The sequence below is a fragment of the Pseudophryne corroboree genome, chromosome 4 (assembly GCF_028390025.1).
Source record: "Pseudophryne corroboree isolate aPseCor3 chromosome 4, aPseCor3.hap2, whole genome shotgun sequence".
Taxonomy (NCBI): domain Eukaryota; kingdom Metazoa; phylum Chordata; class Amphibia; order Anura; family Myobatrachidae; genus Pseudophryne; species Pseudophryne corroboree.
The window spans coordinates 191,591,663-191,880,020 of NC_086447.1; the positions used below are offsets into that span (position 1 = coordinate 191,591,663).

At 45.6% G+C, this 288,358-nt stretch overlaps 1 protein-coding gene across 6 annotated transcripts; it reads right to left on the reverse strand.

The window, feature by feature from the left end:
- Positions 1–38,570: 38,570 nt before the first annotated feature.
- On the reverse strand, positions 38,571–186,137 carry LOC134909155 (beta-galactoside alpha-2,6-sialyltransferase 1-like). 6 transcript variants are annotated; one of them, XR_010175857.1, is made up of 7 exons: positions 185,845–185,909; positions 153,852–154,498; positions 146,123–146,220; positions 135,528–135,629; positions 122,501–122,672; positions 113,424–113,525; positions 109,956–110,605 (listed from the first exon to the last, which is right to left on the reverse strand). XR_010175857.1 is itself a non-coding variant. In XM_063915663.1 (6 exons), the coding sequence occupies exons 2-6, from the start codon at positions 154,456–154,458 to the stop codon at positions 38,972–38,974; spliced, it is 1,233 nt and encodes a 410-aa protein (XP_063771733.1). In that variant the 5' UTR covers positions 154,459–154,498; positions 185,898–186,137; the 3' UTR covers positions 38,571–38,971. The 6 variants fall into 6 exon arrangements, 5 of the variants coding, with proteins under 5 accessions (XP_063771733.1, XP_063771732.1, XP_063771734.1 ...); XM_063915663.1 differs by lacking the exons at positions 109,956–110,605; positions 113,424–113,525 and adding an exon at positions 38,571–39,225 and having other exon boundaries at positions 185,898–186,137; XM_063915662.1 differs by lacking the exons at positions 109,956–110,605; positions 113,424–113,525 and adding an exon at positions 38,571–39,225.
- Positions 186,138–288,358: the final 102,221 nt, after the last annotated feature.

The following is a 288,358-nucleotide window of genomic DNA, read 5'->3' on the forward strand; positions in this document are numbered from 1 at the left end:
GCTTAAATATGGGGGAACCTCTGACATTTTTTTCCCCATATTTTTTCAACCAGGACCGGCTCATAGAGCCCAAGGCTGGTTTGGCTTAGGAGGGGGGACCCCACGCAATTTTTTTTAGGATTTTAACACTGATTTTATTTTTTTAAAAGGTGCACAATGAAGCCCAGCACGGATCTCTCAGATCCGGCCGAGATTCATTGTATTAAAGTCGGCAGTGTTTTACAAGTCACTCACGTAAAACACTGCCAAAAAAAAACGAATGACATCAACATCGGTAAATCCGAAAATGCAGAATACGACAGCTTAGTAAATTAGTCGTACTAAATTCAAAAAGTTGCAACTTTACACTTTCGATGTCATTCGTGATTGAACTTTGACCTCAAATGGGAAAATACGATTTTTAGTAAATATACCCCAATGTGCTGTTTTTTGGGGAGTTTTTTTAAACCTCTCATGGACCATGAATTCATTTAAGAAAAAAAAGGATACTGTACAGAAAGTCATTTACTAGAGACATTCTTCTTCTTTTTTCTTTTTTTCAAAAAATTTCACAGGACAACTCCTTTTTGGATGGCACAATTTAGTTTTTTAGTGGCAGAAAATTAAAATGTTTAACACAGTGCACATGTTGCTTACTGTAGTATTACTAGTTTTTATGTGTGTGTGTGTGTGTGTGTGTGTGTGTGTGTGTGTGTGTGTGTGTGTGCTCAAAAAAATAAAGGGAACACTTAAACACCACAATATAACTCCAAGTCAATCACACTTCTGTGAAATCAAACTGTCCACTTAGGAAGCAACACTGATTGACAATCAATTTCACATGCTGTTGTGCCAATGGAATAGACGACAGGTGGAAATTATAGGCAATTAGCAAGACACCCCCAATAAAGGAGTTGTTCTGCAGGTGGTGACCACAGACCACTTCTCAGCTCCTATGCTTTCTGGCTGATGTTTTGGTCACTTTTGAAAGCTGGCGGTGCTTTCACTCTAGTGGTAGCATGAGACGGAGTCTACAACCGACACAAGTGGCTCAGGTAGTGCAGCTCATCCAGGATGGCACATCAATGCGAGCTGTGGCAAGAAGGTTTGCTGTGTCTGTCAGCGTAGTGTCCACAGCAGGGAGACGCTACCAGGAGACATGCCAGTACATCAGGAGACGTGGAGGAGGCCGTAGGAGGGCAACAACCCAGCAGCAGGACCGCTACCTACGCCTTTGTGCAAGGAGGAACAGGAGGAGCACTGCCAGAGCCCTGCAAAATGACCTCCAGCAAGCCACAAATGTGCATGTGTCTACTCAAACGATCAGAAACAGACTCCATGAGGGTGGTATGTGGGCCCGACGTCCCAGGTGGGGGTTGTGCTTACAGACCAACACCGTGCAGGACGTTTGGCATTTGCCAGAGAACACCAAGATTGGCAAATTCACCACTGGCGCCCTGTGCTCTTCACAGATGAAAGCAGGTTCTCACTGAGCACATGTGACAGACGTGACAGAGTCTGGAGACGCCAAGGAGAACGTTCTGCTGCCTGCAACATCCTCCAGCATGACCGGTTTGGCAGTGGGTCAGTAATGGTGTGGGGTGGCATTTCTTTGGGGGGCCGCACAGCACTCCATGTGCTCGCCAGAGGTAGCCTGACTGCCATTAGGTACTGAGATGAGATCCTCAGACCCCTTGTGAGACCATATGCTGGTGCGGTTGGCCCTGGGTTCCTCCTAATGCAAGACAATGCTAGACCTCATGTAGCTTCAGTGTGTCAGCAGTTTCCGCAAGACGAAGGCATTGATGCTATGGACTGGCCCGCCCGTTCCCCAGACCTGAATCCAATTGAGCACATCTGGGACATCATGTCTTGCTCCATCCACCAACGCCACACTGCACCACAGACTGTCCAGGAGTTGATGGATGCTTTAGTCCAGGTCTGGGAGGAGATCCCTCAGGAGACCATCAGTCACCTCATCAGGAGCATGCCCAGGCGTTGTAGGGAGGTCATACAGGCACGTGGAGGCCACACACACTACTGAGCCTCATTGTGACTTGTTTTAAGGACTTTACATCAAAGTTGGATCAGCCTGTAGTGTGTTTTTCCACTTTAATTTTGAGTGTGACTCTAAATCCAGACCTCCATGGGTTAATAAATTTGATTTCTATTGATAATTTTTGTGTGATTTTGTTGTCAGCACATTCAACTATGTAAAGAACAAAGTATTTAATAAGAATATTTCATTCATTCAGATCTAGGATGTATTATTTTAGTGTTCCCTTTATTTTTTTGAGCAAACTATATATATATATATATATATATATATATATATGTGATGTACACCGGACATTTTTCGGGTTTTGTGTTTTGGTTTTGGATTCTGGGGGTCATTTTGATCCCATAGTATTATTAACCTCAATAACCATAATTTCCACTCATTTCCAGTCTATTCTGAACTCTCAAAGCTGAAAGTGGACAAATCTATGGGGCCAGATGGGATACATCCAAGGATACTAAAAGAACTTAAAGAGGTGCTGGTAGCACCATTGACAGAATTATTCAACCAGTCATTAGCTACAGGAGAAATTCCAGGGGACTGGAAAAGAGCAAACGTAGTCCCACTGCACAAAAGTGGAAGCAAGGAAGAGGCAAACAACTACAGACCAGTGAGTCTTACATCAGTAGTAGGGAAATTGATGGAAACACTCTTAAAAGAAAGAGTTGTAGATCATCTCAAATCCGGCAATTTACTGGATCCCAAACAGCATGGATTCACTGGGGGAAGATCATGTCAAACAAATCTTATTGACTTTTTTGATTGTGTGACTAAAGTGATGGATAAAGGTGGAGCCATGGATATAGCTTATCTTGACTTTAGTAAGGCTTTTGACACAGTTCCACATCGCAGACTGCTAAATAAACTTGAAAGTTTGGGATTGGATATTAGGATTATTGAATGGATAAGATCTTGGTTGAAGGATAGAAAACAGAGAGTTGTGGTAAATGGAGTGCATTCACAGGAGGGAAATGTTACCAGTGGAGTACCCCAGGGATCTGTACTTGGACCAGTGCTTTTCAATATCTTTATTGGTGACATTGCAAATGGGATTAAAGGGAAAGTATGCCTTTTTGCAGATGACACAAAGGTATGCAACAGGGTAGACACACCAGGTGGGGTAAAACAAATGATTGAGGATCTAGGTAGACTAGAGGAATGGTCAAGAGTCTGGCAATTACAGTTTAATGCCAAAAAATGCAAAATCATGCACTTGGGTCTCAAAAATCCTAAAGCTAAATACAGTATTAATGGCACTATACTGGAAACTACTGAGGAGGAAAGGGATCTAGGAGTCACTATTTCAGATGACTTAAAGGCAGGTAAGCAATGTAACAAGGCAATGAGGAAGGCTAGTCAGATGCTTGGCTGCATTGGGAGAGGAATCAGCAGCAGAAAGAAAGAAGTAATAATGCCACTGTATAGGTCATTGGTACGGCCTCATCTAGAATACTGTATTCAGTTCTGGAGGCCATATCTTCAAAAGGATATTAATACATTAGAAACTGTACAAAGGAGGGCAACTAAAATGGTGCATGGCCTACATCACAAAACATACCCAGAAAGACTAAGAAATCTCAATATGTATAGTTTGGAGCAGAGAAGAGAAAGGGGGGACATGATAGAAACTTTCAAATATATGAAGGGTTTTAACAAAGTCCAGGAGGGAAACATTCTCCAAATGAAGAGAAGCAATAGGACACGAGGACATGCACTGAGACTGGAGGGGGGGAGGTTCAGGGGAAATTTGCGGAAAAATTATTTCACAGAAAGGGTAGTGGACAAGTGGAATAGCCTCCCATCAGAGGTGGTAGAGGCTAAGACAGTAGAGCAATTTAAACATGCATGGGATAGACATAAGGATATCCTTACAAAGAAATAAGGATCAAATAAGGTTAGTGATAAAAAAAAAATAATATATAAAAAAAAAAAAAAAGGGGCAGACTAGATGGGCCAAGTGGTTCTTATCTGCCGACAAATTCTATGTTTCTATGTTTCTATGTTTCACCTCACACCTCACAATATTATTTTTAGTCCCAAAATTTGCACAGAGGTCGCTGAATGACTAAGCTAAGCGACCCAAGTGGCCGACACAAACACCTGGCCCATCTAGGAGTGGCACTGCAGTGTCAGACAGGATGCCACTTCAAAAAATAGTCCCCAAACAGCACATGATGCAAAGAAAAAAAGAGGTGCAATGAGGTAGCTGTGCGGCCAAGCTAAGTGACCCAAGTGGCCGACACAAACACCTGGCCCATCTAGGAGTGGCACTGCAGTGTCAGACAGGATGGCAGATTTAAAAAATAGTCCCCAAACAGCACATGATGCAAAGAAAAAAAGAGGTGCACCAAGGTCGCTGGATGGTTAAGCTAAGCGACCCAAGTGGCCGACACAAACAACTGGCCCATCTAGGAGTGGCATTGCAGTGTCAGACAGGATAGCAGATTTAAAAAAAATAGTCCCCAAACAGCACATGATGCAAAGAAAAAAAGAGGTGCAATGAGGTAGCTGTGTGGCCAAGTTAAGTGACCCAAGTGGCCAAAACAAACACCTGGCCCATCTAGGAGTGGCACTGCAGTGTCAGACAGGATGGCAGATTTAAAAAATAGTCCCCAAACAGCACATGATGCAAAGAAAAAAAGAGGTGCACTAAGGTCGCTGGATGGTTAAGCTAAGCGACCCAAGTGGCCGACACAAACAACTGGCCCATCTAGGAGTGGCACTGCAGTGTCAGACAGGATGGCAGATTTAAAAAATAGTCCCCAAACAGCACATGATGCAAAGAAAAAAAGAGGTGCACCAAGGTCGCTGGATGGTTAAGCTAAGCGACCCAAGTGGCCGATACAAACAACTGGCCCATCTAGGAGTGGCACTGCAGTGTCAGACAGGATGGCACTTCAAAAAATAGTCCACAAACAGCACATGATGCAAAGAAAAAAAGAGGTGCACCAAGGTCGCTGGATGGATAGTATACTTGATGACACAGAGGTAGGTAGAGCAGTGGACTACTGTACCGTACTGCTATATATTATATACTGGTGGTCAGTAAAATTATGCACTGTCCTCCTACTACTGCACACAACAACTAAAATGCACCACAGGTATGGATGGATAGTATACTTGACGACACAGAGGTAGGTAGAGCAGTGGACTACTGTACCGTACAGCTATATATTATTTACTGGTGGTCAGGAAAATTATGCACTGTCCTCCTACTATATATACTGCGCACAACTAAAATGCAGCACAGGTATGGATGGATAGTATACTTGACGACACAGAGGTAGAGCAGTGGACTACTGTGCCGTACTGCTACATATATGTACTGGTGATCAGCAAATTTCTGCACTGTCCTCCTACTATATATACTGCGCACAACTAAAATGCAGCACAGGTATGGATGGATAGTATACTTGACGACACAGAGGTAGAGCAGTGGACTACAGTACCGTACTGCTATATATATGTACTGGTGGTCAACAAAATTCTGCACTGTCCTCCTACTATATATACTGCGCACAACTAAAATGCAGCACAGGTATGGATGGATAGTATACTTGACGACACAGAGATAGGTAGAGCAGTGGACTACTGTACCGTACTACTATATATATACTGGTGGTCAGCAAAATTCTGCACTGTCCTCCTACTATATATACTGTGCACAACTAAAATGCAGCACAGGTATAGATGGATAGTATACTTGATGACACAGAGGTAGAGCAGTGGTCTACTGTACCGTACTGCTATATATAGATACTGGTGGTCAGCAAAATTCTGCACTGTCCTCCTACTATATATACTGCGCACAACTAAAATGCAGCACAGGTATGGATGGATAGTATACTTGACGACACAGAGGTAAGTAGAGCAGTGGACTACTGTACCGTACTGCTATATATTATATACTGGTGGTCAGCAAAATTCTGCACTGTCCTCCTACTATATATACTGCGCACAACTAAAATGCAGCACAGGTATGGATGGATAGTATACTTGACGACACAGAGGTAGGTAGAGCAGTGGACTACTGTGCCGTACTGCTATATATATGTACTGGTGATCAGCAAATTTCTGCACTGTCCTCCTACTATATATACTGCGCACAACTAAAATGCAGCACAGGTATGGATGGATAGTATACTTGACGACACAGAGGTAGAGCAGTGGACTACTGTACCGTACTGCTATATATATGTACTGGTGGTCAGCAAAATTCTGCACTGTCCTCCTACTATATATACTGCGCACAACTAAAATGCAGCACAGGTATGGATGGATAGTATACTTGACGACACAGAGGTAGGTAGAGCAGTGGACTACTGTACCGTACTACTATATATATACTGGTGGTCAGCAAAATTCTGCACTGTCCTCCTACTGTATATACTGTGCACAACTAAAATGCAGCACAGGTATAGATGGATAGTATACTTGATGACACAAAGGTAGAGCAGTGGTCTACTGTACCGTACTGCTATATATAAATACTGGTGGTCAGCAAAATTCTGCACTGTCCTCCTACTATATATACTGCGCACAACTAAAATGCAGCACAGGTATGGATGGATAGTATACTTGACGACACAGAGGTAGGTAGAGCAGTGGACTACTGTACCGTACTGCTATATATTATATACTGGTGGTCAGCAAAATTCTGCACTGTCCTCCTACTATATATACTGCGCACAACTAAAATGCAGCACAGGTATGGATGGATAGTATACTTGACGACACAGAGGTAGGTAGAGCAGTGGACTACTGTACCGTACTGCTATATAATACTGGTGGTCAGCAAAATTCTGCACTGTCCTCTTACTATATAGAACAATGCAGCACAGATATGGAGCGTTTTTCAGGCAGAGAACGTAGATATTTTCAGCACACTGAGCACAGATATTTGCAAGCACACTGAGCACAGATATTTGCAGCACACTGAGCACAGATATTTGCAGCACACTGAACACAGAAACTGAGAGAACGCTGCACGTCCTCTCGCTATCATCTCCAATGCACGAGTGAAAATGGCGGCGACGCGCGTTTCCTTACATAGAATACGAATTTTGCGAGAATCCGACAGTGGAATGATGACGTTTGGGCGCGCTCGGGTTAACCGAGCAAGGCGGGAAGATCCGAGTCTGCCTCGGAACCGTGTAAAATGGGTGAAGTTCGGGGGGGGGGGGGGGGGGGAGTTCGTATCTCGAGGAACCGAACCCGCTAATCACTAATCTTAACGCATACCTCCCAGCTCAGAGAATGATTGCGAGTGAAAATGCACATACAGTGACAAATCACTATATAAACAGTGGGACCAAATAATCTCTAACTAGAGAGACAATATATGTTTGACCATCATTGCACCAAATTGTATCCCAAATATGTAGGTATACGTAGGTTTAAATCATGTGGTCAATGATTTCTTGGCCAGCAGAAAATGCCTGTATGTTTCATTGTGTGCTGTGCAGCACCATTAAACATGGGTTTCTGTAATGGGTAAGGTAGGTATAAAACACTGTTATGCTGATGACATGCCACAATGTTTATATATGATCCAGAGAGAAACCGTCTCTATTATTAACTGGATCTCCCTATTAAACGTTGAAGGGAAAAAGAGATTATTGTGACGGTCATATTATGAACATCAAAGCATAAATCTGTTTAACATTATGTACAATGCAAATAAAGCTGAAAAAAAGATCTAAAAACTTTCCACTTATCTCCTACTGTACCATATTAGACAGTGTAGGATAAAGGATGGAAATAGATTGATATAGAGATCTTTCAGCTTGGAGAAAGAAAGAGACAGACTTGAGAAGTGGACGAGATGTATCACAGTCTCAATTGTCCACATAAAGGCTAACTAGTATAATAGTGCCTAACATGGTACAAGTACTGTCTTTGAAACAAAATTGTTACTCCAATAGATATTTTGCATGTATCCACAATGTATCTGTAGTGTATCTGTCTAAAATGTAACAGAAAAACAAACAGAAGAAGCCAAAAATAAACCCAAAAAGACACATAGGAAAAGAGCCCCACAGAAAAACATATGCTAGGTATCCTTTACAATGTATTAGCTATGATATGCACAATAGCTTTTTACTCGTATAAAAACCTGCATAAAAATAGGTGCTGATGTATCAGGAGTGGGGTGGGACCAGGACAATATCTATAGTGACCAAAGTCCTGAAATGGCAGTTGGCTCCTGATTATGTGATATCGAATGTGTGAAGGCACACAGGTGTCAGTTATCACCATCTGTTAATACATACACCTAAAAAGCATGAGCGGTAAATAATGCTTTGTGATAATTGGCATGGTATTGCCAAGGAGACCGATTTCATGTATATTTAATATTTCTGTTTATGTCTATTTAAAACAGGCATGATTTTTTTTTAAACACAATGTGCTGTTTTTTGGGGAGTTTTTTTTAAACCTCTCATGGACCATGAATTCATTTAAGAAAAAAAAGGATACTGTACAGAAAGTCATTTACTAGAGACATTCTTCTTTTTTTTCTTTTTTCTTTTTTTCAAAAAATTTCACAGGACAACTCCTTTTTGGATGGCACAATTTAGTTTTTTAGTGGAAGAAAATTAAAATGTTTAACACAGTGCACATTTTGCTTACTGCAGTATTACTAGTTTTTATGTGTGTGTGTGTGTGTGTGTGTGTGTGTGTGTGTGTGTGTGTGTGTATACACTGCTCAAAAAAATAAAGGGAACACTTAAACACCACAATATAACTCCAAGTCAATCACACTTCTGTGAAATCAAACTGTCCACTTAGGAAGCAACACTGATTGACAATCAATTTCACATGCTGTTGTGCCAATGGAATAGACGACAGGTGGAAATTATAGGCAATTAGCAAGACACCCCCAATAAAGGAGTTGTTCTGCAGGTGGTGACCACAGACCACTTCTCAGCTCCTATGCTTTCTGGCTGATGTTTTAGTCACTTTTGAAAGCTGGCGGTGCTTTCACTCTAGTGGTAGCATGAGACGGAGTCTACAACCCACACAAGTGGCTCAGGTAGTGCAGCTCATCCAGGATGGCACATCAATGCGAGCTGTGGCAAGAAGGTTTGCTGAGTCTGTCAGCGTAGTGTCCAGAGCAGGGAGGTGCTACAAGGAGACAGGCCAGTACATCAGGAGACGTAGAGGAGGCCGTAGGAGGGAAACAACCCAGCAGCAGGACCGCTACCTACGCCTTTGTGCAAGGAGGAACAGGAGGAGCACTGCCGGAGCCCTGCAAAATGACCTCCAGCAAGCCACAAATGTGCATGTGTCTACTCAAACGATTAGAAACAGACTCCATGAGGGTGGTATGAGGGCCCGACGTCCCAGGTGGGGGTTGTGCTTACAGACCAACACCGTGCAGGACGTTTGGCATTTGCCAGAGAACACCAAGATTGGCAAATTCACCACTGGCGCCCTGTGCTCTTCACAGATGAAAGCAGGTTCTCACTGAGCACATGTGACAGACGTGACAGAGTCTGGAGACGCCAAGGAGAACGTTCTGCTGCCTGCAACATCCTCCAGCATGACCGGTAGGGCAGTGGGTCAGTAATGGTGTGGGGTGGTATTTCTTTGGGGGGCCGCACAGCACTCCATGTGCTCGCCAGAGGTAGCCTGACTGCCATTAGGAACTGAGATGAGATTCTCAGACCCCTTGTGATACCATATGCTGGTGCGGTTGGCCCTGGGTTCCTCCTAATGCAAGACAATGCTAGACCTCATGTAGCTGGAGTGTGTCAGCAGTTCCTGCAAGACGAAGGCATTGATGCTATGGACTGGCCCGCCCGTTCCCCAGACCTGAATCCAATTGAGCACATCTGGGACATCATGTCTCGCTCCATCCACCAACGCCACACTGCACCACAGACTGTCCAGGAGTTGACGGATGCTTTAGTCCAGGTCTGGGAGGAGATCCCTCAGGAGACCATCAGTCACCTCATCAGGAGCATGCCCAGGCGTTGTAGGGAGGTTATACAGGCACGTGGAGGCCACACACACTACTGAGCCTCATTGTGACTTGTTTTAAGGACATTACATCAAAGTTGGATCAGCCTGTAGTGTGTTTTTCCACTTTAATTTTGATTGTGTCTCTAAATCCAGACCTCCATGGGTTAATAAATTTGATTTCCATTGATAATTTTTGTGTGATTTTGTTGTCAGCACATTCAACTATGTAAAGAACAAAGTATTTAATAAGAATATTTCATTCATTCAGATCTAGGATATATTATTTTAGTGTTCCCTTTATTTATTTGAGCAGAGTATATATATATATATATATATATATATATATATATAGGTGATGTGCACCGGACATTTTTTGGGTTTTGTGTTTTGGTTTTGGATTCGGTTCCGCGGCCGTGTTTTGGATTCGGACGCGTTTTGGCAAAACCTCCCTGAAAATTTTTTGTCGGATTCGGGTGTGTTTTGGATTCGGGTGTTTTTTTACAAAAAACCCTCAAAAACAGCTTAAAACGTAGAATTTGGGGGTCATTTTGATCCCATAGTATTATTAACCTCAATAACCATAATTTCCACTCATTTCCAGTCTATTCTGAACACCTCACACCTCACAATATTATTTTTAGTCCCAAAATTTGCACAGGGGTCGCTGAATGACTAAGCTAAGCGACCCAAGTGGCCGACACAAACACCTGGCCCATCTAGGAGTGGCACTGCAGTGTCAGACAGGATGCCACTTCAAAAAATAGTACCCAAACAGCACATGATGCAAAGAAAAAAAGAGGTGCAAAGAGGTAGCTGTGTGGCCAAGCTAAGTGACCCAAGTGGCCAACACAAACACCTGGCCCATCTAGGAGTGGCACTGCAGTGTCAGACAGGATGGCAGATTTAAAAAATAGTCCCCAAACAGCACATGATGCAAAGAAAAAAAGAGGTGCACCAAGGTCGCTGGATGGTTAAGCTAAGCGACCCAAGTGGCCGACACAAACAACTGGCCCATCTAGGAGTGGCACTGCAGTGTCAGACAGGATGGCAGATTTAAAAAATAGTCCCCAAACAGCACATGATGCAAAGAAAAAAAGAGGTGCAATGAGGTAGCTGTGTGGCTAAGCTAAGCGACCCAAGTGGCTGACACAAACACCTGGCCCATCTAGGAGTGGCACTGCAGTGTCAGACAGGATGGCAGATTTAAAAAATAGTCACCAAAGAGCACATGATGCAAAGAAAAAAAGAGGTGCACCAAGGTCGCTGGATGGTTAAGCTAAGCGACCCAAGTGGCCGACACAAACAACTGGCCCATCTAGGAGTGGCACTGCAGTGTCAGACAGGATGGCACTTCAAAAAATAGTCCCCAAACAGCACATGATGCAAAGAAAAAAAGAGGTGCACCAAGGTCGCTGGATGGATAGTATACTTGACGACACAGAGGTAGGTAGAGCAGTGGACTACTGTACCGTACTGCTATATATTATATACTGGTGATCAGTAAAATTATGCACTGTCCTCCTACTACTGCGCACAACAACTAAAATGCACCACAGGTATGGATGGATAGTATACTTGACGACACAGAGGTAGGTAGAGTAGTGGACTACTGTACCGTACAGCTATATATTATTTACTGGTGGTCAGCAAAATTATGCACTGTCCTCCTACTACTGCGCACAACTAAAATTCACCACAGGTATGGATGGATAGTATACTTGACGACACAGAGGTAGGTAGAGCAGTGGACTACTGTACCGTACTGCTATATATTATATACTGGTGGTCAGCAAAATTATGCACTGTCCTCCTACTACTGCGCACAACAACTAAAATGCACCACAGGTATGGATGGATAGTATACTTGACGACACAGAGGTAGGTAGAGCAGTGGACTACTGTACCGTACTGCTATATATTATATACTGGTGGTCAGCAAAATTATGCACTGTCCTCCTACTACTGCGCACAACAACTAAAATGCACCACAGGTATGGATGGATAGTATACTTGACGACACAGAGGTAGGTAGAGCAGTGGACTACTGTACCGTACTGCTATATATTATATACTGGTGGTCATCAAAATTATGCACTGTCCTCCTATTACTGCGCACAACAACTAAAATGCAGCACAGGTATGGATGGATAGTATACTTGACGACACAGAGTTAGGTAGAGCAGTGGACTACTGTACCGTACTGCTATATATTATATACTGGTGGTCAGCAAAATTATGCACTGTCCTCCTACTACTGCGCACAACAACTATATACTGGTGGTCAGCAAAATTTTGCACTGTCTTCCTACTATATATACTGCGCACAACAACTAAAATGCACCACAGGTATGGATGGATAGTAGGTAGAGCAGTGGCCTACTGTACCGTACTGCTATATATTATATACTGGTGGTCAGCAAAATTATGCACTGTCCTCCTACTATATATACTGTGCACAACAACTAAAATGCACCACAGGTATGGATGGATAGTATACTTGACGGCACAGAGGTAGGTAGAGCAGTGGCCTACTGTACCGTACTGCTATATATTATATACTGGTGGTCAGCAAAATTATGCACTGTCCTCCTACTACTGCGCACAACAACTAAAATGCTGAGAGAACGCTGCACACGTCCTCTCCCTATCATCTCCAATGCACGAGTGAAAATGGCAGCGAAGCGCGGCTCCTTATATAGAATACGAATCTCGCGAGAATACGACAGCGGGATGATGAATAATAATAATAATAATAACCACAAGTCCCTTATAGTGATGCTGTGTTGTGCTGCATCAGACCAGTGGTAGTGTCCTGGCCATCAGTCATTCCAGTCATTCCTGTGCCGCATATTGTTTTTATAACTCCCAAAAACTAATGGAGAACAAAAATTTGGAGGATAAAATAGGGAAAGTTCAAGAACCAGTTCCTCCTAGTGCTGAAGCTGCTGCCACTAGCCATGACATAGACGATGAAATGCCATCAACGTTGTCTGCCAAGGCCGATGCCCAATGTGATAGTAGAGGGCATGTAAAATCCAAAAAGCCAAAGTTCAGTAAAAAGAACCAAAAAAAGAAATTTAAATTGTCAGGAGAAATGTAAACTTGCCAATATGCCATTAAAGACATGGAGTGGCAAGGAACGGCTGAGGCCCTGGCCTATGTTCATGGCTAGTAGTTCAGCTTCACATGACGATGGAAGCCCTCATCGTCCCGCTAGAAAAATGAAAAGAGTTAAGCTGGATAGAGCACAAAAAAGAACTGTGCGTTCTGAGATGGTATCACAAATCCCCAAGGAGAGTCCAAGGGTGTCGGCGGTTGCGATGCCTGACCTTCCCAACAATAAACAGGAGTAGGTTGCTCCTTCTACCATTTGCACAGCCCCTGCAAGTGCTCGAAGGAGCACCCACAGTCCAGTTCCTGATATTGAAATTGAAGATGTCACCGCTGAAGTACACCAGGATGAGGATATGGATGTTGCTGGCGCTGAGGAGGAAGTTGACGATGAGGATTCTGATGGTGATGTGGTTTGTTTAAGTCAGGCACCGTGGGAGACACCTGTTGTCCATGGGATGAAGAAGCCCATTGTGATGCCTGGGCAAACTACCAAAAAAGCCACCTCTTCAGTGTGGAATTATTTCTCCACAAATCCGGAAAACAGGTTTCAAGCCATCTGTTGCCTCTGTCAATCTGTAATAAGTAGGGGTAAGGATGTTAACCACCTAGGAACATCCTCCCTTATACGTCACCGGCAGTGCATTCATCATAAGTCAGTATCAAGTTGTGAAACTTTGGTTAAGAGCATAAGCAGTCCACTGAAACCTAAATCCTTTCTTCCTCCTGTACCCAAGCTCCTGCAAGCCACACCACCAAATCCCTCAATGTCAACTTCCTCCTCAGTGAGGAACGTCAGTAGTCATGCGCGCCATGTCACTGTCAAGACTGAGGAGTCCTCTCCTAACCGGGATTCCTCCGGAGGATCCTTGAGTGGTACGCCTGCTGTTGCTGCCACCACTGCTGTTGTTGCTGCTGGGATCGTCATCCCAAAGGGGAAGTCAGAAGAACACTTGTAGTACTTCCAGTAAGCAATTGACTGTCCAACAGTCCTTTGTGAGGAAGATGAAATATGACAGCAGTCATCCTTTTGCAAAGCGAATAACTGAGGCTTTGACAGCTATGTTGGTGTTAGACGTGCATCCAGTATCTGCCATTAGTTCATTGGGATTTAGAGAATTGTTTGAGGTACTGTGTCCCCGGTATCAAATCCCATCTAGGTTCCACTTCTCTAGGCAGGCGATACCGAAAAGGTACACAGACGTCAGAAAAATAGTTACAAGTGTCCTACAAAATGCGGTTGTATCCAGTGTCCACATGTGGACAAGTGGAACCGGGCAGACTAAGGACTATATGACTGTGACAGCCCACTGGGTACATGTATTGCCTCCTGCAACAACAACGACAGCAGTGGCACCAGTAGCAGCATCTCGCAAATGCCAACTCGTTCCTAGGCAGGCTATGCTATGTATCACCGCTTTCTATAATAGGCACACAGCTGACAACCTCTTATGGATACTGAGGAACATCATTGCAGAATGGCTTACCCCAATTGGACTCTCCTGGAGATTTGTGATATCGGACAATGCACGCCCTAATATTGTGCGTGCATTACCTCTGGGCAAATTCCAGCATGTCCCATGCTTTGCACATACAATTAATTTGGTGGTGCAGATTTTTTTGAAAAATGACAGGTGGCCCTAAAAATTGCGGACCACTTTCGGCTTTCTGCCACAGCATGCCAAAGACTGGAGCGCCAGCAAACACTCCTGAACCTGCCCTGCCATCAACTGAAGCAAGAGGTGGTAACGAGGTGGAATTCAACACTCTATATGCTTAAGAGGATGGAGGAGCAGCAAAAGGCCATTCAAGCCTATACATCCACCTACGATATAGGCAAAGGAAGTGTAATGCACCTGCCTCAAGCGCAGTGGAGAATGATTTCCATTTTGTGCAAGTTTCTCCAACCCTTCGAACTTGCCACACATGAAGTCAGCTCAGACACTGCCAGCTTGAGTCAGGTCATTCCCCTCATCAGGCCTTTGCAGAAGTAGCTGGAGAAATTGAAGAAGGAGCAAAGACGGAGCGATTCCGCAAAGTATGTGGGACTTGTGGATGGAGCCCTTCATTCGCTTTTCCAGGATTCAAGGGTGGTCAATCTGTTGAAATCAGAGCACTACATTTTGGCCACCGTGCTCGATCCTAGGTTTAAAGCCTACGTTGTATCTCTCTTTCCAGCAGACGCAAGGGTGCAGGGGTGCAAAGACCTACTGGTTAGTAAATTGTCAACTCAAGCGGAACGTGACCCGTCAACAGCTCGTCCTTCAATTTCTCCCGCCACTGGGGCTGCAAAGAAAAGGATAAGATTTCCTAGCCCACCCACTGGCAGTGATACAGGGCAGTCAGGAGCGAAAGCTGACATCTGGTCTAGACTGAAAAACCTGCCAACGATTACTGACATGTCTACTGTCACTGCATATGATTCTGTCACCATTGAAAGAATGATGGAGGATTATATGAGTGACAGCATTCAAGTAGGCATGTCAGACAGTCCATATGTATAGTAGCAGGAAAAAAAGGCAATTTGGATGCCCTTGCACAAACTGGCTTTATTTTACCCAAGTAAAGGACAATTCCATCTTGCAGCTCTTTTTTTTCTTTGCATCATGTGCTGTTTGGGGACTACTTTTTTTAAGTGCCATCCTGTCTGTAACTGCAGTGCCACTCCTAGATTGGCCAGGTGTTTGTGCCGCACACTTGTGTCACTTAGCTTAGTCATACAGCTACCTCATTGCACCTCTTTTTCTTCTTTGCATCATGTGCTGTTTGGGGCCTATTTTTAAAATCTGCCATCCTGTATGCCACTGCAGTGCCACTCCTAGATGGGCTAGGTGTTTGTGTCGCTTAGCTCGGCCATCCAGCTACCTAATTGCACCTCTATTTCTTCTTTGCATCATGTGCTGTTTGGGGACTAGTTTTTGAATAGTGCCATCTTATCTGCAACTGCAGTGCCACTCCTAGCTTAGTTTAGTAATACAGCCACCTCGGTGCAACTTTTAGGCCTAAAAACAATATTGTGAGGTGTGAGGTGTTCAGAATAGACTGGAAATGAGTGGAAATGAATGTTATTGAGGTTAATAATACCGTAGGAGCAAAATTACCCCCAAATTCTGTGATTTTAGCTGTTTTTATGTTTTTTTCAAAAATCATCCAGATCCAAAACCAAAACCAAAACACGAAAGGGTGGTTTTGGCAAAACCAAGCCAAAACCAAAACACGAAAGTTGAATTAGAACCGAAACCAAAACACAAAACACGAAAAGTGCCAGCCGCACATCTCTTGTTTGGACATACCAGTCTCAAGTCTAAGGGACTAATTCAGAGTTGATTGCAGCAGCAAATTTGTTAGTAGTTGGGCAAAACCTTTGGTGTCATTCCGACCCGTTCGCACGCAGCGGTTCTTCGCTGCAGTTCGAACTGGTCGGAACTGCGGCTGCGCGGCACCCGTATTTCGCATGCGCGTCATTGCCCAGCGATGGCCGTCACCGGGCAACAACGCCAGGACCGATGAAAGTGATCACAGGTGCGATTGCAAGAAGATTGACAACGGGAAGGAGAATTGGGGCGTCTACTCACCATTTCTCGAGCGTGGTAAAGCGAAGGCAGGCGTGTCCATGCATTTGTAGGGCAGATGTCTGACGTCACAGTCGGGACCTTCATCGCTGGATCCGTCACACTGGGTAAGTAGCTGCAGGGCTGGTCTTGTTTTGCTTGAAAAATTTTTAGCATAGCAGGGCTGCACAGCGATTGCAGTCCTGATATGCTAAAATACACTCCCCCATAGGCAGCGTCAAGTTGATCGCACGAGCAGCAAAAAGTTGCTACGTGCGATCAACTTGGAATGACCCCCCATGTGCACTGCAAGAGGGGCAGATATAACATGTGCAGAGAGAGTTAGATTTGGGTGGGGTGTGTTCAAACTGAAATCTAAATTGCAGTGTGAACATAAAGCAGCCAGTATTTACCCTGCACAGAATCAATATAACCCACGCAAATCTAACTCTCTCAGCACGTTATATCTGCCACACCTGCAATGCACATGGTTTTGCCCAACTGCTAACATATTTGCTGCTGCGATCAACTCTGAATTACCCCCTAAATCTGTCTGCACATCTACCCCACCTGCAGTGCAACGTGAGGTATCAAGGTACAAAGTTACTGGCTTTCAGGGGTGTATCTACCTATTGGCCAGGATGGCACTTGCCAGGGGCGCCAGGCAAGGAGGGGGCGCCACCCGCGGCCAAAGGATAGAAAAGCAGTACTGTCAGACTGTACCTGGTGAGAGTCTGTTACTGCTGGAGCGGAGCTGTTGTCCGGCAGCACCGCACTTGTAATCAGACTAAAAATAAACTACAGCTCCCAGCAGCGCTGCTGTGTCCGGTCTCCGGCGTTAGCCAATCAGAGCTTGTGGACCAGCTCCTGATTGGCTGCCAGTTCGTGAGCTCTGATTGGCTAGCGAACCGGCGCCAGACAGCCGCCGGAGACCTGGAGCGGTGAGGGGAAGGAGAGGCGCTGCGCTGCGCTCTCCTCCACTCACATAGCAACAAGCGGCCGGTAAGTGACGAGGGGGGGGTGTCCGGCGGCACAGTGGGGCATGTAACTGGCACTGAGTGGGGCCTGGCACTGTGGGGCATGTATCTGGCACTGTGGGGCATGTAACTGGCACTGTGCAGCAATGTATCTGGCACTGTGGGGCAATGTATCTAGCACTGTGGGGCAATGTAACTGGCACTGTGGGGCAATGTATATGGCACTATGGGGCAGATACATGGCACCAAATGGAACATGTAACTGGCACCAAATGGGGCATGTAACTGGCACTGAGTGGGGCCTGGCACTGTGAGGCATGTATCTTGCACTGTGGGGCATGTAACTGGCACTGTGGGGCAATGTATCTGGCACTGTGGGGCAATGTAACTGGCACTGTCGGGCAAGGTATCTGGCACTGTGGGGCAATGCAACTGGCACTGTGGGGCAATATATCTGGCACTGTGGGGCATGTAACTGGCACTGTAGGGCATGTATCTGGCACTGTGGGGCATGTAACTGGCACTGTGGGGCAATGTATCTGGCACTGTGGGGCGTGTATCTGGCACTGTGGGGCGTGTATCTGGCACTGTGGGGCAATGTAACTGGCACTGTGGGGCAATGTATCTGGCACTGTGGGGCATGTAACTGGCACTGTGGGGCATGTAACTGGCACTGTGGGGCATGTATCTGGCACTGTGGGGCAATGTATCTGGCACTGAGTGGGGCATGTATCTGGCACTGTGGGGCATGTATCTGGCACTGTGGGGCAATGTATCTGGCACTGTGGGGCATGTATCCGGCACTGTGGGGCATTGTATCCGGCACTGTGGGGCAATGTATCTGGCACTGTGGGGCATGTATCCGGCACTGTGGGGCATTGTATCCGGCACTGTGGGGCAATGTAACTGGCACTGTGGGGCATGTATCTGGCACTGAGTGGGGCATGTATCTAGCACTGTGGGGCAATGTATCTGGCACTGTGGGGCAATGTAACTGGCACTGTGGGGCAATTTATCTGGCACTGTGGGGCAATGCAACTGGCACTGTGGGGCAATATATCTGGCACTGTGGGGCATGTAACTGGCACTGTAGGGCATGTATCTGGCACTGTGGGGCATGTAACTGGCACTGTGGGGCAATGTATCTGGCACTGTGGGGCGTGTATCTGGCACTGTGGGGCAATGTAACTGGCACTGTGGGGCAATGTATCTGGCACTGTGGGGCATGTAACTGGCACTGTGGGGCATGTATCTGGCACTGTGGGGCATGTAACTGGCACTGTGGGGCAATGTATCTGGCACTGAGTGGGGCATGTATCTGGCACTGTGGGGCAATGTATCTGGCACTGTGGGGCATGTATCCGGCACTGTGGGGCATTGTATCCGGCACTGTGGGGCAATGTAACTGGCACTGTGGGGCATGTATCTGGCACTGAGTGGGGCATGTATCTAGCACTGTGGGGCAATGTATCTGGCACTGTGGGGCATGTATCCGGCACTGTGGGGCAATGTAACTGGCACTGTGGGGCAATGTAACTGGCACTGTGGGGCAATGCAACTGGCACTGAGTGGGGCATGTATCTGGCACTGAGTGGGGCATGTATCTGGCACTGAGTGGGGCATGTATCTGGCACTGTGGGGCAATGTATCTGGCACTGTGGGGCAATGTATCCGGCACTGTGGGGCAATGTATCCGGCACTGTGGGGCAATGTTTACGGCACTGTGGGGCATGTATCCGGCACTGTGGGGCAATGTAACTGGCACTGTGGGGCATGTATCCGGCACTGTGGGGCAATGTAACTGGCACTGTGGGCCATTTTCAGTGGCCACACCCCTTCTGGAGCGTGGTCACACCCCTTCTGGTGTGTGGCCACGCCCATTTCCGACGCTTTTTATGTGTGTGTGTTTTTTTTTTGGGGAGGGCGCCATTTTCCATCTTGCCCTGGGCTCCGAAAACCCTAGTTACGCCTCTGCGCAGCAGCCTTTGTTGCTGGGAGCTCCCGGCAGCAAGGGCTGCTGGGAACTGTAGTTTATTATGAGTCTGATTACAAGTGCGGTGCTGCCGGACACTAGTCTGATCACTAGTGCAGTGCGGTGCTGACGGACACCGGCGCCGCGCCGGCAGTAACAGACTCTCACCAGGTACACAGCAATTGTTATATAGCACAGTGCTATAGATCTATTTGTTGTTGAAGATAATAAAAAAGTGTCAGTGTTTGGGAGAAGGGACTGTAGTACCTGGAAAACTACACGATTTTCATGCATGTTAGATGTAAGTAAGTAGTAAGGAAGCGAAAACTTTAACTTGTTGAGTGTAATAAAGAAAATACATATCTTACCTATTTCAAGGCCATGTTCAAGGAAATGTATATCAGTTAATTGTATAATTGATCATTTTATCTTGGAAGTGATGGCACCCTGATGTTTTTTTAATAGGAAGCACTTCTTCCACCAAACTAATGGTGTTTGGTTAATGGCTGGGTTCTATTGAGGCTCATCTCACAGCAGCTCATTAGCATTTCATTCGGGATGCAGTCAAGATGCCGTCGTTTGGCATCCCAGCGGTCGGAAAGTTGACGCCAGCATCCCAAAACTGCTCGGAATGCTGATGCTGGCATCCCAACATAGATAGCGATGCAGAATCCAAAATCCGGATTGAGTTGGTGCCAAAGTCTCCACTGGCAAGCCACGTGGGAGGGTTAGGGTTAGGCTGCGAGGGGCGGGAGGGCTAGGGTTAGGCTGCAGGCAGGGAGATTAGGAAGGGTGGGTTAGGGTTAAACACCACTGAAGAGGCTTTTGGGGGGGGGGGGCGGGTTAAGGTCAGGCCGTGGGAAAGGTGGGTTAGGGGGGAGGGATGGTGTAACGTGAATACGAGACACTAGTGTGCTGTGTAATGTGAATGAGGGACACTACTGTGTGGCATAATTTGAATTGGAAGTACTATTGTGTCCACACCCTTCCACCAGAAGACCATGCCCCATTTCCAATACTCACACCTTATTCCAAATGTGTGTGTGGGGGGGGGGCGCCAGCTCCTTACTTTGCCAGGGGCACTCGGACCGCTAGATACACCCCTGCTGGCTTTGTTCTTACTTCCAAATGAGAATCAGCCCTATAATTTTTGTCAGCGGAACAGTGCTTCCTCCTCCATGCAGTCTAACCCTCCCTCCCGCAGCCTAAACCTAAACCTTCCCATCCCCATCACCGCGGCCTAAGTCTAATGAGCCCTGGCATACTTACGTTTGGGATAGCAGCAGTCAGGATTCCGGCACTGGCTTTTTTATCCATGTTGGGTTTCCGGTGTCGACATTCCAACCACTGATGACCGGATCCCATACAAATAATACAGAGCATTGCTATGACTGCTATAAACCACAGCATTCTAATATTCACCATACAATAAATACAGAGACCAATAGAATGGCAAGTGACCTTAGGCGCAACAAGATATTCACCAATTGTATAATATAAAGAATAAAGAGCAAATTAGTTTAAATAGAGTCTAATTTAGTAGTGTAAAATGTGTGCAGCATAAGTGTAAAACACAGTATATACAGGTCAGTATAGGGAGACATAAATATTTGTGTGACAGTAAAACAGATTACATATTAAGAAAGCATATACCATTTAAAAAAACAAACTATGCTGTGAGTTTAATTGGATCACGTCTGATCCTATAATAGCACTTGTTTGTACTGTAAACAAATGTCCGCAGCTACCGCCCTCTTTAGATCGGGGCTGCAATTCCGGCAAGGTTCCCCAGGAACGCTCCGCCGGAAATAGCTGTTGTGCATGGGGGTCACGCTGACTGCGCATGTGCAGCAAACCAGCCCGCACTCTGCACATCGCAGGAGCAGGCTCCATTTGGAGCCACTGTCGCTGTCTGTGCCGGGTGATACATTCTCCCAATGTGATGGCATTCTGCAATGCAATCCTGGGTGCTAATATCACGCACAGATTGCATTGCAAATGCGATCTATGATAAATGGGCCCTTAAATTATAGTGTAAGTGGACTTATCCCATGCTGAGAGTGCTCGTTATAATAGGGGTAGACCAGGTGAACGTCTGACCGGAGTTCTGCACTGTTTACTTACCGGATCCAGAGTGTAGGCTATGGCGGATCACAGCTCCTGGGTGTCGGTGTCTATTTCAACTGAAATGGTGTAGGTGATGTCTTGTGGTGTCCTCTTCCTGGCTGCACGACATTCTAGCTGGGCACCTCTGAGCGTGATTGCAGTTGTCCCCCTGTGTTGACGGCTCACTACAGGAAGCGCTGTACGGTGACATAAATCAAATGCAGGAATAGCTGGCCACTGACCCCATTGTGATGTCTTCAGGCCCATTGTGATGTCAGCTGACATCACAATCTCACCTCCAGGCAGTTACTGTCATATCTTCAGCGCTACAAGTTACATAGGATTATTATTCAGGACACAGCCCTTTCTTGGTTCTCATCCTACCTATCTAATCGCTCCTTCAGTGTTCGTTTCTCTGATTCCACCTCTACTTCGCTACCTCTCTCAGTTGGAGTACCGCAAGGCTCAGTCCTAGGTCCTCTGCTTTTCTCTATCTATACCACATCTCTTGGCAAACTAATCAACTCTTTCGGATTTCAGTACCATCTGTATGCGGATGATACTCAAATCTACCTATCCTCCCCTGATTTGTCACCATCTGTATTGGGCCGTGTCACTGAATGCCTTTCTGCCATTTCATCTTGGATGACATCTCGCCACCTCAAACTTAATATTTCCAAAACAGAATTAATTATATTTCCACCGGCCAATAGTAGTTTCCAACCTGATATCTCTATCACTGTTGAGAACTCTGCAATCACCCCTACCCCACAAGCTCGCTGCCTAGGTGTCATTCTTGACTCTGAACTGTCCTTTGTTACCCACATTCAATCTGTCTCAAGATCATGTTACATACATCTAAGAAACATATCCAAAATACGCCCTTATCTTACACAAGACACAGCAAAAACTCTAATCCATGCTCTCATTATCTCCCGCATTGATTATTGTAATAGTCTCCTGACCGGTCTTCCCAAACATAGGCTCTCACCACTACAATCCATTTTGAATGCAGCTGCGAGGCTAATCTTCCTTGCCAGACGTTCATCGTCTGCAGATCCGCTCTGTCAGTCCCTCCATTGGTTACCGGTATTCTACCGTATTAAATATAAAATACTTTTACTCACATACAAGGCTATTAACCAAACTGCACCAACATACATCTCTTCACTCATCTCAAAATATCTCCCTACCCGACCTCTCCGCTCTGCACAAGATCTACGTCTCTCATCCGCACGCATTACTTGTTCACACTCAAAATTACAGGACTTTATCCGGGCTTCACCCACTCTGTGGAATGCCCTCCCACGCACAGTAAGACTCGCCTCTAGTCTCCAAACCTTTAAATGTTCCCTGAAAACTCACCTCTTCAGACAAGCCTATCAAATTCCAGACCCACCCACATAACCTTCAGTGCTTCCCTATCTAATTACATCCTCTGTAGAGTATTCATAACATCACATATCTTGTCTTTCTTTAGTCTCACACCCTCCTGACACTTGGATAACTTTGTGGGGTATCATCATACAACCCATTAAGAACCTAGCAATCTGGTGGACCATTATGCAATAGGTAGCATCTATCCTTGTGTATCTATGCCTATTTCCCTATAGATTGTAAGCTTGCGAGCAGGGCCTTCCTACCTCTATGTCTGTCTGTTTTTACCCAGTTTTGTTCTATTACTGTTGTTCTAATTGTAAAGCGCAACGGAATATGCTGCGCTATATAAGAAACTGTTAATAAATAATAAAATAAAATAAATAAATAGGATTAGGTATTAGGTAGCAGAGTAATTGGTATGACGTCACAGAGTAGGTATAGTGATGCATGGCATGGGTCACTGGTATTGGACCTGTCTTCTGTCTGTGTAACCTACAGTAGATTGTGCACCTTGCACCCTGTCTAGTGACACACAATATGCAGCAACTGTTCTTGTCTCACACTATGTGTAGGCTGCTATACTATCCCTCTTATCTGCGAGATGTTGGTTGGTTGGTTGGTTGGTTGGTTGGTTGGTTGGTTGGTTGGCTAGTAACAATGTGTTTCCTATACTTACTACATGATTAATGATTACTGTAGTGAATACCACTGTTTTCTTTTAATGGGGTTTATTCCAGATTTACAGTCAATATGATGTCAAATAAAATGTGTGCAGAATGAGATGATGTAATGTAACTTTTGTTACTCTTACTATGTTTTCCTCCATGATCTTTACAGAATATATTTTAATGTAAGAGTAGGTAGCCTTCATAAAAATGTTACAAATGATAAAAAAAGATTTTATAACGCAAGAATTACACATAGTGTGATTTTTTTTCTTATATATATATATATATATATATATATCTATATCTATATATATATATATATATATCTATATATATATATATATATATAATTATTTGATAACCTCCAAACTATTACCCTCTCATAAATCACTGGGAAACCTGAGACACAAGTGCATGCCCACCTCTGCCAAACCATGGAAACTTATTATTAGTAATCTAAAAATGGTAGCGCCTTATTATTGGTATTTCAAATCTGTTTTTGTTGCTGTCATATTGAATATAATAATGTTAATTGACTATACAAAAACATTTTTAAAACAAAATGACAAATAAAAACATTTATTTTTAAATTACTTTTTTCAGTTAATTAACATCAGATCCTACCCCAACTGCATATATTCATGTTTCAGGCGGTCAAAATTGTAACTTTATTTTTTGTAGAATATGACTTTTATACAGTATAATTTATATTGAACAGAAGTGCAGTGACTTCTATTCTTTATGCAAGACATCTGCTTATTTGCGCAGGAGGTGAGTGCCCTACTGATGGAGAGAATTCTGTTTTCTACATATGTGTAACAAGGATGACTGCATAGACGAACACACGTTTACTTACTGTACAGTATCTTGGCTTTTGTCAGTTGTAGTAGTCAGGCTAAAGCAGATCATCCTACAATACAGTATATTAGTTAGGACATTACTGATACCGAAGTGGATCTGCTTTACCTTGACTACAAAAATTGACATGTGTATTATGCAATTGTCCGTATTACATCCAAATATACATAGCTGGATAAATCTGTATATATAGCTGTATCTGTGCATGCTCACACACACAGATAGATAGCTACAGTAGATGTATATATTGGTGTGCAGTGCACGAGATCAGGACTAGTCAGAACAGCAATCTGCAAGTTGGAAACAGGAAATAGTAGGAGGCAGGCATTGATTCAGAAAGACAGATGCGTCTTGTGCTTGTGTGTATTGGAAATATGTAGCAGCTGTGTGTTTCATGTGTTGGTCTATACATAAACTGCTAAACGATAATTCATATTATTTATTATCAGTTATTTATATAGCGCACACATATTCCGCAGCGCTGTACAGAGAAAATTTGCCCATTCACATCAGTCCCTGCCCCAGTGGAGCTTACAATCTATATTCCCTATCACAGGTACACACACACACACACACATTCACACTAGGGTTAATTTTTTGTTGGGAGCCAATTAACCTACACTTTGGAGTGTGGGAGGAAACCGGAGTACCACGCAAGTACGGGGAGAATATACAAACTCCGCACAGTTAGGGCCATGATGGGAATTAAACCCATGACCTCAGTGCTGTGAGGCAGTGATGTTAACCATTACACCATCCGTACTGCCATATACTTACGCCCAAGTGTGCTAACACCTTACAGCCTGTGAAACATGGACCAATCAGAACAGAATAATGCTTTGCAGGAACCTGTATACAGGCATTTTCCTGTTATAAATTTATAAAGATCAGAACACCCCATACTAACCTTTAACTCCACACTTTCCAAACGCCCCATAGTTCTATTAATCTCTCATAATTTGCCCCTATAAGTAAAATAATGTAACTCATCTACAACACAGAAATGAATAACGTGTCACTGTACAATAATGATAACTGATACTGTGTTGTAGCTTTGTTTATTTACTATGTTGTACTGTTATACCATGTACTGTCTTGTGGTTTACCCCCTGTACGGCGCTGCGGAACACATGTGGTGTCCTAAAAATAAAGATTTTTAATAACAGTAATAATCATCATCATATTAATCATTAGTCAGGCAGGACTGCTAACAGGAAGCTTGTAACTATGGATGTGTCCTCATACATCTTACCTCAATACACCACGCAGTGAAGATGTCTGTCGTGAGTGAGCTGACAGGTCCAGTGCAAGTCTGCTAACGTTTAGCATCTTTTTGTTGAATATGCATCTTATTTGCATCACTGTGTAAGCAAGACACACAAGCAGACTCTGCTGATTAAAATGATATGCAGCATGCCTATATACTCTGTGCGTCTGTGGCTGTATCTGCATACAAAATGCTACACTAGTATTCTATGAAAACACTGTAGTGTAACATTTCATATGCAGATACAGCCACACACAGAATATAGGCATGTTGCATATCATTTTAATCAGCAGAAGCTGCTTGTGTGTCCTATTCACATAATTTGCAAATAAGACGCATTTAAGGGAAAAAGTCACATGTAAAGACATTTGGCGCTACAAAGTCACGCCATAGCATGGCATGACTAGAAGGGCTATTTAACGTGCAGGGAGGCTAGATGTAAGTGGACACATCTGTAAGCTGTCTGTTTTCTTGAATGATTTAATGAAACAAATTAAACAATTAATGTTCAGCCTTGTCTTTTTAAATAAGTTACATATGTGGACAGGGCCACCTGCAGTTTGAATAAAAGCTTTTTGTTGCAGCTTGCATGATTGCAGCATGTCCAATGATCAGCTGTTGTCCAACTCCCAGACTAACTTACCATAGAAATGTAAGACTTGTAGTAAGTAACACATTAATATTAACATCCCTAATACACTCTATAAGCCGACCCTAACCATATCAATGTCAGCAGTGTTCAGTCTAAGGGCTAGATGCATCATCGCTTGGAGACTAAAATGGAGAGAGAAAAAGCACCAACCAATCAGTTTCTCACTGCCATGTCACAGGCCCTGTTTGAAAAATTACAGGAGCTGGTTGGCTGGTAGTTTATCACTTTCCAAGCAATGATGCATCTAGCCCTTAGTCTTGGTGATCTGTTTGCTGACAATGCAACTAGTGGGATGCAGAAGAGGATCTGCGGGAACAAACATGGAGGGGATCTGAACAGATCCCTCTATCCTGCAGGCTCTGTAATAATTGATGCATAGGACTGAATATGTCAGAGCAAAATTAAACCAGAAGAATGTTAGTGTGGGGCCCCTTTAAGATGCTAGTGGTTTCCCTTGTATATGTTAATTTGGTGATGGGGTTGTAGACTGGCAGCCTATCAGTTATGGTGTGGATTCTGCAGGGTCATATTAGTTATCCATGTCAATCATTAGTTCTCTTGTCTCCTGGGAACCTTCCCTTTTGGATGTTGTTTGTTTCTTGACCGGTTAGATGAGTTGTCAGTTATTGCTTAGATGGTTTCGCTCTCATCAGCCAATCTTATATGAGGATTGTCCTGTCAGGGCATTTGACACGACCATCTGGGGGTGTCTAAACTTTGAGGCTGTACATCAATCAGAGCCTAACAGGGCTCCTGAGCTCCCTGTGCTGGCCCTAAGCACATGCCATCATGATGTCACACACAGGGGGCAGGGCTGCTGGCACCAGGGAAGTGCTGAGGACACTCCAAGCAGCTGCACAGATGGCATTGTTTGCCCCTGGACGATGGACACTGGGGGGACACTGCCACAGCAAAAGAGTCTGCTGGGTGCCATTCCAGTCCCCCTGCTAGCTCCAAGCAAGGGCCATGGGCTGGCAATGGTGCCACCTAGATAAACCTGTGCTCCAGCACTGCTTGCACACCCCTAATTAAGGACCTGACACCAATGATTGAGTTTGCAATGTATGACTGCCTTGTTATATGCTGCCTGTTGCGGCCTGCCACCACACTATAATCATTTGAAAGAAACTTAATTCATTGTTAAGTAAAATTTGACAAAATGTTCAGCCGACTCCTGTTGCCATGAGTTTTATTTCAGTAGATGCTGTAAGTATGTTGTACATCTTTAAGGGGTATAACCGCATTAATATCAATCGTTGGTGCTTTTATGCTGGTTCAAGCTGTCTGAAGATGGAAAATTAGAGCCTTCATGCTCCAAAAAATAAACTATTTATCAAAGCTTGATACATTTAACAGTATCACTGCGCCCATAGAGGATGTTCTAGCATTCTGAGTGTATCACAGGAGATATCTACAAATCTTCCTGAGTGAAATCATTAATATATACTTCTGAATGTAAAAGTTTTCAAAAACATGCAAAAGCAGCTGCTTTCTGGATGTATTTAATGGAGAATTGCTTGATAAATTGGCCTATATATAAGATGTACTAAGCCTTGAAGAGTGATAAAGCGGAGAGAGATAAAGAACCAGAAAATCAGCTCCCAACTGCCATGTTACAGGCTGTGTTTAGAAAATGACAGTTAGGAGCTGATTGGTTAGTAGTTTATCTCTATCCACTTTATTGCTCTCCAAGGATTAGTACATCTGACCCAATGTGTCTATAGTGTTCAGCATACAAGAAGCAGAGTCACCTTCAAAAGAGAAAGGGACCATTTACAAGGAAATGATACTGTACATATTGTTGCTTTGTCACATATAGTGCATTCATTTCAGTTTTCATATTTTCATTCTGTAATAGCAGGAAAGCCACATTTAATGCATGAATATTCTTCCACAATACTGGTGATTCATGTTACATTTGCTCAAAGTATATCTGTTTGCATGGAAGCTTAAACAAAGAAAAAGAGAGTGGTCCTCAAGTGCTGTTAGTGTAAAATTCCATAGAGAATTTCTTTAGGTCCTTCTGTCTGAGGTTTCCTTTATTCTCAATCAGATAAAAAAACAGGGAAACTTGATCAGATATAAGGGAGTAACATTCATCGCTTCAAAGTTCTGCTCTGGAAGCTTCTGACTCACCTAAACTCAATAAGATGCATTCATCAAAAGGTATCTTTGATCTTCACCTTATAATCACATCAGAAACCATAGTGTCCACATGAAGTAACACTCACTGATAGACAAGGCCCTATTTTCATCAAAAGGTATCTTTAGCTGTGCCGCTCATCTGTAAGTGTGTCCCATAAGGTACCTACTTCAGGCAAAAGTCAGGCAGATTTTCTTCCACACATCAATTTATTTATAAAAAAACACAGCACAGTAAAAAACAAACGTTCACAATAAAAGTTACATAAAACCACAGGGTTGTTCCACTCTATTCCATAAAGACCACAAACATAATCCCTTCACCAATTTGGTCTCGGGGAAAAAAAAACTGAGATAGAAAAGTTCAGGTAGATGGTTATATTACCATATGTAGGTAGTTGTGAACATTCCTGCTATTAAAATCCTAACTCACCAACGCGTTTCAGAAATTTTTCCTTCCTCAGGGTGTCTATCATCATTGTATATGGTGATAGACCCATAGAATCAACACGTTTCTTTTTGGATAAAACAAGTATGTCAGAGGATAAGAAGGATTTCATAACAGAGGGCATATCGCTTATCTTACATAATAATAATTTTTGGTATTCTGGATTGTTTTATTTAATAGTAATGGGAACAACAATGGGCTCCAGACTGGCACCTAGCTATGCTAATCTATTCATGGCACACTGGGAGGAGCAACAGGTATGGAGTGGGCATGGTTTTGGTGCCAATCTGGTGTCCTGGAATCGCTACTGTATATCAACGATGTGCTTTTTGTGTGGGGAGGTCTTTGGATGCTTTCTGTTCACATTTAAATGACAACATTATGAATATTAAACTTACCTTTGATATTAGTGCTTTACAAGTCAAGTCTTAAGATTTAAATATTTATGTACAGGATTGCAGAGTAAAAACAAGAAACTTTGTTAAACCAACAGATTGCAATTTATTCATTGACTTTTCAAGTAACCATCATAAAAATTGGTTGCGTAGTATCCCTATCAGCGAATTCCAGTGAATATGCAGGAATTGTACTGAATTAAAGGAATATGAGATACAACTAATGATCTGAAGGGACAATTCCTAGCAAAAGGATATAAAAAAGAGTGGGTAATTAGTGCTATGAACAAGGGATTCACAATGGACAGAGTGCGAACACTAAAAGGTGATAAAAGAACAGAAGAAAATCCTAACCATGTTAGGTATGTACCATTTATCTCTAATTATACAAGGCAACATAAACAAGTTGAACGGATAATAAAGAAACATTGGAACATCTTGGAGAGAAACCCCCTATTGAAAAATCATATTTCAAGAGTTCCAAAGTTTATTTACAGAACCTAAAAGATTTAGTGGTGAAAAGTGTAACGTCAATTCCCAAACCTTTGGTACTGAATATGTCTACTGCAAAGGTTTTTTCAGGTGTGGAACTTGTCTTATGTGCCGCACACTTAAGAGCGAAAACAGCAAAACTACAGAGTATAAATCATGCCAGACAAATAAAACCTATGAAATCAAGGACTTTATTACATGCCATTCTAAATACTGTATATATCTCTTAGATTGTTCACGTAAAGCCAAATATGTAGGTAAAACTACACACATGTTAAAAACACGTTTAGCAGAGCATGTGAGAAATGTAAAGAAGGGCCTGGAAACACACAATGTTTCACTACATTTAAAGAACCAAAATCAATGTAACATTAGGAATCTGGCTAGTTTTTGCAGGATAAAAACTGTGAAATAGAGATGGAGAACAGATGATAAAGATGTTAGATTGGCTAGAACAGAGATGAGAACAATATATGAACTAAAAATCCTTGTTCCTAGAGGGCTTAAAATGTTGAATTTGAAACCAAATGGTTTTTATGGTTGGTAATTTTGCTGTGTATAACTGATTGACCTTCTATAAGATTTTTAGGGTGAACACAGTGTCAATATAAAATAACTAACTATGATTATTTATTTTTTGTATGTAACATTGCAATCATTGGATGGAGTTCTATTATGTCTCTTGCGTTCCAAGACCCAATGTAGTACTTCCTGTTTGCTTGTCAGTGGCTGGAAGTAATGTAGCGGAACTTCCGGTTATCGGTGCGCTGTGTGAATACTTCCAGAAATGTACGGAGAACTATAGCGGCTGTGAATAGAGCAACACAATTACCGAATATTCTCCATTGCCACCTCCGAAGAACAACACCTCATAAGAGTTTTGCGTTGCAACGCACATGGGAAGCAAGCTATCCCCATGGTAATCAAATGGGGGCCACTCTTTAACCAGTGGAAAGGAGGCATCAGTATTGGGATTTGATGAAGAGATTGATTGGATGAACAATTATACAAAGAATAATGAGTATAACATGGAGTGGAATTGAGAATTAGCAGCATGATTTTAATAGTGCTATTCCGGAAATCCGTTTTAGTTTTTGTATATATCCATTTAATACTAATTCATGTAATTGTGTCTTTTTGGGGAATAATAATGGGATATATTTGGCTGTATATGATCAAGCTAGTTATTATATATGAATGTGTTTTAAAATATCCTATATAATAGCCCAGATCTGTGATTCTGTGACTGTGTGTATAACGCTGGGAGGGGCTAGGAGCTCTCATTGGGTTAGCAGCAGGTCTATCACACCCAGTCCACAGCTGATTGGCCGAGAAATGCCCTCCCACACAGGTTACATCCAATGGGAGGCTCTGTCCTTTGGCTGCTGTGTTTTCCCAGAGCAGGATTAACAATGGGGCTGATGGAGCTGCAGCTCAAGGTCCACACCCCAAAATAGGCCCACTGCATCTGCAGCATCATACCCTCCAACAATTTACACATAAAAATCGCTGCAAAACCGAAAAGGGGGCATGGCCACGGGTAAAGTGGTGTGATCACGCCCCTTTTCCTATACATTCAATCGAAGTTTGGAGAGCCAAATATCGGTACAGACCATAAAAAAAGGTACTGTACCTGCCAAAAAGGTACACTTGGACGGTATGCCACTGCATCTGCAGCAAGTCTCTGCGTTGTAGATAGGGGGGAAAAAATCCTTTTACTGCAACGTCCTATATCCTGCTCCAGTCCGCCTGCCCCCTCTGGCATCAACAATCCCCACTCCCTAGCCGTCGCACAGGTGGAACAAAAGCTGCTGCGGCCATCGCCATAGATGTGTCTGAAAGCGGCACCGCGGAAGGCTTTCATAGCCCTCCCTGCACTACATACTCTCTGAGCCCTGGAGCCTCCTCTGCGCGTGATGTCACAGAAGTGCCTCCCCACCACGGCCGTGCCCAGATCCCCAGAGGCCCTGACTCCGCAACACAGCACCTGGGCTGCCGACCTGGAAGCCCCGAGACGGCTAATGTAACTGATAGAGTGGGTGATATCGCGGAGGGTAATATCTGGACGCTGAATAAATGTAAAAGGCAGGGACGTGCAGTCAGGAGAGGCAGGGGAGGTAGTGCCTCCCCTGTCATTAATGATTAAAATATTATAAAGAAGATACTTATGACACATATTCTGTGTCATGAGTATCTGCTTTATATTATCCTAATCGTACCTCCTGTCTAAAATGTGTTTGGGAGGCACCGATCGTGGTGCCTCCCTGTCAGATAGGGAAAGGTATGGAGAGCGGGGGGTGGGCACGGGCGGGGCCTAGCAATGGGCATTAAAAGCCCATTGAAATAACATGGGAAAGCGGCACCATTAGAGGTGCCGCTTTCACACAGGGACGTGCTTTCAACCTATGAAAGCACGTCCCCTGTCAGTCAGGCCACAGTGATTGGCCAGCGGATCCGTCACTGGATCCGCTGTCAATCACTGTTGTGGGCGCGGCGGAGGTGCGGGTTGTCGGCGGAGGTGCTGGCGGCGGAGGTGCGGGTGTTCGCGGAGGTGCTGGCGGCGATAGGCAGCGGAGGTGCGGGGGACGGAGGTGCAGGCGGCCGGGCGCGGGCGGCGGTGCAGAGTTTGGGCAGCGGAGCGGTACCAATTTCAAGAATGGCGCCATAGTCAATCACGGCTCGCAGCGTCATCGCCCCACCCCCTCCGGCTGACTTATATAAGTCAGCGCTAGGGAGCGTCTGTCAGTCCGACGGCGGAGGAGGAGCGGAGAAGAGCTCCTGAAGGCAGAAGACGTCGGAAGTCCTGGATGGGCGGCGGCTATGCAAAAGAGCTTAGCAGCCACCACCCACCAGGTGAAGATGCTGGAAGCCCTGGGGAAGGCGGTGGCCATGCAAAAGAGCTTAAAGGCCGCCGCCTCCCAGGTGAAGACGCCGGAGGAAGACGATGGAAGCCCTGGGGAGGTGGAGCCCCCCAGGTGAAGACGCCGGAAGCCCTGGGGAGGCGGCGGCCATGCAAAAGAGCTTAAAGGCCGCCGCCCCCAGGTGAAGACCCTGTCAAATAAACTATTTTTTTTTAAAGAGACTGGTGTTTTTATTTTAATATTTTCTTTTACAGGTGGAGAACAGGTGCCAGCAGGCCATTTATGTCCGGGCATGCTGGCACTTGTGGTTCTCCAAGTGCCGGCATACTGGGGCAGGCTTGCTGGGACCTGTAGGGCACCTATCAAGAACAATATTAACAATGAACCCCGCACCCACCGCCACCAGGGGTGCAGGGCATTTTTCGGGGTCCCCACTTCCGAGGAATTCCAGCCCTGGGCTGACTAATTGGGGGGGCAGATTAATGTTATGGCAGGGGGACCCCATACCGAGTGTCTCCCCTGCTATGGCATTACCCCCCCCCCCCCCTTCCCCAGCTGGTTATGCCCGGTGCTGGTTTCACGAATGGGGGGGGGGGGCTACACTTTTTTTTTTTACCCCACTCTATGGGGGGGTGGGGGGTGTTGGCTACTTGTGCCTCCCCAGCCCCCGACCTCACTGCACGCCACTGGTAAAATGTGACAGTGCTGTGCAGTGCAGTGGGTCCGCAGTATCACTGACACTGCACAGCACTCTCACCTTTTACATTGATTCAGCGAGTCAGTCAGTTCTGCCAGCCAGTCATTATTGTTAGTGCCGGTGTCACAATGCGCCTCATTACAGGGAAGTAGATGCACTAAATAAACTACAGCTCCCAGCAGCCCTTAGGGCCGAAGCATTCTGGCACTAAGGGCTGCTGAGAGCTGTAGTTTATTGAGTGCATCTTCTTCCCTGTAATGCGGCGCGTTGGGACACCAGCGCTAACAATAGTGACTGGCTGCTTAGCTGCTATGCAAGTATCCGGGAGAGCCTCTGCCAAATGGAGGACAGCAACTTAGCTGCTTCCAGGAGGAGAAGCAGGTGAAACATTACCCACCCCTCCCCCACTCGCAGTACCGCTGGGCCCCATCCGCGGCACCCACACCCCCTCTCCACCACCCGCGGTGGCTCCGGACCCCCTCCCCCACCTGCAGCACCCCCGCACACGTCCGTCCCCCACCCGTAGCACCATTACACCCGCCCCTCCCCCACCTGCGGCCCCCCCGCAACTGCTCCTCCCCCACACACGGTGGCTCTGGACCCCACCCACGGCACCCACGCTCCCACCCCTCCCCCACCAGTGGCACCTCCACACCAGCCCCTCCCCCACCCACGGCAGCCCTGCAACCGCCCCTTCCGCACTTGCGGCACCCCCGGACCACCTCCCTCCATCTGCATCTCCCCCACACCCGTCGCTCCCCCAACCACAGCACCCACTGGGTGATTCATCAGGCCCTGCATGCGCTGTTCACGACCCCTTAACCATCACACGCCCTTTGTCCGTGCAATATTTAAACACTCACACAATTATGATTCGAGGCAATACTCCATATAATACAAATATTGCACACCACAAGGGCTACGACGGTCTAAAGAGCGCCCGTAGGGCGCAATGAATCACCTAGTATAGTATAAATGTCCACCACAAATATGTGCTTGAGGAAGGCATGCCTTGATTGGCTGATGATCACATGACTTAGCCATAAGGTATAAATAGTGAGAATGGCTTGTTCACTGTACAACCTGAGGAAGGAAACATTACCGGAACGTGTTGATGATTGAGGATTTTGGCAGGAATGTCCACTACTACCTACCATATGGTAATATAACCATCTACCTGAAGTTTTTTATCTCCCTTTTTTTCCCCCGGGACTAATTGGTGAGAGGATTATGTTTGGGGTCCTTATGGAGTAGAGTGGACCAACCCTGTGGTTTTATGTAAGTTTTGTGGTGAACTTTATTTTTGACTGTGCTGTGTTTTATGAATAAATTGATGTGTGGAAGAAAATCTGCCTGACTTTTGCCTGGAGTTGGTACCTTATGGGATACACTTACAGAAGAGTGGCAAAGCTAAAGACACCTTTTGGTGAAAATAGGGCCTTGTCTATCGGTGAGTGTTATTTCATGTGGACACTATGGTTATTAATGTGATTATAAGGTGAAATACCTTTTCAAGAACGCATCTCACTGAGTTTGGGTGAGTCAGAAGCTTCCAGATCAAGTTTTCCTGTCTCCTTATCTGATTGAGAATACAGGAAATCTCAGACAGAAGGGGCTAAAGAAATTCTCTATGGAATTTTACACTAACAGCGCTTGTGGACCACTCTCTTTTCCTTTGTATAAGCAATATTGAGATTTGGTACTCACGTGAGTTGGTATTTTAGCGGCAGTTGTTGGGGCGCAGTGTACACCTACTGATATACCTTGTAAAGTTTGCATGGAAGCTACTTAGTGATGTGTCATCAGATCCATTATGGTACCCAGCATAGCCAGATTAAGGAGGCGGGCCAGGGGATACTGTACACCAGGCCCCACTTTCGCTGGAGCACACTGAAATCACCAGCTTTTCTCTTGTGCAGAAGAACCAGACAGCCAGAATGCGAGCAGGGAAGTATGCATTGCAGGCAGCAGAGACACAGGAGCATCAGGTTTCTTAAGCTACAGTACCGAAGGGAGCAGAGTAGAGATAGGAGGGTTGAGATAGCTGTAAGTGACACAGGGATCCCAACCTCTCCTCCTGCCCGCCTCAGTCACCTGTTAATTAATGAGAGCATTTGTGTCTAGAGAGAGAGAGACACACAAGGGTAAATTCACTAAGAATCGCGTTGCCGCCGTTTTCAGACAAGATCAACCTCGGATGACATCAAACGTTTGAGATTGCAACTTTTTTTTTTTTTTAAAACACGGTAATTTACTAAACTACAGTGTTTTTTCAATTCGAGTTCACCAATGTCGATGTCATTTGTATTATAGGGCACTGTTTTACAGGGGGGAGTTTAGTAAAACACTGCCGGACATAACACAATGAAGCCCGGCCAGATCAGTAAGATCCGTACAGGGCTTCATTGTATACAATATTTATGTAAATAATTTTTTTTTAAATTGCGTGTGGTCCCCCTTCCTAAGCACAACCAGACCCAGGCTTTTTGAGCCCGTCCTTGTTGCTAAAATACCGGGGGGTGGTAAATGCGTAGCAGTTCCCAGTATTTTAAAAAACAGCACAGGGCTCTTGAACCAGAAAAAGAACCAACGGCTGCGCTGAATATCAGGAACGGAACATAATGTACAGAGAGCCAACGTAAAAAATAACAATGTTTATTAATAAAACATATAAAAAGATTAATTATCAAATAACCGGTGAATAATATATATAAATATATATAAGAACAATCACTAGACGTGAACTAGTGGTATATTGTAATAACTCAGCTTATTGGGGTGAAAAGTTCCGTGATTCACTTGTTAGATAGTTGATAAATACCAGGTGTGTTGGTAGGATCCTAATGAATTAAAAGTCCCTCAGTTGAAAATGATATTCAATACCTTTCCAAAATGGGCTGGTAAGAGCCGGCAAGCGCAGACTATCAGGAACATAAAATTGTGATTATTTAATTCTATGAAACACGTATTGGTTTTCACTTTTTATTTTGATGATTAGGCGCTCGTTTGTTGCAGTTTTTTGTTTTGCTCTTGAACCAGTCCTGGTTCCAAAAATACAGGGGGGAAAGGATGTAGGGGTCACATGAGTGACCTCAATTAACCTTGCGATCTACCGCAGACCGCAGGATCCCACCATAGATGACAATGACGATTTATTTCCCCATTATTGCCTATGCGCTCTGCTTGATTGGCAGGCCGGGAGAGCACAGCCAATCAGGAGAGCGTTATGATGTGGCGCTCCCTGCTTGGCTGCGGGTCCCCAAGTGACAGAAGTCACAAAGGGTCCTGGCATTTGGGGAAAGGGGATCCATGTGTACACATGGATCCCCTTTAGTGCATTGGACCGGGTTTTATGCGTTTATTATTTTTTAACCCTGTGGATGACTACATGGACTGAAGAGGACGGATCTACACTGGAAATAGGCGAGTACATATTTTTTTACAGGGACCCTATGGATTCTACTGGACAAGTGGACATGAATGGCGGCATGGGATGTAGGTGTGAGACGAGTGTGTGTATGTATGGGAGTCTGAGTGTGCAAGTGTGATTTATTAAAGTTTTACTGTCACGGTGTGTGTGTATTGTCTTTGTTTGAATATTTCTTAAGTTGTGGAACTACAGATACCAGTGGGCCCTTTAATACCACTCATGCTGGTACTTGTGGTTCTCCAAGTACCAGCATGCGAGGTAGGCTTGCTGGGACTTGTAGTTCCACAGCAAAAGACAATATTTAAATCTGTTTTGTTTTTTTGTTTTTTTTACTCAAAAGCTATGAAGTTGCCACCCATAGCCCTGGGTTGGCGGCCATAGCCCCAAGCTTCATCCCTGGCCCTTGGGTGCATGGAGGGGGGAGGGGGGTTTATTGTGGAAGTCCCCACTCCCCCAAGAAACCCCTGTCAGTGGTGACTAGTTGGAGGGGGGGGGGGTGATGCTGCGACCGCAGGGACCAATATAAATGTATCCCCTAGCTGCATCATTATCTCATTGACTAGTGGAACCTCGTGATGCTTGCAAAAATACGGGGTACCCCTATGTCCTTTTCCCCCCCGCATTTATGGAACCAGGACAGGTCCAAGAGCCCAGTACTGGTTGTTAAAATACTGGGAACCCCTACACAATGTTCCCTATATTTTAATAACCAGGACTGGCTCAAAGAGCCCGGGGCTGGTTATGTTCAGGACGGGGGACCCCACACATTTTTTTTTTTTTACTCTTTACTACACTTTTAAATAGAGAAGCATGCATGGATCTCACTGATCCGTGCATGATTCTCCAAACTCACCAGCCAGAAGCAGGTCTATTTGAAAGTTCTGTTTGTGTACAAATTCCATCCATTTCCAGTGGAGTATGGCTATTGTCAGCAGTGATTGAGAATACAAATACTTAGTAAATTCCCATGTTGTATGAGGTGTATGTGAAAATCCAACTGTGTTTGGCCGATGGTCTATTGATTTGTATTTGTGTGGACGGCAGTGTATCTCAATACGATTTGGTTGAACTCTGCTGTGATTGCTGTTTAGTAAATTACAGAGTTGCATTTTCATATGATAATGCAAACTCCAATCATATCGGGGAGCTTAGTAAATTTCCCTTACGGAGTCCTCATGAGTCCTGTCCCAGTGTGTAAGTAGTTCAGATGCTGCTTGCATGTGACAAGATAAATTATAGATTTTATTTTTCTATGTGTATTTTAAGATTGTTTTGTTCCACTACAAGAAATCTTTATAAAATAGTTAAATATACACAATCCATACCTCCCAACATGACCCATTCCAGGAGGGACAAAATGCTCTCTACCTGGACTTCCCTCTTAATTTAATGATTGCAATCACCAATGTTGAAATACCTTTCTTATCAAGGAAAAAGTTCAACACATGTCAATCATACAGTATATTAAGAGGGAAGTCCAGGTAGAGAGCATTTTGTCTTTACTGGAATGGGTCACGTTGAGAGGTATGCACAATTTAATACACACCCCTCTTCCCCCGGCCCCCCTGTCTTAAGTGCCCTGGGCCCCCCAAAGCTTAATCCTGGCCCTGGTCCTCAATGATCTTTGCCACTGTACAGAGCTATTGTATATACTAAATTTCATGGGTCACACATTATGGCCATCTGTCAAGGGATTTGCCCAAAGTTGTCTTTTTTTTCTTAAGCTACATCACTGATGTACCTGCATATGGCTCCATCACAGAGGAGCACATCCTAAATGACTACATTAGTTGAAGTTTGCATATGATACATGTAATTTACATGTTACATAGTAAAATAGGTATACTTTGACCTCACGTCCAGCACTGTTCAAAAAGCATGTCGTCAAACCACCTTTCTTGTTCTTAATGGTTTTGGTTAGGTAAATCAGATATTTTCACCACATTTCCTTAATCTTCATTCTAAGCTTGGACCTTGCACTGTAAGTCCCTGAGTCCGGACAGTGTCACCTTTCCGTATTTGACAATACTATTGTCATCGCCCAGGTTAAGTTTTATTATTAAATTCTTCTCATAAATTAGAGGGTGGTAGGCACCAAAAGTGCATGCTCTGTCATAATATTTTTTATAATAGTAACACTGGTCAGTTTGACGCATGGATGGTAGGAACTCATAAACATTCACCTCCTCACAGAGATTCATCATCAACAGGATCCCTGCGTAGAGAGGTAGATAGAGAAATAATTAGTGATACTCCTTGCAGAATAATTGTTGCTAGCTGTCTTTACTGTGTTCTGCATGTATTACTTGTTTAATTTTGCGATGGCTATTTATTATTATTATAATTATTATCTTCTATTTATACTGTGCCACACGCAGAGGCATTTTAAGAGAGGAGGGGCCACGTGTGCAGTCTCCATCCAGGCCACCTCCTTGCTAGGGGCAACGGCAGTAACTGAGCACTAATTGGTGTACTGTTCACCAGGAAAATAGTGTTTTGCGCATGAGCAGTAGGGTAAAGCGTCAGGAGAATGGCCGCCACGCCATTTTTCCACACACCTGCGCACCACCCCGTGCTCAGAGTCACTGTCGCTGGCACAGAACTCCGGAGAGGTAAGCACTAAAAAATGGGTGCAGGGTGATTATACATACAGTACACCACTGGCCACAAGGTTCCACAGCACTAAGCTATGCACACATATAGGATTTACTTGTTCAGCATATGTTAAATAATAGAAATTGAAGGTTAACTCCACTTTCTCTATATTAAGCTAAAGTACGGAACTGGAGTCAGGCTGGGACACAGGAGGAAGAACCAGATACACAGGACAAATGAGACACTAAAGCACACTACCGTGTGCGAATAGCACTGGGTACTGAATTGCAATGGCTAAGATGTCAGTGCTGCAGTCCAAATACATTACAATACAATACAGCCAGACAAGGGACAGGACTAAATTGCTGAACAGAACCAGCACTGGTAGGTAGAGGTTCAGGTAGGCAGGGCCAGGGCTGCCAAGAGAAATCCTGGGCCCCAGTACAACAACTTCCTGGGCCCCCCTGCCCCCCTGGAGGCGGTGTGACCACAGCATTCTGGGGGCATAGACACACCTCTTTGGGGGCATGTCTAGCACATGAGAAGCACCAACTCACAGGAGCATGGCATGCCTCCTATCCAGGGCAGTATAGAGCCTGGCTGGGCCCAGATACTTTTTCAGGGGGCATGGCCTAATCACAGGAGGCATGGACCTGGGCCCTCACTGGGCACCTCCATCAGACCTGGGCCCAGGTAATATGTACACTCTCCTCCCCTCTCTCGACACCACTGGGCAGAGATGGTATACAGAAGCAATCGCCAATAGCGACAGCACCAGTAAACAAGCAGGTGGACAGACAGGCTCCGGTAGCGGCGTAGCTTCTAGTAGCAACACAGACAATACATAAGTAACACAACGGAATAGACACTGCTAGTGACACAAACAAATATACTGCGGGACCAGACTGACAGGACATGGGTAATAACACAGGACACAAACAGAAGCTCCAGTTGAGCAAATACAGGCTGGAGTACACCGGATTGTGCACAGTATCAGGTACATAAACAGAAGCTCTAGTTGAGCAAATACAGTCTGGAGTACAACGGATTGTGCACAATATCAGGTACATAAACAGAACCTCTTAACATAGACAGTATGGACTGGAACACCCAGGATCAGGCACTTGCAGGGAAACAGCAGGCTCAGAGTATGACAGGATTACACAAACTGTTCAGGGTTTGTCAGGATAGACTGAGTATAACCAGCCCCTAGGTTCTAGACAGCAGGGACGTGCAGTCAGGGGAGGCAGGGGAGGCAGTGCCTACCCTGTCATAATGATTAAAATAATAAAAAGAAGATATTTATAACAGAGTCTGTTATCAATATCTTTTTTCCTTATTTTAATAATTCCCCCCCTGTGGCTGCTTGTGAGGGTGGGAGGCAGCGGGAGAGGTGCCTCCCGCTGCTAACATTAAAACTCCGGGTAGCGGGGGGGCGGGAGGGGGCGGGGCGCAGCAATGGGCTGTGAAAGCCCATTGAAAATGAATGGACAAGCGGCACCTATACTGGTGCCGCAATGACAGGGGCGTGCGATGAATGCACGCCCCTGTCAGTGTCCAGATGTGATTGGCCCAGCGGATCCAGTGCTGGATCCGCTGTCCAATCACCCCCTTCCCGGCTGCAGCAGGCGCCGTGGGCTGTGTGGGCGCCCGCTGCAGCCAGCGCCGCTACTATGGGAGAGGCGTCATGAGTCATGACGTCTCTCCCATAGTACAGAAGAGACGAGCCGGCGGCGGACTGACGGAGGACGGACGGAGGACAGCGCTGCAGGAGCGGTAAGTATGTGTGTGTGTGTGTGTGTGTGTGTGTGTTGTTTTTTTTAATGTGTTTGTGTTGGGGCACAGCAAGAGGGGCACAACAACTGGGGGGCACAGCAACTGGGGGGCACAGCAACTGGGGGGCACAACAACAAGGGGCACAGCAACTGGGGGGCACTACAACTGGGGGGCACAGCAACAGGGGCACAACAACAAGGGGCACAGCAAGAGGGACACAGCAACTGGGGGGCACAGCAACTGGGGGGCACAACAACAAGGGGCACAGCAACTGGGGGGCACAGCAACAGGGGCACAGCAACAGGGGCACAGCAACTGGGGGGCACAGCAACTGGGGGGCACAACAACAAGGGGCACAACAACAAGGGGCACAACAACAAGGGGCACAGCAACTGGGGGGCACAACAACAAGGGGCACAGCTATAAGGGCAACAGGTACAAGGGGCACAGCAACTGGGGGGCACAATTACAAGGGGCACAGCAACTGGGGGGCACTACAACTGGGGGGCACAGCAACAGGGGCACAGCAACTGGGGGGGCACAACAACAAGGGGCACAGCAAGAGGGACACAGCAACTGGGGGGCACAGCAACTGGGGGGCACAACAACAAGGGGCACAGCAACTGGGGGGCACAACAAGGGGCACAGCAACAGGGGCACAGCAACTGGGGGGCACAACAACAAAGGGCACAGCAACTGGGGGGCACAACAAGGGGCACAGCTATAAGGGGCACAGCTATAAGGGGCACAGCAACTGGGGGGCACAATTACAAGGGGCACAGCAACTGGGGGCACAGCAACTGGGGGGCACAACTACAAGGGGCACAGCAATTGGGGGTCTCAACAACAAGGGGCACAGCAACTGGGGGCACAATTACAGGGGTCACAGCTACTGGGGGCAAAGCGACTGGGGGAACAGCGACAGGGGGCACAACTACTTCGGGCACAGCTAGGGGCAAAGCTACAAGGGGCACAGCGACTGGGGTCACAACTACTGGGGGCACAGCGACTGGGGGCACAGCAACAGGGGCACAGCAACTGGGGGGCGCAACAACAAGGGGCACAGCAACAGGGGCACAGCAACTGGGGGCACAACAACGGGCACAGCAACTGGGGGGTGCAACAACAAGGGGCACAGCAACTGGGGGGCGCAACAACAAGGGGCACAGCAACAGGGGCACAGCAACTGGGGGGCACATCAACAAGTGGCACAGCAACTGGGGGGCACAACAACAAGGGGCACAGCAAGAGGGGCACAACAACAAGGGGCACAGCTATAAGGGGCACAAGTACAAGGGGCACAGCAACTGGGGGGCACAGCCACAAGGGGCAAAGCTACAGGGGGCACAGCTACAAGGGGCACAGCGACTGGGGGCACAACTACAGGGGTCACAACTACTCGGGGCACTGCTACTGGGGGCACTGCTACAGGGGGCAAAGCTACTAAGGGTACAGCTACTAGGCTCACAACTATTGGGGGAGCCTGTTCCATTATCCCAGTTAGCAGCAGGACTCTCCCCTGTCTGTGCTAAACGTCTTCCCGCGTCAGCGAGGGCATAATATTCATTAATTTCTCTCTCTCGCTCTCTCTCTCTCCTCCTGTGGATTACTTTGTTTGTAAGTATAATTTTCATTTTTACAGGTACCCCTTTTGGATTCTACTGGACAAGTGGACGTGACCGGCGTGGGATGTAGGTAAGTGATCTCTCTCTCATTTTTACAGGAACCACCTATTGGATTCTACTGGACAAGTGGACGTGACCGGCGTGGGATGTAGGTAAGTATGTGTGAGTGTGTAAGTGTGTTTTAATAAATTTTTACTTTCACGGTGTGTGTGTTGTGTTTTTATTTGGGTATTTTTGTTGTTGTAGAACTACAGGTACCAGCGGGCCCGTTATTTCCCCGCATGCTGGCACTTGAGGTTCTCCAAGTACCAGCAAGCGGGGGAGGCTTGCTGGGCCTTGTATTTCCACAACAAAAAACAATATTCTTTTTTATACACACTTATGGCTATCAGCCCGGCACCCACCGCCCAGGGGTGCTGGGTGCTGGGGACAGCCTCGGGCTTCACCCCTGGCCTTTGGGTGCCTGGAGGGGGGGGACCTCTTGATTTAAGGGGTCCCCACTCCTCCAGGGAACCCCGGCCAGGGGTGACTAGTTGGGGGGGTAATGCCACGGCCGCAGGGACCTACATAAATGTGTCCCCCGGCTGTGGCATTATGTCCCTGGCTAGTGGAGTCCGGTGCTGGTTTTAAAAATACGGGGGACCCCTACATCTTTTGTCCCCCGTATTTTTGGAACCAGGACCGGTCTAAGAGCCCGGTGCTGGTTGTCTAAATACGGGGAACCCCTGTCCAATTTTTTCCCAGTATTTAAACAACCAGGCCCGGCTCAAATAGCCCGAGGCTGGTTATACTTAGGAAGGGGGACCTCACGCATTTTTTTTTTACATTTTTTAACCCATTCAGATCCTTCTCCATTAAGTTAATGGAAGCCCTGGACAACAAAATTGCATTCATGTCCTCCTCCCACTCCCTTCCCAAACACTAATTTTTATTTTTTTCTATAAAAATGTACAATATATCACAAGTATGATGAGCAGGCAGGCAGCGGGCATTGGCGGCATCGGACTGAGGTGCAAATTAGTGGCGGAGGGCTGGGTCAGTTGATGGTGGGCTAGTTTGTAAGCCATTGGCGGTGGCAGCAGGCATCGGCTAAGTGGCAGTAGTGGGCATTAGCTCGGCGGCGGTAGGGGTCATCGGCAGGATTCGGCGGACATTATGGCTGTAGTGCCTCACCAGCCTCTGACCTCACCGCACGCCACTGCTAGACAGGTTGTGTAATAAAAGACACAATATCCAATCAGGACAGCCAAAAAGGACAAGCCCCCTTAATGAGAAAAGTCACTGCAGGTGAGCAGCCTGACACACAAGCCCTAGTGCTAATGGCCTAATTACTAGAGATATGCAGCTGGCACTTTTTGTGTTTTGTGTTTTGGTTTTGGTTCTAATTCCCCTTTTGTGTTTTGGTTTTGGATTGGTTTTGCCAAAACCACCCTTTCGTGTTTTGGTTTTGGAACTAGATGATTTTTTTAAAAAACATAAAAACAGCTAAAATCACAGAATTTGGGGGTAATTTTGCTCCTACGGTATTATTAACCTCAATAACATTCATGTCCACTCATTTCCAGTCTATTCTGAACACCTCACACCTCACAATATTGTTTTTAGGTCTAACAATTGCACCAAGGTGGCTGTATGACCAAGCTAAGCAACACTAGTGTGCGGCACAAACACCTGGCCCATCTAGGAGTGGCACTGCAGTTGCAGACAAGATGGCATGATTCAAAAACTAGTACCTAAACAGCACATAATGAAAAGAAGGAAAAAAGGTACACTGAGGTTGCTGTACGACTAAGCTAATCGACACAACAACCTGGCCCATCTAGTAGTGTCGCGCAGTGGCTGAATGTCGAGAGTGGGCCGCAATTGTTCGGTCCACTGACAGCATCTCCAGTACGCCCCTGTAATTTTAAAAAAAAATTCTGCAATTGGTGGACTTATACGGCAGTACCCCAGGACTAATTCAGCAGTACCCCTGGACTCATACGGCAGTGTCAGACAGGATGGCACTTTTCAAAAACTAGACAAGAAATACAAAAGGGATTTTTCCCACGCACTCTGCTGGCTGTTAGTAAGAAGAACTGTATACACTATGTAATAATAGAAAATGTAGAGCTCTTCGTTACATATGTTTTGCAAAAGATATGATAAGCCTCCAGGCCACTTCACGGCTGCTCTATTGCTGGAGGTCCCTAACTAAGCATAAGTCCAGGGCTTGGACCCCACAAAGTCGGCTCAGGCCCGACCACCCTAGGGCAGCACACCATTGAAATACTAAAGTGTTAATATGTGTTAAGAAAGAAGCAGAAGCTATGGGTTAAAAAGTGCTACAAAAATAAGGGTGTTAATAAAATACTCAAAAGAGTAATATTAGTGAAAAAATAGGAGTGTTACATAAGTGCTAAATAAATAATATGGCGTGCTACCCCAAGGTGGCCCAGCCCCACCAGACCTGGGGGGTACCACTCCCCAAACCCATGCACAGCATAATAATAATAATAACATCCACTATGGGTCATACAATTGCTTAATGTATGGCCACATGATAATGGCACATACAAAACATATCCAGATTGAGAGCTAGTTTACCTGGAGGCACCCCTGTATCCTCCAAATGGCACCACAGGACCCAGCATGCCCTCCTAATGCTGGCTCCATCTATGCCTCACTGAACTGCAATAAATTGTGGAAAACTGCTCTAATCAAGCTGGTAACAATCCCCAGGTGCTGCGGGAGGGGGTTACTCTAGACAAGAAATACAAAAGGGATTTTTCCCACGCACTCTGCTGGCTGTTAGTAAGAAGAACTGTATACACTATGTAATAATAGAAAATTTAGAGCTCTTCGTTACATATGTTTTGCAAAAGATATGATAAGCCTCCAGGCCACTTCACGGCTGCTCTATTGCTGGAGGTCCCTAACTAAGCATAAGTCCAGGGCTTGGACCCCACAAAGTCGGCTCAGGCCCGACCACCCTAGGGCAGCACACCATTGAAATACTAAAGTGTTAATATGTGTTAAGAAAGAAGCAGAAGCTATGGGTTAGAAAGTGCTACAAAAATAAGGGTGTTAATAAAATACTCAAAAGAGTAATATTAGTGAAAAAATAGGGAGTGTTACATAAGTGCTAAATAAATAATATGGCGTGCTACCCCAAGGTGGCCCAGCCCCACCAGACCTGGGGGGTACCACTCCCCAAACCCATGCACAGCCTAATAATAATAATAATAACATCCACTATGGGTCATACAATTGCTTAATGTATGGCCACATGATAATGGCACATACAAAACATATCCAGATTGAGAGCTAGTTTACCTGGAGGCACCCCTGTATCCTCCAAATGGCACCACAGGACCCAGCATGCCCTCCTAATGCTGGCTCCATCTATGCCTCACTGAACTGCAATAAATTGTGGAAAACTGCTCTAATCAAGCTGGTAACAATCCCCAGGTGCTGCGGGAGGGGGTTACTCTAGACAAGAAATACAAAAGGGATTTTTCCCACGCACTCTGCTGGCTGTTAGTAAGAAGAACTGTATACACTATGTAATAATAGAAAATTTAGAGCTCTTCGTTACATATGTTTTGCAAAAGATATGATAAGCCTCCAGGCCACTTCACGGCTGCTCTATTGCTGGAGGTCCCTAACTAAGCATAAGTCCAGGGCTTGGACCCCACAAAGTCGGCTCAGGCCCGACCACCCTAGGGCAGCACACCATTGAAATACTAAAGTGTTAATATGTGTTAAGAAAGAAGCAGAAGCTATGGGTTAGAAAGTGCTACAAAAATAAGGGTGTTAATAAAATACTCAAAAGAGTAATATTAGTGAAAAAATAGGAGTGTTACATAAGTGCTAAATAAATAATATGGCGTGCTACCCCAAGGTGGCCCAGCCCCACCAGACCTGGGGGGTACCACTCCCCAAACCCATGCACAGCATAATAATAATAATAACATCCACTATGGGTCATACAATTGCTTAATGTATAGCCACATGATAATGGCATGTGGCCATACATTAAGCAATTGTATGACCCATAGTGGATGTTATTATTATTATTATGCTGTGCATGGGTTTGGGGAGTGGTACCCCCCAGGTCTGGTGGGGCTGGGCCACCTTGGGGTAGCACGCCATATTATTTATTTAGCACTTATGTAACACTCCTATTTTTTCACTAATATTACTCTTTTGAGTATTTTATTAACACCCTTATTTTTGTAGCACTTTCTAACCCATAGCTTCTGCTTCTTTCTTAACACATATTAACACTTTAGTATTTCAATGGTGTGCTGCCCTAGGGTGGTCGGGCCTGAGCCGACTTTGTGGGGTCCAAGCCCTGGACTTATGCTTAGTTAGGGACCTCCAGCAATAGAGCAGCCGTGAAGTGGCCTGGAGGCTTATCATATCTTTTGCAAAACATATGTAACGAAGAGCTCTAAATTTTCTATTATTACATAGTGTATACAGTTCTTCTTACTAACAGCCAGCAGAGTGCGTGGGAAAAATCCCTTTTGTATTTCTTGTCTAGAGTAACCCCCTCCCGCAGCACCTGGGGATTGTTACCAGCTTGATTAGAGCAGTTTTCCACAATTTATTGCAGTTCAGTGAGGCATAGATGGAGCCAGCATTAGGAGGGCATGCTGGGTCCTGTGGTGCCATTTGGAGGATACAGGGGTGCCTCCAGGTAAACTAGCTCTCAATCTGGATATGTTTTGTATGTGCCATTATCATGTGGCCATACATTAAGCAATTGTATGACCCATAGTGGATGTTATTATTATTATTATTATTATGCTGTGCATGGGTTTGGGGAGTGGTACCCCCCAGGTCTGGTGGGGCTGGGCCACCTTGGGGTAGCACGCCATATTATTTATTTAGCACTTATGTAACACTCCTATTTTTTCACTAATATTACTCTTTTGAGTATTTTATTAACACCCTTATTTTTGTAGCACTTTCTAACCCATAGCTTCTGCTTCTTTCTTAACACATATTAACACTTTAGTATTTCAATGGTGTGCTGCCCTAGGGTGGTTGGGCCTGAGCCGACTTTGTGGGGTCCAAGCCCTGGACTTATGCTTAGTTAGGGACCTCCAGCAATAGAGCAGCCGTGAAGTGGCCTGGAGGCTTATCATATCTTTTGCAAAACATATGTAACGAAGAGCTCTAAATTTTCTATTATTACATAGTGTATACAGTTCTTCTTACTAACAGCCAGCAGAGTGCGTGGGAAAAATCCCTTTTGTATTTCTTGTCTAGAGTAACCCCCTCCCGCAGCACCTGGGGATTGTTACCAGCTTGATTAGAGCAGTTTTCCACAATTTATTGCAGTTCAGTGAGGCATAGATGGAGCCAGCATTAGGAGGGCATGCTGGGTCCTGTGGTGCCATTTGGAGGATACAGGGGTGCCTCCAGGTAAACTAGCTCTCAATCTGGATATGTTTTGTATGTGCCATTATCATGTGGCCATACATTAAGCAATTGTATGACCCATAGTGGATGTTATTATTATTATTATTATGCTGTGCATGGGTTTGGGGAGTGGTACCCCCCAGGTCTGGTGGGGCTGGGCCACCTTGGGGTAGCACGCCATATTATTTATTTAGCACTTATGTAACACTCCTATTTTTTCACTAATATTACTCTTTTGAGTATTTTATTAACACCCTTATTTTTGTAGCACTTTCTAACCCATAGCTTCTGCTTCTTTCTTAACACATATTAACACTTTAGTATTTCAATGGTGTGCTGCCCTAGGGTGGTCGGGCCTGAGCCGACTTTGTGGGGTCCAAGCCCTGGACTTATGCTTAGTTAGGGACCTCCAGCAATAGAGCAGCCGTGAAGTGGCCTGGAGGCTTATCATATCTTTTGCAAAACATATGTAACGAAGAGCTCTAAATTTTCTATTATTACATAGTGTATACAGTTCTTCTTACTAACAGCCAGCAGAGTGCGTGGGAAAAATCCCTTTTGTATTTCTTGTCTAGAGTAACCCCCTCCCGCAGCACCTGGGGATTGTTACCAGCTTGATTAGAGCAGTTTTCCACAATTTATTGCAGTTCAGTGAGGCATAGATGGAGCCAGCATTAGGAGGGCATGCTGGGTCCTGTGGTGCCATTTGGAGGATACAGGGGTGCCTCCAGGTAAACTAGCTCTCAATCTGGATATGTTTTGTATGTGCCATTATCATGTGGCCATACATTAAGCAATTGTATGACCCATAGTGGATGTTATTATTATTATTATGCTGTGCATGGGTTTGGGGAGTGGTACCCCCCAGGTCTGGTGGGGCTGGGCCACCTTGGGGTAGCACGCCATATTATTTATTTAGCACTTATGTAACACTCCTATTTTTTCACTAATATTACTCTTTTGAGTATTTTATTAACACCCTTATTTTTGTAGCACTTTCTAACCCATAGCTTCTGCTTCTTTCTTAACACATATTAACACTTTAGTATTTCAATGGTGTGCTGCCCTAGGGTGGTCGGGCCTGAGCCGACTTTGTGGGGTCCAAGCCCTGGACTTATGCTTAGTTAGGGACCTCCAGCAATAGAGCAGCCGTGAAGTGGCCTGGAGGCTTATCATATCTTTTGCAAAACATATGTAACGAAGAGCTCTAAATTTTCTATTATTACATAGTGTATACAGTTCTTCTTACTAACAGCCAGCAGAGTGCGTGGGAAAAATCCCTTTTGTATTTCTTGTCTAGAGTAACCCCCTCCCGCAGCACCTGGGGATTGTTACCAGCTTGATTAGAGCAGTTTTCCACTATTTATTGCAGTTCAGTGAGGCATAGATGGAGCCAGCATTAGGAGGGCATGCTAGGTCCTGTGGTGCCATTTGGAGGATACAGGGGTGCCTCCAGGTAAACTAGCTCTCAATCTGGATATGTTTTGTATGTGCCATTATCATGTGGCCATACTTTAAGCAATTGTATGACCCATAGTGGATGTTATTATTATTATTATTATTATTATTATGCTGTGCATGGGTTTGGGGAGTGGTACCCCCCAGGTCTGGTGGGGCTGGGCCACCTTGGGGTAGCACGCCATATTATTTATTTAGCACTTATGTAACACTCCTATTTTTTCACTAATATTACTCTTTTGAGTATTTTATTAACACCCTTATTTTTGTAGCACTTTCTAACCCATAGCTTCTGCTTCTTTCTTAACACATATTAACACTTTAGTATTTCAATGGTGTGCTGCCCTAGGGTGGTCGGGCCTGAGCCGACTTTGTGGGGTCCAAGCCCTGGACTTATGCTTAGTTAGGGACCTCCAGCAATAGAGCAGCCGTGAAGTGGCCTGGAGGCTTATCATATCTTTTGCAAAACATATGTAACGAAGAGCTCTAAATTTTCTATTATTACATAGTGTATACAGTTCTTCTTACTAACAGCCAGCAGAGTGCGTGGGAAAAATCCCTTTTGTATTTCTTGTCTAGAGTAACCCCCTCCCGCAGCACCTGGGGATTGTTACCAGCTTGATTAGAGCAGTTTTCCACAATTTATTGCAGTTCAGTGAGGCATAGATGGAGCCAGCATTAGGAGGGCATGCTGGGTCCTGTGGTGCCATTTGGAGGATACAGGGGTGCCTCCAGGTAAACTAGCTCTCAATCTGGATATGTTTTGTATGTGCCATTATCATGTGGCCATACATTAAGCAATTGTATGACCCATAGTGGATGTTATTATTATTATTATGCTGTGCATGGGTTTGGGGAGTGGTACCCCCCAGGTCTGGTGGGGCTGGGCCACCTTGGGGTAGCACGCCATATTATTTATTTAGCACTTATGTAACACTCCTATTTTTTCACTAATATTACTCTTTTCAGTATTTTATTAACACCCTTATTTTTGTAGCACTTTCTAACCCATAGCTTCTGCTTCTTTCTTAACACATATTAACACTTTAGTATTTCAATGGTGTGCTGCCCTAGGGTGGTCGGGCCTGAGCCGACTTTGTGGGGTCCAAGCCCTGGACTTATGCTTAGTTAGGGACCTCCAGCAATAGAGCAGCCGTGAAGTGGCCTGGAGGCTTATCATATCTTTTGCAAAACATATGTAACGAAGAGCTCTAAATTTTCTATTATTACATAGTGTATACAGTTCTTCTTACTAACAGCCAGCAGAGTGCGTGGGAAAAATCCCTTTTGTATTTCTTGTCTAGAGTAACCCCCTCCCGCAGCACCTGGGGATTGTTACCAGCTTGATTAGAGCAGTTTTCCACAATTTATTGCAGTTCAGTGAGGCATAGATGGAGCCAGCATTAGGAGGGCATGCTGGGTCCTGTGGTGCCATTTGGAGGATACAGGGGTGCCTCCAGGTAAACTAGCTCTCAATCTGGATATGTTTTGTATGTGCCATTATCATGTGGCCATACATTAAGCAATTGTATGACCCATAGTGGATGTTATTATTATTATTATTATGCTGTGCATGGGTTTGGGGAGTGGTACCCCCCAGGTCTGGTGGGGCTGGGCCACCTTGGGGTAGCACGCCATATTATTTATTTAGCACTTATGTAACACTCCTATTTTTTCACTAATATTACTCTTTTGAGTATTTTATTAACACCCTTATTTTTGTAGCACTTTCTAACCCATAGCTTCTGCTTCTTTCTTAACACATATTAACACTTTAGTATTTCAATGGTGTGCTGCCCTAGGGTGGTCGGGCCTGAGCCGACTTTGTGGGGTCCAAACCCTGGACTTATGCTTAGTTAGGGACCTCCAGCAATAGAGCAGCCGTGAAGTGGCCTGGAGGCTTATCATATCTTTTGCAAAACATATGTAACGAAGAGCTCTAAATTTTCTATTATTACATAGTGTATACAGTTCTTCTTACTAACAGCCAGCAGAGTGCGTGGGAAAAATCCCTTTTGTATTTCTTGTCTACAGTAACCCCCTCCCGCAGCACCTGGGGATTGTTACCAGCTTGATTAGAGCAGTTTTCCACAATTTATTGCAGTTCAGTGAGGCATAGATGGAGCCAGCATTAGGAGGGCATGCTGGGTCCTGTGGTGCCATTTGGAGGATACAGGAGTGCCTCCAGGTAAACTAGCTCTCAATCTGGATATGTTTTGTATGTGCCATTATCATGTGGCCATACATTAAGCAATTGTATGACCCATAGTGGATGTTATTATTATTATTATGCTGTGCATGGGTTTGGGGAGTGGTACCCCCCAGGTCTGGTGGGGCTGGGCCACCTTGGGGTAGCACGCCATATTATTTATTTAGCACTTATGTAACACTCCTATTTTTTCACTAATATTACTCTTTTGAGTATTTTATTAACACCCTTATTTTTGTAGCACTTTCTAACCCATAGCTTCTGCTTCTTTCTTAACACATATTAACACTTTAGTATTTCAATGGTGTGCTGCCCTAGGGTGGTCGGGCCTGAGCCGACTTTGTGGGGTCCAAGCCCTGGACTTATGCTTAGTTAGGGACCTCCAGCAATAGAGCAGCCGTGAAGTGGCCTGGAGGCTTATCATATCTTTTGCAAAACATATGTAACGAAGAGCTCTAAATTTTCTATTATTACATAGTGTATACAGTTCTTCTTACTAACAGCCAGCAGAGTGCATGGGAAAAATCCCTTTTGTATTTCTTGTCTAGAGTAACCCCCTCCCGCAGCACCTGGGGATTGTTACCAGCTTGATTAGAGCAGTTTTCCACAATTTATTGCAGTTCAGTGAGGCATAGATGGAGCCAGCATTAGGAGGGCATGCTGGGTCCTGTGGTGCCATTTGGAGGATACAGGGGTGCCTCCAGGTAAACTAGCTCTCAATCTGGATATGTTTTGTATGTGCCATTATCATGTGGCCATACATTAAGCAATTGTATGACCCATAGTGGATGTTATTATTATTATTATGCTGTGCATGGGTTTGGGGAGTGGTACCCCCCCAGGTCTGGTGGGGCTGGGCCACCTTGGGGTAGCACGCCATATTATTTGTTTAGCACTTATGTAACACTCCTATTTTTTTCACTAATATTACTCTTTTGAGTATTTTATTAACACCCTTATTTTTGTAGCACTTTCTAACCCATAGCTTCTGCTTCTTTCTTAACACATATTAACACTTTAGTATTTCAATGGTGTGCTGCCCTAGGGTGGTCGGGCCTGAGCCGACTTTGTGGGGTCCAAGCCCTGGACTTATGCTTAGTTAGGGACCTCCAGCAATAGAGCAGCCGTGAAGTGGCCTGGAGGCTTATCATATCTTTTGCAAAACATATGTAACGAAGAGCTCTAAATTTTCTATTATTACATAGTGTATACAGTTCTTCTTACTAACAGCCAGCAGAGTGCGTGGGAAAAATCCCTTTTGTATTTCTTGTCTACAGTAACCCCCTCCCGCAGCACCTGGGGATTGTTACCAGCTTGATTAGAGCAGTTTTCCACAATTTATTGCAGTTCAGTGAGGCATAGATGGAGCCAGCATTAGGAGGGCATGCTGGGTCCTGTGGTGCCATTTGGAGGATACAGGAGTGCCTCCAGGTAAACTAGCTCTCAATCTGGATATGTTTTGTATGTGCCATTATCATGTGGCCATACATTAAGCAATTGTATGACCCATAGTGGATGTTATTATTATTATTATGCTGTGCATGGGTTTGGGGAGTGGTACCCCCCAGGTCTGGTGGGGCTGGGCCACCTTGGGGTAGCACGCCATATTATTTATTTAGCACTTATGTAACACTCCTATTTTTTCACTAATATTACTCTTTTGAGTATTTTATTAACACCCTTATTTTTGTAGCACTTTCTAACCCATAGCTTCTGCTTCTTTCTTAACACATATTAACACTTTAGTATTTCAATGGTGTGCTGCCCTAGGGTGGTCGGGCCTGAGCCGACTTTGTGGGGTCCAAGCCCTGGACTTATGCTTAGTTAGGGACCTCCAGCAATAGAGCAGCCGTGAAGTGGCCTGGAGGCTTATCATATCTTTTGCAAAACATATGTAACGAAGAGCTCTAAATTTTCTATTATTACATAGTGTATACAGTTCTTCTTACAAACAGCCAGCAGAGTGCGTGGGAAAAATCCCTTTTGTATTTCTTGTCTAGAGTAACCCCCTCCCGCAGCACCTGGGGATTGTTACCAGCTTGATTAGAGCAGTTTTCCACAATTTATTGCAGTTCAGTGAGGCATAGATGGAGCCAGCATTAGGAGGGCATGCTGGGTCCTGTGGTGCCATTTGGAGGATACAGGGGTGCCTCCAGGTAAACTAGCTCTCAATCTGGATATGTTTTGTATGTGCCATTATCATGTGGCCATACATTAAGCAATTGTATGACCCATAGTGGATGTTATTATTATTATTATGCTGTGCATGGGTTTGGGGAGTGGTACCCCCCAGGTCTGGTGGGGCTGGGCCACCTTGGGGTAGCACGCCATATTATTTATTTAGCACTTATGTAACACTCCTATTTTTTCACTAATATTACTCTTTTGAGTATTTTATTAACACCCTTATTTTTGTAGCACTTTCTAACCCATAGCTTCTGCTTCTTTCTTAACACATATTAACACTTTAGTATTTCAATGGTGTGCTGCCCTAGGGTGGTCGGGCCTGAGCCGACTTTGTGGGGTCCAAGCCCTGGACTTATGCTTAGTTAGGGACCTCCAGCAATAGAGCAGCCGTGAAGTGGCCTGGAGGCTTATCATATCTTTTGCAAAACATATGTAACGAAGAGCTCTAAATTTTCTATTATTACATAGTGTATACAGTTCTTCTTACTAACAGCCAGCAGAGTGCATGGGAAAAATCCCTTTTGTATTTCTTGTCTAGAGTAACCCCCTCCCGCAGCACCTGGGGATTGTTACCAGCTTGATTAGAGCAGTTTTCCACAATTTATTGCAGTTCAGTGAGGCATAGATGGAGCCAGCATTAGGAGGGCATGCTGGGTCCTGTGGTGCCATTTGGAGGATACAGGGGTGCCTCCAGGTAAACTAGCTCTCAATCTGGATATGTTTTGTATGTGCCATTATCATGTGGCCATACATTAAGCAATTGTATGACCCATAGTGGATGTTATTATTATTATTATGCTGTGCATGGGTTTGGGGAGTGGTACCCCCCCAGGTCTGGTGGGGCTGGGCCACCTTGGGGTAGCACGCCATATTATTTGTTTAGCACTTATGTAACACTCCTATTTTTTTCACTAATATTACTCTTTTGAGTATTTTATTAACACCCTTATTTTTGTAGCACTTTCTAACCCATAGCTTCTGCTTCTTTCTTAACACATATTAACACTTTAGTATTTCAATGGTGTGCTGCCCTAGGGTGGTCGGGCCTGAGCCGACTTTGTGGGGTCCAAGCCCTGGACTTATGCTTAGTTAGGGACCTCCAGCAATAGAGCAGCCGTGAAGTGGCCTGGAGGCTTATCATATCTTTTGCAAAACATATGTAACGAAGAGCTCTAAATTTTCTATTATTACATAGTGTATACAGTTCTTCTTACTAACAGCCAGCAGAGTGCGTGGGAAAAATCCCTTTTGTATTTCTTGTCTAGAGTAACCCCCTCCCGCAGCACCTGGGGATTGTTACCAGCTTGATTAGAGCAGTTTTCCACAATTTATTGCAGTTCAGTGAGGCATAGATGGAGCCAGCATTAGGAGGGCATGCTGGGTCCTGTGGTGCCATTTGGAGGATACAGGGGTGCCTCCAGGTAAACTAGCTCTCAATCTGGATATGTTTTGTATGTGCCATTATCATGTGGCCATACATTAAGCAATTGTATGACCCATAGTGGATGTTATTATTATTATTATGCTGTGCATGGGTTTGGGGAGTGGTACCCCCCAGGTCTGGTGGGGCTGGGTCACCTTGGGGTAGCACGCCATATTATTTATTTAGCACTTATTTAACACTCCTATTTTTTCACTAATATTACTCTTTTGAGTATTTTATTAACACCCTTATTTTTGTAGCACTTTCTAACCCATAGCTTCTGCTTCTTTCTTAACACATATTAACACTTTAGTATTTCAATGGTGTGCTGCCCTAGGGTGGTCGGGCCTGAGCCGACTTTGTGGGGTCCAAGCCCTGGACTTATGCTTAGTTAGGGACCTCCAGCAATAGAGCAGCCGTGAAGTGGCCTGGAGGCTTATCATATCTTTTGCAAAACATATGTAACGAAGAGCTCTAAATTTTCTATTATTACATAGTGTATACAGTTCTTCTTACTAACAGCCAGCAGAGTGCGTGGGAAAAATCCCTTTTGTATTTCTTGTCTAGAGTAACCCCCTCCCGCAGCACCTGGGGATTGTTACCAGCTTGATTAGAGCAGTTTTCCACAATTTATTGCAGTTCAGTGAGGCATAGATGGAGCCAGCATTAGGAGGGCATGCTGGGTCCTGTGGTGCCATTTGGAGGATACAGGGGTGCCTCCAGGTAAACTAGCTCTCAATCTGGATATGTTTTGTATGTGCCATTATCATGTGGCCATACATTAAGCAATTGTATGACCCATAGTGGATGTTATTATTATGCTGTGCATGGGTTTGGGGAGTGGTACCCCCCAGGTCTGGTGGGGCTGGGCCACCTTGGGGTAGCACGCCATATTATTTATTTAGCACTTATGTAACACTCCTATTTTTTCACTAATATTACTCTTTTGAGTATTTTATTAACACCCTTATTTTTGTAGCACTTTCTAACCCATAGCTTCTGCTTCTTTCTTAACACATATTAACACTTTAGTATTTCAATGGTGTGCTGCCCTAGGGTGGTCGGGCCTGAGCCGACTTTGTGGGGTCCAAGCCCTGGACTTATGCTTAGTTAGGGACCTCCAGCAATAGAGCAGCCGTGAAGTGGCCTGGAGGCTTATCATATCTTTTGCAAAACATATGTAACGAAGAGCTCTAAATTTTCTATTATTACATAGTGTATACAGTTCTTCTTACTAACAGCCAGCAGAGTGCGTGGGAAAAATCCCTTTTGTATTTCTTGTCTAGAGTAACCCCCTCCCGCAGCACCTGGGGATTGTTACCAGCTTGATTAGAGCAGTTTTCCACAATTTATTGCAGTTCAGTGAGGCATAGATGGAGCCAGCATTAGGAGGGCATGCTGGGTCCTGTGGTGCAATTTGGAGGATACAGGGGTGCCTCCAGGTAAACTAGCTCTCAATCTGGATATGTTTTGTATGTGCCATTATCATGTGGCCATACATTAAGCAATTGTATGACCCATAGTGGATGTTATTATTATTATTATGCTGTGCATGGGTTTGGGGAGTGGTACCCCCCAGGTCAGGTGGGGCTGGGCCACCTTGGGGTAGCACGCCATATTATTTATTTAGCACTTATGTAACACTCCTATTTTTTCACTAATATTACTCTTTTGAGTATTTTATTAACACCCTTATTTTTGTAGCACTTTCTAACCCATAGCTTCTGCTTCTTTCTTAACACATATTAACACTTTAGTATTTCAATGGTGTGCTGCCCTAGGGTGGTCGGGCCTGAGCCGACTTTGTGGGGTCCAAGCCCTGGACTTATGCTTAGTTAGGGACCTCCAGCAATAGAGCAGCCGTGAAGTGGCCTGGAGGCTTATCATATCTTTTGCAAAACATATGTAACGAAGAGCTCTAAATTTTCTATTATTACATAGTGTATACAGTTCTTCTTACTAACAGCCAGCAGAGTGCGTGGGAAAAATCCCTTTTGTATTTCTTGTCTAGAGTAACCCCCTCCCGCAGCACCTGGGGATTGTTACCAGCTTGATTAGAGCAGTTTTCCACAATTTATTGCAGTTCAGTGAGGCATAGATGGAGCCAGCATTAGGAGGGCATGCTGGGTCCTGTGGTGCCATTTGGAGGATACAGGGGTGCCTCCAGGTAAACTAGCTCTCAATCTGGATATGTTTTGTATGTGCCATTATCATGTGGCCATACATTAAGCAATTGTATGACCCATAGTGGATGTTATTATTATTATTATTATGCTGTGCATGGGTTTGGGGAGTGGTACCCCCCAGGTCTGGTGGGGCTGGGCCACCTTGGGGTAGCACGCCATATTATTTATTTAGCACTTATGTAACACTCCTATTTTTTCACTAATATTACTCTATTGAGTATTTTATTAACACCCTTATTTTTGTAGCACTTTCTAACCCATAGCTTCTGCTTCTTTCTTAACACATATTAACACTTTAGTATTTCAATGGTGTGCTGCCCTAGGGTGGTCGGGCCTGAGCCGGCTTTGTGGGGTCCAAGCCCTGGACTTATGCTTAGTTAGGGACCTCCAGCAATAGAGCAGCCGTGAAGTGGCCTGGAGGCTTATCATATCTTTTGCAAAACATATGTAACGAAGAGCTCTAAATTTTCTATTATTACATAGTGTATACAGTTCTTCTTACTAACAGCCAGCAGAGTGCGTGGGAAAAATCCCTTTTGTATTTCTTGTCTAGAGTAACCCCCTCCCGCAGCACCTGGGGATTGTTACCAGCTTGATTAGAGCAGTTTTCCACAATTTATTGCAGTTCAGTGAGGCATAGATGGAGCCAGCATTAGGAGGGCATGCTGGGTCCTGTGGTGCCATTTGGAGGATACAGGGGTGCCTCCAGGTAAACTAGCTCTCAATCTGGATATGTTTTGTATGTGCCATTATCATGTGGCCATACATTAAGCAATTGTATGACCCATAGTGGATGTTATTATTATTATTATGCTGTGCATGGGTTTGGGGAGTGGTACCCCCCAGGTCTGGTGGGGCTGGGCCACCTTGGGGTAGCACGCCATATTATTTATTTAGCACTTATGTAACACTCCTATTTTTTCACTAATATTACTCTTTTGAGTATTTTATTAACACCCTTATTTTTGTAGCACTTTCTAACCCATAGCTTCTGCTTCTTTCTTAACACATATTAACACTTTAGTATTTCAATGGTGTGCTGCCCTAGGGTGGTCGGGCCTGAGCCGACTTTGTGGGGTCCAAGCCCTGGACTTATGCTTAGTTAGGGACCTCCAGCAATAGAGCAGCCGTGAAGTGGCCTGGAGGCTTATCATATCTTTTGCAAAACATATGTAACGAAGAGCTCTAAATTTTCTATTATTACATAGTGTATACAGTTCTTCTTACTAACAGCCAGCAGAGTGCGTGGGAAAAATCCCTTTTGTATTTCTTGTCTAGAGTAACCCCCTCCCGCAGCACCTGGGGATTGTTACCAGCTTGATTAGAGCAGTTTTCCACAATTTATTGCAGTTCAGTGAGGCATAGATGGAGCCAGCATTAGGAGGGCATGCTGGGTCCTGTGGTGCCATTTGGAGGATACAGGGGTGCCTCCAGGTAAACTAGCTCTCAATCTGGATATGTTTTGTATGTGCCATTATCATGTGGCCATACATTAAGCAATTGTATGACCCATAGTGGATGTTATTATTATTATTATTATTATGCTGTGCATGGGTTTGGGGAGTGGTACCCCCCAGGTCTGGTGGGGCTGGGCCACCTTGGGGTAGCACGCCATATTATTTATTTAGCACTTATGTAACACTCCTATTTTTTCACTAATATTACTCTTTTGGGTATTTTATTAACACCCTTATTTTTGTAGCACTTTCTAACCCATAGCTTCTGCTTCTTTCTTAACACATATTAACACTTTAGTATTTCAATGGTGTGCTGCCCTAGGGTGGTCGGGCCTGAGCCGACTTTGTGGGGTCCAAGCCCTGGACTTATGCTTAGTTAGGGACCTCCAGCAATAGAGCAGCCGTGAAGTGGCCTGGAGGCTTATCATATCTTTTGCAAAACATATGTAACGAAGAGCTCTAAATTTTCTATTATTACATAGTGTATACAGTTCTTCTTACTAACAGCCAGCAGAGTGCGTGGGAAAAATCCCTTTTGTATTTCTTGTCTAGAGTAACCCCCTCCCGCAGCACCTGGGGATTGTTACCAGCTTGATTAGAGCAGTTTTCCACAATTTATTGCTGTTCAGTGAGGCATAGATGGAGCCAGCATTAGGAGGGCATGCTGGGTCCTGTGGTGCCATTTGGAGGATACAGGGGTGCCTCTAGGTAAACTAGCTCTCAATCTGGATATGTTTTGTATGTGCCATTATCATGTGGCCATACATTAAGCAATTGTATGACCCATAGTGGATGTTATTATTATTATTATTATTATTATTATTATTATTATTATGCTGTGCATGGGTTTGGGGAGTGGTACCCCCCAGGTCTGGTGGGGCTGGGCCACCTTGGGGTAGCACGCCATATTATTTATTTAGCACTTATGTAACACTCCTATTTTTTCACTAATATTACTCTTTTGAGTATTTTATTAACACCCTTATTTTTGTAGCACTTTCTAACCCATAGCTTCTGCTTCTTTCTTAACACATATTAACACTTTAGTATTTCAATGGTGTGCTGCCCTAGGGTGGTCGGGCCTGAGCCGACTTTGTGGGGTCCAAGCCCTGGACTTATGCTTAGTTAGGGACCTCCAGCAATAGAGCAGCCGTGAAGTGGCCTGGAGGCTTATCATATCTTTTGCAAAACATATGTAACGAAGAGCTCTAAATTTTCTATTATTACATAGTGTATACAGTTCTTCTTACTAACAGCCAGCAGAGTGCGTGGGAAAAATCCCTTTTGTATTTCTTGTCTAGAGTAACCCCCTCCCGCAGCACCTGGGGATTGTTACCAGCTTGATTAGAGCAGTTTTCCACAATTTATTGCAGTTCAGTGAGGCATAGATGGAGCCAGCATTAGGAGGGCATGCTGGGTCCTGTGGTGCCATTTGGAGGATACAGGGGTGCCTCCAGGTAAACTAGCTCTCAATCTGGATATGTTTTGTATGTGCCATTATCATGTGGCCATACATTAAGCAATTGTATGACCCATAGTGGATGTTATTATTATTATTATTATTATGCTGTGCATGGGTTTGGGGAGTGGTACCCCCCAGGTCTGGTGGGGCTGGGCCACCTTGGGGTAGCACGCCATATTATTTATTTAGCACTTATGTAACACTCCTATTTTTTCACTAATATTACTCTTTTGAGTATTTTATTAACGCCCTTATTTTTGTAGCACTTTCTAACCCATAGCTTCTGCTTCTTTCTTAACACATATTAACACTTTAGTATTTCAATGGTGTGCTGCCCTAGGGTGGTTGGGCCTGAGCCGACTTTGTGGGGTCCAAGCCCTGGACTTATGCTTAGTTAGGGACCTCCAGCAATAGAGCAGCCGTGAAGTGGCCTGGAGGCTTATCATATCTTTTGCAAAACATATGTAACGAAGAGCTCTAAATTTTCTATTATTACATAGTGTATACAGTTCTTCTTACTAACAGCCAGCAGAGTGCGTGGGAAAAATCCCTTTTGTATTTCTTGTCTAGAGTAACCCCCTCCCGCAGCACCTGGGGATTGTTACCAGCTTGATTAGAGCAGTTTTCCACAATTTATTGCAGTTCAGTGAGGCATAGATGGAGCCAGCATTAGGAGGGCATGCTGGGTCCTGTGGTGCCATTTGGAGGATACAGGGGTGCCTCCAGGTAAACTAGCTCTCAATCTGGATATGTTTTGTATGTGCCATTATCATGTGGCCATACATTAAGCAATTGTATGACCCATAGTGGATGTTATTATTATTATTATTATGCTGTGCATGGGTTTGGGGAGTGGTACCCCCCAGGTCTGGTGGGGCTGGGCCACCTTGGGGTAGCACGCCATATTATTTATTTAGCACTTATGTAACACTCCTATTTTTTCACTAATATTACTCTTTTGAGTATTTTATTAACACCCTTATTTTTGTAGCACTTTCTAACCCATAGCTTCTGCTTCTTTCTTAACACATATTAACACTTTAGTATTTCAATGGTGTGCTGCCCTAGGGTGGTCGGGCCTGAGCCGACTTTGTGGGGTCCAAGCCCTGGACTTATGCTTAGTTAGGGACCTCCAGCAATAGAGCAGCCGTGAAGTGGCCTGGAGGCTTATCATATCTTTTGCAAAACATATGTAACGAAGAGCTCTAAATTTTCTATTATTACATAGTGTATACAGTTCTTCTTACTAACAGCCAGCAGAGTGCGTGGGAAAAATCCCTTTTGTATTTCTTGTCTAGAGTAACCCCCTCCCGCAGCACCTGGGGATTGTTACCAGCTTGATTAGAGCAGTTTTCCACAATTTATTGCAGTTCAGTGAGGCATAGATGGAGCCAGCATTAGGAGGGCATGCTGGGTCCTGTGGTGCCATTTGGAGGATACAGGGGTGCCTCCAGGTAAACTAGCTCTCAATCTGGATATGTTTTGTATGTGCCATTATCATGTGGCCATACATTAAGCAATTGTATGACCCATAGTGGATGTTATTATTATTATTATGCTGTGCATGGGTTTGGGGAGTGGTACCCCCCAGGTCTGGTGGGGCTGGGCCACCTTGGGGTAGCACGCCATATTATTTATTTAGCACTTATGTAACACTCCTATTTTTTCACTAATATTACTCTTTTCAGTATTTTATTAACACCCTTATTTTTGTAGCACTTTCTAACCCATAGCTTCTGCTTCTTTCTTAACACATATTAACACTTTAGTATTTCAATGGTGTGCTGCCCTAGGGTGGTCGGGCCTGAGCCGACTTTGTGGGGTCCAAGCCCTGGACTTATGCTTAGTTAGGGACCTCCAGCAATAGAGCAGCCGTGAAGTGGCCTGGAGGCTTATCATATCTTTTGCAAAACATATGTAACGAAGAGCTCTAAATTTTCTATTATTACATAGTGTATACAGTTCTTCTTACTAACAGCCAGCAGAGTGCGTGGGAAAAATCCCTTTTGTATTTCTTGTCTAGAGTAACCCCCTCCCGCAGCACCTGGGGATTGTTACCAGCTTGATTAGAGCAGTTTTCCACAATTTATTGCAGTTCAGTGAGGCATAGATGGAGCCAGCATTAGGAGGGCATGCTGGGTCCTGTGGTGCCATTTGGAGGATACAGGGGTGCCTCCAGGTAAACTAGCTCTCAATCTGGATATGTTTTGTATGTGCCATTATCATGTGGCCATACATTAAGCAATTGTATGACCCATAGTGGATGTTATTATTATTATTATTATGCTGTGCATGGGTTTGGGGAGTGGTACCCCCCAGGTCTGGTGGGGCTGGGCCACCTTGGGGTAGCACGCCATATTATTTATTTAGCACTTATGTAACACTCCTATTTTTTCACTAATATTACTCTTTTGAGTATTTTATTAACACCCTTATTTTTGTAGCACTTTCTAACCCATAGCTTCTGCTTCTTTCTTAACACATATTAACACTTTAGTATTTCAATGGTGTGCTGCCCTAGGGTGGTCGGGCCTGAGCCGACTTTGTGGGGTCCAAGCCCTGGACTTATGCTTAGTTAGGGACCTCCAGCAATAGAGCAGCCGTGAAGTGGCCTGGAGGCTTATCATATCTTTTGCAAAACATATGTAACGAAGAGCTCTAAATTTTCTATTATTACATAGTGTATACAGTTCTTCTTACTAACAGCCAGCAGAGTGCGTGGGAAAAATCCCTTTTGTATTTCTTGTCTACAGTAACCCCCTCCCGCAGCACCTGGGGATTGTTACCAGCTTGATTAGAGCAGTTTTCCACAATTTATTGCAGTTCAGTGAGGCATAGATGGAGCCAGCATTAGGAGGGCATGCTGGGTCCTGTGGTGCCATTTGGAGGATACAGGAGTGCCTCCAGGTAAACTAGCTCTCAATCTGGATATGTTTTGTATGTGCCATTATCATGTGGCCATACATTAAGCAATTGTATGACCCATAGTGGATGTTATTATTATTATTATGCTGTGCATGGGTTTGGGGAGTGGTACCCCCCAGGTCTGGTGGGGCTGGGCCACCTTGGGGTAGCACGCCATATTATTTATTTAGCACTTATGTAACACTCCTATTTTTTCACTAATATTACTCTTTTGAGTATTTTATTAACACCCTTATTTTTGTAGCACTTTCTAACCCATAGCTTCTGCTTCTTTCTTAACACATATTAACACTTTAGTATTTCAATGGTGTGCTGCCCTAGGGTGGTCGGGCCTGAGCCGACTTTGTGGGGTCCAAGCCCTGGACTTATGCTTAGTTAGGGACCTCCAGCAATAGAGCAGCCGTGAAGTGGCCTGGAGGCTTATCATATCTTTTGCAAAACATATGTAACGAAGAGCTCTAAATTTTCTATTATTACATAGTGTATACAGTTCTTCTTACAAACAGCCAGCAGAGTGCGTGGGAAAAATCCCTTTTGTATTTCTTGTCCAGAGTAACCCCCTCCCGCAGCACCTGGGGATTGTTACCAGCTTGATTAGAGCAGTTTTCCACAATTTATTGCAGTTCAGTGAGGCATAGATGGAGCCAGCATTAGGAGGGCATGCTGGGTCCTGTGGTGCCATTTGGAGGATACAGGGGTGCCTCCAGGTAAACTAGCTCTCAATCTGGATATGTTTTGTATGTGCCATTATCATGTGGCCATACATTAAGCAATTGTATGACCCATAGTGGATGTTATTATTATTATTATGCTGTGCATGGGTTTGGGGAGTGGTACCCCCCAGGTCTGGTGGGGCTGGGCCACCTTGGGGTAGCACGCCATATTATTTATTTAGCACTTATGTAACACTCCTATTTTTTCACTAATATTACTCTTTTGAGTATTTTATTAACACCCTTATTTTTGTAGCACTTTCTAACCCATAGCTTCTGCTTCTTTCTTAACACATATTAACACTTTAGTATTTCAATGGTGTGCTGCCCTAGGGTGGTCGGGCCTGAGCCGACTTTGTGGGGTCCAAGCCCTGGACTTATGCTTAGTTAGGGACCTCCAGCAATAGAGCAGCCGTGAAGTGGCCTGGAGGCTTATCATATCTTTTGCAAAACATATGTAACGAAGAGCTCTAAATTTTCTATTATTACATAGTGTATACAGTTCTTCTTACTAACAGCCAGCAGAGTGCATGGGAAAAATCCCTTTTGTATTTCTTGTCTAGAGTAACCCCCTCCCGCAGCACCTGGGGATTGTTACCAGCTTGATTAGAGCAGTTTTCCACAATTTATTGCAGTTCAGTGAGGCATAGATGGAGCCAGCATTAGGAGGGCATGCTGGGTCCTGTGGTGCCATTTGGAGGATACAGGGGTGCCTCCAGGTAAACTAGCTCTCAATCTGGATATGTTTTGTATGTGCCATTATCATGTGGCCATACATTAAGCAATTGTATGACCCATAGTGGATGTTATTATTATTATTATGCTGTGCATGGGTTTGGGGAGTGGTACCCCCCCAGGTCTGGTGGGGCTGGGCCACCTTGGGGTAGCACGCCATATTATTTGTTTAGCACTTATGTAACACTCCTATTTTTTTCACTAATATTACTCTTTTGAGTATTTTATTAACACCCTTATTTTTGTAGCACTTTCTAACCCATAGCTTCTGCTTCTTTCTTAACACATATTAACACTTTAGTATTTCAATGGTGTGCTGCCCTAGGGTGGTCGGGCCTGAGCCGACTTTGTGGGGTCCAAGCCCTGGACTTATGCTTAGTTAGGGACCTCCAGCAATAGAGCAGCCGTGAAGTGGCCTGGAGGCTTATCATATCTTTTGCAAAACATATGTAACGAAGAGCTCTAAATTTTCTATTATTACATAGTGTATACAGTTCTTCTTACTAACAGCCAGCAGAGTGCGTGGGAAAAATCCCTTTTGTATTTCTTGTCTAGAGTAACCCCCTCCCGCAGCACCTGGGGATTGTTACCAGCTTGATTAGAGCAGTTTTCCACAATTTATTGCAGTTCAGTGAGGCATAGATGGAGCCAGCATTAGGAGGGCATGCTGGGTCCTGTGGTGCCATTTGGAGGATACAGGGGTGCCTCCAGGTAAACTAGCTCTCAATCTGGATATGTTTTGTATGTGCCATTATCATGTGGCCATACATTAAGCAATTGTATGACCCATAGTGGATGTTGTTATTATTATTATTATGCTGTGCATGGGTTTGGGGAGTGGTACCCCCCAGGTCTGGTGGGGCTGGGCCACCTTGGGGTAGCACGCCATATTATTTATTTAGCACTTATGTAACACTCCTATTTTTTCACTAATATTACTCTTTTGAGTATTTTATTAACACCCTTATTTTTGTAGCACTTTCTAACCCATAGCTTCTGCTTCTTTCTTAACACATATTAACACTTTAGTATTTCAATGGTGTGCTGCCCTAGGGTGGTCGGGCCTGAGCCGACTTTGTGGGGTCCAAGCCCTGGACTTATGCTTAGTTAGAGACCTCCAGCAATAGAGCAGCCGTGAAGTGGCCTGGAGGCTTATCATATCTTTTGCAAAACATATGTAACGAAGAGCTCTAAATTTTCTATTATTACATAGTGTATACAGTTCTTCTTACTAACAGCCAGCAGAGTGCGTGGGGAAAATCCCTTTTGTATTTCTTGTCTAGAGTAACCCCCTCCCGCAGCACCTGGGGATTGTTACCAGCTTGATTAGAGCAGTTTTCCACAATTTATTGCAGTTCAGTGAGGCATAGATGGAGCCAGCATTAGGAGGGCATGCTGGGTCCTGTGGTGCCATTTGGAGGATACAGGGGTGCCTCCAGGTAAACTAGCTCTCAATCTGGATATGTTTTGTATGTGCCATTATCATGTGGCCATACATTAAGCAATTGTATGACCCATAGTGGATGTTATTATTATTATTATGCTGTGCATGGGTTTGGGGAGTGGTACACCCCAGGTCTGGTGGGGCTGGGCCACCTTGGGGTAGCACGCCATATTATTTATTTAGCACTTATGTAACACTCCTATTTTTTCACTAATATTACTCTTTTGAGTATTTTATTAACACCCTTATTTTTGTAGCACTTTCTAACCCATAGCTTCTGCTTCTTTCTTAACACATATTAACACTTTAGTATTTCAATGGTGTGCTGCCCTAGGGTGGTCGGGCCTGAGCCGACTTTGTGGGGTCCAAGCCCTGGACTTATGCTTAGTTAGGGACCTCCAGCAATAGAGCAGCCGTGAAGTGGCCTGGAGGCTTATCATATCTTTTGCAAAACATATGTAACGAAGAGCTCTAAATTTTCTATTATTACATAGTGTATACAGTTCTTCTTACTAACAGCCAGCAGAGTGCGTGGGAAAAATCCCTTTTGTATTTCTTGTCTAGAGTAACCCCCTCCCGCAGCACCTGGGGATTGTTACCAGCTTGATTAGAGCAGTTTTCCACAATTTATTGCAGTTCAGTGAGGCATAGATGGAGCCAGCATTAGGAGGGCATGCTGGGTCCTGTGGTGCCATTTGGAGGATACAGGGGTGCCTCCAGGTAAACTAGCTCTCAATCTGGATATGTTTTGTATGTGCCATTATCATGTGGCCATACATTAAGCAATTGTATGACCCATAGTGGATGTTATTATTATTATTATGCTGTGCATGGGTTTGGGGAGTGGTACCCCCCAGGTCTGGTGGGGCTGGGTCACCTTGGGGTAGCACGCCATATTATTTATTTAGCACTTATTTAACACTCCTATTTTTTCACTAATATTACTCTTTTGAGTATTTTATTAACACCCTTATTTTTGTAGCACTTTCTAACCCATAGCTTCTGCTTCTTTCTTAACACATATTAACACTTTAGTATTTCAATGGTGTGCTGCCCTAGGGTGGTCGGGCCTGAGCCGACTTTGTGGGGTCCAAGCCCTGGACTTATGCTTAGTTAGGGACCTCCAGCAATAGAGCAGCCGTGAAGTGGCCTGGAGGCTTATCATATCTTTTGCAAAACATATGTAACGAAGAGCTCTAAATTTTCTATTATTACATAGTGTATACAGTTCTTCTTACTAACAGCCAGCAGAGTGCGTGGGAAAAATCCCTTTTGTATTTCTTGTCTAGAGTAACCCCCTCCCGCAGCACCTGGGGATTGTTACCAGCTTGATTAGAGCAGTTTTCCACAATTTATTGCAGTTCAGTGAGGCATAGATGGAGCCAGCATTAGGAGGGCATGCTGGGTCCTGTGGTGCCATTTGGAGGATACAGGGGTGCCTCCAGGTAAACTAGCTCTCAATCTGGATATGTTTTGTATGTGCCATTATCATGTGGCCATACATTAAGCAATTGTATGACCCATAGTGGATGTTATTATTATGCTGTGCATGGGTTTGGGGAGTGGTACCCCCCAGGTCTGGTGGGGCTGGGCCACCTTGGGGTAGCACGCCATATTATTTATTTAGCACTTATGTAACACTCCTATTTTTTCACTAATATTACTCTTTTGAGTATTTTATTAACACCCTTATTTTTGTAGCACTTTCTAACCCATAGCTTCTGCTTCTTTCTTAACACATATTAACACTTTAGTATTTCAATGGTGTGCTGCCCTAGGGTGGTCGGGCCTGAGCCGACTTTGTGGGGTCCAAGCCCTGGACTTATGCTTAGTTAGGGACCTCCAGCAATAGAGCAGCCGTGAAGTGGCCTGGAGGCTTATCATATCTTTTGCAAAACATATGTAACGAAGAGCTCTAAATTTTCTATTATTACATAGTGTATACAGTTCTTCTTACTAACAGCCAGCAGAGTGCGTGGGAAAAATCCCTTTTGTATTTCTTGTCTAGAGTAACCCCCTCCCGCAGCACCTGGGGATTGTTACCAGCTTGATTAGAGCAGTTTTCCACAATTTATTGCAGTTCAGTGAGGCATAGATGGAGCCAGCATTAGGAGGGCATGCTGGGTCCTGTGGTGCAATTTGGAGGATACAGGGGTGCCTCCAGGTAAACTAGCTCTCAATCTGGATATGTTTTGTATGTGCCATTATCATGTGGCCATACATTAAGCAATTGTATGACCCATAGTGGATGTTATTATTATTATTATTATGCTGTGCATGGGTTTGGGGAGTGGTACCCCCCAGGTCAGGTGGGGCTGGGCCACCTTGGGGTAGCACGCCATATTATTTATTTAGCACTTATGTAACACTCCTATTTTTTCACTAATATTACTCTGAGTATTTTATTAACACCCTTATTTTTGTAGCACTTTCTAACCCATAGCTTCTGCTTCTTTCTTAACACATATTAACACTTTAGTATTTCAATGGTGTGCTGCCCTAGGGTGGTCGGGCCTGAGCCGACTTTGTGGGGTCCAAGCCCTGGACTTATGCTTAGTTAGGGACCTCCAGCAATAGAGCAGCCGTGAAGTGGCCTGGAGGCTTATCATATCTTTTGCAAAACATATGTAACGAAGTGCTCTAAATTTTCTATTATTACATAGTGTATACAGTTCTTCTTACTAACAGCCAGCAGAGTGCGTGGGAAAAATCCCTTTTGTATTTCTTGTCTAGAGTAACCCCCTCCCGCAGCACCTGGGGATTGTTACCAGCTTGATTAGAGCAGTTTTCCACAATTTATTGCAGTTCAGTGAGGCATAGATGGAGCCAGCATTAGGAGGGCATGCTGGGTCCTGTGGTGCCATTTGGAGGATACAGGGGTGCCTCCAGGTAAACTAGCTCTCAATCTGGATATGTTTTGTATGTGCCATTATCATGTGGCCATACATTAAGCAATTGTATGACCCATAGTGGATGTTATTATTATTATTATTATGCTGTGCATGGGTTTGGGGAGTGGTACCCCCCAGGTCTGGTGGGGCTGGGCCACCTTGGGGTAGCACGCCATATTATTTATTTAGCACTTATGTAACACTCCTATTTTTTCACTAATATTACTCTTTTGAGTATTTTATTAACACCCTTATTTTTGTAGCACTTTCTAACCCATAGCTTCTGCTTCTTTCTTAACACATATTAACACTTTAGTATTTCAATGGTGTGCTGCCCTAGGGTGGTCGGGCCTGAGCCGGCTTTGTGGGGTCCAAGCCCTGGACTTATGCTTAGTTAGGGACCTCCAGCAATAGAGCAGCCGTGAAGTGGCCTGGAGGCTTATCATATCTTTTGCAAAACATATGTAACGAAGAGCTCTAAATTTTCTATTATTACATAGTGTATACAGTTCTTCTTACTAACAGCCAGCAGAGTGCGTGGGAAAAATCCCTTTTGTATTTCTTGTCTAGAGTAACCCCCTCCCGCAGCACCTGGGGATTGTTACCAGCTTGATTAGAGCAGTTTTCCACAATTTATTGCAGTTCAGTGAGGCATAGATGGAGCCAGCATTAGGAGGGCATGCTGGGTCCTGTGGTGCCATTTGGAGGATACAGGGGTGCCTCCAGGTAAACTAGCTCTCAATCTGGATATGTTTTGTATGTGCCATTATCATGTGGCCATACATTAAGCAATTGTATGACCCATAGTGGATGTTATTATTATTATTATTATTATGCTGTGCATGGGTTTGGGGAGTGGTACCCCCCAGGTCTGGTGGGGCTGGGCCACCTTGGGGTAGCACGCCATATTATTTATTTAGCACTTATGTAACACTCCTATTTTTTCACTAATATTACTCTTTTGGGTATTTTATTAACACCCTTATTTTTGTAGCACTTTCTAACCCATAGCTTCTGCTTCTTTCTTAACACATATTAACACTTTAGTATTTCAATGGTGTGCTGCCCTAGGGTGGTCGGGCCTGAGCCGACTTTGTGGGGTCCAAGCCCTGGACTTATGCTTAGTTAGGGACCTCCAGCAATAGAGCAGCCGTGAAGTGGCCTGGAGGCTTATCATATCTTTTGCAAAACATATGTAACGAAGAGCTCTAAATTTTCTATTATTACATAGTGTATACAGTTCTTCTTACTAACAGCCAGCAGAGTGCGTGGGAAAAATCCCTTTTGTATTTCTTGTCTAGAGTAACCCCCTCCCGCAGCACCTGGGGATTGTTACCAGCTTGATTAGAGCAGTTTTCCACAATTTATTGCTGTTCAGTGAGGCATAGATGGAGCCAGCATTAGGAGGGCATGCTGGGTCCTGTGGTGCCATTTGGAGGATACAGGGGTGCCTCTAGGTAAACTAGCTCTCAATCTGGATATGTTTTGTATGTGCCATTATCATGTGGCCATACATTAAGCAATTGTATGACCCATAGTGGATGTTATTATTATTATTATTATTATTATTATTATTATGCTGTGCATGGGTTTGGGGAGTGGTACCCCCCAGGTCTGGTGGGGCTGGGCCACCTTGGGGTAGCACGCCATATTATTTATTTAGCACTTATGTAACACTCCTATTTTTTCACTAATATTACTCTTTTGAGTATTTTATTAACACCCTTATTTTTGTAGCACTTTCTAACCCATAGCTTCTGCTTCTTTCTTAACACATATTAACACTTTAGTATTTCAATGGTGTGCTGCCCTAGGGTGGTCGGGCCTGAGCCGACTTTGTGGGGTCCAAGCCCTGGACTTATGCTTAGTTAGGGACCTCCAGCAATAGAGCAGCCGTGAAGTGGCCTGGAGGCTTATCATATCTTTTGCAAAACATATGTAACGAAGAGCTCTAAATTTTCTATTATTACATAGTGTATACAGTTCTTCTTACTAACAGCCAGCAGAGTGCGTGGGAAAAATCCCTTTTGTATTTCTTGTCTAGAGTAACCGCCTCCCGCAGCACCTGGGGATTGTTACCAGCTTGATTAGAGCAGTTTTCCACAATTTATTGCAGTTCAGTGAGGCATAGATGGAGCCAGCATTAGGAGGGCTTGCTGGGTCCTGTGGTGCCATTTGGAGGATACAGGGGTGCCTCCAGGTAAACTAGCTCTCAATCTGGATATGTTTTGTATGTGCCATTATCATGTGGCCATACATTAAGCAATTGTATGACCCATAGTGGATGTTATTATTATTATTATGCTGTGCATGGGTTTGGGGAGTGGTACCCCCCAGGTCTGGTGGGGCTGGGCCACCTTGGGGTAGCACGCCATATTATTTCATTAGCACTTATGTAACACTCCTATTTTTTCACTAATATTACTCTTTTGAGTATTTTATTAACACCCTTATTTTTGTAGCACTTTCTAACCCATAGCTTCTGCTTCTTTCTTAACACATATTAACACTTTAGTATTTCAATGGTGTGCTGCCCTAGGGTGGTCGGGCCTGAGCCGACTTTGTGGGGTCCAAGCCTTGGACTTATGCTTAGTTAGGGACCTCCAGCAATAGAGCAGCCGTGAAGTGGCCTGGAGGCTTATCATATCTTTTGCAAAACATATGTAACGAAGAGCTCTAAATTTTCTATTATTACATAGTGTATACAGTTCTTCTTACTAACAGCCAGCAGAGTGCGTGGGAAAAATCCCTTTTGTATTTCTTGTCTACAGTAACCCCCTCCCGCAGCACCTGGGGATTGTTACCAGCTTGATTAGAGCAGTTTTCCACAATTTATTGCAGTTCAGTGAGGCATAGATGGAGCCAGCATTACGAGGGCTTGCTGGGTCCTGTGGTGCCATTTGGAGGATACAGGGGTGCCTCCAGGTAAACTAGCTCTCAATCTGGATATGTTTTGTATGTGCCATTATCATGTGGCCATACATTAAGCAATTGTATGACCCATAGTGGATGTTATTATTATTATTATTATTATGCTGTGCATGGGTTTGGGGAGTGGTACCCCCCAGGTCTGGTGGGGCTGGGCCACCTTGGGGTAGCACGCCATATTATTTATTTAGCACTTATGTAACACTCCTATTTTTTCACTAATATTACTCTTTTGAGTATTTTATTAACACCCTTATTTTTGTAGCACTTTCTAACCCATAGCTTCTGCTTCTTTCTTAACACATATTAACACTTTAGTATTTCAATGGTGTGCTGCCCTAGGGTGGTCGGGCCTGAGCCGACTTTGTGGGGTCCAAGCCCTGGACTTATGCTTAGTTAGGGACCTCCAGCAATAGAGCAGCCGTGAAGTGGCCTGGAGGCTTATCATATCTTTTGCAAAACATATGTAACGAAGAGCTCTAAATTTTCTATTATTACATAGTGTATACAGTTCTTCTTACTAACAGCCAGCAGAGTGCGTGGGAAAAATCCCTTTTGTATTTCTTGTCTAGAGTAACCCCCTCCCGCAGCACCTGGGGATTGTTACCAGCTTGATTAGAGCAGTTTTCCACAATTTATTGCAGTTCAGTGAGGCATAGATGGAGCCAGCATTAGGAGGGCATGCTGGGTCCTGTGGTGCCATTTGGAGGATACAGGGGTGCCTCCAGGTAAACTAGCTCTCAATCTGGATATGTTTTGTATGTGCCATTATCATGTGGCCATACATTAAGCAATTGTATGACCCATAGTGGATGTTATTATTATTATTATGCTGTGCATGGGTTTGGGGAGTGGTACCCCCCAGGTCTGGTGGGGCTGGGCCACCTTGGGGTAGCACGCCATATTATTTATTTAGCACTTATGTAACACTCCTATTTTTTCACTAATATTACTCTTTTGAGTATTTTATTAACACCCTTATTTTTGTAGCACTTTCTAACCCATAGCTTCTGCTTCTTTCTTAACACATATTAACACTTTAGTATTTCAATGGTGTGCTGCCCTAGGGTGGTCGGGCCTGAGCCGACTTTGTGGGGTCCAAGCCCTGGACTTATGCTTAGTTAGGGACCTCCGGCAATAGAGCAGCCGTGAAGTGGCCTGGAGGCTTATCATATCTTTTGCAAAACATATGTAACGAAGAGCTCTAAATTTTCTATTATTACATAGTGTATACAGTTCTTCTTACTAACAGCCAGCAGAGTGCGTGGGAAAAATCCCTTTTGTATTTCTTGTCTAGAGTAACCCCCTCCCGCAGCACCTGGGGATTGTTACCAGCTTGATTAGAGCAGTTTTCCACAATTTATTGCAGTTCAGTGAGGCATAGATGGAGCCAGCATTAGGAGGGCATGCTGGGTCCTGTGGTGCCATTTGGAGGATACAGGGGTGCCTCCAGGTAAACTAGCTCTCAATCTGGATATGTTTTGTATGTGCCATTATCATGTGGCCATACATTAAGCAATTGTATGACCCATAGTGGATGTTATTATTATTATTATGCTGTGCATGGGTTTGGGGAGTGGTACCCCCCAGGTCTGGTGGGGCTGGGCCACCTTGGGGTAGCACGCCATATTATTTATTTAGCACTTATGTAACACTCCTATTTTTTCACTAATATTACTCTTTTGAGTATTTTATTAACACCCTTATTTTTGTAGCACTTTCTAACCCATAGCTTCTGCTTCTTTCTTAACACATATTAACACTTTAGTATTTCAATGGTGTGCTGCCCTAGGGTGGTCGGGCCTGAGCCGACTTTGTGGGGTCCAAGCCCTGGACTTATGCTTAGTTAGGGACCTCCGGCAATAGAGCAGCCGTGAAGTGGCCTGGAGGCTTATCATATCTTTTGCAAAACATATGTAACGAAGAGCTCTACATTTTCTATTATTACATAGTGTATACAGTTCTTCTTACTAACAGCCAGCAGAGTGCGTGGGAAAAATCCCTTTTGTATTTCTTGTCTAGAGTAACCCCCTCCCGCAGCACCTGGGGATTGTTACCAGCTTGATTAGAGCAGTTTTCCACAATTTATTGCAGTTCAGTGAGGCATAGATGGAGCCAGCATTAGGAGGGCATGCTGGGTCCTGTGGTGCCATTTGGAGGATACAGGGGTGCCTCCAGGTAAACTAGCTCTCAATCTGGATATGTTTTGTATGTGCCATTATCATGTGGCCATACATTAAGCAATTGTATGACCCATAGTGGATGTTATTATTATTATTATGCTGTGCATGGGTTTGGGGAGTGGTACCCCCCAGGTCTGGTGGGGCTGGGCCACCTTGGGGTAGCACGCCATATTATTTATTTAGCACTTATGTAACACTCCTATTTTTTCACTAATATTACTCTTTTGAGTATTTTATTAACACCCTTATTTTTGTAGCACTTTCTAACCCATAGCTTCTGCTTCTTTCTTAACACATATTAACACTTTAGTATTTCAATGGTGTGCTGCCCTAGGGTGGTCGGGCCTGAGCCGACTTTGTGGGGTCCAAGCCCTGGACTTATGCTTAGTTAGGGACCTCCGGCAATAGAGCAGCCGTGAAGTGGCCTGGAGGCTTATCATATCTTTTGCAAAACATATGTAACGAAGAGCTCTAAATTTTCTATTATTACATAGTGTATACAGTTCTTCTTACTAACAGCCAGCAGAGTGCGTGGGAAAAATCCCTTTTGTATTTCTTGTCTAGAGTAACCCCCTCCCGCAGCACCTGGGGATTGTTACCAGCTTGATTAGAGCAGTTTTCCACAATTTATTGCAGTTCAGTGAGGCATAGATGGAGCCAGCATTAGGAGGGCATGCTGGGTCCTGTGGTGCCATTTGGAGGATACAGGGGTGCCTCCAGGTAAACTAGCTCTCAATCTGGATATGTTTTGTATGTGCCATTATCATGTGGCCATACATTAAGCAATTGTATGACCCATAGTGGATGTTATTATTATTATTATTATTATTATTATGCTGTGCATGGGTTTGGGGAGTGGTACCCCCCAGGTCTGGTGGGGCTGGGCCACCTTGGGGTAGCACGCCATATTATTTATTTAGCACTTATGTAACACTCCTATTTTTTCACTAATATTACTCTTTTGAGTATTTTATTAACACCCTTATTTTTGTAGCACTTTCTAACCCATAGCTTCTGCTTCTTTCTTAACACATATTAACACTTTAGTATTTCAATGGTGTGCTGCCCTAGGGTGGTCGGGCCTGAGCCGACTTTGTGGGGTCCAAGCCCTGGACTTATGCTTAGTTAGGGACCTCCAGCAATAGAGCAGCCGTGAAGTGGCCTGGAGGCTTATCATATCTTTTGCAAAACATATGTAACGAAGAGCTCTAAATTTTCTATTATTACATAGTGTATACAGTTCTTCTTACTAACAGCCAGCAGAGTGCGTGGGAAAAATCCCTTTTGTATTTCTTGTCTAGAGTAACCCCCTCCCGCAGCACCTGGGGATTGTTACCAGCTTGATTAGAGCAGTTTTCCACAATTTATTGCAGTTCAGTGAGGCATAGATGGAGCCAGCATTAGGAGGGCATGCTGGGTCCTGTGGTGCCATTTGGAGGATACAGGGGTGCCTCCAGGTAAACTAGCTCTCAATCTGGATATGTTTTGTATGTGCCATTATCATGTGGCCATACATTAAGCAATTGTATGACCCATAGTGGATGTTATTATTATTATTATTATTATTATTATGCTGTGCATGGGTTTGGGGAGTGGTACCCCCCAGGTCTGGTGGGGCTGGGCCACCTTGGGGTAGCACGCCATATTATTTATTTAGCACTTATGTAACACTCCTATTTTTTCACTAATATTACTCTTTTGAGTATTTTATTAACACCCTTATTTTTGTAGCACTTTCTAACCCATAGCTTCTGCTTCTTTCTTAACACATATTAACACTTTAGTATTTCAATGGTGTGCTGCCCTAGGGTGGTCGGGCCTGAGCCGACTTTGTGGGGTCCAAGCCCTGGACTTATGCTTAGTTAGGGACCTCCAGCAATAGAGCAGCCGTGAAGTGGCCTGGAGGCTTATCATATCTTTTGCAAAACATATGTAACGAAGAGCTCTAAATTTTCTATTATTACATAGTGTATACAGTTCTTCTTACTAACAGCCAGCAGAGTGCGTGGGAAAAATCCCTTTTGTATTTCTTGTCTAGAGTAACCCCCTCCCGCAGCACCTGGGGATTGTTACCAGCTTGATTAGAGCAGTTTTCCACAATTTATTGCAGTTCAGTGAGGCATAGATGGAGCCAGCATTAGGAGGGCATGCTGGGTCCTGTGGTGCCATTTGGAGGATACAGGGGTGCCTCCAGGTAAACTAGCTCTCAATCTGGATATGTTTTGTATGTGCCATTATCATGTGGCCATACATTAAGCAATTGTATGACCCATAGTGGATGTTATTATTATTATTATGCTGTGCATGGGTTTGGGGAGTGGTACCCCCCAGGTCTGGTGGGGCTGGGCCACCTTGGGGTAGCACGCCATATTATTTATTTAGCACTTATGTAACACTCCTATTTTTTCACTAATATTACTCTTTTGAGTATTTTATTAACACCCTTATTTTTGTAGCACTTTCTAACCCATAGCTTCTGCTTCTTTCTTAACACATATTAACACTTTAGTATTTCAATGGTGTGCTGCCCTAGGGTGGTCGGGCCTGAGCCGACTTTGTGGGGTCCAAGCCCTGGACTTATGCTTAGTTAGGGACCTCCAGCAATAGAGCAGCCGTGAAGTGGCCTGGAGGCTTATCATATCTTTTGCAAAACATATGTAACGAAGAGCTCTAAATTTTCTATTATTACATAGTGTATACAGTTCTTCTTACTAACAGCCAGCAGAGTGCGTGGGAAAAATCCCTTTTGTATTTCTTGTCTAGAGTAACCCCCTCCCGCAGCACCTGGGGATTGTTACCAGCTTGATTAGAGCAGTTTTCCACAATTTATTGCAGTTCAGTGAGGCATAGATGGAGCCAGCATTAGGAGGGCATGCTGGGTCCTGTGGTGCCATTTGGAGGATACAGGGGTGCCTCCAGGTAAACTAGCTCTCAATCTGGATATGTTTTGTATGTGCCATTATCATGTGGCCATACATTAAGCAATTGTATGACCCATAGTGGATGTTACTATTATTATTATTATTATGCTGTGCATGGGTTTGGGGAGTGGTACCCCCCAGGTCTGGTGGGGCTGGGCCACCTTGGGGTAGCACGCCATATTATTTATTTAGCACTTATGTAACACTCCTATTTTTTCACTAATATTACTCTTTTGAGTATTTTATTAACACCCTTATTTTTGTAGCACTTTCTAACCCATAGCTTCTGCTTCTTTCTTAACACATATTAACACTTTAGTATTTCAATGGTGTGCTGCCCTAGGGTGGTCGGGCCTGAGCCGACTTTGTGGGGTCCAAGCCCTGGACTTATGCTTAGTTAGGGACCTCCAGCAATAGAGCAGCCGTGAAGTGGCCTGGAGGCTTATCATATCTTTTGCAAAACATATGTAACGAAGAGCTCTAAATTTTCTATTATTACATAGTGTATACAGTTCTTCTTACTAACAGCCAGCAGAGTGCGTGGGAAAAATCCCTTTTGTATTTCTTGTCTAGAGTAACCCCCTCCCGCAGCACCTGGGGATTGTTACCAGCTTGATTAGAGCAGTTTTCCACAATTTATTGCTGTTCAGTGAGGCATAGATGGAGCCAGCATTAGGAGGGCATGCTGGGTCCTGTGGTGCCATTTGGAGGATACAGTGGTGCCTCTAGGTAAACTAGCTCTCAATCTGGATATGTTTTGTATGTGCCATTATCATGTGGCCATACATTAAGCAATTGTATGACCCATAGTGGATGTTATTATTATTATTATTATTATTATTATTATTATTATTATTATTATTATTATGCTGTGCATGGGTTTGGGGAGTGGTACCCCCCAGGTCTGGTGGGGCTGGGCCACCTTGGGGTAGCACGCCATATTATTTATTTAGCACTTTTGTAACACTCCTATTTTTTCACTAATATTACTCTTTTGAGTATTTTATTAACACCCTTATTTTTGTAGCACTTTCTAACCCATAGCTTCTGCTTCTTTCTTAACACATATTAACACTTTAGTATTTCAATGGTGTGCTGTCCTAGGGTGGTCGGGCCTGAGCCGACTTTGTGGGGTCCAAGCCCTGGACTTATGCTTAGTTAGGGACCTCCAGCAATAGAGCAGCCGTGAAGTGGCCTGGAGGCTTATCATATCTTTTGCAAAACATATGTAACGAAGAGCTCTAAATTTTCTATTATTACATAGTGTATACAGTTCTTCTTACTAACAGCCAGCAGAGTGCGTGGGAAAAATCCCTTTTGTATTTCTTGTCTAGAGTAACCCCCTCCCGCAGCACCTGGGGATTGTTACCAGCTTGATTAGAGCAGTTTTCCACAATTTATTGCAGTTCAGTGAGGCATAGATGGAGCCAGCATTAGGAGGGCATGCTGGGTCCTGTGGTGCCATTTGGAGGATACAGGGGTGCCTCCAGGTAAACTAGCTCTCAATCTGGATATGTTTTGTATGTGCCATTATCATGTGGCCATACATTAAGCAATTGTATGACCCATAGTGGATGTTATTATTATTATTATGCTGTGCATGGGTTTGGGGAGTGGTACCCCCCAGGTCTGGTGGGGCTGGGCCACCTTGGGGTAGCACGCCATATTATTTATTTAGCACTTATGTAACACTCCTATTTTTTCACTAATATTACTCTTTTGAGTATTTTATTAACACCCTTATTTTTGTAGCACTTTCTAACCCATAGCTTCTGCTTCTTTCTTAACACATATTAACACTTTAGTATTTCAATGGTGTGCTGCCCTAGGGTGGTCGGGCCTGAGCCGACTTTGTGGGGTCCAAGCCCTGGACTTATGCTTAGTTAGGGACCTCCAGCAATAGAGCAGCCGTGAAGTGGCCTGGAGGCTTATCATATCTTTTGCAAAACATATGTAACGAAGAGCTCTAAATTTTCTATTATTACATAGTGTATACAGTTCTTCTTACTAACAGCCAGCAGAGTGCGTGGGAAAAATCCCTTTTGTATTTCTTGTCTAGAGTAACCGCCTCCCGCAGCACCTGGGGATTGTTACCAGCTTGATTAGAGCAGTTTTCCACAATTTATTGCAGTTCAGTGAGGCATAGATGGAGCCAGCATTAGGAGGGCTTGCTGGGTCCTGTGGTGCCATTTGGAGGATACAGGGGTGCCTCCAGGTAAACTAGCTCTCAATCTGGATATGTTTTGTATGTGCCATTATCATGTGGCCATACATTAAGCAATTGTATGACCCATAGTGGATGTTATTATTATTATTATGCTGTGCATGGGTTTGGGGAGTGGTACCCCCCAGGTCTGGTGGGGCTGGGCCACCTTGGGGTAGCACGCCATATTATTTATTTAGCACTTATGTAACACTCCTATTTTTTCACTAATATTACTCTTTTGAGTATTTTATTAACACCCTTATTTTTGTAGCACTTTCTAACCCATAGCTTCTGCTTCTTTCTTAACACATATTAACACTTTAGTATTTCAATGGTGTGCTGCCCTAGGGTGGTCGGGCCTGAGCCGACTTTGTGGGGTCCAAGCCTTGGACTTATGCTTAGTTAGGGACCTCCAGCAATAGAGCAGCCGTGAAGTGGCCTGGAGGCTTATCATATCTTTTGCAAAACATATGTAACGAAGAGCTCTAAATTTTCTATTATTACATAGTGTATACAGTTCTTCTTACTAACAGCCAGCAGAGTGCGTGGGAAAAATCCCTTTTGTATTTCTTGTCTACAGTAACCCCCTCCCGCAGCACCTGGGGATTGTTACCAGCTTGATTAGAGCAGTTTTCCACAATTTATTGCAGTTCAGTGAGGCATAGATGGAGCCAGCATTACGAGGGCTTGCTGGGTCCTGTGGTGCCATTTGGAGGATACAGGGGTGCCTCCAGGTAAACTAGCTCTCAATCTGGATATGTTTTGTATGTGCCATTATCATGTGGCCATACATTAAGCAATTGTATGACCCATAGTGGATGTTATTATTATTATTATTATTATTATGCTGTGCATGGGTTTGGGGAGTGGTACCCCCCAGGTCTGGTGGGGCTGGGCCACCTTGGGGTAGCACGCCATATTATTTATTTAGCACTTATGTAACACTCCTATTTTTTCACTAATATTACTCTTGAGTATTTTATTAACACCCTTATTTTTGTAGCACTTTCTAACCCATAGCTTCTGCTTCTTTCTTAACACATATTAACACTTTAGTATTTCAATGGTGTGCTGCCCTAGGGTGGTCGGGCCTGAGCCGACTTTGTGGGGTCCAAGCCCTGGACTTATGCTTAGTTAGGGACCTCCAGCAATAGAGCAGCCGTGAAGTGGCCTGGAGGCTTATCATATCTTTTGCAAAACATATGTAACGAAGAGCTCTAAATTTTCTATTATTACATAGTGTATACAGTTCTTCTTACTAACAGCCAGCAGAGTGCGTGGGAAAAATCCCTTTTGTATTTCTTGTCTAGAGTAACCCCCTCCCGCAGCACCTGGGGATTGTTACCAGCTTGATTAGAGCAGTTTTCCACAATTTATTGCAGTTCAGTGAGGCATAGATGGAGCCAGCATTAGGAGGGCATGCTGGGTCCTGTGGTGCAATTTGGAGGATACAGGGGTGCCTCCAGGTAAACTAGCTCTCAATCTGGATATGTTTTGTATGTGCCATTATCATGTGGCCATACATTAAGCAATTGTATGACCCATAGTGGATGTTATTATTATTATTATGCTGTGCATGGGTTTGGGGAGTGGTACCCCCCAGGTCTGGTGGGGCTGGGCCACCTTGGGGTAGCACGCCATATTATTTATTTAGCACTTATGTAACACTCCTATTTTTTCACTAATATTACTCTTTTGAGTATTTTATTAACACCCTTATTTTTGTAGCACTTTCTAACCCATAGCTTCTGCTTCTTTCTTAACACATATTAACACTTTAGTATTTCAATGGTGTGCTGCCCTAGGGTGGTCGGGCCTGAGCCGACTTTGTGGGGTCCAAGCCCTGGACTTATGCTTAGTTAGGGACCTCCAGCAATAGAGCAGCCGTGAAGTGGCCTGGAGGCTTATCATATCTTTTGCAAAACATATGTAACGAAGAGCTCTAAATTTTCTATTATTACATAGTGTATACAGTTCTTCTTACTAACAGCCAGCAGAGTGCGTGGGAAAAATCCCTTTTGTATTTCTTGTCTAGAGTAACCCCCTCCCGCAGCACCTGGGGATTGTTACCAACTTGATTAGAGCAGTTTTCCACAATTTATTGCAGTTCAGTGAGGCATAGATGGAGCCAGCATTAGGAGGGCATGCTGGGTCCTGTGGTGCCATTTGGAGGATACAGGGGTGCCTCCAGGTAAACTAGCTCTCAATCTGGATATGTTTTGTATGTGCCATTATCATGTGGCCATACATTAAGCAATTGTATGACCCATAGTGGATGTTATTATTATTATTATTATGCTGTGCATGGGTTTGGGGAGTGGTACCCCCCAGGTCTGGTGGGGCTGGGCCACCTTGGGGTAGCACGCCATATTATTTATTTAGCACTTATGTAACACTCCTATTTTTTCACTAATATTACTCTTTTGAGTATTTTATTAACACCCTTATTTTTGTAGCACTTTCTAACCCATAGCTTCTGCTTCTTTCTTAACACATATTAACACTTTAGTATTTCAATGGTGTGCTGCCCTAGGGTGGTCGGGCCTGAGCCGACTTTGTGGGGTCCAAGCCCTGGACTTATGCTTAGTTAGGGACCTCCAGCAATAGAGCAGCCGTGAAGTGGCCTGGAGGCTTATCATATCTTTTGCAAAACATATGTAACGAAGAGCTCTAAATTTTCTATTATTACATAGTGTATACAGTTCTTCTTACTAACAGCCAGCAGAGTGCGTGGGAAAAATCCCTTTTGTATTTCTTGTCTAGAGTAACCCCCTCCCGCAGCACCTGGGGATTGTTACCAGCTTGATTAGAGCAGTTTTCCACAATTTATTGCAGTTCAGTGAGGCATAGATGGAGCCAGCATTAGGAGGGCATGCTGGGTCCTGTGGTGCCATTTGGAGGATACAGGGGTGCCTCCAGGTAAACTAGCTCTCAATCTGGATATGTTTTGTATGTGCCATTATCATGTGGCCATACATTAAGCAATTGTATGACCCATAGTGGATGTTATTATTATTATTATTATTATGCTGTGCATGGGTTTGGGGAGTGGTACCCCCCAGGTCTGGTGGGGCTGGGCCACCTTGGGGTAGCACGCCATATTATTTATTTAGCACTTATGTAACACTCCTATTTTTTCACTAATATTACTCTTTTGGGTATTTTATTAACACCCTTATTTTTGTAGCACTTTCTAACCCATAGCTTCTGCTTCTTTCTTAACACATATTAACACTTTAGTATTTCAATGGTGTGCTGCCCTAGGGTGGTCGGGCCTGAGCCGACTTTGTGGGGTCCAAGCCCTGGACTTATGCTTAGTTAGGGACCTCCAGCAATAGAGCAGCCGTGAAGTGGCCTGGAGGCTTATCATATCTTTTGCAAAACATATGTAACGAAGAGCTCTAAATTTTCTATTATTACATAGTGTATACAGTTCTTCTTACTAACAGCCAGCAGAGTGCGTGGGAAAAATCCCTTTTGTATTTCTTGTCTAGAGTAACCCCCTCCCGCAGCACCTGGGGATTGTTACCAGCTTGATTAGAGCAGTTTTCCACAATTTATTGCAGTTCAGTGAGGCATAGATGGAGCCAGCATTAGGAGGGCATGCTGGGTCCTGTGGTGCCATTTGGAGGATACAGGGGTGCCTCCAGGTAAACTAGCTCTCAATCTGGATATGTTTTGTATGTGCCATTATCATGTGGCCATACATTAAGCAATTGTATGACCCATAGTGGATGTTACTATTATTATTATTATTATTATTATGCTGTGCATGGGTTTGGGGAGTGGTACCCCCCAGGTCTGGTGGGGCTGGGCCACCTTGGGGTAGCACGCCATATTATTTATTTAGCACTTATGTAACACTCCTATTTTTTCACTAATATTACTCTTTTGAGTATTTTATTAACACCCTTATTTTTGTAGCACTTTCTAACCCATAGCTTCTGCTTCTTTCTTAACACATATTAACACTTTAGTATTTCAATGGTGTGCTGCCCTAGGGTGGTCGGGCCTGAGCCGACTTTGTGGGGTCCAAGCCCTGGACTTATGCTTAGTTAGGGACCTCCAGCAATAGAGCAGCCGTGAAGTGGCCTGGAGGCTTATCATATCTTTTGCAAAACATATGTAACGAAGAGCTCTAAATTTTCTATTATTACATAGTGTATACAGTTCTTCTTACTAACAGCCAGCAGAGTGCGTGGGAAAAATCCCTTTTGTATTTCTTGTCTAGAGTAACCCCCTCCCGCAGCACCTGGGGATTGTTACCAGCTTGATTAGAGCAGTTTTCCACAATTTATTGCTGTTCAGTGAGGCATAGATGGAGCCAGCATTAGGAGGGCATGCTGGGTCCTGTGGTGCCATTTGGAGGATACAGGGGTGCCTCTAGGTAAACTAGCTCTCAATCTGGATATGTTTTGTATGTGCCATTATCATGTGGCCATACATTAAGCAATTGTATGACCCATAGTGGATGTTATTATTATTATTATTATTATTATTATTATTATTATTATTATTATTATTATTATGCTGTGCATGGGTTTGGGGAGTGGTACCCCCCAGGTCTGGTGGGGCTGGGCCACCTTGGGGTAGCACGCCATATTATTTATTTAGCACTTTTGTAACACTCCTATTTTTTCACTAATATTACTCTTTTGAGTATTTTATTAACACCCTTATTTTTGTAGCACTTTCTAACCCATAGCTTCTGCTTCTTTCTTAACACATATTAACACTTTAGTATTTCAATGGTGTGCTGTCCTAGGGTGGTCGGGCCTGAGCCGACTTTGTGGGGTCCAAGCCCTGGACTTATGCTTAGTTAGGGACCTCCAGCAATAGAGCAGCCGTGAAGTGGCCTGGAGGCTTATCATATCTTTTGCAAAACATATGTAACGAAGAGCTCTAAATTTTCTATTATTACATAGTGTATACAGTTCTTCTTACTAACAGCCAGCAGAGTGCGTGGGAAAAATCCCTTTTGTATTTCTTGTCTAGAGTAACCCCCTCCCGCAGCACCTGGGGATTGTTACCAGCTTGATTAGAGCAGTTTTCCACAATTTATTGCAGTTCAGTGAGGCATAGATGGAGCCAGCATTAGGAGGGCATGCTGGGTCCTGTGGTGCCATTTGGAGGATACAGGGGTGCCTCCAGGTAAACTAGCTCTCAATCTGGATATGTTTTGTATGTGCCATTATCATGTGGCCATACATTAAGCAATTGTATGACCCATAGTGGATGTTATTATTATTATTATGCTGTGCATGGGTTTGGGGAGTGGTACCCCCCAGGTCTGGTGGGGCTGGGCCACCTTGGGGTAGCACGCCATATTATTTATTTAGCACTTATGTAACACTCCTATTTTTTCACTAATATTACTCTTTTGAGTATTTTATTAACACCCTTATTTTTGTAGCACTTTTTAACCCATAGCTTCTGCTTCTTTCTTAACACATATTAACACTTTAGTATTTCAATGGTGTGCTGCCCTAGGGTGGTCGGGCCTGAGCCGACTTTGTGGGGTCCAAGCCCTGGACTTATGCTTAGTTAGGGACCTCCAGCAATAGAGCAGCCGTGAAGTGGCCTGGAGGCTTATCATATCTTTTGCAAAACATATGTAACGAAGAGCTCTAAATTTTCTATTATTACATAGTGTATACAGTTCTTCTTACTAACAGCCAGCAGAGTGCGTGGGAAAAATCCCTTTTGTATTTCTTGTCTAGAGTAACCGCCTCCCGCAGCACCTGGGGATTGTTACCAGCTTGATTAGAGCAGTTTTCCACAATTTATTGCAGTTCAGTGAGGCATAGATGGAGCCAGCATTAGGAGGGCTTGCTGGGTCCTGTGGTGCCATTTGGAGGATACAGGGGTGCCTCCAGGTAAACTAGCTCTCAATCTGGATATGTTTTGTATGTGCCATTATCATGTGGCCATACATTAAGCAATTGTATGACCCATAGTGGATGTTATTATTATTATTATGCTGTGCATGGGTTTGGGGAGTGGTACCCCCCAGGTCTGGTGGGGCTGGGCCACCTTGGGGTAGCACGCCATATTATTTATTTAGCACTTATGTAACACTCCTATTTTTTCACTAATATTCTAATATTACTCTTTTGAGTATTTTATTAACACCCTTATTTTTGTAGCACTTTCTAACCCATAGCTTCTGCTTCTTTCTTAACACATATTAACACTTTAGTATTTCAATGGTGTGCTGCCCTAGGGTGGTCGGGCCTGAGCCGACTTTGTGGGGTCCAAGCCTTGGACTTATGCTTAGTTAGGGACCTCCAGCAATAGAGCAGCCGTGAAGTGGCCTGGAGGCTTATCATATCTTTTGCAAAACATATGTAACGAAGAGCTCTAAATTTTCTATTATTACATAGTGTATACAGTTCTTCTTACTAACAGCCAGCAGAGTGCGTGGGAAAAATCCCTTTTGTATTTCTTGTCTACAGTAACCCCCTCCCGCAGCACCTGGGGATTGTTACCAGCTTGATTAGAGCAGTTTTCCACAATTTATTGCAGTTCAGTGAGGCATAGATGGAGCCAGCATTACGAGGGCTTGCTGGGTCCTGTGGTGCCATTTGGAGGATACAGGGGTGCCTCCAGGTAAACTAGCTCTCAATCTGGATATGTTTTGTATGTGCCATTATCATGTGGCCATACATTAAGCAATTGTATGACCCATAGTGGATGTTATTATTATTATTATTATTATGCTGTGCATGGGTTTGGGGAGTGGTACCCCCCAGGTCTGGTGGGGCTGGGCCACCTTGGGGTAGCACGCCATATTATTTATTTAGCACTTATGTAACACTCCTATTTTTTCACTAATATTACTCTTGAGTATTTTATTAACACCCTTATTTTTGTAGCACTTTCTAACCCATAGCTTCTGCTTCTTTCTTAACACATATTAACACTTTAGTATTTCAATGGTGTGCTGCCCTAGGGTGGTCGGGCCTGAGCCGACTTTGTGGGGTCCAAGCCCTGGACTTATGCTTAGTTAGGGACCTCCAGCAATAGAGCAGCCGTGAAGTGGCCTGGAGGCTTATCATATCTTTTGCAAAACATATGTAACGAAGAGCTCTAAATTTTCTATTATTACATAGTGTATACAGTTCTTCTTACTAACAGCCAGCAGAGTGCGTGGGAAAAATCCCTTTTGTATTTCTTGTCTAGAGTAACCCCCTCCCGCAGCACCTGGGGATTGTTACCAACTTGATTAGAGCAGTTTTCCACAATTTATTGCAGTTCAGTGAGGCATAGATGGAGCCAGCATTAGGAGGGCATGCTGGGTCCTGTGGTGCCATTTGGAGGATACAGGGGTGCCTCCAGGTAAACTAGCTCTCAATCTGGATATGTTTTGTATGTGCCATTATCATGTGGCCATACATTAAGCAATTGTATGACCCATAGTGGATGTTATTATTATTATTATTATGCTGTGCATGGGTTTGGGGAGTGGTACCCCCCAGGTCTGGTGGGGCTGGGCCACCTTGGGGTAGCACGCCATATTATTTATTTAGCACTTATGTAACACTCCTATTTTTTCACTAATATTACTCTTTTGAGTATTTTATTAACACCCTTATTTTTGTAGCACTTTCTAACCCATAGCTTCTGCTTCTTTCTTAACACATATTAACACTTTAGTATTTCAATGGTGTGCTGCCCTAGGGTGGTCGGGCCTGAGCCGACTTTGTGGGGTCCAAGCCCTGGACTTATGCTTAGTTAGGGACCTCCAGCAATAGAGCAGCCGTGAAGTGGCCTGGAGGCTTATCATATCTTTTGCAAAACATATGTAACGAAGAGCTCTAAATTTTCTATTATTACATAGTGTATACAGTTCTTCTTACTAACAGCCAGCAGAGTGCGTGGGAAAAATCCCTTTTGTATTTCTTGTCTAGAGTAACCCCCTCCCGCAGCACCTGGGGATTGTTACCAGCTTGATTAGAGCAGTTTTCCACAATTTATTGCAGTTCAGTGAGGCATAGATGGAGCCAGCATTAGGAGGGCATGCTGGGTCCTGTGGTGCCATTTGGAGGATACAGGGGTGCCTCCAGGTAAACTAGCTCTCAATCTGGATATGTTTTGTATGTCCCATTATCATGTGGCCATACATTAAGCAATTGTATGACCCATAGTGGATGTTATTATTATTATTATGCTGTGCATGGGTTTGGGGAGTGGTACCCCCCAGGTCTGGTGGGGCTGGGCCACCTTGGGGTAGCACGCCATATTATTTATTTAGCACTTATGTAACACTCCTATTTTTTCACTAATATTACTCTTTTGAGTATTTTATTAACACCCTTATTTTTGTAGCACTTTCTAACCCATAGCTTCTGCTTCTTTCTTAACACATATTAACACTTTAGTATTTCAATGGTGTGCTGCCCTAGGGTGGTCGGGCCTGAGCCGACTTTGTGGGGTCCAAGCCCTGGACTTATGCTTAGTTAGGGACCTCCGGCAATAGAGCAGCCGTGAAGTGGCCTGGAGGCTTATCATATCTTTTGCAAAACATATGTAACGAAGAGCTCTAAATTTTCTATTATTACATAGTGTATACAGTTCTTCTTACTAACAGCCAGCAGAGTGCGTGGGAAAAATCCCTTTTGTATTTCTTGTCTAGAGTAACCCCCTCCCGCAGCACCTGGGGATTGTTACCAGCTTGATTAGAGCAGTTTTCCACAATTTATTGCAGTTCAGTGAGGCATAGATGGAGCCAGCATTAGGAGGGCATGCTGGGTCCTGTGGTGCCATTTGGAGGATACAGGGGTGCCTCCAGGTAAACTAGCTCTCAATCTGGATATGTTTTGTATGTGCCATTATCATGTGGCCATACATTAAGCAATTGTATGACCCATAGTGGATGTTATTATTATTATTATGCTGTGCATGGGTTTGGGGAGTGGTACCCCCCAGGTCTGGTGGGGCTGGGCCACCTTGGGGTAGCACGCCATATTATTTATTTAGCACTTATGTAACACTCCTATTTTTTCACTAATATTACTCTTTTGAGTATTTTATTAACACCCTTATTTTTGTAGCACTTTCTAACCCATAGCTTCTGCTTCTTTCTTAACACATATTAACACTTTAGTATTTCAATGGTGTGCTGCCCTAGGGTGGTCGGGCCTGAGCCGACTTTGTGGGGTCCAAGCCCTGGACTTATGCTTAGTTAGGGACCTCCAGCAATAGAGCAGCCGTGAAGTGGCCTGGAGGCTTATCATATCTTTTGCAAAACATATGTAACGAAGAGCTCTAAATTTTCTATTATTACATAGTGTATACAGTTCTTCTTACTAACAGCCAGCAGAGTGCGTGGGAAAAATCCCTTTTGTATTTCTTGTCTAGAGTAACCCCCTCCCGCAGCACCTGGGGATTGTTACCAGCTTGATTAGAGCAGTTTTCCACAATTTATTGCAGTTCAGTGAGGCATAGATGGAGCCAGCATTAGGAGGGCATGCTGGGTCCTGTGGTGCCATTTGGAGGATACAGGGGTGCCTCCAGGTAAACTAGCTCTCAATCTGGATATGTTTTGTATGTGCCATTATCATGTGGCCATACATTAAGCAATTGTATGACCCATAGTGGATGTTATTATTATTATTATGCTGTGCATGGGTTTGGGGAGTGGTACCCCCCAGGTCTGGTGGGGCTGGGCCACCTTGGGGTAGCACGCCATATTATTTATTTAGCACTTATGTAACACTCCTATTTTTTCACTAATATTACTCTTTTGAGTATTTTATTAACACCCTTATTTTTGTAGCACTTTCTAACCCATAGCTTCTGCTTCTTTCTTAACACATATTAACACTTTAGTATTTCAATGGTGTGCTGCCCTAGGGTGGTCGGGCCTGAGCCGACTTTGTGGGGTCCAAGCCCTGGACTTATGCTTAGTTAGGGACCTCCAGCAATAGAGCAGCCGTGAAGTGGCCTGGAGGCTTATCATATCTTTTGCAAAACATATGTAACGAAGAGCTCTAAATTTTCTATTATTACATAGTGTATACAGTTCTTCTTACTAACAGCCAGCAGAGTGCGTGGGAAAAATCCCTTTTGTATTTCTTGTCTAGAGTAACCCCCTCCCGCAGCACCTGGGGATTGTTACCAGCTTGATTAGAGCAGTTTTCCACAATTTATTACTTTTCAAAAACTAGGCACCAAACAGCACCTCATGCAAAGATGTTGAAAAGGTGCAATGAGGTAGCTGTATGACTAAGCCAAGTGACACAAACAATTCCCACTGGAATTATATGTCCAAATCACTGGAATTATACGTCCAAATCACTAGAATTAAATAGCAAAATCACTGGAATTATACGTTCAAATCACTGGAATTAAATGGCAGTACCACAGGACATATACGGAAGTGTCAGACAGGATGGCACTTTAAAAAAAATAGTCCCCAAACAGCGCATGATGATAAGAAGAAAAAGAGATGCAAGATGGAATTGTCCTTGGGCCCTCGCACCCACCGTTTTGTTGTATAAACAGGACATGCACACTTTAACAAACCAATCATTTCAGTGACAGGGTCTGCCTTACGACTGTGGCTGAAATGATTGGTTTGTTTGGGCCCCCACAAAAAAGAGAAGCAATTAATCCCCCCACCAAAAAAGAAGCAATCAATCTCTCCTTGCACAAACTGGCTCTACAGAGGCAAGATGTCGACTTCGTCCTCATACTCCGATTTCTCACCCCTTTCACTGTGTACATCCTCCTCCTCCTCACAGAGTATTAATTCGTCCCCACTGGAATTCACCATCACAGGTCCCTCTGTACTGTCTGAAGGCAATTGCTGGTAAAGGTCTTCCCGGAGGAATTTATAATTCATTTTGATGAACATCATCTTCTCCACATTTTGTGGAAGTAACCTCCTACGCCGATCGCTGACAAAGTTACTGGCTGCACTAAACACTCTTTCGGAGTACACACTGGAGGGGGGCAACTTAGGTAAAATAAAGCCAGTTTGTGCAAGGGCATCCAAATTGCCTCTTTTTCCAGCCAGTATACCTACGGACTTGTCTGACATGCCTACTTGGATGCTGTCACTCATATAATCCTTCACCATTCTTTTAATGGTGACAGAATCATATGCAGTGACAGTAGGCATATCAATAATCGTTGGTAGGATCTTCAGTCCGGACCAGATATCAGCTTTCGCTCCTGACTGCCCTGCATCACCGCCAGCGGATTGGCTAGGAAATCTTATTCTTTTACTTGTAGCCCCAGTGGCGGGAGAAAATGAAGGAGGAGCTGTTGACAGGTTACGTTCCACTTGAGTTGACAATATACTCACCAGCAGGTCTTTGCACCTCTGCAGACTTGTGTCTGCCGGAAAGAGAGATACAACGTAGGCTTTAAACCTAGGATCGAGCACGGTGGCCAAAATGTAGTGCTCTGATTTCAACAGATTGACCACCCTTGAATCCTGGCAAAGCTAATGAAGGGCTCCATCCACAAGTCCCACATGCTTGCGGAATCACTCCGTCTTAGCTCCTCCTTCAATTTCTACAGCTGCTTCTGCAAAGTCCTAATGAGGGGAATGACCTGACTCAAGCTGGCAGGGTCTGAACTGACTTCACGTTTGGCAAGTTTGAAGGGTTGGAGAACGTTGCACAAGACAGAAATCATTCTCCACTGCGCTTGAGTCAGGTGCATTCCCCTTCCTTTGCCTATATCGTAGGTGGATGTATAGGCTTTAATGGCCTTTTGCTGCTCCTCCATCCTCTTAAGCATATAGAGTGCTGAATTCCACCTCGTTACCACCTCTTGCTTCAGTTGATGGCAGAACAGGTTCAGGAGTGTTTGCTGTTGCTCCAGTCTTTGGCACGCTGTGGCAGAATGTGGAAAGTGGCCCGCAATTTTTTGGGCCACCGACAGCATCTCCTGTACATCCCTGTAATTTTTCAATAGTTCTGACGACGGATGCCAGTCTGAGAGGTTGGGGCGCGGTGTTGGAACAACACTCCCTTCAGGGTCGGTGGAAATTAATTGTATGTGCAAAACATGGGACGTGCTGGAATTTGCCTAGATGTAATGCACGCACAATATTGGTGGCGTTGTCCGATATCACAAATCCCCAGGAGAGTCCAATTTATTAAGCCATTCTGCGAAGATGCCCCTCAGTTTCCATAAGAGGTTGTAATCTGTGTGCCTCTTATGGAAAGCTGTGATACATAGCGTAGCCTGCCTAGGAACATGTTGGCATTTGCGAGATGCTGCTACTGTTGCCGCTGCTGTTGTTGCTGCGGGAGGCCATACATATACCCAGTGGGCTGTCACAGTCATATAGTCTTTAGTCTGCCCTGTTACACTTGTCTACATGTCCGTGGTTAAGTGGACACTGGATACAACTGCATTTTGTAGGACACTGGTGACTGTTTTTCTGATGTTTTTGTACATTCTCGGTATCGCCTGCCTAGAGAAGTGGAACCTAGATGAGATTTGATACCGGTGACACACTATCTCCATCAATTCTCTAAGTCCCACTGAACTAATGGTGGATACCGGACGCACGTCTAACACCAACATAAGTGTCAAGGCCTCAGTTATCCGCTTTGCAACAGGATGACTGCTGTCATATTTCATCTTCCTCACAAAGGACTGTTGGACAGTTAATTGCTTACTGGAAGTAGCACAAGTGGTCTTCCGACTTCCCCTCTGGGATGACGATCAACTCCCAGCAGCAACAACAGCAGCGGCAGCAACAGCAGGCGTACCACTCAAGGATCAAATGGAGGAACCCCGGTTAGGAGAGGACTCCTCAGTCTTGACAGTGACATGGCCTGCAGGACTATGGATGTTCCTGACTGAGGAAGTTGACATTGAGGGAGTTGGTGGTGTGGCTTGCAGGAGCTTGGGTACAAGAGGAAGAAGGGATTTAGGTGTCAGTGGACTGCTTACGCTCTTACCCAAAGTTTCACAATTTGACACTGACTTTTTGTATGATGAATGCGCAGCAGGTGACGTATAAGGGAGGATGTTCCTAGGTGGCTAACATCCTTACCCCTACTTATTACAGATTGACAGAGGCAACAGATGGCTTGACACTTGTTGTCCGGATTTGTGGAGAAATAATTCCACACCGGTAGTTGGTAGTTTGCCCAGGCAACACAATGGGCTTCTTTGTCCCACGGACAACAGATGTCTCCCCCGATGCCTGACTTAAACAAACCACATCACCATCAGAATTCTCATCGTCAACTTCCTCCTCAGCTCCAGCAACACCCATATCCTCATCCTGGTGTACTTCAACAGTGACATCTTCAATTTCAATATCAGTAGCTGGACTGTGGGTGCTCCTTCCAGCACATGCAGGTGGTGTGCAAATGGTGGAAGGAGCCACCTCTTCTCGTCCAGTGTTGGAAAGGTGAGGCATCACAACCGCCGACACACTTGGATTCTCCTTGGGGATTTGTGATACCATCTCAGAACGCACGGTTCTTTTCTGCGCTCTTTCCATCTTAACTCTTTTCATTTTTCTAGCGGGAGGATGAGGGCTTCCATCGTCATGTGAAGCTGAACCACTAGTCATGAACATAGGCCAGGGCCTCAGCGGTTCCTTTCCACTCCGTGTCGTAAAAGGCATATTGGCAAGTTTAAATTTCTCCTCATACCATTTCAATTTCTTTTTTTTTGGTTCTTTTTACTGAACTTTGGCTTTTTGGATTTTACATGCCCTCTACTATCACATTGGGCATTGGCCTTGGCAGACGACGATGGCATTGCATGGCTAGTGGCATTAGCTTCAGCACTAGGAGGAAATGGTTCTTGATCTTTCCCTATTTTATCCTCAAAATTTTTGTTCTCCATTATGTTTCTGGAGTTATATAACACAATATGCGGTACAGAATGACTGATGGCTGATGGCCAGGACACTACCACTGGTCTGATGCAGCACAACACAGCAACACTGTGAGGGACTTGTGGCTATTATTATTATTATTATTATTATTATACTGTAGCAGTGGACATATAGCAACAGCGTATACCACTGTGACTGCCTGGTCACTGGAATGACTGATGCCCAGGACACTACTACTGGTCTGATGCAGCACAACACAGTAACACTGAGAGGGACTTGTTGTTGTTGTTGTTGTTGCTGTTGTTATTATTATATGGCAGCAGTGGACATATAGCAGCAGCGTATACCGCTGTGACTGCCTAGTCACTGGAATGACTGATGGCCAGGACACTACCACTGGTCTGATGCAGCACAACACAACAACACTGTAAGGGACTTGTGGCTATTATTATTATTATTCTAATACTGTAGCAGTGGACATATAGCAGCAGCGTATACCACTGTGACTGCCTGGTCACTGGAATGACTGATGGCCAGGACACTACCACTGATCTGATGCAGCACAACACAGCAACACTGTAAGGGACTTGTTGTTGTTGTTGTTGTTATTATTATGCGGCAGCAGTGGACATATAGCAGCAGCGTATACCACTGTGACTGCCTGGTCACTGGAATGACTGATGGCCAGGACACTACCACTGGTCTGATGCAGCACAACACAGCAACACTGTGAGGGACTTGTGGTTGTTATTATTATTATTATTATTCTCTAATACTTGACAATTATAACTCTTAAAATTATCAAATCAAGCACTCTGATGTAAGGCACAAACAATAAAAATTATTGGTCACCCAATTTGTGTAATACAATTATTATACTTAAATCGATATACTTATAGCTGCTCCTATATGAGTATTCTGTAGTACTCAGATAGATAAAAGGTAATTGTGAGACAATACAATATCACAAGAGAGCGCTGGATATCAATTACTACTAGATCCACATTTATTCAATCACGTAAATTAAAAACATATAAAAATGCAATGCATGATTTCATAAATTAATTTTTCTCACTACTGATATTATTTACACGCTGCCATATATTGTATCCCAGTTACATATTGCACATATGTCCACAGCCAAAGAGCAGTGTGGCTGGTCCACTCCAAAACAAAATTTAAAGTCCCAATTAGTTTTAAGGGAGAGTGGATAGTATTCACCTGATGGTAAGTGTTCAGCTGTATATTTGATTGGCGCTATGCTACTACCTCCCCCGACCGCCAGACAGTTTTATGCTCACCAGTTATTCCTTATGGTCTAATAAGAGACTCGCAATCAGCATGCAGAATCCATTGTGGTTGGTGTGAGTGGAGGTATTCTGTTCAGTTCACCGTGGAGGGAGGGCGCCGTTCATAGCTGAAGATCCACGGCAATAGCTGCTTGCTGGTGTACGGACTGTGGTGCTGTGCTTGTATAGATCTCAGGGAAAGTCGTCAGCTGTTACCGCCACTGCCACTGCTTGTGGGTTTCGTGACCTGGAACAGTACCTCCAAAGCTTCTTGTTGAGGCGAGAGGCCATCATGTCTATTTGAGGTACGCCCCATGGGCTTGTTACCTCTGCAAATACCTCCGGGTGGAGGCCCCATTTTCCTGGATGGAGATCGTGTCAGCTGAGGAAGTCTACCTCCCATTTGTCTACTCCCGGAATGAAGATCGCCGACAATGCCACCGCTTGTCTTTCTGCCCAGATGAGGATTTTTGTTACCTCTAACATTGCAGCTCTGCTCTTCGTTCCGCCCTGCCTGTTTATGTAGGACACCTCTGTTACGTTGTCCGACTGAACCTGAATGGCTTGATCTTGCAGAAGATGTGCTGCTTGTAAATGGCCCTCAGTTCCATACTGTAGAGCCTCATAGGAAGCTACCATCTTTCCCAGACGGCAAATGCACTGATGAACCGATACCCGGGCTGTCTTCAAGACATCCCAGACCATTGATTGGATCACCAACGCTTTCTCCACTGGTAGAAACACCCTCTGCCCCTCCGTGTCGAGTATCATCCCCAGGAAAGGTAGTCTCTCTGTCAGTTCCAAATGTGACTTTGGAAGATTCAGGATCCACCCATGATCTTGGAGTAGTTGAATTGATAGAGCAATACTCTGCAACAGCCTCTCCATGGAATATGCCTTTATCAGTAGATAGTCCAGGTATGGAATAATGTTTACTCCCTGCTTGTGGAGGAGCAGCATCATCTCTGCCATGACCTTGGTGAACACCCTCAGTGCTGTAGAGAGGCCAAATGGCAGGGCCTGGAACTGGTAGTGATAGTCCTGTAGCACAAACCTTAGATAGTCCTGGTGAGGTGGCCAGATTGGAATGTGAAGGTGTCATGACTGTGGTTTTTGCGAACCCGGTGTTAGTGAAGTCTGTGCGGGTGACTGGAGGACCGGCAGGAATCGGGACGGACTGACCAGGCTGGGTCTGGAGTATAGCTAGACCGGCTGGAACCGGAGTGAGTAGAATCCAAGTGTTCAGTTGGCCTATCCTGGACCTGAACCATGCTGGATGCCAACATGGTGGTGCTCTCAGAAGACGGCAAACAGGAGTTCATAATTGCATCTGTAGCACAAAGATTCCCATCTGGAAACTTGACTCTGGATACTTCCCTTGGGGCTGAAACACTTGTGACCCCTCCTGGGGTTGACGAATCAAACACCTCTCTCAGGGTAGTTATTTCCAACACCCCTCCTGGGGTTGACAGATCAGATACTCATTTTTGAGTAGAAGACTAATATGCCCCTACTAGGGCTTAAACATTGGATAACCCTCCTTGGGCTGCACACTCGGAACCCCCTCCTTGAGATGGACACTTGGACCCTCCTCCTGGTGCTGCACACTCGGAACCCCCTCCTGGGGCTGGACACTCAGAACCCCCTCCTGGGGCTGGACACTCAGAACCCCCTCCTGGGGCTGGACACTCAGAACCCCCTCCTGGGGCTGGACACTCAGAACCCCCTCCTGGGGCTGGACACTCAGAACCCCCTCCTGGGGCTGGACACCTGGAACTCCCTCATGGGGCTGGACACCCAGAACCCCCATCTTGGGCTGCACACTCGGAACCCCCTCCTGGAGATGGAAACTTGAACCCACCCTTCCTGGCGCTGGACACCCGGAACCTCCTCCTGGGGCTAGACACCTGGAACCCCCTCCTGGAGCTTGACATTCGGAACCCCCTCCTGGGGCTGGACGCTTGGAATGCTTGGAACCCCCTCCTGGGGCTGGACACTCAGAACCCCCTCCTGGGTATGGACACTCAGAACCCCCTCCGAGGGCTGGACACTCAGAACCCCCTCCTGGGGCTGGACACCCAGAACCCCCTCCTTGGGCTGCACACTCAGAACCCCTTCCTTTGGCTGCACACTCGGAACCCTCTCCTGGAGATGGACACTTGGACCCCCCTTCAGGTGCTGGACACCCGGAACCTCTTCCTGGTGCTGGACACCTGGAACCCCTCCTGGGGCTTGACACTTAGAATCCCCTCCTAGGGCTGGACACTCAGAACCCCCTCCTGGGGCTGGAAACCTGGAACCCCCTCCTGGGGCTGGACACCCAGAACCCCCTCCTTGGGCTGCATACTTGGAACCCCCTCCTGGAGATGGACACTTGGACCCCCCTCCTGGCACTGGACACCCGGAACCTCTTCCTGGGGCTTGACCCTCGGAACCCCCTCCTAGGGCTGGACACTCAGAACACCCTCCTGGGGCTGGACACCTGGAACCCCCTCCTGGGACTGGACACCCAGAACCCCCTCCTTGGGCTGCATACTTGGAACCCCCTCCTGGAGATGGACACTTGGACCCCCTTCCTGGCACTGGACACCCGGAACCCCATCCTTGGGCTTGACACTTGGAACCCCCTCCTGGGGCTGGACACTCAGAACCCCCTCCTGGGGCTAGACACCTGGAACCCCCTCCTGGGGCTGGACACCCAGAACCCCCTCCTGGGGCTGGATGCTCTGAACTCCCTCCTGGGGCTGGACGCTCTGAATCCCCTCCTGGGGCTGGACGCTCTGAACCCCCTGCTGGGGCTGGACGCTCTGAACCCCCTCCTGGGGCTGAAGACACAGATGACCCTCCTAGGGCTGAAGACACGGACGCCCCACCTTGGGCTGAAGACACGGATGCCCCTCCTTGGGCTGAAGACACAGATGCCCCTCCTTGGGCTGAAGACAGGGACACCCCTCCTTGGGCTGAAGACACGGACGCCCCTCCATGGGCTGAAGACACGGATGCCCCTCCTTGGGCTGAAGACACGGATGCCCCTCCTTGGGCTGAAGACACGGATGCCCCTCCTTGGGCTGAAGACACGGATGCCCCTCCTTGGGCTGAAGACACGGATGCCCCTCCTTGGGCTGAAGACACGGATGCCCCTCCTTGGGCTGAAGACACGGACTCCTCTGTGACTTTAAATGGCTTAAACATTCTTTTCTGGACACCCAACTTGGGATAGGTCTTTTAATCACAGGACCCCAGTCATAAATTTGAGTCTCTTTTAGAGTATCCTTCTTGACACCCCCATCAGCAGTATCAAGATCGGCTACAGTAGATGACTTGTACACATGAGCGCTATGATACTGAGATTTGTCCCCATTTCCTGGCTTGCGAAGAATGCAATCCTTAACAAAATGACCGGAATTTCACCAGCAAAGACAGAGGTGTAGCTCCCTATGCTGCTGATGTTCAGCTTCAGAGAGCTTAGGCCATGGGTAGCTCTGATGAACAACTTTTCCTTGCACAGGGGAAGAGACTTTAGAAACTGGATGGAACAAAACAGGATCAACAATGTTGGTAGTATTCCTGAAGAGATCAGGCACCATAGAAAGAATACTAGACAAAAGTTCTTGTAACTGTAATAGCATCTGGTAGAAAATTTGCAGTTGGTCTGGAGTCTTAGTGCAGAAAGTCAGAGAATCTCTGGAGAATGAGTTCCACTGCAGTCACTGTGCCAATTGATGCTGAGTCAACTCCAAACCTTCCAAGCGTCCTGCAATATTGCTTAGGAGGTCTCGCATCAGACAAACACTTTTGGCAAGGTCCATAGGGCCTGTGGTTTTTGTGAACCCGATATTAGTGAAGTCTGTGTGGGCGACTGGAGGACTATGTGTATATTAGACTGGTCTGTAGGAATCAGTGAGAAGGAGCAATCCCTGACCTGGGATCGAACCCGGGCCTCGGCAGAGGGAGCCATATCCTGACCACTGGATCACCAAGGACTTGGTGTTGATAGCAGGATGGTGAATGTATGGGAGAGATTGAACTGGATATATTGTCACAGGAGTAGGTGCTTGTGTACTCAAGGTTTCTATGAAATAGGTTCTCTGGAGTTGCGCAGAACTGGGCTGGATACTGGCAAGATTGAGAACCGGACTGGTTACTGGTGAGACTGGAACTGGGCTGGTTACTGGTGAGATTGTGAGCCAGACTGGTTAACGGTGAGACTGGAACTGGGCTGGTACTGGATATAACTGGAATGCAACTGTAAGTAGAACATGACTAGCTGTGACTTTAAGGCAAGGCTCAAGAACACTGCAGCTGTGTCTTTAAGATGAGACTGAAGAATACTGCGGCTGTGGCTTTAAGACAAGACTGTAGAATACTGCAGCTGTGGCTTTAAGACAAGACTGTAGAATACTGTAGCTGTGGCTTTTAGACGAGACTGAAGAATACTGCAGCTGTGTCTTTAAGACTAGACTGGAGAAATACTGGATATCAATGGTAACACAACTGTAATCCAGACTGGGTAGCAAAAGAGCAGAGCTCTACAGGAACTGAAGTACAAGTGTTACCTTTAGGAAGCTCAGCTTCTAAGCTCACACAGAGCTGTGTGTGACACAAGAAACCGGCAGAGTCTGCAACTCAAGTCTCCAGACTTATACTTCCTTGTCCTTGCTGATTGGTGAGCAGTGTCAGGTGATTCAGAGAGTCTCAGCCTGGCACAGGATTGGACAGCTCCAGGTCAGGTAATCAGACACTGTCACGTGAGTACTCCAGATTAGGCTCTGATGTGGAGTGAGGCCTAGCAGGCCGAAAGAACACTGAAGCCTGTACTTCTGCAAATGAACAGAGGATGCTAGCTTTTAGTCCTAAACTTCAGATTGCTGAATTCAGATTCAAGGAATGGGGATGTATCTGCACACACACAATTAACTGGATAAGAATTTGGAACAAAAGTTCCTTATAAGACCCCTATAAGTTATTGGTAATTACCATTTATCATGGGGGTGCTACCAACTACAGCTGAAGTGAATGCCAACAAAAGAAAAGGAAAGGGCTGTACTATCGGTTCACATAAAGAGAAGTGGTTTGGTTATCACTTCTCCATAAAATTTAACTTTTATTATTATTCTCATAAAAAATAGTGTAGAATGTCTTTATTTATACTGCAAGTTAAGGCGAAACATAGAGGTTAAAATCAATGACATAAACAAAACATGTAGAAGTGCAATGAAAATTAATGAATGTGAATTAAGATTAAAAATGTGTGTCAGCGTTCTTCATTCTGATGTCCAAAGAAATATAATATTTGTCCCAAATTTAGCCAGTAGTCAGTTATTCTTTAATTTGTCCACATTGTATTTATGGATATTAATTTCACTATATACTCGATGTGAGATTTCTATAATATAGAGGTGTGTTGGAAAGTGCAGGTCCTGTTTAGTATTGTGATAATAGTTCAAAGTTCTAAAATAGGTCTTAGATCAAAGCAGATAAGTCAATTATTGTGATTTCTAATTGCAGTGCCAGACACCCTGGCCGTCATCCAGCAGGTGGTGGTGACACTAATTGCACTGATGGAATATAGTGCTAGTGAATCTAGTGAGCGTTATTTAGTATATAGTCTACTATGGATGTATAATACACCATCCAAATAATGTATATATACCTCCTCAATGAAAGCAATGCACTAGGTCTGATTGTACTAGGTGATACACCTTGGAGGATATATACCCTCATTAACTATGTGATAGTTATAATAATCTGGTGCACACACAATTGTTATCCTTAGAGGAGAAGCACCCTCATTATTTGGGACTGGTGGCCCCCTCTTAACTAATCACATTTAAATCCATGCGTATAAAGATGATAGGTATATTTCAATTTATATATGATAATGCCTCATTGTGAGGTGTATCACTAGACCAATAAATTATGCACACCTTTTAGATATACAGAGTATGCTAATATAGGAGGATTTATTCTACACATTCATATAGAACATTAACTCAGATATTGATTTTATTATTGCTCACTATTCGCACACCACAACTGCGTGCTCATTAAGTAATTGTAACTAATGATATTAGGACATTTGTTATGCTCATCTGCAAGATTCTTCCCAGATGTCATACAGCCTGCATAACTAGTATCTCCTGTGTATATACAGTGTCTCAATACTAGGCTGACATTGTTGCCTTCTGTTAGCTATTGAAACATTTGTTGCATCCTTATAAGGACAGTTATACCACGGATGTTTCACAGTGATCATATGCTCCTCACATTAGTGTATATTACACCTATTATTTTTGTTGCCATCGATTCGCCACTTATTATCTAAGCATTTGGCAATCCATATAGTACTAAACAGTTCTCATATTACTGTGATCTAATTATCTGCCTGCACTTTACAGCAATACCTAAATTCAATTACATTTACTGAATTGTTAACTGGCTAATCATTTCAATGCTTAGGTTTGGACATAGGAAGACGCTGAACACACGCTGCTAACACGCGTGTTCCGCCGTTACTCTGACAGCTTCGTCAGGGCTTGAACCCGAATGCCTCTCCTGACATATAATTTAAGCTTTCCCCGCTATCCAATCCGAGGGGATCGATTAGTCATGTGTGGCTGTTAGCCAATCACAATGCCTGTCCAGTAGTCACATGATTTCTTAGACCAATCATGGGGCTTCCTTATTACCATGACAACGATTGTTGTCTGTACGAGATCGCGGGTGCTACCGCTCGTCGGCGCCCCGTCACTGGTCACATGACTTATTAAGCCAATGATACGGCTTCCTTGTTGTCATGACAGCGATTCTATCTGTATGAAGTCACGGGCGCTACTGCTCATTAGCGCCCCGTCATCTGTATAAGTAGAGTCGTATTCATGTATTCTCCATTTTATATTGTCTCCAAAGTCCTCCCGGCGATATCAATAGTTCTGTTCAATCAGACACATCAGTTGGAGTGGATATCACACAATTCCCACTTCCTAGAATGTGCCTTTTCCCCATGCATGTCATTAAAAGTATACATGTCCCATACTTTTAGAAACCCTGTACCATGTATGGGATCAGGATCTCCAGTAGTTAATTATATCAATATTATGACATCTCAAAATGGGAGCAAAAATAAAGATATTAATGTCTGGATCATTGGGTCGATTATAGTAGATAAGTATACCAGTATTATTTCACAGTTGTAAAGATATCTGTTAGTACATATATGATATATGTACTAACAGATATCTTTACAACTGTGAAATAATACTGGTATACTTATCTACTATAATCGACCCAATGATCCAGACATTAATATCTTTATTTTTGCTCCCATTTTGAGATGTCATAATATTGATATAATTAACTACTGGAGATCCTGATCCCATACATGGTACAGGGTTTCTAAAAGTATGGGACATGTATACTTTTAATGACATGCATGGGAAAAGGCACATTCTAGGAAGTGGGAATTGTGTGATATCCACTCCAACTGATGTGTCTGATTGAACAGAACTATTGATATCGCCGGGAGGACTTTGGAGACAATATAATATGGAGAATACATGAATACGACTCTACTTATACAGATGACGGGGCGCTAATGAGCGGTAGTGTCCGTGACTTTATACAGATAGAATCGCTGTCATGACAACAAGGAAGGCGTATCATTGGCTTAATAAGTCATGTGACCAGTGACGGGGTGCCGACGAGCGGTAGCACCCGCGATCTCGTACAGACAACAATCGTTGTCATGGTAATAAGGAAGCCCCATGATTGGTCTAAGAAATCATGTGACTACTGAACGGGCATTGAGATTGGCTAACAGCCACACATGACTAATCGATCCCCTCGGATTGGATAGCGGGGAAATCTTAAATTATATGCCAGGAGAGGCATTCGGGTTCAAGCCCTGACGAAGCTGTCAGAGTAACGGCGGAACACGCGTGTGTTCAGCGTCTTCCTATGTCCAAACCTAAGCATTGAAATAATGATTAGCCAGTTAACAATTCAGTAAATGTAATTGAATTTAGGTATTGCTGTAAAGTGCAGGCAGATAATTAGATCACAGTAATATGAGAACTGTTTAGTACTATATGGATTGCCAAATGCTTAGATAATAAGTGGCGAATTGATGGCAACAAAAATAATAGGTGTAATATACACAGGGCCGGCTCCGGGGTTTGTGGCGCCCCGGGCGGCTTTAGGGGGCGTGGCTTTGTACAGGGGGCGTGGTCATTTACGCCCCCTATACAGCTGAATTGATGTGCGGTGCGCGATGACGTCATCGCGCACCGCACAGTAAAGGACCTCTCCAGCAAGGGAAACTAGACGCGTACGCGTCTAGTTTCCCTTCCCAGCGGTGGCGGCCGGGGGCAGCGGGCAGCAGGGGGCACACACCAGCAGCGGATCTTGCCCTGGTGCGGCGCCCTCCGGAGGGCGCCCTGCGCCCTCCGGAAGGCGGCGCCCCGGGCAAAAGTACTGCTTGCCCGTGGCAAGATCCGCTACTGAATATACACTAATGTGAGGAGCATATGATCACTGTGAAACATCCGTAGTATAACTGTCCTTATAAGGATGCAACAAATGTTTCAATAGCTAACAGAAGGCAACAATGTCAGCCTAGTATTGAGACACTGTATATACACAGGAGATACTAGTTATGCAGGCTGTATGACATCTGGGAAGAATCTTGCAGATGAGCATAACAAATGTCCTAATATCATTAGTTACAATTACTTAATGAGCACGCAGTTGTGGTGTGCGAATAGTGAGCAATAATAAAATCAATATCTGAGTTAATGTTCTATATGAATGTGTAGAATAAATCCTCCTATATTAGCATACTCTGTATATCTAAAAGGTGTGCATAATTTATTGGTCTAGTGATACACCTCACAATGAGGCATTATCATATATAAATTGAAATATACCTATCATCTTTATACGCATGGATTTAAATGTGGTTAGTTAAGAGGGTGCCACCAGTCCCAAATAATGAGGGTGCTTCTCCTCTAAGGATAACAATTGTGTGTGCACCAGATTATTATAACTATCACATAGTTAATGAGGGTATATATCCTCCAAGGTGTATCACCTAGTATAATCAGACCTAGTGCATTGCCTTCATTGAGGAGGTATATATACATTATTTGGATGGTGTATTATACATCCATAGTAGACTATATACTAAATAACGCTCACTAGATTCACTAGCACTATATTCCATCAGTGCAATTAGTGTCACCACCACCTGCTGGATGACGGCCAGGGTGTCTGGCACTGCAATTAGAAATAACAATAATTGACTTATCTGCTTTGATCTAAGACCTATTTTAGAACTTTGAACTATTATCACAATACTAAACAGGACCTGCACTTTCCAACACACCTCTATATTATAGAAATCTCACATCGAGTATATAGTGAAATTAATATCCATAAATACAATGTGGACAAAGTAAAGAATAACTGACTACTGGCTTAATTTGGGACAAATATTATATTTCTTTGGACATCAGAATGAAGAACGCTGACACACATTTTTAATCTTAATTCACATTCATTAATTTTCATTGCACTTCTACATGTTTTGTTTATGTCATTGATTTTAACCTCTATGTTTCGCCTTAACTTGCAGTATAAATAAAGACATTTTACACTATTTTTTATGAGAATAATAATAAAAGTTAAATTTTATGGAGAAGTGATAACCAAACCACTTCTCTTTATGTGCACCGATAGTACAGCCCTTTCCTTTTCTTTTGTTGAATTCAAATTCACACACAGAAGGTTAATCACCACATGTGGAGCTCGTTAACTCTGCACTCAGGAAACTCATGGTACTGATAAGCTGTTTATCCCAGTGAGCAAAAGACACAGGATCCAGGACAGATGGCAGGGGTAAGTCACCAAATATGAGAACTACAGTCAGGATCATTACAGAAGGCAAGCATCCTTGATATCCAGGGATACCAGGAATTTCCCCTCCTCCAGAACTGAGACCACCGCTCTCAGAGACTCCATCTTGAACCTGAACACTTGTAAGTATGGGTTCAAGGACTTTAGGTTCAATATTGGCCTTACCGAACCGTCCGAATTCGTTACCACAAACAGGTTTGAGTAATAACCCCTGTTTCTTAGGTGAGGTGGAACTGGAACAATTACATTTGTGTGTACCAATTTTTGAATGGCTTCCTGCAGAATTGTTCTTTCTGTTAGCAAAGCTGGTAAGACTGATTTGAAGAATCTGTGAGATGGGAGTACCTGAAATTCCAGTCTGTACCCCTGGGCAACAATATCTTTTACCCAGGCGTCTAGGCACGCCGCCGCCCAGACGTGACTGAAATCTTTTAGTCTCGCTTCACACCTGACTGATCCCCAGGCTGTGAGGTCCACCGTCATGCCGAAGACTTGGAGGAAGCAGAACCTGGTTTCTGTTCCTGGTAAACTGCTGGTGCAGGTTGTCTGGATTTTCCCCGTCCTCCTCTAAAGAAGGTGGGGGACCCTTGGATTTTTAAAATTTTGCGGTCTGAAAGGAATGCAGTGCAGGCGTAGGATAGGCTTTCCGAGCCGGTGTAGCTGCAAAGGGAAGAAAGGTTGACTTACCCGCAGTTGCCGTGGATATCCATGCATCCAGTGCTTCCCCAAACAGAAAGAATTTGATGGAGGGCGCTGTCAATCGCCGCTGGTGCTGGGGGTGATATATCCCCAAAGGAGTACAAATACAGAGAAAAACAAAAAGCACCTGCGCTCTGTTGCTAATAAGGGTGATTCCCCAACTTAGTTGTATATATAAAATAAGGTTTATAACCAATAAAAAGGACGGTAGGTTAAGTTGTATTAAAATATATATTCAATTTAATCAAAGCAATATCTAAAAAGCAGAGATGTCTTTCAAACATAAAAGTATTTCAGTAAAATAATTTCATAGGTCATGGCACATTCACAGATCCCCTCGGGAGAAGTATATCATACCCCAGGCTAGGATTCCCTCCGGAATTAAGTCCACACTTGTAGGTAGAAGGATTGTCAAATGATGGAGTTCATTATGTCCCTTTTAAGCACAAAGTGCAAGCTTTTCATGCAGGTAGGGATATCTCCAATATCTCCACAGGTGGTAGTGTCCGGAGAAGAAAATCCAATTGGTGCCGTCCGGGTCAAATTTGGAAAAGAATTCTCCAGTCTCATAGAGGGGATATTAGTGAAATGTCCAGCAATGTTGTCTCAACGCATTTCGCTGGTGTTGACAGCCAGCTTCCTCAGGAGTGAATGGTAGAGTCTGACCTGAGACTCCTTATAAACCCTATGCTGTTAGTGAAATTCAAGACACCTGATAGTCAATTAATTCAACAAACCTAACCGTCCCCAAACAGGGCCTGACCTGTGAAGGGTAGATTTTCCACGCTCTTCTTGGATTCCGCATCCACAGTCCATTGGCATAGCCAGAGTCCTCTGCATGCCGAGACCACCATGGAAGTAGCCCTTGCATTAAGCAGGCCAATGTCCTTCATGGCTTCCACCATAAAACCTGCCGAATCCTGTATGTGATGTAAAAACAAGTCAATGTCACTCCTATCCATAGATTCCTCTAGTATGGTGTCTGACCACTTTACTATAGCTGTAGAAATCCACACGCAAGCAATAGTGGGCCTTAAAGCCACGCCTGTAGCAGTGTATAGTGATTTGAGGGTAGTCTCAATCTTACGGTTAGCCGGCTCCTTTAAGGCGGTTGAACCGGGGACAGGTAAAACCACCTTTTTAGACAATCTAGATACAGAAGCGTCTACTATAGGTGGGTTTTCCCACTTCTTCCTGTCCTCTTCAGGGAAAGGAAAAGCAATGAGAATTCTTTTAGGAATTTGGAATTTTTTCTCCGGGTTTTCCAGGATTTTTCAAACAAGGAGTTTAATGCCTTAGAAGCAGGTAAGGTAAGCTAGGATGCCTTATTTACAGTAAAATAAGTCTCTTCTTCCTGCTCAGGTACTTTCTCAGTAATGTGTAAAGCATGGCTTCAATCATTAGTTGCCCCGCTTTAGCAAGGGATGCAACCCCCCACCCGCCACCTCACCCCACCCCCGCATATCCCCATCACCGTCTCCTGTATCTGAGTCGGTATCCGTGTCAGCTTGCATTATATGGGCAAGTGGACGTTTTTCCGGGTATATAGGTGGGGTTTTTGACGAAGTAGTGGGGGCCTGATATTGCAATCTTTCCACAGTCTTCTTCAAAAACTGAGTCTCTTAGTATGTGACATCCTCGTTGAAATCTGGGATATTATTCCCCTTAAAGAATCCACCTGTGCGCTATGGGAGAGACATCAGTCATGACGTCTCTCTCATAGTGCTGAGTGACTGAGGAGCGGACGCCAGGAGGAGGAGGACTGCAGCGGCGCGGGAACGGGGCTCGGTAAGTATGTATTTTTCTTCCTTAATGCATCTACTGGGGGCCAATTATGGGGGACATTACTACTCAAGCCCTGACGAAGCTGTCCGAGTAACGGCGGAACACGCGTGTTGGCAGCGTGTGTTCAGCGTCTTCCTATGTCCAAACCTAAGCATTGAAATGATTAGCCAGTTAACAATTCAGTAAATGTAATTGAATTTAGGTATTGCTGTAAAGTGCAGGCAGATAATTAGATCACAGTAATTTGAGAACTGTTTAGTACTATATGGATTGCCAAATGCTTAGATAATAAGTGGCGAATCGATGGCAACAAAAATAATAGGTGTAATATACACTAATGTGAGGAGCATATGATCACTGTGAAACATCCGTGGTATAACTGTCCTTATAAGGATGCAACACATGTTTCAATAGCTAACAGAAGGCAACAATGTCAGCCTAGTATTGAGACACTGTATATACACAGGAGATACTAGTTATGCAGGCTGTATGACATCTGGGTAGAATCCTGCAGATGAGCATAACAAATGTCCTAATATCATTAGTTACAATTACTTAATGAGCACGCAGTTGTGGTGTGCGAATAGTGAGCAATAATAAAATCAATATCTGAGTTAATGTACTATATGAATGTGTAGAATAAATCCTCCTATATTAACATACTCTGTATATCTAAAAGGTGTGCATAATTTATTGGTCTAGTGATACACCTCACAATGAGGCATTATCATATATAAATTGAAATATACCTATCATCTTTATACGCATGGATTTAAATGTGATTAGTTAAGAGGGTGCCACCAGTCCCAAATAATGAGGGTGCTTCTCCTCTAAGGACAACAATTGTGTGTGCACCAGATTATTATAACTATCACATAGTTAATGAGGGTATTTATCCTCCAAGGTGTATCACCTAGTATAATCAGACCTAGTGCATTGCCTTCATTGAGGAGGTATATATACATTATTTGGATGGTGCATTATACATCCATAGTAGACTATATACTAAATAACGCTCACTAGATTCACTAGCACTATATTCCATCAGTGCAATTAGTGTCACCACCACCTGCTGGATGACGGCCAGGGTGTCTGGCACTGCAATTAGAAATAACAGTAATTTACTTATCTGCTTTGATCTAAGACCTATTTTAGAACTTTGAACTATTATCACAATACTAAACAGGACCTGCACTTTCCAACACACCTCTATATTATAGAAATCTCACATCGAGTATATAGTGAAATTAATATCCATAAATACAATGTGGACAAAGTAAAGAATAACTGACTACTGGCTTAATTTGGGACAAATATTATATTTCTTTGGACATCAGAATGAAGAACGCTGACACACATTTTTAATCTTAATTCACATTCATTAATTTTCATTGCACTTCTACATGTTTTGTTTATGTCATTGATTTTAACCTCTATGTTTCGCCTTAACTTGCAGTATAAATAAAGACATTCTACGCTATTTTTTATGAGAATAATAATAAAAGTTAAATTTTATGGAGAAGTGATAACCAAACCACTTCTCTTTATGTGCACCGATAGTACAGCCCTTTCCTTTTCTTTTGTTGAATTTAGATTCACACACAGAAGGTTAATCACCACATGTGGAGCTCGTTAACTCTGCACTCAGGAAACTCATGGTACTGATAAGCTGTTTATCCCAGTGAGCAAAAGACACAGGATCCAGGACAGATGGCAGGGGTAAGTCACCAAATATGAGAACTACAGTCAGGATCATTACAGAAGGCAAGCATCCTTGATATCCAGGGATACCAGGAATTTCCCCTCCTCCAGAACTGAGACCACCGCTCTCAGAGACTCCATCTTGAACCTGAACACTTGTAAGTATGGGTTCAAGGACTTTAGGTTCAATATTGGCCTTACCGAACCGTCCGAATTCGTTACCACAAACAGGTTTGAGTAATAACCCCTGTTTCTTAGGTGAGGTGGAACTGGAACAATTACATTTGTGTGTACCAATTTTTGAATGGCTTCCTGCAGAATTGTTCTTTCTGTTAGCAAAGCTGGTAAGACTGATTTGAAGAATCTGTGAGATGGGAGTACCTGAAATTCCAGTCTGTACCCCTGGGCAACAATATCTTTTACCCAGGCGTCTAGGCACGCCGCCGCCCAGACGTGACTGAAATCTTTTAGTCTCGCTTCACACCTGACTGATCCCCAGGCTGTGAGGTCCACCGTCATGCCGAAGACTTGGAGGAAGCAGAACCTGGTTTCTGTTCCTGGTAAACTGCTGGTGCAGGTTGTCTGGATTTTCCCCGTCCTCCTCTAAAGAAGGTGGGGGGACCCTTGGATTTTTAAAATTTTGCGGTCTGAAAGGAATGCAGTGCAGGCGTAGGATAGGCTTTCCGAGCCGGTGTAGCTGCAAAGGGAAGAAAGGTTGACTTACCCGCAGTTGCCGTGGATATCCATGCATCCAGTGCTTCCCCAAACAGAAAGAATTTGATGGAGGGCGCTGTCAATCGCCGCTGGTGCTGGGGGTGATATATCCCCAAAGGAGTACAAATACAGAGAAAAACAAAAAGCACCTGCGCTCTGTTGCTAATAAGGGTGATTCCCCAACTTAGTTGTATATATAAAATAAGGTTTATAACCAATAAAAAGGACGGTAGGTTAATTTGTATTAAAATATATATTCAATTTAATCAAAGCAATATCTAAAAAGCAGAGATGTCTTTCAAACATAAAAGTATTTCAGTAAAATAATTTCATAGGTCATGGCACATTCACAGATCCCCTCGGGAGAAGTATATCATACCCCAGGCTAGGATTCCCTCCGGAATTAAGTCCACACTTGTAGGTAGAAGGATTGTCAAATGATGGAGTTCATTATGTCCCTTTTAAGCACAAAGTGCAAGCTTTTCATGCAGGTAGGGATATCTCCAATATCTCCACAGGTGAGTGTCCAGAGAAGAAAATCCAATTGGTGCCGTCCGGGTCATATTTGGAAAAGAATTCTCCAGTCTCATAGAGGGGATATTAGTGAAATGTCCAGCAATGTTGTCTCAACGCATTTCGCTGGTGTTGACAGCCAGCTTCCTCAGGAGTGAATGGTAGAGTCTGACCTGAGACTCCTTATAAACCCTATGCTGTTAGTGAAATTCAAGACACCTGATAGTCAATTAATTCAACAAACCTAACCGTCCCCAAACAGGGCCTGACCTGTGAAGGGTAGATTTTCCACGCTCTTCTTGGATTCCGCATCCACAGTCCATTGGCATAGCCAGAGTCCTCTGCATGCCGAGACCACCATGGAAGTAGCCCTTGCATTAAGCAGGCCAATGTCCTTCATGGCTTCCACCATAAAACCTGCCGAATCCTGTATGTGATGTAAAAACAAGTCAATGTCACTCCTATCCATAGATTCCTCTAGTATGGTGTCTGACCACTTTACTATAGCTGTAGAAATCCACACGCAAGCAATAGTGGGCCTTAAAGCCACGCCTGTAGCAGTGTATAGTGATTTGAGGGTAGTCTCAATCTTGCGGTTAGCCGGCTCCTTTAAGGCGGTTGAACCGGGGACAGGTAAAACCACCTTTTTAGACAATCTAGATACAGAAGCGTCTACTATAGGTGGGTTTTCCCACTTCTTCCTGTCCTCTTCAGGGAAAGGAAAAGCAATGAGAATTCTTTTAGGAATTTGGAATTTTTTCTCCGGGTTTTCCAGGATTTTTCAAACAAGGAGTTTAACGCCTTAGAAGCAGGTAAGGTAAGCTAGGATGCCTTATTTACAGTAAAATAAGTCTCTTCTTCCTGCTCAGGTACTTTCTCAGTAATGTGTAAAGCATGGCTTCAATCATTAGTTGCCCCGCTTTAGCAAGGGATGCAACCCCCCCACCCGCCACCTCACCCCACCCCCGCATATCCCCATCACCGTCTCCTGTATCTGAGTCGGTATCCGTGTCAGCTTGCATTATATGGGAAAGTGGACGTTTTTCCGGGTATATAGGTGGGGTTTTTGACGAAGTAGTGGGGGCCTGATATTGCAATCTTTCCACAGTCTTCTTCAAAAACTGAGTCTCTTAGTATGTGACATCCTCGTTGAAATCTGGGATATTATTCCCCTTAAAGAATCCACCTGTGCGGGTTTGGATTCAGAAGGCTGAGAAAGCATATTGCAGTCCTCAGCAGTGGCGGATTTAGGGGGGGGGGGGGGGGGCACTCGGGCCCGTGCCCCCCCTGTCATTTGTGACACCCCCCCCCCGGTGCCGCCGCATAGGGAGATGACGGGCGCCCGCTGAGATTGTGTTACCGGCGGGCGCCCGTCTCCCTGCACAGCGGCAGCCGGAGGCAGGAGCTCAGTACTGAGCTCCGGCTTCCGGCGCTGTCACTGTGCGCTATGGGAGAGACGTCAGTCATGACGTCTCTCTCATAGTGCTGAGTGACTGAGGAGCGGACGCCAGGAGGAGGAGGACTGCAGCGGCGCGGGAACGGGGCTCGGTAAGTATGTATTTTTCTTCCTTAATGCATCTACTGGGGGCTAACTATGGGGGACATTACTACTGGGGGGCATCAACAAGGGGCATTACTCCTGGGGGGTCAAACTACTGGGGGCATTATAACTGGGGCATCTACTGGGGGCATCACTACTGAGGGGTCATCTATTGGGGGCAGCTACTGGGGGCCATATTTACTGGGGGCCATCTACTGGGGGCATTACTACAGGGGGGTCATCTATTGGGGCAAACTCGTAGGGGGGCATTATTACTGGGGGGTCATCTATTGGGGGCAGCTACTGGGGCATTATTACTGGGGGGCATCTACTGGGGGCATTACTACTGGGGGGGTCATCTATTGGGGGCAGCTACTGGGGCATTATTACTGGGGGGCATCTACTGGGGGCATTACTACTGGGGGGTCATCTATTGGGGGCAGCTACTGGGGGACATTTTTCCTGGGGGGCATCTACTGGGGGCATTACTACTGGCAGGTCGTCTATTGGGGGCAAACTCCTAAGGGGCATTACTACTGGGGGCAAACTACTGGAGGACATTATTACTAGGGGGCATCTACTGGGGGCAAACTGCTGGGGGACATTATTACTGGGGGGGCATCTACTGGGGGACTATTACTGGGGGCCAACTACAAAGGTGCTAACTACTGGCGGTGTAACTACAGGGGCATTACTACTGGCGGCTTAACTACAGGGGCATTACTACTTGGGGGCTAAACTAAAGGGGGGGTAAACTACTGGGGTCATGACTGCAGGGGAATTACCACTGGGGGCATAATGACTGGGGGCATTACTACAGGCAACATTACTACTGGGGGCAATACGGGCATTGCATAAGGGGCACCACTACTATGGGGTCTATATAAGGGGCACTACCAGTACAGTGGATATTGCATAATGAGGGCTACAACTGTGGGCATTGTATAAGAAGCGCCACCTCACATGCACCGAAGCTGCACGCAAATGTACTTGCCCCTTCCATGGTGCCCCCCCTATCATTTTCTTCTGGATCCGCCCCTGGTCCTCAGTACATGGAATAGTTTCCTCAGGAGAAGATAAACACTCTGCAGCACAGTACACAGAGTCCTTAGACATGGTAACGTGAGATATACACACTTACACACACAGGAAAATGTCGGATACAGTTTCCCCCAGAGCACCCTCAGAGAGTCACAGAGTATAAGGAGCCAGCCACACAGTGCCCCTGTAGACAGTTATTATGATAAAAAAGGCGCTAACTAACTACCCTTAATAGAGCAGTTAGTACTGTTATCACACTTCTTCCCCAACCCTGTCTATAACACCCTGGTACCGTGAGGCATTGGAGTTATGTGGAAGGCAGCGCTCCCTGTCAGCGTTCTGTGTAATCTGCAGGGAGAAAATGGCACTGGTGAGTGCTGGATCCGTTCTGAGAGGAAGCCTCGCCCCCTGACCTGGTGTGCGGCTTCCCGCACTTATTATTTAAACGGGCCTGAGGATTTTATATGTTAACAGCGGGATTAGCCCCTGTTAACTCCATGACCAGTGTAGGGTTAATCTGCCGACTCAGGATGCCCCTCCAGCGTCAACATGCAGAGATGCTGCTGAGCCATATCGGAGCGCAGTCCCTCAGAGCTGCGCTCCAACCCATGTGCCGCCACACCCGCCGGCGACCCGCTAACCAGGACGCCGTCGCTGTACTCACCACTCTTCTATCTTCTGGCTCTGTTAGGGGGTGACAGCCGTGCTGCGGGAGTGAGCTGTCGTCTTGTGGGCTTGCGATCATCACCCTCAGGAGCTCAGTGTCCTGTCAGCGGAGATAGAGAACCATTAACTCTCTATTAAGTTGGTTCCTACTCCCCCCGCCCCCCCAAGTCCCACGAAGCAGGGAGCCTGTTGCCAGCAGCCTCCCTGTAAAACAACAAACTCTAATCTTTAAGAAAAAAATAAAACTAAGAAAACTCCTAGGAGCTCCCATATCTGTGACCGGCTCCTCTGGGCACATTTTCTAAACTGAGTCTGGTAGGAGGGGCATAGAGGGAGGGGCCAGCACACACTATTAAACTCTTAAAGTGCCAGTGGCTCCTAGTAGACCCGTCTATACCCCATGGTACTAAATTGGACCCCAGCATCCTCTAGGACATAAGAGAAATAATTTTACAATGGGGACCTATGGACATGGTGAAGATGGGGGTACAAAACACCCCCTAAAATTTTTTACAAAAATATTGTAATATATTATTAAAAATAATTTTTAAACTCTAAGTAAAAAAAAAAATTCTGAGTGGTTTTGCGTGGAAAAAGTAAGTTGAGTGGTTAAAGATACGTGCAATTGGGCAAACACAGGGCCTAATTCAGACCTGAACTCTAGGCTGCGATTTTTGCAGCCCTGCGATCAGATAGTCGCCGCCTACTGGTGGAGTGTATTTTAGCTGTGCAAGTGTTCGAACGCATGTGTAGCAGAGCTGCACAAACTGATTTTGTGGAGTCTTTGAGCAGCCCAGGACTTACTTATCTTGCGTTTTTCCAGACACTCCCTGAAAGTGGTGAGTTGCCACCCACAAACGCCCTCTTCCTGTCAGTCACCTTGCGATTGCTGGTGCGATCGCTTTTTTTTCGCACCATTCTGTCGCTATGCACTGATCCCCATTGCTGCGGTCCGTTGCACCTGCGCATTGCGGTGCATACGCATGCGTAGTTCGGACCTGATCGCAGGCTGTGAGAAAACGAAGCCTAGCAATCATGTCTGAATTACCCCCATAGAAAAGTGACATCACAAAGAGCACTTACTGTATGCTAGTTTTGCCTTTTCTGGTCCATGACTCATCCCATCCCTCCGAAGCTTCCTCAGTGTTTACAGTTACCTGGTGGCACCTTTGCTTTGCAAACAACTGAAATTTGCTCATAATGGTGCTAAGTCTGATTTTAGAGCAAAGCATTAAAAGCAAGTTGCCTTGCACCGAGACAAACCAAGTAGCAAAAACAAGGTGTGCAAATATATTTATTTGTTTTGCATGCAGGGTAAATACTGGCTGCTTTTGCCTGTAACCCACAAATGCTGGACAGCTTTATTTTTACACTGCAATTTAGATCTGAGTTTGGACAGGGAGGCATTTGATATGCCGGCTGTCGGGATCCCGGCGCTCACCATACAGATGCCAGAATCCCAACAGCCGGCATACCGACAACTATTTTCCCTCTTGGGGTGTCCATGACACTCCTGGAGGGAGAATAAATAGCGTGACGCACGTAGCTCACCACGATGCCCGCAGCGTGGCGAGCAAAACTAGCCCACAAGGGACTCTTTTGCGCTCACTCTGCTGCCTGCATGCCAACAGTCGGGATCCCGGCGCCGGAATGCAGGGCGCCGGGATCCCAAGCGCTGGCATAACGTACTAGACCCTTTGGACATGTTCCCGCTCAAAGCTACAGTTACTCTCTCTGCACTAACCTGAGCATAGGGACGTCCACTGCAGTCGCATCATTTACGTCTGACAGCGTATAATTGCTGATACATTGGTACCATCATTGGAAACCGGTACATGTCACAGAAACTGAGTGCCCCTGAAGATGCACAGGCTGAGCTGCTCTCCCAGGACACATAGGGGCTCTCTAGTAAGGAGAGCGAAATGACAGCATAGGAATGGAGAGAGTTAAACCTCCTGTGAGGGGTGGACCTAAATGTTATGAAAACAAAGTACAGCCAATGTTAGAGAGGGGAGGGATCAGTATATATAGGGATGTATAGCCTAGCTTGGTCTCTCTTGCTGCTGGTTTGCCTTCTGGTGAGTGTGACTGATTTGCACTTGCACTAGTTTTGTTTAGCTAGCTGATTAGAGATTCAATTTCCACTTTTACTGTTCACAGTATTCACTGTTATAACAGTACTTAGCCTTTCACCCTCCTCTCTCACCCCCCCCCCCCACATATTTCTTAATTTTTGGATTATGGCCTCCCCTTGCCCCCTCCGCTCTGCCAGGACCCCAGTGCGTTACCGCTCTGCTGGCCGGGATGCTGGGTCTGCGGATGGGCCTGCGGGCTCACCTGCCCGTTCCCCGTCCCCCGGCGCCAGCGCGGGTGCCCGCACGGCGGTGGCTGGGCGGACCCGGTCTTTCCGGCCCCTAGCTTCTGGTCCGGTGCTTACCTCCGGCCGCGGGCGGCAGGGGGGGCCGGGGGTACAGGGGAGCCGTTCGGAGGTGGCCGGGCATCGGCCTTCACCTTCACTTCTTGAGGGTGAGGCGCCGTTGCCGAGTGCAGGCACCCGCGGGCGCGCCAGAGCGGGCGGCCTCCGGGTGCTCCCATAACATCTTCCCACCCGTCCCCTTGCCACGGCCGCGGAGTGATGCCGGGCGGGGGGGCCGGGGTGGACGGAGAGCGGCGGCGGGTCGGACGAGGCTTGTCGCGGGGCCTCGTCCGGCGGTCCCTGTTTGCGGCACAGACACTGGGAGGACGGTGGCGGGTAGCGGCGGGACGCGCGCACGAGGTGCCCACCCACGCGCTCAGCCAGTGGCGCCGTTCACGCACGTGTGCACGCAGCGGCGCCGTCAGTATCAGCGTCTCCCCTGCTGCCTCCCTTACAGCAGGAGTCCGGCAGGGAACGGCGGCGGGGGGCGACATAGGATAGGGAGCACCAGCATGGAGCCCCGCAGAGGTGCCTTCCCTGCAGACGGGGAGAGCTCCGGCCTGCGGTGGGAGGGCGTGCGCGGGGGGGGCAGGTGGCAGGCGCAGCAGCAGTAGGGAGGGCCGGCAGGTGCGGGTTAGGCGAGATGATTGGTGGGGGACCACGCCATTCGTGGTCAGGGGGGCCAGCGAATCACTAGCGAGACGGGCGGGGCTTGGGTCGTCGGGTCCCTTGTCAGCGACTGCCTGCCGGCGGGCCAGGAGAGGTGCGCCGGCTTCGGCGGGGGCTCCCGCTGGTGCCGGTAACGATTTTTGGGGAAGTCAGGAGGCTTCCGGTGAGTTGGCGTCGGCTCTGTCGATGGTAGTGGCGGCATTGGGCCCATTGGCCGCAGCAGCATCCCTGGGGGCAGCAGGGCATTCCGGCGCGCGCGCCTAAGCAGGGGCGTCCGGTACACAGCAAGGCTCAGCGAATAGCGTGCGCTTGACGTGACCTGGGGGCGGCCGCGGCGCAGTTCGGACACCGTCCGGTACGGACGGAGCGCGGTCGCGAGGTGGGGACGTCTTTGCCCCGGAGTGCTAGGCATGCCCCGGGAGTGGCTTCCGGTTCCCGTGCTTTGCTTTCTTTTGCAGGAGATCGCGGAGTGGTGGAGTTGGACGCGAGCGATGAGGAGGATTGCGAAGTTTCCACACCAGAAGACGCCCTGTCCGAGCAGTCGTCAGCATCAGGTGAGATTGACCAGCCAGCGTCGGGGTCCAGCACGCGCTCCAGTTCTCTCAGTTCCTCCTCTTCTTCATCCCTGTCGTCGCAAGCGTCCGACGCCAGTAGCACGACTAGGGCAAAAAAGTGTGCGACGAAGTACACTAACAGGGCGGCGGGACAGCAGTAGAGGCGGAAGAGACACAAGCGGCTTAGCGAAGACGCTCGCAGGGTCAAGAAACGCCGCGATTTGCCTGGGGTAGTTCACTGTGATTATACGGCAGTTTTGAGGGGGTTGCGGGATAGCTGCCGTAGGAAGATCGGCAGGAGCGACTTTGTGGATATGTTCGTGCTGACTAAGGATGCGAAGAAGGAGTATAAGGCAGCGACGGCTAAGAAAGGCATCGGAGCTGAAGCTTTCCGAACTTTCGACAACTGGCTTGCCGGTTTTTGCGTCTTTGCGGCGTGTTATCTGGAAGATAGGCCTGACAAACATATGAACGTCATACGATACCTGCACTTGATACACGATATGCAGCGCACATCGGCAGGTCTCGAATGGCGGATGTATGACGAGAAGTTCCGAGAGAAGCAGGACTGCTTACAGATTATTGACTTCGGTTGCAAGGACGTAGAGGTCTGGCTCCAGGTCACCCGGGCTTCTCTAACCGCAAAGGAGCCCCGGAATATGGGGGCGGATGGGCTACGCGCGGGGTCGTCCGCTCAGGGGAGTAACGCGGAAGGGGGACAGAGTAAGAAAGGTAGGTTGGCTGTCCGCGGAGGTGGGCAGGCCGCCGCGAAGGGGAAATGCTTCGCGTTTAATAATGCGACCTGTTCCTTCGGCAAGCAGTGTCGGTTTCGACATTCGTGCTTGCAGTGTGGCGGCTTCCACCCGGCCTCCAACTGTTTTAAGGGAAATCGGCAAGGCGCGAGGGGAAAGCAAAGCTACGCAAGACCCGGCGCGAGCGGGATCGCTCCGCAGGGCCCCAACGCCAATTAACTTGGACGCCATGTCCAAATGGTTGGATTGGTATCCGAATAGTGCAGACGCTCCGTTTTTGTTTCAAGGTTTTAAGTTTGGTTTCCGCTTGCCTGTTGCGGGCGAAGTATATGTTAAGGCTCTCCGGAATCTGCAGTCCGCTCGTGCCTTGCCGTCCATTTTGCGCGAGAAAGTGGATAAAGAGGTGCGCATGGGTAGGATGGAGGGCCCGTTTAGCTCGCCCCCTGTGGATGACTTGGTCATTTTCCCAGTGGGGGTAGTCCCCAAGAAGACTCCGGGTGCCTTTCAGGTCATTCAACATCTTTCTTACCCGTCCGGGTTGTCGGTCAACGACGCGATACGCCGCACACTGCTCGGTGGTGTACCAGTCATTTGACGAGGCGCTGGAGTTGGTTCGTAGTTATGGCCCGGGAGCACTGATGGCTAAGATCGATGTTGAGTCCGCGTTTCGGTTGCTCCCATTGCATCCGGACTCATTCCGTTTCATGGGTTTTCGGATAGGAGCGGAATATTTCATTGACAAATGTTTGCCGATGGGATGTTCCGTTTCCTGCTCGTTTTTTGAAAGGTTTAGCACATTCTTGCATTGGTGCATGGAGTCTTCCTCAGGGGGTCATGGGGTCGCGTATTACCTCGATGATTTCCTCTGTGTGGGACCGGCGAATTCGCCACGCTGCAGCGACTTGCTGTTCAGCATCCGAGCATTGTTTTATCATTTTGGCGTTCCTGTGGCTGAGGATAAAACAGAGGGGCCAGTTTCCTGTTTGTCGTTCTTGGGGATTGAAATTGACTCGGTGTCAGGCTCCTCAGGCCAAGGTCGCGAAGCTCCGCGAGGTTATTTGCCAGTTCGTGTTGTCGCGCAAAGTCACGCTGAGACAGGCGCAGTCCTTGCTGGGCCTTTTGAACTTTGCTTGCCGGGTGATCCCGATGGGCAGGGTTTTCTGCCGAAAACTGGAAAGGGCGACGGCGGGGTGTGCCAGACCGCATCATTTCATTCGGTTATCCTCCGAGATTAAGAGGGATTTGGCCATCTGGGCCTCGTTCCTGGAGGACTTTAATGGGGTGCGTATCTGGCTGGCCCCAACGATCGACACTGCTAGGTTACAGCTGTTTACCTACGCGGCGGGTTCCTCTGGGTTCGGTTGCTACCTAGAGGGATCTTGGTGCGTGGCCGTGTGGCCTGAGGAATGGCATCGCGAAGGTTTCACTAAGGACCTTTTGCTGCTGGAGCTTTTCCCCATTATGGTGGCACTGGAGGTTTGGGGCGATCGTCTGGCTCATCGCAGCATTTTGTTTAGATGTGACAATCTGGGCGTGGTGCATGCGATCAATAACCAGAGGGCGAAGTCGCTGGTGGTTCTGAGGGTGCTCGGGCGATTGCTGCTGACATGCTTGCATAAGAATGTATGGTTCTGCGCGCAGCATGTGCCAGGGCTTGAGAACGGAATTGCCGACGCGTTGTCCCGCGGGCAGTGGGAGAGATTTCGTTTGTTGGCGCCCGAGGCCGATGAGCGTGGGTTTCAATGTCCCGGTTATGTCTGGCAGGTGATCGGACCGGACTGGAGGGTCTAGCGATGCGGTTAGTGGCTCCGAACCCGCTCAAGGCTTACGGACAAGCTTGGAGCGTGTGGGAAGAGTTTGTCCGAGGACGTAGTCATGAAGGTAATAGCGGGCATCGGATGATGCTTTCTTTTATTTGGCAGCTTTTTGTCACGGGTAGGTCCAGAGCGGTGGTGTCCCGATACTTAGCTGGGATTTCGTTTTTTAGTAAAATCAAGGGTGTCCCTGACGTGACAAAGAGCGGGCTTCCGGTTAAGGCGATGAAAGGGTGGGCGCGCGTGGCGCCAACGCCGCCTGATAGGCGACGGCCCATCGATGCGGCCTTGCTACCGGCTGTCATCGATGCAGTTGGTGGTATCGCGTCGTCAATTTTTGAATCACTGTTGTTCCAGTTGGCGTTCTCCATGGCTTACCACGGAGCCTTTCGGGTTTCGGAGCTGGTAGCGCCATCTAAGGCTCGCGCATGCTTCTGGATGACGTGGTGGTGAGAGGTCCTTGCTGTGCAGATTGCGTCGCTCTAAGACAGACCAAGTAGGTAGAGGGCGATGGGTCACTTTGGTTCCGTCTCTGGAGGAGAGCATTTGCCAGGTGAGGTTGGCATCGAAATATGCAGCGGTTCGGCCCGGTGTGCAGGGGTCGTGGTTGCTGCATTATGACGGTTATCCTTTAACGAAATATCAGTTTCGTTGGATGCTGAGTCGCTGTCTGGCGAGCTTGGGCCTTTCACCCGCTGCTTTCGGTACGCATTCCTTCCGTATCGGGGCGACGACGTTGGCTGCGTCGGCTGGGTTTTCCGTTGCAGAGATCCAGGTGGTGGGGCGAAGGAAGTCGTCAAGTTACAGACTATATATTCGCCCGGTTCCATGAGTTTTTTGTTTGACTAACAGTTCAGTTTATTAGTCGTTGTATAAGTTCATGTTGTAAGGTTAAGTACGTCCTTGTGCAGTTTGTGTCTGTTCGTCTCCCTTGTTCATCCTATTCAGGGATTAGCTACTCGCCGCTGCTGGCAGCGGGGGTCTGGAGTTCTTTTGTGATTTTTTGCCTGACTTGATGGTTTGAATTCTAATCTACAATTCGGCTGATCAGTACAAATCAAAGTCCCTCAGCAAGTTTTTACGCTTTCACCTCCAGCTGAGTTCTTACATGTTTTTCCCATTTTAAACCCCCCCCTTTTTAATTTATTTATTTTGTTTTGATCTTTCCCGTTGTGTGTTTATGTTATGTTTCGATTGGCTGCGCAGCCAGGTTTTTGGCCTCGTATGGGGCGCAGTTTTTTCCTTGGGCTCATGGCGTTTGTTGGCTTGGTTGGCGGGGGATGATGTGGCAAGATCTGAAGATTAGATTGGTCAGTCAGGTCAGCGAGCATGGAGTCCCTTGGGTGCTGGTTGTCCATTTGGGTGGCAATGATCTGGGGAAGAGGACATCTTTGGAGCTGCGGTGGGCCATGATGGAGGATCTGGCCAGTGTGGCCGCAGCGTGGCCCAATTGTGTTTTGGTGTACTTTATGATGGTGCCAAGGTTGCGTTGGCGAGGAGTGGTGGACGGTCGCCCAATTGATGAGGCCAGGCAAAAGGTGAATGCGGCGGTGGCGAAGTGGGTGTTGGCCCACGGAGGGAAAGTGGTTCGCCACCCTAGGATTCGGTTTCGTGACAGTCACCTTTTTCGACCCGATGGTGTGCACCTGTCCAAGGAAGGGATGCTGTTTTACCTGGAGGATCTGTTTCTGGTGTTGCAGGAGTTAGGTTGAGGGTATGGTGGCGGTGCGAAGACTCTGGGGAAGAGTCTTTCGCTGTTGGCGGAAAAGAACGGCAGGTTGTAGTTTGACTTGTTAGTCACAGTTGTTTACAGTATTGGTGTGGTTTAGGTGCAATCACCTCCATTGACTTTTAAGGCCGCTAGATCACCCATCAGGGGGCAGCGTCATCACCCATCAGGGTGGGCAGTCAGCGTGGAGGTCTGAGTCGGGCACCTATTACCTAGGTATGGTTTGTGGTAAATTAGGATCGTTTGGGTTTTAATGTTTTTTGAGGTTATCGTCAGTTGAATATAGCCGTTCTTTTTTCTGCCACCATATGCCGGCTGAATCGGCATGTTAACTAAATTTTACTTTACAGGTTTTTTCTTATGGTTAGGGTACAATAAATAGCTAACAATTTTCTGCCAAATTCAAGTCTCCGTGTCATTATTTCTTGGTATTAAAGGTATTGAATGCTTTACTTTTGAATAAAGGTCCACACATTATCAATAGGAGGTTTACAAGATCGCAACTGCTAATTCATGCATACCCAGAAAATGCCATCCGAACAGCCGTGATATATCTGCGTTTACCTGTACACACCCCATTACCACCCCCAAATGCTGTCTTACTTTCACTCACTTTGCAACTAACTCCACGGTATGACCGCAATCGCAATTCGCTCACTGCGTGTGCACACTTCGGCTGAGATGCATGCGCAGTAAGAAAACATCGACCGATGTGCTTGCAATAGTTACAGAATCTGAATTATGCCTAAGGTGCACAGTTATTACTTGCTTTTTTCATTTGTTCCAAACTCCAAATCAGTCCTCTATAAGAGTATTAAGCATTATAATACCATTCTATTTAACTTGATGGTGCACAAAGCACTATGCTCCAAACATTTAGCCAGCAAGATATATAGATCATTTTGCATGTTCTACTAATAAATATGGCATATTAAAACATGTTAGCAGACTTGGATTCTGTGAATTGATATACACTACTTGTTTTGTGAGGAACACCTTTCCTCTGCCAAACCTATATAAACATATGCTTCTGCGCAAATGCCACCATCTTGTTCTACAAGCATATGGCGGATACTGAGGCTTACAGCTGGAAAATCTGCTTTGCACGACACCTCTGACACTTTCTGTTTTGTTTACTTACCGAGTGACCCTGATGAAGGAGGGTTGGGTTGGATTAGTTCTGGTGAGTTCTCCTGAATTATGTTCCAAAGTTGCCAGGAGCTCTTTGGGTTCAGGATGTAAAATGGCTGATCTGGGTTTTGCCTGCTATAATTAATGTATCGTTCAAAGAAGCGAAATTCCGGCTTGTACATCTGAGGAGTATTATGAGATATAGTGTCACTGCGCCATGCAGAGTTATAGAACAATAAACAGAATACTGAACTAACAACATTATACATATGAATCAGATTTGTCTGGCATGCTGTTTTATAAATCAATCACCTACAGTAAGGCAATTATGGGGTATGTTTTACTCCTATCTACGACCCTTCAGAGCCTTTGAATTGTCATATAAATAAAAGATAATAATAGTCATAATAAAAGTAGTAATAATAATAATAATACTATATCAGGCACTGACTATAAGCTCTAATGGGCAAATGAATGGTACAGTAGGTGAAGACAGTGGAAAATCTTTGCTTTTAATGCGCTGCACCATTTCTCCGAAGTTAGTACTGGACAGATGGTGCCAGTCAATTGCCAGCAGATGGGCATAAGTTTCAGGTAGCAATGCATTTGGGTTCAGGATGTATGGTACGGGATTCCTCTAGACCCAGTGGCCCATGTGCATGGCACACACTGCACCTATTATAGCATTGCTTATGTTCTGTACATTTTTTGGAGTTACAGCCAACAGTAGAGTTGGCTTCTTAAAAGTGTTATGGGCCCTACACACTGGGCGATAATACTGAAAGATATGAACGATCTAGTTTATTAATGAACGAGATACCATTCATATCTTTCAGTGTGGAGGCACCAGCGATGAACGTTCATCGCTGGTGCCCCGTCGCTTGTGCATGCAGGACAATATGGATGATCTTGTCCATATTTGCCTGCACTGCTATGGAGCCGGGTGACGGGGGGAGTGAAGAAACTGCACTCCCCCTGTCACTGCCCCCCCCCCCCCCCCTGCCGCCGGGTCGTCCGTCAGACGTATCCGTCGTCGGGCAGCTCGGCAGCGGATTGCAAAGTGTGAAGGGCCCATTAGCCAACCTATTATGTGGATTGGCTTCCTATTGGTCTGCCACATCACTAAAGGTGTATTAATGCCTGTTGGGACCAGTGTGCATCGGGCTCCATCAATCAGACCTGCTAATATTAGTGCCATCTTTCCAGTAACATTTTCAGAAAGATGGAGCATGCAAAAAACATAGCAAAGGCCACAGTTCTTCATTCCTTCTGCACCATCTTTCCAAAGATATAATCGGCACGACTGTCAGAAAACACAGTGTGGAGACCTGGGCCCCCATTGGCTCATGTGAAGTGCCCACCCTGCCCTCATTATTGATATCACATTAGCTTAGGATGCATTGGCAGTGCCAGAAAAATCCCCCATATGATTTTTATAATCTGCCCTTGCCTAGGCTACTTATGTTGTGCCCACATGCAAAAATAAGATCTTGTGTTGTGAAGCAAGACTTTTAATTGAGCTTCAATGAGTGGGCAAAGCTAATTTACCCAGTGTTCCTGAGTAGGTCTGAAGCTGTAGATCTAATAGCATTATAGTCAGAGAAACATTAAAAGTACATTTGAAGTTTGAAACTGTGAATACAGTTTTTTGACTCGCGGCCCAGCTGTCGCTATACTGACAGCCAGGATCCCCCAATTGCAATTGTTTTTTGCAAGCTGACATTCTACGGGCTCTGGTTAGCAGTGTGTGAAAAAACAAATCACGATTTTAAAAAAATAAATAAACCCCAAAAAACTGTTTTGTTTTGTTTTAATCGGATTTTTTATATTTATATTTTATTTTTAATAAAATGATCAAGTAAACAAATAAACCAAGTAAAAACAATATTACAAAGTTCTTTTAAAATACTGTAACTTTAATATATTTCATTTAAATGACTTGACAGTGTCACCATGAATCATGGCATGGCAGGGCACAGCAAACTACACACTAATCACCTGATTTGTAAATCTGAATAAGCACAAAGAAACAAGTTTTGCAGCTTTGTCAGTCCCCCGAGTAAATAGTACCTGCTCCCCCCTCCCCCTCTCGGCGCCAGAGGTGGTGTGGTGTTAAACCATACTTGCTTACTCTCCAAAAATGGCCTGGAGGCTCCCAAAAATCAGGTGGCCCCCCCGCCCCCCCGGAAGAATCGGCAAGCGTCCTGATTATTGCAGCCCCCCGGACCCAGCCGCCCACTTTGGGAGTGAAGTTCAGCTGATTCTCGCTGAATTGCATCATCATAGCCATGCCCCCTGATATATAATGCCGGTAATCTTGGCTATGACAACATCATCACAACTACCATGCCCCCGTGCAGCTCCATTTACATAGACCTGCCCTCGCTCACCCCCTGTGAGGGAACATGAGCCCGTCGCACTCCCCTTCAGTGCCATCGTGACTTCCTTGCTCCCGGAGAGAGCAGCCAGGAAGTCGGCAATTATGAGTAAAAGCTTGGTAAAAACATGGATGTGTACTCAAACTCTACATCCATGGTAATATATATTGAACTCTTGAAACACAACTGTCAAAAATGTCAATTTACAAAGTTAATTTTATCAATACATTAAACATCTTGATTTTTGTAAAATAAATCATGTGATTTAAATCATGATCATTACATCAGCACACCCTGCTATTTAGTAAACACAAACATGTATTTTCTCCAGTATTTTAGCTGGAGAAAAGACATTTTCTCTCTTCCCCTTATTTATAGAAAAGAAAACTGCAGTGAAATTGCCAAATGTCGGAATGCACGCAATAAGGTGAGGCTGTATTGCATAGAATACATGATACATCCAGCCTATAGAATTCAAAATTAAACATCTGGCTGATACTTTTGATAAAAACTGCCCCTAGGAGAATATTTTCTGGGTAAACCTCCCTTGTCTAGCATATTTATTAAATTCATTTTGCATGAAATCTTGCAAATGTTAAGTAGCTACAGGATTAAGAAGGGGGACAACAGGACAATAATAGCCCCCCAAAGGTTTCTATAGGGGGGTACTAAATAATGAAATTGATCAAGTTCCAGAAAGCGTACATATAATAAATGTGTAATGCAGCATTAACTCTACAAAGGGTTGTTACACTATTCAACAGCAGTTTGATTGTTGCCGTGAGTTTAATATAGTAAATATGTACAGTATGACGTCTATGTGACTGCATGCACATCAAATGCTGTGGCGCTGAGGAGAAGGAGGGAGGGGGGGGGGGGGGTTGCAGGGGGAGTGTACACTCTTTGCCCATGCCAGTGTCTGTTGGAGGGGCCCTGCAGCACCTGGGTCCTGCAGCCCCCCCACCCACCCCACCCCACGGTCACATCATTGCAGACAGCGGCCAGGCAGTGAGAGGACTGACTGACTGCCCCAGCACAGCACACACTGCTGTGTCCTGGGCTAGGCAGCGAGGCAGCAGCAGCAGTCAGCCCCTCTTCTGTGTGTGGTGATGTGTGATCGCACCTGGCCCCGCCACCCACCAAATCTATCAAAGGCACCACCACCCTGCACAACCCCCTCCTCCTCGGCTTGCGGACGCGCATAAAGAATTTTTTTTATTTTTTTTGTAAGCAGGGGCCCCGTTGGTCATGCCCCCTCCCATTACTGGGGCCCGGCAGAGCTGTAGGTGCCCCTGATTAAATGTGTGATATGTGCATATGTAATGTGGCAGAATTTCACTGAAAAAGGGTGAAATCTCATCTGGCCTTTAATACTTTCACTATATTACATCTGTAACCATAAGTGTGGTATGGGAGCACTGGTTTATTATGTGCATGTGTCGTTGCAAAGCTGAAAATTAAAAAGGTCAGCAAAATCAATATTGAGGCTCTTTTCAGAAAAAAGTAAGTACTGTACGTGGGTCCGGTAGTGCCGTTACTGAGGTCCGCAGATCTTCTTGAGTTTCCTTTGCTGTGTAGGTGGGAGGTGGGATCACTGTCTATCTATCCACTTGGATGGTGGGACCGGCATTACGTCATACCGGAAGTCAAGGAAACACTAGTTTGCAGGAATCTAAGACTTGCAAACTCTCTTTGTTCTAAGGAATAGGATTGCCACCTAGCAATAGCTGGTGGGTTAGGTGCAAGCCTCCCTGACGAATCGCTGGAAAGGTATAGTGAAAGAAGACTTTCACTTACCTTTCCACACCCTGGGGAGAGCGGGGTCAGAGCCGCGGGTAGCGGCCGCTCCGGGACCCGAGCGCGCGCTGGGCACGCCCCCAGAAGGCGCTAGGCCCCACCCCCAGATTTAGATTTTACGGAAGCTTACAGATGGCAATCCCAACTAGAACAAGAGAGTACATTTTTTAAGAGGTAAGATCACCCTAGCTCCTGTAACCTAGTAACAAAGGACAATGTATATGCAGAAACGAAATGTGTTTACTAGAAACTCCTCAACAGTAATACAGGTGATAAGAAAAAACAACTGGCGATGGCCAAGAAAGAACTGTTATGCTGTTGTGAAATTAGCATATAAGCAAAGCTTCTGCAACTTGCAAAGCTCATTAAAGATATTTGTAAGGCTATTTTTGTTCTTTAGGTTGCTGCGTCTGCGGCTGCTTCTTCGTACCTTTTGGAGCGCCTGAAATCCAAGAGAAAAAACAGGCATAATTAATGACTGTTGTTCGAGATTACAACCAACAGACCTAGCAAGGTATAGGGTGGGTAGGGTGGGAGCTGTTGCTAGATGGCAATCCTATTCCCTAGAACAAAGAGAGTTTGCAGGACATAGATTCCTGCAAACTAGTGTTTGTTCGTCGGGAGGCTTGCCACCTAGCAACAGCTGGTGGGTAGACTACCACATACCTGGTGGTTGTTCTAAGGAATTCTATCCTTTGAGTATCAGAAGGCCTCCAATAATGTTTCACGAAGGTACGAGTGGACGACCAACGTGCGGCCTGCATTATGGATTGTAAGGTTAAGCCTCTAGCCGCTGCCGAAGTGACGGCAGCTCCGCGGATGGAGTGTCCCTTGAAAATGGAGGTATCTATTCCTGAGCTTTGCATGGCAGAAACTATCCATCCCCTGATTGTAGAGGGTCTGGCCAGATGAAAAGGCTTTCAGCACGTGATAAAAAGGTTAGAAATGTTATCTCTCCATGGAGCTGTTGTTGTGAGGTAAGCGGATAAGCACTCAACTATGTAATGATCCGTGTCTGACTGGTCACTGACTAGGTCAAACTCAACCAAAGGGTTTTGAATGGAGCTGGTCTTTGTGTGACCTTTAAGGATTATATGGAAACCCATTGGAGTGGTTGTCATCCAGGGTTCGGATGTGTCTATTAAGGAAAGTTTGGCTCCTCTGGCTGCGAACGCTAGTGCTAGTAGAGAAGCTAGTTTTCTTGAAAGATTGGAGATGTCGGAATCTGAAGTTATTGTGGCTAAATAATTTAAGAAATGATTAATGTCCCACGTGGAAGAGTATCGCGGACATGGTGACCTAGACAAGAAGATACCTTTGAGTAATCTAAGGTACATCTTGTTTTCCGTAAGCCCTGGAATGAGAAGAGCTAGGGCTGAGCCATACGACCATATGGTGGTGGATGCCAGGCTTGACTCAAACTTAACGGCTAGGAAGTCTATCGCTAAGTTAGGTTCAGAAAGAGAAGCCGAAGGAAGATTTTGAGAAGCTTGCCAAGACATGAACTCATTTATGATGGACTGGTACCTGGATTTTGTTCTGGGTCTAAGGGAAGCATTTATCAAGGTTACTGAGGCAGTCGAGAGGTTAGTGGTGGTCAGCAACTGAGTAATGTCGCTATCCACATGCAATGTGGAAGTTCCTGAAGGAGGTCAGGAGTCCCTTGGAAACCATCCTTGGACATGCCTAGGGGAAGCTTGGGTCCCTTGTGAAGAGGGTTCATCAAGGGGAACCAGACTCGGGAAGGCCAAACAGGGAAAACCAAGACGAGTTGAGGTACTCTGTCTGTCTAGATCTTGTGAAGTACTTTCAGTAGCATAGCTGGGGGAGGGAAAGCATAAGGGAGAACTAGATCTGTCCACGGAAAAGACATTGCGTCCGAGTGGAGAGCCCCTTGAGTCCAGATTTTGGACACGAAGGTTGGGACCTGTGTGTTCGATGGAGTTGCAAACAGGTCTACTTGCGGTTGACCAAAGGTTTTCACAATACTCTCAGAGTCGCCCGATCCAGTGTTAATTTCTTCCTGGATAAGGAGTTGGCAAATTCTTTTAGTTCTCCTGGGACGTATGTTGCAGAGAGGAGTATGGACCTTTCCACCGCCCAGTTCCAGATGTCTATAGCTTCTTGACAGAGAGTCAGGGATCGAGTACCCCCCATTCTGTTGAGGTAGGACACTGCAGTCCTGTTGTCTAGACATAGAAGAACTTAGTTGTTCTGGAAGGTCGGGGGAACTAGAGAGGAAAGTGCTAACTTCGCCGCCCTCAATTCTAATAGATTGATGTGCGCTGTCGATTCTTGAGTGGACCATCTTTCCCTTACCGCTCGATCTCTTGTAAATGCTCCCCAACCCGAGAGAGACGCATCTGATGTGATGACAATGTCTGGAGGAGGAGGTAGGAGAGGTCTGGGAGATGGCAGCCGATGGTCCCTCCAACTGCGAATCTCTTTGAGAACTAATGGTGTCAAGAGGATTTTGTCTGACCAAGTCCATCCCCGACGAAGGAGAGCTGAAAGAAGAATCTGAGAGTGTCTGCAGACAAGGGGAGCGTGGAGAAATCCAGGATCTAAAGACCTCATTTTCCCTATGACTCTGGCCAAGTCCCTCAGCGAGAAACGGTATTTCAGGGTTCGAGTTACGAAGACTTGAATGTCTCTCCACTTGTCTGGGGGAACTGCTATCGAGAAAGAAGGGGTATCTAGTAAGAAACCCAGAAAAACAATTGACTGGGTGGGTGTTAAGATGGACTTGTCGTAATTTATAGTAAACCCTAGGTTCTGGAGGAGAGAAAGAATTAGTTCTTTGTGAAGCAGAAGGATTTTTTGGTCTGCATGGACTACTAACAAGTCGTCTAGGTAGATTATACAACGGAATTCTTTCTGGCGAAGGGGAGAGATCACTGCTTTCATAAGACGAGTGAATGTGTAGGGTGCATTTGTTAGGCGCGGCGGTCCGTGGCGCCGCTCTGACTGTTGCCGAGCGATGGTCACGGCCGCCGCACCTCCCTCTTCACCCGCCCGGCGCATAGCAACACAAGGACGCCGTGCGTGTTGTAGCCGCCGGGTCCCTGGCAACGCTAGGACGCCGGGCGTCCACAGCCGCCAGGTCCATGGCAACGGGGACGCCACTTGTGGACCACGTTCCCCGTTGCCAGATATTGACTGCACCTGATTAGTTGTTCGTGCAGCAGGGCAGCTGCACGGCAACTATCAATTAGGGTCTGGGGGCTGGTCTTGCTGGCTCTCCTGTTATTGGCCAGCAGGGCCTTTTTATTGGAACCAGCACATTGCAGCCTCGCCGGTAATAGCTTCCTGTATGCTGTTCCTGCCCTGCAGAGTTCATTGTCCAGCGTGCTGTAATCTGGTCGATCCTGCTCCCTGTGGTCCCGAGTCCAGGAGTTCACACCGGTACACGACGGTGCCGTGTAGGGTGTGGACAGTGGAACCTTTGTTGTTCTTTTTCTTTGGTGGTGTGCCGCACATATATTTAGTTTTGGGTTTCTTGGTAGCCCCTGGCTCTCTGTTTTGTTTAGTTAGAGGTCCCCTTGTTATCATCCCGTCTCGGTTCACGCCTTGTCTCACATTAAGACCTGGGGGCATCAGAGTTGGGCAGACCTAATCCGCCCTTCAAACGTGGCTGCCGGAGGCCCAAGAAACCATAGTCTCGCAGGCGTGAACTGACCACGCGGGTGAAACAACGGAGGTAGGTTGCCAGGGGTTAACATCACACTTGGCCATTACTTCAGCGTCACATTCTGGTGCTTTGGAGTTGCTACACTACACCTCTTTGTTCAGAGCACCAAAAACATAACAGTGTTGGAAAGGCCGAAGACCATGACGGTCCACTGATAGAGAACGTTTTTCCACAGGAACCTTGATGTCTTCTGTGGTTTGGGTGCATTTGAATTGTGTGAAAGGCCTCCTTGAGGTCTAATTTGATACAGAAATCGTTCTTTGTTAGTAGGAAAGGTATGTCGGCTAAGCCCTCCATACGGAAAGAGCGATGTTTTATGTGTCGGTTGACAGATTTGACATTTAAGACTGGTCTGTATGAACCGTCCTGTTTCCTGACGGGAAAAAGGTGACTAACCCAGCCTCTTGTGGAAGTGTCTGCCAACTCTGTCTTGCCTAGCTGTAGAACAAGGGATAGGACTCCATCTAATAACGGACTGGCGTTTTTTGAACAGGGAAATACCTGTCGTGGAAAATGTAAAAGGGGGAGGGATAAACCTTTTTCCACGATTCTTAGCAACCACCTGTCTGTGGTAATCTGCCTCCAGGAGGCTATTGCCTGGGAAAGATAAGGAGGGGGTTGTAAAGTAAAGTGACTTACCGTACCCTCTGTCTTTCCTGGGGGCGTGTGTGCCGCCGGACTCTGTGCCTCTTGCGGTCCGTGTTTGTGAAGGGCCACCTCTGGGAGCTCTGGGAGCGCCTCTGTAGTCTCGGGTCGAGCTGCTGGCTCCCGCAGGACGACCCTACTGATGAAAGGGCCACCTGGAAGGCAAAGGTCCTTTAAGGTCTGCAAAGGATTTGCGAGCTTTATAGCGGATCTTCACTTCGTCTATGAAATCTGGTCCGAAAAGGTCAGAATCTATCAGATTGGGGACATCTACTGGTCTGGGTGCTAGGTTAGTTAGCCCTGCATTAGCTAGCCAGTGAGTTCTACGTGAGTTTGATATGAAATCAAATGTCTGCCCAATTATTAAGGTAGCCTTACTAATAGCCTTTATGAGTGCCATTTTGGAAGCTACCAGGGAATCTAGGGAGCCCCCTGAGACGCCTTCTTTTTCTGCTTTGTCAAGGACAAATAATAAAGGACCAGCGGCGTCTGAAACCTTAAATTGAATTTTTCTCAGCAATTTATCCATAGTGTCACTCTGGACTTTTTCCCCCACGAGTGAAGTTAAAGCCGGATCGATGTCTGGGGCAAATAGTGCCGGAATATCTGGGATGCCAGTGTGGTTACGGAGAACCATATCATCCTCCTTAACGAGTGCCGTTCTAAAGGCTAACTGGGCGAAATTGTATACTTGAGAGCGCTTGCTCAGAGCCCAGTGGGCTGAATATATTTTAGAAGGTGGCATTCTATCCGCTAAGGCTACACGGGCCATCTGCAAGTCACTATATTCGCCTCTGCGAGAGGATGCGCTAGTCCTGGTTACTTCCTCTGACTCCCAATCTACTGGAGGGTAACCAGTTTCCCTAAATGCATGGGAAAGGGGGGTTGTATGACTATGACTAGTCCCCTTATGAGCGCGGTCCTGCGCAGGTTGACGATCAGTGACAGGGAATGTATGTCGGCTGTGGGCAGGAGAGGGGGGTCTGCTATGGCCCTTAGAGGTATTCCAAGCACTGGCAATACCTGGGAAAGAGATGTTTTTACCTGAACAGGCATCTCTAGAAGAAACATGGTCAGTGTGTTTCTTTTTACTTGTGCACTTTCTCACCACTCTGTGAGAATATGCAGGAGGAGAAGGAGTCTTAGCATTCTGACTGACTTCTCCTTCCTCAGAGCTGTCCCTGTTGTCATCCGACCTGACAGGGTTAATAATTTTTCTTCTTTTAAATAGTGATGTGCACCGGAAATTTTTCGGGTTTTGTGTTTTGGTTTTGGATTCGGTTCCGCGGCCGTGTTTTGGATTCGGACGCGTTTTGGCAAAACCTCCCTGAAAATTTTTTGTCGGATTCGGGTGTGTTTTGGATTCGGGTGTTTTTTTACAAAAAAACCTCAAAAACAGCTTAAATCATAGAATTTGGGGGTCATTTTGATCCCATAGTATTATTAACCTCAATAACCATAATTTACACTCATTTTCAGTCTATTCTGAACACCTCACACCTCACAATATTATTTTTAGTCCTAAAATTTGCACTGAGGTCGCTGGATGGCTAAGCTAAGCGACACAAGTGGCCGACACAAACACCTGGCCCATCTAGGAGTGGCACTGCAGTGTCAGGCAGGATGGCACTTCAAAAAAATAGTCCCCAAACAGCACATGATGCAAAGAAAAAAGAGGCGCACCATGGTCGCTGTGTGACTAAGCTAAGCGACACAAGTGGCCGACACAAACACCTGGCCCATCTAGGAGTGGCACTTCAGTGTCAGGCAGGATGGCACTTTAAAAAAATTGTCCCCAAACAGCACATGATGCAAAGAAAAAAAGAGGCGCACCAAGGTCGTTGTGTGACTAAGCTAAGCGACCCAAGTGGCCGACACAAACACTTGGCCCATCTAGGAGTGGCACTGCAGTTTTCTAGCGAGAGGATGAGTGCTTCCATCCTCCTGTGAATCTGAACCACTAGCCATGAACATAGGCCAGGGCCTCAGCCGTTCCTTGCCACTCCGTGCCGTAAATGGCATATTGGCAAGTTTACGCTTCTCATCAGACGCTTTCAATTTTGATTTTTGGGTCATTTTACTGAACTTTTGTTTTTTGGATTTTACAAGCTCTCTACTATGACATTGGGCATCGGCCTTGACAGACGACGTTGATGGCATTTCATCGATGACTAGTGGCAGCAGCTTCAGCACGAGGTGAAAGTGGATCTTGATCTTTCCCTATTTTAACCTCCACATTTTTGTTCTCCATTTTTTAATGTGTGGAATTATATGCCAGTATCAATAGCAATGGCCTACTACTATATATACTGCGCACAACTGAAATGCACCACAGGTATGGATGGATAGTATACTTGACGACACAGAGGTAGGTAGAGCAGTGGCCTTCCCTACCGTACTGCTATATATACTGGTGGTCACTGTCAGCAAACTGCAAAACTAAAATGCACCACAGGTATAGAATCTAGATGGATAGTATACTTGACGACACAGAGGTAGGTAGAGCAGTGGCCTTCCGTACCATACTGCTATATATACTGGTGGTCACTGTCAGCAAACTGCAAAACTAAAATGCACCACAGGTATAGAATCTAGATGGATAGTATACTTGACGACACAGAGGTAGGTAGAGCAGTGGCCTTCCATACCGTACTGCTATATATACTGGTGGTCACTGTCAGCAAACTGCAAAACTAAAATGCACCACAGGTATAGAATCTAGATGGATAGTATACTTGACGACACAGAGGTAGGTAGAGCAGTGGCCTTCCGTACCGTACTGCTATATATACTGGTGGTCACTGTCAGCAAAACTCTGCACTGTACTCCTCCTATATAATACTGCTGGTCCCCAGTCCCCACAATAAAGCAGTGTGAGCACAGATATATGCAGCACACTGAGCACAGATATGGAGCGTTTTTCAGGCAGACAACATAAAATACTGGTGGTCACTGGTCAGCAAAACTCTGCACTGTACTCCTCCTATATAATACTGCTGGTCCCCAGTCCCCACAATAAAGCAGTGTGAGCACAGATATATGCAGCACACTGAGCACAGATATGGAGCATTTTTCAGGCAGACAACGTATAATACTGGTGGTCACTGGTCAGCAAAATTCTGCACTGTACTCCTCCTATATAATATACTGGTGGTCCCCAGTCCCCACAATAAAGCAGCGTGAGCACAGATATATGCAGCACACTGAGCACAGATATGGAGCATTTTTCAGGCAGACAACGTATAATACTGGTGGTCACTGGTCAGCAAAATTCTGCACTGTACTCCTCCTATATAATACTGCTGGTCCCCAGTCCCCACAATAAAGCAGCGTGAGCACAGATATATGCAGCACACTGAGCACAGATATGGAGCGTTTTTCAGACAGAGAACGGATAAAACTGGTGGTCACTGATCAGCAAAACTCTGCACTGTACTCCTCCTATATAATACAGCTGCTCCCCAGTCCCCACAATTAAGCAATAAGCACAAATATTTGCATCAACATTAATAAACGGAGAGGACGCCAGCCACGTCCTCTCCCTAACATTTCCAATGCACGAGTGAAAATGGCGGCGACGCGCGGCTGCTTATATAGAATCCGAATCTCGCGAGAATCCGACAGCGGGATGATGACGTTCGGGCGCGCTCGGGTTAACCGAGCCATACGGGAGAATCCGAGTATGCCTCGGACCCGTGTAAAATGGGTGAAGTTCGGGGAGGTTCGGTTTCCGAGGAACCGAACCCGCTCATCACTACTTTTAAATATGATATCCTCATCTGAGGAGGTTGTGTCGGCAGCTTTGTCTAGGCTCTTCCTAGAAGGCTGCCTGCCTCTCTTGCTGCGCTGTGGGGACACAATCAGCGTGTCTGTGGCTGATACAGACACTGTGTCCTCCATTGTCAGCGCTGAGGTAAAATCCAAATCTGGGGGCGGGGCCTAGCGCCTTATAGGGTGCGCGCTCACGTGCCCAGCATGCGCGCGTGCTCCTGTGACGCGCGCGATGCGTGCAAACGGGTCACGGAGCGGCCGCTGCCCGCGGCTCTGACCCCACTCTCCCCTAGCTGTGGAAAGGTAAGTGAAAGTTTTCTTTCACTATACCTTTCCAGCGATTCGTCAGGGAGGCTTGCACCTAACCCACCAGCTGTTGCTAGGTGGCAAGCCTCCCGACGAACAACGAGCACTTCTGGTAACATGAGAGATGCCGGCCCGAGAGGAAGACCGTTAAACGAGTGACCAGCGCCACAAGGGAAGGAAGGTAGGCTAGGGATAGATAGACACATGCACATAATGCACTAGCGCTCACATACCACACAAAAGAATCTAGAAATCTGGAGCAGCTTAATGCATAAGCGCGGCAAAGCATACATTATTTAACATCTGTAAGCTATTTATATTTATTGTAGACAGAAGATAGAAAAGATTGACAGGAAGCAAGGTCGGTACCCTCACTGAGTACCACCGTTGATATTACATAACCTCCAACTATGCAAAATGAGTAGTTTCAAACTAAGTTGTCCCCTTACCTGATGTATATCTGTTTCATATGATAATGGATCCCACATTAACAATATTCCCTTCTTATACATAGGGTTATCCAGAAAATGATGGTTAGGCAGAGTAACAACCTGAAAACAGGATAAACAATAAAAAGTCTCATGTCACTGATAAATCCATAGACTTAAGGCTATTTTAGACCTCACAACGTTACGGGTCTGCATGCAACAAATCCGACTGCGAAATAAGTGGAAACTGTGATTGGTCCAGATATGGTCCTGGGAGGAAGGCCACAAAACATGCATGGATGGTGATATTTAAGCATTACTAGATTAAAAGGTGCTGTATAGTAGCTCAACAAAGCTATTCCTCTTTCTTTACTCTACCCCATCTCTGGCAATAAATTTAAGGGCCCTCAAGTTTACAGGATTTATTGTGAACAAGAGTCTGTAACACATACAATTTGTTTCTTCACTGTTCCTGGGGTCACGGGAGCAAAGAATGGGGGAGACGGTACTAATTACTGCCCCCACGCCCACCCGAGAGTATACTCACCTTCATCTGGGAAGAGGGCCCCACCACCATCTTCCCAGTGACATCTTTGGGAAGATGGTGCCACCCAATGAGAGCAATGACTCTGGACTCTCCACACATGCGCCAGGGAGCTACTACACAGCCCAGCTGTTTTTGACCGCAGCATCCAGGGCCGTCTTTTTGTATGGGCTCAATGGGCTCTTGCCCAAGGGCCCCAGGAGTAAAAGGGCCATAGGCTGATAGCTGAGGGTCCCTCTTTCCATGGGTACCAGATTTTTGAAAATCAGTCCTGGGGAACCGGAGATATGCGACTTCAAAGCAGTGGTCCCCATCCAAGCCTGTTAATTGTTCTTCCCAGCCAGATATCTCGGGTTCTGTCTGACTTAGAGTTTTTCTGAGGGCATACTCCAAAAGCTGGCACTCTCCCCTTTCAGAACCAGAGATATCAGCCTTCAAGCAGCTGGTCCCTGCTCCAGCTCCACACGCTTAATATGCAGTTTTATATTTTTGTTGGTGGATTGTTCTGGCTCCTGAAGTCTGATCCCCAATTCCCCAGTACCTCCTGAAAGGTGGGACTCTCTAGTTATTTTTAATCCCATTACAGCTAAGAAATCTATTTCCAGGAACTGGAGATAGCAAGCTGCCCTGACCCCTGGAAAGTGATGAATATTAAGCCCACTCCACTATCCACCCCTCCCCTGTGTATTAAATACCCCATACCACCCTGGAAGTCATGTACCAAGGCCCCTTCATTCATCACAGTGTCCCCTTCTACAATTTAGGGTTCTCCTTCCCGTCCCATTTGTGCAGTAAAGGAGTAATTAGCAGAAATTATTTCTCCAGGTCCTACATTCTGAGCGAAAGCTAGAACTCCCCTACCCCCCGCGGGACATCAAAGCTGCCGCTAATAGCACCCCCCACTCCTACTGCTGATGGATGGGTAGGGGCCCCAGTGCATTACTGTGCCCAGGGGCCTACACTGCTGTTAAGACGGCTCTGGCAGCATCTGCATGTGACATCACGCAGCCACCGCTGCCTGCCCCGCAAACAGTCCAGACATGCCTGCATTGTCCGGTCTGCTCCCCCCTCACAACGCCACTGCAGTGCCATCCCAATGGCACTGACACCCCCCTGACCACCCTGCGATCGCCTCTGGCTGTCAATTCGCATCTCACTGTGTGCGCATGCGCGGTGTGGCTGCTGTGCTTGTGCACATGACATAGGGCTTCAGGCTGCTGCAGCGACCAGTTCTGAATTAGGCCCATTATTTTATATGTCTGCTAGTATTGCAAGCTGAAATCTATCAATTTTCATTATGCAGCTTCAGCAATTGAAAAGATATGTGCCATTGCATAGCTGGATTTTAAGAAATATTGTATGTATTTTATTAAATTATTATGATTTATAATTATTTGACCCCAATCAATTTTTATAGCCCTGCTTGAATTTTGTTGGTATTTAAGATTGGACCTACCCATACACCAGTATACACTGTCAGAGTAAATAAAATAATCTGTCAATAAGTTGAGATTGCACCTGTATGGGACAAATTGCACCTGTATGGGACAAATTCAAATAGAGCTAGTTATTTTTATAGATGTTTTTGTGGAAAGTACAAAGATTAAATGAAAATAAGTTAGTAAGAATAGGGTCAGTGCATGCCAATCATCACAGCTTCCAATCCGACCGTCTCAGATTTTCTTGAAATTTGGTAGGATGATAGACAACATAAACTGACTTTCATACAGTATGCTGAATTTTAGCCCTCAGTGATACACAGTGTTCATGCAACAGGGTTACAAACATCAGGCCCGTAACTAGGTGTGTGCGGAGTGTGCCTTGCACACAGTGCACTTGTGGAGCTAGCGCATCCAGGGGCTGGCTGGGTAGGGGGGCAGGATGCCATCTGCCCCCCAGGCCAGTGCAATTTAAGTGATCCATGTGAAAAGCTGGTCCACTTGCTTCAGTCTGCCCCCCAGTCTGAAAGTTGCTAGCCAGCCCCTGAGTGCATCGCTGGTGATGGAGAGTCCCCCGCTGTGCAGGAAGAAGCAGGACAGCTCTGGAGCTGTCCCCTTGCCTGCCCGAGCAGCGCTGCATTCCACTTGAAACTCCCAGTCCTTCTCCGATACAGTGCACCTCTCCGGTACACTCCTTCCACCTTCCCAGAATTTTGGTGCGGACGCGAGGTCTTCGCACACGGCATTCTGGTAGTGGACTCGGTGGTGGGAGTGACAGTGTGTGGTGTACTACACTTGGCCGCACGCCTACTTGCCCACAAGCACCAGCCAGGCCCAACTCTGTAGCTTGCAGCCTGCCTGGGCCCCCGCCACTGAGGAGGAGTCCTGCCGGCTGCCACCCACACAGTAGAGATGAGCGCCTGAAATTTTTCGGGTTTTGTGTTTTGGTTTTGGGTTCGGTTCCGCGGCCGTGTTTTGGGTTCGAACGCGTTTTGGCAAAACCTCACCGAATTATTTTTGTCGGATTCGGGTGTGTTTTGGATTCGGGTGTTTTTTTCCAAAAACACTAAAAAACAGCTTAAATCATAGAATTTGGGGGTCATTTTGATCCCAAAGTATTATTAACCTCAAAAACCATAATTTACACTCATTTTCAGTCTATTCTGAATACCTCACACCTCACAATATTATTTTTAGTCCTAAAATTTGCACCGAGGTCGCTGTGTGAGTAAGATAAGCGACCCTAGTGGCCGACACAAACACCGGGCCCATCTAGGAGTGGCACTGCAGTGTCACGCAGGATGTCCCTTCCAAAAAACCCTCCCCAAACAGCACATGACGCAAAGAAAAAAAGAGGCGCAATGAGGTAGCTGTGTGAGTAAGATTAGCGAGCCTAGTGGCCGACACAAACACCGGGCCCATCTAGGAGAGGCACTGCAGTGTCACGCAGGATGTCCCTTCCAAAAAACCCTCCCCAAACAGCACATGACGCAAAGAAAAAAAGAGGCTTTTTACTGATATTTGGTGTTTTGGATTTGACATGCTCTGTACTATGACATTGGGCATCGGCCTTGGCAGACGACGTTGCTGGCATTTCATCGTCTCGGCCATGACTAGTGGCAGCAGCTTCAGCACGAGGTGGAAGTGGATCTTGATCTTTCCCTAATTTTGGAACCTCAACTTTTTTGTTCTCCATATTTTATAGGCAGAACTAAAAGGCACCTCAGGTAAACAATGGAGATGGATGGATTGGATACTAGTATACAATTATGGACGGACTGCCACGGTTAGGTGGTATAAAAAAAACCACGGTTAGGTGGTATATATTGTAATACAATTATGGATGGACGGACTGCCTGCCGAGTGCCGACACAGAGGTAGCCACAGCCGTGAACTACCGCACTGTACACTGGTTGATAAAGAGATAGTAGTATACTCGTAACAACTAGTATGACTGACTATGACGGTATAAAGAATGAAAAAAAAACCACGGTTAGGTGGTATATATTATAATACAATTATGGATGGACGGACTGCCTGCCGACTGCCGACACAGAGGTAGCCACAGCCGTGAACTACCGCACTGTACACTGGTTGATAAAGAGATAGTAGTATACTCGTAACAACTAGTATGACACTATGACGGTATAAAGAATGAAAAAAAAACCACGGTTAGGTGGTATATATTATAATAATACAATTATGGATGGACGGACTGCCTGCCGACTGCCGACACAGAGGTAGCCACAGCCGTGAACTACCGCACTGTACACTGGTTGATAAAGAGATAGTAGTATACTCGTAACAACTAGTATGACTATGACGACGGTATAAAGAAAGAAAAAAAAATACCACGGTTAGGTGGTATATAATTATACAATTATGGATGGACGGACTGCCTGCCGAGTGCCGACTGCCGACACAGAGGTAGCCACAGCCGTGAACTACCGCACTGTACTGTGTCTGCTGCTAATATAGACTGGTTGATAAAGAGATAGTATACAACAATATACTACTATACTGGTGGTCAGGCACTGGTCACCACTAGTCACACTGGCAGTGGCACTCCTGCAGCAAAAGTGTGCACTGTTTAATTTTAAATTAATATAATATTATGTACTCCTGGCTCCTGCTATAACAACCTGCAGTGCTCCCCAGTCTCCCCCACAATTATTATAAGCTTTTATACATTGATGTGCAGCACACTGGGCTGAGCTGAGTGCACACAGACTGAGTCACACTGTGTGACTGCTGTGTATCGTTTTTTTCAGGCAGAGAACGGATATAGCAGAGAACGGATATATTAAATAAAAGTTAACTTAACAACAACTGCACTGGTCACTGTGGTAAACTCTGTCTGCACAATCTCTCTCTCTCTCTCTCTCTCTTCTAATCTATTCTAATGGAGAGGACGCCAGCCACGTCCTCTCCCTATCAATCTCAATGCACGTGTGAAAATGGCGGCGACGCGCGGCTCCTTATATAGAATCCGAGTCTCGCGAGAATCCGACAGCGTCATGATGACGTTCGGGCGCGCTCGGGTTAACCGAGCAAGGCGGGAAGATCCGAGTCGCTCGGACCCGTGAAAAAAAAAGTGAAGTTCGTGCGGGTTCGGATTCAAAGAAACCGAACCCGCTCATCTCTACCACACAGTCCAGAATCCCGGCAGCTGCACAGTACTCGGCCAGCCTCAGCACTGGAGGAAGAGTGCTGATACCCCCCGGAGAGTGCAGATGTTTCCGTCTTCTCTCTCCTTTTGTAAAAAGGGAACTATGCCAGCCTGATGTGTAAAAAGGGGGTCTCTGCCAGTCTTATGTGTAAAAAGGGGATTCTGCCAGCCTGAGGTGTAAAAAGGGGGAATCTACCTGCCGTAATGTGTGATAGGGGCTCTACCTGGTGTATTATGTGTAAGTGACGCTACTGTGCAGCATAATTTGAATAAGGGAGACTACTGTACAGCGTAATATGAATTTGTATTATTTTGTGGCCATGCCCTTTCCCCATGAAGCCACCCCCCTATATTTTTGACGCACGCCTACAGTACACACTGGCCTTGTTTTTTTATATTGGGAGGGGGGCGCCGATGGTGTTTATTGCACGCAGCGCAAAAATGTCTAGTTACAGCACTGACAAACATGTATGCTTTCAAGGTCAACAAAAAAAATTCTTCTAATTGTGGCAGAACTTTCTTCCCCGTTGCATGAACACTGTGGGGCAAATTTACTAAGATGGGAGTTCTATTTAAGATGAGATGTTGCCCATAGCAACCAGATTATAGGTATTATCTTCCAGAAGGTGCTAGATAAATGAGAAGTAGAATGATTGGTTGTTATGTGCAACATCCCATCTTAAACAGAACTCCCACCTTAGTAAATTTACCCACTGAAAACTAACATTTTACATATGAAAGTAATGTTATGGTGTCTACCATCCTACCAAATTTCAAGAAAATCTGAGACAGTCGGGTAGAAAATTTAGGGGTAAATTTACTAAGATGGGAGTTCTATTTGGGATGGGATGTTGCCCATAGCAACCAATCAGATTCGACTTCTCATTTATCTAGCACCTTCTTTAAGATAATACCTGGAATTTGATAGGTTGCTATTGGCAACATCTCATGTTATATAGAACTCCCATCTTAGTAAATGTCCCCCTTACTTTATTGTGATGGTTTAGCATGGAATGACCCAATAGTTAAGTTGATTCATGTATTACCTATAGCAGTGTTTCCCAAGCTTGGTCCTTAAGGTACCCTACCAGTCCAGGTTTTAAGGATATGCATACTTAAACACAGATGACTGAATTAGTACCTCAGTCAGTTTGGATATTGGTGGTCATTCCGAGTTGTTCACTCTGTAATTTTCTTTGCATCGCAGCGATTTTCCACTAACTGCACATGCGCAATGTTCGCACTGCGACTGCGCCAAGTAAATTTGCTATGCAGTTAGGTATTTTACTCACGGCATTACAAGGTTTTTTCTTCGTTCTGGTGATCATAATGTGATTGACAGGAAGTGGGTGTTTCTGGGCGGAAACAGGCCGTTTTATGGGTGTGTTTGAAAAAATGCTACCGTTTCTGGGAAAAACGCGGGAGTGGCTGGAGAAACGGAGGAGTGTCTGGGCGAACGCTGGGTGTGTTTGTGACGTCAAACCAGGAACGACAAGCACTGAACTGATCGCACTGGAAGAGTAGGTCTCGAGCTACAAAGAAACTGCACAGAGAAGTCTTTTCACAATATTGCGAATCTTTCGTTCGCAATTTTGCTAAGCTAAGATTCACTCCCAGTAGGTGGCGGCTTAGTGTGTGCAAAGCTGCTAAAAGCAGCTTGCGAGCGAACAACTCGGAATGAGGGCCATTGTTTTTTTTGGATGAAAATATTAAATATATGCAGTACAAATATTGGTCAGATTTTTCAAAAGATTTTAGATGCTTATAGTAAAACATGAACATAGCATAGTCATTCATTTAGACATCACATTTTTTAAAGGGGCAGTCACTTACAAGGCAAAACCATGCCTTGTAAGTAATTATCCCCTTTAAAAAAAGTCTGAGTTCGGGCGGCATCCTACACAGTCACCGGACTCGGGCGGCATTACATCCCGCTGCAGATGCTTAAATGGGATATGTTCAGCGTCTGGTATTAAATACCTAAACCACAGGTATTTTAGAGGGATTAGTACAGATGTAGGGCTGGATGTAATACCGACCGAGTTCGGTGGCCATGAGGGATGGATGCCATCCAAACTCTGCTTTTTTTTTAAAGGGGCAGTCATTCACAAGGCTTGGTTTTGTCTTGTGATTTTAAAAAAAAGTCAGAGTTCGTCTGGCATCCCACACGGCCACCAAACTTGAGCTGCATTATAACAAGCCCATCATCTGATCCCATCAATGCACTAGTGGTGCAGATGTAGCCATGCTCATATTTGCTGCGATGCAGCATGCTGCAACACGGCTTGCTGCATGGCGTGCCAGAATGCGACTATTCACAGCCAGCAATCGCTGAGTTGTCACAGCGTGGCACGCCATGCAACATGCCGTGATGCAACATGCCACATTGCAGTAAGATGAGCATGGCTAAATCTGTAAGTATGTTTGCTTCTTTCAATAGAATTGTGCTAATCCTACTGAAAGTTTTTCGAAACACCGACTAGAAAATTGGAATTGAGTACCTGTGAGTTTACTCAGATGAGTGGTACAGATTGGTTGGTTAAATTATGATAATAGTACTTCAGGAATGGATACCTTCAAAAAGAATCCAATTCAGCAACCAATATGAGGTACCTGTACATTTGATCAGCAATAATCCATACAATATCACCAAGTCTCATAGAGGACCTCTCAAAGACTTGGTCATATCAAAATATGCAGTATAAACAAGATAGAAAAATAAAATGTAAAACACTGGTGTACAAGTGTATTACCCAGATAGACAGGCAGGATTATGTGTTGCCCACTGAAGTGTCATACTAATTTTACAGACAGAGTGGTAAGATGGGGGCATATTCATCATGAAAAAATTGTGCCAAGGGATTTTTTACTTTTTCGATTCTCATTGTATTCTCTCAAATTTATTCATGATTCATCAGGCCACCATGAGAAAATTATCACTTCCGAAAAACTGTCCTTTTTGAGAAGAAAGTTTTTTTTGGAGAGTGGTAACTTTCCCTTCTAAAGCTGAAAAAATCCCAGCTGCAGGTGATCATCTCTGTGTGGCCTGTACCCTGCCTGCATCCCTCTGTTGGGACCTGGAGGTAACATTTGGGATATATGTATGCATTCGTTTATGTATGGGTTTGTGAGGAGGGTGGTGACTGAAGGGGACAGGCTGTGAGAGTGTGTGTGGTGACTGGGATGTAATAGGCTGTGTGCGTGTGTGAGTGAGTGGTGACTGGGATATAACAGGCTGTGTGTATATGTGTGTGGTGACTAGGATGTATTATGCTGTGTGTGTGTGTGTGTGTGTGTGTGTGTGTGTGTGTGTGTGTGTATATGTATGTGTGTGTGGTGACGTGAATGTAATAGGGTGTGTGTGTGTGTGTGTGTGTGTGTGTGTGGTGACTGGGATGTAATAGGCTGTGTGTGTGGTGACTTGGGAGGTAACAGGCTGTGTGTGTGTGTGTGTGTGTGTGTGTGTGTGTGTGTGTGTGTGTGTGTGTGTGTGTGGTGACTGTGGGGGTAAAAGGCTGTGCGTGTATGTGAGGTATAGGTGGCTGGGGGGAGCAGGCTACGGGTGAGGTGACAGGAGACACTGTCGGATTCAGGGAACGCAGACATGGGCCGGTTCCACCCCCCATGTTGTTTCTGACACTTGTTTTTTTAAAGAGAGACCTGCAGCAGTATGGTTCAATGAGCAGCACTGTCAGCACTGTACTAGCGAGGAGGAGTCCAGCCAATCTGGCCCCTCCTCTCCCTTTTCCTTCCCATCTCTAATGCCCAATGTCACAATCCCACAAAAACCAGAAGAGGGGACACGCTGGAGCTGGCGCTGATGAGAAGGGGGACCTGCTACTACCCAAGGTACACAGTGCTGCTTGTACTGAAGTGGAGGACACACAGAGTGACGCTTGTATCAGGGGTAGGGGGACAGCATGGTACACAGTGCCACCTGTACCCCCTCTCACTCTCACCTCTTCTTTCTTTCTTTTCCCCTCTCTCTCACTCCCTTCTCTATCTCATTCATATTTTCTCTCTCTTCCCTCTCTCTCTGCCCTGCTCTCTCTCCCGCACCCCTGGGGAGTGTAGAAATTGTAACATTAAGGATAATGAAAATGCCCTATGGAGTGTGATAGAGAACTCAATATAAAGTTCATATACAGAAGAGTCTATGCTGTCCAACCATTTGCCACAAATGGATAGGACAGCGGTTGAGAGAACACTGAGATTATGTCCCTGTGCAGGAGAACGAAATTAGAGAGGCACCTCTGCTGTCTGTATAATGTTAGCTACAATGTTGCCCTGATACAGATTCATTACAGGGACAAACAGTGCCTATGAGAGGGTGGCTATAGAAAATGAGAGGGTGCCTATAGAAAATAAAGGCTAGAAAGATACCCAAGTGTGTTCTGTATAGGATGCAAAGTATACAGTCCCATCTCCAAAGACCGGGCACTACACGCCAACGTGCGTTTCACCAGCTCTAGGCTGGTTCACAGTGCAGCCTTTGAGGACCTCTCAAGGGACACATTTTCTTAAAAAGTGTGATCCCGACAGTTAGTCTCTTCTGTTTTTTGCATCTTTCAGGAAACAAACCCTTTTGGATAAATAATGATTTTGCCTCTGGAGACCACAACCAACATAACAGATGCGTTATCTAGTGTATAACTTTATTTAACCCCCTACTGTTGGCACTGTTATTACTTATATATAATATTAGTCCTGTGCAGAAATCTCTTCTCCATCTCCTTTTGAACTAATTAAAATGTCATCTTTTCACTTCAACTACTAAAAGAGAGTGGTTTGTGTCAAGTGCTCCTAACTATAAACACAGCTGTGAAGTGCTGTGGGCTAACAGCTAGAAGTGCTGTGGGCAAGCAGCTAGATCCACTTATTTATAGGGAACGCCACTTTTTATTTTTACCCAGACAAATCTTGTCCCAGAAGTGATATCATCTCCACTATTGTTAATGCTTTTGGTATGACTGCTGCTCAAACGATCTACAGTACCTTCTTAAAGTAGAATGGTGAAGAGGTGAGAAATATTTGTGGCCAGCACACTGAGCACAGTAGGTGTCACTAGACATCTTCATGTAAGCTATTGTCACATATATATCAAGGAGAGTGAAGAGGAATACCATGTATCCTGCTTACAGTATATTTGCTTTCTTACGGTACTGTTATCAGTTAGAAATCATGACTTTGTTCTCAATAGCTTTAGGGATTCTCTGGGGCCGATTCAATTAGCGAAGATGTGCCACCAAACATCCCGCATTGTTCAGTTATACACATATCCACCTATTATGCTTGACATCTCTGTTTTTCCCACACAAATCCATGTGGTTGGTGGCTGCAATGTGACATTCCAGAATGGCATAGTATCACCACCTAAAAGTAATTTGTTCAGTGCCTTGGCCACTTTTTACATTATAAATAAGGCCATATATGTAAATACCATGGAAGTTACTTTAACATTTACCTGTGAATTTAGTATGCGAAATGTCGTTTTTGATCCCACATCAGTCTCAAATCCATCGGTGGGAGCTATGTTGAACCTCAGCACAGCATCATGGGAATCTTAAGACAAAGGGAGATATGAACTAACACAACAAATTGTGTTTATACTTTGGAGGGATGTTCTATAGAAAAAGAAGGTTCTGACCTGTAGCTTTAATATTAGCTCCAATTAGCCAATCACTTCATAATCAGATCTTATTCAGTTCAGCCTCTATTTGTGTTGAAAACAATAATATTATTTATATATGAAATCAATCACAAATTCTTAGAGTTCTCAACAAATTTTTTGTGTATCAAATGTGTGCCTTGCAATTAAAAGGACTGTGACCTATAAATTAACTATTATGTCTATCTGCCAAGTTCATTATTTGTCCTGTGACCTATCTGGAGACACAAAGGAGGGAATCCAATTACCCGCAATTTGGGGCGGGACTCGCGGGAGTTGCTGTTGCGATGGTGTGTAAACTACAGCAACGATGCACGAATTCTCCCCACTCACATCCCTGTACTACTAGTGTCAACTTGCACATTTTGGCGAGTCCAGTGGTACTGGACTCCACCGCGAGTTTATCGGGGGATAATTAAATTCCCCCAAAGTCTCCACAGATGAAGGAAAGTAGAGCAGATACCAGGAAACACATTCAGGTACCAGATTACGGTTTATTATAACAAATCTATACACACTCAGATTCCAAAATTGTGTGTTTGAGGCATTTGTCAGGAAAATACCAATATCATACCTCCCAACTTTGCTGATGGTTGAGGAGGGTCATCAGTGCGCGCCGAAGGTGCCCGCCCGGAATTAGGGTGTGTGGCCTATCAAAGTGGTGTGGCCTCATGACAGGTGCAACAATCTCAAGCCATGCCCCCGTTTTCTTCATTATAGGGTATGGACAGCGCTCAGAGAGCTGCTAGCCATGCCCCCAGTCCCTCTCTGCCAGGAATAGACGCTGTGCACATGCGCACAGCATCTATTCACCACTGCTCTCCTCAGAGCAGCGAGTGACAGGGGGGATCTCCAAAGTGCCCCGGACACTGCGACCCGCGGGTGCGACAGCGGGACAGACCGTGAAAAACTGGACTGTCCCGCCAAAATCAGGACAGTTGGGAGTTATGCAATATCTCCTCCCCTGACATGTTAATAACAGTCAGTCTTTCTGTGCAGGAAGTTATGTGAAAATCCCACTTCCTCACCCAAAAGGAAGTATCAGAGACCGCTTGCCTTTTCAAAGGAAACTGTGTAAATAACAAGCGTGAGTTAATTAACATTGGCACAGAGGGGGAGATTTTTCCTATCTCATAGACAGGAAAAACAGACACTCAACCGACTTTTCAAACATTTGAATTCCCCCCAGGAAAATGAGGGGAGAGAAATGGGGGATATCACAGCCCATATTCAGCATTTAGGGCCTGATTCATGGACGAACAGATCACACAGCAGCTGTGTCTTTGGACGCAGCTGCTATGCTGATATACTGTATGCAGTTGCAGCAGGAGGTGTCTTCTGTTAATAGACTCCTCCTGGGTGCTTTAGTTATCCACAGCTGTGTCCAAGGATGCAGTATCAGATCACTCTGCAGGACAGTGGAGAAGTTGTCCATAGCAACCAATCAGCATTGACATAACATTTATAATTTGCATGCTATAAAACTATACAGAGCAGCTGATTGGTTGTCATGGGCAACTTCTCCACTGGCTCACCTCTCCACTTTTATCACTGCTTAGCACATATCACCCTAATGTAACCCCCTTTTTCAGTATGCAGCGGATACTATCCCTGCAGAATGCTAGGACTATATGTGCCTCCACCCAAGCTATAAGACTTCTATGGGGCTTGCTTGGGAAAGCCCCCTAGCTATCAATGTAGTACTGTGTTTTCCTTTAGGGTTATACTTTTTCTCAATGGGTCACTTACCATACACTGGTGTTTGTTTTCAGGAAACTACAGCGATCCCAGGGAATAAAGGTCCACCATCCGGTAAGTATAGGTAACATTTAATAGCAAATATTATGTAACTAACAGTCTTAATGTCATACCAATCACCCTCTAGCCCTTAGTACCCACCTATACATAGTACCTTGCATGCAATTTCACAAAAATTACCTTGGTACCGGAAAAACAAAAACAAATTTACCAATATAGAATGTACATGTACTTTAACCTTGAATATCCGGGTATTTCAGTATTTGGTTTAACTGCAGTAGGTAAGTTGTTGGGCACTAAAGTTTTGCATTGGTTGTAATCCTCCGCTAATAGTGAAATCCTTGTTCAATGCTCTCATGGGATGTGAGATGACATCTGGATAGCCTCCAAGTACCTGACACTTATTAAACCTGCTGTGCTGAGGTGCTCCAAATAGGGATTGTCTTCTAGCGTAAACTGTCACTCTGTAAGCATTAGATGGTGTCGAAGTCCTTATGTTACTCTCTGGAGTGTCTGCAGGATTTATGTGCTTCAACAGACTCCTTGCACACCCATACTAGTAAAGTCTTGGCTTTTATATGTCCTGTGCAGATAGAACAGGCACTCCCCTCTCTATCCTGCAGGTATTTCTAGTCTGTACACCAGTAATACAGGGACTCTGCTCACCTGTCCTGATATAACTGCCTGTTGATCAGTTAGCCTCCAGTTTATTAGGGTAGGTGCGGATACCTATCACCTCTCCTGAGTCAAAATTTCAGGCAATTCCCCACGTACAGTTCAACTAATGTGGGACATGATACATTAAGTACTTATGCGGTCTCATTATGGTACTTTTCATAGAGCCGTAGCTACTCTTTTTACATACTATCCATCCTTATATAATAGTGGCAGATTGTGCTGTAATGGCTGTCTCAGCTAATAATATATCACTTTGTAATACTGTGAAGCTTAAGGGGTATAACTCGGGCGCACTTCCCCGGCCCCTGGGCAGTCGGTTATCACTCTTGTAGTACTGAGTAGGCAGATGCAAAACAGAGTTCAGCCATACTGGGCTAAGGGGACTGGTTACGATCCCTTTACTGACACAGTCTCTAGTCACCTCTCTCAGGCAGGGCAACCCAGATTATTAGTAGCTGAATGGGGTTAACTCAAGCAGGGGACTCTGTGAGCTAAAGGCAGTACTAGTCTCTTCTGCGCCACCCCCTGCTGGGCTTATAGGCTGGGACAGGCTTATAGGCTGGGACACTCCTCCCTCAGGCCATTCCTATTATCTCCTCACAGCCACCTTTGGATCCCGAAAGCAGTGCTGCACACCAGCTCCAGCCAGACGCTGACATCGGTAATCACTTACTCCGATCCCTGCATAGCGCTACCTCTCTCCTGTCACCAGCCCTCACTCACTCCTCGCTGCCTGTCACCTGCTTGCCTCCGGAGGACCCCGGGTCGGTTCACCAACCTCCGTCACCACTCCGCTGCCACCTCCGACCAGTGGCGATCAATCCGGTCCCGTAGACACTGGCACCGGACACCTTCTCTCCCACAGTCTCTGTGCCTTGCCTCACTCCAGCTGCTGCGGCACCAACTGCTCCCTCCAACTGCCGCCTTCCTCCCTGCTCGCAGGGGCCCCTCACTCCTCTCTCTTGGTCCTTACAGACCTTTCTCCCCGGGTCCACCAATCATGTCAGCGGGCATCCCCTCATGCTAGGCATGCTTAGGCACCACCAACTACAAGTACACTTCATGTCATTTAATATATTAATTATATACAGTATATACAATATCTAATTAATAAAACAATCAATCTCTATTGTACATATAAACTATTAACGGGATTACACTAAATTAGGCTGCGGGAAGTCTTAGATTAGCAGCGGGAGGTTTAGTTAGGCTGCGGGAGGTCTTAGATTAGCAGCGGGAGGCTTATTTAGGCTGCAGGTGGGGGAGTCTGGCTGCAGGCGGGTAGTCATGATGCGGCGGGGAGACAGGCTGCAGGTGAGTAATCAGGCTACGTGGCCGGAGTTAGGCTGTAGGAGACACACTGGATAGAATTAGGCTGCAGAGGGGGGTCAGGATGCTGCTGACACCACCATCACTGATACCACTGATAATCTGGCACAGTGCTGGAACCGAGGATGCCGGATTATCAGTGGTGTACCTGTAGTAATTTGTGTAACCTTCAGGATTCTCAAACTGACTAATGCAGCTGCGTAGTCAAGAACAGGAAATCTGTGTCGAAAGATGCTATCCTGGACTCGGCACTCTCACAAAACGAAATCACATGCCTCCATTTTGTGAAACAGAGCCCATTGCCACTCCCTCCCTGTCCCCAAATGGATGACGACTATCAGTCAACTGACATATGCAGTCGCAGGATCCAGACTTAACATGCGCAGTATGGGTCCTGTGAGTGCACTGTTTTCCAATTATTGGAAAACTGCGAAAAAGTTTATGCTGCGTCTAGCTATGATTCAGGCCCATAGTGAGGTGACAACCTGAATTAATTGTTCAGTCATTGGAAGTCTTATACCAGGAAGGTTGTATCCTGAAACTGTGTGTCTTCCTACAAAGCAGAATCATATTTCATATTTTATGCGAGTCTGTCTTTTTTAATTTCTCCATTTTTATTTAAAATAAGTTATTTGAATTAATACTGTGTACTATATGTCCTTTTAATCAATCAATTAATATGTTAAGCATTATGAGTAACTTTTCTCATATTAAAAACTAATTTAATTAGATTTCTTTTGATTCTTATCGGATCCCTTGTGTGTACTAGTTCATGCTACATGCTTTAGATGTGTGACAGGTAACTGTAAACAGGGAGAACTTAAGGGCTTCCTAGCTGGAGTGTGACACTCCTGAAATAACTCCTAGTGGTGGCAGAAATTGGGAACATTAATAGTGAGTGGGGAGAGATACAGACGGACTGAAATCATTTGTAAACATACCAACAACTCCGTGTTCAACCACGTCCTAAAGACTCGAATGCCTGCACAAGAATGATCTAGGTTCAGCTGAACGTACTCCATGAATGAAAGTGCTGATTGCACAGCAAACTCAACACCATAACATTTGTCTTGTAAAGACAAAGGTCCTAATTAGCAGAATTTCTTAGGTTCAAGCATGCTGACCGGCGCCTCCCCCAGTTCAACACGCAGAAATTGCGAAGGCATCGCAATTTCTGCTTGTTAGCAGAAACTGAGGAAGCCTCTTGCTGGCAGGAGGTCCGCTGCCATGTTCTTGATCGCGGGGGCTGTGTGTGACGTCACACAGCCGCCGTGATCATGCCCCCAACACGACCCCGTTTGGCCGCACCGCCCCATCTCCGCCCTGGAAACAGAGCGTTGCCACCCCCCGCCTAGCAGCCGCCTCTGCCTGTTTGACTGGCAGAGGCGATCGCATTTTCAGCAGTTCCCCTGCAGAAAGGGGGGGAGAGGGTACAAATTACCCAGGCCCAGGTCTGATGGAGGGGCCCAGTGATGGTCCAGTAGGAGCCCAGGCCACCTCGCCCTTACCTAGCAGCAGCAGCTCTTTTCCTCAGCCCATCACACGCCACTGTGTACTGGGCTGCAGTGTGGCCATGGAGGTGCTTAAAATACAATTTTTTTCAGTATTTTTTTCTAAGGGTACATGACCACACTTCCTGTGATTAGGCCACGCCCCTTAAAAAGTACCCGGGCCTAGCTCAGCTCTCGACTGCCCTGAAGCTGATATAACTCTGCATGTTTGCAGTTGGATCTTGTGAATTTTAGCACTGTATATAGGGCCTAATTCATGTTTGTACAGAAATGCAATTACAATTTTCTTAGGCTACAGAATTGATAATCATTACAAGTGCAGCTGCCACCCAGAAAAAAAGACAGACGCCCACCGGAGACAACACAAACTCATTCACATATATGTACACATATACAGTCTATACACAATAAAGAGGACCATCGGCTGTTAAGGCAGCCCTATCGCTACCCAGACAGGACACAGCAGCAGCAACGAAGGAGCCTTGTTTCTCTATATATGAGCTCACAGCTGATGCCAGATACACACTCCAAGAACTGCCACGACACGCTTGTATTTTTGCTGCCACTCCCCATTAGCTCCCTCAGACAGTCCCTTCCTGTCAATCACTCTACGATGAAATCCACGCTGCCAGCGAAATCGGTAATGCACCTTTACACATAGGCAGTGCAATCACGCCACACGCTCAGTCTGACGATAATCACTCAGTTGCATGAACTGAACATTGGCAATGCCTGTAAACATGAATTAGGCCCATACTCTGTAGCTGAGCGCTCACATATAGGGGCGATTCTGACTCGTGCATCTGTTGTAACTCCACTTGTGGCTGACTGTGCATGTGTCCTCATGCACCAAGCATCTGTATGTGATATGGCGCAATACACCCGACACAACGGAGATGCTCCAAGAGGAGTAGCACTCTATACTTTTTATTACATGTTGTATCTTTTCCACATGCAGATGCAGCAAAACATCACTCACAGTGTACTAGAGGTGCAGGACTGCAACTGTAATGGCATAGGAATTAGTACGAAACATGTGCAAAGTCACAGATGAAGCACAATGGAACGTGGCATGAGAAAGAGATGCAACCACAGATATACCAATGTTGCACACCACATTGATCAGAGTAATCTGCTAATGTAGTTTTGTCACTCCCAGTTTATTTATGCAAATAGGATGCACATTTTGAGGGTGAAAGATGCTCTGCACGGCTGGATCACCAAGGCCCTGGTGCACGAAGAGGGGCTATGTGCTGCAACATGAGCAACAGTGGAATGAGGACACGTGTAGCTGGCTGGCAATGTGGCATTCACAGAATTAATTTAGTGCGGGGACAGTGGCGGAACTTGTGAGTGGTGGGTCCTGGTGCAAAAATATAATTTGGGCACCCCCTCCTCCACGCCAACCCAAGTTCACAATATACAACATAGCAGGGGAAGGCAGTGGGTGACAGGGGGAGGCAGTGGGTGACAGGGATACAAGCACAATATCCTGCACAATGCAGATAAGAGGGGACATGTACCCTGGTGGGGACCGGAACACAGCGGCCTCTGCTCTGTCCCTGACCCCTTGTGATTTCCTCAGTTCGGCACTCGGTCAGGCAGACTCTGACAGTGCCAGTTACACCGGGTGTGAGCTGCCTTTAATTCACAAACAGCAGTGAATCAGAATAAAACGTACAGCTGTTTGTTAATTAGAGGCAGTATGTGACTGTGATCATCAGCGCTGATAGGTGGCAGGACTCCTCTATCAGTCCGGCACACCCAAGGTCCATCAGGCAGTGGGGTTCACTCTGCTCTCTGCACTGGCCCATTCATCCGTTGTTGCTCAAAATGGTCTGCAGGGTGGCCAGGGGATAACCCATTGCTGGTATGGGCAGCAGTGGGCCCCTCAGTTCTAAGGGGCCCTGCTGCACCAATGGTAGTACCGCCTCTGTGCGGGGGTGTCAATGGCAAGCAGTCAGAATTGTGGACTACGTCGAGTTGTGTGTAACGCAGAGATACATCTGATTTCAGACAGATCACTTGCACCAGGTATACAGCTGATAGTAAATATGGTTAGATGAACAAGCATATAGATAGAGGCCTTGTAGATGCATACTGGCAAATTTCTGCATTAGTTCTGTAACACACAGTGCAAGGGAAAATGTGTTCAAATTGAATGCAACTCTGAATCGGCCCTATTGCAGCTAACAACTGGAAGATTTCTTTGAAAATGGGGATTCTAAATAGATACACTTTCCACTCACCAATCTCCTTTCCAAGTTTTGAAAATCTCATGGCTCCTGCTGACATCACTATGGCACAGCGTCCCAATTTGCCAACCTCTTGCTCTAGCGTCTTACTGGGTAAATACTGGCTCCAGAAATTGGCACTGGCGGGGAGGTCGGAGCTCATAATGGTTGTCATGTTCACCCTGTATTTAAGCTGACACATGATTTCCAGTGGGCTGAACTCCTGGTTAATTTTCCCCTTGAAGTTCACACTGTATTTATTCATTGCTTGGTAATTTCTCTTCACCTGTCTTAATCTCAAAGTAAGGTCCTTGGATGTCATTTGCTTAGGATGGAACTTAGCCCCAAATCTACCTTGTACATTATTTTTCATAGTTTGGGTCAATATGTTTCTCCTGGTGATGTCGGTCAGCAGGATTTTCTGCAGCATAGTCTTTCTCATTTCTTGGTCCAAGCTGTCATTTATATTCCCTGGGAAGCAGTTCTCACATTTCCTGATCGGGGTAACAGTATACCCATCCTTTATTCTGGTATGAAAGTACACGTTAACCGTGACAATCCATAGAAGGCAAAATGTTACAGTGATGATGAAATGTAGTTTACCATTGCAGCAAATCATCATTGCACAGCAAAAGGAGCAAAAATAAAATATTGTATAAAACCTACAAAAAAAATAAAAGAATACCATCAGAAATGCGATTACATTGACATTAATCACTCAGAAACAAAATTGGAAGCAGGATACTTGAAATAAAAGGAATTCAAGAGAAAGGGTTGCACTGGAAACTAAAACATGCAGTAGCAATGTAAATGTTCTAGGTATAATCATAATCATTCACCGATCAGCAGTGCGACTGAAAGGCATCGCACGAACACCAGCAAATCTACTAAGTTTCGTGTAAATAACTTAGCGCATGCGCCCTGCATACCATGCACATGCGCATTTAGCAACAAATCTCAGCATAGCGAAAATCGGCAACGAGCGAACAACTCGGAATGACCACCAATGTCACTTCATCTCATCTTGCAATCATCAACTTTCAAGTGCTAGTAATTGTTATTTCCTGTGTTCGTGGTGAGGTTAAGTGAAGCATAGATTATAGTAGCATACTGCCTTTTACTGTAACTCGAACATCCAGAATGATATATTTCCTTGATCAATATGCATTTCAATGAGTTGACCAACTGGCTGAGATGTAGCCCTGTGTCTTTATCAGGCATATTATGGGGCAGATTGATTAATCTTTTATTTACTAAAAAAATGTTTTCTCACCATTTTAGTATCACCTAAATGTATTAAAGTGCATTTGGAGCAGTTGTTTTTTTTTTTAAAAACCCCACCTGCTCCAAACCCTTTAATTCTCATTTTTTTAATAACCAGAATACATTTCCCATACTTATAATTGAAAATGCGATATGGCTGAATTTACTAAAACAAAATGGAAAAAAACTGCCTGAGGGCCTACCCCCTCCTCTAGGGATCAGGTTCCAGAATGTGAACTTGAATTATACGTTATACATAAATGTATGTTACATTATACTGCACAGGACTATGGTGTGCTTTCTACAGTGACTTGCTCTTATTAATCTGGTACAGGAAGCTGGCCACACCCCTAAGCATGGGCCCCTACCACTGCATTCTCCGCATGGGTCCTTCATGCCCCAGTCTGGCACTGGCTGTGGAATGGCATTATACATCATCAATCTGTCGCAATAAAAACTATCACAAACCTCCTACAACTATACTTATCTCTCTCTCCTTCTGCTTCTACTAGCTGGTGATACACAAGCAGCTTCTGCTGATTAAAATTATATGCGGCATGCCTATATTCTGTGTGTGATTGCGGTTGTATCTGCATACGAAATGCTACATTACAGTGTATCCCTGGAAATCGCTGTAACGAAACATTTCATATGCAGATACAGCCACTGTCGCACAGAGAATATATATGCCGAATATATAAGAATATATGCCGCATAGCATTTTAATCAGCAGAAGCTGCTTGTGTATCCTAGTCACATAGCAATGCAAATAAGATGCATTTTCAGCAAAAAAGGTGCCGACTTTTCTGCCAAAAAAGGCATCTCCTGCTGCATGGCGTATTGAGGCAAGATGTATGAGGACATATCTGTATCCAAGCAGAGGCAGAGGTCACAGTACTATCAGGTGGGTTGGTTGTGCAATAGTGTTTGGTATGGCCCTCATTCCGAGTTGATCGCTCGCAAGGCGAATTTAGCAGAGTTGCTCACGCTAAGCCTACGCCTACTGGGAGTGTATCTTAGCTTCTTAAAATTGCGACCGATGTATTCGCAATATTGCGATTACAAACTACTTAGCAGTTTCAGAGTAGCTTCAGACTTACTCGGCATCTGCGTTCAGTTCAGTGCTTGTCGTTCCTGGTTTGACGTCATAAACACACCCAGCGTTCGCCCAGACACTCCCCCGTTTCTCCGGCCACTCCTGCGTTTTTTCCGGAAACGGTAGCGTTTTTATCCACACGCCCCGAAAACGCTGTGTTTCCGCCCAGTAACACCCATTTCCTGTCAATCACACTACGTTCGCCAGAGCGAAGAAAAAGCCGTGAGTAAAAATACTATCTTCATTGTAAAATTACTTGGCGCAGTCGCAGTGCGAATATTGCGCATGCGTACTAAGCGGAATTTCACTGCGATGCGAAGAAAATTACCGAGCGATCAACTCGGAATGAGGGCCTAGGGCCCTCATTCCGAGTTGATCGCTCGCAAGGCGAATTTAGCAGAGTTGCTCACGCTAAGCCTACGCCTACTGGGAGTGTATCTTAGCTTCTTAAAATTGCGACCGATGTATTCGCAATATTGCGATTACAAACTACTTAGCAGTTTCAGAGTAGCTTCAGACTTACTCGGCATCTGCGTTCAGTTCAGTGCTTGTCGTTCCTGGTTTGACGTCATAAACACACCCAGCGTTCGCCCAGACACTCCCCCGTTTCTCCGGCCACTCCTGCGTTTTTTCCGGAAACGGTAGCGTTTTTATCCACACGCCCCGAAAACGCTGTGTTTCCGCCCAGTAACACCCATTTCCTGTCAATCACACTACGTTCGCCAGAGCGAAGAAAAAGCCGTGAGTAAAAATACTATCTTCATTGTAAAATTACTTGGCGCAGTCGCAGTGCGAATATTGCGCATGCGTACTAAGCGGAATTTCACTGCGATGCGAAGAAAATTACCGAGCGATCAACTCGGAATGAGGGCCTATATGCGTAAGGGGCATTATGTGTGTCAAGTCTATAATAAAGGCATTAATAATGGGCGGCCTATGTGTAAGGAACATTATGTGTGTCAATATGTTTAGAAGGACATTAATAATGTGCGTCATATGTGTAAGAGGCATTGCTGTGTGGTATTATGTGTATAAATGCATTACTGTGTGGCATTATGTTTATAAGGTGCTCTATTGTGTAGCATAACGTATAGAAAATGGTACTGCTGTGCCTATTTTTGTATACTGTGCGCACTGTTCCTACTTAAAATATAGGTGGTGCGGGGAAAGGGGTGCAGGGTCAGAGGTGGAACTAGCAGAGGTGCTAGAGGGCACCAGCCAAAAACTTACCTAGGTCATCATATTGGTTAGGGCCGGCTCTGATTATCTAGATTGGGCCAATACAATATACTGTATAGTGAAGAGGTGCAAGTCTGTTTTCATTGTCTTCATGAATAGGACCAAAAGTACTTACCCCCTTTTATGGGGCCCATTATCTCACCCCTCCTTGGATGCCCAGCCCTCCTATCAATCACTTATGCTTCATCCTCAGGTTGTAAATAAATGTTTTGAACATTAAGATCAGTATTTCCTAATTGGAAGGCTACAGGTTACCATTGTTACTGCCTTTCCAGTTAGGATCCTGGCTGTCGGGATCCCGGCAGTCAGAATAATAATAATAATAATAATAATAATAATTTTATTTATATAGCGCTCTTTCTCCAACAGGACTCAAGGCGCTTTACAGACACCGACGCTATTTGGAATACTAACAACAGCATCCCGAATAGGGTCATCATTCTGGCGTTGAAATCTCGACAGACGAGATGCAGAATGACCATCCACTGGGAACGCAGGAGAGCTAAGCCGTGCGCGAGGGGGAGGTAGTTAGGTTTAGGCTGCGAGAGGAGGGTTAGGGGTAAGCTGCGCCCCTGGGGGAGGTGGGGGGCTTGGTTTATCCACCCTTCAGGGAGGGTTGGGGTTAGGCCGCAGGGATGGTTAGGTTTAGGTTGCAGGGAGGGGGGGGGGGGGTTAGGTCTAGGCACCACTGGGGATTGTTAGGCTGCAGAGGAGCAGGGTTAGGTTTAGGTAGCGGGGTGGAGGGGTCAGGGTTAGGGGACCAGGGGGGGAGGTAAATATACTTACATTCCCCTGTCAGGATTCCAATCATCAGGATGACGCGGTCGGTATTCTGACTGCATCCCAAACGTCAGCAAATCAATCCCAAACCGTTTTTGCTGATTCCCAGTCCGTTCTAGCCCTGCCTAGTCCTGACTTTGTTTCCTACTGGAATATGGACTATGGATCCAACTCCATCTAATCCAGCCCAGGTGCTGGCTAGTCAAATATAGATGCTCTCACAGGTGGTCCAACATTGGTCGCTCCGCCTTGCAGCCCAAGAGAAAGTATCAAGGTCGATTCCAGCTGATTTAACTGCAATAGTGGAGCAAAATTACATCTTCCCGATCACTTAATATTGTAACTCACATGATGTATTGTACAGGTTTATATGGTTTTATGGGTCTATTTATTCATTAATATTTGCGAAATATTATATTTTGTGGGAATATTATTAAATATTAAGTATCCACTAACTGTACCATCTCTGATATCTGCTGTGGTCCCTCCGTTTCTGACAGCAGCATTCCAGGATTTTGGCCCCGATAGGTCCCGCTATCCTATCTATCGACTGCATTGCACAAAAATGGCTGCTGTACATATGTGGCTAGCGCACACAGGAAGCCCGACAGAGAAGCAAAGAATGACGCTGTCACTTCACTCCAAACACATTTCAGGGTTGTGCTACTTTCGGAGACTCTGTACCAGGGACGTGCAGTCAGGGGAGGCAGGGGAGGCAGTGCCTCCCCTGTCATAATGTTTAAAATAATACAAAGAAGATACTTAACACATATTCTGTGTCATATCAATCTTCTTTGTATTATTTTTATCATTTTGGCTTTGAAAATATAGGTAACTGTGGATGGCCGCCTCCCGCTGACAATAATAAAGTAGCTGAAGCTGGGGGCAGGATCAAGCCACCGGCAGGAAAAGGCCATTAAAAAAGTGAGGCGAAGAGGCCGCTCTAACGCTGCCTCAACCTATAACAAAGCAAGCCCCTGCCCCTTCTCTATCCCTCTCCTCTATCATTCTCACTATACTCCTCTCCTCCAATACCAATCACCTCTCCTCTCCCCATACACAGAGAGGAGGTGTCTTAGCATCTGGCATTGAATGTGTGTGACCAGTATGTTCCCCTAGGCACCCCACGCTCTGTGTCCGAACAGAACAGTTACCTTAACACAGCCACCATGCAGTAGAATCACTTATGTGTTTAAGTTGCAGCAGTGCAGCTCATCCTCCGACCAGTGTGATGAACGGCAGCCAGCTGATCATGTAACATAAGCCCAGCTCAAGGCAGAGGCACCCAACGTGACAGAGCAGGGGCTGATTATACCCCTACACCTCTCAGCACAACTCCTTTCCTGGCCGGTGCTCATTCTCTTGGAGGCAGACCCTGCACACAGAGACTCTAGCCTGAGGCATGTGAATGCTGATTAGATGTAATACATGGGTTAGCTGGCAACATTTTGCAACTGAGCCAGTAGTCTATTGGTTAGGCACGTTGGCCTTCATTCCGAGTTGATCGCTAGCTGCTTTCGTTCACAGCGCACCGATTAGGTAAAAAAGCTGCACTTCTGCGCATGCGTATGGGTCGCAGTGCGCACGCGCGACTTACTTTTACAAAAGCCGATGCAGTTTCACACAAGCTGTAGCGACGCTTTTTAGTCGCACTGCTGGCCGCAGAGTGATTGACAGGAAGTGGGTGTTTCTGGGAGGTAACTGACCGTTTTCGGGGAGTTTGTGTAAAAATGCAGGCGTGCCCGATAAAAACACAGGAGTGGCTGGGGAAACGTAGGCATGGCTGGCCGAACGCAGGGCGTGTTTGTGACGTCAAAACAGGAACAAAACAGTCTGAAGTGATCGCTAGCTAGGAGTAAGTCTCGAGCTACTATGAAACTGCACAATCTTTTTTTGTAGCAGCGCTGCGATCATTTCGGTCGCACTTCTGCTAAACTAAGATACACTCCCAGAGGGCGGCGGCTTAGTGTTTGCACTGTTGCTAAACGCAGCTAGTGAGCGAACAACTCGGAATGAGGGCCTTTGTCTGTTAATTTAGTGGTCCTAGGTTCAATCCCCATTCAGAAATTAGATTTATTTAACAGTTGTTGATTTTTATAGTTTTACTTTTTTAACCATAACTATCTGATATAGGCATGAGTTAGATTGAATGCTGAGGGCATGATTTTGATTCCCAACTAAGGTGCCACTTTTACTATTTATTTAACAGAGTATGTTGTTTTCTATTACTTTTAATTAGAGATGAGCGCCTGAAATTTTTCGGGTTTTGTGTTTTGGTTTTGGGTTCGGTTCCGCGGCCGTGTTTTGGGTTCGACCGCGTTTTGGCAAAACCTCACCGAATTTTTTTTGTCGGATTCGGGTGTGTTTTGGATTCGGGTGTTTTTTTAAAAAAACACTAAAAAACAGCTTAAATCATAGAATTTGGGGGTCATTTTGATCCCATATTATTATTAACCTCAAAAACCATAATTTCCACTCATTTTCAGTCTATTCTGAATACCTCACACCTCACAATATTATTTTTAGTCCTAAAATTTGCACCAAGGTCGCTGGATGACTAAGCTAAGCGACACTAGTGGCCGACACAAACACCTGGCCCATCTAGGAGTGGCACTGCAGTGTCACGCAGGATGTCCCTTCCAAAAAACCCTCCCCAATCAGCACATGACGCAAAGAAAAAAAGAGGCGCAATGAGGTAGCTGACTGTGTGAGTAAGATAAGCGTCCCTAGTGGCCTACACAAACACCGGGCCCATTTAGGAGTGGCACTGCAGTGTCACGCAGGATGTCCCTTCCAAAAAACCCTCCCCAATCAGCACATGACGCAAAGAAAAAAAGAGGCGCAATGAGGTAGCTGACTGTGTGAGTAAGATTAGCGACCCTAGTGGCCGACACAAACACCGGGCCCATTTAGGAGTGGCACTGCAGTGTCACGCAGGATGTCCCTTCCAAAAAACCCTCCCCAATCAGAACATGACGCAAAGAAAAAAAGAGGCGCAATGAGGTAGCTGACTGTGTGAGTAAGATTAGCGACCCTAGTGGCCGACACAAACACCGGGCCCATTTAGGAGTGGCACTGCAGTGTCACGCAGGATGTCCCTTCCAAAAAACCCTCCCCAATCAGCACATGACGCAAAGAAAAAAAGAGGCGCAATGAGGTAGCTGACTGTGTGAGTAAGATTAGCGACCCTAGTGGCCGACACAAACACCGGGCCCATTTAGGAGTGGCACTGCAGTGTCACGCAGGATGTCCCTTCCAAAAAACCCTCCCCAATCAGCACATGACGCAAAGAAAAAAAGAGGCGCAATGAGGTAGCTGACTGTGTGAGTAAGATTAGCGACCCTAGTGGCCGACACAAACACCGGGCCCATTTAGGAGTGGCACTGCAGTGTCACGCAGGATGTCCCTTCCAAAAAACCCTCCCCAATCAGCACATGACGCAAAGAAAAAAAGAGGCGCAATGAGGTAGCTGACTGTGTGAGTAAGATTAGCGACCCTAGTGGCCGACACAAACACCGGGCCCATTTAGGAGTGGCACTGCAGTGTCACGCAGGATGTCCCTTCCAAAAAACCCTCCCCAATCAGCACATGACGCAAAGAAAAAAAGAGGCGCAATGAGGTAGCTGACTGTGTGAGTAAGATTAGCGACCCTAGTGGCCGACACAAACACCGGGCCCATTTAGGAGTGGCACTGCAGTGTCACGCAGGATGTCCCTTCCAAAAAAACCTCCCCAAACAGCACATGACGCAAAGAAAAATAAAAGAAAAAAGAGGTGCAAGATGGAATTGTCCTTGGGCCCTCCCACCCACCCTTATGTTGTATAAACAAAACAGGACATGCACACTTTAACCAACCCATCATTTCAGTGACAGGGTCTGCCACACGACTGTGACTGATATGACGGGCTGGTTTGGACCCCCCCCAAAAAAGAAGCAATTAATCTCTCCTTGCACAAACTGGCTCTACAGAGGCAAGATGTCCACCTCATCATCACCCTCCGATATATCACCGTGTACATCCCCCTCCTCACAGATTATCAATTCGTCCCCACTGGAATCCACCATCTCAGCTCCCTGTGTACTTTGTGGAGGCAATTGCTGCTGGTCAATGTCTCCGCGGAGGAATTGATTATAATTCATTTTAATGAACATCTTCTCCACATTTTCTGGATGTAACCTCGTACGCCGATTGCTGACAAGGTGAGCGGCGGCACTAAACACTCTTTCGGAGTACACACTTGTGGGAGGGCAACTTAGGTAGAATAAAGCCAGTTTGTGCAATGGCCTCCAAATTGCCTCTTTTTCCTGCCAGTATAAGTATGGACTGTGTGACGTGCCTACTTGGATGCGGTCACTCATATAATCCTCCACCATTCTTTCAATGGTGAGAGAATCATATGCAGTGACAGTAGACGACATGTCCGTAATCGTTGTCAGGTCCTTCAGTCCGGACCAGATGTCAGCATCAGCAGTCGCTCCAGACTGCCCTGCATCACCGCCAGCGGGTGGGCTCGGAATTCTGAGCCTTTTCCTCGCACCCCCAGTTGCGGGAGAATGTGAAGGAGGAGATGTTGACAGGTCGCGTTCCGCTTGACTTGACAATTTTGTCACCAGCAGGTCTTTGCACCCCAGCAGACTTGTGTCTGCCGGAAAGAGAGATCCAAGGTAGGTTTTAAATCTAGGATCGAGCACGGTGGCCAAAATGTAGTGCTCTGATTTCAACAGATTGACCACCCGTGAATCCTTGTTAAGCGAATTAAGGGCTGCATCCACAAGTCCCACATGCCTAGCGGAATCGCTCCCTTTTAGCTCCTTCTTCAATGCCTCCAGCTTCTTCTGCAAAAGCCTGATGAGGGGAATGACCTGACTCAGGCTGGCAGTGTCTGAACTGACTTCACGTGTGGCAAGTTCAAAGGGCATCAGAACCTTGCACAACGTTGAAATCATTCTCCACTGCGCTTGAGACAGGTGCATTCCACCTCCTATATCGTGCTCAATTGTATAGGCTTGAATGGCCTTTTGCTGCTCCTCCAACCTCTGAAGCATATAGAGGGTTGAATTCCACCTCGTTACCACTTCTTGCTTCAGATGATGGCAGGGCAGGTTCAGTAGTTTTTGGTGGTGCTCCAGTCTTCTGTACGTGGTGCCTGTACGCCGAAAGTGTCCCGCAATTTTTCTGGCCACCGACAGCATCTCTTGCACGCCCCTGTCGTTTTTTAAATAATTCTGCACCACCAAATTCAAGGTATGTGCAAAACATGGGACGTGCTGGAATTTGCCCATATTTAATGCACACACAATATTGCTGGCGTTGTCCGATGCCACAAATCCACAGGAGAGTCCAATTGGGGTAAGCCATTCCGCGATGATCTTCCTCAGTTGCCGTAAGAGGTTTTCAGCTGTGTGCGTATTCTGGAAACCGGTGATACAAAGCGTAGCCTGCCTAGGAAAGAGTTTGCGTTTTCGAGATGCTGCTACTGGTGCCGCCGCTGCTGTTCTTGCGGCGGGAGTCCATACATCTACCCAGTGGGCTGTCACAGTCATATAGTCCTGACCCTGCCCTGCTCCACTTGTCCACATGTCCGTGGTTAAGTGGACATTGGGTACAACTGCATTTTTTAGGACACTGGTGAGTCTTTTTCTGAGGTCCGTGTACATTCTCGGTATCGCCTGCCTAGAGAAGTGGAACCTAGATGGTATTTGGTAACGGGGGCACACTGCCTCAATAAATTGTCTAGTTCCCTGTGAACTAACGGCGGATACCGGACGCACGTCTAACACCAACATAGTTGTCAAGGCCTCAGTTATCCGCTTTGCAGCAGGATGACTGCTGTGATATTTCATCTTCCTCGCAAAGGACTGTTGGACAGTCAATTGCTTACTGGAAGTAGTACAAGTGGGCTTACGACTTCCCCTCTGGGATGACCATCGACTCCCAGCAGCAACAACAGCAGCGCCAGCAGCAGTAGGCGTTACACGCAAGGATGCATCGGAGGAATCCCAGGCAGGAGAGGACTCGTCAGAATTGCCAGTGACATTGCCTGCAGGACTATTGGCATTCCTGGGGAAGGAGGAAATTGACACTGAGGGAGTTGGTGGGGTGGTTTGCGTGAGCTTGGTTACAAGAGGAAGGGATTTACTGGTCAGTGGACTGCTTCCGCTGTCACCCAAAGTTTTTGAACTTGTCACTGACTTATTATGAATGCGCTGCAGGTGACGTATAAGGGAGGATGTTCCGAGGTGGTTAACGTCCTTACCCCTACTTATTACAGCTTGACAAAGGGAACACACGGCTTGACACCTGTTGTCCGCATTTCTGTTGAAATAGTTCCACACCGAAGAGCTGATTTTTTTGGTATTTTCACCAGGCATGTCAACGGCCATATTCCTCCCACGGACAACAGGTGTCTCCCCGGGTGCCTGACTTAAACAAACCACCTCACCATCAGAATCCTCCTGGTCAATTTCCTCCCCAGCGCCAGCAACACCCATATCCTCCTCATCCTGGTGTACTTCAACACTGACATCTTCAATCTGACTATCAGGAACTGGACTGCGGGTGCTCCTTCCAGCACTTGCAGGGGGCGTGCAAATGGTGGAAGGCGCATGCTCTTCACGTCCAGTGTTGGGAAGGTCAGGCATCGCAACCGACACAATTGGACTCTCCTTGTGGATTTGGGATTTCGAAGAACGCACAGTTCTTTGCGGTGCTACTGCTTTTGCCAGCTTGAGTCTTTTCATTTTTCTAGCGAGAGGCTGAGTGCCTCCATCCTCATGTGAAGCTGAACCACTAGCCATGAACATAGGCCAGGGCCTCAGCCGTTCCTTGCCACTCCGTGTGGTAAATGGCATATTGGCAAGTTTACGCTTCTCCTCCGACAATTTTATTTTAGGTTTTGGAGTCCTTTTTTTACTGATATTTGGTGTTTTGGATTTGACATGCTCTGTACTATGACATTGGGCATCGGCCTTGGCAGACGACGTTGCTGGCATTTCATCGTCTCGGCCATGACTAGTGGCAGCAGCTTCAGCACGAGGTGGAAGTGGATCTTGATCTTTCCCTAATTTTGGAACCTCAACATTTTTGTTCTCCATATTTTAATAGGCACAACTAAAAGGCACCTCAGGTAAACAATGGAGATGGATGGATACTAGTATACAATTATGGACGGACTGCCGAGTGCCGACACAGAGGTAGCCACAGCCGTGAACTACCGTACTGTACTGTGTCTGCTGCTAATATAGACTGGTTGATAAAGAGATGTAGTAGTATGTATGTATAAAGAAGAAAGAAAAAAAAACCACGGGTAGGTGGTATACAATTATGGATGGACTGCCGAGTGCCGACACAGAGGTAGCTACAGCCGTGAACTACCGTACTGTGTCTGCTGCGACTGGATGATAAATAATGATATAAAAAATATATATATATCACTACTGCAGCCGGACAGGTATATATATTATATAATGACGGACCTGCTGGACACTGTCTGTCAGCAGAATGAGTTTTTTATAGAATAAAAAAAAAACACCACACAAGTGAAGTCACACGACGAGTGTTTAACTTTTTCAGGCAATCACAATATAGTATACTACTAACTATACTGGTGGTCAGTGTGGTCAGGTCACTGGTCAGTCACACTGGCAGTGGCACTCCTGCAGCAAAAGTGTGCACTGTTTAATTTTAATATAATATGTACTCCTGGCTCCTGCTATAACCTATAACTGGCACTGCAGTGCTCCCCAGTCTCCCCCACAATTATAAGCTGTGTGAGCTGAGCACAGTCAGATATATAATATATACATAGATGATGCAGCACACTGGGCTGAGCAGTGCACACAGATATGGTATGTGACTGTCTTGTACTCCTGGCTCCTGCTATAACCTATAACTGGCACTGCAGTGCTCCCCAGTCTCCCCCACAATTATAAGCTGTGTGAGCTGAGCACAGTCAGATATATAATATATACATAGATGATGCAGGCATGCAGCACACTGGGCTGAGCAGTGCACACAGATATGGTATGTGACTGAGTCACTGTGTGTACCGTTTTTTTCAGGCAGAGAACGGATATATTAAATAAAACAACTGCACTGCTGGTGGTCACTGTGGTCAGTCACTAAACTCTGCACTCTCTTCTACAGTATCAGCCTCAGGTCAATCTCTCTCTCTCTCTCCTAATCTAAATGGAGAGGACGCCAGCCACGTCCTCTCCCTATCAATCTCAATGCACGTGTGAAAATGGCGGCGACGCGCGGCTCCTTATATAGAATCCGAGTCTCGCGAGAATCCGACAGCGTCATGATGACGTTCGGGCGCGCTCGGGTTATCTGAGCAAGGCGGGAAGATCCGAGTCGCTCGGACCCGTGAAAAAAAACATGAAGTTCGTGCGGGTTCGGATTCAGAGAAACCGAACCCGCTCATCTCTACTTTTAATATTCTTAACAAAAGAAGGTTCTTGTGAGCAGCTTGGTGGTCTAATGGTTGGACATGGGATTGATTCCTTGCTAGGATAGCATATATATATATATATATATATATATATATATATATATATATTTTAAGTTCTAACCTGAATATTAAAATATAGTTTATTATGTCTTTATGACACTATACAGTATATTTTCTGTTGTGAAGGATTCCCCTCCCCCTAAAATAAAAGTCTAGATCCGCATACCCTCCAACTGTACCTTTTTGGCAGGTACAGTACCTTTTTTATGGTCTGTACAGATTTTTGGCTCTCCAAACTTCCATTAAAAGTATAGGAAAAGGGGCGTGACATTTACCAGTGACCACGCCCCCTTTTTGAATTTGTACCGGTTTTTATGCATAAAATGTTGGAGGCTATGGATCCACCCCTCAGTGGCACTGCATTCGGGGCTGTTTGTGCTGTATGTCCCTGGAGGCAGAGGATGATATGCAGAGGAGCCCTATCAGAGCACAGCCTGGGTAGAGCATGGCAAGCATGGACATGGAGCATAATTTGTCCGGTTCCCTACGTCATAGCCATCTATCCTATCTCATATCTGAAGAGGCCTTCTGATTATAACCAGGTGTAATGTATACGGGGTGATAGATTATATGCTATACACAGTATTATAGTATGTATTACATGTGTGCTTTGTATTCCTACTTTGTGTGGTGATATTGCACAGGTGTCAGTAGAATGGATACCGCAGTGTACTCCAGCAGTGCTATGTTTATGATCAGGTTTATCCACATACAGGAGTCCTGCTGTACAGTGCTTTCCGTAGACTTGCTGGAGGGGCATGGCAGGGGGCCCAGGTCTGCCATCCCCCCTCCTCCTGAGTATACTCACCTTGATATGGAAAAGTGGGTCCCTACTCCTCTGCAGCGCTATATTCCCAGGGACAACTTTGGTACTTTAGTGTTCCACAGTGAAAGTAAAGACTCTGGAGTCTTTGCTCTCTATTACATATGTGCAATATTCCTGAATATCACTGGGAAGGTGTGGCACTGTATATGCAGTAAATCTGGCTCTGATACTAGCAAGTGCCTCCCAGAGCCGTAACTAGACTTTTTCGTGCCCTGTGCCAGAAAGAAAATTTGCGCCCGCCCCCCCCAAAAAAAATTCTAATAGGGACATAAGGCGAGGGGAATGGACATGACAAGATTGATCCCAGAGAAACCTGGGCATATCAGCATCCCGAAATGTAATAAAGGACAGTGTGACAGAACAACAAAGAGCTCTCAAGTTGAGTCCATGAATGCTGTATAGGTATTAGCAACAAAAGGGGTGAGGGTAGGAGACAGGGAAGGTCAGGAGATGCTGGTCTTCAAAGGGGGGGAAGCTGCAATGGCCAACTGTACTGTACTACTATATACTGGTGGTCACCAAAATGCTGCACTGTACTACTATACTGCTCACAAACAATGCAGCACAGATATGGATACTTGAAGTGACACTGAGCTGCAAGATACAGCAATGGCCTACTGTACTACTATATATACTGCTCACAACAATGCAGCACAGATATGGAATGGATACTTGCAGTGACACAGAGCTGCAAGATACAGCAATGGCCTACTGTACTGTGCAGCTATATACTGTTGGTCACCAAAATGCTGCACTGTACTACTATATACTACTCACAACAATGCAGCACAGATATGGATACTTGAAGTGACACAGAGCTGCAAGATACAGCAATGGCCAACTGTACTGTACTACTATATACTGGTGGTCACCAAAATGCTGCACTGTACTACTATACTGCTCACAAACAATGCAGCACAGATATGGATACTTGAAGTGACACGGAGCTGCAAGATACAGCAATGGCCTACTGTACTGTACAACTATATACTGTTGCTCACCAAAATGCTGCACTGTACTACTATATATACTGCTCACAAAAATGCAGCACAGATATGGAATGGATACTTGCAGTGACACGGAGCTGCAAGATACAGCAATGGCCTACTGTACTGTACAGCTATATACTGTTGGTCACCAAAATGCTGCACTGTACTACTATATATAATATATATAGTATATACTGGTCACACAACAATGCAGCAGATATTGAGCACTGATGATCAGGATACTGTCTAGAACTGAGTCTGACATGGAGCTGCAAGATACAGCAATGGCCTACTGTACTGTACTACTATAATTATATACTGGTGGTCCCCACAATGCAGCACACTGATCAGATATTTGCAGCACACTGAGCACAGATATGGAGCTTTTCAGGCAGAGAACGTAGATATTTTCAGCACACTGAGAACAGATATTTGCAGCACACTGAGCACAGATATTTGCAGCACACTGAGCACATATATGGAGCTTTTCAGGCAGAGAACGTAGCCACGTCCTCTCCATTCAATCTCCAATGCACGAGTGAAAATGTCGGCGACGCGTGGCTCTTTATATAGAATACGAATCTCACGAGAATCCGACAGCGGGATGATGACGTTCGGCCTTGTTCGGGTTAACCGAGCAAGGTGGGAAGATCCGAGGCTGCCTCAGACCCATGTAAAATAGGTGAAGTTCGGGGGGGTTTGGATCTCGACGAACCGAACCCGCTCATCTCTACTTATAACCAAGGTTACAGTCTTTCAATGATGCTCAAAAGAAGGGGTTTCTATTGTTGAAAAGAAGGGGAACTTACAGACGATGGACACTTACCTAGGATCGGAAGGTTGAGATCCAGGGACGCCTGAAACTCCCCCACGATCTATGCTTTAATTTAGTAGACAACAACATCTGGTAGGAGTCCCATCTGCTGTATTTTATACTTGATAGTTTGTGCTTTTATGTCTGGTAGTAGACTATTTTAACTGGTAGGAGTATCCATTTGTGTGTCTTTCTAATAAATGATGTTATAGTTTTACACTATGGAAAGTTCCTTTTAAATTTTACATGATATTTGGAGCATCAATATCAAAGATTCTGAATAAACAAGCTGATCAGTATGGTGAAAACTGCTCCTTGGAGGTATTTATTGTCTACCTCGGTAGACCACCCTTTCTGGTACTGGTCATTGTGACTTGTGATGTGAGAAAAATTGAATGGAACTAAAAGTACTACACTATGTTTGTTTTCTGTTTATTTTGAGGCACAAAAAGGACACCAAGGAACAAAGATAGAAACCCCTTCTTTTGAGAATCATTGAAGGACTGTAACCTTGGTTATAAGTATTGTGTGTGCTTTTGTGTGGTGGTTCTCTCTGTATTTTCTGTTTTTGGAGTATGGGTGATACTCTGTCCACTAACATAAGAGCAGCCACTTGCGCAACTGTGATATTCCTATCAGATTCTCTCATGTTATAGTATTTATTATATTAATATGATTGATATGGGAAACTTCCCCTCTTAATCATCTTTAGAAAGTTTGATATATTTTTGCTATATATTATTGCTGGGGGCAATAGTTATGCAGTGACTGCATATTCTTTCATAATGCAATGCCATCAAAGGGAAATTTGCATTTGATGTGGAGTACATATGTACTTATGTACCATGCACATTTGTAATAACTGTTGCATTCAGCTGAGTTCCTGGAGCGGTACCTGGTGATTGTGCCACCAAGAAGATAATTCACTGAGACTGAAGCAACTTTATTGTGAAAGTAATTCAGAATGTTGGCAGATGTTTTAACACACTTTAATATGCCACATGCAGTGTTCTGTATGCAGTTCTAGAATTGTAGAAACACAAGTTTAAATGCATAGACTATGCACTTATAGGAATGTATATCAAAGGTATTTTACAAGGAACTGACATTTTCTGTGACATAAGAAGTGATATGGTAATTATTATCCTGGCCCTAGCAAACAGTTTAGCGCAAACTAACTAAACTTTTGTGCATCCTCTGACCACTGGCGTATTTATAATGGGTGCAGTGTGTGCAGTGCACAGGGAACCCTGGGATCCAGGGGGGTCCACACCGCACACCCTGCACCCATTATTTTTCATACTTAACCTCCTGAGTCTCGCAGCGCTGCAGAAATCACTGGGAAAATGATGCGGCGCCATTTTCCCGGTGTTTTCTGCATGCGCAACAGGAAAAATCTCTGGAAAAATGGCCACTGCAACATTTTCCCAGAGATCCACGCATGCACTCTACTCAGACTTTGGGACAGCGCTAGGGTTCCCTATGGACCACTGCCAGCTAGAGAGGAGGAGGCCCAGACGGATCCTGCACACAGGCTTCCTACCCACCATATAAATTCTAGCAAACTGCTAAATAAAAACAAGAGGAAAAGTGAAAATTCAGTATCCAACAGGAGGCTTTGTTTCCAGAAGAAATCACTGATCTATTCCTAATCTATTTAAAATATTTCTATGCACACTGTGGTGCGAAACCTGCATGTTCCCCATGGACCCCCTAATAGCCATTGATACATCTCCTGCTCAGAGTGGCTGTGATAAGCAGCTCCGGGTGTATTTTTGTTCTATATTTACTACTACGCATACAGTATATTTTTGTTTTCTTATGTTGTCATTTGTCTATATGCCCTGTTGACACTTTTTGTGCCTTATATGTCACTTCTGTCACATACAGTACATCAACCTTGTCTTGCCATATTGGGTGTATATACAGTACTTCAATAAGAAACATTTTGTTTAATATAGATAGATAGATAGATAGATAGATAGATAGATAGATAGATAGATAGATAGATAGATATATGCTGTCTTTGTACCTCACTGTCTTTACAAACCTAACTGACGAAGCATTAAAATAAATTGTAGTGTTCTCAAAAGGGATGAAAGTTAAACATAAAATAAAAGGAAAAATAAAACCTGAGAGGACCCAAATGGAATTATAAAGTCACAGATATTATGATATTAGTTACAAAAATGATCCATTTTTAATGCATTAAGTCCATCAATAGCAAACTCATATGACAGAGACTTCTAGGCAGGGGGATTCAGTATGATATATACTGCCGGACGTCAGTATACCGTCAGCAGCATCCCGGCCACCAGTATGCAGGCAGCGGGGCGAGCGCTAGAAATCCCCTTGCAGGCTTGCTGGGCTCACCATGCTGTGGGCACGGTGGCTCGCTGCGCTCGCTACAGGTTATATTCTCCCTCTATGGGTGTCTTGGACACGCACAGAGGAAGAACAACCTGTGTCGCCGGGATTCTGGCACCAGCATTTCACTGCTTGTCGGGTTTCCGGCATCTATATTGTGATCGCTGGGATCCCGAATGACGGTATTTTAACCGCTTCCCCAAGGCAGAGCTCTCTGTTATCTGCACAGTCGCAGAGAGTAAGAGAGAGAGTAAGCATAAATACGGCTACCCCCTCCACATCCTGGTACAAATCCTGCATTTGCCCATGGGCACACTTGGAAATACAAATACAGCACCAAGTGATAGTAGTGGGACGTAGAAGCACTGACAGTCCAGAGGACTACTGGGTGGTATACTTTGTGATAGAACACTGGGGATGTGCATGCCTCAGCGTAGTCTGAAGTAAGACAAGTGGTGTTACAGGCAGTTCAGAGAGCACAGCTATGGCGGGGTGTAGTATGGTATGCCGGCGGCCGCGTCCCCGGCGACCAGCATACCGGCGCCGGGAGCCCGACCGCCGGCATACCAACAGTTCTCCCTCCAGGGGGGGCGTGGACCCCCACGAGGGAGAATATCTGTCGGTATGCCGGGTGTCGGGATTCCGGCGCCGGTATACTGTGCGCCAGGATCCCGACATTCGGCATACTGAAGACCACCCCTATGGTGACCAAGCTCAATGGACTAATGCTTCTCCTGACCAGGGCAAATGCCAGATGGGCCGATGGGTCCGCCCTGGGCTGTCTGTGTCACTTTAATTGCACTCATGGCTACAGCAATATGCAGAGTATGAGCAGTGCTGCACAGGGATATCCATTCCACAATATGAGGGAGCAGTGACATCACTGTCCCTGTGAGAAGAGAAGCCACGGGGAACAACTGTGAATAAGGAGAAAGGGAAGGAGAGTGCTGACACAGAAGAGAAGCCTGAGCAGCACTGCCGGGATCACTATGATTTACCTACAATCAAAATCCCAATGGTCAAAATACCGACAGCAGTTGACCCACAGCCAAAATACCATCAAGCTCACAATATCGACACAGTGACAATACCGACATTTAAAATGTAGACACGATCAAAATACCGACATTTAAAATGCCGACAGATCAAAAAGTCAACACAAGTTATTTCAAATTTTAGGCGTACCGCGTCCCCTCGCATGGCTCGCTGCACTCGGTACACTATTATATTCCCCCTGCACATCTACTGGGATGGTAAAGTATGAACAAGTCGGTTTCAATGAAAAAAATCATGAAAAACTCATGTTGATTTTTTGACCTGTCGGTATTTTGAATGTGTCAACATTTTTAATGTCTGTAGTTTGACCATGTCGGTATTTTGACCGTCGGTCAATGGTTGTTGGTAGTTTCACTGTCAGGTTTTTGATTGTAGGTAAACTGACTGCGTCCCACACTGCCACAAGCTGGCTTTACAGGCTTAATATAGAAGTGTGCTGGAGCTGTAGGTTAATAATCTAGTTTGAGATGTTGCAACAGATAGTAGAGATGAGCGCCTGAAATTTTTCGGGTTTTGTGTTTTGGTTTTGGGTTCGGTTCCGCGGCCGTGTTTTGGGTTCGAACGCGTTTTGGCAAAACCTCACCGAATTATTTTTGTCGGATTCGGGTGTGTTTTGGATTCGGGTGTTTTTTTCCAAAAACACTAAAAAACAGCTTAAATCATAGAATTTGGGGGTCATTTTGATCCCAAAGTATTATTAACCTCAAAAACCATAATTTACACTCATTTTCAGTCTATTCTGAATACCTCACACCTCACAATATTATTTTTAGTCCTAAAATTTGCACCGAGGTCGCTGTGTGAGTAAGATAAGCGACCCTAGTGGCCGACACAAACACCGGGCCCATCTAGGAGTGGCACTGCAGTGTCACGCAGGATGGCCCTTCCAAAAAACCCTCCCCAAACAGCACATGACGCAAAGAAAAAAAGAGGCGCAATGAGGTAGCTGACTGTGTGAGTAAGATTAGCGACCCTAGTGGCCGACACAAACACCGGGCACATCTAGGAGTGGCACTGCAGTGTCACGCAGGATGTCCCTTCCAAAAAACCCTCCCCAAACAGCACATGACGCAAAGAAAAAAAGAGGCGCAATGAGGTAGCTGTGTGAGTAAGATTAGCGACCCTAGTGGCCGACACAAACACCGGGCACATCTAGGAGTGGCACTGCAGTGTCACGCAGGATGTCCCTTCCAAAAAACCCTCCCCAAACAGCACATGACGCAAAGAAAAAAAGAGGCGCAATGAGGTAGCTGTGTGAGTAAGATTAGCGACCCTAGTGGCCGACACAAACACCGGGCCCATCTAGGAGTGGCACTGCAGTGTCACGCAGGATGTCCCTTCCAAAAAACCCTCCCCAATCAGCACATGATGCAAAGAAAAAGAAAAGAAAAAAGAGGTGCAAGATGGAATTATCCTTGGGCCCTCCCACCCACCCTTATGTTGTATAAACAAAACAGGACATGCACACTTTAACCAACCCATCATTTCAGTGACAGGGTCTGCCACACGACTGTGACTGATATGACGGGTTGGTTTGGACCCCCCCCAAAAAAGAAGCAATTAATCTCTCCTTGCACAAACTGGCTCTACAGAGGCAAGATGTCCACCTCATCTTCACCCTCCGATATATCACCGTGTACATCCCCCTCCTCACAGATTATCAATTCGTCCCCACTGGAATCCACCATCTCAGCTCCCTGTGTACTTTGTGGAGGCAATTGCTGCTGGTCAATGTCTCCGCGGAGGAATTGATTATAATTCATTTTAATGAACATCATCTTCTCCACATTTTCTGGATGTAACCTCGTACGCCGATTGCTGACAAGGTGAGCGGCGGCACTAAACACTCTTTCGGAGTACACACTTGTGGGATGGCAACTTAGGTAGAATAAAGCCAGTTTGTGCAAGGGCCTCCAAATTGCCTCTTTTTCCTGCCAGTATAAGTACGGACTGTGTGACGTGCCTACTTGGATGCGGTCACTCATATAATCCTCCACCATTCTATCAATGTTGAGAGAATCATATGCAGTGACAGTAGACGACATGTCCGTAATCGTTGTCAGGTCCTTCAGTCCGGACCAGATGTCAGCATCAGCAGTCGCTCCAGACTGCCCTGCATCACCGCCAGCGGGTGGGCTCGGAATTCTGAGCCTTTTCCTCGCACCCCCAGTTGCGGGAGAATGTGAAGAAGGAGATGTTGACAGGTCGCGTTCCGCTTGACTTGACAATTTTGTCACCAGCAGGTCTTTCAACCCCAGCAGACCTGTGTCTGCCGGAAAGAGAGATCCAAGGTAGGCTTTAAATCTAGGATCGAGCACGGTGGCCAAAATGTAGTGCTCTGATTTCAACAGATTGACCACCCGTGAATCCTTGTTAAGCGAATTAAGGGCTGCATCCACAAGTCCCACATGCCTAGCGGAATCGCTCCGTGTTAGCTCCTCCTTCAATGCCTCCAGCTTCTTCTGCAAAAGCCTGATGAGGGGAATGACCTGACTCAGGCTGGCAGTGTCTGAACTGACTTCACGTGTGGCAAGTTCAAAGGGCATCAGAACCTTGCACAACGTTGAAATCATTCTCCACTGCACTTGAGACAGGTGCATTCCACCTACTATATCGTGCTCAATTGTATAGGCTTGAATGGCCTTTTGCTGCTCCTCCAACCTCTGAAGCATATAGAGGGTTGAATTCCACCTCGTTACCACTTCTTGCTTCAGATGATGGCAGGGCAGGTTCAGTAGTTTTTGGTGGTGCTCCAGTTTTCTGTACGTGGTGCCTGTACGCCGAAAGTGTCCCGCAATTCTTCTGGCCACCGACAGCATCTCTTGCACGCCCCTGTCGTTTTTTTAAAAATTCTGCACCACCAAATTCAAGGTATGTGCAAAACATGGGACGTGCTGGAATTGGCCCAGATTTAATGCACACACAATATTGCTGGCGTTGTCCGATGCCACAAATCCACAGGAGAGTCCAATTGGGGTAAGCCATTCCGCGATGATCTTCCTCAGTTGCCGTAAGAGGTTTTCAGCTGTGTGCGTATTCTGGAAAGCGGTGATACAAAGCGTAGCCTGCCTAGGAAAGAGTTGGCGTTTGCGAGATGCTGCTACTGGTGCCGCCGCTGCTGTTCTTGTGGCGGGAGTCCATACATCTACCCAGTGGGCTGTCACAGTCATATAGTCCTGACCCTGCCCTGCTCCACTTGTCCACATGTCCGTGGTTAAGTGGACATTGGGTACAGCTGCATTTTTTAGGACACTGGTGACTCTTTTTCTGAGGTCTGTGTACATTTTCGGTATCGCCTGCCTAGAGAAATGGAACCTAGATGGTATTTGGTACCGGGGACACAGTACCTCCAACAAGTCTCTAGTTGGCTCTGCAGTAATGATGGATACCGGAACCACGTTTCTCACCACCCAGGATGCCAAGGCCTCAGTTATCCGCTTTGCAGTAGGATGACTGCTGTGATATTTCATCTTCCTCGCAAAGGACTGTTGAACAGTCAATTGCTTACTGGAAGTAGTACAAGTGGGCTTACGACTTCCCCTCTGGGATGACCATCGACTCCCAGCGGCAACAACAGCAGCGCCAGCAGCAGTAGGCGTTACACGCAAGGATGCATCGGAGGAATCCCAGGCAGGAGAGGACTCGTCAGACTTGCCAGTGACATGGCCTGCAGGACTATTGGCATTCCTGGGGAAGGAGGAAATTGACACTGAGGGAGTTGGTGGGGTGGTTTGCGTGAGCTTGGTTACAAGAGGAAGGGATTTACTGGTCAGTGGACTGCTTCCGCTGTCACCCAAAGTTTTTGAACTTGTCACTGACTTATTATGAATGCGCTGCAGGTGACGTATAAGGGAGGATGTTCCGAGGTGGTTAACGTCCTTACCCCTACTTATTACAGCTTGACAAAGGGAACACACGGCTTGACACCTGTTGTCCGCATTTCTGGTGAAATACCTCCACACCGAAGAGCTGATTTTTTTGGTATTTTCACCTGGCATGTCAACGGCCATATTCCTCCCACGGACAACAGGTGTCTCCCCGGGTGCCTGACTTAAACAAACCACCTCACCATCAGAATCCTCCTGGTCAATTTCCTCCCCAGCGCCAGCAACACCCATATCCTCCTCATCCTGGTGTACTTCAACACTGACATCTTCAATCTGACTATGAGGAACTGGACTGCGGGTGCTCCTTCCAGCACTTGCAGGGGGCGTGCAAATGGTGGAAGGCGCATGCTCTTCACGTCCAGTGTTGGGAAGGTCAGGCATCGCAACCGACACAATTGGACTCTCCTTGTGGATTTGGGATTTCAAAGAACGCACAGTTCTTTGCGGTGCTTTTGCCAGCTTGAGTCTTTTCAGTTTTCTAGCGAGAGGCTGAGTGCTTCCATCCTCATGTGAAGCTGAACCACTAGCCATGAACATAGGCCAGGGCCTCAGCCGTTCCTTGCCACTCCGTGTGGTAAATGGCATATTGGCAAGTTTACGCTTCTCCTCCGACAATTTTATTTTAGGTTTTGGAGTCCTTTTTTTTCTGATATTTGGTGTTTTGGATTTGACATGCTCTGTACTATGACATTGGGCATCGGCCTTGGCAGACGACGTTGCTGGCATTTCATCGTCTCAGCCATGACTAGTGGCAGCAGCTTCAGCACGAGGTGGAAGTGGATCTTGATCTTTCCCTAATTTTGGAACCTCAACTTTTTTGTTCTCCATATTTTATAGGCAGAACTAAAAGGCACCTCAGGTAAACAATGGAGATGGATGGATTGGATACTAGTATACAATTATGGACGGACTGCCACGGTTAGGTGGTATAAAAAAACCACGGTTAGGTGGTATATAATACAATTATGGATGGACGGACTGCCTGCCGAGTGCCGACACAGAGGTAGCCACAGCCGTGAACTACCGCACTGTACACTGGTTGATAAAGAGATAGTAGTATACTCGTAACAACTAGTATGACGACGGTATAAAGAATGAAAAAAAAACCACGGTTAGGTGGTATATATTATAATACAATTATGGATGGACGGACTGCCTGCCGAGTGCCGACACAGAGGTAGCCACAGCCGTGAACTACCGCACTGTACACTGGTTGATAAAGAGATAGTAGTATACTCGTAACAACTAGTATGACGACGGTATAAAGAATGAAAAAAAAACCACGGTTAGGTGGTATATATTATAATACAATTATGGTTGGACGGACTGCCTGCCGAGTGCCGACACAGAGGTAGCCACAGCCGTGAACTACCGCACTGTACACTGGTTGATAAAGAGATAGTAGTATACTCGTAACAACTAGTATGACGACGGTATAAAGAATGAAAAAAAAACCACGGTTAGGTGGTATATAATACAATTATGGTTGGACGGACTGCCTGCCGAGTGCCGACACAGAGGTAGCCACAGCCGTGAACTACCGCACTGTACACTGGTTGATAAAGAGATAGTAGTATACTCGTAACAACTAGTATGACGACGGTATAAAGAATGAAAAAAAAACCACGGTTAGGTGGTATATATTATAATACAATTATGGATGGACGGACTGCCTGCCGAGTGCCGACACAGAGGTAGCCACAGCCGTGAACTACCGCACTGTACACTGGTTGATAAAGAGATAGTAGTATACTCGTAACAACTAGTATGACGACGGTATAAAGAATGAAAAAAAAACCACGGTTAGGTGGTATATATTATAATACAATTATGGTTGGACGGACTGCCTGCCGAGTGCCGACACAGAGGTAGCCACAGCCGTGAACTACCGCACTGTACACTGGTTGATAAAGAGATAGTAGTATACTCGTAACAACTAGTATGACGACGGTATAAAGAATGAAAAAAAAACCACGGTTAGGTGGTATATAATACAATTATGGTTGGACGGACTGCCTGCCGAGTGCCGACACAGAGGTAGCCACAGCCGTGAACTACCGCACTGTACACTGGTTGATAAAGAGATAGTAGTATACTCGTAACAACTAGTATGACGACGGTATAAAGAATGAAAAAAAAACCACGGTTAGGTGGTATATAATACAATTATGGTTGGACGGACTGCCTGCCGAGTGCCGACACAGAGGTAGCCACAGCCGTGAACTACCGCACTGTACACTGGTTGATAAAGAGATAGTAGTATACTCGTAACAACTAGTATGACGACGGTATAAAGAATGAAAAAAAAACCACGGTTAGGTGGTATATATTATAATACAATTATGGTTGGACGGACTGCCTGCCGAGTGCCGACACAGAGGTAGCCACAGCCGTGAACTACCGCACTGTACACTGGTTGATAAAGAGATAGTAGTATACTCGTAACAACTAGTATGACGACGGTATAAAGAATGAAAAAAAAACCACGGTTAGGTGGTATATATTATAATACAATTATGGATGGACGGACTGCCTGCCGAGTGCCGACACAGAGGTAGCCACAGCCGTGAACTACCGCACTGTACACTGGTTGATAAAGAGATAGTAGTATACTCGTAACAACTAGTATGACGACGGTATAAAGAATGGAAAAAAAACCACGGTTAGGTGGTATATAATACAATTATGGTTGGACGGACTGCCTGCCGAGTGCCGACACAGAGGTAGCCACAGCCGTGAACTACCGCACTGTACACTGGTTGATAAAGAGATAGTAGTATACTCGTAACAACTAGTATGACGACGGTATAAAGAATGAAAAAAAAACCACGGTTAGGTGGTATATATTATAATACAATTATGGATGGACGGACTGCCTGCCGAGTGCCGACACAGAGGTAGCCACAGCCGTGAACTACCGCACTGTACTGTGTCTGCTGCTAATATAGACTGGTTGATAAAGAGATAGTATACAATACTACTAATATACTGGTGGTCAGGCACTGGTCACCACTAGTCACACTGGCAGTGGCACTCCTGCAGCAAAAGTGTGCACTGTTTAATTTTAATATAATATTATTTATCATGTACTCCTGGCTCCTGCTATAACAACCTGCAGTGCTCCCCAGTCTCCCCCACAATTATAAGCTTTATATACAATACATTGATGTGCAGCACACTGGGCTGAGCAGTGCACACAGACTGAGTCACTGTGTGACTGTGTATCGTTTTTTTCAGGCAGAGAACGGATATATTAAATAAAACAAACAACTGCACTGTCTCTGGTGGTCACTGGTCACTGTGGTCGTCAGTCACTAAACTCTGTCTGCACTCTCTTCTAATCTACAGTATCACAGCAATCTCTCTCTCTCTCTCTCTTCTAAATCTAATCTAAATGGAGAGGACGCCAGCCACGTCCTCTCCCTATCAATCTCAATGCACGTGTGAAAATGGCGGCGACGCGCGGCTCCTTATATAGAATCCGAGCCTCGCGAGAATCCGACAGCGTCATGATGACGTTCGGGCGCGCTCGGGTTAACCGAGCAAGGCGGGAAGATCCGAGTCGCTCGGACCCGTGAAAAAAAAAGTGAAGTTCGTGCGGGTTCGGATTCAAAGAAACCGAACCCGCTCATCTCTAACAGATAGCGCTCACCTTGTCCTCAGAAAACATGAGCTATATCTATAGGGTGGAGATTTACTCCCAAAGGATTGAGTTGCAAAAGACAGAAGTAAAGATTAACACTGTGACTATATTGTATGTGCTATAAAATCTACAAACTTTATTCTAGCACCTTCCCCATCAAGTAGTAAATTGTTTAAGCGTGCTGATATAAAGATTTTAAGGAGTTATTTCCACTTGAGCCTGTGCCAATGCTTTATGTTGAACTGAACCAGCAATGCCCATTCACCAATATGCAACATTATTGTCACAACATTTATTCTGTTTATTTATTAATGTTTCCTATATAGCATAGCAAAGCAAATCCCATTGCGCCTTACAATTGGAAACAGTGATGACATAAAAAAAACAACAACAACTGGAAACAACAGTGAAAAAAACAAGACAGGGTAATAACAGACATTCATAGAGGTAGGAAGGCCCTGCTCGCAATCTTACAATTTTATTGTGCATGGATTTGGGGATTTACGCAGATTAGAGTGAAGGTGCAGGAGCATTCTGTGGATATGGGGGGTCATTCCGAGTTGATCGCATGTCGCAACTTTTTGCTGCTCGTGCGATCAACTAGACGCCGCCTATGGGGGAGTGTATTTTAGCATAGCAAGGCTGCGATCGCTTGTGCAGCCCTGCTATGCTAAAAAAGTTGTGTGTAAAACAAGACTAGCTCTAGACATACTTACCTGGTGTAATGATTTCAGCGATGCAGGTCCCGGAATTTACGTCAGACATCCGCCCTCCAAACGCCTAGACACGGCTGCGTTTGCTGAACCACTCCCAGAAAACGGTCAGTTAACACCCCAGAACGCCTTCCTCCTGTCAATCTTCTTGCAGTTGCCACTGCGACCGCTTTCTTCGTAAGCAGCATCACTGCCCAGCAACGGCCGTCGCCGGTCAACAACATGCCTGCGCAATGTGGCTGTGAAGAGTTGTAGCGTGCGATCGGGTAGGAATGACCCCCATGGACTCCTGAGGAAAGCATGTCCAGGCTATGGGGGTCATTCCGATGTGATCACTTGCTAGCTACTTTTAGCAGCCATGCAAACGCATAGTCGCCGCCCACGGGGGAGTGTATTTTCGCTTTGCAAGTGTGTGAATGCGTGTGCAGCTGAGCGGGGTGAAATAGATTTTTGCAGTTTCTGAGTAGCCCTTGCGATGACTTCAGTCTTTTTGGCCCTGGAATTTACGTCAGACACCCGCCCTGAAAACGCCTGGACACGCCTGCGTTTTTCCAAACACTCCCAGAAAACGGTCAGATGACACCCATAAACGCCCTCTTCCTGTAAATCTCCTTACAATCGGCTGTTGGAATGGATTCTTCGTTAAATCCATCGCCCAGCAACGATTCGCTTTGCACCCATACGCCGCGCCTGTGCATTGCGGTGCATACGCATGCGCAGTAGTAACCTGTTCGCAGCGCTGAGAAAAACAGCAGCGAGCAATACACTCGGAATGACACCCTTATATTGGGGTAGATGTATTCAGCCTGGAGAAGTGATAAAGCAGTGATAAGTGGAAGGTGATAATGAACCAGCCAATCAAACCCGTAATGATTGGCTGGTGTGTTATCACATTCTACTTATCACTGTTTTAACACTGCTTTATCACTTCTCTAGGCTTAATACAGGGGGTACTCACGGAGCGATATTCTAAGCAATCTGACTAGATTGCTTAGAATTTGAGCATTATCGCTCGTGTGTACCCCCTACAGCGATAGCGATGTGCAGCCCCGTGTATCGCTATCGCTGGTGCTAGATTGGCCAATCTAGCGGGTCGCTCACTTCACCCGCTGGGTGAAATGAGCGGCCCCCCGTCTCCTCCTGCACGCTCAGCACAGATCTCTCCCGCATCTTTCCATCTATATGGGCCTTACATCTGCCCCATTGTAAGTTCGGACATTTTACTATGTGATTAAATAAAAAAATAAAAAACATTTTATGGTGCATGCCCCAGACCAATATCTTGCCTTAGGTCATGATATAATACAGACTCTGCTTCAGGAAATCACACGGTATACAGATATTTTGTGATCACTATATATGGTATGTTGAATAACACTAAATATACAGCATGTACAGTATATGAAAAAATATTATTGGTTTGAATTATAATCTGCCTCTTTATTTGTTTACTTAAAGGCTAACTTTATGGGCCAAATTCAATTAGCTGTGAAATGGCGGTAATTTACCACAATTGCCATTTTCGTGATGTCCATGGCTTTTTTGCTGCAAAAAAGGGCCTTTTGCGGGTGTATGTGCTCCCGCAATTCCCCTTTCAATTGCAAGTTCTTGAAAATGGGATTATCATGAAATTTGATGACAAAAGTGAAAAGTAAAAAATGGGTAAATCTGCCTGTACCACCCCAAAAAAGCTAAACTAACATCGGATAATAGTATAAACATTTATGAAGTGTTATAAGAAAGGTATTTCTGGTACATTGTATCAAATAGCTGTTATATGCATTATTATTTTTTGAATTTAGAAAATGTTCGAAAGCTATTCTTTTCAGCAAAATAAGTGCTAAAATTAAATTTGGGTACATAAAATGGGTATAAATATATATTTGGGTCATTTTAGGGGACTTTTAAAAAAGTGGAAACAGACCAATTACTCCCACCTGCAAGTCTAAAAACACTTGTTCCACTCATGAAGCATCCCAATTTACTTGTCCCATACCTTGTACCCCAATATCCATAATTTTGCATTTTTGCACCCCAAAAATTACATGTCATTATTAGGCAATTAAAAATAATTAAAAACTTCTAGTGCCTAATTAGTCATTCAGGGGGGATATCCCAAGGGTTGTGAACCAAATCCCAAAATTTTTACTTAAAAGAGAGATTTTCCACAAACGTTTTATCTGCTCAGAGGTGGTGAATTGAAATTTGCAGTAATTACCGCAAAATTGTTTCTCCTGACAATTAAATAGGCGCTTTCTCGTGATTTGCAGTAAAATCGTGCTTTTACCTACAAAAACTGCTTTTCGCAGCCAATTGAATTCAGCCCTAATTAACAGTCCTTTCATTAAGTGTGGGTATTAGTTGTAACCACAATAAGATTGGCGACTTACATAATTGATGCATTCTTTTAGAAATTTTATTTTTGTTATAGCTGGTTAGACTACATTTCCTTCATATGCTTTCTCGCAACCAGTGTGGAATGCTACCTTGGCCCATTTGACCACATTAGATATTAGTCAGCACCACTAACACTAAGTAGATCTTTACAGTATATGTTATATCCATATGATCCCATAATAAAAAAAAGGGTGTACTCACAAAGAAATTGGGAACAAAATGTTGATGTGGTATTGTATTATAGTCAGAGCCGGCCCTAACCAATATGATGCCCTAGGCAAGATTTTGGCTGGTGCCCCCTAGCACAACCGCTGGTTCCACCTCTGACCTTGCACCTCTTTCCCAGCACCATCACCCCTCACCCATAGCAGTCCTTATTTTGGTGTTTGTACCCCCTATACTTTAAATAGGAACAGTTCGCACATTTGGCGCACAGCCCAAAATGGGGTGTATTTTTGCTGGCAAGGGGCATGGCCACACAATAGTAACCCCAATTCCAAATACGCCACACAGTACTGCAACTTTATTCACATTTGATCATGCGATAGTGTCCATAATTCATATTACATCCCACAGTAGTATCACTTTACATTAAACGTTACTCCTCACAGTAGAGCCCCTTATTCACATTACATCACACTGAATTGCTCCTTATTCACATTACACCACACCCTATTGCTCTTTATTCACATTAGATGACACAGTAGTGCCCTTTCTATACGCAACGCCACATAGTAGAGCACCTTATATACATAATGCCGCACATTAGTAATGCATTTATACACATAATTCCACACAGTAATGCCCCTTCCACATATGATACACATTATTAATGTCCTTATAAACATAGGGGGTAATTCCAAGTTGATCGCAGCAGGAATTCTGTTAGCAATTGGGCAAAACCATGTGCACTGCAGGGGAGGCAGATGTAACATGTGCAGAGAGAGTTAGATTTGGGTGTGGTGTGTTCAATCTGCAATCTAATTTGCAGTGTAAAAATAAAGCAGCCAGTATTTACCTTGCACAGAAATAAAATAACCCACCCAAATCTAACTCTCTCTGCAAATGTTATATCTCCCCCCCCCCCCTGCAGTGCACATGGTTTTGCCCAACTGCTAAAAAAATTCCTGCTACGATCAACTTGGAATTACCCCCATAATGCGCCTTACACATTATGACAACCTTTATTAATGCCCTTTTACACATAATGTCCCTTACACATATGCCGCACATTAATAATGCCCTTATACACATAATGACACACATAGTGCCCCCTACACATTTGCTGCACATTATTAGTGCCCCTATACATATAATGACACACATACAGTAGTACCCTGTTACACATATGCCGCACATTGTTAATGCCCTTATACACATAATAACACACATAGTGCCCCTTACACATATGTTGCACATTATTAATGCATTTTTACATGACACACATAATGCTCCTTCCACATATTCCGAACACTACTGCACAACCAACCCACTCACATGCACACAGCACTCACACTGCCACTAACACTGTGACCTCTGCCTCTGCTTGGATACAGATGTGTCCTTATAAATCTTGCTTCAATACTAACGTCGGGCACCTTTTTTAATGAAAATGCATCTTATTTGCATTGCTATGTGGCTAGGATGCACAAGCAGGTTCTGCTGATTAAAATGATATGCAGCATGCCTATATACTATGTGAGACTGTGGCTGTATCTGAATATGAGTGTTACATACAGAATATAGGCATGCCGCATATCATTTTAATCAGCAGAAGCTGCTGATGCCCCTATGCATATCAAATGCCCTAGGCAATTGCCTAGTTTGCCTATGCCTATGGCCGGCTCTGATTATAGTATCTGCTGACTCAAACCTTCTCATTGCTTTAAGTCTGGGACTGCACCCCCTGTGAGTTCTATTTAAGCAATGCGGTCACATACAGCATGCACCCCAGATCTAGTAGTGTGAGTGCAGTGGATCAATGACTTCAGTGTGTATGTGTGTGTGTATACAGGTTCTACTGGTATATATATAAAATATGCTCGTAGAACCTAGATAAGTGGGAAACATTTATAAATTATATATTTCTATCTATCTATCTATCTATCTATCTATCTATCTATCACATGAATATATAAATATACAGATATACATACAGTATCTATACAAAAAAATATGCACAGATATAATTTAGAGTGCAACAAGTGGCATTGATATATTATTGCAAGTTTTTGTTCTTATGAGTAATATGTTCCCCTTTGCTCTATATATTTTCATGTAACATACTGAACTGGCAGCAGCGGATACGGCTGTGTAACACTAACATCATGTGTAATATTAGAGTGATTGAAAAAATCTATATAAAATTTAATAATAATAATAATAATAATAATAATGATAAAAGCATGGACACAAATGGACTCACCAGACAAGCACCAAATCACTACGATTTAACATTCGCTAGAGTGATGTACTGACCCTAAAAGTTGGACATTCCTGTGGTGCCTTCAGCTCCAGTTGTAGTATTAGCAGAATCCTTATTTGTTTGCTCTAGCAGCCAGCGGCTACTATGTGAGATGACACGCTCCCGCTTACAACATGACAATCTCTTTCTGTAATCAGTGAGAGTCAGGAGCAGCACATTGGGCTGACAGGAGTGACAGGTAGATGCAGAGGCAATGAGCAGTCTGTCAGGTGGATGCACAGTGTGTGACATTACAGCTGGCTCAGGAAGGAACTGGGAGGTACTAGCAGACTGTTTACTTGTCTCATCTCTCATATATATATATATATATATATATATATATACATATATATTCTGACTTATGATTCTGAATGTCAAGTTTCGGTACACCGGTCCGGGACAGAGATGGTAATCTGCCTTGCTGATAGTGATCTGTAGAGCAAAGCAAAAGCTCTGCAAATCAGTGTATTTACTGCACTGTAAAACAGCCAGCTCAGGAAATTCCCACACTTAAGGGCTCTTTTTAGTAAACATAAAAACTAGAGATGAGCGGGTTCGGTTCCTCGGAATCTGAACCCCCCCCCGAACTTCACCCATTTTACACGGTTCCGAGGCAGACTCGGATCCTCCCGCCTTTCTCGGTTAACCCGAGCGCACCCGAACGTCATCATCCCGCTGTCGTATTCTCGCGAGATTCGTATTCTATATAAGGAGCTGCGCGTCGCCGCCATTTTCACTCGTGCATTGGAGACGATAGGGAGAGGACATGTGCAGCGTTCTCTCAGTTGTGTTCAGTGTGCTGAAAATATCTGTGCTCAGTGTGCTGCAAATATCTGTGCTCAGTGTGCTTACAAATATCTGTGCTCAGTGTGCTGAAAATATCTACGTTCTCTGCCTGAAAAACGCTCCATATCTGTGCTCAGTGTGCTGCAAATATCTGTGCTCAGTGTGCTTTATTGTGGGGACTGGGGACCACCAGTATTATATAGTAGGAGGACAGTGCAGAGTTTTGCTGACCAGTGACCACCAGTATTATACGTTCTCTGCCTGAAAAACGCTCCATATCTGTGCTGCATTGTAGTATATAGTAGGAGGACAGTGCAGAATTTTGCTGACCAGTGACCACCAGTATTATATCAGTACGGTACAGTAGTCCACTGCTCTACCTACCTCTGTGTCGTCAAGTATACTATCCGTCCATACCTGTGGTGCATTTTAGTTGTTGTGCACAGTATATATAGTAGGAGGACAGTGCATAATTTTGCTGACCACCAGTATATAATATATAGCAGTACGGTACAGTAGGCCACTGCTCTACCTACCTCTGTGTCATCAAGTATACTATCCGTCCATACCTGTGGTGCATTTTAGTTGTTGTGCGCAGTATATATAGTAGGAGGACAGTGCATAATTTTGCTGACAACCAGTATATAATATATAGCAGTACGGTACAGTAGGCCACTGCTCTACCTACCTCTGTGTCATCAAGTATACTATCCATCCATACCTGTGGTGCATTTTAGTTGTTGTGCGCAGTATATATAGTAGGAGGACAGTGCATAATTTTGCTGACCACCAGTATATAATAAATAGCGGTATGGGACAGTAGGCCACTGCTCTACCTACCTCTGTGTCGTCAAGTATACTATCCGTCCATACCTATGGTGCATTTTAGTTGTTGTGCACAGTATATATAGTAGGAGGACAGTGCATAATTTTGCTGACCACCAGTATATAATATATAGCAGTACGGTACAGTAGGCCACTGCTCTACCTACCTCTGTGTCATCAAGTATACTATCCATCCATACCTGTGGTGCATTTTAGTTGTTGTGCGCAGTATATATAGTAGGAGGACAGTGCATAATTTTGCTGACAACCAGTATATAATATATAGCAGTACGGTACAGTAGGCCACTGCTCTACCTACCTCTGTGTCGTCAAGTATACTATCCATCCATACCTGTGGTGCATTTTAGTTGTTGTGCGCAGTATATATAGTAGGAGGACAGTGCATAATTTTGCTGACCACCAGTATATAATATATAGCAGTACGGTACAGTAGGCCACTGCTCTACCTACCTCTGTGTCGTCAAGTATACTATCCATCCAAACCTGTGGTGCATTTTAGTTGTTGTGTGCAGTATATATAGTAGGTGGACAGTGCATAATTTTGCTGACCACCAGTATATAATATATAGCAGTACGGTACAGTAGGCCATTGCTATTGATATATTACTGGCATATAATTCCACACATTAAATAATGGAGAACAAAAATGTGGAGGGTAAAATAGGGAAAGATCAAGATCCACTTCCACCTCGTGCTGAAGCTGCTGCCACTAGTCATGGCCGAGACGATGAAATGCCATCAACGTCGTCTGCCAAGGCCGATGCCCAATGTCATAGTAGAGAGCATGTAAAATCCCCAAAAAAAGGTTCAGTAAAATGACCCAAAAATCAAAATTAAAAGCGTCTGATGAGAAGCGTAAACTTGCCAATATGCCATTTACGACACGGAGTGGCAAGGAACGGCTGAGGCCCTGGCCTATGTTCATGGCTAGTGGTTCAGATTCACATGAGGATGGAAGCACTCATCCTCTCGCTAGAAAACTGCAGTGCCACTCCTAGATGGGCCAGGTGTTTGTGTCGGCCACTTGGGTCGCTTAGCTTAGTAACACAGCTACCTCATTGCACCTCTTTTTTTCTTTGCATCATGTGCTGTTTGGGGACTATTTTTTAAATCTTCCACCCTGTCTGACATTGCAATGCCACTCCTAGATGGGCCAGGTGTTTGTTTCGGCCACTTGGGTCGCTTAGCTTAGTCACACAGCTACCTCATTGCACCTCTTTTTTTCTTTGCATCATGTGCTGTTTGGGGACTATTTTTTAAATCTGCCATCCTGTCTGACACTGCAGTGCCACTCCTAGATGGGCCAGGTGTTTGTGTCAGCCACCTGGGTCGCTTAGCTTAGCCATCCAGCGACCTCATTGCGCCTCTTTTTTTCTTTGCATCATGTGCTGTTTGGGGACTATTTTTTGAAGTGCCATCCTGTCTGACACTGCAGTGCCACTCCTAGATGGGCCAGGTGTTTGTGTCGGCCACTTGTGTCGCTTAGCTTAGTCACACAGCTACCTCATTGCACCTCTTTTTTTCTTTGCATCATGTGCTGTTTGGGGACTCTTTTTTAAATCTGCCATCCTGTCTGACACTGCAGTGCCACTCCTAGATGGGCCAGGTGTTTGTGTCAGCCACCTGGGTCGCTTAGCTTAGCCATCCAGCGACCTCATTGCGCCTCTTTTTTTCTTTGCATCATGTGCTGTTTGGGGACTATTTTTTTGAAGGGCCATCCTGTCTGACACTGAAGTGCCACTCCTAGATGGGCCAGGTGTTTGTGTCGGCCACTTCGGTCGCTTAGCTTAGTCACACAGCTACCTCATTGGGCCTCTTTTTTTCTTTGCATCATGTGTTGTTTGGGGACTATTTTTTTAAGTACCATCCTGTCTGACACTGCAGTGCCACTCCTAGATGGGCCAGGTGTTTGTGTCGGCCACTTGGGTCGCTTAGCTTAGCCATCCAGCGACCTGGGTGCACCTCTTTTTTTCTTTGCATCATGTGCGGTTTGGGGACTATTTTTTGAAGTGCCATCCTGTCTGACACTGCAGTACCACTCCTAGATGGGCCAGGTATTTGTGTCGGCCACTTGGGTCGCTTAGCTTAGCCATCCAGCGACCTTGGTGCACCTCTTTTTTTCTTTGCATCATGTGCTGTTTGGGGACTATTTTTTGAAGTGCCATCCTGTCTGACACTGCAGTGCCACTCCTAGATGGGCCAGGTGTTTGTGTCGGCCACTTGGGTCGCTTAGCTTAGCCATCCAGCGACCTTGGTGCACCTCTTTTTTTCTTTGCATCATGTGCTGTTTGGGGACTATTTTTTGAAGTGCCATCCTGTCTGACACTGCAGTGCCACTCCTAGATGGGCCAGGTGTTTGTGTCGGCCACTTTGGTGCTTAGCTTAGCCATCCAGTGACCTTGGTGCACCTCTTTTTTTCTTTGCATCATGTGCTGTTTGGGGACTATTTTTTGAAGTGCCATCCTGTCTGACACTGCAGTGCCACTCCTAGATGGGCCAGGTGTTTGTGTAGGCCACTTGGGTCGCTTAGCTTAGCCATCCAGCGACCTTGGTGCACCTCTTTTTTTTCTTTGCATCATGTGCTGTTTGGGGACTATTTTTTGAAGTGCCATCCTGTCTGACACTGCAGTGCCACTCCTAGATGGGCCAGGTGTTTGTGTCGGCCACTTTGGTGCTTAGCTTAGCCATCCAGTGACCTTGGTGCACCTCTTTTTTTCTTTGCATCATGTGCTGTTTGGGGACTATTTTTTGAAGTGCCATCCTGTCTGACACTGCAGTGCCACTCCTAGATGGGCCAGGTGTTTGTGTAGGCCACTTGGGTCACTTAGCTTAGCCATCCAGCGACCTTGGTGCACCTCTTTTTTTCTTTGCATCATGTGCTGTTTGGGGACTATTTTTTGAAGTGCCATCCTGTCTGACACTGCAGTGCCACTCCTAGATGGGCCAGGTGCTTGTGTTGGCCACTTGGGTCACTTAGCTTAGTCATCCAACGACCTCGGTGCAAATTTTAGGACTAAAAATAATATTGTGAGGTGTGAGGTGTTCAGAATAGACTGGAAATGAGTGGAAATTATGGTTATTGAGGTTAATAATACTATGTTTTGTTTTTGAGGGGTTTTTGTAAAAAAACACCCGAATCCAAAACTAGTGATGAGCGGGTTCGGTTTTACTCGGTTATACTCGGTTCTCAAAACGGCATCTTATTGGCTCACGGATGTCACGTGTTTTGGATAGCCAATAGGATGCCGTTTTGAGAACCGAGTAAAACCGAACCCGCTCATCACTATCCAAAACACACCCGAATCCGACAAAAAAATTTCAGGGAGGTTTTGCCAAAATGCGTCCGAATCCAAAACACGGCTGCGGAACCGAATCCAAAACCAAAACACAAAACCCGAAAAATGTCCGGTGCACATCACTAATAAAAAACACTTTTTTTCCAGCATTTTAGTAGAAGAAAATAAATTTTTCCCTTCTTCCTACTGTATTTCTATAAGAAAAAACTGCAGTGAAATTACCGATTTCAGTGAGTTTTCTTATTTCTAAAGGTGTGTACACACGATGAGATTTCGCCTTGCGATTTTGACTATATAGACAAAATCGCAAGGAAAGTTAGTGGAAATCACAAAGTGTTAGCCTCCTTGCGATCCCGATTTGATACCGATGCGCATTCCCGTGGGATCGGTATCGCAAGGCTAGATAGCCTGTGCAGGCAAGTCAGTTTTGACTATCTAGTACAAAGTATAGTCAAAATCGCACATAGCCTATATCGCAAGCACACATATTCAATATCTCATAGTCCATATCGCATAGTTAAAATCAAAGATATCCAAAATCTCACCGTGTGTATGCACCTTTAGTGTCGCAGCCCACATAGGTCTCAATGGGGGATGATCACTTAGGGTGTAGTATGGTATGCCGGCGGTCGGGCTCCCGGCGACCAGCATACCAGATCCGGGAGCCCGACCGCCGGCATACCGACAGTGTGGCGAGCGCAAATGAGCCCCTTGCGGGCTCACTGGGGGCACGGTGGCGCGCTACGTCCGCCACGCTATTTTATTCTCCCTCCAGGGGGGTCGTGGACCCCCACGAGGGAGAATAAGTGTCGGTATGCCGGCTGTCGGAATTCCAGCACCGGTATACTGTGCACCGGGATCCTGACAGCCGGCATACTGAAGACCACCCGATCACTTATGCTATAGTGCAGTGGTGGCCAACGCGTGGCTCTTGAGCCACATGCGGCTCTTTCTTCATTCAGATGTGGCTCCCAACACTCAAAGTCACGTGACCACAAGAGATCTGTAAACCGCTGCACTCCAGCCAGACATGCAGCAGCACTACGTAGACTGAGAACTGAGGGAGCCAAATACACATGGGGGAGCTGGCTGGAGTGACACAGGCGGTGCTGGCTGGAGTGACACAGGCGGGTGCTGGCTGGAGTGACACATGGGGAACTGAAGTGTATTATGTGAATCTGGCTTTTCAATATATTTTATGCGGATCTGGCATTTTCAATTATTTGATGTAGAAGTGGCTTTTTCATTGTATTTTATGTTGGATCTGTCTTTTTCAATGTATTTTATACCAGGGGCGTGGCCTAGCAGGCACAAGGTCACACCCCATTTCTCTGACGTCCTAGTGGATGCTGGGGACTCCGTAAGGACCATGGGGAATAGCGGCTCCGCAGGAGACTGGGCACAAAAGTAAAGCTTTAGAACTACCTGGTGTGCACTGGCTCCTCCCCCTATGACCCTCCTCCAAGCCTCAGTTAGATTTTTGTGCCCGAACGAGAAGGGTGCACACTAGGTGGCTCTCCTGAGCTGCTTAGTGAAAAGTTTAGTTTTAGGTTTTTTATGTTCAGTGAGACCTGCTGGCAACAGGCTCACTGCATCGAGGGACTAAGGGGAGAAGAAGCGAACTCACCTGCGTGCAGAGTGGATTGGGCTTCTTAGGCTACTGGACATTAGCTCCAGAGGGACCGATCACAGGCCCAGCCATGGATAGGTCCCAGAGCCGCGCCGCCGGCCCCCTTACAGAGCCAGAAGACAGAAGAGGTCCGGAAAATCGGCGGCAGAAGACGTCCTGTCTTCAACAAGGTAGCGCACAGCACTGCAGCTGTGCGCCATTGCTCTCAGCACACTTCACACTCCGGTCACTGAGGGTGCAGGGCGCTGGGGGGGGCGCCCTGAGACGCAATAAAAACACCTTGGATGGCAAAAAATGCATCACATATAGCTCCTGGGCTATATGGATGAATTTAACCCCTGCCAGAATACACAGAAAAACGGGAGATAAGGCCGCCGAGAAGGGGGCGGAGCCTATCTCCTCAGCACACTGGCGCCATTTTCCCTCACAGCTCCGTTGGAGGGAAGCTCACTGGCTCTCCCCTGCAGTCACTACACTACAGAAAGGGTTAAAAAAGAGAGGGGGGCACTAATTACGCGCAGTATTAAAAATACAGCAGCTATAAGGGGAAAAACACTTATATAAGGTTATCCCTGTATATATATATATATATATATATATAGCGCTCTGGTGTGTGCTGGCAAACTCTCCCTCTGTCTCCCCAAAGAGTTAGTGGGGTCCTGTCCTCTATCAGAGCATTCCCTGTGTGTGTGCTGTGTGTCGGTACGTTTGTGTCGACATGTATGAGGAGAAAAATGATGTGGAGACGGAGCAGATTGCCTGTAATAGTGATGTCACCCCCTAGGGGGTCGACACCTGAGTGGATGAACTGTTGGAAGGAATTACGTGACAGTGTCAGCTCTGTATAAAAGACAGTGGTTGACATGAGACAGCCGGCTACTCAGCTTGTGCCTGTCCAGACGTCTCATAGGCCGTCAGGGGCTCTAAAGCGCCCGTTACCTCAGATGGCAGATATAGACGCCGACACGGATACTGACTCCAGTGTCGACGGTGAAGAGACAAATGTGACCTCCAGTAGGGCCAGACGTTACATGATTGAGGCAATGAAAAATGTTTTACACATTTCTGATAATACGAGTACCACCAAAAAGGGGTATTATGTTCGGTGAGGAAAAACTACCTGTAGTTTTCCTGAATCTGAGAAATTAAATGAGGTGTGTGATGATGCGTGGGTTTCCCCCGATAACAACTGATAATTTCTAAAATGTTATTGGCATTATATCCTTTCCCGCCAGAGGTTAGGGTGCGTTGGGAAACACCCCTAGGGTGGATAAAGCGCTCACACGCTTGTAAGAACAAGGGCTCTACCCTCTCCTGAGATGGCCGCCCTTAAGGATCCTGCTGATAGAAAGCAGGAGGGTATCCTAAAATGTATTTACACACATACTGGTGTTATACTGCGACCAGCAATCGCCTCAGCCTGGATGTGCAGTGCTGAGTTGGCGTGGTCGGATTCCCTGACTGAAAATATTGATACCCTAGATAGGGACAGTATATTATTGCCTATAGAGCATTTAAAAGATGAATTTCTATATATGCGTGATGCACAGCGGAATATTTGCCGACTGGCATCAAGTCTAAGTGCGTTGTCCATTTCTGCCAGTAGAGGGTTATGGACACGACAGTGGTCAGGTGATGCGGATTACAAACGGCAATTGGAAGTATTGCCTTATTAAGGGGAGGAGTTATTTGGGGTCGGTCTTTCAGACCTGGTGGCCACGGCAACAGCTGGGAAATCCACGTTTGTACCCCAGGTCGCCTCTCAACATAAGAAGACGCCGTATTATCAGGCGCAGTCTTTTCGTGGGCAAGCGGGCAAATGGTTCCTCATTTCTGCCCCGTGACAGAGGGAGAGGAAAAAGGCTGCAGAAATCAGCCAGTTCCCAGGAACAGAAGCCCTCTCCCGCCTCTGCCAAGCCCTCAGTATGACGCTGGGGCTTTACAAGCAGAATCAGGCACGGTGGGGGCCCGTCTCAATGAATTTCAGCGCGCAGTGGGCTCACTCGCAAGTAGACCCCTGGATCCTTCAGGTGATATCTCAGGGGTACAAATTGGAATTCGAGACGTCTCCCCCTCGCCGTTTCCTAAAGTCGGCTTTACCGATGTCTTCTTCTGACAGGGAGGCAGTTTTGGAAGCCATTCACAAGCTGTATTCCCAGCAGGTGATAATCAAGGTACCCCTCCTGCAACAGGGAACGGGGTATTATTCCACACTGTTGTGGTACCGAAGCCGGACGGCTCGGTGACACCGATTCTAAATCTAAAATCTTGAACACTTACATACGGAGGTTCAAATTCAAGATTGAGTCACTCAGAGCAGTGATTGCGAACCTGGAAGAAGGGGACTACATGATGTCTCGGGACATCAAGGATGCTTACCTTCATGTCCCAATTTACCCTTCTCACCAAGGGTACCTCAGGTTTATGGTACAGAACTGTCACTATCAGTTTCAGACGCTGCCGTATGGATGGTCCACGGCACCCCGGGTCTTTACCAAGGTAATGGCCGAAATGATTATACTCCTTCGAAGGAAGAGAATTTTAGTTATCCCTTACTTGGACGATTCCCTGATAAGGGTAAGATCCAGGGAACAGTTGGAGGTCGGTGTAGCACTATCTCAGGTAGTGTTGCGGCAGCACGATTGGATTCTCAATATTCCAAAATCGCAGCTGATTCCGACGACTCGTCGTCTGTTCCTAGGGATGATCCTGGACACAGTCCAGAAAAAGGTGTTTCTCCCGGAGGAGAAAGTCAGGGAGTTATCCGAGCTAGTCGGGAACCTCCTATAACCGAGCCAAGTCTCAGTACATCAATGAAAGGGTTCTGGGAAAAATGGTGGCTTCCTACGAAGCAATCCCATTCGGCAGATTCCACGCAAGAACTTTCCAGTGGGACCTGCTGGACAAATGGTCCGGGTCGCATCTTCAGATGCATCAGCGGATAACCCTGTCACCAAGCACAAGGGTGTCTCTCCTGTGGTTGTTGCAGAGTGCTCATCTTCTAGAGGGCCGCAGATTCAACATTCAGGACTGGGTCCTGGTGACCACGGATGCCAGCCTGCGAGGCTGGGGAGCAGTCACACAGGGAAGGAATTTCCAGAGCTTATGGTCAAGCCTGGAGACATCACTTCACATAAATATCCTGAAGCTAAGGGCCATTTACAATGCTCTAAGCTCAGCAAGACCTCTGCTTCAAGGTCACCCGGAGTTGATCCATTCGGACAACATCACGGCAGTCACCCACGTAAACAGACAGGGTGACACAAGAAGCAGGAGGGCAATGGCAGAAGCTGCAAGGATTCTTCGCTGGGCGGAAAATCATGTGATAGCACTGTCAGCAAGTGGGGACTTCACCCAGAAGTCTTCCACATGTTTATAAAACTCGACAAGTATTGCGCCGGGTCAAGGGACCCTCCGGCAATAGCTGTAGACGCTCTGGTAACACAGTGGGTGTACCAGTCAGTGTATGTGTTCCCTCCTCTGCCTCTCATACCCAAGGTACTGAGAATTATAAGATGGAGAGGAGTAAGCACTATATTCGGGCTCCGGATTGGCCAAGAAGGACTTGGTAACCGGAACTTCAAGAGATGCTCACGGAGGATCCGTGCCCTCTACCTCTAAGAAGGGACCTGCTCCAGCAAGGACCCTGTCTGTTCCAAGACTTACCGCGACTGCGTTTGACGGCATGGCGGTTGAACGCCGGATCCTGAAGGAGAAAGGCATTCCGGATGAAGTCATTCCTATCCTGATCAAAGCCAGGAAAGATATAACCGCAAAACATTATCACCGCATTTGGCGAAAATATGTTGCGTGGTGCGAGGCCAGTAAGGCCCCGACGGAGGAATTTTCAACTAGGTCGATTCCTACATTTCCTGCAAACAGGAGTGTCTATGGGCCTGAAATGGGGGTCCATTAAGGTTCAAATTTCGGCCCTGTCAATTTTCTTCCAAAAAGAACTAGCTTCAGTCCCTGAAGTTCAGACGTTTGTGAAAGGGGTACTGTATATACAGCCTCCTTTTGTGCCTCCAGTGGCACCTTGGGATCTAAATGTAGTTTTTGGGTTCCAAAAGTCACATTGGTTTGAACCACTTAAATATGTGGAGTTAAAATATCTCACATGGAAAGTGGTCATGCTGTTGGCCCTGGCCTGGGCGAGGTGCGTGTCAGAATTGGCGGCTTTATCCTGTAAAAGCCCTCATCTGATTTTCCATTCGGACAGGGCGGAATTGAGGGCTTGTCCTCAGTTTCTCCCTAAGGTGGTTTTCAGCGTTTCACCTGAATCAACCTATTGTGGTGCCTGCGGCTACTAGGGACTTGGAGGACTCCAAGTTGCTAGACGTTGTCAGGGCCCTGGAAATATAGGTTTCCAGGACGGCTGGAGTCAGAAAATTTGACTCGTTGTTTATTCTGTATGCACCCAACAAGCTGGGTGCTCCTGTTTCTAAGCAGACTATTGCTCGTTGGATTTGTAGTACAATTCAGCTTGCACATTCTGTGGCAGGCCTGCCACAGACAAAATCTGTAAAAGACCATTCCACAAGGAAGGTGGGCTCATCTTGGGCAGCTGCCCGAGGGGTCTCGGCTTTACAACTTTGCCGAGCAGCTACTTGGTCAGGAGCAAATACGTTTGTAAAATTCTACAAATTTGATACCCTGGCTGAGGAGGACCTGGAGTTCTCTCATTTGGTGCTGCAGAGTCATCCGCACTCTCCCGCCCTTTTGGGAGCTTTGGTATAATCCCCATGGTCCTTACGGAGTCCCCAGCATCCACTAGGACGTCAGAGAAAATAAGAATTTACTTACCGATAATTCTATTTCTCGTAGTCCGTAGTGGATGCTGGGCGCCCATCCCAAGTGCGGATTGTCTGCAATACTGGTACATAGTTATTGTTACCAAAAAAATCGGGTTATTGCTGTTGTGAGCCATCTTTTCTAGAGGCTCCTCTGTTATCATGCTGTTAACTGGGTTTAGATCACAAGTTATATGGTGTGATTGGTGTGGCTGGTATGAGTCTTACCCGGGATTCAAAATCCTTCCTTATTGTGTACGCTCGTCCGGGCACAGTATCCTAACTGAGGCTTGGAGGAGGGTCATAGGGGGGGAGCCAATGCACACCAGGTAGTCCTAAAGCTTTACTTTTGTGCCCAGTCTCCTGCGGAGCCGCTATTCCCCATGGTCCTTACGGAGTCCCCAGCATCCACTACGGACTACGAGAAATAGAATTATCGGTAAGTAAATTCTTATTTTTTGCAAGTGCGCCTTCGGCTCGAAGTCGGCTCTTTGATGTACGTAACAAGATTTCTTGGCTCTTTGTCTCTGACTGGTTGGCCACCCCTGCTATAGTATTTATGGAGAAGAGAAAATATTCACTTCTCCAAACATTTTTCCAAAAGATAATACCATTTCTATTAGAGATGTGCACTTGGCCAGGGCCAGACTGGCCATCTGGATTATCTGGCAAATGCCAGAAGGCCGATGGCCAGATGGGCCAGTTTGTCCATCCATATGTGTATCCATTAGCATCGCCTCCTGGGCGTCACTGTGCTCAGCAGGAGGCGTTTGATGTGCGCCCGCGTCATTACGTAGTGACGTCAAGATGTGGCTGCGTTGTGATGTCTTGACGCAGACAAGCTGGGTGTAAAAAGCACCGGTGGGGGAGCTGAATGGGCGCCATCTTTAGATGCACGTGTCTGCCTGCAGTCCAAATGCAGACTCCTGCTCACCACATGCACAAACTCCTGCCTCCTCCACTCACCTGGGTGCACAGCTTCTCATCTCATACCAGGTACCAACTACCAGGAAATTATTGCAGACCATTGCTACTTTTTTTAGTAAAGATCTATATGGTAATTATTGCAGACCATTGCTACTTTTTTTAGTAAAGATCTATTTGGTAATTATTGCAGACCATTGCACATTACATTGCATGTTTAGAAAATTGTTTTAAGTGGATTAATATCTGTAGTGTGCAAAAACTTATAGTGATTGACTGGGGTTTACAAACCTCACATTTGGTAGTTGATTAACACCTTTTGGTGGAGGGTTGCTGTGTGGGGGAGGGGGTTGTAATCAGAAAGGACATGTGTTTGTAGACTTATTTATTCAGTATAGCATAGAACGCCAGGCCTATTAGGACGCTGCAGTGGCTATTTTATGAAGTGGCTAGTTATCAAGTGGCAGCTAAAAACAACAGCAGTGTTATACCTGTGTTAAACCGAAGGAAAATAAAAGGCAAACAAACTTACAAATTAACAGAAGGACTGTGTTACAACCAAAAAACTCTGGAACTTTATGTGGCCTCTCCTCGCCTCAAACATGAGAACACCAAGACCAGGCTTACCACCTCTCTGGCTGAGAACATCAAGTCTGGGCCTAACCATCAAGATGAACAGGGAACTGTGGGGGCACAGCACTAGGACCAGGCTCAGCAGGGACATCCCCATTGCTTCTGAGTATGCCCCCCACATTCTCCTACCCACCCGTACTAAGATCTGATCAAAATAATGTTATCCCAATCCTACTTCTGCCACTAGTTGCCTGCTATTGTTTTTTTTTTTTCCCATTGCTCGCTTCCACCCCACCATGTGTTTTTCCTGTAATGTTTACCTCCACTGATTGCACACCTTTCCATTGTGCCCTACATGCAGGGTACATCATACTACTACATTAGCATCAGTTTTCCCATATATGAGCTTGGCCCTTGTATGGCTCACCTCCCACAGTGTAACCTTCAAAGTGCGCCCAACATGGCTGCCCCATATGGTACACTTGTGGATGGGATGAAAAATACATAGGCCTGATGGTTTTGATGGAACCCTACTCTGAACTGTAGGACTCTGAAATCACCCCCATTTTGTGTCATCTCTTCTAGGGGTGGACTATTCCACCCTGGGTAATCCTACGCTGAGCGCCCAAGATGGCTGCCGCACCTGGTACCTTGTGAGGGTGGAATACACAACCCTTGGAAGTTATTACCCAAAATGCCTACACCAATCTTGCATTATGCTTTCTGTGTGCTTAAGGTTTTCTTTTATTTCTGTGTGGCTTATCTATTGTTGTATTACTCAAATCTCCTGTATCATGTGCATTGTTTTTGATATCTGTAAAGCGCCTTGAGTCCTGTTGGAGAAAGAGCACTATATAAATAAAATTATTATTATTATTATTATTATTATTATTATTATTATTATTTCCTCCTCCACTTTCCAACGAGCATAACATTTTCCACCCTCACCCACCTACCGCTTCCCCCACACCAGCCATATCATATGACCTCTCTTACGGGCCCTACACACTGGCAGATGATACTGCACGATATGATCGCTCTCGTTCATTAATGAATGAGAACTCGTTCATATCATGCAGTGTGGAGGCACCAGTGATGAACAATGCGCGGCCCCGCACTCGTTCATCGCTGGTGCCCCGTTGCTTGTGCATGCAGGCCAATATGGACGAGATCGTCCATATTGGCCTGCACTGCTATGGAGCCGGATGGAGTGAATAAACTTCACTCCACCTGTCACTGCCCCCCCCCCCCTTGCTGGGTCGCCCGACAGCCGTATCCGCCATCGGGCAGCTCGGCGGCAGATCTATCAGTGTGTAGGGCCCATTGCCTCAGTTGTTACGGTGCAAGTGCAACCACAGAGAAGTTATACAATTCCTGAAGTACTGCTTCCCTTAATTGCCTTACGTTTTATGGTCTGCTGCAGTTTAATATCAATCAACACTTTTTCCTGTGACTGCTTATCAAACACCATAATAATTCAATATCCAGCATCACTACCAGAAATGGAGTTTCTGCCAAAACAGATTTGAGTACTTAAGTGGCTCTTTTGTAGTGCTTGCTTTATAGTCTTGATGCCCTTTGGAACTGAAAGATTGTTGTTTGATTGCAGTGATGGCACTTGTGTGTTTTTTAAGGAATTGTACAATTGTTAGTAACAATAAATCAAAACCACATTTCTGCTACATGACGTGAACAATGTACCAAGTGACATATTATGAAAAGTTCTGGTCTAATATAATTGGAAAAATATAGTATATTAAATCATCAATGTTGGTTATATTCATAGGTGTGCGCAGGGGGGGTTCCTGGTGCGCACAGGCACCCCCTAATGTCTGGCACCCCAATCTCACATGCCTGATGCAGCGATTGCCGAGCAGGCTGATTACTGTCCGCTCTGCGCTGCACCCTGTCAGGATTGCATTACTGACCGGACGCCTGGGTTAATCAAGGGTGCCACTGCCACCGGCTTTCAAACTCCATGTACAAAAACATGCTCGCACGCCCGCCTGCCACACCAGCCACATGCCCACCTCTCTCCTTCTATGCTATGCCAACGCCAGCCACTGATGAGGATCAGCATGCAGCCAGCTTTCCTCTTAGGAAGACAAATTCAAACTGGCAAGCGGTCGGCAGCAGCATTAACACGTCACTCGTTTTTACCAGCTGCAGCAGTACTAGTCTGTGACTGTCAGTGTCAGTGAGTGACTGACTTGTAAGTAAGCTGCTGCAGCTTGCAGGGGAAAGAGAGGGGGAGCCAGACCAGGCTGAGGAGGAGCAGAGTAATTGCAGTGAGTGCCATCAGGGGTGTTTGTTTGGTGCACACCACAACATCTGACAATTTATCTGCTTTATTAGGATTGGTACAAGGGTGGATATTTTATATGCATTGACCATTAATAGATGGTGCTAGACACGCCCATAAGGCGGTGCTAGACATACCCCTCCCATGGTGCACCCCCTAATAAAATGTGCTGCGCACGCTTATGGTTATATTAATATAGTTACTGTTACTATGTGGTTCATGTGCCAACTGAACCTTTTCTATAATTAATGTGGGGCAAACTCATGTCGTTATTCCTTATTCCAGATTGTCTTTCAAATGTTGTTGGTGAAATGTAAAATGCAGGACTTCGGTTATAGGTTATAAGATATTTGTAATTGTAGTTGGGAGATTTGACTTGAATGACAGACAGAACAGTGTGATATGTGATAAGGTGGGTACACACTAGGCGATGTGCTCTATGAGCGACGTTGCCTGGTGTTTCCCCGCCCGGGCCGGGTGGTTGGCGGCAGTGCATACACACTGATCGATATGACATTCATATCGCTCAGTGATGCCACGCAGTGGCCGGGCCGTGCAGGCAGCTCTTGGACGACAGTCCAAATTGAGCTGCCTGCACAGACGACAGCGAGGGTTGTTAACAACCCACGGAGCCGGGCAAAGCTGGTCGGCTGCGGCATACACACTTGTCGAGAAAGTGAGCAACATCATTCGGGGGAGGGGGGTGGACCTGTGCGTCACTTCTTTTGTTGTCCAAGCATAAACGCATACGCCTTTAAGGGTATTCAGCTAGTTAACGAACCTGGTTGCAGACTCTCTTCAGTTTTTATGCAGGGTCTGTTAAATTTGAACCTGCAGCCACCAGGAAAGAGACACAAGTAACAGCCACATCCAGTTTCCAGCAGAGGACCACGGAACTTTAGGTAATTAATGTATAGGGTCCAGCTGGACCTGCTGGACAATGATTGGTGGATCGTTTTGTTAAATATCCGGAGTTAGAAGGAGAGTGACATTGCACTATTTGCACCTTGAAAAAGACCCCAGCCCGGGGTGGAAACGCGTTGGTGAGATCCAGGGAGGTGTTTTACAGGTCTGCAGTGGAGTGGAGACGCGGTTATAACATCATTGGACCGAATACTGGGGGTAATCCGGAATCCCTGCAGTTAAATCTCTATGCCCATTTAGAACTGTTTAATCACAGTTCTGGAACATCTGGTAATTACCCACTGCACCTATTAACACTAGAGATGAGCGCCTGAAATTTTTCGGGTTTTGTGTTTTGGTTTTGGGTTCGGTTCCGCGGCCGTGTTTTGGGTTCGAACGCGTTTTGGCAAAACCTCACCGAATTATTTTTGTCGGATTCGGGTGTGTTTTGGATTCGGGTGTTTTTTTCCAAAAACACTAAAAAACAGCTTAAATCATAGAATTTGGGGGTCATTTTGATCCCAAAGTATTATTAACCTCAAAAACCATAATTTACACTCATTTTCAGTCTATTCTGAATACCTCACACCTCACAATATTATTTTTAGTCCTAAAATTTGCACCGAGGTCGCTGTGTGAGTAAGATAAGCGACCCTAGTGGCCGACACAAACACCGGGCCCATCTAGGAGTGGCACTGCAGTGTCACGCAGGATGTCCCTTCCAAAAAACCCTCCCCAAACAGCACATGACGCAAAGAAAAAAAGAGGCGCAATGAGGTAGCTGTGTGAGTAAGATTAGCGACCCTAGTGGCCGACACAAACACCGGGCCCATCTAGGAGTGGCACTGCAGTGTCACGCAGGATGGCCCTTCCAAAAAACCCTCCCCAAACAGCACATGACGCAAAGAAAAAAAGAGGCGCAATGAGGTAGCTGACTGTGTGAGTAAGATTAGCGACCCTAGTGGCCGACACAAACACCGGGCACATCTAGGAGTGGCACTGCAGTGTCACGCAGGATGTCCCTTCCAAAAAACCCTCCCCAAACAGCACATGACGCAAAGAAAAAAAGAGGCGCAATGAGGTAGCTGTGTGAGTAAGATTAGCGACCCTAGTGGCCGACACAAACACCGGGCACATCTAGGAGTGGCACTGCAGTGTCACGCAGGATGTCCCTTCCAAAAAACCCTCCCCAAACAGCACATGACGCAAAGAAAAAAAGAGGCGCAATGAGGTAGCTGTGTGAGTAAGATTAGCGACCCTAGTGGCCGACACAAACACCGGGCCCATCTAGGAGTGGCACTGCAGTGTCACGCAGGATGTCCCTTCCAAAAAACCCTCCCCAATCAGCACATGATGCAAAGAAAAAGAAAAGAAAAAAGAGGTGCAAGATGGAATTATCCTTGGGCCCTCCCACCCACCCTTATGTTGTATAAACAAAACAGGACATGCACACTTTAACCAACCCATCATTTCAGTGACAGGGTCTGCCACACGACTGTGACTGATATGACGGGTTGGTTTGGACCCCCCCAAAAAAGAAGCAATTAATCTCTCCTTGCACAAACTGGCTCTACAGAGGCAAGATGTCCACCTCATCTTCACCCTCCGATATATCACTGTGTACATCCCCCTCCTCACAGATTATCAATTCGTCCCCACTGGAATCCACCATCTCAGCTCCCTGTGTACTTTGTGGAGGCAATTGCTGCTGGTCAATGTCTCCGCGGAGGAATTGATTATAATTCATTTTAATGAACATCATCTTCTCCACATTTTCTGGATGTAACCTCGTACGCCGATTGCTGACAAGGTGAGCGGCGGCACTAAACACTCTTTCGGAGTACACACTTGTGGGAGGGCAACTTAGGTAGAATAAAGCCAGTTTGTGCAAGGGCCTCCAAATTGCCTCTTTTTCCTGCCAGTATAAGTACGGACTGTGTGACGTGCCTACTTGGATGCGGTCACTCATATAATCCTCCACCATTCTATCAATGTTGAGAGAATCATATGCAGTGACAGTAGACGACATGTCCGTAATCGTTGTCAGGTCCTTCAGTCCGGACCAGATGTCAGCATCAGCAGTCGCTCCAGACTGCCCTGCATCACCGCCAGCGGGTGGGCTCGGAATTCTGAGCCTTTTCCTCGCACCACCAGTTGCGGGAGAATGTGAAGGAGGAGATGTTGACAGGTCGCGTTCCGCTTGACTTGACAATTTTGTCACCAGCAGGTCTTTCAACCCCAGCAGACCTGTGTCTGCCGGAAAGAGAGATCCAAGGTAGGCTTTAAATCTAGGATCGAGCACGGTGGCCAAAATGTAGTGCTCTGATTTCAACAGATTGACCACCCGTGAATCCTTGTTAAGCGAATTAAGGGCTGCATCCACAAGTCCCACATGCCTAGCGGAATCGCTCCGTGTTAGCTCCTTCTTCAATGCCTCCAGCTTCTTCTGCAAAAGCCTGATGAGGGGAATGACCTGACTCAGGCTGGCAGTGTCTGAACTGACTTCACGTGTGGCAAGTTCAAAGGGCATCAGAACCTTGCACAACGTTGAAATCATTCTCCACTGCACTTGAGACAGGTGCATTCCATCTCCTATATCGTGCTCAATTGTATAGGCTTGAATGGCCTTTTGCTGCTCCTCCAACCTCTGAAGCATATAGAGGGTTGAATTCCACCTCGTTACCACTTCTTGCTTCAGATGATGGCAGGGCAGGTTCAGTAGTTTTTGGTGGTGCTCCAGTCTTCTGTACGTGGTGCCTGTACGCCGAAAGTGTCCCGCAATTTTTCTGGCCACCGACAGCATCTCTTGCACGCCCCTGTCGTTTTTTAAAAAATTCTGCACCACCAAATTCAAGGTATGTGCAAAACATGGGACGTGCTGGAATTTGCCCATATTTAATGCACACACAATATTGCTGGCGTTGTCCGATGCCACAAATCCACAGGAGAGTCCAATTGGGGTAAGCCATTCCGCGATGATCTTCCTCAGTTGCCGTAAGAGGTTTTCAGCTGTGTGCGTATTCTGGAAAGCGGTGATACAAAGCGTAGCCTGCCTAGGAAAGAGTTGGCGTTTGCGAGATGCTGCTACTGGTGCCGCCGCTGCTGTTCTTGCGGCGGGAGTCCATACATCTACCCAGTGGGCTGTCACAGTCATATAGTCCTGACCCTGCCCTGCTCCACTTGTCCACATGTCCGTGGTTAAGTGGACATTGGGTACAACTGCATTTTTTAGGACACTGGTGAGTCTTTTTCTGACGTCCGTGTACATTCTCGGTATCGCCTGCCTAGAGAAGTGGAACCTAGATGGTATTTGGTAACGGGGGCACACTGCCTCAATAAATTGTCTAGTTCCCTGTGAACTAACGGCGGATACCGGACGCACGTCTAACACCAACATAGTTGTCAAGGACTCAGTTATCCGCTTTGCAGTAGGATGACTGCTGTGATATTTCATCTTCCTCGCAAAGGACTGTTGAACAGTCAATTGCTTACTGGAAGTAGTACAAGTGGGCTTACGACTTCCCCTCTGGGATGACCATCGACTCCCAGCGGCAACAACAGCAGCGCCAGCAGCAGTAGGCGTTACACGCAAGGATGCATCGGAGGAATCCCAGGCAGGAGAGGACTCGTCAGACTTGCCAGTGACATGGCCTGCAGGACTATTGGCATTCCTGGGGAAGGAGGAAATTGACACTGAGGGAGTTGGTGGGGTGGTTTGCGTGAGCTTGGTTACAAGAGGAAGGGATTTACTGGTCAGTGGACTGCTTCCGCTGTCACCCAAAGTTTTTGAACTTGTCACTGACTTATTATGAATGCGCTGCAGGTGACGTATAAGGGAGGATGTTCCGAGGTGGTTAACGTCCTTACCCCTACTTATTACAGCTTGACAAAGGGAACACACGGCTTGACACCTGTTGTCCGCATTTCTGGTGAAATACCTCCACACCGAAGAGCTGATTTTTTTGGTATTTTCACCTGGCATGTCAACGGCCATATTCCTCCCACGGACAACAGGTGTCTCCCCGGGTGCCTGACTTAAACAAACCACCTCACCATCAGAATCCTCCTGGTCAATTTCCTCCCCAGCGCCAGCAACACCCATATCCTCCTCATCCTGGTGTACTTCAACACTGACATCTTCAATCTGACTATCAGGAACTGGACTGCGGGTGCTCCTTCCAGCACTTGCAGGGGGCGTGCAAATGGTGGAAGGCGCATGCTCTTCACGTCCAGTGTTGGGAAGGTCAGGCATCGCAACCGACACAATTGGACTCTCCTTGTGGATTTGGGATTTCAAAGAACGCACAGTTCTTTGCGGTGCTTTTGCCAGCTTGAGTCTTTTCAGTTTTCTAGCGAGAGGCTGAGTGCTTCCATCCTCATGTGAAGCTGAACCACTAGCCATGAACATAGGCCAGGGCCTCAGCCGTTCCTTGCCACTCCGTGTGGTAAATGGCATATTGGCAAGTTTACGCTTCTCCTCCGACAATTTTATTTTAGGTTTTGGAGTCCTTTTTTTTCTGATATTTGGTGTTTTGGATTTGACATGCTCTGTACTATGACATTGGGCATCGGCCTTGGCAGACGACGTTGCTGGCATTTCATCGTCTCGGCCATGACTAGTGGCAGCAGCTTCAGCACGAGGTGGAAGTGGATCTTGATCTTTCCCTAATTTTGGAACCTCAACTTTTTTGTTCTCCATATTTTATAGGCAGAACTAAAAGGCACCTCAGGTAAACAATGGAGATGGATGGATTGGATACTAGTATACAATTATGGACGGACTGCCACGGTTAGGTGGTATAAAAAAACCACGGTTAGGTGGTATATAATACAATTATGGATGGACGGACTGCCTGCCGAGTGCCGACACAGAGGTAGCCACAGCCGTGAACTACCGCACTGTACACTGGTTGATAAAGAGATAGTAGTATACTCGTAACAACTAGTATGACGACGGTATAAAGAATGAAAAAAAAACCACGGTTAGGTGGTATATATTATAATACAATTATGGTTGGACGGACTGCCTGCCGAGTGCCGACACAGAGGTAGCCACAGCCGTGAACTACCGCACTGTACACTGGTTGATAAAGAGATAGTAGTATACTCGTAACAACTAGTATGACGACGGTATAAAGAATGAAAAAAAAACCACGGTTAGGTGGTATATATTATAATACAATTATGGTTGGACGGACTGCCTGCCGAGTGCCGACACAGAGGTAGCCACAGCCGTGAACTACCGCACTGTACACTGGTTGATAAAGAGATAGTAGTATACTCGTAACAACTAGTATGACGACGGTATAAAGAATGAAAAAAAAACCACGGTTAGGTGGTATATATTATAATACAATTATGGATGGACGGACTGCCTGCCGAGTGCCGACACAGAGGTAGCCACAGCCGTGAACTACCGCACTGTACACTGGTTGATAAAGAGATAGTAGTATACTCGTAACAACTAGTATGACGACGGTATAAAGAATGAAAAAAAAACCACGGTTAGGTGGTATATATTATAATACAATTATGGTTGGACGGACTGCCTGCCGAGTGCCGACACAGAGGTAGCCACAGCCGTGAACTACCGCACTGTACACTGGTTGATAAAGAGATAGTAGTATACTCGTAACAACTAGTATGACGACGGTATAAAGAATGAAAAAAAAACCACGGTTAGGTGGTATATAATACAATTATGGTTGGACGGACTGCCTGCCGAGTGCCGACACAGAGGTAGCCACAGCCGTGAACTACCGCACTGTACACTGGTTGATAAAGAGATAGTAGTATACTCGTAACAACTAGTATGACGACGGTATAAAGAATGAAAAAAAAACCACGGTTAGGTGGTATATATTATAATACAATTATGGTTGGACGGACTGCCTGCCGAGTGCCGACACAGAGGTAGCCACAGCCGTGAACTACCGCACTGTACACTGGTTGATAAAGAGATAGTAGTATACTCGTAACAACTAGTATGACGACGGTATAAAGAATGAAAAAAAAACCACGGTTAGGTGGTATATATTATAATACAATTATGGATGGACGGACTGCCTGCCGAGTGCCGACACAGAGGTAGCCACAGCCGTGAACTACCGCACTGTACACTGGTTGATAAAGAGATAGTAGTATACTCGTAACAACTAGTATGACGACGGTATAAAGAATGAAAAAAAAACCACGGTTAGGTGGTATATAATACAATTATGGTTGGACGGACTGCCTGCCGAGTGCCGACACAGAGGTAGCCACAGCCGTGAACTACCGCACTGTACACTGGTTGATAAAGAGATAGTAGTATACTCGTAACAACTAGTATGACGACGGTATAAAGAATGAAAAAAAAACCACGGTTAGGTGGTATATATTATAATACAATTATGGATGGACGGACTGCCTGCCGAGTGCCGACACAGAGGTAGCCACAGCCGTGAACTACCGCACTGTACTGTGTCTGCTGCTAATATAGACTGGTTGATAAAGAGATAGTATACAATACTACTAATATACTGGTGGTCAGGCACTGGTCACCACTAGTCACACTGGCAGTGGCACTCCTGCAGCAAAAGTGTGCACTGTTTAATTTTAATATAATATTATTTATCATGTACTCCTGGCTCCTGCTATAACAACCTGCAGTGCTCCCCAGTCTCCCCCACAATTATAAGCTTTATATACAATACATTGATGTGCAGCACACTGGGCTGAGCAGTGCACACAGACTGAGTCACTGTGTGACTGTGTATCGTTTTTTTCAGGCAGAGAACGGATATATTAAATAAAACAAACAACTGCACTGTCTCTGGTGGTCACTGGTCACTGTGGTCGTCAGTCACTAAACTCTGTCTGCACTCTCTTCTAATCTACAGTATCACAGCAATCTCTCTCTCTCTTCTAAATCTAATCTAAATGGAGAGGACGCCAGCCACGTCCTCTCCCTATCAATCTCAATGCACGTGTGAAAATGGCGGCGACGCGCGGCTCCTTATATAGAATCCGAGTCTCGCGAGAATCCGACAGCGTCATGATGACGTTCGGGCGCGCTCGGGTTAACCGAGCAAGGCGGGAAGATCCGAGTCGCTCGGACCCGTGAAAAAAAAAGTGAAGTTCGTGCGGGTTCGGATTCAAAGAAACCGAACCCGCTCATCTCTAATTAACACTCCAGGATTTGTGCTATTTACTACAATTGTTTTATTTGTCTATATTGTATATAATAAAAGGGTGTTATGCTATATACATCTTTTTTATTCACATGATCCACTATGAGGACGGATAGATAAGGAATACATCAGACCCTGATCATCTAAACACAAGCGCTGGTTAAGTTTACTCTCCATTTTAAACGTATATTTGTGCACTTTTTGGTGAGGGGTTGGAGGAAACCTCACAGGAGTTTATACATTATTAGCAGCTTTTTGCGCACGGGACACTTTCATCTTGTTTTTGTTACTCCTCTGTCTGGCATCAGATCAAAATTAATAAGATTCAGTCTAATTTACTGCCAGGCAGTGATGGACTGGGGCCCGAATTCGGCCCTTGCATGTGCCTGCACTCTTGCTCAGGGGCGCAGGCACCATGTACATGGACACTGGGCACTAAAGTCGGGGGCGTGCCGCGAGTCAGGGGCGGGGACTCGTGGCACACCCTTATTTCCATGGAGATGGTCAGGGGGTGGGGGAGCGGCAAGAGCAGAGAGCCGGAGGCTGCGCTGCATGCGGCCTTCCCGCCTCTCTGCCTCACAGAACCGGCCCACAAGCCTGGCATTTGTCAGAAGTTCCAGATGGACAGTCCGGCCCTGCTGCCAGGCTATCTAATTGATGGGAGGACAAGTACCATGTGCAGGTGAATGCGTTGCTGCAAAGAGAATGGTGGTTGGGTGTTAAGGGAATGGATTTTTTTTATGTTAACTTTATGTGTTTTAGATTCTGCAGACTTCTTTTATTGGGTAAAGGTGATGTCTGTCCATGATGAGTCCCGCATTAGTAGAGATGGCTTCTTAAAAAGGAAAAACACTCCTTTAGATTTTTTACATTTGGCACAAAATGCATACTATACCTTTTCTAGGCATTATTAACAATTTAAGCAATAGCAATTGTTTCACAAAGGCAGTTTAGATGCTTGAAATGTATTTATGCCTATTGTGTGATGGCTGGGATAGGATTCTTCTGTGATCTAAGTGTCTACACATTGCTGGCTGAGTGGCCCCATCTCTTGATGCCTGCACATGGTGCCATCATCTCACTGACAACAATGGCACTAAACCTCTAGGTTTGACCATCCCTCTGATGCTTTGGGTATTATAACTGCTGAAGCTTGTCATTGTTTTACAGTGTTTTGTACTGTAAGTCCCTTTTTTTGTGTTCATAATGTTCCCATTTATGAACAGAGTAAGGAGCTGATTATTACTTGTGGCACCATATAAATAAAGCATAGTAATAAATATATATTATATATGCGTGTGTGTATGTATATATATATATATATATATATATATATAGTGAAGAAAATGTTTCCCCAGGGAGCTAGTGTAATTCTTTGGTATGTAAGAGTTTGTAGTTATACAATAAAACAATCATTAAAAAAAGGCTTTTTTATTTTATAAAGTACTGTAAAGGAAACTGTTTCACAATTTGTCCAAGATGACAATAAATGATGTTTTGTACAGACAATGGTTGTGTTGGTATTAATCCATTTTAGTCATACATCAACATGATGATTAATTTTCCTTGAAGAAATGACAGAATCGCTGTCATAACCCAACGCGTTTCGTCCTACAGTCTTCATCAGGGGTTTATTATAATCTAAACAATGTAGAAAACATTTTATAAACATCTTGTCTTGTCTGTCTACAATGTGCTCATGTCATTTACAGATACAATATATACATACCAAGGAATCACAATATGGACATGCATTTTAGCTTGTCTTCAAAAGGCAAATAAAAAACACTTAAAACCAGACCAGATTTCACCACATGGGATATCTGTAAAATTATAACATATGTCACACACATATTATGGCAGGATATAATATATGAGGAGGAACAGGGAGATGGAGGACTGGTTGAGAAAAAAGAGGAATTTTGATGGACCAATAATGGGCCTAACTAATTTGTACTACCATCTATATTAATATTATCACATAACTCAGATGATCATATCACCAGAACGTTCGCCATATTTACAACGTATCATCTGGATGGTGTACGGGACATAATTTTACACTGCTCAAAAAAATAAAGGGAACACTTAAACAACACAATGTAACTCCAAGTCAATCACACTTCTGTGAAATCAAACTGTCCACTTAGGAAGCAACACAGATTGACAATCAATTTCACATGCTGTTGTGCAAATGGAAAGGACAACAGGTGGAAACTATAGGCACCCCCAATAAAGGAGTTGTACTGCAGGTGGTGACCACAGACCACTTCTCAGCTCCTATGCTTTCTGGCTGATGTTTTGGTCACTTTTGAAAGCTGGCGGTGCTTTCACTCTAGTGGTAGCATGAGACGGAGTCTACAACCCACGCAAGTGGCTCAGGTAGTGCAGCTCATCCAAGATTGCACATCAATGCGAGCTGTGGCAAGAAGGTTTGCTGTGTTTGTCAGCGTAGTGTCCAGAGCATGGAGGCGCTACCAGGAGACAGGCCAGTACATCAGGAGACGTGGAGGAGGCCAACAACCCAGCAGCAGGACCGCTACCTCCGCCTTTGTGCAAGGAGGAACAGGAGGAGCACTGCCAGAGCCCTGCAAAATGACCTCCAGCAAGCCACAAATGTGCATGTGTCTACTCAAACGATCAGAAACAGACTCCATGAGGGTGGTATGAGGGCCCGACGTCCACAGGTGGGGGTTGTGCTTACAGCCCAACCAGTGGCGTAACTAGAAATTTTTCTCCCCAAGCCAAAAAAATCTTTGGCGCCCCCCCTCCCCCCCCATGATTGGCACTAGTAAAGGGACAAACATGCGCGTGCCGAAGGCGCGCGTTGCCAAAAAGGGGGCATGGCTTCGTTTTAAATGGGCGTGGCTTCGCATAAAGGGGCGTGGCATTGCAGGAAAAGACTACCTTATACCCCAGTTTTGCAACCTGCACGCCCAGACGTTAGCCACCACAGGAAGGAAAAATAATCCTGATTCATGCCCCTTACATTATTTGTCATTTTTCCTCCTTATAGTAATGCCCAGTATACATTATGCCACATACTACAAAAAGGCCCTCAGACATTATGCCACACACAATAATGCACATGACACAATATGCACACACTGTAATGCCCCCGACACATTATGCCACACACCGTAATGCCTGTGACACATTATGACAGGAATCGCAATGCCCGTTATACATTATGCTACACACTGCAATGCCCCTGATACATTATAGCACATACAATGTCTGTGACACAGTATGACACACACCGCAATGATCCTGAGACATTATACCACATACCACAATGCCCGTGATATAGTATACAACACACCGTAATGCCTGACACATACCGCAATGCCCGTTATACCCTATGCCACACACCGCAATGCCCGTTATACATTATGCCACACTGCAATGATCCTGAGACATTATACCACATACCACAATGCCCGTGATATAGTATACAACACACCGTAATGCCTGACACATTATGACACACACTGCAATATCCGTGATACATTATGCCACACACCGTAATGCCCATTACACATTAAGTTCTACAGTAAGGCTTCTAATTACTTTTAAATTACCTGCTCATTGCCAGGGGTTTCATGCTCTTGGTTCCATGCACGGTGCCAGGGATTTTCATGCTCAGGGTGTCATGCTCGTTTCCAGGGGTTTCATGCACTGGGTGTCATGCTCGTTGCTAGGGGGTAGTGCTTGTTGCTAGGGCCGTGCTCCCAGTGCCACATATGCCCCCAGTGCCAGATATTCCCCCACAGTGCCAGGTACATGCCCCCAGTGCCAAATATACCCCCCCAGTGCCACATATGCCCCCAGTGCCAGATATTCCCCCACAGTGCCAGGTACATGCCCCCAGTGCCAGATATTCCCCCACAGTGCCACATATGCCCCCTCAGTGCCTGCTCCCCCCAGTGCCAGATATTCCCCCACAGTGCCACATATGCCCTCCTAAGTGCCTGCTCCCCCCAGTGCCAGATATTCCCCCACAGTGCCAGGTATATGCCCCCAGTGCCAGATATTCCCCCACAGTGCCAGGTATATGCCCCCAGTGCCAGATATTCCCCCACAGTGCCACATATGCCCTCCTAAGTGCCTGCTCCCCCCAGTGCCAGATATTCCCCCACAGTGCCAGGTATATGCCCCCAGTGCCAGATATTCCCCCACAGTGCCACATATGCCCTCATAAGTGCCTGCTCCCCCCCCCCCCGCTCCTTTGTGTTGGAGGGACACGGAGCGCATAGCGCGCGCCTCTCCTGTGTCCCTCCTGGCTCTCCGGCCGGTCTAATAAAGGAAGTGCCAGTTCGTGAGCCAATCAGAGCTCACGAACGGCACTTCCTTTATTAGACCGGCCGGAGACCCAGGAGGGACACGGGAGAGGCGCGCGCTGTGCCCTCCGCGTCCCTCCAACACAGCAGCGGAGGGAAGGAGACCGCAGATTGACATGCGGACGCTCGTCCGCATGTCAATCTGTACTAAGTCAGTGGCGCCCCTCGCCCCCAAGCCACCGCGAGGACTGCAGGGGCAGTAGTTACGCCACTGAGCCCAACACCATGCAGGACGTTTGGCATTTGCCAGAGAACACCAAGATTGGCAAATTCGCCACTGGCGCCCTGTGCTCTTCACAGATGAAAGCAGGTTCTCATTGAGCACATGTGACAGACGTGACGAGTCTGGAGACGTTAAGGAGAACGTTCTGCTGCCTGCAACATCCTCCAGCATGAACGGTTTGGCAGTGGGTAAGTAATGGTGTGGGGTGGCATTTCTTTGGGGGGCCGCACCATGTGCTCACCAGAGGTAGCCTGACTGCCATTAGGTACCAAGATGAGATCCTCAGACCCCTTGTGAGGCCATATGCTGTTGCGGTTGGCCCTGGGTTCCTCCTAATGCAAGACAATGCTAGACCTCATGTGGCTGGAGTGCGTCAGCAGTTCCTGCAAGACGAAGGTATTGATGCTATGGACTGGCCCGCCCATTCCCCAGACCTGAATCCAATTGAGCACATCTGGGACATCATGTCTCGCTCCATCCACCAACGCCACGTTGCACCACAGACTGTCCAGGAGTTGGCAGATGCTTTAGTCCAGGTCTGGGAGGAGATCCCTCAGGAGACCATCCGCCACCTCAACAAGAGCATGGCCAGGCGTTGTAGGGAGGTCATACAGGCACGTGGAGGCCACACACACTACTGAGCCTCATTTTGACTTGTTTTAAGGACATTACATCAAAGTTGGATCAGCCTATAGTGTGTTTTTCCACTTTAATTTTGAGTGTGACTCCAAATCCAGACCTCCATGGGTTAATAAATTTGATTTCCATTGATCATTTTTGTATGATTTTGTTGTCAGCACATTCAACTATGTAAAGAACAAAGTATTTCATTAGAATATTTAATTCATGCAGACCTAGGATGTGTTATTTTAGTGTTCCCTTTATTTTTTTGAGCAGTGTATATATATATATATATATATAAAATGGGTTACGTTCAATATCCCGGCTGTCGGAATCCTGGCAGCCGAAATACCGACACTGGAATCACAACAGCCATCAGAACACCAACACCAGCATCCAGAAAACATCAGGATCCCAATGCCGGAATCCTGTCAACCAGCAATCTGAAGGTAAGTATAGCCGGGAGATTAGGATTAGGCACCTGAAGGGGGGTGGGGGGGGAGTTATCTTTAGCCATCACCTGGAGGATTTAGTGGTGGGCTGTGGGGGTAGGGAGGTTAGGGTTAGGCTGCAGACAAGGGGGTTAGGGGTAGGCACCACTGAAAGGGGGGTTAGGGTAAGGCTGCAGGGTGTGGGGGGTAAGGTTTAGGCATTAACCGAGAGGTTAAAGTTAGGCTACGGTTTGGGAGGGTTAGGGTTAGGGGAGTGAGTTGTCGCCTGTCGGGGTCTTCATCATCGGGATGCTGGCATCTGTATTATAACCGCAGGCATCTCGTGCGGCTGGCTCTTTTATATATATATATATATATATATATATATATATATATATATATATATAGCAAAGTTACAGGCGGCACTCACGGACTCCTTCAAAAACGACCAGGAACCCCGGGTCTGTGTACAACGTTTCGGATTTATTATCCTTCGTCAGGTAACAACATATACAAGCCAAAGACGCTTACCTTTATACCAAACAAGTGACGTGAAAAAGTGCATGTGCAAACGAAATCCGTACTTCCGCTGACGTCATCACTGTCAGACGGCGCCGGGCGGAAGACAGAAACACCATTACCATGGAATCTGTTGCCATGGGATCTGTATACAAAACAAGTAACAGCGGTTTGAATGCACAGAATGTCAGGAGTACTGATCACAGTAAACAATCCAATATCATATCATATTTTATATTATCACATAACAAGAGGAGGGCACCCGGCATATTGCTCTGTTGTTTCATTTGGAGTGCCGGTTGATATATATTGCTTATACCAGGTTGGATTGCCATATCCACACCATTATCAGGGCACCCAAAGACTTTGTTTGACCCTTGTGTCAGTTTCTGCATCTGCACTTTTTTCATTGCACTTTATCACTTATCCATCACGTTTTTTTCAAATCATGGAATCTATTAGTGAGGATAACAGTGGTTATAGAATTACGACTTTGCCAGATGGGGAGATATTGTCACTCTCTGATGCTGATGCCAGACGTATCCTGATCACTGACAGGTTGTCCACTGCTGCAGGACATGATACTAATGACCAATACTATACTGATCTCCTAAGATTGAAAAACAGAGAGACTGATTTTTACCTGCATGGAGTTTGCTTTTCTGAGTATTACAGGGAGAAAAAAATCCCACGTGGGTTTCGTATTAAGAACTCACCCACCATTGGGCGACACAATGCAGACTTTTGTCGTAAATGGGTTGCTGTTCTCAATAAGGCATCTTTTGACCTAATTCTCTTGGTCATAGAGGAGGCCACCCGTGAACTCCAAATTACCAGAGAAAAAATCAAGATATTGGAACAAACCTGCACGGAGACCTTGTTGGCTGACACCTCGACTGATTGGCTTTCCAAATTAAATATGGAGGTTGAAAAATATAAAACTTAACTGATTAAATTTAAGACCAAGAAATTGGCAACAGTCACAAAAGACTATGCTGAGAACAAAGTCTATTTTTGGGTCAATCAGCAAGGGGGTGGACGGAGACCCTACAAGAAACGTACTAATAGGGTCAACTTGCGAGGAAACCGTTCTGCCATGGACACTGAGACCTCCAGTGGGGCATCCTGTAGTGAGACGGAGCCAGCTAGCTCAAAACACCCCAAATCCAGGGGTCAATCCCCTTTAGGGGTGATCACCAGGGCACGAATAGAAAGCACCGGAGATCGAGAACCCGCAGAGGCGGACAATGTGAAAGGCAAGGCAAAGCGGGCAGCAAAGCCAAATAAATGATTTTTAACCTTTCCTCCCGTATTCTGAATGATGATGAGACCTCAGTCCTGAAGAGGGGCTTGAGTTTTGTTCCGACAAATTCCCACAATTCATTGAGAAGTAAAGTTGATTTATACCATTTGAATAGACAACTGCGGTTGAATGAATACTTTGGAAAGAACCAAGCAGGATCTAAGCCGGAACAGATAACTGCTCCGACATGCCCTATCAGGGTGAAATCCAATTTTGAACCCTTCTCTAACAATATTGCCATTAAGGCTTTCACCAGGCCTATATCAGGATGTATTGAGGATTGTGACAAAGAGAACAGATCTGTCACGAATAACTTATCTACCAATGAATGGAAGGCGTTGCGTGACTTATCCAGTTATAGGGACATCACTATACGCCCGGCCGATAAGGGTGGTGGGATCGTAGTGCAAGACCTGGAGGCATATAAGATTGAAGCATATCGTCAATTAAGGGATGAGTCCATCTACACTCCTCTACATAAGAATCCGACTGAGGAGTTTTACAAAGAACTGAAGGATATCTTACAACTAGCTTGCGACGATGATGTTATCACTGAATCCGTGATGAATGCTCTATTGAAGGACTGCCCACAAGTCCCTGTTTTCAATCTGTTACCTAAGATACACAAAGATGCACGCAACCCACCCGGTAGACCGATCGTCTCTGCCAGAGACTCTTTATACTTTCAGGTTTCTAAGTACTTGGACTTTTATCTACAACCTGTGGTACAGAATAGACCTACGTACCTGAAGGATACAACCATGTTCCTACAGAAACTTAGGGATTTTGGTGTGGTTCCTGGTGATTGCTGGTTATGTACAGTCGACGTGGTGAGTTTATACACCAATATTCCCCACGACAGGGGGATAGAAGCAGTTCGGCTGCTCATAACCGGCAATCCTCTTTATAAGGGTCCAGATATTGTATTTTTCTTAAAATTGCTTAGCCTGGTTCTTGAGAGGAATTACTTTGTTTTCAATGATGAATTTTTTTTTAAAAGGCAAGGGTGTGCGATGGGTGCGTGTGTCGCACCTACGTACGCCAATGCATTTATGTTTGACGTGGAGGAGAAATTGTTTCTTGACAGCTGTAATGCTGATTTTATTCCTTTATACACTAGATTCATAGATGATGTTTTTTTTCTATGGATTGGGGCCCCAGATTTATTGCACAGCATGATGAGTGACATTAATTCCAGAGATCCTAACATCAAATTCACATATAACATTCAAAAAGAAAAAAGAAAATTTTTAGATGTAGAAGTAAGCATTAGAGAGTCTGCATTTGTTACTTCGATTTATCAGAAGCCCACAGATTGCAATAATTTATTGCAAGCAGCCAGCCATCACCCTGACTTTTTAAAGAGGGGGCTTCCCTATTCCCAGTTCCTCCGGGTGCACCGCATTTGCAGTGACACCGCGGATGAGGCTGTGAAGATGGAAGCCATGACTAAAAAATTTCTTGAGAGAGGTTATCACAGCAATGATCTAAGAGTTGCCAAATCCAAGGCACTGGCGGCTCCGAAATTTAGTACTGGCAAATGTACCGTGGAGAACAAAGCTGATTCCTCGGTTATTTGGGTAAATAACTACACTGTAGCCACTAAAAAATTGGTGTCAACTGCGAAGGGAATCTGGCCAGTAATTCAATCTGACCCTGATTTACCAGATTTATCCAAAGGCAAGTTACTTCCTTGCTACACTAGGGGCAGAAATATTAGGGACTTTGTGGTCCACACAGATATTTCAGGAATATCTAAAAGAACAACTGAGCATTTCATGACTAAGAAACCAGGCAATTATAAGTGCCTTGGATGTACGACCTGCTCCTACCTAGAGACTGGTGATTATATCACCCATCCTCACACGGGTAGGAAAATTAAAATTAAACATGTTTTAACCTGCTCCAGCAAATATGTTGTGTACTGCATTATATGCCCTTGTAGCTTATATAATATAGGGAAGACTGTGTGTCAGTTTAAGGAAAGAATGGCGCAGCACCGCAGCGCCATCAAACAATCACTGGAGGGTAAGAATGTGGACCAGCCGGTTGCTAAACACTTTAAGGCCAGGGGACACACACTCTCATCCTTACGTTATAAAATACTAGATCAGATCAGTGAGGATAGCTGGGGTGGCGATAGAGCTAGAGCGCTCTTGCAATGTGAAGCTAAATGGATCCATCTTTTAAACACAATTGCTCCAAATGGCTTAAACGAAATGCTCTTCCTTAGTTGCTTTTTATAGCTCATTGTATATTTTTATATGATATGATATTGGATTATTTACTGTGATCAGTACTCCTGACATTCTGTGCATTCAAACCGCTGTTACTTGTTTTGTATACAGATCCCATGGCAACAGATTCCATGGTAATGGTGTTTCTGTCTTCCGCCCGGCGCCGTCTGACAGTGATGACGTCAGCGGAAGTACGGATTTCGTTTGCACATGCACTTTTTCACGTCACTTGTTTGGTATAAAGGTAAGCGTTTTTGGCTTGTATATGTTGTTACCTGACGAAGGATAATAAATCTGAAACGTTGTACACAGACCCGGGGTTCCTGGTCGTTTTTGAAGGAGTCTGTGAGTGCCGCCTGTAACTCTGCTATATTATCACATAACAAGAGGAGGGCACCCGGCATATTGCTCTGTTGTTTCATTTGGAGTGCCGGTTGATATATATTGCTTATATATATATATATATATATATATATATATATATATATATATATACACATTTTATTTGTGAGAAAACATAAATAAAAATGAAAAAACACAGAGACCTACGCAGAGGCCATTGCAGATGTAAACAACCTGCTTACAAAGCCCAATTGGGGTGTCAAAGTAGGTCAAATGAGCACATATCTAAAGATAAATCAAAACTAATTAAGGATTTGCAGGTGTTACCTCTCAAAATCATTCTCACATTTTATTGTAATATTATAAAATAAGAGAGAAAAAAAGAAAAAAACAGTTAGAGAAAAGGAGTCACTGTGTCTGGCTCTTATATGCAACCTATATATATTATATCAGTATATAAGTGAGTATCAGATCTACTCAGTTTATCTATTACCAGTATAAAATGCTTTCTACGTGTATAGTTAACTTTATAGACTTTGGGGGTATATTCAATTCAAGTTGGATCCTTTCTGACAAGCATTGTCGGAAAGGATCCGACAATGCACTATTCAATGAGCGGCCAAATCCAACTGTCGGATTTGGCCGTTCCCGGATACCATCCGTGCTGCCACACAGCCCAGTGCCGGCCAGGCATTCTCATCCTCCCTGAGCTGCTGCTCACCCCGGTGCCATGCGCAAGCCCAGGCCGGCTCCCCCTCCCCGGGCCTGGAGCAGCTGCCCCTCATCCTGGGCTACAAGCTTGTGAGGCGCCACCAGGAGACCTGGCTGTCAGAGAGTGGGGAGTTGCAGGTGACCGAGGGCAGCCACATCCAGCTGCGCTTCTACAGCGTGGCCCCCGTCTCATCTCCTCAATTCGACTTTTTTAGAGTCGGATTGAGAATGTCAGAAACGGGGGACAAAACCTATTGGATTTGGCCGCGTTTCTGAAAAAAGCACATGGATTTCCCCAGATGTTATACACGCACAGTATTGGTGGCACAGGAGAGCGTACCCCTAAACCACACATACACACACACGGCAAAGCCTGTAAAATTAATTTGGATAATAATAACCCTTTTATTTGGAGCTATTATAATAATATGCAGCACAGCCGAGCGTACCCCTAAACCACACAGGGCAAACCCTATAAAAATTATTTGGATAATAATATAAGTAATATATATAACCATTTTATTTGGAGTAAATAATATACAGCACAGGACACCACCACTGGACTGATGCAGCACAAGACACCACCACTGGACTGGACTTATACGGCAGTAGCCCTGGATTTATACGGCTGTACCCCTGGACTTGTACGGCAGTGTCAGACAGGATGGCACTTTAAAAAACTAGTCCCCAAACAGCACATGATGCAGAGAAGAAAAAGAGGTGCAAGATGGAATTGTTCTTGGGCCGTCCCACCCACCCTTATGTTGTATAAACAGGATATGCACACTTTAACAAACCAATCATTTCAGGGACAGGGTCTGCCATACAACTGTGGATGAAATGACTGGTTTGTTTGGGCCCCCACCAAAAAAGAAGTAGTCAATCTCTCCTTGCAAAAACTGGCTCTACAGAGGCAAGATGTCGACCTTAGAAACATAGAAACATAGAAACATAGAATTTGACCGCAGATAAGAACCACTTGGCCCATCTAGTCTGCCCCTTTTTTATTTTATCCTTTAGGCAATCTCAACCCTTTTTTAACCTTAATTCTTTGTAAGGATATTCATATGCCTGTCCCAAGCATGTTTAAATTGCCCTACAGTCTTAGCCTCTACCACCTCTGATGGGAGGCTATTCCACTTATCCACTACCCTTTCTGTGAAGTAATTTTTCCTTAAATTTCCCCTGAACCTCCCCCCCTCCAGTCTCAATGTATGCCCTCGAGTTCTAATACTTCTTTTCCTTTGAAGAATGTTTCCCTCCTGAACTTTGTTAAGACCCTTGATATATTTGAAAGTTTCTATCATGTCCCCCCTTTCCCTTCTCTCCTCCAAACTATACATGTTAAGATCTTTTAGCCTTTCCGGGTAAGTTTTGTGATGTAGGCCATGCACCATTTTAGTTGCCCTTCTTTGTACACTCTCTAATGTATTTATATCCTTCTGGAGATAGGGTCTCCAGAACTGGACACAGTATTCCAGATGGGGCCGTACCAATGACCTATACAGTGGCATTATCACTTCTTTTTTCCTGCTACTGATTCCTCTCCCTATGCAACCAAGCCTTGCGGACCAGAGCATGAGGACCTTATCCTCATGCTCTGATTCCTCACCCCTTTCAGTGTGTGCATCCTCCTCCTCACAGAGTATTAATTCGTCCCCACTGGAATCCACCATCACAGGTCCCTGTGTACTTTCTGGAGGCAATTGCTGGTCAAGGTCTTCCCGGAGGAATTTATAATTCATTTTGATGAACATCATCTTCTCCACATTTTCTGAAAATAACCTCCTACGCCGATCGCTGACAAGGTTACCTGCAGCACTAAACACTTTTTTGAGTACACACTGGAGGGGGGGCAACTTAGGTAAAATAAAGCCAGTTTGTGCAAGGACATCCAAATTGCCTCTTTTTCCTGCCAGTATACATACGGACTGTCTGACATGCCTACTTGGATGCTGTCACTCATATAATCCTCCACCATTCTTTCAATGGTGACAGAATCATATGCAGTGACAGTAGACATGTCAGTAATCGTTGGCAGGTCCTTCAGTCCAGACAAGATGTCAGCACTTGCTCCTGACTGCCCTGCATCACCACCAGCGGGTGGGCAAGGAAATCTTATCCTTTTCCTTGCAGCCCCAGTTGCAGAAGAAAATGAAGGAGGAGCTGTTGACGGGTCACGTTCTGCTTGAGTTGACAATTTTCTCACCAGCAAGTCTTTGAACCTCTGCTGACTTGTGTCTTCCGGAAAGAGAAATACAAAGTAGGCTTTAAACCTAGGATCAAGCACGGTGGCCAAAATGTAGTGCTCTGATTTTAACAGATTGACCACCCTTGAATCCTGGCAAAGCAAATGAAGGGATCTATCCACAAGTCCCACATACTTAGCGGAATTGCTCCATCTAGCTCCTCCTTCAATTTCTCCAGCTGCTTCTGCAAAACCCTGATGAGGGGAATGACCTGACTCAAGGTGGCAGTGTCTGAACTGACTTCACCTGTGGCAAGTTCGAAGGGTTGCAGAACCTTGCACAAGATGGAAATCCTTCTCCACTGCGCTTGAGACAGATGCATTCCCCCTCCTTTGCCTATATCGTAGGTGGATGTATAGGCTTGAATGGCCTTTTGCTGTTCCTCCATCCTCTGAAGCATATAGAGTGTTGAATTCCACCTCGTTACCACCTCTTGCTTCAGGTGATGGCAGGGCAGGTTCAGGAGTGTTTGCTGGCACTCCAGTCTTCGGCACACAGTGGCTGAATGTCGAAAGTGGCCCTCAATTTTTCGGGCCACCGACACCATCTCATGCATGCCCCTGTCATTTTTAAAAAAATTCAGCACCACCAAATTAATGGTATGTGCAAAACATGGCACGTGCTGGAATTTGCCCAGATGTAATGCACGCACAATATTGGTGGCGTTTTCCGATATTACAAATCCCCAGGAGAATTTAATTGGGGTAAGCCACTGTGCGATGATGTTCCTCAGTTTCCGTAAGAGGTTGTCAGCGGTGTGCCTCTTACGGAAAGCGGTGATACATAGCGTAGCCTGCCTAGGAACGAGTTGGCATTTGCGAGATGCTGCTACTGGTGCCTCTGCTGTTGTTGTTGCTGCGGGAGGCAATACATCTACCCAGTGGGCTGTCACAGTCATATAGTCCTTAGTCTGCCCTGTTCCACTTGTCCACATATCCGTGGTTAAGTGGACAGTGAGTACAACTGCATTTTTTAGGACACCGAGGACACTTTTTTTGACGTCTCTGTACATTCTCGGTATCGCCTGTCTAGTGAAGTGGAACCTAGATGGGATTTGGTACCGGGGACACACTACCTCAAACAATTCTCTAAGTCCCACTGAACTAATGATGGATACCGGTTGCACATCTAACACCAACATAGCTGTCAAGGCCTCAGTTATCCACTTTGCAACAGGATGACTGCTGTCATATTTTTTCTTCCTCACAAAGGACTGTTGGACAGTCAATTGCTTAGTTGAAGTAGTACTAGTGGTCTTCCGACTTCCCCTCTAGGATGACAATTGACTGCCAGCAGCAACAACAGCAGCGCCAGCAACAACAGCAGTATGCGTACCACTCAAGCATTCTCCGGAGGAACGCCGATTAGGAGAGGACTCCTCAGTTTTGCCAGTGACAAGGCCTGCAGGACTACTGATGTTCCTGACTGAGGAGGAAGTTGACATTGAGGGAGTTGGTGGTGTGGCTTGCAGGAGCTTGGGTACAAGAGGAAGAAGGGATTTAGGCATCAGTGGACTGCTTACGCTCTTACCCAAAGTTTCACAACTTGACACTGACTTCTGATGAATGCGCAGCAGGTGACGTATAAAGGAGGATGTTCCTGGGTGGTTAACATCCTTACCCCTACTTATTATAGATTGACAGAGGCAACACACGCCTTGACACCTATTGTCCGGATTTGTGGAGAAATAATTCCACACCGAAGAGGTGGCATTTTTGGTATTTTGACCAGGCATCACAGTATTTTGACCAGGCAACTGCCGACACACTTGGACTCTCCTTGGGGATTTGTGATACCATCTTAGAACGCACAGTTCTTTGCTGTGCTTTTGCCAGCTTAATTCTTTTCATTTTTCTAGCAGGAGTATGAGGGCTTCCATTGTCATGTGAAGCTGAACCACTAGTCATGAACATAGGCCAGGGCCTTAGCCGTTCCTTGCCACTCCGTGTCGTAAATGGCATATTGGCAAGTTTACATTTCTCCTCAGACCATTTAAATAAAAAAAATTGGGTCATTTTACTGAACTGTTGCTTTTTGGATTTTACATGCCCTCTACTATGACATAGAGCATCAGCCTTGCCAAACAACATTGATGGCATTTCATCATCTATGTCATGACTTTCCCTATTTTAGCCTCCAAATTTTTGTTCTCTCAAAATATTCTCCAGATATTAATAACCCCTTTATTTGGAGTCAATAATATACAGCAGGGGACAGCATCACTGAACTTATATGGCAGCACCACTGGACTGGACTTTTACGGCAGTATCACTGGAATTATACGGCAGTATCACTGGAATTATACGGCAGTATCACTGGATTTATACGCCAGTACTACTGGAATTATACGGCAGGGTCACTGGAATTATACAGCAGTATCACTGGTATTATACAGCAGTACCACTGTACATATATGGCAGTATCACTGGACTGGATTTATACGGCAGTACCACTGGAATTATATGGCAGGATCACTGGAATTATACGGCAGTATCACTGGAATTATACGGCAGTACCACTGGATTTATACGGCAGTACCACTGGAGTTATACGGCAGGATCACTGGAATTATACGGCAGTATCACTGGATTTATACGCCAGTACTACTGTAATTATACGACAGGGTCACTGGAATTATACGGCAGTATCACTGGTATTATACGGTAGTACCACTGGACATATATGGCAGTATCACTGGACTGGATTTATACGCCAGTACTGCTGGAATTATACACCAGTACCACTGGAATTATACGGCAGTATCACTCGATTTATACGGCAGTACCGCTGGACATATATGGCAATATCACTGGACATATACTGCAGTATCACTGGACTATATTTATACGCCAGTACTGCTGGAATTATACACCAGTACCACTGGAATTATATGGTAGTATCACTGGATTTATACGGCAGTACCACTGGACATATACGACAGTTATACAGGACATATACGGAAGTATCACTGGACATATACGGCAGTACCACTGGACATATACAGGAGCACAGGGACACCACCACTGGACTGATGCAGGATAACACAGCACCACTGCAATGGACTGGACTTATATAGCAGCACTGGACATATGGCAGCAGAGGACACCACCACTGTGAGTGGACTGATGCAGCACAAGACACTACCACTGTACTAATGCAGGACAACACAGCACCATGGGACAGAACTTATACAGCAGCACTGGACATATGGCAGCAGAGGACACAGCCACTGTGACTGGACTGATTCAGCACAATACACCACCACTGAACTAATGCAGCACAACACAGCACCACTGGACTGGACTTATACAGCAGCACTGGACATATGGCAGCAGAGGACACCACCACTGTGACTGAACTGATGCAGCACAAGACACTTCCACTGTACTGATGCAGGACACTGAGGACGGAGACACGCCCTTTCTCTACACTCTCCAATGCCGGGTGGAAAATGGCGGTGACACGCGTCTCCTTATATGGAATCCAAACCCCGCGAGAATCCACCAGCGGAATGATGACGTTTTGCCTCATTCTGGTTTCAGAGTCAGGCGGGAAACTTGAGCCAGACTCGGATCTGGGCTCGGCTACAGAAGTCTGGTAGGGTTCCGTTCTCAGGGAACCGAACCCGCTCATCTCTAGATAAAAGAAATTAATGTTCACTTGCTGTCTAACATATCCTATTCTTTGGCAGGTGCATTGTATTCAGACTGAGAATCAATGTTTTCCACTACACATGTTAGTGGTTTTATGGTTATGGCTGATTGTATTTATGTTCCCAAAACTCAGGATAGAATAACTTCACCTGAGTAATGGCTTTGTTTCAGTACACCACCATCTCTCTGTCTGTTCATTTACAAATATCTGTACTACTTCTAGGTAAAATAAATTATATGTACTCAGGCTACAGTATTGACATGATGTTGTGGATTTATAAAGGAATCCCTCAATTCACCCATCTTGGCAGGCTGTGAACTGCCTGAGGAGTGAAGAGGAGGACTTTGCCACCAAGTGACAGACACCAGTAAATATGCCTGCCAGAAGACACAGCAGAGCAATGAAAGAAGGCATAGGACTGGAAGTGGGGCAAAAATAGAAGAGACTCGGACAGAATTAGTAGCCTTTACTCCTTTTTCAAATGAGATATATATATATATATATATATATATATATATATATATATATAAAGTGTATCAATGTGCAAAATGTTTTAATTAATATATATTGGATAATTAACCCCAAAATATCTCTCCTTAAAGGTTTTTGTACTCATTGGAAGAAAGTATAGACAAAAACAAAAAGTTGGAGCCAAAAAAATTAGGGAGAAGAAAAAGAAGGTTCTTGAAGCTGATGCCAAAAAAATTGCTACAAGAACTGATATGTTCAGTCGCCATTAAAACAAGGTCACAATATTCCAGGGAAAACATCTAGTGAAGATAATAAAGTATTATGAAATAGAAATTGGTCAAGCAAGTGAAACACAGTTTTGTATTCTGGATTCTGTAAGCACCAGTCAACAGAAGGAACTGACCGCTACATCAGTGTGAGCCTCAAATTGCTGCACTAACAGATGATCTAATAATACCCATCCAAGAAGTCAGTGTCATGAACGAATTCTTGCCAGGAGTGTGAAGTAAGGAAGGATTTAAATGAAAGAAGTAGCTTTCCATCTACACAAAGTTTAGAAGCCCACTTTCAATTCAGTTGCTTTGGTCGGCCCAAAAATGTCAACTAGCCTATTTTGTAGCCATCAGCATGAAGGAATCCAAATGGTCCTGAGATACAGTATTCCTCAATCGATTCTTGATGAACTTTAAGGTGGAGAAGCTTCTCTTGCAAGCAACGTGTGTGAATGATAGAGTCAGTATGAATTTGAAGTCCAGGCCAATCACATTATAGGCATCTGTTAATAAATTGTATCACAATAGAATTTGATAGCAACAAATGGCACAGTTCTTATATGTAGCACATGGCTTTCTCACCAGCTTCATTTCAACAAATTGTTGACTTAGGTCTTCTCTTGACACCCTCACAGTGTATTCTTCTAGTGCTGATGTCTTGTCCCAGTGCAAAGCTAGACTAGTTAATTCACACAGCAAATTTTCAGCTGTGGCATTGCCATCAAATTTGATCAAGAGTTTACTTATATATTCCATTGCTGGTATATGAAGCCCTTGTTCTCTTATATTGGAGAAGTTCCTAGGGTCCCGGCAAGCAGTCAAATGTCAAGTTATGTTCTCAGTGATAATATCAAAGATCACATTGTGTACTTGCATCTTATATGCTGTGATGACATCAGATATTACTTCATCTTGAGCAAGTTCACCAGCCATGGTTTTCTTCCTTAACCTTTTAGGAGGCATGGGTGGCCTGTACTTCAAGTTCACAATCTTCAGGTTCTTACAGTTTGTCATTTGCCCACATTATGAAATGATCTGCATTGTTCTTAACCACTTCAAAATCTCTAGCAAGCTTTCTGAGATTCCCTGTGTCCAGGTGACCATGTGAAGAGCTTTAAATATAGAGAGTCCACTTGTTTGTAGATATTTTGACAATGGTGATGTCAGCTCAAAAATATGAAGAAATATTTGAGCATGAGAATGGTCTCATATTTAAGCAGAGATTCTACATATGTTTTCGCTTATATGCGCACTCCAGGTTTAGATCTTGGGTTCTCTTCAATCTTTGCCTATGTAACAACAAGGTCAATGTACAAAGCCAAATCAGGTTGGGAGAAATGATCCAGATACTTTTCTAAGTGCTACATCTTTAGACCACCAGCGAGTTTCACTGCATGACTGTAGAATTTGCATTAGCAAGTTAATGAAGCATTCTCAAAACAAAGACTTACAATTGAATACTGGAAGGCGCTTCTCATGAATGCAATCTGTCACGTATTGAACAATTATAGAGCACTGATCTTTTGATGTAATATCCTGAGTTGTGTGGATTTGTACTGAGAACATCCCAGCTTCTCTTACATCGCTTGCCATTGCCTCCTGAATAAGCTGTCGTATTGTTTCTATAACTTCATTGAGTGTTTTGGAGAGTAAAGTTAATAATGATTATCTGACCTTTCCTCTTGAATCGTTGACATGTTCTTGGAAACAAACATCATACTTGCTAAAGTTGGGCATACAGTATACAATTATCTGGCAAATAATCTGCCAGATCTGGCTGGTTGTAAAATCCATTTGCTCCGAAACACTGGAAAATGGACAAAAGTGTAATTCAGACAAATTGGTTAAATCACAGATTCAACCAATTTGTTGTAACAACAGGTTTTGTCCATTTTCCAGAATTTTGGAGCAAATAATCAATTGTCATTTGCGCTCATTTATTACCACATTTTCATTCCAACCAGCCATATCTGGCAGATTACCTGCCAGATGGTTGTATAGTGTATGCCAAGCTTAAGTAAAACAAATTCCAAAAATTGCCATGATCAAGAGAAGTGTCCTCTAAAGTTTACGCAGCCTCAAATTTGTTTCCTCGATAGCGAGGTCCCCATTTACCAATCACTTTCACAATGTCTATGACACGCTCCAATATCTGATGTCTTTTTCTGACTTATTATCTGTGTACAGACATTTGATTACAAAGCTGTGAGTTATTGATAGCTGCATTGCTGCCATTCAAAAAGTAAGCTCCAGTGCAGGTTCCATGCATTATAATTTTTTAATGTTCTTCAATTCTTTGATGAATAGCTCTTCTGTCTGTCATTCTTTCAATGAATGGATTTGCTGAAGAACTCTTTAAAAAAAAAGACAGACAGCAAAATACAGCATGTTGTTTCTCACAGTAGGTAAGACAGCTTTCTTTTAGACAGGGTCACGGATGTATTGTTTTGGGTGGAAATTAAAAAATGAAGAAATTTTCTTGACTCAATGTAGATGCCATAATCAACAGAGTTGCAGAGAAGAGAGAAGTCCTGCAAAGTCATCTCATAACTTGAAAGCTCACCATGCCCAGAGTTTTTGCAGGGATAGCAGGGTTCAAGGCAAAAAGATACTGCACCGACAAGAACCAGTTGATTAATTAACCTATAGTTAAATTATATTTACCAATTTTAAATTTTATCAAAATATACATTTAAACCACTTACAATATATTGATGAATTTCTGCATATAGGACATATTACATAAGTACTTGGAAACAAAATAATAAACAAACACTATACATTAAAGAAATAAAGGGCCTAATTCAGACCTGGTCGCAGCAACAAATTTGTTCTCTAATGGTCAAAACTGTGTGCGCTGCAGCATAGCCAGATTAAGGGGGGGATGCAGGGCATACTGTACCCCGGGCCCCCCTTTGTCAGGGGGCCCCCCGGCCAGAGCACGCTGACATCACTAGCTTTCCCTCTTAAGCAGCAGCAGAACCAGCAGCCAGAATGTTAGCAAGACAGTATGCAGTAAAGGCAGAGACACAGGAGTTTCATGAGCTACCGACAGAGCTTTCTGACAAGAGGAGAGATAGGAGGGTGGAGAGAGCTGTATGTGACACGGATCCCAGCTTTGTATAAAAATCTTTTTTCAAACCAGCGCTCCAACACAGAAGTGCTGCAGACTCTGCTGAAGTGGTCACCCCCACTTCCAAAGAAGCTTTTGGACAATGTACAGAATGCAGATATGCGCACCCTGGGGTATTGCAGGATAATTATATATTCTATACTGAACGTTCAGATGTTTAAATCCTTCCTTAAAAGTCGAACAGAGTTATTCCATTTTCCCTCGAAAAAACAAAAGTAAGGGAATATATAGTGAAGTACAGTTTTATTCCAAAATGTGAATAACATGAACACAATAAAAGTAATGATTCCACCAATTTTTAGTGGGGCAAATGTGCGTACCAGAATGTGTGGGGTCCCCAACGAAGGTTACCCTATAGCGCTTATGAGGTGTTTAAAACAGATACCTCCCGGGATCTCAGTACCGCTTCTCCTCTGGCCGTGGTATTCCTGGGTATTCCCCTCTTCCTGGAACAATCGCAGTCTGTCCCACAGCACCAACGCGTTTCAGCTCTCTAGGAGCTGAAACGCTTTGGTGCTGTGGGACAGACTGCGATTGTTCCAGGAAGAGGGGAATACCCAGGAATACCACGGCCAGAGGAGAAGCGGTACTGAGATCCCGGGAGGTATCTGTTTTAAACACCTCATAAGCGCTATAGGGTAACCTTCGTTGGGGACCCCACACATTCTGGTACGCACATTTGCCCCACTAAAAATTGGTGGAATCATTACTTTTATTGTGTTCATGTTATTCACATTTTGGAATAAAACTGTACTTCACTATATATTCCCTTACTTTTGTTTTTTCGAGGGAAAATGGAATAACTCTGTTCGACTTTTAAGGAAGGATTTAAACATCTGAACGTTCAGTATAGAATATATAATTATCCTGCAATACCCCAGGGTGCGCATATCTGCATTCTGTACATTGTCCAAACGGATCCCAGCTTATCCTCTTCCCTGCTTGGGTGTCTGAGTCTTGTGTAAACTGTTATGCAACTAAACCATTTAGGTCTAGGGATAGAGACACACACAGAGAGTCCTCCTGAGTCCTGTCCCAGTGTGTAAGTAGTACAGAGCCTGATGCTATTCTTGCATGTGACAAGATAAATTATTTTATTTTTCTATGTGTATTTTAAGGTTAAGTTGTCTTTGTTACACTACAAGACAATGGTGGCGCCATAAACAGTACACAGCCATTATTAAACTATTAGTTTAAAACAAATATTCACCATTGGTTTAAATGTAATATACACAATCCATACATTCCAATATGACTCATTCCAGGAGGGACAACATGCTCTCTACCTGGACTTCCTTCTTAATTTATGATTGCAATCCACTGTGTTGAAATGTCTTTCTTATCAAATAAATAATTCAACACAGGTGACACCAATCATATATTAAGTGGGAAGTCCAAGTAGAGAGCATTTTGTCCCTCCTGAAATGGGATATGTTGGGAGGTAAACACAATCTAATATACAATCCTTACCTTCCACTGCCCCCCCCCCCCCATCTTAAGTGCCCCAGGCACCCCCAAGCCTTAATCCGGCCCTGCGCTGCAGGTGAGGCAGATATAACATGTGCAGAGAGAGTTAGATTTGGGTGGGGTGTGTTCAAACTGAAATCTAAATTGCAGTGTAAAAATAAAGCAGCCAGTATTTACCCTGCACAGAAACAATATAACCCACCCAAATCTAACTCTCTCTGCACATGTTATATCTGCCCTACCTGCACTGTACATGGTTTTGCCCATTAGAGAACAAATTAGGCCCAAAGACTTAATTCATAAAGATACTTGTATATAAAATCTAATAGTTAGATGCATGGGTGTACTACGTTATACCGGCGCTCAGGATGCCGGCGCCCAGCATACCGGCGCTGGGTTCCCGACCGTCGGAATGCCGGCAGTGGGGCAAGCGGGCATGGTGGCGCGCTACGCCCGCCACACTATTTATTCTCCCTCCAGGGGTGTTGTAGACACCCCAAGAGGGAGAATAGTTGTCGGTATCTCTATGGTCAGGATCCCGGCACCTGTATGCAAAGCGCCGGGATCCCGACAGCCAGGATATCGAGTGCCTCCCCGATGCATATGTGCTGCTGGTAACAATAGTTAGCCAGTTGGTTTATTTATATTTGTTAGTTAGTTCAGTATCCATACTGTAACACAAATGCTAAATACTAGTAAGTGCATACCTCCCAACTGTCCCGATTTTCGCAGGACAGTCCCGTTTTTGGGGGACTGTCCCGCTGTCCCACCCGCGGGCCGCAGTGTCCCGCGGTGGGGTGGGGCAGTTGGGAGGCTCTGTGTCTCGCTGCCCTGCTTAGCAGAGCAGCGGTGAATAGACGCTGTGCACATGCGCACAGCGTCTATTCACTTGAGACAAAGGGAGAGGGGGCATGCCAGCGGCTCACAGAGCGCTGGGCATGCCCCCTCAGTGACGAAAACGGGGCGTGGCTCGCGATCGCGGGTCCTCCCGCGGGACCACGCCCCCTTTCATTCGGCCACGCCCCCTTTTCGGGAGCGCGCACAGCTTTGCCGCGCGTGTGTCCCTCTTTAGAAAACCAAGAAGTTGGGAGGTATGTAAGTGTTAGCTCAGGAAACTTCCTTTGGTAAGGTACAGTACAGACAAGGTAGTCGAGATTAAACTGGTTAATAAATTAGTGTTAATGCATTTACTGATCCAGTGTTCATATAAGACAGGTTCCAAATGCTGGTTAATATCATTGGTGGGACAATAGTGATAAGCATATAATGGTACCATATTTAGTGTTCAAACATCCCTGCTGTCCCCTTTAGATATCGTTCCAACAGTCCTGTAAGTGCCTCAGTTAATGGATCCCTGAGGTGACATCAGGGCCGGCGCCACCATTAGGCAGCTTTAGGCAGCTGCCTATGGGCGGCGGCACTTGAAGGGCGGCGCTGAGTTCAGCAAAAAAAAAAAAAAGGAAGTGACTTCTCTGTGCTCGCCACCGCTCACCCGGTGTCAGATCTGGACTGGTGGATCAAAAAAACCACGTCTGACCTTCCCCTCTTGTGTCGCTCACTCACTCCTCTCCCCCCCCCCGACCTGATGACCGTGATGATCTGCTGCCGGCGCCGGGTCCGCAAACCAACAAAGCTGCCGTAGCCTGTGGAGTAGGCGGGAGGCGGGTCACGTCACCTGATGCGAAGATGGCTTCTCCCCTTCACACAGCGCAACTCATCCTCATCCTGCCGAGAGGTGAGTAGCAGGGAAGGGACGTGCAGCAGGCGCCGCGCCGTACATTGCTCCCTGGCAGCGGCGTCCGGCATCTGCTCTCCCTGGCATGCACCTCTGAGCTCCGTGCATACGGGATTGAGCCACATCCTCCCGCCATGACCACCGTGTGGGACGCTAATCGCTATCCTGACATTTTGCCTCTCCCACCGCTGCTGTGGATACGCATGGGGGCTATCCCAAATGCTGGGATCCCAAACTGACACGACCCTAGAGAAGTAAGCCACAGGGGGTGGGAGGGAGGGGAGAGGTTAGGTGTAGACTTGTGGGGGAGGGTTAGGGTTAAGCTGCGGGTAGGGGGAGGGACAGGGTTAGGCTGGGGGAGAAGTAGGGCTAGATTTAGGCTGCAGGAAGGGGGTGGTTAGGGTTAGTTACCACCAGGGAGGGTTAGGATTAAGCTGGAGGGGGGCAGTTAGGGTCAGGCTGCGGGAAAGGTGTGTCAGGGTTTGGGGGGTGGGGGTTAGGGATCAGGGTTAGCTTACTTAATTAGTAAGTGTCTGGATTTTAATCTCTTGGATGTCGCTGACGGTATTTTGGCATCCTAAGCGCCAAGATATCATATGTATTCCATATATATTTTATATATATATATAATTTTGGATGTTGATTGGCCCGGTGCCCCCAGTGCGGAGGATAGTATATAGAATTGATACTGTGGCACTCAGAGTCGTTTAAAAAGAGAAAAGTGTAGTCAAAAAAATGTACATCACATAGATCAATGTTTCGGGGTGCCTAACCCCTTTGTTAAGGTGTGACAATGGGGTTAGGCACCCTGAAATGTTGGACTATGTGATGTAAATTTTTTTTGACTACACTTTGCTCTTTTTAAATTACTCTGAGTGCCGCAGTATTAAATAAATATATAGTGCCTGAAGTGGGCTTGTGTACAATGGTTTGGTATACCGGCACTTCGAGTACTGTCCCCCACCGGTCCGCCGCCACATCAAGCTGATCTCAGCGCTACTATTTCAAATCTGCTGCGGACCGGCAGCCAATCAGGAGTACAGTGCGGCTGCAAAGTTCGGCTACTGCATGCGGCATGATTATGCCAAGGCTTCGGCTCCCGCCCTCCTGACAGCTTGGCTGCCCAGCTCCGGCTTTCTCCTGATAACTCGGGTGGCCAGCTCTCACTCCACAGCATAGCTGCCCAGCTCCTGCTCCCGTATGCTGATACCCCGACTACCTGGCAAATGGTGAGCAGAGGGGAACTGATGGAGGAGAGTGTCAGGGTGGGGACACTGTGTGTGTGTAAATGTGGTTGTGTGGGTGTGTGTGTGTGTATATATATATATATATATATATATATATATATATGTGGCTATGTGTGTGGCATAATGTGAATTTCGGCTCATACTGTGTGCTATGATGTGAATTTCGGCTCATACTGTGTGCTCTAATGTGAATTTCGGCTCATTCCACGTGGCATAATGTGAATTTCGGCTTATACTGTGTGCTCTAATGTGAATTTCGGCTCATACCGTGTGCTATAATGTGAATTTCGGCTCATACCGTGTGCTATAATGTGATTTTCAGCTCATACCGTGTGCTATAATGTGATTTTCAGCTCATACCGTGTGCTATAATGTGATTTTCGGCTCATACCGAGTGCTATAATGTGATTTTCAGCTCATACCGTGTGCTATAATGTGATTTTCGGCTCATACCGTGTGCTATAATGTGATTTTTGGCTCATACCGTGTGCTATAATGCGATTTTCAGCTTATACTGTGTGCTATAATGTGATTTTCAGCTCATACTGTGTGCTATAATGTGATTTTTGGCTCATACCGTGTGCTATAATGTGATTTTTGGCTCATACCGTGTGCTATAATGTGATTTTTGGCTCATACCGTGTGTAATAATGTGATTTTCAGCGCATACTGTGTGGTATAATGTGAAAGGGGCACCAGTACTAGAAAGTATAAGGGGTCCTAGTATTGTGGTGCAAAATGTGTATAAGGGGAGGTAAACTACACTGAAGGGCACGCCCCCTTTTAAGTGGCCACGCATCCTTTTTTGGAGCGGCACTCGCATAATTACAACCTTCACTTTTCCATACCCCTACTTCAAAAATTCCCACTTCGCCCACTGTCTGTGTGAAAAAAAAAATATGTATATATATACACACACGACACCTCTCCCTAATAATAACCCCTAATCTGAACACCTTCACCCAAACTGCTAAAACAACACTGATATCTTATACCTAAATTTTACTTGAGGGCTCAGTATTTTGCCGGGGGGGGGGGGGGGGGGGGGGGGGCTGACTATTTGCCTAGGGTGCTGAGAAACCTTGCACCGGCCCTGGGTGACATGAGAAGCAAACAGCAGTTCAAGCTCATGACTGCACCTTTTCTGTGCACTGAGGGCTTTAATCAGCATATTAGACCCTTGGAATGACATGACAGGTAAACAACTATTCCTGCTCTGTAGTGTGCGAATTGCTCGTAGCTGCACATTGGTACGGCACGCTGAGGGCTGTAGCCAGCAACGTGTTTTAAAAGCCACTGTTAACTTTTTCACGAGCAGCCACTTTTGTCTTGCTAAGTACTAAGGAACTGCTAGTGCTGCACGTTCTGAACAGAAGTTTATTATCCTCAGTTTGTTGTACCATATGTGAATATTTTAATTTATCTTTGTCTCTCTGCAGTATACTGTATATGTTTCAAGCAGACACATATGCATCTAGCTACTAGATTTTTAGCAAGTATCTTTTTGAAAAAAGTCTTTGCTCCTATTTCCTTTTATGGATAGTGTTTATTTTTTTAAATTTAGTTTCAATGTATTAGTGATGAGCGGGTTCGGTTCCTCGGAAACCGAACCCCCCCGAACTTCACCCATTTTACACGGGTCCGAGGCATACTCGGATTCTCCCGTATGGCTCGGTTAACCCGAGCGCGCCCGAACATCATCATCCCGCTGTCAGATTCTCGCGAGATTCGGATTCTATATAAGCAGCCGCGCGTCGCCGCCATTTTCACTCATGCATTGGAAATGTTAGGGAGAGGACGTGGCTGGCGTCCTCTCCGTTTATTAATCTTGAATTCTTGATGCAAAAATATTTGTGCTTATTGCTTAATTGTGGGGACTGGGGAGCAGCTGTATTATATAGGAGGAGTACAGTGCAGAGTTTTGCTGACAGTGACCACCAGTATACGTTGTATGCATGAAAAACACTCCATATCTGTGCTCAGTGTGCTGCATATATCTGTGCTCACACTGCTTAATTGTGGGGACTGGGGAGCAGCTGTATTATATAGGAGGAGTACAGTGCAGAGTTTTGCTGACAGTGACCACCAGTATACGTTGTCTGCCTGAAAAACACTCCATATCTGTGCACAGTGTGCTGCATATATCTGTGCTCACACTGCTTTATTGTGGGGACTGGGGACAGCAGTATTATATAGGAGGAGTACAGTGCAGAGTTTTGCTGACAGTGACCACCAGTATATATAGCAGTACGGTACGGAAGGCCACTGATCTACCTACCTCTGTGTCGTCAAGTATACTATCCATCTAGATTCTATACCTGTGGTGCATTTTAGTTTTGCAGTTTGCTGACAGTGACCACCAGTATATATAGCAGTACGGTACGGAAGGCCACTGCTCTACCTACCTCTGTGTCGTCAAGTATACTATCCATCCATACCTGTGGTGCATTTCAATTGTGCGCAGTATATATAGTAGTAGGCCATTGCTATTGATACTGGCATATAATTCCACACATTAAAAAATGGAGAACAAAAATGTGGAGGTTAAAATAGGGAAAGATCAAGATCCACTTCCACCTCGTGCTGAAGCTGCTGCCACTAGTCATGGCCGAGACGATAAAATGCCATCAACGTCGTCTGCCAAGGCCGATGCCCAATGTCATAGTAGAGAGCATGTAAAATCCAAAACACAAAAGCTCAGTAAAATGACCCAAAAATCAAAATTGAAAGCGTCTGATGAGAAGCGTAAACTTGCCAATATGCCATTTACGATACGGAGTGGCAAGGAACGGCTGAGGCCCTGGCCTATGTTCATGGCTAGTGGTTCAGATTCACATGAGGATGGAAGCACTCATCCTCTCGCTAGAAAAATGAAAAGACTTAAGCTGGCAAAAGCACAGCAAAGAACTGTGCGTTCTTCTAAATCACAAATCCCCAAGGAGAGTCCAATTGTGTCGGTTGCGATGCCTGACCTTCCCAACACTGGACGGGAAGAGCTTGCGCCTTCCACCATTTGCACGCCCCCTGCAAATGCTGGAAGGAGCACCCGCAGTCCAGTTCCTGATAGTCAAATTGAAGATGTCACTGTTGAAGTACACCAAGATGAGGATATGGGTGTTGCTGGTGCTGGGGAGGAAATTGACAAGGAGGATTCTGATGGTGAGGTGGTTTGTTTAAGTCAGGCACCCGGGGAGACACCTGTTGTCCGTGGGACAAATATGGCCATTGACATGCCTGGTCAAAATACAAAAAAAATCACCTTTTCGGTGTGGAATTATTTCAACACAAACGCAGACAACAGGTGTCAAGCCGTGTGTTGCCTTTGTCAAGTTGTAATAAGTAGGGGTAAGGACGTTGACCACCTAGGAACATCCTCCCTTATACGTCACCTGGTCCGCATTCATCAGAAGTCAGTGACAAGTTCAAAAACTTTGGATGACAGCGGAAGCAATCCACTGACCACTAAATCCCTTCCTCTTGTAACCAAGCTCCTGCAAACCACACCACCAACTCCCTCAGTGTCAATTTCCACCTTACACAGGAAAGCCAATAGTCCTGCAGGCCATGTCACTGGCAAGTCTGACGAGTCCTCTCCTGCCTGGGATTCCTCCGATGCATCCTTGAGTGTAACGCCTCCTGCTGCTGGCACTGCTGTTGTTGCTGCTGGGAGTCGATCGTCATCCCAGAGGGGAAGTCGGGAAGACCACTTGTACTACTTCCAGTAAGCAATTGACTGTCCAACAGTCCTTTGCGAGGAAGATGAAATATCACAGCAGTCATCCTGCTGCAAAGCGGATAACTCAGGTCTTGTCAGCCTGGGTGGTGAGAAACGTGGTTCCGGTATCAACCGTTAATTCACAGGCAACTAGAGACTTGATTGAGGTACTGTGTCCCCAGTACCAAATACCATCTAGGTTCCATTTCTCTAGGCAGGCGATACCAAAAATGTACACAGACCTCAGAAAAAGAGTCACCAGTGTCCTAAAAAATGCAGTTGTACCCAATGTCCACTTAACCACGGACATGTGGACAAGTGGAGCAGGGCAGACTCAGGACTATATGACTATGACAGCCCACTGGGTAGATGTATTGCCTCCCGCAGCAAGAAAAGCAGCAGTGGCACCAGTAGCAGCATCTCGCAAACGCCAACTCGTTCCTAGGCAGGCTACGCTTTGTATCACCGCTTTCCATAAGAGGCACACAGCTGACAACCTCTTACGTAAACTGAGGAACATCATCGCAGAATGGCTTACCCCAATTGGACTCTCCTGGGGATTTGTGACATCGGACAACGCCACCAATATTGTGCGTGCATTACATCTGGGCAAATTCCAGCACATCCCATGTTTTACACATACATTGAATTTGGTGGTGCAGAATTATTTAAAAAACGACAGGGGCGTGCAAGAGATGCTGTCGGTGGCCCGAAGAATTGCGGGCCACTTTCGGCATTCAGCCACCGCGTGCTGAAGACTGGAGCACCAGCAAACACTCCTGAACCTGCCCTGCCATCATCTGAAGCAAGAGGTGGTAACGAGGTGGAATTCAACCCTCTATATGCTTCAGATGATGGAGGAGCAGCAAAAGGCCATTCAAGCCTATACATCTGCCCACGATATAGGCAAAGGAGGGGGAATGCACATGACTCAAGCGCAGTGGAGAAGGATTTCAACGTTGTTCAAGGTTCTGCAACCCTTTGAACTTGCCACACGTGAAGTCAGTTCAGACACTGCCAGCCTGAGTCAGGTCATTCCCCTCATCAGGCTTTTGCAGAAGAAGCTGGAGACATTGAAGGAGGAGCTAAAACAGAGCGATTCCGCTAGGCATGTGGGACTTGTGGATGGAGCCCTTAATTCGCTTAACCAGGATTCGCGGGTGGTCAATCTGTTGAAATCAGAGCACTACATTTTGGCCACCGTGCTCGATCCTAGATTTAAAACCTACGTTGTATCTCTCTTTCCGGCAGACACAAGTCTGCAGAGGTTCAAAGACCTGCTGGTGAGAAAATTGTCAAGTCAAGCGGAACGTGACCCGTCAACAGCTCCTCCTTCACATTCTCCCGCAACTGGAGGTGCGAGGAAAAGGCTAAGAAATCCAAGCCCACCCGCTGGCGGTGATGCAGGGCAGTCTGGAGCGAGTGCTAACATCTGGTCCAGACTGAAGGACCTGCCAACGATTACTGACATGTCGTCTACTGTCACTGCATATGATTCTGTCACCATTGAAAGAATGGTGGAGGATTATATGAGTGACCGCATCCAAGTAGGCACGTCAGACGTATACTGGCAGGAAAAAGAGGCAATTTGGAGGCCCTTGCACAAACTGGCTTTATTCTACCTAAATTGCCCTCCCTCCAGTGTGTACTCCGAAAGAGTGCTTAGTGCAGCCGCTCACCTTGTCAGCAATCGGCTTACGAGGTTACTTCCAGAAAATGTGGAGAAGATGCTGTTCATCAAAATTAATTATAATCAATTCTTCCGTGGAGACATTCACCAGCAATTGCCTCCAGAAAGTACACAGGGACCTGAGATGGTGGATTCCAGTGGGGACAAATTAATAATCTGTGAGGAGGGGGATGTACACAGTGAAAGGGGTGAGGAATCGGAGGATGATGATGAGGTGGACATCTTGCCTCTGTAGAGCCAGTTTGTGCAAGGAGAGATTGATTGCTTCTTTTTTGGTGGGGACCCAAACCAACCAGTCATTTCAGTCACAGTCGTGTGGCAGACCCTGTCACTGAAATGATGGGTTCGTTAAAGTGTGCATGTCCTGTTTATACAACATAAGGGTGGGTGGGAGGGCCCAAGGACAATTCCATCTTGCACCGCTTTTTTCTTTCATTTTTCTTTGCATCATGTGCTGTTTGGGGACAATTTTTTTGAAGTGCCATCCTGCCTGACACTGCAGTGCCACTCCTAGATGGGCCAGGTGTTTGTGTCGGCCACTTGTGTCGCTTAGCTTAGTCACACAGCGACCTTGGTGCGCCTCTTTTTTTCTTTGCATCATGTGCTGTTTGGGGACAATTTTTTTGAAGTGCCATCCTGTCTGACACTGTAGTGCCACTCCTAGATGGGCCAGGTGTTTGTGTCGGCCACTTGTGTCGCTTAGCTTAGTCACACAGCGACCTTGGTGCGCCTCTTTTTTTCTTTGCATCATGTGCTGTTTGGGGACTATTTTTTTGAAGTGCCATCCTGCCTGACACTGCAGTGCCACTCCTAGATGGGCAAGGTGTTTGTGTTGGCCACTTGTGTAGCTTAGCTTAGCCATCCAGCGACCTCGGTGCAAATTTTAGGACTAAAAATAATATTGTGAGGTGTGAGGTGTTCAGAATAGACTGAAAATGAGTGGAAATTATGGTTATTGAGGTTAATAATACTATGGGATCAAAATGACCCCCAAATTCTATGATTTAAGCTGTTTTTGAGGGCTTTTTGTAAAAAAACACCCGAATCCAAAACACACCCGAATCCGACAAATAATTTTCAGGGAGGTTTTGCCAAAACGCGTCCGAATCCAAAACACGGCCGTGGAACCGAATCCAAAACCAAAACACAAAACCCGAAAAATGTCCGGTGCACATCACTTCAATGTATATATGTAATATGTACCACATGTGGGCATTCATCAATATATTGTATTGTGGTTTAAATACATATCTTAATATAATAACAATAAGGGGTGTATTTAGGGGTGAGGACACACCTAGGCATAACAGTAACACCCACCCACACACACACACACACACACACATAATTTTATTATTCTTAATTTTTTTATGATGTGTATATATTTACTATGTAGGAGAGCTCTCAGGGGCAGTATGTGAATGTCCAACCCATTAACACTACATTCAAGATGACATATGGTACAGTACAGTGGAAATATTTTGCCGTTACTGGTAGTTTTTGGGCTGACAGTACCAACACAAGCATCAAGTGCCACCTCCCAACAAGTGCTGCCCCTAGGCACGTGCCTCACATGCCTAATGGGAAATTTGCTACTGATGACAATGTGATGATGACAGGCGTGTGCTGTTCTGGACACCCCTATGTTTCTATAGCTGATTGCTGCCCAGTTCTTCCAAGAGATTTAACTATCCCATTAGTTACTGGCTCATAGCCTCCAACATACATAAACATTTGATTGTTCAAGTAAAATGTGGCTGATTACTGCCCAGGTCTTCTACGGTTTATACATATACCCAGGTATAATGTTTTACTTCATTCAGTTTGTATTCCTAAAAGGTAACCCGTGGCCAACTTGCCATCCCATTAGTTACTGGCTAATAGCCTTTAGCAAGACCCCTCCCACCAGATACACAATGCCCTATTCCTGTACTTCTCACTCCATTTATGATTGCAGTCACCACTGTTAAAAACATCCTTCTTATCAATATACTTGTCTAATTACAGGTGGCTGCAGTCAAACTGTGGGAAGTCCAGGAACAGAGCCTCTAGTACCTGGTGGAAGGGGTCATGTTGGAGGGTCTGCTGACATATGTCTTGTTTACGCTGCACTAAATTGGTTATTGCAGGTTTCTAATGTTTGTTTAGATGTTAACTTAAGTAATTTACATGATAACTAAAATAACTTTGGATTGATGTTTGCATTATATACAGTACATTATGTTTCAATAAATTACTATGCAATTGTACTGTATTTCTGTATTTGGATCTGTATTTGTTGTAGATCTGTATTTTTATGAAAAAAACATAAAAACAGCTAAAATCACAGAATATGGGCCTGTTTTTGTTCCTACAGCATTATTAACCTCAATAACATTTATTTACTGTCATTTCCAATGAACTTTGACCACCTCACAGTTCACAATAAACATCCATTGTTTTCGGCCAAAGGTTGCAGCGAGCCAACACAGCAAAGGCACATACACACAGCAGTTTATAGCACATCTATGAAACAAAGGCAGTGCAGAAATGAAAACTGGTGCAAGATGGAATTGTCCTTGGTCTTTCCCTCCCACCCTTATGTTGGATATTAAAAAGGATATGCACAGTTTAACAAAGCAGCACTTCAGTGACAGTGATGTACACTTTTGTGGCTGAAGTGCTTGCTTTGTTTGGGCACCCACAAAACAATTTTTTAGAAGGACTAGCTTCGATCACTAACAATGAGGATGTTGATGATGGAGGTGTTAATTACATCATAATCTTGTACAATAAATTTCATGACTTCGCCGCAAATGACGTAACATGAAGAAAGCTAGATGGCTAATGTTCCTACCTCTACTAACTTTGGCCTCACAAATGGAGCAGAAGCCTTCACAAGCATTGTCAGGATTGGAGTAAAAATAATCCCACACCCAAGAGGTGGCTTATTTGTCTCCTGTCCAGGCATCGCAATGGCTTTCTTTTTATCACAGTCAACAAATGCAGTCACTGGTAGCTGACTTACACAAACGACATCATCATCAACATCCTCACTGTCAGATAGTACACCCATATCACTCTCATCCTGTCCCATTTCCACACACGAATCCTCAATTTTTATTATGTCCTCCTCATCATCACCATCTTGTACTGCTCTCCACATGTGCAGATGGTGCAGAAATGGTGAAAGGAGGTGAAAGAGGGTTTTCTGTGAGGACAGTGTGAGAAATGTCAGAATCATACATAGCTGACGTGGACACCCCTAAATGTTCCTCAAGAATGTCTGATGGTTTTGAATGCACAATTTGTCTTACTTCCTCTGCAGCTAACTTTCCTTTTGATATTTTTTTCTTGACCACTGTAAAATTAAATGATTTTACATGCCATGGCTTAAACCCTCTAAGCTTTGAAGCAGGAAAGCGCAAGAGACAGCTGATTTTTAGTGTTGACAAACTTGCAATTAATAGGGGCGCCAACCACAATTCAGAAAATAGCATACCTCACAACTTCTATTATCTCCTAGTCATAACCCTTCTGCACAGCAAAGTGACGAACACCTGAAAAGGGGGTGTGGCCTGATGAAAGGTAATTCCACTGCTGTGAGCCACGCCCCCTTTTACATCACTATGAGCGCATGGCCAGTGCTCTGTGAGCTGCTGGCATCCCCCGTCTCTCTGTCTCCTGCTAAGCAGGGCAGCGGGTGACAGCAGCCGCACCTTCCTGTGCCAGGTGGTGAGGTGGTTCAGGGATCATCTGGTAGTGAGTTTGCAAATCCCACTTTGTTGTACACCCTGTCTTCTGGGTCCCCTTTGCACCTTAATAAACTTGCTATATTAATCACATTGCATTTGTTTTAGAAGGTGGTTAGGTGTCAGTGCATTTCAGCACCTGTGGGCCCCGTGGTGCAGGTGGAGGATTCCGATATGGTTCACTTTGCTAATATCGCAGTTGATGGGCGTTTGCGTAAGCGGGATAAGGATAAGATTCACTGGGGTAAGTTTGTGGATGTCTTCTTCCTTACAAATAACATGAAATTTAGAAAAGGACAAAAAGCCATGGGATGTGGAGGTGGATTTTTGCCATACCTATCATCATTGGCTTAGTGGCATATAGTTTTTTTCGGCCTGCTATCTTGAAACTCACCCTGATGTGCACCGTAATGTAATAAAGTACATTCATTTGGTACATGCTATGTTTGCTAAGTCTAAAGGCTTCGTCTGGCATGACTTTGACAAGCAATTTCAGTGAAAGCAGGACGGTAAACTTATTATGCCTCTGGGTATCAAGGAAGTAGAAGTCTGGTTGGCCGTCACCCAGGATACCAAGGTTTCTCAGGACAGTGTATATGGTAAGAAAGGGAACCTCAATTATAATCTCTAGTGTCTGTCCACGGTGCTTGCTGCAGCTGGAGTGTGGGATGCGTGGTGTGTGCGCCCGTGCTTAGATCCGCTCCTGAATACTTTTAAATGTATTTCTTTTTTTACTTTTGAAGCTATACTTTTGACAACATTGGCAATTATATTAATTTATAAAATCTGTTTACAGGCAACACAGTTTAAAATGTGACAAAAAATAATTATATATGTGTAACATATTCATTTGTCCCTTAAGAGGTTAAAAAAAGGAACACTTGACACTGATGTAGGCTGGTACAGTTAAAAGGGGGACATTTGTTTACTCAACAGGATGCCTTGGGTATGCTGGACAGTTGGTGTCCACTATATAGTTGCCAGGAAGAACTTCAAGAGGGATGATCTGCTTCAGTTCTATACAAGTGCTTCACCTTGTATAGCTGATGGGAGCTGCACAATCATCCCCACTCCTGCGTCCAGCATTTCACTCCTCTACAGTCTTTATTTTGAGGACCCTCTTGATGTCCCCAAAAGGCTTCTTCACATTCTTGAGGTCCCGCCGGCAAGTTCTTACCGCATTTACAACGTTCATCACCGACTTCCACATCGCCTTCTTGCGTCCCGGGCACTGAAGAGATGGGGATAAACTTGCACCATGGCATGGAATAGGATGCAGTTCTCATCATAAGTGAATCGAACACTACGCTCAGTCAGTGTCTTCCCGGGTGCAAGTCTAGATGGCTCCTCCTCCTCCTACTGGCTTGCCTCAGCCTGGATCTCCTCACTGCTCTCCTTCTCAGTGTCACCGTGGGTTTGGATCACCTCCTCCTCCAGACTCTCCTCATCCTTGGTGCAAAGTCAGAAAGACATGACTCAAAGAAACAAGCTCAACTCTCTCACTCTCACTGCTACAAAAACTCTCCTCTCCTTCCCACTCTCCTTCACAAACCTATCAAAGGTCAAAATGGCTGAGCTGCGACTTATATAGGGACTGTGAGGTACAAATCATACAACTTTTGGGTGCCAATGGGTGAATTTCTATTAAACAGTGCAACTCTCATTCCAAAACTCGCACTCTGTTGATCTAAAAAATTGCATGCTTCCTGGTGTGAATTCCCGCAAGAAGTCACATGCAAGTTACGTTTATGCCTGAACACTCACACCCAATTACATTTGATGAGTTGTGGGACAAATTTGCACCTTCAAATGTGCGAGAAGGTGCTAGGTTGTCCCGCATACAAACTCAGACCCTATTACATTTGACACGAATATCATGAATTTACATGTGGATGCCATACAAGCTGCATGTCAGAACTCTGGTATTCTGTGAACCCAAGTTTGAATCAATGTGTAGTTCTGTGGTTGGCACACAGTGCAGGAAACTTGGAGGATGTAGTTATGTCTTGCGCATGAGAAACACTGAGAGATGATAATATCTTTAGGAATATTATTTTAAGATTTGTATGGAAGACATACGGCAATTGAATTAAACTTGGAACAGTCTAGGTTTGACCAAAGTCTGCATTTAGGAAATAACTGGAACAGAAGACAGTATGAGAAAGGATTAACTTGAACCGGACTGGCACTGGTGAGGCAACTGGAATTGGAATTTGCTTGGAAGCTGTTTAACTTGACCTGGACTGGCGCCAGTGAAACAACTGGAACTGGAGTCAGAACTTGGAAACAGATATACTTGAACCGCACTGGAACCGGAGAGACAGCTGGAACTGGAGTCAGCCTGGAAGCTGATATGCTTGAGCCAGACTAGAACCAGAGAGACAGCTGGAACTGGAGTCGGTCTGGAAGCTGATATACTTGAACCAGACTAGAACCAGAGAGACAGTTAAAACTGGAGTCAGCCTGGAAGCTGATATGCTTGAACCGGACTAAAAATGGAGAGACAGCTGGAACTGCAGTACACACAAGTAGACACTGGATGGATTGCTCTGGTACTGGAATAGCAACACATGCTAGAACACACTGGAAATAAATGTAGCTCCTGTTATCACAGTACATGTGCAAATACTTAATGCTGGAAACACTGAGCTGGCAAGGCTGCTGGAATCACAATACAGGTGCAAGTACTTAGTGCTGGAAACACAGTGCTGGCAATGCTGCTGTAATCTTAGTGTAGGTGAAATACATGGAGCTAAATCACAGTGCTGGTAATACTGCTGAAACTTGGGATCGCTGGTAATAAACACGACAACAGGAACGTGAGATGAACACCGGAGTCTGAGCCTGAATACAGCTAAGATAGCGACAATGTTCTGGGACATTTGCTATAGCTTTGTCTAGCCCTTTTAACCCCTTTGCTGATTATCCATTGGACAGCGGAGTCATGTGACTAACCAATGCTTGTGGTTGGAGGACTTGCGATTAGCTGATCTACAGCAACATGTCGCCACCCGTGACAATGGGGGGCCGGAGCAAGGTTCAGGGGTGCCTAAGCCAGTGCAGCAGGAGGCAGAATGATGGGCGCACCAGTAAGGCATGAAATGCTAAGTCTCGGTTCCTGACAGCACTGCCCACCCCTGCCTTTGAGGGTGGACACTGAACACCCTTAGGTTTAGGTTTTAAAGAAAACTTACTGTGGAATGCTCAGGTTAAGCGAGGAACATGTACATCGGAGGCATTGATCTATGCTCTTTCCTCAGGGCCATACCCACTCCAATCAAAATATTGAAGATGACCAAAACGACACCCTGAATCAAGGATTTACTCAACCTTGAATTCCACACAATGGCTGGTAAGGACCTTGGGAGTCTTTGGCAGTGTTTGTTTAAAACGGTTGAGGATTGAAGCCCAAAGAAGTGAAATATGGAAGGAGTCTGGAATTTTTAGACAAGCTGGCAAAGGCTTTTTTCAGAGATAAGTGAATTGAGTTCCAAACTTTAGAGAATTATTGCAGAGAAGCAGAGGCAGCTGGGACATTAACTGCTGGCAAGGACCGGAAATCAAGAACTCGAGGCTATAGACCGTAAAGGAGAATTTGACACAAATAACTTGAGGAAAGAGGTCCAAAAGAACTTATAACATGCAAGCTGAAGATATGACAAGTTTTCCCAATCTTCACCCTCAGAAGGGAAACTTTCCTCACTAGAACAAGTGGACCATTCACCGTCACTAAAGACAGAATTTTCTTCAACTAGGAAGTCCATTGGATCAACTGCATAAGAAACTTCCTTAGGAACTGAGGTTTGAGGACACTTGATACATGAAACTGTAATTTTATGATAACTCGATTGACATCCGTGAAGAACATTCTTCTGAGAACCCGCAGATCTTATTGGCAGTTCTGCAATTTCTTTCTGGGAGTTGACAAAGCAAGTAAGGATAGAACCTCCCATAATGTAACTTGAATCATCATCAATAAACTCACTTTCAGAAACAGAGTCCAGATGTAGTGTGGTCATGGAAGTCTTTTGTTTAGGAATGATATCTGTGCCAACCTGCGGTCCAATGAAGTTGGAACTATGTGAGGAACCAGGAATGTAGTTAACAGAAGCATAGCCAACTCTTAAATCAACATATCATAGACTTTGTACTGTTTTTGAAGTTCGTCAATTCCTGTAATTCTTGGAATCTCTGATACATTGATTCAACAAAGCCTGATCATGATTGGAAAGCGATCAAAAAACTGAGAACTGGATGACTGTTAAGAAGACTGAGTAGATGCTGATCCCGGGGAGTCAATATTTTCATGAGTGTTGCTGTATGATGGAAACATGGAAGTATATGCAACTTTCAAATCCAAAGTTTGAGACCCTTGTTTTGACTTTACAATGTTTCCTTTCTTTGTGGCTTGAAAGTATTTGATAGCTAGGTCTAATGAAGCCTGATCTTTCATAGACAGTGATGCTGGGGAGGAATTAGTAGCAGGCAGACTGTTGACAAGTTGGGCAGAATGCCCAGATGGCTTCGAATGGCCTAACTTTGGAGTAAACTCCTGTTGTACTGCTTCGAGGAAAGCGGCAAGATCATTCAGAAGCGGATCTTTAGATTCAATGAGAGGATTCGCCCAGTCTAGGTCTTTCCTTCTAAATAATAGAAGAAAATACTTAACTGCATTGGCAGGGGTGATGCTCATTGATAATCCTGAATTAATATCAGTGAGATATTGTCGTGCAACAGCACTAAACTGAGCTAAATCACCCTCAAAGTAAATGGATACTGGAGAGTCATGAGGATGGTCATCAATCGAGGATTTAGGAGTGAATGCAGAGCTCCTTGCTCCGGCCCCCCATTGCCACGGGCGGCGACATGTTGCTGTAGATCAGCTAATCGTAAGTCCTCCAACCACAAGCATTGGTTAGTCACATGACTCCGCTGTCCAATGGATAATCAACAAAGGAGTTAAAAGTAGTGATGAGCGGGTTCGGTTTCTCGGAAACCGAACCCCCCCGAACTTCACCCTTTTTACACGGGTCCGAGCAGACTCGGATCCTCCCGCCTTGCTCGGCTAACCCGAGCGCGCCCGAACGTCATCATCCCGCTGTCGGATTCTCGCGAGATTCGGATTCTATATAAGCAGCCGCGCGTCGCCGCCATTTTCACTCGTGCATTGGAAATGTTAGGGAGAGGACGTGGCTGGCATCCTCTCCGTTATTGTTGAACTTGATTGTGCACTATTGCTTAATTGTGGGGAGGGCTGGGGAGCAGCTGTATAATATAGGAGGAGTACAGTGCAGAGTTTTGCTGATCAGTGACCACCAGTTATCCGTTCTCTGCCTGAAAAAAACGCTCCATAGGGGTCATTCCGAGTTGTTCGCTCGCAAGCTGCTTTTAGCAGCTTTGCACACGCTAAGCCGCCGCCTACTGGGAGTGAATCTTAGCATATTAAAATTGCGAACGAAAGATTAGCAGAATTGCGAATAGACACTTCTTAGCAGTTTCTGAGTAGCTCCAGACTTACTCGGCATCTGCGATCAGTTCAGTGCTTGTCGTTCCTGGTTTGACGTCACAAACACACCCAGCGTTCGCCCAGACACTCCTCCGTTTCTCCAGCCACTCCCGCGTTTTTCCCAGAAACGGTAGCGTTTTTTTCACACACTCCCATAAAACGGCCTGTTTCCGCCCAGAAACACCCACTTCCTGTCAATCACATTACGATCACCAGAACGAAGCAAAAACCTCGTAATGCCGTGAGTAAAATTCCTAACTGCATAGCAAATTTACTTGGCGCAGTCACACTGCGGACATTGCGCATGCGCATTAGCGACTAATCGCTCCGTTGCGAGAAAAAAATAACGAGCGAACAACTCGGAATGACCCCCCATATCCGTGCTCTGTGTGCTGCATATATCTGTGCTCACACTGCTTAATTGTGGGGACTGGGGAGCAGCTGTATTATATAGCAGGAGTACAGTGCAGAGTTTTGCTGACAGTGACCACCAGTATACGTTGTCTGCCTGAAAAACACTCCATATCTGTGCTCAGTGTGCTGCTTTATTGTGGGGACTGGGGACAACCAGTATAATATTATATAGGAGGAGTACAGTGCAGAGTTTTGCTGACCAGTGACCACCAGTATATAATATATAGCATTACGGTACAGTAGGCCACTGCTGTACCTACCTCTGTGTCGTCATTAAGTATACTATCCATCTAGATTCTATACCTGTGGTGCATTTCAGTTGTGCAGTTTGCTGACACAGTGACCACCAGTATATATAGCAGTACGGTACGGAAGGCCACTGCTGTACCTACCTCTGTGTCGTCATTAAGTATACTATCCATCTACATTCTATACCTGTGGTGCATTTTAGTTTTGCAGTTTGCTGACACAGTGACCACCAGTATACTTTATATAGCAGTACGGTACGGAAGGCCACTGCTGTACCTAACTCTGTGTCGTCATTAAGTATACTATCCATCTACATTCTATACCTCTGGTGCATTTTAGTTTTGCAGTTAGCTGACACAGTGACCACCAGTATACTATATATAGCAGTACGGTACGGAAGGCCACTGCTGTACCTACCTCTGTGTCGTCATTAAGTATACTATCCATCTACATTCTATACCTGTGGTGCATTTTAGTTTTGCAGTTTGCTGACACAGTGACCACCAGTATACTATAGATAGCAGTACGGTACGGAAGGCCACTGCTGTACCTACCTCTGTGTCGTCATTAAGTATACTATCCATCTACATTCTATACCTCTGGTGCATTTTAGTTTTGCAGTTTGCGGACACAGTGACCACCAGTATACTATATATAGCAGTACGGTACAGAAGGACACTGCTGTACCTACCTCTGTGTCGTCATTAAGTATACTATCCATCTACATTCTATACCTGTGGTGCATTTTAGTTTTGCAGTTTGCTGACACAGTGACCACCAGTATACTATATACAGCAGTATGGTACGGAAGGCCACTGCTGTACCTACCTCTGTGTCGTCATTAAGTATACTATCCATCTACATTCTATACCTGTGGTGCATTTTAGTTTTGCAGTTTGCTGACACAGTGACCACCAGTATACTATATATAGCAGTACGGTACGGAAGGCCACTGCTGTACCTACCTCTGTGTCGTCATTAAGTATACTATCCATCTACATTGTATACCTGTGGTGCATTTTAGTTTTGCAGTTTGCTGACACAGTGACCACCAATATACTATAGATAGCAGTATGGAAGGCCACTGCTGTAACTACCTCTGTGTCGTCATTAAGTATACTATCCATCTACATTCGATACCTGTGGTGCATTTTAGTTTTGCAGTTTGCTGACACAGTGACCACCAGTATACTATATATAGCAGTACGGTACGGAAGGCCACTGCTGTACCTACCTCTGTGTCGTCATTAAGTATACTATCCATCTACATTCTATATCTGTGGTGCATTTTAGTTTTGCAGTTTGCTGACACAGTGACCACCAGTATACTATACATAGCAGTACGGTACGGAAGGCCACTGCTGTACCTACCTCTGTGTCGTCATTAAGTATACTATCCATCTACATTCTATACTTGTGGTGCATTTTAGTTTTGCAGATTGCTGACAGTGACCACCAGTATATATAGCAGTACGGTACGGAAGGCCACTGCTGTACCTACCTCTGTGTCGTCATTAAGTATACTATCCATCCATACCTGTGGTGCATTTCAGTTGTGCGCAGTATATATAGTAGTAGGCCATTGTTATTGATAGTTACTGGCATATAATTCCACACATTAAAAAATGGAGAACAAAAATGTGGAGGTTAAAATAGGGAAAGATCAAGATCCACTTCCACCTTGTGCTGAAGCTGCTGCCACTAGTAATGGCCGAGGCGATGAAATGCCATCAACGTCGTCTGCCAAGGCCGATGCCCAATGTCATAGTAGAGAGCATGTAAAATCCAAAAAAAAAAAAAAAGTTCAGTAAAATGACCCAAAAATCAAAATTAAAAGCGTCTGAGGAGAAGCGTAAACTTGCCAATATGCCATTTACGACACGGAGTGGCAAGGAACGGCTGAGGCCCTGGCCTATGTTCATGGCTAGTGGTTCAGCTTCACATGAGGATGGAAGCACTCATCCTCTCGCTAGAAAAATGAAAAGACTTAAGCTGGCAAAAGCACAGCAAAGAACTGTGCGTTCTTCTAAATCACAAATACCCAAGGAGAGTCCAATTGTGTCGGTTGCGATGCCTGACCTTCCCAACACTGGACGGGAATAGCTTGCGCCTTCCACCATTTGCACGCCCCCTGCAAGTGCTGGAAGGAGCACCCGCAGTCCAGTTCCTGTTAGTCAAATTGAAGATGTCACTGTTGAAGTACACCAGGATGAGGATATGGGTGTTGCTGGCGCTGGGGAGGAAATTGACAAGGAGGATTCTGATGGTGAGGTGGTTTGTTTAAGTCAGGCACCCGGGGAGACACCTGTTGTCCGTGGGACGAATATGGCCATTGACGTGCCTGGTCAAAATACCAAAAAAATCAGCTCTTCGGTGTGGAATTATTTCAACACAAATGCGGACAACAGGTGTCAAGCCGTGTGTTGCCTTTGTCAAGCTGTAATAAGTAGGGGTAAGGACGTTAACCACCTCGGAACATTCTCCCTTATACGTCACCTGCAGCGCATTCATCATAAGTCAGTGACAAGTTCAAAAACTTTGGATGACAGCGGAAGCAGTCCACTGACCACTAAATCCCTTCCTCTTGTAACCAAGCTCCTGCAAACCACACCACCAACTCCCTCAGTGTCAATTTCCTCCTTACCCAGGAAAGCCAATAGTCCTGCAGGCCATGTCACTGGCAAGTCTGACGAGTCCTCTCCTGCCTGGGATTCCACCGATGCATCCTTGAGTGTAACACCTACTGCTGCTGGCGCTGCTGTTGTAGCTGCTGGGATTAGATCGTCATCCCAGAGGGGAAGTCGGAAGACCACTTGTACTACTTCCAGTAAGCAATTGACTGTCCAACAGTCCTTTGCGAGGAAGATGAAATATCACAGCAGTCATCTTGCTGTAAAGCAGATAACTCAGGCCTTGGCAGCCTGGGCGGTGAGAAACGTGGTTCCGGTATCCACCGTTAATTCAGAGGCAACTAGAGACTTGATTGAGGTACTGTGTCCCCGGTACCAAATACCATCTAGGTTCCATTTCTCTAGGCAGGTGATACCGAAAATGTACACAGACCTCAGAAAAAGACTCACCAGTGTCCTAAAAAATGCAGTTGTACCCAATGTCCACTTAACCACGGACATGTGGACAAGTGGAGCAGGGCAGACTCAGGACTATATGACTGTGACAGCCCACTGGGTAGATGTATTGCCTCCCGCAGCAAGAACAGCAGCGGCGGCACCAGTAGCAGCATCTCGCAAACGCCAACTCGTTCCTAGGCAGGCTACGCTTTGTATCACCACTTTCCAGAAGAGGCACACAGCTGACAACCTCTTACGGAAACCGAGGAAGATCATCGCAGAATGGCTTACCCCAATTGGACTCTCCTGGGGATTTGTGACATCGGACAACGCCAGCAATATTGTGCGTGCATTACATCTGGGCAAATTCCAGCACGTCCCATGTTTTGCACATACATTGAATTTGGTGGTGCAGAATTATTTAAAAAACGACAGGGGCGTGCAAGAGATGCTGTCAGTGGCCCGAAGAATTGCGGGCCACTTTCGGCATTCAGCCACCACGTACAGAAGACTGGAGCACCAGCAAACAATCCTGAACCTGCCCTGCCATCATCTGAAGCAAGAGGTGGTAACGAGGTGGAATTCAACCCTCTATATGCTTCAGAGGATGGAGGAGCAGCAAAAGGCCATTCAAGCCTATACATCTGGCCACGATATAGGCAAAGGAGGGGGAATGCACCTGACTCAAGCGCAGTGGAGAATGATTTCAACGTTGTGCAAGGTTCTGCAACCCTTTGAACTTGCCACACGTGAAGTCAGTTCAGACACTGCCAGCCTGAGTCAGGTCATTCCCCTCATCAGGCTTTTGCAGAAGAAGCTGGAGACATTGAAGGAGGAGCTAAAACAGAGCGATTCCGCTAGGCATGTGGGACTTGTGGATGGAGCCCTTAATTCACTTAACCAGGATTCACGGGTGGTCAATCTGTTGAAATCAGAGCACTTCATTTTGGCCACCGTGCTCGATCCTAGATTTAAAACCTACGTTGTATCTCTCTTTCCGGCAGACACAAGTCTGCAGAGGTTCAAAGACCTGCTGGTGAGAAAATTGTCAAGTCAAGCGGAACGTGACCCGTCAACATCTCCTCCTTCACATTCTCCCGCAACTGGGGGTGCGAGGAAAAGGCTAAGAATTCCGAGCCCACCCACTGGCGGTGATGCAGGGCAGTCTGGAGCGAGTGCTGACATCTGGTCCGGACTGAAGGACCTGCCAACGATTACTGACATGTCGTCTACTGTCACTGCATATGATTCTCTCACCATTGAAAGAATGGTGGAGGATTATATGAGTGACCGCATCCAAGTAGGCACGTCAGACAGTCCGTACGTATACTTGCAGGAAAAAGAGGCAATTTGGAGGCCCTTGCACAAACTGGCTTTATTCTACCTAAGTTGCCCTCCCTCCAGTGTGTACTCCGAAAGAGTGTTTAGTGCAGCCACTCACCTTGTCAGCAATCGGCGTACGAGGTTACTTCCAGAAAATGTGGAGAAGATAGTGTTCATCAAAATTAATTATAATCAATTCCTCCGTGGAGACATTCACCAGCACCAATTGCCTCCACAAAGTACACAGGGACCTGAGATGGTGGATTCCAGTGGGGACAAATTAATAATCTGTGAGGAGGGGGATGTACACAGTGAAAGGGGTGAGGAATCGGAGGATGATGATGAGGTGGACATCTTGCCTCTGTAGAGCCAGTTTGTGCAAGGAGAGATTGATTGCTTCTTTTTTTGGTGGGGGCCCAAACCAACCAGTCATTTCAATCACAGTCATGTGGCAGACCCTGTCGCTGAAATGATGGGTTCGTTAAAGTGTGCATGTCCTGTTTATACAACATAAGGGTGGGTGGGAGGGCCCAAGGACAATTCCATCTTGCACCTCTTTTTTCTTTCATTTTTCTTTGCATCATGTGCTGTTTGGGGACAATTTTTTTTAAGTGCCATCCTGCCTGACACTGCAGTGCCACTCCTAGATGGGCCAGGTGTTTGTGTCGGCCACTTGTGTCGCTTAGCTTAGTCACACAGCGACCTTGGTGCGCCTCTTTTTTTCTTTGCATCATGTGCTGTTTGGGGACAATTTTTTTGAAGTGCCATCCTGCCTGACACTGCAGTGCCACTCCTAGATGGGCCAGGTGTTTGTGTCGGCCACTTGTGTCGCTTAGCTTAGTCACACAGCGACCTTGGTGCGCCTCTTTTTTTCTTTGCATCATGTGCTGTTTGGGGACTATTTTTTTGAAGTGCCATCCTGCCTGACACTGCAGTGCCACTCCTAGATGGGCCAGGTGTTTGTGTCGGCCACTTGTGTCGCTTAGCTTAGCCATCCAGCGACCTCGGTGCAAATTTTAGGACTAAAAATAATATTGTGAGGTGTTCAGAATAGACTGGAAATGAGTGGAAATTATTATTATTGAGGTTAATAAAACTATGGGATCAAAATGACCCCCAAATTCTATGATTTAAGCTGTTTTTTAGGGTTTTTTTATAAAAAAAACACCCGAATCCAAAACACACCCGAATCCGACAAAAAAATTTCGGTGAGGTTTTGCCAAAACGCGTCCGAATCCAAAACACGGCCGCGGAACCGAATCCAAAACCAAAACACAAAACCCGAAAAATGTCCGGTGCACATCACTAGTGAAAAGGGCTAGACAAAGCTATAGCAAATGTCACAGAACATTGTCGCTATCTTAGCTGCATTCAGGCTCAGACTCCGGTGTTCATCTCATGTTCCTGTTGTCGTGTTTATTACCAGCGATCCCAAGTTTCAGCAGTATTAACAGCACTGTGCTTCAGCTCCAAGTATTTCACCTACACTAAGATTACAGCAGCATTGCCAGCACTGTGAATGCATAAGGGAATTGATGCCATCGAAGCAACTTCTGATAGAGGCTCTTGTGCCAGTTTTGGATGGCTAACTTCTGGGTTCCTCCTAACCGTAGATAAGTCAACAGGAGCATCCTGGTTCCGATGAATAAGAGTTCTCAAATTTATTTCAGAAGAATGAGACAAACAATTTCCAGAGTCTGACTGATATAATCCAAAGGGAGAGGCAGAATCAGGAACTTCTTCTGGAGAGATACTGTAACTTCTGATACGACTGAATCTAAAGTCTTTGGAGCAAGAGACTGAAGATTAGGAGAAGGCTCGCACAATGAATTTACTGAAACAGAGATAGAATCAACTCTTGGAGTTTTTGGCTGAAGGGAGGATACCATTTCTGCAACTGACTGGTGAGAGTCATCTGCTAATACTGGCAGTACACCAAAAACGTATTTCTGTGATTAATCACTTGAGGCGCTGGAAGACTCCACAGGAACTGTTGTATCACGCACTGAGTCCATGGACCATGAATACTCAATTAAAGTAGTGGAATCGGAATCCACTTGTAGGTCAGGGAACTGAAGGTGATCAAACAGATGGAAGCTCATTATGTACACACATAGATATAACTGGATTAGATTTAGAAACACTTGAAGAAATCTAAACAGTTTCAGAATCATAGATACTTGATCTCTGTGGGACTTAAGACAGTACTGGAGACTCAGGTTATCCCTCTTGAGCCTTGTTGGTAATCAACATGAGAGCTTTCTCTGGAGATGTCAGGAAGGTCTGTATTTTTATGATGCTTTGTATTATGTCTCCTTCCTGCCTCTAGGGGTCTCCCTTTCTGTCAGAGGTCTGAATTGCAGTTGCACACTCTGTCCCTGCAGGTTAATTACCCAATTGTGAGCAGCTGTGGCCAACACCTTGTACTGTTATTTAGGTCCAGCTCACTAGCATTCATGTGCAGATCATTTTGGTTCTATGAGTATTGTGACTAGGCTCTCTCCAGTTATCCTGTCCTGCTTCAGCCATACCTGCATCTCGGAGACACTTCCTGTAGTCTGGTGTTACCCATACCTCCCAACATGACCCTCTCCAGGAGGGACAGAATGCTCTGCTTCTGAACTTTTCTCTTAATGTATGATTGTCTGCACCTGTGTTGAACAGGGTAATGGATAAGAAAGGTGTTTCAGCACAGGTGCTGGCAATCATAAATTAAGAGAAAAGTCCAGGAGCAGAGCATTTGTGTCCCATTCTGGATAGGGTCATGTTGGGAGGTCTGTGTTACCTATGCCTTGTTTACAGACTTCTTGCCCTGCTGGTGCAATATCTGCATTCCTGAGTTGCTATCTGCAGTCTATTACCACCCCTGCCTGGTTACTAGATTTTGGTATGTTATTTTCCTCTGCTTTGTTTAAATCCGGATTTTTGCATGTTTACTTCACCACTGCCATTAACCTGGACTTTACCTGTATTCAGGCATTCTCATACTCACTTTTCCAATAACAAGCCATTGCAATAATCTTGGAATATTTGCGTTCTGTTCCGTGTAACTCAAAGATCCATTTTCTGTATTAACCTGGACTTTACCTGTATTCAAGCATTATCATACTCACTGTTCCAATAACAAGCCATTGCAATAATCTTGGAATATTTGCATCCTGTTCCGTGTAACTCGAAGATCCATTTTCTGTATTAATTTAATCATTCTGTATTCCAGCATCAAACTGGTTCTTTTATTACAACAGAACATGTTTCATTTTCACCTGGCTTCAGCTGACCTCATTTCAGGTTCTTCTTGCATGTGCACACACAGGGATTGCTAACAAAAGATGACTGAGAGGAGTCTGAGTCGGTGGCACATGAACTCCCACTTAAACTTAACAGGTCTAATGTCTTTCCTGAAACTAAATCATCCAGCATCCCTTCTGGAATTAAATTATCAGAAGCTACTCTAGTAACTGACATCTTGCTTGGAACGAGCGGGCCCAATGCTTCACATGAAGCTATAGGCACAGATGTTGCTCTGAAGAAAGGAGACTTGATTGAACTTCCTTGATTCCAGGGCTGAGAGTTAGGACCCTTGGTCACAGGACCCCAGTCACAAACATGAATCTTTCTTTGAATAGTACTCTTTACACTTCTACCAGCATTAACAGAGTCGGCTACTTCAGGTGACGATTTACAGAAGCTGGCACAACAAAACTAAAGCACATCTCTGCTTCTTCCCTAGCGAAGGAATCAGTCTCTAAGCTGGTGATCAGAACCCCCACAATAAAAGCAGAGGTGAAGCTCTCTGCGACCGTGACTTTCTTCTTCAGTAAGCTTAGCCCATGGGTAACTTTGGAACTTACATTTATTCCACACAGGAGAAGAGGGCTTTCCTCTGTCATTGTAGATCGCGAGGGGATATTCTCTGCTTATAAAGGATCTTCAGATATACAGGATTCATAGCAGAAGGAAACTGTGAAGTCCGAAAATGGCTCAATGGGAAGGATACACTCTCAGGGGAAATAACTTTAATGGAACATTCGTCAGATCTGCTTGGGAAAGGTAACTGGTGACAAGACACAGGATCACTAGCGGATAAAGCTGGCTGAGTTGATCTGACTGGAGCAGGACTAGTTGCAGGGGTAGCTGGGTTAAAGGATGACTGGATATTATCATGATGTGTAGAGACCTCTTGCAAGAACTGGACTACTTGCCAATGGGAGGATTCCTGACCTTTAAGTCTGGGTATAAGACGCTGAAGAGTACCCGTACCAACATTCTGATCTTCACTAGGATCCATGGGCCCAGAACATACTGTCAGAACTCTGGTATTTTGTGAACCCTAGTTTGAATCTATGTGTGGGTCTGTGGTAGGCACACGGTGCAGGAAATTTGGAGGACGTAGGTACGTCTTGCACATGAGGAACACTGAAAGATGATATCTTAGGAATATTTATTGAAAATTTGCATGGAAGACATACAGCAATTGAATTAAACTTGGAACAGTCTAGGTTTGACCAAAGTCTGCATTTAGGAAATAACTGGAACAGAAGACAGTATGAGAAAGGATTAACATGAACCGGACCAGAAATGGTGAGGCAACTGGAATTGGAGTTTGCTTGGAAGCTGTTTAACTTGACCTGGACTGGAGTTGGTGAAACAACTGGAGCTGGAGTCAGAACTTGGAAACAGATATACTTGAATCGGACTTGAACCGGATAGACAGCTGGAACTGGAGTCAGCCTGGAAGCTGATATACTTGAACCGGACTGGAACTGGGGTCAGCCTGGAAGCTGATAAACTTGAACCGGACTGGAACTGGAGAGACAGCAACTAGCATGGCTCCATCTGTAGGTGTTACCGTATATACGCAAATTTCAGTGTAGACATCACAGTGCATAAGTATATAGCTTTGTAGGCTGTATTACACTACATAGGTATATAGCAGTGTAGGTGTTTCAGTATGTATGCATATAGCAGTGTAGGTATTACAGAGCATAGATATATTGCATTGTAGGTGATATTACAGTACATAGGTATACAGTAGTGTAAGTGTTATAGTACTATATAGGTATATAGCAGTGCCGGTCTTACAGTATATAGATATATTACAGTGCAGGTATTACAGTACATAGCAGTGTAGATATTACAGTATATAGCAGTGTAGGTGTTACAGAATGTAGGTATATAGCAGTGCAGGTGTTACATACGTACTGTAGATATATATAGCAGTGCAGGTATTACAGTATATAGGCATGTAGCACTGTAGTTATTACAGTACATAGATATATATGAGTATATGGGTATATAGCAGCAGCTGGTGAGTGTCTGTGCGATGTCACTGTGGGAGTACCTTGTTTTCCTTTGCGACGTCAGGATGGTGGGTAGTGCCGCCTGCACACTGCTGCTGCTGTCAGATGATTGCTGGGCTCCAGACAGTGAGTTCTAGCTCAGCAGCGGTGGTCTGCAGTCTGTGAGTCATCCTGACACAGGCCCCTGTACCTGGCCCATAGTACCGGAGCCACGGCACCAACTCACCCAGCCGTGCTGCTGTTGGGACCGCGGAACATGAGCGGCCCAGACAACCCAGAAGGGCAGGTGACAGTCACCGGGTTGTGTTCCAGTATTGGAATGCAAATCCTGGAAGCACAGTGACCATAGATGACATCCAGACAGAGCTGGCAGCCAGTGCCATCTGGCCTGCTGTTGCGATGGGCCATTTCACCCCTGCAGAGGTGTGACCGTAGCAGATTTAAAATATGTTTCAAATCATTGCACTTACAGTAGAGGAAAAATATAAACCTAGGAAGTATGCATCATGCACATTTATATATCTGTTACAGTTTAAAAATATAATAACAGCTTTGTTCCTCTTTCGGTATGGTTTTTCACATTGTGTTCATCTGTATTTAGTTATGGTCACATAAAACAAAGACACAAATAATGCAACATTTACTTTCTAGAGAATGAATGCAGATCAGTCAACAAAAGAGAACTGTTTAAAAAAATAAAATATGTAATTTACGAATAAGGTTTAGTCTCGTTGTGTACACACGTTTCTTAAGTCGTTCCAGTGCTGGTCAAGCAAAAAGCTCCTACTAAGTACTAGAGGGTAACCCGCACCGAGATTAATTAATAATAGTTTGCGTTACAAAGTTGGGGTGCCTTTCATTCTATCCATTCAAACCCTGGTTTTGGGGGTTCACACATGTATGTGAGAAACAGAAGGGTTGAAGGCTCCAAAAGGTGCTACCACCTGGTTTAAACAAGGATATGAAATACAAATCCCTAAGGAAGGGGAAGGACAAAAGAAACCAGGTATAATTCAAGGTGCACTCTACCCAACTGACAATTTGGATTATAATTTAACGAAAGTGTATATCCACAGCAATAGTAGCAAATATCGGTTCAAATGCCCATGACCTAAATTATTGCCTGAAATTATTTTTCTTGTGGGACTGAATATGTCCTTTATTAATAGAGTGAAATATTAAAATCAAAAGAAAAAGATGTGATAGAAAATAAACATAATGTGAATAAAGATTTAAAAACAAAGCTAATGTGTTATTCCCTTTATGTACTTCCTTATAATTATTTCAAATGTACATACCCATGCATATACTTATACAGCACTCAATCAGTGCTAAATTAATTGAAGACATAATTCCCACGTTAAGTGGAGCTGGTACCGTGTATTATAGAAGGAAATATATTACCCTGCTTTTGAGTCACGAACTAATATTCAGATATTGCAACAATGAAACTTTAATCCTATCATGCACACTTAAAGTGTAGTGAGGTATTTCTTAATGTAATAAACTGGGATAGATGAAACACTGTTGCTAAGTATGTGACTCATGCAATGAATCCTGGAACTATGCACAGTACAGAAGCCTTGCAATGTAATATATACTACCCGCACACAGAGGGAGCTGGTTGGGGATATATTTTAGAGTGATAACATATATAGAGTCATATGCAGACATATGAATTAATCTCTCATTAATAGTGTCAGTCCACAATAATAAATTGCCTTATTACACTATATTGGATTATGTCTGCTCAGTGAGTCACGGTAATACTTAAAGCCAGCTGGTCATATTTATGACGTAATGCAGAAAGATATTCGGTAACTATGTGGAGAAGATAGATTAATATCTCCTGTATAATGTCATTAGACAGTAATGGGCCGTCTTGCTGCACTGTATTAAGTTAGAATCACCGTGATACTTTATATCTGCTGTTCGTGCTGGTGATGCATCATTCTTAATACAGACAGATACTGGATAAATATACAGGGATGAATATTATAGAAAAAATATGTTAATATCTCCTGTATGATATTAATACGCAGTTGGGTAGAGTGCACCTTGAATTATACCTGGTTTCTTTTGTCCTTCCCCTTCCTTGGGGATTTGTATTTCACGTTTCTTAAGTCACCTAACAGTTGATGGGCTTATTAGACAATTGGGTAAATTCACTAAGCGTTGGTTTTGCTTGGGTTCAGAAACCCCTGTACATCGCCTGCTAATTGAAGCACCAAGAGCCTGCTTCAGAGATGGACGATGACAAATAATAACGAATATATCGGATGGTTTGAGATTTGCACAGCAGCAGATCAGACAAGCCTGCAGTGGGCATCTATTTACTTAAGATGCCTCCTGCGGTTTTAGCATAATTTGGCAATGATGCTATGTACAAAGGATCTAATTCATGTTTCTCCGCAAATACCTAGGCCCAAACGCAGCTGCAATTTTTAGGCTACGGGCTTGCTAATCATTGTGCAAATGAGATATAGACGCCCACCGAAGCCATCATAAAAGGTGTCAGCGATTGCATACACATAAGAAGCACTGATGCAATAACGAGGAACAATCAATCCTTGAGTGAGTCGATGGTCATGCAGAGTGGTCACAGCAGTAGCCATGATGGTGCCATGTTTCTCTACGTAGATAATCCTAGCTGATGGCAGATACACACCCTGAAAATGGCCATGACACGCCTGTGTTTTTGCCACCACTCTCTGTTACTTCCCCCAAAATGGTCCCTTTCTGTCAATCACTCTGCATAAAAAATCTTACTGCAAGTAGCATCGCCAACGAACCTTGGAGTGTGCGCAGTGCGATCATGGCAGAGGTACACGCAGCAATCAGCCCCCAACTCATTAAAGGAATTAGAAACAATCACAGAAAAATATGGCTATTAATAATTTCTTTCTTCCAGTTATCATATAGGATAATATACAATAGTTAAAATAGTTCTGCAAGTCCTTGGGCGAAAAACGAATAGCCTGCCACAGATCCCTACACCCCTGATAATTGTAAAGAGACACTGGGCCTAATTCAGACCTGATCGTAGCAGTAAATTTGTTAGCAGATGGGCAAAACCATGTGCACTGCAGGGGGGGGGGGGGGGGGGGCAGATATAACATGTTCAGAGAGAGTTCGATTTGGGTGGGGTGTGTTCAAACTAAAATCTAAATTGTAGTGTAAAAATAAAGCAGACAGTATAAACCCTGCACAGAAACAATATAACCCAGCCAAATCTAACTCTCTCTGCACATGTTATATCTGCCCCCCCCTGCAGTGCACATGGGCCCTCATTCCGAGATGATCTACAATCATTCACACTAGTGATGAGCGGGTTCGGTTCCTCGGAAACCGAACCACCCCGAACTTCACCCATTTTACACGGGTCCGAGGCATACTCGGATTCTCCCGTATGGCTCGGTTAATCCGAGAGCGCCCGTACGTCATCATCCCGCTGTCGGATTCTCGCGAGATTCGGATTCTATATAAGGAGCCGCGCATCACCGCCATTTTCATTCGTGCATTGGAAATGTTAGGGAGAGGACGTGGCTGGCATCCTCTCCGTTTGTGCTTATTGCTTAATTGTGGGGAGTGGGGAGCAGCTGTATTATATAGGAGGAGTACAGTGCAGAGTTTTGCTGATCAGTGACCACCAGTATTATCCGTTCCCTGCCTGAAAAACGCTCCATATCTGTGCTCAGTGTGCTGCATATATCTGTGCTCACACTGCTTTATTGTGGGGACTGGGGACCACCAGTATATTATATAGGAGGAGTACAGTGCAGAGTTTTGCTGACCAGTGACCACCAGTATATATAGCAGTACGGTACGGAAGGCCACTGCTCTACCTACCTCTGTGTCGTCAAGTATACTATCCATCTAGATTCTATACCCGTGGTGCATTTTAGTTTTGCAGTTTGCTGACAGTGACCACCAGTATATATAGCAGAACGGTACGGAAGGCCACTGCTCTACCTACCTCTGTGTCCTCAAGTATACTATCCATCTAGATTCTATACCTGTGGCGCATTTTAGTTTTGCAGTTTGCTGACAGTGACCACCAGTATATATAGCAGTACGGTACAGAAGGCCACTGCTCTACCTACCTCTGTGTCATCAAGTATACTATCCATCTAGATTCTATACCTGTGGTGCATTTTAGTTTTGCAGTTTGCTGACAGTGACCACCAGTATATATAGCATTACGGTACGGAAGGCCACTGCTCTACCTACCTCTGTGTCATCAAGTATACTATCCATCTAGATTCTATACCTGTGGTGCATTTTAGTTTTGCAGTTTGCTGACAGTGACCACCAGTATATATAGCAGTACGGTACGGAAGGCCACTGCTCTACCTACCTCTGTGTCGTCAAGTATACTATCCATCCATACCTGTGGTGCATTTCAGTTGTGCACAGTATATATAGTAGTAGGCTATTGCTATTGATACTGGCATATAATTCCACACATTAAAAAATGGAGAACAAAAATGTGGAGGTTAAAATAGGGAAAGATCAAGATCCACTTCCACCTCGTACTGAAGCTGCTGCCACTAGTCATGGCCGAGACGATGAAATGCCATCAACGTTGTCTGCCAAGGCTGATGCCCAATGTTATAGTAGAGAGCATGTAAAATCCAAAAAACATAAGTTCAGTAAAATGACCGAAAAATCAAAATTAGAAGCGTCTAAGGAGAAGCGTATACATGCCAATATGCCATTTACGACACGGAGTGGCAAGGAACAGCTGAGGCCCTGGCCTATGTTCATGGCTAGTGATTCAGCTTCACATGAGGATGGAAGCACTCATCCTCTCGCTAGAAAAATGAAAAGACTTAAGCTGGCAAAAGCACAGCAAAGAACTGTGCGTTCTTCTAAATCACAAATACCCAAGGAGAGTCCAATTGTGTCGGTTGCGATGCCTGACCTTCCCAACACTGGACGGGAAGAGCTTGCGCCTTCCACCATTTGCACGCCCCCTGCAAGTGCTGGAAGGAGCACCCGCAGTCCAGTTCCTGATAGTCAAATTGAAGATGTCACTGTTGAAGTACACCAGGATGAGGATATGGGTGTTGCTGGCGCTGGGGAGGAAATTGACAAGGAGGATTCTGATGGTGAGGTGGTTTGTTTAAGTCAGGCACCCGGGGAGACACCTGTTGTCCGTGGGACAAATATGGCCATTGACATGCCTGGTCAAAATACAAAAAAAATCACCTCTTCGGTGTGGAATTATTTCAACACAAATGCGGACAACAGGTGTCAAGCCGTGTGTTGCCTTTGTCAAGCTGTAATAAGTAGGGGTAAGGACGTTAACCACCTAGGAACATCCTCCCTTATACGTCACCTGGACCGCATTCATCAGAAGTCAGTGACAAGTTCAAAAACTTTGGATGACAGCGGAAGCAGTCCACTGACCACTAAATCCCTTCCTCTTGTAACCAAACTCCTGCAAACCACACCACCAACTCCCTCAGTGTCAATTTCCACCTTACACAGGAAAGCCAATAGTCCTGCAGGCCATGTCACTGGCAAGTCTGACGAGTCCTCTCCTGCCTTGGAGTCCTCCGATGCATCCTTGAGTGTAACGCCTCCTGCTGCTGGCGCTGCTGTTGTTGCTGCTGGGAGTCGATCGTCATCCCAGAGGGGAAGTCGGAAGACCACTTGTACTACTTCCAGTAAGCAATTGACTGTCCAACAGTCCTTTGCAAGGAAGATGATATATCACAGCAGTCATCCTGCTGCAAAGCGGATAACTCAGGCCTTGGCAGCCTGGGTGGTGAGAAACGTGTTTCCGTATCCACCGTTAATTCAGAGGCAACTAGAGACTTGTTTGAGGTACTGTGTTCCCAGTACCAAATACCATCTAGATTCCATTTCTCTAGGCAGGCGATACCGAAAATGTACACAGACATCAGAAAAAGAGTCACCAGTGTCCTAAAAAATGCAGTTGTACCCAATGTCCACTTAACCACGGACATGTGGACAAGTGGACCAGGGCAGACTCAGGACTATATGACTGTGACAGCCCACTGGGTAGATGTATTGCTTTCCGCAGCAATAACAGCAGCGGCGGCACCAGTAGCAGCATCTCGCAAACGCCAACTCGTTCCTAGGCAGGCTACGCTTTGTATCACCACTTTCCAGAAGAGGCACACAGCTGACAGCCTCTTACGGAAACCGAGGAAGATCATCGCAGAATGGCTTACCCCAATTGGACTCTCCTGGGGATTTGTGACATCGGACAACGCCACCAATATTGTGCGTGCATTACATCTGGGCAAACTCCAGCACATCCCATGTTTTGCACATACATTGAATTTGGTGGTGCAGAATTATTTAAAAAACGACAGGGGCGTGCAAGAGATGCTGTCGGTGGCTCGAAGAATTGCGGGCCACTTTCGGCATTCAGCCACCGCGTGCCGAAGACTGGAGCACCAGCAAACACTCCTGAATCTGCCCTGCCATCATCTGAAGCAAGAGGTGGTAACGAGGTGGAATTCAACCCTCTATATGCTTCAGAGGATGAAGGAGCAGCAAAAGGCCATTCAAGCCTATACATCTGCCCACGATATAGGCAAAGGAGGGGGAATGCACCTGACTCAAGGTTCTGATACCCTTTGAACTTGCCACACGTGAAGTCAGTTCAGACACTGCCAGCCTGAGTCAGGTCATTCCCCTCATCAGGCTTTTGCAGAAGAAGCTGAAGACATTGAAGGAGGAGCTAAAACAGAGCAATTCCGCTAGGCATGTGGGACTTGTGGATGGAGCCCTTCATTCGCTTAACCAGGATTCACGGGTGGTCAATCTGTTGAAATCAGAGCACTACATTTTGGCCACCGTGCTCGATCCTAGATTTAAAACCTACGTTGTATCTCTCTTTCCGGCAGACACAAGTCTGCAGAGGTTCAAAGACCTGCTGGTGAGAAAATTGTCAAGTCAAGCGGAACGTGACCCGTCAACAGCTCCTCCTTCACATTCTCCCGCGACTGGGGCTGCGAGGAAAAGGCTAAGAATTCTGAGCCCACCCGCTGGCGGTGATGCAGAGCAGTCTGGAGCGAGTGCTGACATCTGGTCCGGACTGAAGGACCTGCCAACGATTACTGAAATGTCGTCTACTGTCACTGCATATGATTCTGTCACCATTGAATGAATGGTGGAGGATTATATGAGTGACCGCATCCAAGTAGGCACGTCAGACAGTCCGTACGTATACTGGCAGGAAAAAGAGGCAATTTGGAGGCCCTTGCACAAACTGGCTTTATTCTACCTAAGTTGCCCTCCCTCCAGTGTGTACTCCGAAAGAGTGTTTAGTGCAGCCGCTCACCTTGTCAGCAATCGGCGTATGAGGTTACTTCCAGAAAATGTGGAGAAGATGATGTTCATCAAAATTAATTATAGTCAATTCCTCCGTGGAGACATTCACCAGCAGCAATTGCCTCCAGAAAGTACACAGGGATCTGAGATGGTGGATTCCAGTGGGGACGAATTAATCATCTGTGAGGAGGAGGATGTACACAGTGAAAGGGGTGAGGAATCAGAGGATGATGATGAGGTGGACATCTTGCCTCTGTAGAGCCAGTTTGTGCAAGGAGAGATTGATTGCTTCTTTTTTGGTGGGGGCCCAAACCAACCAGTCATTTCAGTCACAGTCGTGTGGCAGACCCTGTTGCTGGAATGATGGGTTCGTTTAAGTGTGCATGTCCTGTTTATACAACATAAGGGTGGGTGGGAGGGCCCAAGGATAATTCCATCTTGCACCTCTCTTTTCTTTCATTTTTCTTTGCATCATGTGCTGTTTGGGGACTATTTTTTTGAAGTGCCATCCTGCCTGACACTGCAGTGCCACTCCTAGATGGGCCAGGTGTTTGTGTCGGCCACTTGTGTAGCTTAGCTTAGCCATCCAGCGACCTCGGTGCAAATTTTAGGACTAAAAATAATATTGTGAGGTGTGAGATGTTCAGAATAGACTGAAAATGAGTGGAAATTATGGTTATTGAGGTTAATAATACTATGGGATCAAAATGACCCCAAATTCTATGATTTAAGCTGTTTTTAAGCGTTTTTTGTAAAAAAACACCCGAATCCAAAACACACCCGAATCCGACAAAAAATGTTCAGGGAGGTTTTGGCAAAACGCGTCCGAATCCAAAACACAGCCGCGGAACCGAATCCAAAACCAAAACACAAAACCCGAAAAATTTCCGGTGCACATCACTAAAAATTTCACACTGACATGCGGGGGGACGCCCAGCACAAGTCTAGTCCGCCCTGCATGTCAGTGCCGCCCCCCCCGCAGAAGTGCAAAGGCATCGCACAGCGGCGATGCCTTTGCACTTCAAGAGTAGCTCCCGACCAGCGCAGCTTTAGCGTGCTGGCCGGGAGCTATTCATCGCTCTCCGGCCCGCAGCGGCTGCGTATGACATCACGCAGCCGCTGCGGGCCGTTCCCCGCACGGTCTGGCAACGCCTGCGTTGGCCGGACCGCGCCCACGAAATGGCGGCCAAACGCCGCCGTTCCACACCCTCCCACCCAGCGACCGCCTCTGCCTGCCATTCAGACAGAGGAGACCGCAGCCCAGCTACGACCTTCGGCCGTCTTGCATCCACCGGCGCCGTATGCGCAGTGGGTACCCGTTCGCTCGGCTGCGATAAAAAGCAGCGAGTGAATGGGTCAGAATGACCCCCATGGTTTTACCCATCTGCTAACAAATTTGCTGCTACGATCAGGTCTGAATTAGGGCCACTATTCCCCTTTGTGCAGGGTTGGACTGGCCAAGCAGGGAGTTGGGGATATCCCAGGTGGTTCCTGCAGCCTGAGAGATCCACCCCTTATTATAAGTGGGCAGGGCCAGCCTTTCCATGTATCTCCAGCAGTACATTTTCTAAAATGAAACAAACAAAAATAAATGAGTGCTAAAATAATCCCTCCCACTGTTAACCTGATCAGGACTGGCCACTGCTGTGTACGTTTCTTTTTCCTCCCCACCCCAGAGACTCCCTCCCTCAGCCCCTTTCTTCTTCTCCTTATACCCCTTTTCCACTACAAGAGCGGGTCGCAGCCGTGTCGCCTGACACGGCTGCGACCCGTGCTACAGCCCCCTTTCAGACAGCGCTCACCAACCCGGCATATTGCCGGGTTGGTGACGCTGCTAGTGACGCGGCAGGGGCGGCGCTGGGAGATCACATGATCTCCCAGCACCGCCCTCCCATACACTGTGAACTGGAGCCGTGTCGCCTCGACACGGCTCCCGTTCACACTAGACAGCTTACCGGGTGGAACACGTGTTCAACCCGGCAAGTTACCCGGGTAGGATTCCCAGATCACTTGATCTGGGAATTTGCAGGGGGACCCTTTTCCACTAGGGAAAAAATAAGAATTTACTTACCGATAATTCTATTTCTCGGAGTCCGTAGTGGATGCTGGGGTTCCTGAAAGGACCATGGGGAATAGCGGCTCCGCAGGAGACAGGGCACAAAAGTAAAGCTTTCCGATCAGGTGGTGTGCACTGGCTCCTCCCCCTATGACCCTCCTCCAAGCCAGTTAGGTACTGTGCCCGGACGAGCGTACACAATAAGGGAGGAATTTTGAATCCCGGGTAAGACTCATACCAGCCACACCAATCACACCGTACAACTTGTGATCTAAACCCAGTTAACAGTATGATAACAGCGGAGCCTCTGAAAAGATGGCTCACAACAATAATAACCCGATTTTTGTAACTATGTACAAGTATTGCAGATAATCCGCACTTGGGATGGGCGCCCAGCATCCACTACGGACTCCGAGAAATAGAATTATCGGTAAGTAAATTCTTATTTTCTCTATCGTCCTAGTGGATGCTGGGGTTCCTGAAAGGACCATGGGGATTATACCAAAGCTCCCAAACGGGCGGGAGAGTGCGGATGACTCTGCAGCACCGAATGAGAGAACTCCAGGTCCTCCTTAGCCAGGGTATCAAATTTGTAGGATTTTACAAACGTGTTTGCCCCTGACTAAATAACCGCTCGGCAAAGTTGTAAAGCCGAGACCCCTCGGGCAGCCGCCCAAGATGAGCCCACCTTCCTTGTGGAATGGGCATTTACATATTTTGGCTGTGGCAGGCCTGCCACAGAATGTGCAAGCTGAATTGTATTACACATCCAACTAGCAATAGTCTGCTTAAAAGCAAGAGCACCCAGTTTGTTGGGTGCATACAGGATAACAGCAAGTCAGTTTTCCTGACTCCAGCCGTCCTGGAACCTATATTTTCAGGGCCCTGACAACATCTAGCAACTTGGAGTCCTCCAAGTCCCTAGTAGGTGCAAGGCACCACAATAAGCTGGTTCAGGTGAAACACTGACACCACCTTAGGGAGAGAACTGGGGACGAGTCCGCAGCTCTGCCCTGTCCGAATGGACAAACAAATATGGGCTTTTTTGAGAAAAAAACCACCAATTTGACACTCGCCAGGTCCAGGCCAGGGCCAAGAACATGGTCACTTTTCATGTGAGATGCTTCAAATCCACAGATTTGACTGGTTTTAAACCAATGTGATTTGAAGAATCCCAGAACTACGTTGAGATCCCACAGTGCCACTGGAGGCACAAAAGAGGGTTGTATATGCAATACTCCCTTGACAAAGTTCTGGACTTCAGGAACTGAAGCCAATTCTTTCTGGAAGAAAATTGACAGGGCCGAAATTTGAACCTTAATGGACCCCAATTTGAGGCCCATAGACACTCCTGTTTGCAGGAAATGCAGGAATCGACCGAGTTGAAATTTCTTTGTGGGGCCTTCCTGGCCTCACACCACGCAACATATTTTCGCCACATGTGGTGATAATGTTGTGCGGTCACCTCCTTTCTGGCTTTGACCAGGGTAGGAATGACCTCTTCCGGAATGCCTTTTTCCCTTAGGATCCGGCGTTCCACCGCCATGCCAACAAACGCAGCTGCGGTAAGTCTTGGAACAGACATGGTACTTGCTGAAGCAAGTCCCTTCTTAGCGGCAGAGGCCATAAGACCTCTGTAAACATCTCTTGAAGTTCCGGGTACCAAGTCCTTCTTGGCCAATCCGGAGCCATGAGTATAGTTCTTACTCCTCTACGTCTTATAATTCTCAGCACCTTAGGTATGAGAAGCAGAGGAGGGAACACATACACCGACTGGTACACCCACGGTGTTACCAGAACGTCCACAGCTATTGCCTGAGGGTCTCTTGACCTGGCGCAATACCTGTCCCGTTTTTTTGTTCAGACGGGACGCCATCATGTCCACCTTTGGTATTTCCCAACGGTTTACAATCATGTGGAAAAAAACTTCCCGATGAAGTTTCCACTCTCCCGGGTGGAGGTCGTGCCTGCTGAGGAAGTCTGCTTCCCAGTTTCCATTCCCGGGATGAAACACTGCTGACAGTGCTATCACATGATTTTCCGCCCAGCGAAAAGTCCTTGCAGTTTTTGCCATTGCCCTCCTGCTTCTTGTGTCGCCCTGTCTGTTTACGTGGGCGACTGCCGTGATGTTTTTCCCACTGGATCAATACCGGCTGACCTTGAAGCAGAGGTCTTGCTAAGCTTAGAGCATTATAAATTTACCCTTAGCTCCAGTATATTTATGTGGAGAAAAGTCTCCAGACTTGATCACACTCCCTGGAAATTTTTTCCTTGTGTGACTGCTCCCCAGCCTCTCGGGCTGGGCTCCGTGGTCACCAGCATCCAATCCTGAATGCCGAATCTGCGGCCCTCTAGAAGATGAGCACTCTATAACCACCACAGGAGAGACACCCTTGTCCTTGGATATAGGGTTATCCGCTGATGCATCTGAAGATGCGATCCGGACCATTTGTCCAGCAGATCCCACTGAAAAGTTCTTGCGTGAAATCTGCCGAATGGAATTGCTTCGTAGGAAGCCACCATTTTCTACCAGGACCCTTGTGCAATGATGCACTGTTTTTAGGAGGTTCCTGACTAGCTCGGATAACTCCCTGGCTTTCTCTTTCGGGAGAAACACCTTTTTCTGGACTGTGTCCAGAATCATCCCTAGGCACAGCAGACGTGTCGTCGGGATCAGCTGCGATTTTGGAATATTTAGAATCCACCCGTGCTGTTGTAGCAGTATCCGAGATAGTGCTACTCCTACCTCCAACTGTTCCCTGGACTATGCCCTTATCAGGAGATCGTCCAAGTAAGGGATAATTAAGACGCCTTTTCTTCGAAGAAGAATCATCATTTCGGCCATTACCTTAGTAAAGACCCGGGGTGCCGTGGACAATCCAAACGGCAGCGTCTGAAACTGATAGTGACAGTTCTGCACCACGAACCTGAGGTACCCTTAGTGAGAAGGGCAAATTTGGGACATAGAGGTAAGCATCCCTGATGTCCCGGGACACTATATAGTCCCCTTCATCCTGTTCGTTATCACTGCTCTGAGTGACTCCATCTTGATTTGAACCTTTGTAAGTGTTCAAAAAATTTTTTAGATTTAGAATAAGTCTCACCTAGCCTTCTGGCTTCAGTACCACAATATAGTGTGGAATAATACCCCTTTTCTTGTAGTAGGAGGGGTAATTTAATTATCACCTGCTGGGAATACAGCTTGTGAATTGTTTCCCATACTGCCTCCTTGTCGGAGGGAGACCTTGGTAAAGCAGACTTCAGGAGCCTGCGAAGGGGAAACGTCTCGACATTCCAATCTGTACCCCTGGGATACTACTTGTAGGATCCAGGGGTCCTGTACGGTCTCAGCGCCATGCTGAGAACTTGTCAGAAGCGGTGGAACGCTTCTGTTCCTGGGAATGGGCTGCCTGCTGCAGTCTTCTTCCCTTTCCTCTATCCCTGGGCAGATATGATCTTATAGGGACGAAAGGACTGAGGCTGAAAAGACGGTGTCTTTTTCTGCAGAGATGTGACTTAGGGTAAAAACGGTGGATTTTCCAGCAGTTGCCGTGGCCACCAGGTCCGATGGACCGACCCCAAATAACTCCTCTTCCTTTATACGGCAATACACCTTTGTGCCGTTTGGAATCTGCATCACCTGACCCCTGTCGTGTCCATAACATCTTCTGGCAGTTATGGACATCGCATTTACTCTTGATGCCAGAGTGCAAATATCCCTCTGTGCATCTCGCATATATAGAAATGCATCCTTTAAATGCTCTATAGTCAATAAAATACTGTCCCTGTCAAGGGTATCAATATTTTTAGTCAGGGAATCCGACCAAGCCACCCCAGCTCTGCACATCCAGGCTGAGGCGATCGCTGGTCGCAGTATAACACCAGTATGTGTGTATATACTTTTTATGATATTTTCCAGCCTCCTGTCAGCTGGTCCTTGAGGACGGCCCTATCTATAGACGGTACCGCCACTTGTTTTGATAAGCGTGTGAGCGCCTTATCCACCCTAAGGGGTGTTTCCCAACGCGCCCTAACTTCTGGCGGGAAAGGGTATACCGCCCATAATTTTCTATCGGGGGGAACCCACGCATCATCACACACTTTATTTAATTTATCTGATTCAGGAAAAACTATGGTAGTTTTTTCACATCCCACATAATACCCTCTTTTGTGGTACTTGTAGTATCAGAAATATGTAACACCTCCTTCATTGCCTTTAACGTGTGGCCCTAATAAGGAATACGTTTGTGTATTCACCGTCGACACTGGATTCAGTGTCCCTGTCTGTGTCTGTGTCGACCGACTAAAGTAAACGGGCGTTTTAAAACCCCTGACGGTGTTTTTGAGACGTCTGGACCGGTACTAATTGTTTGTCGGCCGTCTCATGTCGTCAACCGACCTTGCAGCGTGTTGACATTATCACGTAATTCCCTAAATAAGCCATCCATTCCGGTGTCGACTCCCTAGAGAGTGACATCACCATTACAGGCAATTGCTCCGCCTCCTCACCAACATCGTCCTCCTACATGTCGACACACACGTACCGACACACAGCACACACACAGGGAATGCTCTGATAGAGGACAGGACCCACTAGCCCTTTGGAGAGACAGAGGGAGAGTTTGCCAGCACACACCAAAAACGCTATAATTATATAGGGACAACCTTATATAAGTGTTTTCCCTTATAGCATCTTTTTTATATATTTCTAACGCCAAATTAGTGCCCCCCCTCTCTGTTTTAACCCTGTTTCTGTAGTGCAGTGCAGGGGAGAGCCTGGGAGCCTTCCCTCCAGCCTTTCTGTGAGGGAAAATGGCGCTGTGTGCTGAGGAGATAGGCCCCGCCCCTTTTTCGGCGGCCTCGTCTCCCGCTCTTAACGGATTCTGGCAGGGGTTAAATATCTCCATATAGCCTCCGGAGGCTATATGTGAGGTATTTTTAGCCAAAATAGGTTTTCATTTGCCTCCCAGGGCGCCCCCCTCCCAGCGCCCTGCACCCTCAGTGACTGCCGTGTGAAGTGTGCCGAGAGGAAAATGGCGCACAGCTGCAGTGCTGTGCGCTACCTTTAGAAGACTGAGGAGTCTTCTGCCGCCGATTCTGGACCTCTTCTTATTTCAGCATCTGCAAGGGGGCCGGCGGCAAGGCTCCGGTGACCATCCAGGCTGTACCTGTGATCGTCCCTCTGGAGCTGATGTCCAGTAGCCAAGAAGCCAATCCATCCTGCACGCAGGTGAGTTCACTTCTTCTCCCCTAAGTCCCTCGTTGCAGTGATCCTGTTGCCAGCAGGACTCACTGTAAAATAAAAAACCTAAGCTAAACTTTTCTAAGCAGCTCTTTAGGAGAGCCACCTAGATTGCACCCTTCTCGGCCGGGCACAAAAATCTAACTGGCTTGGAGGAGGGTCATAGGGGGAGGAGCCAGTGCACACCACCTGATCGGAAAGCTTTACTTTTGTGCCCTGTCTCCTGCGGAGCCGCTATTCCCCATGGTCCTTTCAGGAACCCCAGCATCCACTAGGACGATAGAGAAACACGGGTAAATGCGTGCCCCCGCGCATTTAACCGTGTTTTAAGGACCTAGTAGAAAAGGGGTATTAGTCTCTCCCTCTCTCTCTCTTTATCTCGCTCCACTTTATCGCTTTTCAAGGCTTAGTACAACATCTTCCCCACAGCCTGTAAAATGGCAGTTAGGAGCTGATTGGTTAGTTCTTTATTTCTCTGTTTTATCTCTTTCCAACTTTTGATTATAATCCCATCCCCTTGTACCTGCCTTTCTGTGTCTGTGAGCCTGTCCTCTGGAGCCTGCAGCAGTAAGTCCTCTTCACAGTGAGGTAAGTATATGGTGAGGGGAAGGGGCAAGTGCGTTTCTGTAATAGGTGAATGGTGTGCAGTGCACACGGGCCCCTGGGTCCAGGGAGGCCCACACCGCACCCATATAGTATACTTACCCTTCCAGAGTCCCAAGGCTGCGGCCCTGCACTGCAGATACAAGTCACTTGGAAAATGGCCAAAGTGGCCATTTCCAAGTGATTTGCACAGGCACCCTGGAGATGTCCCCAAGAATAAGCAAATGCCAGAGTGTACTCGATGCAGAGAGGAGGGGTCCTCCAACAGAGGCTACATGCGGGTCCTCTTCTCTCCGAAAACGCCCCTGGGCAGGGGGTGCATTTATACAATCTGAGGGTGGACAGCATTAATGTCATTGTTATCTGGAGGGTGTATATTAATATTAACAGCTGTGGGAGTGTAGGGTATTTATTTTATGGCAGTATATTATTGCTATCAAGGGTGTATATTAAAGTTATTTGGGGGATATAGTAATGCTTTGTGGGAGCTGATGTCATACTCAGCATACTGTATTAATATTTTTCAGATAAAAATATTGACACATATACAGTACATAACACACACACACACACACACACACACACACACACACACTTGACAGTAATGTATTGTGGAGAGACGAGGCAGGGAAGGAGTGGGATGGGGCTGTAAATGCATGCTGTGCATCATGGGAAATTATGTCATGCCGAGGTGACTCACTTCCTGTTTGTCTCCAATGATCACAGTAAGCCACTTACCAGATTCTCTCTCTCGTGCAATGATTGAGCCACAGAAACACACACCCATGCCGACTACCAGGGACTACACCCATAGAATGGGAATAGAACCTGTAGTGAGCTCAGCTCACCCCCGGGCCACAGTGAGGCTGCAAGGGTCTTGTTGCTCTCGCCTCCCCCCTCCAGCCATCTCGCTGTCGGGATCCAGGTGTTGGTATGGGAACCGGCGGTCTCCTGACCGCCAGTCATGCATACCCAACCCGTTATAAGGGGGTGATTCAGACCTGATTGCTGCTGTGCGTTTTTCACACAGCGGGCGATTAGGGCCTAACACGTATCAGACAACAACAAACGGCATGGTGCGAAAAATCAGATTACATGGGTGTTTGCAAGGCGATTGACAGGAGGAGGTCATTTGTGGGTGGTAACTGAGCATTTATTGGGAGTGTCTGGAAAAACGCAGACGTGCCCAAGCGTTTTCAGGGAGAGTGTGTGACGTCAGCTCCAGCCCCAATCAGCCTGATTGTATCGCACTGTAGGAGTAAGTCCTGGGCTGCGCAGAGACTGCACACTGTGGATTTTTGCAGCTCAGCGTATGCATGGGATCGCACACTTGCACTGCAAATTTACACTTTCCCTGGAGGCGGCGACTATGAACGCAGGACAGCAAAGTTAGTAGCCCAGCAATCAGGTCTGAATCACCCTCTATGTCCCATGTGCTCAGCCTACAGCACACTAGCATAAGCGGGCAGCGTGCAATTGAAAATCTCTCCCAGCGCTGTGGCAGTTGGCAGTGCAGAGTCAGAGAGAGCATGAGAACGCCTGACATTTACATTTGTTTAGAATGTGAAACACTGAGAAAAGACGTATGAAATCATACAGTATACATATAAAATAAACAACACCGCTGCACAACTATTACCCAGATCAGCTTGTAAGAGACGGCTGCTCACTGTGTTTAATTAGTGGTGCAGGAGAACGTTCCGGAAGCTGTATTACTGTATGCCAGGAGCTACAGTACATAATATTATTGCCTTAAATAATATGCAGATTGGCACATTAAGCCCAGTGATTGATGAGGACTAAGAAACTATAGGAATACGTACAGCAGCCACTCTAATAAAAATCAGCAAATAATGAACAATATAGCATTTGAATAACTCCATCATGCCTGTCCTGACTGTCTATCCATGTCTACATAGATTTCAATCAAATATACATTAATTGTTTGGTAGCATGGAATTACATGAATATACAATTAATAGGAGTCTTTCAATATATCAACATAATCCAGTAACGGCAATCTAAGCAATTTATAAACTCCATTTAAATTAATATATTAAATAATCCCATATGTACTAATTCTCATAGCGTAAGTAGTGGTGATTTATTATATGCCAGAACACAATAGCGTTGTGGCTTAAACGATATGTAACAGTACAGGGATACTCTTGGCATCTTTCTTTTTAATAATTCAAACATTTGTAGCAATTAGGGTCGGGGTTGATATGCCGGAGTTTGGGATGCCAGCGGTCAAAATATCGACTGTGGCATCCCGACAGGGGTCATGTAAGCATTAACACCCCCCACCACCACCACCACCACCACCACACACACATACACACAGCCTAACCCTTCCCTAGAGGTGCAGTGGTGCCTAAACCCCCTCCCTTCCCGCTGCCACAGCCTAACCCTCCCCATGGTTGCCTAAACCTAACTCCCCCTCCCCTCCCCTCAGCCTAACCCTAGCCCTCTCCCCGCGGCCTAAACCTAACCCCCCCCCACACACACACACACACACACATACACACACGGCTTACCTCTCCGGCGGCCCGGCGACAGTCATTCGGGATACCATCAGTCGGTGAAACATGCCTTCAGGGTTACCTTTGGTCTCTGTGCTGCCTCTCTGATTAATGCCCTCCTTGCCCGGTCTGTGAGTTTTGGTGGCCGGCCCTCTCTTGGCAGGTTAGTTGTGGTACCATGTTCTTTCCATTTGAAGATGATGGATATTATGGTGCTCCGGGGATCATCAAATATTTGGATTTTTTTTTTTTTTTATAAACCAACCCTGACTTGTACTTATCAACAACTTTGTCCCTGACTTGTTAGGAGAGCTCCTTGTTCTTCATGGTGTGATGCCTCTTGCTTAGTTATGTTGCAGCCTCGGGGGTCTTTCACAAAAGATGTGTTTATACTGACAGATCATGTGACACTTAGATTGCACACAGGAGGACTTAATTTCACTAATTATGTGACTTCTAGAGGTAATTGGTTGCACCAGAACGAGGGGCTTTATAGCAAAGGGGGTGAATACATATGCACATGCCAATTTTCTAATTTTTAGCTATAAAAATGATTTTTTTATATACATTTTTCTCACCAACTAAGACTATTTTGTGCATATCCATCACATAAAATTCAAATAAAAAAAAAATATAATTTGCAGGTTGTAATGTAACAAAATAGGTAAAAAGCCAAGGGGGGTCAATACTAGCAAGGCACTGTATAGTGAGTAGTTTATGCATGGTGAAATAATCTGTACCCTATTCACTATATACAGTACTATATCACTAGAGATGTGCAGCGGGCATTTTTCAGGTTTTGTGGTTTGGTTTTGGATTCGGTTCAAAACCTCCCTTTAGAATTTTTGTCGGATTCGGGTACATTTTGGATTCCAAAAACAGCTTAAATCATAGAATTTGGGGGTAATTTTGATCCTATAGTATTATTAACCTCAATAACCATAATTTCCACTCATTTCTATTTTCTAGTCTATTCTGAACACCTCACACCTCACAATATTATTTTTAGTCCTAAAGGTTGCACAGAGGTAACTGGATGACTAAGCTAAGCGACCCAATTGGTCAGCACAAACACCCGGCCCATCTAGGAGTGGCACTGCAGTGTCAGACAGGAGGGCACATATCAAAAAAAGGCCCCTAACAGCACATGATGCAAATACGAAAAAAAAGGTGCACCGAGGTTGCTGTAGGCCTAAGCTAAGCGACACAACCACCTGGCCCATCTAGTAGTCTCACGCAGTGGCTGAATGTCAAGAGTGGGCTGCAATTGTTCGGTCCACTGACAGCATCTCCAGCAAGCTCCAGTCACTTTTAAAAAAATCTGCAATGGTGGACTTATACGGCAGTACCCCAGGACTAATACAGCAGTACCCCTGGACTCATACGGCAGTGTCACACAGGATGGCACTTTAACAGCACCTTATTTGGCAAAATCACTGTAATAATTATAAATCACTGATATTAATTGGTAAAATCACTGTAATGCTATGTCCAAATCCATGGAATTATTTGGAAAGATAACTGTAATTAATAATTCTAAATCACTGATATTAATTGGTAAAATCACTGTAATGCTACATCCAAATCACTGGAATTATTTGGCAAGATCACTGTAATTAATAATTCTAAATCACTGATATTAATTGGTAAAATCACTCTAATGCTACGTCCAAATCACTGGAATTAATTGGCAAAATCTCGCTATCGCCTGCCTAGTGAAGTGGAATCTAGATGGGATTTGGTACCGGGGACACAATAACTTCATCAATTGTCTAAATCCCACTGCACTAATGGCGGATAACAGGCGCACGTCTAACAGCGCACTGATTATACTGAGCGCTGATTATACTGAGCACTGATTTTACTGAGCACTGATTATACTGAGCACTGATTATACTGATCACTGATTATACAGAGCACTGATTATACTAAGCACTGATTATACTGATCACTGATTATACTGATCACTGCTTTTACTGAGCACTGATGTTACTGAGCACTGATTATACTGAGCACTGATTTTACTGAGCACTGATTGATTATACTGAGCACTGATTGATTATACTGAGCACTGATTATACTGATCACTGATTTTACTGAGCACTGATTTTACTGAGCACTGGGTATACTGAGCACTGATGATACTACGGAGAACTGACACTGAGCAGCACCAAAGACACTGTACTAGTATTAGTGAGCAGCACCAAAGCCCTCTGGAATTGTCACCCCCAGATATCACTGTGACTGGAATGATGCTGACCTATGCACAGTGACAGGACACTACTACAGCACCCTACAGCAGCAAGATGCAGCACCAGACACTGGACTATTAGTAATGTACTGTAGTATACTGAGCACCACACAATGCAGCACAAGACAATGAGCACTGATATTGAGCACTGATGATACTAGAACTGACACGGAGCAGCAAGATGAAGCACTGGACTATTGTTCTGTAGTATACTGGTCACCACAATGCAGCACTGATACTGAGCACAGATATTGAGCACTGATGAGGATACTAGAACTGACACGGAGCAGCAAGATGCAGCAATGGACTATTGTTCTGTAGTATTATATACTGGTCACCACAATGCAGCACTGATACTGAGCACAGATATTGAGCACTGATGAGGATACTAGAACTGACACGGAGCAGCAAGATGCAGCAATGGACTATTGTACTGTAGTATTATACTGGTAATGTTTTTTATTTGAATATTGCAACCTTCTTACATTTTATTTACATATTTACAAATTTACAACAAATAAATAAAGTAAAATTGAATAACAAACAAAAATTTCCTATTTATTCTTAACATTTCCTCCTTTTTACATTCCCTTCAAAATGTTACCTTAATTCTAACAATTTCCGTTAGAAACTTTCTTTTTCTGAAACTAGCCCCCTCATCCTCCTCCATACTCCCCTTTCACCTGTTCTTGAGCCCATACATACCTCTCTCACCCCTCCTTTCATTCCCCTCCACCTCCATTCACTCCACTCTCAATCCACCCATCCTCTCACCTTTTATACCATTTACTCTCCTTTCATCCTGGACAATCCAACATTTAAATGAGAAGTCAATAACAAATCTAGGCAGCTCTTCCAGTGTATGCAACCATTTAGAAAAGAAAAACAAATCTCAAAATTCTATTTCAACTAAAAAGTGAGATAGTTATAGAAAGTTTTTCCAGTACCTGGAGGCTAGAAATCTTCCATCACCCACTAAGGGGGCTTCAGCTGGCGCCACAAGTGGGACCAACTGACGACATCCAATCTCTCCTCCTCCATTTCCATCATCCGCTTCACCTCGTGTAGTATTAAGCCCTCCACCACTTCGCAGGGAAGGATTTTATTTCTCAGTGAAACCTGACACCGTGCATTCCATAAGTGATACCTGACAGCTAGACTTATCATAAAAATTGTGCATAAATCAAATTCTTCATACCCTTTGAATGCCCCATATGCCCATCCCGGGTAATCCAGACCAGAAAGACAAGGTATTCCTAGAGCGCTTGACACTCTTTTGCAAATGTTTATATTAAAAGGACACTGAAGCAAGAAATGGTCCATACTCTCCTCCTGACCTTGACACTCCTCCCGTGGACAATCACGATCATTGGATCTTCTAAACTTCAGGTTCCCCCTAACATAGAGCTTTTCTTGGAATGAGAACCAGGCGATGTCCCTAAATTTCAACGGGATCCTCTGAGAATTTATCAGAGAAATCCCTTCTGAACATACAGTTTCTGGGCAATCCTTCAGGGCCAATGGGACATGGAAGTGAGTTTGCAAGACCCTCTTCCCCAACTCCTTCCTACTGAGATCTCTTAACTCCCCCACTCCCAAGCCCCATCGCCCAATCACTTTCAAGCACTGGATCACATAGATCGGGAGGTAGCCTCTTCTACGCCGAGAGTTTCTCAAGTGACCTCCTTCTATCCATACTGTGAGGAAGGGAGATATCCATTCCCCAAAACCGTCTGCCCACCGAGGAGGGGTCTCTGAAAACAGACCCCCAAAATTCATTTTAAAAAAAGCTGTTATAAAAAACACCACCGGGTTGACCATATCCAGTCCCCCCTTGGTCCTCGGTTTGCACGCAATGCCTCTCTTGACTATATTCATTTTGTTCCCCCACAACAGCAGGAAAAACAAAGAGCCAATTTTAGACCACAGTGGTTGTGGCAAAAAACATACATAACTGACATATAAAAATAATGGGATCAGGTAGGTTTTACACAAATCAACCCTTTCCCTCAGTGAGAATTTCCATCCTCTCCAACTTCTTACTTTCCAGGTCGCCTCTTCCAGTATCCTTTCCCAATTTGCTGTGGCATAATCGCCCTGGTCGAATCTTATTCCTAGAATCTTAATTGGATGGCTGGCCACGGGGAGGCTGTCCGGAAGGTCGAATTCCCTACCTTCCTCCCCCATCCAGAAAACTTCACACTTGTCCTGATTTATCATGGAGCCCGAGGCTCCTGAGTATTCGCCTATCAGTTAGTCCACATCACAGGCCTCTGTGTTTGACGACAGAACCACTGTAACATCATCAGCATAGGCAATTACCCTTAGTGGTTCTCCCTGGCCCAGCTGCACCCCTCCCACCATGCTGTCCTCAATCCTCCGAATAAAAGGATCGATCGCAAACACGTAAAGAAGAGGGCTCAGGGGGCAACCCTGACGGACACCAGAGTTCACCACAAAGGCAGGCCCTACCCAACCATTAACAAGCGGGAAGCTCTCGGCCTTGCTGTACAATATGCGTAGCCAATTGACTAGTTTAACTGGAATGCCATACCTTTCCAGCAAAGTCCAGAGGTACTCATGGTTGACTCGGTCAAAAGCTTTGGACTGATCCAATGCCAGTAAATACTTCCCCCACTTCTCTACCTTGCACCGTTCTATGACCTCCCGGACACCAAGGACAGCACTAAATGTGCTTCGACCTTTCACAGTACAATGCTGAGAAGTTGAGAGCAACTGCCCGGAAAATTCCATCAGCCTATTAAATATGATTTTTGCCAACACCTTTCTATCCGTATTGAGGAGTGCTATGGGGCGCCAATTCTCAATGCGGGCTGGGTCCTTTCCTTTAGAGAGTAAGATAAGCGCAGAAAGCCTCATGGAGGGAGGGAGTTCACCCTCTGTCAGGCCACTGTTAAAAACCTCCACGAGACGAGGTGCCAGGACATCTGAGAATTCTTTATAGAATTCAGCTGTTAAACCATCTGGCCCAGATGTCTTTTTTAATGTTAAACCGCCAATTGCTTCCCTGACCTCCTCCACAGATATCTCACTCTCTAAGCAATCAATTGAGGCATCCAGTTCTACAAGCCCTGGTATCCTCCCCAGAAAATCCTCCATCTTTTCTCTGCTAAGTGCCTTCTCGGACAGCAGATCAGTGTAATAGGTTCTAATGACTTCCAGGATGCCCTCTCTCCCCTCCTGCACGACACCCTTTCCATCAATCAGACCTCTGATTTCCTTTAACTCAATCTTTCGCCTACAATTCTGGTAGGGATCTGGGGAGTGGTACTTGCCATAATCCCTCTCCCGAATCAAAGACGAAAGTCGACTATACTGCAACTGCTGCATCCGAGATTTCACCCGGGAGATTTCCCCATCATCTCCTCTTTCAGAGATCAGGAAGTCTAATTTCCTCCTCAGAGCATAGTAGGCATTTTTCTTTACCAAGTTTTTCTTTGCTACCAGCCACTTGAAAAACCCTCGGGTCCTCTCTTTGACTTCCTCCCACCACTCCGATCTACTCCATCCTGCCTCCAACAGTGTTTCCTGTGCTTGGAAGAATTCCCTAAAAGATTGTCTTACCTTCTCTTCCTTTAAGAGCTCTGAGTTCAGCCTCCATAGGCCCCTTCCTTTCGAAATGGACTGTGAGGCATTCAAAGAAAAAGTCAAGAACCCGTGATCCGAAAATTCTACCAACCTTACCTGTGAAGGCAAAGTCTTAGAAGTTTCTTTAACAAAAAATCTATCTATTCTAGTCCTACTCTGACCACTAAAATAAGTGTAACCCGTGAGGTCTGGATGGTGCCGAATATGAACATCAACCAAACCCGCCTGCCTAACCATTGATACTAAATAATTTGAATCATAGCCCATGGTTTTTTTTGGCTCCTCCCCTGTCTTTTGGCCTAACTACGGCGTTGAAATCGCCACCAAAAACAACCTGCTGGGCCGTAAAAAGAAATGGCTTGATCCTCTTGAAAAGGCATTTCCTATCCCAGGCTGTCTGGGGCCCATAGATGTTGATCAGCCTTAGGTCATGCCCTCTCAAGGTGACATCTAAGATCATACACCTTCCAATTTGTAACTCAATAACCTTGTGCACAGTTACTATGCCGGCAAAAAGTACCGCCACCCCACCATAAGGCTCAGCTGCAAGAGACCAATAGGAGGGCCCACCTCTCCACTCACTTTTGGCTTTGTGAAGAGCTGCCAACCTGTTAACCCGGGTCTCCTGCAAAAACAAAATATCAAAATCCTGGTTGTTAAAAAATTCAAAAGCCATAAACCGAGCCTTATCGGAAAGAACGGAAGCCACATTAATCGTGGCGCATCGTATAGGGTGGAGATCCATGTTTCTTTGGTGATTGAGCTTCACTACCCATTTTCCTTATTCACTTCTCCCCACCACCTCCATCACCATCACCACCACCAACACCACATTCCATTCTTACGACAGCCTCACCTTCTTTCATCCCGGCTCCCTCCACGCCTGAACCAGGATCTGGGGGTTTCCGGGCAGGATCCATTGAAGGCGAATCCTTCTCTATTGTGGATTCCTGCACTCCCTCCCTAATTTCCTCCATGTTTGATTCTACATGATCACCTTCCTCCTTGTCCTTCCCCACTAATGTAGATCCTACCGGGTCCCACTCCAACTCACTTTCTGATTCTTTCCCTGAAACCTCCGTTAAACTTCCTTTTCTCTCCTTCTTTTTTTTTCCACCTTCCCCACTCCCTTTCTCTCTCTTCCTTCTCTTCCTTACTTTCCTTTGCTTTAGCACTAGCTCTCCTTTTTCTTTCATTATTTCCCCCTCTTCTTCATCCGTAGGTGCCCCTATAAACCTATTGAAAAGTAGTACATTTTCTTTAATTATCCCTGCCTGCCTTTTTCCTCCCTTTACTACTAGTTGAAATCCGCTCATCTTTATCTTCCTTTCCTTCCTTTCCCTTCCCTCTTCCTCCTGCTAACTTCCATTCCACCTTCCCTTCCTGTACCTTCACTGATCCTACTTGCACATTTTTCTCTCTTTCTTCCATCTTCTTTGCCCTCCTCTGTGTTACTAACTCCTCTACACTTTCTCTTCTCCTCCTCCATTCTTTTGTTTTCACCGCTTCCGGGCACCTACTATATGGGTGACCTTCACCCCCACATAAATTGCAACAAATTATATTACATGTCTTTGAAGTATGGCCCAGTCCGCAACATAGATTGCACTTGACCGCGTCACACTTATGGTTCAAGTGCCCAGGGTCACCACACCTGAAACAAGTCTTTGGCTGACCCTGGTAGAACACCTGAATGCGATCGCGGCCAATGTATGCGGCGGACGGCAGATGTTTTACACCTTCTCCACTTCTCAACAAGTGCACGTTTGCTGACCAAGTTCCCCCCCCAAACCCCAAGGGTATAATCAGTTTTTTCCAAACTTAATACCTTTTCGCATTGCCTGCTGAGCCAGAATTTGATGTCATTTTCTGGTATTGTCTCATTTCTTACCAGTATAGAAACCTTAATGCTTTCAATCCTCCCCCTCATGAAAAAGTAAAATTGATTGAAATATCCACCTTCCTCTACGTCGGTTAATTTCAAGAAGCATTCCTGCATCACCCTGTTTGCCATAAAGGCCACGTCAAACTCTTTCGAGTTCACAGGGTGAATGCAGGAGTACAATTGTCTGGCCGAGAACCCTAGGGCAAAGAATTCCCTCAGAAAATCTACCTTAGAAGGAGTTTCCCCTTTCCCATACCATTTAAAATGGATTATTTTTCTCCTTCCAAAGCCTCCCGCCTCCCCTCCATCTCCCCAAACATCATCACTCCGTCCTATTGTCACTGGTTCACTCAGTACCTTTGCATAAGATATGTCACCGTCCTTAGATGTACCACCTTTACCTGCAACAGGGACAGGGACAAACACAGGGGCAGGGGATGGAAGAGGGACGGATGCAGACTTCATTTGCATACATTTTATAACAGGCACAACATTTTTACTTTTATCTTTATGTTTTAATGTTTCTGTACTTATCAATTTTGCTGCTGCTCGCATCCTCTCTGGCACTTGCAGTTCTCCATAAACAGTGTTCACCACCTCCGTCTCCTGTTTCGACAGTGAGCTTTTATCCAGACTTGGCTGTCCTTGCACCATAGCAGGCTTCTCCATATTCCCTCCTTCTTTATTTGTTTTATCATTTTTACCTGTATTTCCTTTATTACCGCCTTGGTCCCCCTCCCCCCTGAAAAGCCCAAGTGGGCCCCCTCCACCCAAACAAATTTCTGGAGCCCCCCTTGCCTCCTTCACTCCTCCACCATCAGGGACACTCATTTCCTGCCTGCTGTTTCCAGCCGCTTTGCAGATTTCCCCGCTGACCGGGACTCCCGCTGACATCACCTTCCTTTCAGTCGGGATCCCCGCACGGGTCTTTTCTGTCTCCTTGCTCTCAGAGTTTACCACTCTGGCCACCGCTTCTTGGTCTTCCTGCTGCCTCTGTATCGCCACTGGCTCACCTTTGTCCACGGACCCCGGCTTTTCCTCCGTCTCCATGGCAACCGGGGTTCCCTTCACGTCAGTTGCCGTGTCACCGGGGTTCCCTCGGCTGCCGCATTGGTCTTCTGCTCTCGGGACCACCTCCTCACTGATGTCACAGGGAAATCCTTCCTGAAGCTGCGCCTCCTGCACCGCTGACTCCTGCTGCACTACAGGGGAATCCTTGGCAGATGGCAATGCTGTTAACCCCTGTTGCGCTGGCAGATTTTCAATACTGCTTTTCTTACAGCTTTCTTCCCTGGAAATAATCATTTTCTCCTTAATACGAGCATGGTACTGTGTCAAATCCTCTATTTGATTTCTATACCTCTGCCTCCCCCACACTTGACCTTTATTCCGTCTTTTCTTTGCTGTTATAATACGGGTATTAATTCTCTTTGACTCCATTATTAGCTCCTGTAGTGACATCTTGGATAATATTTCTTCAGTGTCAGATGTGTCTTCCGAAGAAGAATTTCCCCCCAATTCTGACACTTCTTCCATGCTGCTTTCCTCTTGATTAACCCCTAACCCCCCGGTATCCGCAGATTTCCCCCCAGGGGCTGGCATGCCCCCAAAGGTACTCTCCGCTAACTCGAGGGGCTCGGGGGATGCATCATACCATGAAATTGATTCTTCAATTTTAATTGTAGCTTTTCCAACTAGCGGCACCTGCTGCTCCCCTCCGTCCCGCAGCTTTCCCCCAATCCCCTCACGGGAACCCCCGGCCATTGCAGCATTCTCCCCGGGAGCTGCACTACCCCCAGGGATACCTGCTGCTAGCACGGGAAGGGGGGCTGCCCTGGACAGGGACCCTTCTCGGGATTTGTTTCTTTGCTGTGCCGTTCTCCGCTCCCCTTCTCTGGACGGACCTGCAGACACCACTTTCCCTTCTACGGGCGGACCTTTCTCAGCTCTGGGATTCTCTGCTCCCACTGCCTCTTGCTTTGAGGTACCCCCCCTTTGCACGGAGGGGGTGCTTTGCCTACCTCTTGTTTTCTCAGGTCCCTGGCATTCAGCTTTAGTCTCCTGCATCTTCTCTTTTGCTTCCTTCACAGCAGCAGCCGCTGCTGCAACACGGACAGATGTTCTGATGTTCTCTTTCTTTTTCACTTTAGCTGTGGAGGCCAACGGGCCTCCCCCCTTCTTCATCATGATGATAGGGCACCACCAGGCACCCCCTGATGTCTAGGAATACAAGACCCAGCCTGGGCCCTCCAGGCAGGGGATTTTCCTGCTGCAGCTGCCCACTCCCCAGCTCCCACAGCAGGGAGAGGGGGCGGGATCCCACAGGTAACCAGATGGAGCCCAGGAGCTCCTGCAGACATGTCCAGACACGTCCAGAACTGAGTAGTATACTGGTCACCACAATGCAGCACTGATACTGAGCACAGATATTGAGCACTGATGAGGATACTAGAACTGACACGGAGCAGCAAGATGCAGCAATGGACTATTGTACTGAAGTATACTGGTCACCCGGGCCGGTTCAAGGGCGCATAGCGCCCCGGGCAGGAAAGGGGGCGTGGCCTAATACAGGGGGCGGGGTCAGTTACGCCCCCTGTACATTCTAGCGCCGCTTGATTGCTGAGCGATGCGCGATGACGTCATCGTGCACCGCACAGCAAAAGGTCCTCTCCACGAAGGGAAACTAGACTCTATGCGTCTAGTTCCCTTCGTGGAGAGGACCTTTGCTGTGCGGTGCGCGATGACGTCATCGCGTACCGCTCAGCAAAGTTACTCTCCACGAAGGGAAACTAGACGCATAGCGTCTAGTTCCCTTCACAGGGGACGGCAGCGGGCAGCGGGCATTTGAGGCGGACGGGGGACACAGCGGGCAGCAGTGGTGGATCTTGCCACGGTGCGGCGCCCTCCGGATGGCGCCAGCGCCCTCCGGAAGGCGGCGCCCCGGGCAAAAGTCCTGCTTGCCCGTGGCAAGATCCGCTACTGTTGGTCACCACAATGCAGCACTAATACTGAGCACAGCTATTGAGCTGATATTGAGCTTTCCACTGAGAGAACATAGCCACATCCTCTCCGCTCTCTCTACAATGCACGAGTGAAAATGGCGGCGACGCGTGGCTCTTTATATGGAATCCAAATCTCGCGAGAATCCGACAGCGGGATGATGACGTTTTGCTTCATTCGGGTTTTCCGAGTAAGGCGGGAAGAACAGAGGCTGCCTCGGACCCGTGTAAACCACGTGGAGTTCGGGGGGGTTCGGTTCTCGGAGAACCGAACCCGCTCATCTCTATATATCACCCTCTGGGGTGGTCTTCAGGATGCCAAATGTCGGGATCCCGGCGCACAGTATACCGGCGCCGGAATCCCGACACCCGGCATACCGACAGATATTCCCCCTCCTGGGGGTCCATGACCCCCCTGGAGGGAGAATAAATAGAGTGGCGCGCACGCCACCATGCCCGCAACGTGGTGAGCGCAGCAAGCCCACAAGGGGCTCATTTGCGCTCGCCGCGCTGTCGGTATGCCAGTGGTCAGGCTCCCAGCGCCAGTATGTTAGGCGTCGGGAGCCCGGGCGCCGGCATACCATACTACACCCCACCCTCTGTACCCTGCTCACTATATGCATATTTCACACTCAGTACCCTACTCAGTTTGTTCCCTTCCCCATGCACCCCATCCATTATGCAGGCTACTTCATTTCCTTACATTTTATAGAACACTATGAGGGAGAAAAAAGCTACTGCTGATGCCGCTGCTGACACTGCCGTCTCCACTCGAGCACACTTCCACTCAGCCTCTCCTGTGCACTGTTGAGCGTCCACCACTA

Excerpts from the sequence above, each read along its gene's own strand:
- LOC134909155 (XM_063915662.1), bottom strand. The coding sequence starts at position 185,876 with ATGTTAAATCGTAGTGATTTGGTGCTTGTCTG. Across the intron at positions 122,673-135,527 it reads ATGAAACAGATATACATCAG|ATGTACAAGCCGGAATTTCG; the intron begins GTAAGGGGACAA and ends AATACTCCTCAG. Across the intron at positions 39,226-122,500 it reads TCCTTCATCAGGGTCACTCG|GGATCCTGTTGATGATGAAT; the intron begins GTAAGTAAACAA and ends CTCTCTACGCAG.